General features: G+C 41.3%; 3 protein-coding genes across 9 annotated transcripts; 1 reads left to right on the top strand and 2 right to left on the bottom strand.

Moving 5' to 3' along the window:
* The first annotated feature begins 22,649 nt into the window (after window positions 1-22,649).
* EEA1 (early endosome antigen 1) lies at window positions 22,650-141,507 on the top strand. 7 transcript variants are annotated; one of them, XM_065560510.1, is made up of 30 exons: window positions 22,650-22,812; window positions 38,277-38,369; window positions 44,477-44,602; window positions 61,408-61,535; window positions 67,342-67,396; window positions 67,507-67,566; window positions 68,496-68,535; window positions 69,438-69,545; window positions 69,634-69,755; window positions 72,321-72,476; window positions 80,552-80,668; window positions 90,971-91,309; window positions 100,105-100,254; window positions 101,668-101,787; window positions 102,055-102,258; window positions 104,588-104,788; window positions 105,782-105,895; window positions 107,184-107,339; window positions 108,068-108,207; window positions 109,379-109,709; window positions 112,240-112,341; window positions 113,080-113,274; window positions 114,255-114,437; window positions 125,904-126,089; window positions 126,525-126,656; window positions 129,967-130,152; window positions 130,722-130,960; window positions 138,565-138,685; window positions 139,042-139,140; window positions 140,942-141,507. In XM_065560510.1, exons 1-30 carry the CDS (start codon window positions 22,789-22,791, stop codon window positions 141,062-141,064), a joined length of 4,350 nt encoding a protein of 1,449 aa, XP_065416582.1. In that variant the 5' UTR covers window positions 22,650-22,788; the 3' UTR covers window positions 141,065-141,507. The 7 variants fall into 7 exon arrangements, with proteins under 7 accessions (XP_065416582.1, XP_065416596.1, XP_065416607.1 ...); XM_065560532.1 differs by lacking the exon at window positions 44,477-44,602 and adding an exon at window positions 62,383-62,724 and having other exon boundaries at window positions 22,747-22,812; XM_065560528.1 differs by lacking the exon at window positions 22,650-22,812 and adding an exon at window positions 23,126-23,301.
* On the bottom strand, window positions 33,734-35,905 carry LOC135974116 (uncharacterized). The gene is made up of 2 exons (XM_065560552.1): window positions 35,362-35,905; window positions 33,734-34,403 (listed from the first exon to the last, which is right to left on the bottom strand). Exons 1-2 carry the CDS (start codon window positions 35,888-35,890, stop codon window positions 33,847-33,849), a joined length of 1,086 nt encoding a protein of 361 aa, XP_065416624.1. The 5' UTR covers window positions 35,891-35,905; the 3' UTR covers window positions 33,734-33,846.
* An 11,075-nt stretch (window positions 141,508-152,582) lies between the features above and the next one.
* Window positions 152,583-199,039, bottom strand: PLEKHG7 (pleckstrin homology and RhoGEF domain containing G7). The gene is made up of 14 exons (XM_065560502.1): window positions 198,946-199,039; window positions 196,919-196,959; window positions 190,395-190,490; window positions 189,225-189,374; window positions 186,796-186,891; window positions 183,648-183,743; window positions 182,741-182,854; window positions 179,545-179,719; window positions 176,133-176,248; window positions 175,019-175,112; window positions 170,687-170,766; window positions 168,316-168,475; window positions 158,222-158,319; window positions 152,583-153,613 (listed from the first exon to the last, which is right to left on the bottom strand). The coding sequence occupies exons 3-14, from the start codon at window positions 190,467-190,469 to the stop codon at window positions 153,506-153,508; spliced, it is 1,362 nt and encodes a 453-aa protein (XP_065416574.1). The 5' UTR covers window positions 190,470-190,490; window positions 196,919-196,959; window positions 198,946-199,039; the 3' UTR covers window positions 152,583-153,505.
* Between the last annotated feature and the right edge of the window lie 25,670 nt (window positions 199,040-224,709).

Genomic DNA, 224,709 nt, shown 5'->3' with positions numbered 1-224,709 from the left:
ACCTTACAGAAGTTATTAAATAAAAACATTCAATTTTTATTAAACTTTTGATCTCAAAGAATGATATAGAGTTTGTTTGACAAGACCTATTTTCCATGAAACTTCTTGGGCCCATCTGTAAAATTAGAATAATAAAAATTACTTTCTCCTACTGTCTTTTCTATTTATACTGTAAGCTCTTCAGGACAGGGACTTTTACTACATATTTGTGTTGTAGCACAATGGGACCCAGATCTAAACTGGATCTTGTGATGGGGCATACTCCCCACACTGGCCCCGAGAAGGCAGAATTAGGCTATGTGGGCCCAATCAGCCCAAAAGGCTGCAAATAGGTCAGATTTAAGCTGGAGGAAGCTAATTAGAAGAAGGCTCACTTAAAGGAATAGGTAGGACTTCTACAAAGCCAGTATATGATCATGCAGTTAAAGACGGTATCATAATTATATGCACAAGGGGGATAAGTTAAGGTTGCATGGGCAATATTAATTTTGGCATTTCCTAACATATGAGTGCTTGACTTTGCAACTTTAATTTTTTTAATGTAGTGTGTGTATGTGAGAGACTTACACACACACACGTCATGATTTTTGGATGAATAAATTCTGAGGAGAAGTTCTAACCATGAAGAGCTTGATTTTGCAATGTGCTGATAGCTCTGCATAGTGCTAAGTGCCCCGAACACTTGTTGAACTTGGTAAGCACTGAGGTTACTCAGCACCTCACTTGACTCCTGACATTTCCATTCTTCGCCTGTTGCTTTCATTTTTGACGGTGCTGTGGCTTAGGGCAGAAAGCTCTTGTCATGCAGGAAGAAAAAAAGAGGACTTGTGCCCTCTATAGGCTTTTCTGCTTATTGCGCGAGTTAATTGACTAGATGTGGTAATACCTTTAATGGGGGGCATGGATCAGCGTTCACATCACACTCCCCATCGGTACCCGGCCTATGTGGACCAAATTTGGTGATGAATCCTGGTCACATGCCACCTGAGGCACATTGCGCATATGCTAAGAAGAAGATACCTTTAGTTAAATCAACATGCAGGCTTGGGAGGTCATGAAAATCTCTCTTCTAAGTAATGCCCCTACTGTAAGTGTTTTCAAAACGTAAAGATTTTATATTTGTAGCTATTATTTCTCCAAAAGTCATACATGGAATGCTTTTATGGTTTGTTTTTTTAGTGTTATGGATTATTTTCATTTAAATCTATGTATTTTCCTCTTTTGTGTATGTATCTGAATTTAGCACTCATAAAAGGGGCCAGACTGACTGTAGACTGAAGCCCTCTATCTGCAGTACAAGTACAGTGTAAGCAGTTTGCCAATGTACCTTAACTTTAACGTGGAGGTCAATGGGGGGATCAGTTTATATGTCAGTAACCCGTAAAGTAACACTTCAGGGAAGTAATAGGCAATAGTGACTTGGACTTATAAGAAATTGCTCCTCAAGGCAGATTTTGCACTAACAATCATAGATGTCTTTTCAGGGTGTCATTAGACACTGATAATTAATCCAGATTAATGATAACTTTTTAATATAGGCGGCACAGGTAGAGACACTTGTATCTAAGGGTACCTGACACTTTCTGCTATAAGATCCTGGGTTTAGTTGCTTGTAATTATATCAAACTTGTAATTGTTTAGGCTGAAATTTTCCATATTGGGTGTCTGCCTCAGTTCAAATTTTCTGGGAAAGATTCAATTAAAATAGTTCAGCCATTTCTAAGAACAAGATTAGGGAAAAAATGTTGTTTCAGCCATTTAAAAAAAATTCTTACAGCTATTTTGTTGATGAATTATATTTAGGGCCCTACGAAATTCATGGTCCATTTTGGTCAATTTTATGGTCATAGGATTTTAAAAATAATAAATGTCATGATTTCAGCTATTTAAATTTGAAAATTTCCAGTGTTGCAATTGCACAGGTCCTGACCCAAAAGGGGTTCGTGGGGGGATCACAAGGTTATTGTAGCAGGGGTTGCGGTACTGCTACCCTTACTTTTGCGCTGCTGCTGGCAGCAGCACTGTCTTCGCAGCTGGGAAGCTGGAGAGCGGCGACTGCTGGCTGGGAGCCCAGCTCTGAAGGCAGAGCCGCCGCCAGCAGCAGCGCAGAATTAAGGATTGCATGTATGGTATTGCCACCCTTACTTTTGCCTTGCTGCCTGCAGAGCTGGGCCCTCAGTCAGCAGCCGCCACTCGCCAGCTGCCCAGCTCTGAAGGCAGCAGCGCAGAAGTAAGGGTGACGTGGTGTGGTATTGCCACCCTTACTTCTATGCTGCTGCTGGCGGGGCGCTGCCTTCAGAGCTGGGTGCCCAGCCAAAATCCGCCACTCTCCGGCCGCCCAGCTCAAAAGACAGCGCAGAAATAAGGGTGGCAATACTGCGATGCCCCTAAAATAACCCTTATGCACCCCGTGCAACTCCCTTTTGGGTCAGGACCCCCATTTTGAGAAATGCTGGTCTCCCCTGTGAAATCTGCATAGTACAGGGTAAAAGCACACACAAGACCAGATTTCAAGGGGAAGACCAGATTTCATGGTCCTTTACACATTTTTCCTGGCCGTGAATTTGGTAGGGCCCTAATTATATTGCACTGTCAGTACTGTGTTCTCTGCTTTCTTTACAATGTATGAAAGAGTTTGTTCCATGCTCCACATTACAGTGCTCTATTGTAGTAAAGGTTGTGTTTATTATGAATTGAAGATATAAATACATTGCTTAAACTTAAACACACCCCTGCCGAAGATGACAAATACAAGTGCCAAAGGATAGTGCATCAGATAAATAACTGTAATGATTCATGTAGCTTCGAAGCTATGGTAACTGGGGTAAGAAGAAACAAGGTGAGTTTCAATAATATTTTGCATATGTATTTGATAATATGTTCAATTTTTATTTTTACTAAGCTGCTCATTAAGTCAGTATTACATGACATAATAAATATTTATACTTATAGTTTCTGATGCACAATACATGGTATGAATCAGATTAATTAAATAGGAGAATTTGGAAAATACATCATTTTCAGGATTTTGGACATCTGTTACATTGGCCAAGAGTGACCACATGAAATACCATGCAGTGAATTGTGTACAATGCCATTCATACAATTTTGTCACAGTGCACTCCTGTTACAGCAATAGAAATGTTTCAATAAAGGTGATGAGGATTAAAGCTGATCAGTTTTTTTTTCAAAATATTTTTTCAGCATAAAATGGCTTTTTGACCAAAGATAACATTTTTGCAGAATATTTTTATTTTGGTCAACGTGCTCTGTTTTTTGACTCTGACTCCCCATCCAAAAACTAAAACCTGAACTATTTTTGGCAAAATATTCAGTTTTCAGATTGTAAAAACTAACCTCTCCTGTTTTTTTCTGACAAAACAAATACTTTTAATGACAATTTAAAAAAAATCAAATTTTTAAAATGTTCTGTGGAAAAATAATTGGCACTTTCAAGGAGCTCAAGTTGAGACAACATTTATATACATATATTTACAATAACAGGGCACCTTGAACAGGCATCATTTAACATAATTAATAACACTTCAAATAAAATACTAGCAATACTAAAGCAATAACTTTGAAAGGAACGCAGCCAGGAAAACACCTATAGAGACTCCTTTCCACCCCTTCATCATTATTGGAAGCAAACCCTCAGCCCTCTCCAATAGACAAAAAGAAATAGGTAGTGAGTCAGGTAATAATCACCAAGTCAACAGGTTATAGGAAGATTTTGGATTAAACCATGTTTCAAGAAAAGGTGAGGAATTGGTGAGACAGAGGAAGATGAGGGAGTCATTTTTCTATAGAAGGCTGGACTGTGGCAGCAAAGGATCAATCTATGGCAGGAGAGGATGCCAGAATTAGCATAGTAGAAGGACTGAGGGGGAGTATAGGGACAGATGAGATCACAGCATGGAGTAGATTGGGGTCGGCGCCTACGGCATACGTGCCAAACACGGCATGCAAGCCGATTTTGAATGGCACGCGGCTGCCTGCCGCGGTCCTGGCCCCCAGCCCCACTCAGTCCCCCCGCCCACCGCTCTCCCCTGCCGGGGCAGGAGGCAGAAGCTTGGTCCTGCGGCAGCCAAGCTTCCCCACTCCCACGCTTCTTCCCCCAGCGTGGTGCTTTCCTGCCCCTCCTCCTCTCCTTCCCTGCGCCGATCAGCTGATGGCCCTTGCGAGGGGGAGGGGGATAAATGGCAGCGTGCTTGCTGCTCCAGAGAGGAGGCAGAGAAGAGGTAGGGATGGGGCCTTGGGGAAGGGAGTGGAACAGGGCATATCCCTTCCAGCCCCCTGCCATGATCCACTCAGGGCAGGGGCCTGGGAGCACCCCCACGGGCCGAGCACCCCAGCCCTCTGCCCTGACCCCTGAAACCCCCCCACACACACCCAGCCTTCTGCCCTGCACCTCCACACACACCCAGCCCTCTGCCCTGACCCCTGAACTCACCCCCCACACCCAGCCTTCTGCCCTGCACCCCCCAACATCCCCAGCCCTCTGCCCTGACCTCTGAACCCCCGCACACACCCAGCCTTCAGCCATGCACTCTCCACACCCTCCAGCCCTCTGCCCTGACCCCTGAGCCCCCCCCACACCCAGCCTTCTGCCCTGCACTCCCCACACCCTCCAGCCCTCTGCCCTGACCTCTGAACCCCCCCCCACACCCCCAGCCCTCTGCCCTGACCTCTGAACCCCCGCACACACCCAGCCTTCAGCCATGCACTCTCCACACCCTCCAGCCCTCTGCCCTGACCCCTGAGCCCCCCCCACACCCAGCCTTCTGCCCTGCACTCCCCACACCCTCCAGTCCTCTGCCCTGACCTCTGAACCCCCCCACACCCCCAGCCCTCTGCCCTGACCTCTGAACCCCCGCACACACCCAGCCTTCAGCCATGCACTCTCCACACCCTCCAGCCCTCTGCCCTGACCCCTGAGCCCCCCCACACCCAGCCTTCTGCCCTGCACCCCCCACACCCTCCAGCCCTCTGCCCCGACCCCTGAACCCCCCCCCACACACACACCCAGCCCTCTGCCCTGACCTCTGAACCCCCGCACACACCCAGCCTTCAGCCATGCACTCTCCACACCCTCCAGCCCTCTGCCCTGACCCCTGAACCCCCCCCCCCCACATACACCCAGCCCTCTGCCCTTACCCCTGAAACCCCCCCCCCCGGTCTGGGGTCCCAGCTGCCGGTCCCTTGCCAGCCGGCGTCCTGGCTGTAGGCCCCGCTCAGCCCGCTGCTGGCCTAGGTGAACAGAACCCGAGGCTGGCAGCGGGCTAAGCAGGCTGGTGGCGTAAGATCAGCATTTTAATTTAATTTTAAATGAAGCTTCTTAAACATTTTGAAAACCTTGTTTACTTTACCTACAACAATAGTTTAGTTATATAATATAGACTTATAGAGAGAAACCTTCTAAAAACATTAAAATGTATTACCGGCACGCGAAACTTTAAATTAAAGTGAATAAATGAAGACTCGGCACACCACTTCTGAAAGGTTGCCGACCCCTGGAGTAGATGGTGTAGCCAGAAAAGGGAGATACAGTTTTTCAGTGGCTAGGATGAGGTGGTTGTGTTTTGTGTGTAAGGATACTATAGCTAGACTTACATAGTTTAGTTCTTTATAATGAAGCCAGAAATCTGCTGCATGTCTCAATACTGGCAGTTGTTGCCAGTTTCTGGAGCACAATGTGTCTAGGAGATTATGATATGAGGCCGTCGTTAGAACTGCAAAACGTTTTGCACATAAGGCCAAACCTTCAGAGAAACAGAGAAAAGATGCTTGGTGAGGCTCTAAAGATCACCCTCCATGTTGGAATGCAGCATTCTGTGACTGCAGAGCAGAACAGCTCCTGCTAACAGCTGGCTCTGGTTTCTGTGGTGTTAGAGTTATGTGAAGTATAACATAAAATTATTTGATTATTAAATGTAAAGGTTTTCTTGCCTTATAGTGAAGAAAACCACTGGTTTTCGACCAGCAACAAAAGTAGCCAGCTCTTCGTCTCCTGTTTTTCTCTATGACAATTGACAAGAGTAAAGGCATTGACTAATTTTTCTGGCTCCTAAATATGACCAAAAAGTCTTCTCTCCCCAGTTATTAGCTAGCTAATGAGTTGCCTCTTTTTAGTGCATACCATGCATGACTGCATCGTTAAAACCATTCTTAATCACCCAACGAGATCGATTCTATTGATCACTTCCGCCTTTTAGTGATGTACATTAAATGTCAACCGTAGCAGTTATGAGTCAGTCTCAGGTCATGTGCTGTGGCAGAATGGGTACATTCTTGACCTTAGTTACAGGAACACTTTGGCTGTTGCTCTCTGTGTCTTCCTAGCAGACCTATAATAAAGAAGATTTTTTTTTTTTATTTCCTGGCTTTGTGTTTAACTGGAAATCACCATTTTGCAATTGAACTGAGACCAATTCCTGCACATGGCCTCAAAGGGGAGAAAACTATGATGACTGGATGAGTGGCTCTCAACAGAGAATAGAGTAAAACAATTCCTACTGGCTCAGCAGGAGGGAGACTTTCCTTCTAGAATGCTGTGAGTCATGAGGGCCTCCCTTGATTTCTGCACTAGAGTTGGGCACGCTATCCATACCACAAATTCAGCTATTGGGTCTGCTCTGATTTTCTAGAATTCTTTGGGTGTGTCAACAACACAGTGGATGAAGGAGAAATAGATGAGAAAGTAACTTAGAGTTTTAAAAAGCCTTTGACAAAGGCCCTAAAAAGAGGCAGCAGAGTCATGAGGTGATAAGTAAAGTCTCTCATTGCTTACAAACTGTCTGTAAGGGGACTGTTGCCCCCTTACTAACATTCAGTGGGGTGTTTTGGTTGCTAGCTCCCAGCACTAAAATGGGAAGGGTCGATGGCAAATCAGGAGCCTGAGACTGACAGCCCCCAGGAACAATGGGGAGAGGCCAATGCTCCAGATCAGCCTGATTGACAGGGTGGGCAGGCTAATCAGGGAGTCAGGAGGCCAGAGAGGGGTCCCGTCCTCCATGTGGGCTGGAATTGCCTGGGTCAGACAGACTGGGGCCGAGCTAAGGAGAGAGCAGGGGCCCGAGCTAAGCTGGGGAGCAGAGCTGCAGCCCCAAAGCCAGAGCACAGCCCAGAGAGAGCAGAGCTGCCCTGGGAGCAGAGTTGCAGCAACCAGAGCCAGAGGGGCCAGACAAGCAGCCAGGAGGCAGGTCAGAGCTGGGAGCAGAGTCACAGAAGCAGCCTGCAGAGCAGACCTGTCCTGGGGGCAGAGCTGTAGCAACCAGAGCCAGAGAGGCCAGAGAAGCAGCCCAGGGAGCTGAAGGCAGACAGCAGCAGCAGCCGTGCTGAGGCCGAGTGGAGCCGGAGCTGGGGCTGGAGCAGTCCGGAGCTGGGTGCGGTGAGCAGCTGGGGAGAGTGAGGGGGACCCTGGGCTGTGGGCCCAGCACAGGGAGACGCCTCAGCCAAGAGGCCTTGCAGGCCAGACTTGGAGGGGGGATCATAACCCCGACCGGGCGGGGGCGACGCTGGGAAGAAGGGTCCTGCCACCTAGAGCCTGAGAGTGTGTGGCCACCGACAGAGCAAGTGTCCAACCCACAGTGTCTCTGCAGCACAGCCAGGGCCTGAGAAGGGGGCCTGGGACCTACAAGAAACAAACTGTTAACTGCCCTGACGTTCCAGAGACACTGATTGTGATGTTCCCTGCCACAGAGCAGGGTGATGTGTTTTCCTTTAACCTTTCCCATTTTTCCTTATTCTTTTTTTAAATTAATTGTTAATTAAACAACTTGTATTTGCTTTAAATTGTATGAAATGATCCGTGGGTCAGGGAGGTGCCCAGTGCAGAGAGAGTAGCCTGGAGTGGGGACACCCTAGCCCCTGTCCTGGGTGACCACAGCAGGGTTGGGGGTCGAGCCCCCCAGGAATCCTGGGCCCAGCCTTGTCGGGGTTTACGAGGACTCTGCCAGACAGGAGAGTGGAAGGGGAGTCCTCAAGGGCAGGGAGGCCTCTGGGTAAAGGAAGTGGGAGCGAGGACTCGGATCCTTTCGCTAGCCCACTTCACCGGGGTAGTGCAGAAGCCAGGAAAGTTCCCCACAATAGCGGGACCATTCCCCCGCTTACATGTCTAAGGGACAGAAAACAAAGAGAAGGGATAAATGATCAGTTTTCAACTTGGCACAAGTAGGTTGCCACATTTCATGCTCATGCTGAAATAAGGTTCCAGGATTGTCTCTGTGTGTGCCACTCTGAAGTCTAGAATGTCTCTTGAATTTGTGTGAAGTGATGGAAACAGCGACAGGCATGGTTGAGAGCTCTTGTTGACCAGAATATCACCAGGTTCAATTACTGGGATTCACTGTCTGTTACCAGCCTATGTTTAAGTTCTCAGCCATTTTGACTTTATGAATTACAGCCATGCAACAGCAAGGGCTTTCATCTACACTAAGCATGTATCTATTCTAGACTGCACAGGTGGATTACTTGGCCTGACTGCCACACCCAAGCAACAGCAGGGGCTTTCGATTACTAGTATAATTATTAACTACATACATATGTTTAATGTTTACGGTTGCAAGTTCAAGCATTAAAAGGTAGGAAGTACCAGAAGTAAAGTTGCCTGTGCAGCATTAATTCAGTCCTTTTGTGCATATGAATTATGATCTAGTTTGTTTACTTTATTACATACTCTTTGTTTTGACTGGCTGAGGTTTGTACAGTTGTACATACTGTACAAACACATAGGAAGACAGGATCCCTTGGTGTAAGAACAGACATATTAGCAAAGCGTCAATACGTTTCTTGTTTGTTATGTTTTCTAGTATTTCCCCCCAAATATCCCCTTCTACCATACCATCACTCTTTCTAGGTACTTCTATCAAAGTGCTCGCCCACGGCTGACACACTGTGCCCTTTTGCCACCCTGCAACCTCACAGAAATAGATTTAGGGTCAGTGGGGGTGGAGGGTGGAAAGAAAAGCTGCCAGTCAAATGTTGCTTGTGTTGCAGTAACTTGTCTATATTACAACAATTTACTGAATTGCATCTGAAGAAGTGAGGCTTTTTACCCATGAAAGCTTATGCCCAAATAAATCTGTTAGTCTTTAAGGTGCCACTGGACTCCTTGTTGAACAATTTACTGTGTTTTGAACAAGGCTGTGAACAAACTAATTAAATGACACAATGCTGACCTCACTGAGTGGTCAGTGTAGATCAAGTCGAATTGTGTTCAGGGTTTAATCACATGATGCTGACCATGATGTGTCCTGATCTATACTGTCAGATAAGTTGAGGTCAGTATCACATCATCTAGTTCAGTTTCATTCAAACACTATAAAGTTTTGTAAGATAGATAAGCCCAAAGTATGAAATCCTGGTTCCACTGACCACGGCAAAACTTCCATTGACTTCAGTGGAGCTAGGATTTCACTCAAAATGTCTAAAGGCCTCTTCTGCCTCTTTGCAGTCCTTACTGGCAGCTGGAGCTGCATTCCCCCAAGGGGAAGGTTAGGGAGTAGGGAATCCTCCCACCTTGCCTCTGGGGTTCCCCTGAGCTGGGACCAAGCATCAGCATGTTGCTGCTTTGTTGTTGTTGTTGTTGTTGTTGTTGTAAATTTAGAGGCAGGCAATAAATATTTTTAGTTGACTCTAGAAAGCTCCCCCACAAAAAAATAATTGTATATTGTACCGTGAAGCCATTATTTGCCTTGTGTAAGGCAAATAGCTTAAGTTTACAGGGGTGAGCAGACATAGGTACCTGCACATAAATGAAATTACTAAATATAGCAGATGAACAGGAAGCACTGCTTAGGAAGGCACCACTAAGCATCATATTTGAGCCACACTTTGAAATTGTACAGGTTTTAGATTCTCTTTCAAGTGCAGTTATAGACAGAAAAGTGACTGTAAAAATGACACAGAGGGGTTCTATATTTTCACAATGATTTCTAGAACAAATTTGCTTAATATATGTCAAAAGATTATTTTTGTATATTGCTAACTCTTCACCTGGAGTAGGGCAGTTGACCTTTCTGCCTCTTAATGTTGTCATTGGTGGAGCTTGCCAACAACCAATTTTTTTTTTTGGTTTGGCCACGGAACTGAAAAAAAATCATTTCAGGTCATCGTGAAACAATAATTTTCAATTTTTTCAGCAAACCAAAGAAAAGTTTCAGGCTGAATGAAACATTTTCTTTGGTTTTGAGGGTTTTTTACTTTCTAAAAAAAAGTAAGAAAATGGAAGTCAAATTCTAAATTTGCAAAATGTTTCAGCTGTCCCTAAGCTACATTTTTTGACCAAAAAAAAGTTGTGTCTGAAAAATTTTGCCCAGCTCTAATCATTAGTAGTAAAGAATTTGCAGTTACATATTGGACTCAGAAATATCCTGCAGAGCAAGGGAAAGTTGTGGCATTTCTGTTAAACAGGGCAATTTTTCTTCAAAGCCCTTTCTTCATGTTTGGTGCTTCTGGGTGCTGGGAAAGGACAGCATCTGGGGCATGGCACCTTTCTGTGGAATCACCCTCACACTAAAGCGTGGGGATTTCCCTGCATAAGGTACTGCTGGACTATATGGGCATAAAGTCATATGGGGCTCTGCTTGTTCTGTGAATTTTCCATGAGGGCATTTTGGGAGTGGTATAAGTAGGGAACGAATAAGACCACAGATAATGAGGGAACCATGGTGGAGGGCATCCCTGGAAAGTAATGCAGAGATTCTGGACTTCTGCTCAAATAGGTACCCAGGCATCCAGAGGTGTTTCAGTTTCTATTTCCTCTGGGGTCTTGAGACATCTGATAAACTGAGATGCAAATCCCAACCACCTCTGGATGTTCAATGATCAATAGGAAAGCCCCAAAGTTGAAACTTAGCAGAATTTCCTGGCCTCACATGGGTTTCTTTTGGCTGGGGAGTGATCTGGCCCTCAGCAGATAATGGGATTAAAGATGCATGAGTCCAAACAGTGTGCAGCTGTCTCTTCTATAGCTGTACTGGCCCTGCAGAGAAGTAGTAGCAAAAACTTCTTTTTGTAAGTAAAGTAAACTCACGTGGTTCAAAGATGCACCAGGAAGCAGATATGTTGCGTAACAAGGTATTATTTTACAGGGGCTTTTCTGAGAGTAGCCATGCTCCAAAATAGGTTTTAACTGGGTTTCTGGATAGACACCTTCTTCAGGGGTTAGTTGTGCCTTTAAGATAAAGTCCATAATAAGTGGTGGTGTGGAACCAAAGCGACACAAGGGGAGCATCAGGAGGCATCCTTTATAGGGTGTAGCTTATCCTTGCTTGCGTGCCAGTTGGAGGCTGTGGCCCCAGTCCTCCTCCTTGCCTGACTCCCCTTCCCCTCCTTCAGGCTCTGTGTGCTCCTAGGGGAGTATGGTGGAATCAGGCCTTAGGATTCTGCCAGTATTTGACCGAATATTTTAACTTTTGCCTTCTTATTTGGGTTTGCTAGAAACTTGTGAACCATATTCTCAATTGTAAATCAGCATAGTTCCAATACAAACTTCATAGAGCTATGCTGTTTATACCAGCTGAGGATATGTCCAGTATATGCTAACCTAAACAGGAATAATAGGGCCTGATTCTGATCTATATTACTTTTAAACCAGTGTGTAACTCATTTGACTTTGGTGCACTTACTCCTGATTTATATCAGCATAACTGAAATCAGAATCTGGCCCATGGTTTTTAATGTCATGATTACTAGAAGATGAAAAGAAAATAATTAAACAACATTATTAATGAAATAATTAAACAAATCTTCAACATTTCCACAATCATTCACTTTTCTAGCTTGTGCATCTGCTCAATATGATGTTACCAGCAGTGGCAGCAGCCCTACATGATATGTTCCCAAGAAGACAGAAAACTACACAGGCTGGCCCAGTGCAGAGGAAGAAGCTACCAGGAATCTGGTATTTAATTGCTGTTTGTTCTAAAGTGTTTTAAAAAACCATTCAACATCTGGGAGGATGAAATTTTGGCCCCATTGAAGTCAATAGGAGTTTTGTCACTGATGTCAGTGGGGTCAGGATTTGGAAGTATGAAAAACCAACACCCCAGTCAACATTTGTAACATTTTATTGCACATGATTGGGCAAGGCTTTTTTAGTTCAACCTGACTTTTATTTATCAGATATCATTAAAGGTTCAATCCTGAAATGTCTAGTCAAGCAAAACGGCCTCTGATTTTAGTTACAGATGGGGGCAAAGAACAAATTTAAATCTAGATCCAAACTTCCTCAGGGTTTAAGACGGTTTGGACCTTGTGTTCTGATTTGAACCGATCTCTGATTTCAGTGGGCATTTTCACTGAAAAAGGACTACAGAAATGGGCCCTAAAACATATCTTTTCTTTGTGATTGTACTGAGTCATCTATGGAGACAATCCAAGAATGTCTGTATTTTTAAATAAATTGTAGGGCACCTAATTACTACTGTTTATAGGTGTAGGAAAAACTAGTAAATAAGTAAATTAAAACAAATGATTCATGCCCCACTGTCTGTTTTTCTTAGTGTTTTCATGTAAAATTACTATGTTTTGGAGGTGGACAACTTGGCTATAAATAAGCACACCAATGTGAAGCTTAGAATACAAGCTCTTAAACCAGACTGACTTTTTTTTTTTTTTTTTATAAATTTTGGTTTGGACCAATTTGTCTGTTTTAAAAATAACAATAAGGAAAAGAGCAAAACAGAAGTTTTCTGGTAACAGGTGACTCTCTTTTTCATACTTCACCAACCCCTAACAAACTTATGGCCTGCTTTTGCATTCCTTCTCATCACCCAAATCTCCCAGGGAAGTCAGCAGAAGATTTGGCTGCCAGGGTTGTCCATCCAACTTTGGAGTCCAAGGCCAGCACCAGCGGTAACACCACTATAGTGCTTAGTCGGGAGGTAAGGAAGCATGCACCTAAGCGTGGCAGTAAGTCTTCCTCTAGGCCTAAGAAGGGAGAGATTCCTTCCTTGAGTTCCAGTCATGAGGATGGAGCACGCCCTAAAGCGCACAAACACGAAAAGAAGCTGCACAAATCGATGGATCCACTGGTACTGAGTACTGATCTGAAAACACAGTCACCATTGGTGTCCCTCATAGCTAGAGAGCCATCTGTTCTGGGAAAAACCATTGCTCCCTATGATGGGGTGTATCAGCCCCGCACTGGTACACAGGGGTTAACCCTTCTCTCTTAGCCGAGGAGGCCCCACTCCCCCAGCTCTGCTGGGCATGCTCCAGCTGGAAGCAGGATATAAAAGCCAGCAGAGCAACTCAGTCTGGGTTGACCGCCGGCAGGGAAGGAGGTGTGTCGCTAGCCCCTGAGGGAGCCTTCTATATCATGGCAGTATCCTCCACTCCAGCTGCCATGGAGCCACCGTTTTCCTGCACCACTCAGCACTCCCCATATCTGTCATGCTGGGCCTACTGGGGATCCTGGCCCCAGTGCCCTCCCTTGGAACCTGTCCCTTCCACCAGGGAGGCTTTGCCTATTTCACCATCTCTGGTGCCTTCGAGTAGATGCCCAGAACCACCATGGAAGATAAGCCATGTCTGGCTCCGATGGTACTGCTGGAACAGGAGAGATTCCTGTTATCCTCACCTGATGTGGCAGTGACTTCAACATTCCCCTCCCCCCACCTCCTCCTGATGACTACTACCAATTCCAGGATCTCCTGTGTAGACTGACTGGAGAGCTTCACATCCCCCTGGAGGAGATCCAAGACACTCAGCATAAGTTGCTGGATAATCATTGGTGCTAAGCAGAGTCACTCCTACCAATCAATGATGCCATCCTTGAGCCAGCTCGTACAGTTGGGCATACATCAGCCTCATGTATGCCTACCCCAAAGGGGGCAGAAAAAAATATTATGTACCAGCCAAGCGGTCTGAGTTTCTGTTCTCATGCCTGCCCCCCCAGATTCACTTGTGGTCCAGGCAGCGATGGAACGGGCTAGGCAACAGCATCCATGCTCCATCTCATCTGACAGGGAGGGCAAGTGACTGGACCTTTCAGGCTGCAGTCTTCTCTTCATCCAGACTTCAGTTCAGGACTTCAGATTATCAGGCATTACTTGCCTGTATTCTCACCATTTATAACCTATTCAAATGAATTACTAATGCAACACATGTACACAGCAACTACCAACAAAGCCAACATTTATTATGTCTGCTCACACACAACCCATGAAGAAATAAATGCATTAATATTCATAGAGAGAGGGGACAGTGTTTTGAATCACAGGCATATGAACTTTCATACATTTAGAAAGAACTTCTTCTGATATTTGTTCAGATATGCATTGAAAACATCCAAGGACTCTCCTCTCTTCTGAAAATTACTCAAAAGGATGACTTTTCAGAGAAATTCACTGAACTCCAGTACCATTAAATCCTCACACACATTGAAAATGTATTTTGTTAATTATTACTCAGAGTGCCAAAATGCTAAGTGATTTAAATGACTCGATTGTATATACGTACGACACTCAGATGCCTAGATATTGTGTATATATAATAAAGGGTCCCCTGCTTATCTTTCTGGAATTATAACATTCTCTTGGGAGCTGTTTGGATGATACCTGCAATTGCCCAAACAGTGAGTGGAAGGAGATGACCAAGGAAGAGCTCTTTATAAGATCTGAAACACAGACTAATTATATGGAGGTTAAAAGTGAACAGGTAATAAAATATAGCTATTTTTAACTGCCTACAGCTTGTTCTGCAATGGAATGTTATAAATACTCTTTCTCCGTTTGCCCTTTTTCAGTGCCACTTATGCTAGCGTACATATGAAGACTCTTTAGCACAAGGCAACTCTTTGGAGTAAGAGAGGATTAGAGTGGCGATATGATAGGTGGGATCAGTGGCAGTTCTTCATAGTGGAATTTGGGCAAAGGAACCTATTGGTTGAAGGCCTTGGCAAGGGATGGGCTAAATGACTCAATAGATCTTTTCCATCTTTAACTCCTATGATATAAATATCTGGACTTATTTTTCACATGAACTGGTGAAAGTTTGGGTTTTTTTGTTTTTTTTTGTCATTGCTCTCTCACATGCTAGCCCTACTAAACTTCTGTCAGTTTTATGCACATCTCTTAAACCACTGCAGCAGAGATACATCTAGTAGAAGTTTGAGCATTCCCAGGAAGTTTGTTCCAGGCTACAAACATGTGTGGTTTCCCCTAGACTGAATCTAAAAAGAGGCTAAAGTGAAAAAAAAATTGAAATTCTGGGAGTTTAGACTCACTTAAAAGCAAGATAAATTTAGTCATTGTAATAGTTAATATTAATTATCCTGTGTTAAACTTTAAAATATAGTGCTGCAAGTATGTTAAATTAAATAATCGATGTAGATTTTCATATTTTGGCAAAGTCTTTTCTTTTCACACTAATGATGAGAACTTTTCCATTTGCTCCTAATTGGGCATTATTTTGGTTCCACTGTGGATTTAGTACAGATGAGGGATGATGTACTTTGCAAGTCCTATGAGCTCTGTCATACAGTGTGGGGTTTTTTGACTTTGTATTAAATGGCCAGCTAGTTCACTAGTATGTTAATATATGTGTGGACATAAGTCATTGTAATGCACACAAACTAAAGTTAGACCTGTGTAGACCTCCTGTGTAGACCTGCCCCTTGTCTTCACGAGACTACAAAAGTTGTGACTGAAACAAAATTAGACTAGAATTTTCTGAAGTCAGATATCTTGTCCACCTTTCTTGTGATTTTCACTTTTACGTTTCTCATTTAAAGCTATTTTAATTGAGGTTCTGTGCATCTTATTAGTATCATACCCTAGCTACTAATGCTTATTTCTTCTGATTTTCAGTCATGTCTATTATTTCTGTTTCTTGTATTGAACTGATTTCTACCATTGGCCTCTCCAGACTTGGGGATCATGAAAATAGAAATGGTGATGTCTGCAAGAATGGCAAGTTTCTATTCCATTTTCTTGATTAAATGACTGTATATGCTCCCGAGTTGTACTCTATGTAATTTATCAGCCAATATGTATGAACAGTGTATTTAGAAACAAAGAGGACCTATAGCTGAAATCCTCTAGTCATGGCAGTTTTTTCCTTCCTAAATTTGTGTCAATCTAGTTCTTCCTAATTTATATCAGATCAAAGAAATGATTTAAACTCAATAGATGGGATCTTCAAAAGTTCTTAAGTGATTTAGGAGCACAAGTCCCATTGACTTTCAATAGGGCTTCCACTCCTAAACCACTTAGGGGCTTTTGAATATCCCATCTCATGAATATTTTCTACGTATTTTAGTGCTGTGGTAACTTGTATTGAATGACTACTGATTATGATCTTTAATTTGTTTCTTTTTCTAGTCACTACTTGACCTACTTGAGCTTGTTTATGAAATTTTGGCAATCATGTATTCTTCATTTGCCAAGTCATCTAATGAGTAGTTTAGGTAATCCCTTTTACTATTGTAATTCTATTTTTTTAGAATCCAGTTTCTAGAAGATGTGTTTCTTAATCCATGAGGAGTTCACTGTAGATGATGATCCATGAAGGTTTCTCTGCTGTCCCTTTGGCTGCTATTTCATAAGCACATAGTTGATGTAATAATTTTATAAACATTTGCAAGAGTTAATGTCTTAACTGTGCTGATTTTAGCATGAAGAATGTTAATACTTACATAGAAGCCTTGTTAAAGTCAATAACTCTATATGCTAAATTGTATGATTTCTTGTATTTTTTTAGATGTGGAAAGGGGAAGAAACCTTGATTTGACTGAAAGTGCACCTGTTTTATTACTTTATGGAAATCCAGTATTGCAGTTCTTTTTGTTTTTGTTAGTGTGAGGAAAAATATTTTTTGCATCCTTTTGATCTTTGTTGCATGCTGCATATGGTAGTTTAAAATCTTTACTGTTTTAAATCTTCTATTCTTTCTCTTTTATAATGGGCAATCCATTTAAACTAGAGGTTTATCTATTTAGCTTAGATTCCTGGGTTGTAAATTAAGTGTACACAGTCAAGAAAAAGAAACTAGAGGTAATTGAAAACAGCTTGATGAAAATATCTGCTAAATATACAGCGACAGTCAAAAGAGCAAGAAAAATGTGAGGGTTTATAAAGAAAGGGTTAGAAAACAAAACCCAAAATATGTTGGCTTTATATAAATCAATAGTATATCCTCATCTGGAATATTGTGTTCAGTGCTGGTGCCAACTCTAAAATACAAGAGAAATATAATGGGTCCAAAAACCAGACAATGAAATTGATTTGAGGCAGGAAGAGACTCCACTGAAGAGAGACTGAAAGGAATAGAACTCTTCAATTTAAAGAGATGATTGGGGATGTTTTAGAGACATGTAAAATAATGTATGGTATAGTGAAGGTCAGTTGCGCATATCTGATTACCCTTTCTCATAGTACAAGACCAAATCATGACGAAAAGGGCATTCAAAGAAACTGACAGGTAACAAATTTATATCTGATAAACTAAATACATTTTTAACACAACAAATACTTAACCTGTGGAACTTGTTGCCATAAAATATTGAGGCCAAGAGCTTAGTATGATTAAAACAAAGTATTAGAAATTTAAATGGATAATGAGAACCTCCATGGTTCTATATGGTAGGATAAAAATGAAAGATGACAAACTCCGTTGCATCCAGGCATGCACCAAACACTAAGGTCCAAATCCACAAAGGTATTTAGGCTCCCAACATCCACTGGTTTTTGTACAGCACTTAACACAATGGGTTCCTGTTCCATGACTGGGACTTACAGGTGCTGCTGCAATACAGATGATGATGATGATTATGATGAATAACTAATTAGGAAATCTGCCTCCTCCGCAGGCAGATTATTCCATAATTGTCAATTATGGGGTTTCTTTCATCTTCCTTTGAAGCATCTGGTATTGGCTGTAGTTGGAGACAATACTTGACTATGAGGTGGACTACTGATTTGATCTGGTATGGCAAAACCTGTGTTTCAATCAGTTGTTCCTGCTGAACTATTTGGCAATGAGAGCTGGGCTTTAAAGTGTATATGATGTCAAGTAAATGATCACAGATCACCTAACTAATTAGCTTTGGTTAGTAAATATTTATTACACTCAACCTAATTATTAGCTAAATACAGTTTTATTGTGTCAGTAGTTTATTTGTATCCTTTTTATATTGTGTTCTAGATGGAAAAATGATAGCTTTAGAACAGATAAGGGTATTGGTTGATGCTGAATAATTTATCCTGTGTTACATTGCTGTTTCAGGGGATCCTTTGACAGCAGGACCCTATGTGCGTTTTGCCTCAGCATTAGTAAATACACTTTCTTTCTACTTGTTGTTCTTTTTGGCCTTAGAGGCCATTGTTCGAAAGAAAGGGAAAAATTGTTACAAATTGTGGCCTGTGTTATAGAGGTCAGATTAGGTTATCATAATTTCTCTTCTGGCCTGAAAATCTATGAAAAAATGTAAATAAGAGGCACAGGTGCCAACTTTCCATTGTGCCGGGAGGTACTTGACCCCCGGCTCTGCCCCAGGCCCTGCTCCCACCCCACCCTTCCCTTAAGATCACACCCCAGCTCTGCCCCACCTCTTCCCACCCTGTTCCGCCCCCTCCCCTGCCTCATACTTGCTCCTCCCCCCACCCCTTCCAGCCTCCTGCACACTGCAAAACAGCTGATTGCGGTGGGCGGGAGGCATGGGGAGGGAGGGGGAGGCGCTGATCTGCGGGGCCCACTGGCAGGCAGAAGGCGCTGGGGGGGCAGGTGCTGATGGGGGGTGCTCAGCACCCACAATTTTTTTCCCATGGGTGCTCATAGCCCCAGAGTCGGCGCCTATGATAAGAGGCATCATGTATGTTGATGATTATGGATCAAAGTGTACCTGAGAGGAAAAAAGAACTTGTTCTGAGTGTTTTGAAAACCTGATGGTATTTTGCAATGTAGAATTTTCAGTTGAATGCTCAATTAAGTGTGCAATTGCTCATGCAAATTTCCATTTCCAGTAGTACTAGTTCTTATTGAAATTACTCATGCAAAAATATTTTTATTTGAGCATGCAACTGCTCAAGCATCTGTACCATATTTAGTGCTTAAAATACAGCCTTGCTATCTTTCACACCAACAGTTTCTTATTTAACAAAACCAGTAGGGAATGACTTAAATTTATTTTTTCTCTTACATAGCATGTCTCATCCACAAGATGGGAACATTTCCCACAGGAGGTGCCACAGAGTCATATGTAGTACTTGCTTGAAGAAGTTTGTGGGGAAAGTCCCACCCTCTTCCAATCCTCTTCTGATCGGGCAAAAGTGCTGACGAAGTTAGAACCCACAACTAGATTTTTTTGGAATCTTGAAACTTATCACAGGCTAAAGAGCTGCCTGTTGGGTACTTTTGAAGATAAATAGACAGATCAGCCAATCAGACACAGGTGAGGATGGCCATTCTGGGGGCAAAGGGTGTTTTGCGCCTCCTGGTTAGATGCACAGACCTGGTGCTGTGAGTTAAAAAAAAGTTTCTTGAAGAGGAAATAAAGTATTAGAAGTAAACAATATTAGAAAATGAGAGGGAAGAAAGTACTGTACTACAAGTAAAAGAGAATTGTCACTATACGTTAGGGACAGATCTTTGTGCATCCAAAACTTTGTTTGAAGCCAATTTGCCTAAGTAAGGACCACAAGATTTGCCCTAAGAAAATTAGAAACAGGATGGAATTGAGTGGGTTTAATACAGATCTTCTCCATGAAAAAAAAAGGGAGGCTGTGAAGGATTGTTTGTAGGCAGGACCTTTTATATGCTCAGTTTCTATAGTGTTTACAGATAGGTGAAGCAAGCGGTCTCCAATTACTAGTGACAGTTTGGTGGCATGTGAATCCAGGCATGTGACTGTGAATCTGCCAAGGCAATATATGCAGAAAACCCAGGCTGGTGAGTAAATTTAAAAATTAAGTTTGAGAATTTGTTTACAAGGTTGAGCTGAAAGACTGCATCAAAGGGAAGACCACAACACACAATGGGAAAGTGTCTGAATAAGAAATAGATTTAAATTTGATTTTTTTTCTTTCTGTGGCCTGGACTTGGTTTGGATGAGAGAGTACTTTTTATTTCAATTTCTTGAATTCTTAAGTTGAGATCAATGCTATCGGTAAAAAACCCTAAACTATCCTGAGAAGTAGAAGCCTGATCCAGCAAGATGCTGGAGTCCTCCTCTGTAAGCTCAACATCCTCAGCTCTCTCTAACATCAATGGGAGTTAAGAGTGTTTAGGGCAGTGGTGGGCAGGCACGGCTGCCCGCAGCTCCCATTGGCCAAGAACGGTGAACCGCTGCCACTGGGAGCTGTGGGTGGCCGTGCCTGCGGACGGTCAATGTAAAACTGTCTCGCGGCCCACCAGTGGATTACCCTGACAGGCCACAGGTTACCCACCACTGGTTTAAGGTGACCATATTTCCCAAAGAGAAAATGGGACACCCCCAGCCGCTCACCCAAGGCCCCCCACAATGCTGTTGCTGCTCACTGGAACCCTGTAGGTCCCTCCCCGAGGCAAGGCTGTTGTGCATGGCTGGAACACTGTGGGGGCCCCTGCATGCTGGAACGCTTCCTCTCCCTCCCAGCCCTGCCTCTCCCGCTGCAGGGGGCTGGCAACTCTGCTTGCCCCCCGCACGTTCTTCCGCACCACACCCTACTTTTTTGACAAAAGTGAGCCCATTTGCTCTTGCCAACTGATAAAATCAGCAAGAGCAAACCAGATAAATGCCTCCTTTTGAAAAAAAGTCGGGATGGCTGGGACAGGGCTTAAAAAAGGGACTGTCCTGGCCAAAATGGGATGTATGGTCACCCTAGTGTTCAGTACTATGCAGGATTGGGCCCAAGGAGACGTGACCATGACACAGAATATTCTAGACTTCCCTCCCACTCCCATCTGTGACATCATGGAATGCCACAGCATTTTCATTGGTTGCACAGCTCCTGACTGGGAGAACAGCACTATTGTATACAGAGCAAGAGACAGAGTATTAATGATGTCACTAAAGCAACATCAAACATTTTATAGTAAAGACAGCAATTCGACTTTCATTGTAGCTTTTACTGTCTCCAGTAAAGGCCTATTAGCAACTGAAACAAAGATTTTATTTGAGAGAGATTAGTTACGAACTAGAGAATGTGCCACCACATTAACACTTACTTTTCTTAAGCAACAGACTCTGGACTATGGTGTAACTTCTCAAATTCTTTCTGAAGTGTTTAGCAGTATGCATGGAAGCAGTTAAACTACAAATTAGATTTCCTTGCTTTCCCATTTGCTGCTTCAGAGATAAAAGACAGCAACCATCAGGTAAGTGAAGAACAAATTTATTTGCAAGTCCAACAAAAATCTGGACTATTTGCAGATGTAGAAAAGGAAATAACAACCAAACTCTCAAAAGTAATTATCAAACCATGTTAAAGAAGCAGTTTAAAAATAATGAAAAACACAGGAGGTAAAAACATCTATTATATCTATTATAAATAAATACTAATTACTTAACTAAATGATCATACTATGCAATAGTCTTACAACTTTATCTTTCTTTAGGAGCTGTTGGTCTATCAATCCTGAAACCTAAGAGAGTCAAGGCTGATAGTCTTTGCTTCTAAATTCTCTCTGGGTTAGTACAACTGCATTTTCTACGTTTAAAACAATCCTGGTTCTTTGCCGGTCAGTGGTAGTTTGCCATTGAATCCATTAGGACCAGGATTTGGCCCAGAAAAAACATCCCCAGTCACGGAACACTGAAGCACAAGTTTAAATCTCAGTGAATGGGATTTAAGTGCATGTTGTGCTTAAGTGAGAAAATTCATTCCTCAGTCATCAGTTGCAGGATAGTCTCTGCAACAGTTCAGCATGTCCTCATGGTACTGTTTGGGGTAACTATTTCGGTGTGTCCACAGCATTTATAGCCATGGTTATACTAGGTATGGTCCTGGGATCCAGTGTTTTAAAAAGGAAGTTTATTAATAGCCCCAACTGGCTTAATGAGAGCAGGCTCCGGGCAGGTGCCACTCTCCTGTCCAGCTTCACTCCCACTTTTGTCCTATGTCCTTAGCACTAGACAAACATGGTGGGTTAGCTAATAGCTTTTATTGGCCCCATTTCTAGTGCTGGGAGAGCCAGGCTTTGGAGCTGACAGAGCTCTTCTGGCCTGGCTCTCAACAGAAGTGGGTGGGTCCAATAAAAGCGATTACCTCGCCCACCTTCTCTGTCTGTCTGGTATCCTGGGCCCAACAGGGCAGCACCAGCCCTGCAACCACCTGCAGTGCAGCGTCCAGTCTGGTCCCGCCCAGCCAATTATTGCTGAATTTCCTGGGGGGCGACAGCCTGCTCCCCAGTAGGGGCCGAAGGAAGCGGGGGGGGGGCACCCCCATAGGGCCCGGGCAGGCAAACCCAAGCGGGGTGGGTGGAGGGAGCGCGGCCTAGGCTGGGGGAGCGGCGCAGCCCCGTCGGGCCCCGCTCAGCGCCGGGTCCCCTGACTGCGGCCCGCGGGAAGGCCGGGTGAGGCCAGAGCGCTCCCGGCCCAGCCTGCGGGACAGGCAGCCGCTCCCTGGCAGCGGAGAGGCCCCTCCCCCAGGCCGGAGCCGGCCAGGCTCCCCGCCCAGCGGCTGTCTGTCAGTGGCGGAGGCTGGCGCCGCCGTCCCGCCCCTCAGCTGCTGCGGCGGCGGCTCCTCCTCCCGGCGGGCAGCCCCCGCTGTCACCGAGCGTGCGGGCCGGGCGGCGCGGAGAGCGGGTGTCCCCCTCCCCGGCGCCGCGTCCGCAGGCAGCCGGCGGGACCGGGCCGCCGTAGCCATGTTGAGGCGGATTTTGCAGCGGGTAAGAGAGTGACAGCGGCCGGCCCGGGCAGCCGCGTGGGGAGGCGGCTCCGCTTCCTGCTGCCAGCGGCGGCGGGTCAGGGCAGGGGGCAGGCGGCGCGCGTGGCCGCATGGCGCCCCGCGCTCCTGCCTCCCCAGGCCCGGCTGCTTGCGGGTCCCCGCCCTGCCCCTTCGTGGGGGAGGCGGGTGGAGGAAGCACATTCCCTGCTAGACAGGCCCCTCCTCCCCCCGAGCTGTGGGGCAGCCTGCCGGCGGTACTCCCCGGGGGGAGATTCCTCTCTCCCGTCTCCGCAGCGTCCAGTGCCAGGCAGGATCCAGGCAGTGCCCTCGTCTCCTGCCCCCCAGTCTGGGCTGGGCAGGGCCCCCTCGTGTGTCTCGGATTTGTTTCTGCCCCGCCTGGTGTAGGCCGAGGCCAGGGACTCCAATGGAGAGAGGGAGCGGAGGGATGCAGGCCCAGGACCCAGCTCCTCTCCACCTGACTCCAGCTGCAGTAGGTGGTGTCCGCCTGATGCTGGGCCGGAGGCCCGTTCTAGTGTCAAGAGAGGGTTAATGGCAGGGCTCTCTGGCAGGGACGTGTCTCTGCTGGGGTTGGGAGACATTACTCACTCTCCGAAGTCTTGTGTTATTAAACATACATTTCTTACATCTCCCTCTGAAGCTCTCCGAGCCATTATACGCTAACACACTCACAGAAGATCAAAATAAACTCAAGTCACACTGATAGCTCATCTCAATTGATTGGCCTCTTACAATTGGTATGCGTACTTCCACCTTTTCATGTTCTCTGTATGTATAAATATCTTCTGTCTGTGTGTTTCACTCTTTGCATCTGAAGAAGTGAGCTGTAGGCCACGAAAGCTTATGCTGAAATAAATTTGTTAGTCTCTAAGGGCTTGTCTATACTTACGCGCTGGTTCAGCGGCTGGCAATCGAACTTCTGGGTTCGATTTATCGCGTCTTGTCTGGATGCGATCAATCGAACCCAGAAGTGCTCCCCGTTGTCTCCGGTATTCCTGCTTGCTGCGAGGAGTACACGGAGTCGACGGGGGAGCCTGCCTGCCGCGTCTGGACCGCGGTAAGTTCGAACTAAGGTACGTCGACTTCAGCTACGTTATTCACATAGCTGAAGTTACGTACCTTAGTTCGATTTGGGGGGTTAGTGTAGACCAGGCCTAAGGTGTCACAAGTACTCCTGTTCTTTTTGCGGATACAGACTAACACGGCTGCTACTTTGAAACCTGTCAAGTCACACAGATTCTGTAACTCAGACCCACAGTAATCCTGGGTAGTATATTTCCATCCTACTCCCCTCTGGGCTCTGGTTAATAAATAAACTCTAAAGTCAATTGAAATACAAATGTAAGCCAGGATACCAAAAACTACCAGTCAGCTGTCTCCTATTTTAGGAATTGGTTCCTGTGTAACTTTAGATAGGTTTAAAAATCAACTTGTGCTATTTGATTCTGAACCCTGTCTCTCGTTCTGCTCTCATCTGCCTTTAAAAAAATCTCAATTGTTTACCTTGCTACTATGTTGTTGTGTTACCTGCCCTAATAGGTTGTTTGTGATTTACATGGATGTTGACCATGCAATATTATGTGCAATAAAAAATAGATGACAAACATGGTTGTCAAAAACATTTGGTTTCCACTGGAGTTGAATAACTGGTTCAAAGTGCACAGGGAATGCCTTCATCTTTAGTGTTCAGCATTGGGATGTACAGAATAGAGTTGAGTCACCCAGCTAGTTGAAAGGGTGTGCTCTAATTCCTGCATAACTTTCTTGCAATGTCAGTGTCATGTAGAACTTAGTCATGTATAAGTGGTGAAAATAGCCAACTTTGGTATTTGACACCAGCTTTGAAAATTGCCTGTTTTCACAAGCATATTTGTGAAAGGGTTTGAAGGCTTTTGAAGTTGTTCTAATAATACTCTATGTAAGGAACATGTATTGCAAGAATGATAATAAATCCTTGTTATATGTGAAGGAAGGATATCTGTGTACATGTTGGTGTACTTTGAAGTGTGGGGTGACTGATTTTTCTTGTGCCTCAGACTGTATTTCTGCCATAGTTTCTAATCAATCAAAGTTTTTCCTTTTGCTTATTTAAAAGTTACTGTTTACAAGGAATAGTTTCCTGCCTGAAATATGATTTCCCAAAGAATTAATAAGGTAACAGCAAAAAACAGGGAAACTTTACTTCTGTGCTGATCATTTTAGGTATTATTAACATTAGTTGATTTTTTTATTGATTCTGAGAAATGATCTGCTGTTTAGAAAAACTTACATGGTTGTTGGAAATGTGGCCCAAAATATAAATTTAAGTAACATGATCTTTTATAAAATCTAAGGCATATATAAATGTTCCCACATTTTTAAAATTTCAGCGAAGACCGTTGTTTTTAAACAAATAAACATTCCCTTGTCATTTTTGAAACTCAAACTAGAACTAACTGTGAGCAAAAATGAAACTGATTTCATTCATTTTTATTGTTTAAGTAGAAGGAAATACAAAATATAAACGAGGCATAGTGACTATGTGAACCTTTCTTTTTCTTTGTTATTAGTAACATAGATAAATAAATGTTTGCTTACAACACATGATTAAGTTCACAGTGTCCCTTTAACAGAAAATTATGTTAAAATTATACAAACAGTTGTATTCATGAGTTACATTAGAAGCAGCTCCTGGTATGTGATTAGGGCCCTACCAAATTCATGGTAATGAAAAATACATCACAGACCGTGAAATCTGGTGCCCATCTTGGGTTCCTACCCTGCACAGCACTCCAGCTGCTGGTCCCAGCAGGGGATGGGGAGAGACAAGACTTCCTCTTTCCCTACATGGGCCACTCCTGGGGTGGGTCAGACCCACCTCTGGGAATCTGTCTGAGCTGCAGGAAGCTGCACGACTTGAGCTGTCCCCTTCCCCCATGCGGAGAGGCTGTGGCTTGAACCGTCTCTCTCTCCCACACACACACCTGTGTGGAGAGGCTGCAGCTCCAGTTGTCAGCCATCCATGCTGCTGGGAAAACTGAACATATGGTAACTCCCACCCCCACCCCATTTCTGCACTGATGCTGGTGGTGATGGTCCTGGCTTTAGAGCTGGGTTGCTGGCCAGCTCTGAAGGCAGCACCCCTGCCAACAGCAGGGCAGAAGTAAGGGTGGCAATCCCACAATCTCCCTACAATAGCTTTATGGACACCCCCACCCTCCCCCGACTCCTTTTTTAGTTGGGACCTCCATGGTTAGAACACCTGAAATTTCAGATGTAAACAAATGAAAACATGAAATTGACTAATTTTAAAAAAAACCCTGGCCATGAAATTGACCAAAGTGGACCATGAATTTGGGAGGGCCCTATACTGAGTTGACAAAATATGAGGAAGACTCCTGACTTGCACTGGAGTTAATAACTATCCATAATTTTGTGCTTAGATTGTATGAATACATACTAGAAGTATACACTTTAAAAAGTGAGATATTATGTTTTGAACTGGCTAATTTAAAGCATGTATTGGTTTCTTCTATGCTTTTAAGCGTGTGATATTTGTACACATTTGATTAATAATGAAGTTTAAAATTACACACATTTTGCAGTCACTGAAACAGGTATATTTGCAATATTTTTTTCTTTGTGTCCATAACTTGAATTTGGTTAATGCTTTTTTTCCTAAGCCAACAGGTAGTCACGACTAATAGTATATCATGAATCCTGAAAGTGTGTAACATAGGGAAATCTCCACCTTTGTAACCTTTCACTTTGCATAGCAATTATAAAACAACAGCAACTGAAGCTGCAAAAGCACTGTTTCATGCACAATTGTGATCTTTTTCTTTGAAAAGTATCCTTTCAGTTTTTTTGATAATAGAAAGTAAACAGAATACTGATTACTATTCATCGTAGTTTTTGAAGTTGGCATAACCAATAAGGGATGCGTGTCTTTTTTCATTCCCCCTCTTTTTTAGCCAAGATGTTGTGTTGGATATAATGATTTAGTCATCTGTTGTGTATTGCATCCTGTGTCTTATCTGTTTTTTATATATTGTCTATTAGGCTCCGTTTCTGCAATCAGGTTTGGATGGATGGACCCTTGCATTCATATGGAGCCCCATTGACTTCGTTGGGTCTCCATGTGGATGCAAGGTTCTGCCTGCATGGATCTCATTGCAAGATGGGGGCTGAGGACTTTGTCCTTTGAGGCAGGAGCTGTTTCATTTTACCTGTCTGTAAAGCAGCTGGCATTCTTCAAAATAAGTAAATTATAATATTATACAGTACACAGTGTTTCTAGGATGTGAATTAGTTTAAGTAATAGCATTGTGTAATTAATTTCAGTGGATAAAAAGTGATGTACTGAGGGCTTGGAATGATCTTATGTGATGTTAGTTTGAAATGTGAAATTACCTTTTAATAACTTGAAAATAGTCCTTTCTCACTAAAATTCTAAAGGAAAAATGTTTGTGATTAGGTTTCTTCTTCTTCTTTTAAAAATAGCACACACAACTAGTAAAATAAAGGAACAAAGCTAATGTCCTGAAAATTGTTCAGGAGCAGAGACTTAAGCAATGCTGTCTTTTTATATTTTGATTCTTGCATTTAATATTTGTTAGGGAATTCAGAATGATTGAACAATAGAAGCCTTATGCTGTATTTAAATCTCTGCTGGGAAAATTGTGTAACTTCATGTTCGTATATTGTTTTTTCATTTATTTTTAAAGAGGTTGAGTTAAATCTAATTTGAAAAATGTTTTAAAGGGTACTGCTGATAAATTTGAGTACAGCTATACACAGAGAAGTGACTGTAAAAGTGACATCGTGGGAACCCATGTTTATATTCTCAGTGATTTCATGAGATGTACTAGGTTTCCAAATTTAAAATAAATAAGTAAATATATGTAAAGCATCACCTGATTTTCAAAAGGGAAACTGTTCTCTTCCCCTTCTTTCTTTGTTGTTGGTGGTCATGTTTCTGCATTTGGTTAGCTTCCAGTTTTGATGATACATGAAGAATACTGTGTAGTTCACCTTGTTTTTCAGCAGCTGTATTGGCTCCAGTGCTAACAGTAGTAAACTTGTACTTGTAGTTAAAATAAACAAATATGACTCAGGCACACAGGAAGCAGATCAGTTGAATAAGAAGGTGCTAGTTTTACATAATCATTTTTCCAGCGCTAACCATACTTCAGTGCTTCAGAATTTTAATCTTGTAAAAATGTTTGTAATAGTTTTATGTATATATTATGTAGATAGCTTTTCTCTCCCTCCCACCCACACCACAGAAATTTATTCAGGAGTGAATAATTAAAAGACAAATAAACAAGAAAACTAAAAGGGCATCAGCCTTCTTCTATCCTCTTCTGGGTTATATAATATGGACCATACTTATAAAGCTGTGTGTATACACTGTGATGTTCATAGTGCATGGTACAGAAGTGTTTATGCTTGAAGCCTAAACTAAATGTGTTTGTTCTTAAATGTTTAGTAATGAAAAGATCAGTTAAAAAGATTCTTTCTCCAATTTACTGATAAAGTCCATGTACACTGTACATTTGAAAGTTGTACTGTGGATTGATTTTGAGGTTTCAGCGTTTTCACAATATCCTACTAAACTTGCATTTAAATTTTTCATGATACTAAGTAGTTTGTCTCTGCTATATTGCTAATGGACATGTACATTTCTCCAGTTTTTGAAGGGTAATTAAAAAAAAAAAAAATAAGCACACACAAACCCCTTTGTAGCATGCTTTTTCCTGTGTTGTAGGCTGGAACTATGTCTGTTTTAAGTAAGCATTTTACTTTCAAAAGGCTAGAAAGATTTTACCATTATTGTTTAATAACTTTGGCTAGTATTTGCATAACACCAGGAATAAGACGTCTTGCAGTGCATTTCAGTGTGACTATAGCACACCTAAGGTATTTCATAAAGCAGTGACTTTAATCAAGCAAGCAGTAATAACATCTTACGTTATATAGCACCTTTCATCCTGAACATTGCAGTAACCATGCATTTGCAGGGCCAAATGCTTTAAAGCAATTTGTGTTTTACAAGCTATCAATATTTAATATGCATAACTCATGTTGAAATGCAGACATCTCTGGGGTGAAGCATGGCAACTGTTTAACCATGTACAGTAACATTATGTAAGAATTTACAATGGAAAGAAAATAACATTTTCTTTATCATTAGTTGCTTCAGCAGATCTCTACTCTGGCACAGACGCACATGTTCCAGAAGTGTGGGTCTAAAAGTGTCCACCCTCCCATTATCCCTTTCTTTCCTCCTATGTAGGTAGGCTGCAGAATAGTCTTCTTGCATCACTGCCAAGGGCTAGCAAGTTTGCTCATTTTTCTGTACTTCCATCTTTCTATTCTAAGACTTCACTGCTAAAGTACTTGAAGGAGCATTCTTTGAATTTTAGGTTCTGAAGGATGGAACCAAAGACCTGCTTTCATTGCAAGGGGTCCAGAAAAGGTACATCCCTTAGGGCAGACGCTCTCTTTGTATCAGAAAGATCTATTACCACTTGGGATAAATTGTGTACTGGAGACATTTGAACAGATGGGAACCTAATTGGCTCTGAGGTTTCGAGAATTAAAGTTTCTCTGTTGTTAGGGCCTGTAGGAAAGTCTCTCCATCATCCTCAGAGTTGAGCAGCTTGTGGTTCTAAGAGTACATCTACACTACCCGCCGGATCGGCGGATAGTGATCGATCTATTGGGGATCGATTTATCGCGTGTAATTTAGACGCGATAAATCGCTCTCCCATCGACTGCTGAACTCCAGCTCGGTGAGAGGCGGAAGCAAAGTCGACGGGAGCAGTGGCCGTCGATCTCGCGCTGTGGGGATGTGAAGTAAGTGATTCTAAGTTGATCTAAGGTATCTTGACTTCAGCTACGCTATTCTCGTAGCTGAAGTTGCGTATCTTAGATTGATCCTGCCCCCCTAGTGTAGACCAGGCTTAAGAATTCCCTTCTCATAAAAAATGGGTTAAACAGCTGATCTGACAGTCTGAAGTTGCTGTTTCTCTATGTGAGAAAAATTTAGTATCTGAGACTCTCTGTCAGTGTGAACATGCATATATCTTCTTTGGGATTCCTCAGTGCCGGGGGGTACAAGAATGATGTCTGGGCATAACCTTTGTTCAGATGGCCACAGCTCATGTACTGTGTGGCAAGGTGCTTCTGCCTCAAATTCATAGAGTTTCAAGGTGAAGAAAAGTAGAGTAATAACAAGATGCAGTATTCTCATTCCTCCTTCCTCCCACTTGTCTAAGATAGATAAGTCTTTCGTCTGGGTATGTGCACATTAGAGAGGAAATTTTGCAATAGGAGTAGGTGGAACAGGCAACATTTCAGTCCTGTAAGCTTTTTGGGGAGGGGACCGTGCTTTTCTTTATTTTATATACAACATCTAGTATTTTGTGTGTATTACAGGAAACAAATTCTTAATAATTATAATTGAAGAGATTTCTTCTCTCTTCCCAGTGTAATCTTTCAATTTTTTTCCTCCCCTCTGGATAACACAAAGGTGCTGGGAGCTGTATGACTGTCCTTTTTCAAAGTCCTGATTTCATTAGTTCAAAAACAGATGAAACCTAGAGCACATTAATGGAGCCAAGGATTATTGTCCACTACTTGGATGTTAGCCATTTAAAAATGCACACATACATAACTAGTTCAAAGCCCCTCTTCTTTTCACATTAGTCTCACATAGAATCATATCCTAACTATTAGACCCTACAGATCTTATGGGTGTCAATCTCAGAGGGCTCAATAGCCTAGGGCGTGCCAATACCAATCTTGCTCAACACCCATGATGACTTGGGCTTGATTATCCTCTCGCTTAGCAAGTGTAACTCCATTGACTTCAGCAGAGCTACTTCTTGTTTATACCAGTATGAGTGGACAATCAGACCCATTGTGAACATCTGGGTCCATGTAGCAATTTTGCTGGTCAAGTACAGAGAACCTTTTCCATTGGTCCCCCTCATCCATGCTGTTGAGGACTCCATTTTGTTGTACTTTACAGTTTGAAGGGCTATTACTATGAGCTATTAAGTTCTTGGTTATAAAATATGGTTCCACCTTTACTTCTGATGAAAACGTAAATCTCCTTCTGCCCACATCCATCTCATATGAAGTTGAGGGGAGAAGCCCTCCCTTTTTCCAACTAGGAACAATAAAGTGGGTGCTAGGATCTTTTAGTTTTAGATTACAGGTTTTTACTCTCATTGCTTTTTCATTCCCATGAAGAAAAGGGGATCTGTGTCCAATGCTGATCTCAACAAATGTTTGAATAAAACAAAATTTCATATAGTAACGTAATTCCTTCTGTTAGCAAGATTGCTTTGGAGTTGGACACTCAAGATGCATCCTTCACCATATCGAGAAGGCTATGAGATACCTAAGGTTCAAGTTAGGCAACAATAATTTCCCATACAAGTTGCTCCTGTTTGGACACACTGTTCCTTCACCAATTCTTTATTAGTGGCGTTTGCTCACCTCTGTCATCTAGAACTTCAGGAATATTCATACTTAAACAGTTGGTGTATTAGAGCTTATTGCCACAACATGAGATTTGGGCGTGGTTCAGAAATCCCTATCAGAAAGTGCTTCTATGCCTTTACCCTCTGTTCCCTTTACTGCAGCACAGCTGATTCTAGGAGCCCAAATTTGGGCAAGTCTGTTCTTGTTCTCAGATCTCTTTGCTCTGGGGAGAGAATCACTAAGTCTCTCACCCTGGCAGTTAGGATCTTTGGACCTTAGTTGAGGAAGAGTTATATTTAGGTGAAATCTAGTAAAATTGATTAGCAAGTTTCCAGATCTTCACATAGTAGACATATGCTTTAGACATAAAAGTATTGCAGTAGTTTGACCTGAAGGTTGACTATTGACTGACAGTAGATGTAGGTGTAGCTCATAGGGTGTGGATGTGAGTTAGAAGCTATTTGTCATCAAAGGGGGCCTTCATGATACCTTTGCCCCGCCCTACTTATCTGACCTCCTCATTTTTTGTGTTGCTCCCTGCCCCCTTCATTTCACCAGTGTTGCTAGCCTTGATACCTTGCTTTCCTATAACAGTCTCTACATTCTTCCATCCTACTCCCTACCTGTGGAATGCCCTTTGTGTTTATACTGATCTCCTTTTTAAATCCCATCCCAAGACCTACTTCTGTTGTGAAGTCTTTAGGAAATTAACTGGTTGGTAAGGGTATGTCTACACTAAGGGATTAATCCGAATTTATATAATTCGAATTTGGGAAACAGATTGTATAAAGTCGAATGTATGCGGCCACACTAAGCACATTAATTCGGCAGTGTGCGTCCATGTACCGGGGCTAGCATCGATTTCTGGAGCGTTGCACTGTGGGTAGCTATCCCATAGCTATCCCATAGTTCCCGCAGTCTCCCCCGCCCATTGGAATTCTGGGTTGAGATCCCAGTGCCTGATGGGACAAAAAACATTGTCGCAGGTGGTTCTGGGTACAGCCTCACCCCTCCCTCCCTCCCTGCATGAAAGCAACGGGTGGCAGACAACCATTTCGCACCTTTTTTCCTGGGTGAACACTGCAGACCCAATACCACGGCAAGTATGGAGCCCGCTCAGCTCAAGACAGCAGTTATGAACATTGTAAACACCTCGCGCGTTCTCGTGGAGTTTATGCTGAGCCAGGACCAGAAAAACGAGGCCAGGAGGCAGCGGCAGCGGAGCGACAAGCGTGATATGGACATGGACACGGACACAGAATTCTGTCAAACCGCGGGCCCCGGTGCTTTGGAGATCATGTTGTTAATGGGGCAGGTTCTATCCATGGAACGCCGATTCTGGGCAAGGGAAACAAGTACAGACTGGTGGGACCGCATAGTGTTGCAGGTGTGGGATGATTCCCAGTGGCTGCGGAACTTTCGCATGTGTAAGGGCACTTTCATGGAACTTTGTGACTTGCTGTCCCCTGCCGTGAAACGCCAGAATACCAAGATGAGAGCAGCCCTCACAGTTGAGAAGCGAGTGGCGATAGCCCTGTGGAACCTTGCAACGCCAGACAGCTACCGGTCAGTCGGGAATCAATTTGGAGTGGGCAAATCTACCGTGGGGGCTGCTGTGATGCAAGTAGCCAAAGCAATCACTCAGGTGCTGCTACGAAAGGTAGTGACTCTGGGAAATGTGCAGGTCATAGTGGATGGCTTTGCTGCAATGGGATTTCCTAACTGTGGTGGGGCGATAGATGGAACCCATATCCCTATCTTGGCACTGGAGCACCAGAGTACCCAGTACATAAACCGCAAGGAGTACTTTTCAATGGTGCTGCAAGCACTTGTGGATCACAAGGGACGTTTCACCAACATCAACGTGGGCTGGCCGGGAAGGGTTCATGACGCTCGCATCTTCAGGAACACTCCTCTGTTTAAAGGGCTGCAGCAAGGGACTTACTTTTCGGACCAGAAAATAACCGTTGGGGATGTTGAAATGCCAATAGTTATTCTTGGGGACCCAGCCTACCCCTTAATGCCATGGCTCATGAAGCCATACACAGGCAGCCTGGACAGGAGTCAGGAGCTGTTCAACTACAGGCTGAGCAAGTGCAGAATGGTGGTAGAATGTGCATTTGGCCATTTAAAAGGTCGCTGGCGATCATTACTGACTCGCTCAGACCTCAGCCAAACCAATCTCCCCATTGTTATTTCTGCTTGCTGTGTGCTCCACAATCTCTGTGAAAGTAAGGGGGAGACCTTTATGGCAGGGTGGGAGGCTGAGGAAAATTGCCTGGCTGCTGATTACGCGCAGCCAGACACCAGGGCGATTAGAAGAGCACACCAGGAAGCGCTGTGCATCAGAGAAGCTTTGAAAACCAGTTTCATGACTGGCCAGGCTACAGTGTGAAATATCTGTTTGTTTCTCCTTCATGAAAACCCGCCCCCTTTATTGACTCATTCTCTGGAAGGAACCCACCCTCCCCCTTCCCCCAGCTCGCTTTCAAACCAAATAAAGTCACTATCGTTTAAAAATCATTTATTCTTTATTAATAGATTATAAAAAGAGGGAGGGAACCCGGGTGGGGTTTGGGAGGAGGATCGGCAGGAAGGAAAAGGCCACTAAAAAAAGGTTAAAAAAATGACAGCCTTTTGGTTGGGCTGTCCACTGGGGTGGAATGGGAAGGTGTACAGAGCCTCCCCCCACCCCCCGCGTTCTTACACGTCTGGGTGAGGAGACTGTGGAACATGGTGAGGGGGGAGGGGGGTTATACAGGGGCTGTAGCGGCACTCTGTTTTCCTGCTGCCGTTCTTGAAGCTCCACCAGACGCCGGAGCACGTCTGTTTGCTCACGCAGCAGCCCCAGCATTGCATCCTGCCTCCTCTGATCTTCCTGCCGCCACCTCTCATCTCGAGCATCCCTCCTGTCCTCACGTTCACTGGCTTCTTTCCTATACTTTGAAACCGTGTCCTTCCACTCATTCAGATGAGCTCTGTCACTGCGGGTGGATTCCATGATTTCTGCGAACATCTCGTCTCGCGTCTTCTTTTTCCGACGCCTTATCTGTGATAGCCTTCGGGACGGAGGAGGGAGGCTTGAAGAATTTGCAGCTGCTGGAGGGAGGGAAAAAAGGAGAGAATTTTTTAAAAAGATACATTTTGCAGAACAATGCTTATACTCTTTCACGGTGACCAACACTATTCACATTACATAGCACATGTGATTTCTGTGCAAGGTCGCATTTTGCCTCTTAATATTGAGTGCCTGTGGCTTTGCTGCTAGAGATCACAGGTCCGGGCAACAGAATTCGGCTTGCATGCAGCCATGGTAAGCCATTGTCTTTCTGCGCGCTCCTTTCCCTCATACCAAGCAAAGCCCGTTGAATGCTGCGGTTTTCCTGTTAACATTCAGCAGCAGCAGCAGAAAACAAACTAACCACCCCCCCCCATCCAATTCTCTGGATGATCGCTTTACCCCTCCCCCCACCGCATGGCTGGTATCAGGGAAGATCCCTGCTAGCCAAACGCGAAAAGCTCTGGGCCAATTCTCCCCCCCCCCACCCCCTCCCGCGCGCTTGGCTAACTGCAGGGAAGGATTTCTTTTCAGCCACAGGCAAACAGCCCAGTAGGAACTGCCACCTCTGTCCCCTTAATTAAATTCCCGTATTTCAATCAGGTTACCATGAGCGATATCACTCTCCTGAGGGTTACACAGTAAGATAAAGAACGGATGTTGCTTGAATGCCAGCAAACACCGGGACCATACGCTACCAGGCTTTGTCATGAAATGATACCAGATTACTTGCTGCAAGCATGGCACGGTCAAGTGTCCTACCATGGAGGACGGAATAAGGCTGCACTGCCCAGAAACCTTGTGGCAAGGCTTTTGGAGTACCTCCAGGAGAGCTTCATGGAGATGTCCCTGGAGGATTTTGGCTCCATCCCCAGACACGTTAACAGACTTTTCCAGTAGCTGTACTCGCTCCAAATGCATCCCAAGTCCTCAGGGCAAAGTAATCATTAAAAACCCTTGCTTTTAAAACAAGTTTTATATTTTAAAAGGTAAACTCACCTGAGGTCCCTTCCATGGGGTCATGGTCTTGGATACTGGGTTGGGAGGGTACTTCAGTCAGGCTGAGAAAAAGATCCTGGCTGTTGGGGAGAACGGAGTGCTGGGTGCTCTCTGCAAGCTCGTCCTCCTCCTCCTCTTCCCCGTCCGCAGAATCCTCAGGTGTAGCTGATGAGATTATCCCCGCCTCGGAATCCACGGTTAGAGGTGGGGTAGTGGTGGCGGCCCGCCCTAGAACTGCATGCAGCTCGTCGTAGAAGCGGCATGTCCGCGGCTCTGACCCGGAGCGACCGTTTGCCTCCTTTGTTTTTTGATAGGCTTGTCTGAGCTCCTTGACTTTCACGCGGCACTGATCTGAGTCCCTATTGTGGCCTCTCTCCATCATGCCCTTGGAGGTTTTTTCAAAAGTTTTTGCATTTCGTCTTTTTGAACCAAGTTCTGCTAGCACTGAATCCTCTCCCCATATAGCGATCAGATCCAGTACCTCACGTATGGTCCATGCTGGTGCTCTTTTTTGATTATCGGCCTGCATGGTTACCTGTGCTGATGAGCGATCTGTGGTCACCTGTGCTCTCCACGCTGGGCAAACAGGAAATGAAATTCAAATGTTCGCGGGGCTTTTCCTGTCTACCTGGCCAGTGCATCCGAGTTCAGATTGCTGTCCAGAGCGGTCACAATGGTGCACTGTGGGTTAGCTCCCGGAGGCCAATACCATCGAATTGCGGCCACACTAACCCTAATTCGAAATGATAAAATCGATTTTGGCGCTACTCTGCTCGTTGGGGTGGAGTACAGAAATCGATTTAAAGAGCCCTTTATTTCAAATTAAATGGCTTCGTTGTGTGGACGGGTGCAGGGTTAATTCGATTTAACGCTGCTAAATCCGAATTAAAGTTGTAGTATAGACCAGGCCTAAAAAAGCAATAGATGGTAGCTGGTACAATATAAAAAAATTAGTTATGAGAAATACCAATATAAGTGCCAGGCATCACCTTGATGTATATATCATATTCCTTTCTTCCACTTTTGATCCATTATTTGCCTTTTAGATTATACATTTTTAGAGGTAGGGGCTATGTCATCATCTTCTGTGGTTAGAAATCTTCTACCATATTATGGATGCTACTGCACTCTAAATAATAATTTTATAGCTAGAATGAGACTGTATTGTTCTCTCATGTTGTTTTTTGTCTTCTTTCATGTTTCCAGCAAATAGACTAAGTAACAAACAGGACACAAAATGGATAAACTTGTAGCAGTGGCCATTTCAGCAACAACTAAAGGGGGAGGATGCAACAAGAAGAGGTTCTCTCTTCTCCTATCTCTTGTCATGGTCACCATTGCCCACCTCTGTTAGGTGCAGTGAATTCAGCTAATTTCCCACAACCACTCACCTCATCCTATTTGATCTTCACAGACTTCTTTAAGGTGTACTGTATGTTAGGAGCAGTACAGTAATTATATGACGGATTTGATCAGATAGATTTAAAATTATATTTAATTACTAATACAAATCTGTAATCCTGGAGGGGAAAAAAGAATATTATTTATAAACGCATATAGAATCTATACTTCAATTTCAAACTAAGGGAGAAAATTACATTTAGAGGCATCTTTATAAAGGGTTATTTATTGATTTGTTTAAAAGATTTTGGAATTCTTTTCCAAGACAAATAATGTTATGATATTTCTGTTTCTGAAGTATGTAGACAAAACTTATTCCTGTAGCCCTCTCCCTTTAAAATTCTGTATGCAGAAAGTGTGAATACCTTATATAAGATTGCTTACAAAATTACAACATCAGTACTTCATTCACGTTCTAACCCTGTCAATGGAATTCTTAAAGTAAACTTTGAGTTGGCTCTAGATTGGGAGTGATTGATGGTCAACGGTTCAGAGACCAAAAGTAAAATTTTACTATAAGAGTAAACAAATCCTTGTTTTTTCAGAACAATCTGGACCCACACAGAATTTAAGAGGGAGAAAAATGTTATGCTATGGAAGAATTTTTTTTTGTGATTGGCTGTTTCAATAACTTTCCTTGCTAAAGTTTGCCTTGTTGAGGATGTTAACTTTCTTTTATGATTCTGATGAAGCAGTGGAACTTTTGAAGTAGATAAGAGAAGGAAAAATGAATCTCTTGCTGAAAAGTAGGATGAATTGGCTGAGGATTAGTAACCTGAATCTATTTCATGAGACTTTGAATGAAGTAGTGTTTACTAATTTGTTTACTGGTTTGAAACTGTAATTTGGAAAGAAACATGTACTGGAAGCAAATGAAATATACACCTTCATTTTATAGGATTTCTTGTTGAATAAGCTAGTCTAATTTAATTGGAAGTTTGATCTATGAAGCAGTTTTAACTTGAGTTTTCTACTTATCCTCTATATTGAAATTTGGTGATTTGTAAAGTAATATTTTTTTATTTACTTACTATCATATCAGTGGGCCTACTTTTCTACTGAATAATCTGACAATTATAAAAACGTTGTTTTAGTTATCAAAACTCCACAGTCTGAAGAGGAGTATGTTAGTATTTATTTAATACCTTGTTTAAGAGGCAAAATTTTAATTTCTAGGAATTTTTCTATTGAATAACCATTTAACTGTATTTAGCTGTAATTTGAATGATAATAAGTGCAGTTTGGCTTAGTTCTTTATGTATTAAATTCTTATATATTGTTGTGTATTGATCTTTCTAATAAATACTCCTTACTCAAGTGATCATGTCAGGGCTTGGCAGTAAGTATGGATTGTACACTGTTGCATTGACTATTTATGCAGTATTCTTGTCAGTTTATTCAATTTACTATTGATGTAAAATCTTAAAATTATAAACAAATTTATAAAAGACATTCGTTTTTGCAACATAGACTTCAGACTCAGTTTAATAAAATTTATATTTCTTCCGTTTCAGACTCCAGGCAGAGTTGGGTCTCAGAGCTCGGATTCGGATTCCTCTGCAGCCCCAGGAAATGCAGTGGATGTGAACAATGAAAGTACTTCAGAGGTACTGTAGAATAACAATATATGGAACTAGGTTCTTACACTTGGCATCTGATTCACCTCTCTTTGAGAGGGACTTTAATTAGACAAAATCTGTGTAAATGGACAAATGTGTTGTACCAGGAAATTAACAAATGTTTCATAGCATGCATGAATTAGTGAGTTGAATTTGTGAAATTTTCTAGCTTAAAATGAGCAGACATATTCTCAATAGGCTTCATAGTGAAATGTCAGCACATATGTGGTTAAGTGAGAACAAGAAATATGTAAAATATATTGCTAATATGAAATAATTTCATCTCAGGACTTTGAGTAAAGTGACATGATCCTGTGAATTTGCGTGAGACATCAGTGATTCTACATTTGATATCAAAAAGAACCTGCATATTGGTGTAATATGCTTCAGATACATCAAGAATTGTGGGGTGTCTGCGTTTTTATGCGGTCAAGTTGCTCCGAGAACTGATGAAGAACTCAGGCATAGGGCTCGTGCATCACTTGCTTTTTCAAGCTACTCTCTAGTTGCCTTAAGAAATGCCTAAATAAGTTGACTAATGCAGTGACTAGTGGCAGACTGGATTGTTCCTGTAATATAGTATGTTTGAAATTCCCTGTGAGCATGTAGTTAAGTGCAGAGGCGAATTGAATCACTACAATAAAGTATGGTTCCTTTGTGTTGAAGAGTCTAAGTTAATGATAGGTGAATCTCAGAAAGTTCAGATATTTACAGTATCTAACCTCAAAATCTGTTGTGGTCTCCTACCCAACTGGCTTAAAATGTTCCCTTCCTTCTTTCCATGTACATTGTGATCTGCTGCCCATGTCCCTCATAGCCAGACCTATTGTAGGACATCTTCCTCTCATTATAATCCCATCTGATCATCTAGTATTATATGGAATTGAGAGTCCCAATGGATCATTCATTCTGTTCCAGGCAGGCAGGTTTATCTTTCTAAATCTCCCAACCCAGGGCATTGTAGGATCTGAATGGAGACAATAATTTGGGCCCAACAGAAGATCTGGGGATCTATGTAGACTGTCTGCACTACAGAATTAAATCAACGCAAGTTGTGCCGATGATCATAAACTGCTATAATTACAGCACTTGTGCATGTTCACACAACTCTACTTGTGTCGGCGGAGTGTGTCCACAGTTGGTGCTGCAGCATAGAGAAAGAGAGCAGTGCACTGTGGGTAGCTATCCCATGTCATGCAAGGGACATGACACTGAGGAGCACTTCCTTAATGGAAGCTCTCATAGCTGTGTATAAGTCTAGATGTCCTTAGGGAACCTATCCGAAGGGGTGGTGTGAAAGGGGTACTGCGAGATGCAAAGAATGTGTGTGGAGAGTGTGGGAAGGGCAGGGCACACAGTTCTGTATAGGCTGCAGGGGAAGGCGAGCACACATGTTCTGACTGCAGCATCTCTTGTCCTCCATCAGTTTTATCAACTGGTCCACTAAAATACATTCCTAGCCATGCTTCCTCTCCAGGCTATCTATTTTCAATTTTTCATCAATTGTCTTTCTTCATGCCCTGTGCTCAACATCTGTGGTATCTGACGATAGGAGGCCCTCCCTAAATATGTCCTCCTTACTCCTCCTGTGTTGCCTCCTTATCTGGTGGAGGCGCTCTGTTGGTGTGTAAGGGGTTCCCCTGAAGTGCACATCTGCAGAAGCACAAGAAGCAATAAACAGAGGCACTCACAGCATTGAATCATTATAGTTAAATACACCTCTTTCTCACTCACTCTCCCTTGGCAAGCATGCAGCTCATTGAGTGCCCTAAACATGGTGAGTTTGGCCCGGGGGGGGGGAAGGTCCAAGATGGAACAAAGGGTCTACGTGGCTTTTTAAGAGGATCACTACAAGCGACTAGGGACACTATTATAAATTCTGCCACCATTTTCCACAGGTGGAGGTAATTGAAGCCGATATCTCACTCCTGAGGGTAAACAAGGATCCAAGGGTGCATCTCTGGCATTCATGCGGCTTCAGACCAGGTCTCTATGCTGCTTGTTTGTTTGTCAGTTTGGTCCTTGCACAAGTGATTGCCAATTGGCGTGAGAGAGTTTCCTACAGTGGGGGAAGAAACAAAGCATTTCTGCCAAGGAATCTTCGGCAGAGGATTGGCAGGTACCTCCAGGAAAATTTCCTAGAGATCTCTCTGGAGGATTCCTGTGAAATCTCAGTGTGAATTAACGAACTTTTCTGCAGGGCCTGCACTGCGTAGCTGTAGGGGAATGGGAAGCAGACGCAAATACTTCTTCTCTTGTACATTTCTATCCCTTTACCCACTTCTAGTACACTAAATGAAAGAAAGGACAGCGCTATCTCATGTAACTGAATAGTATCAAATCAAAATTAATGCTTACCAGAGCTCCCCTCTTGTGTATCATGTGCGCCAGAGCCGGAGTGTTGAGACTGCCTTGAACCCTCTGGACTTGAGAAGAGGTCCTGGCTTGCCATGCCTACAGGACGACCCTGTCACCTGTCCCACCTCATGCTCCAACTCCACTTCCTCATCCACCACTCTGTCTTCGGGGTTCAGTCCGCTGTCTCCAATTCCCCCTGAAGTATCCACGGGACTCTTGTTGGTGGAGGAGGGATTGCTGCTGAGGATGGCATCCAGCTCCTTGTAGAAGTGGCAGATCTTTGGCGCACCTCCAGAACAATGGTTTGCCTCCCTTGCCTGCTGGTATGCCTGCCTCAGTTCCTTGATCTTCACACGGCACTGATGCATGTCCTGTTCGTGGCCCTTCTCCAACATGCCAAGAGAAATCTGATTGTAGGTATCGAAGTTCCTACGGCTGGAGCAGAGTTGGGACTCCCTTTCCCCACCGACCCAGCAGGTCCAACAACTCTGGTGTACTCCAAGCGGGAACATGTTTGCTGCAGGGAGCCGCCATGGTCAGCTGGGAAGATACAATGTGAACGGTCCATACCGAGCAAACAGGAAGTGGAATTTCAAAAAATCACAGTCCTTTAAAGGAGAGTGGCGGATGCATGTGTACCTGGCTACAGGGCAGCGGAGTTTGAACTGCTGACCACAGTGGCCAGCTGGGCATTGTGGGACACCTCCTGGAGGCCATTTACAGTAACATAATTAAACACAGTGTCTACAGTGACACTGCATTGATCTAACTTTGTCGCAAAAAGCTCTACGCCTCTTGTTGAGGTGGTTTTATTTTTGTGGAGTAACAGGAAAGTTAAATCAGTGGGAGGAGCATTGTTGTGTGTACACCTCCATTGTTTTGTTGATGAAAGCTGACTTTTGTTGACAAAACTCTGTAGTGTAGACAAGGCCTTAGATCCCACGAGTCTTCAATAGATATCAGGATTGGGTTGAAGGGGGCTGGAAGAGGAGGAAGCGTTAATTTAATTGAACGGATCCAAGTCTTGGAGTTGCTTTTTTGGGTTAGGACTAGGGCTGAGGTCATGAAGCTGTTTTCAAATCAATATGTCTGAATATCTTATGCCTAAGGTAAATCTGATATGAATATGTAGAATTTTTAAAATCGTCTAAGAAAGAAACACCTTTGTAAATCCTCTCTATTCTTTTCTTCATGTGCTAGGTACACTGTGCAGTGAAAACCCTAAACAGAGAAAATCAGATCAGTGTATCAAGTATCCAGTGTATCACTTATCCAGAAATACATATCCATCTTTGTAACCTCCTCATGTGTTAAATGATAATGCCAGATGTATTGTAGCCCAGCACAGTCTTTCTGCTGTGCAGCATTACCTGTGCATTTACATGGTCCTGGTTTAAAACTAGTAAGACATTTGATTCTGTGTGCATCTATTTGAATGCCCATGTATACATTGGTAACTTTATCTTGCCATTTGGTGTTGAGTATGTGGCGTAAACAGCGTAGGTGGAAACTATTTAATCTTTTCTCCTGATGAGCATCAGTTATCCATGTTCTACCAAGTGTGACAGCCCTGCTCAAGCAAAGATGACTGCGCTGGCTGGGCCATCTGAGTAGTTTGGAAGATGGACGCATACCCAAGGACATGCTATACGGGGAGCTATCAGATGGAACAAGAACAACAGGGCGTCTCAAGCTTCGCTATAAATACACATGCAAGCGAAATATGAAGGAATTTGGAATTGATCCTGACCAATGGAAAACCTTGGCAAGTGACTGTAACAAGTGGTGCCAACGTCTCCATCAAGGCATCCAAGTCCATGACAGGAGCTGGCTCCTACAGCTTGAAGAGAAAAGAGCCCATAGGAAGCAAGCAGTTCCCAACCAAGAAACATACATTTGAAACAGCTGCCAAAGGTCATGCAAATCTCGGATTGGACTATTCAGTCACATGAGACATTGCAAACCATCTACATCATAGGCTGCAAATCCCAGCGTCTCTTGCAGACGAAAGGATGCCAGCCATGTGTACATGCATTTCCCATTTTACGAAAACAAGTGGCATGCACAGTTTTGAAAATTGAGCTCCAGAAGTTAGCTTGCATATATAGCTTTCTATTTTTTAACAGTTTCTGTAATAAAGCTTATTTTAACTGGAAAGCAAAATAAACCAAAAAGTAGGTTTAACTAATGCAATTTGAGTCTTGGTTCAAGACTTATTTTCCTCTTTCATCAGTAAGAGAGAGACATTATTAAGGCATTGCACTCTTTTGGATTGACTTGTTAGCACATACTTCAGGCTAGAAGAAAGGTACTTCTGATGTTGCAAGATTTTCTTATAGCTGTATAGATTTAACTTTGTAAGTTAGGTTGTTGAACATGGTAGTGCAGCGAACAGGTGATCCTTTAAATTGAGGTAAATGACCATTCTGGGTGACAAATGTGTTGTAAATGTTGCTAATTGGTTAAAGCTGTTCTGAATTAAAAATAAAGGTTACTAGGTTTTTTTTGTTTTGTTTGTTTAACAATTTATGTAAAGCGCACTCGTACCTTAGTTACAGTTTCTTCAGAATTTAAATTTTACTTCCATGTGCATATTATTGACTCTCATATTCTGAATCCATAATAATAGTGCTTTTGCTAACAGTACTGAGATAAATTTAAAAAGCCCTTAAAAAACTGCTTACCATTTAAGAAATAACTTAAGAGAAAAATAGTTGGGTTTACTTTGTATAGCTCCACATCAACAGATTTCTTTTTAAAGGAACACTTTCTTCAGTTTTTTTCCCCCTGAAACTGTTTTGACCTTCTGTTTTTCATAAGGAGCATTTAACATTACTTTAACTGAAGGAAATCAGAAGGAAAAAAAATGTATAGTACAATCATTTGTCAGAAAAACTTGGACTGAACTCCCCCCTAGAAAATGTGTGACTTTTCACCCCTCTTCTGCAAATGTTGACTTGAGTCCTCTTGTTCATGTACTATGGTATTCTGGCTCTTTCACACCCTCTCCCAGTTTATTTTTATAAAAGGTCTGAAAGCAATGTTACAAAATGTCATGTCAGACCTTTGTACAGAACTTTGACCTAGGCTATGTCTACACTAGAGAGCTTACAGCGGCACAGTTGTACTGATGCAGCAGCACCACTGTAATATCTCTTGTGTAGCTACTCATTGCCGATTGGAGAGAGCTCTCCTATCGACATAATTAAACCACCCCCAGCAAGTGGCAGTAGTTATGTTGGGAGGAGAAGCTCTCCCGCTGACATAGCGCTGTCCACACTGGCGCTTATGTTGGTGTTACTTATGTTGCTCAGGGGTATGTTTTTTTTCCCCACACTCCTGGGTGACATAAGTTATACAGACATAAGTGGTAGTGTAGACATAGCCCTAGTATTTTACAATGGCTATGTCATGATACATTATGCATAATGTGCCCCTTTGTAGTGTGGAGCAGTACCAAAGGCCTAGTAAAACTGATGAAAACAATTAACAAAATGAATGTACTGCCTACTGTCAAAGTTCAATGTCTCAGATATGTTTTGTTTTTAATTCACTTAACAACATTCTGTTTGGCTTAAGAAACTTACTGAAAAGTAATAAGCACCAGCTTTGTTTCTTGCAAATAGGCAATAGCATGGTTTTTAAGAATTTTAATACATATTTGACGTAAGGTGCTCTTTCTGTTTATATTTTAGTTTTTTAAAAAATTTACATACCTAAAAGTTACTGTTTCACAGGGCTTCATCTGTCCACTATGTATGAAAATGTGTGTAAGTGCCACTGGTCTGTCTGAACATTACCAGAATGAACACATTGGGACAGAGACAAGAAGACAGGAGCATCATGACCTGCCCGCTGTTACTGTGGGTCTTGTTTATTTTGTTTGAGTGGCTTGGTAATGGGTTACTTAAAATAAATGTCCTTCCTTTCTGGTTGCTTGGGTACCAGCCTCTTTCACTTTGTTTCTTGTGATTCCCTGCTGTAAGGAAATATGGGTTGATCTTTTTATGCCTATTTACAATAAGGTATCTCTTGAGATGCCTTCTTTTGTTTTCTTTCTGGTTTGCAGCTGTCTCTCATGGAATTTCTGTAATATCAGAAATTTGCATTCAAATTTTTAAAAACAGTTTTTGCATGATTGTTCTCTGAATTAATATGTTACTTCTGTATTAGTGAATGTACTTTACTTCTGCATTAGTCACAATAATGAACCTAAGTATAAGATTTGGGAAATCATTTATACAGTTAAATGTTTTAGAATTTCTGTTTAACTATCTACTTTACTCTTAAGACAGACTTTTAATGGGAGTCTGGTTTTGAGGTACAGTTATAATTTAGTTAGGAGGAGATATTTCAATAATATTTGGGATGGGGGAATAAGAACTTTTAAAAAACATACAGAATTTTCCCTTTAAACAATTTTACTAAGGAGTTTCAAGTACACTGACAAAATCACAATAAAAAATTTCTTATAAAACAATTGAGATTTAGAACATAATCATTATTTTATATCTCTCTGAGCAAATGTAAAAGCTTTTTGTTTAAGTAGCTCTTGTGTTTAGAAGTATATTTAATAATTCTTCGATCCTTCAGTGTGGTGGTAATTTTATGTTGGTCAGTCTTCTGGTAAATCAAGTCACTTTTCCTCAATACTCATGGACATCAGATACTGAAACGATCAGTTGCAGGTGCAACTGTAACGATCAGTTGCAATTAGTCATGTGTCTAAATTATCAGAAAGGTACAACCCCTCCTCTTCTCCCCCACTCCAGGGGGAAAAGCACCCAAGCTACCCAGGTTCTGCCCTTTCTGGAAAATGGTGAATGTTTAAAAAAAAAAAAAAAAAAAAAAAAAAATCATTTCCATTCAGGAAAAAAACAACTACTGCGGAAGAATGGGAATGGGACTATGTGATTTTTGGCCATCTGACGGCCATGTGGTTTGATACACAGGTGGACCTATTTATGTCATGGAGCAACAAGAAAATTATAGCATTTGGCTCCAGATATTGGCACTAGTGGACATTGAGGGTGAACTACTACTTTTTCCTGGGATTAGACTAGCTAATGTGTTTTTCTTCAATTCCATTATGTTCTAGGAAGATCATGGTGGCCAAGTGAGCCTTGTTTCATGCAGTGGGACCTCTGCAAACAAGGGAACCACCTTAGCTGTTCTTGTCACCATTTCAGGATGCTCTTTCCAGGGCTGCCTGGGGAAGATGGAACAGATGTGTGTATTCACAAGCAAATAACAGCCAGGCTTTGTCAGGATCTCTGATTGGACCCCCTCTGAGCTTTAAGAAAGTCTAAGCTAGGTTGGCTTTTGGGGATGGGCAGTTTGCCACTTATTAAATGAGGCTGGAGTGCAGGGGAGGATCCTTTTGCCTCCCTTCTCCCAGCATCACTTTTGCCTGTGTGTGAAGAGGTCAATTGTTTCAGTGGTGTGAAGTATACAACGTGGTATGTTTTTGCATTTTTATTTCTCCACTGGGAAGTTGATACTATCATTGAAATTTTGTAATTTAAATTATTTTGTCATTTATTGGTACTTTGCAACATTAAATGCTTGCAGGACAGTCCATGCAGGGGAAACTTTACAGCTGGATGACAGTTAAATTAGGGGAAGTGATCTTTGTCCCGTGTTTTGATGACTGGGGAATCTGGGGATTGTGATGTCTCAGGACAGTGAAACTCACCAATTGGGACTCCCGGGATTGCCCTGAGATTACTCTAGGTCTCGTTACAAGGATCGAGTGTATGCTGACTTACTGTTGAAGTGAGCTGGCCAAATTCTTTGTAAGTCATATGGCCAAATTGGTCCGTGGACCAGCAGGAGAAGAACTAGGGTACTGCTAATTATCAATTGGAATTAAGTGCTGTCTTTGATTAGGAGATGGGCTGCCCTTACTGCGAGAACTATTCTTTATTTCCCATATCGATGATGATGATGTTAAATAAAGTGAGGTCTTGGTTACCATGCTGTTCAGTCAAAATACAGCTGTCTTCCCTAAGGCATGCTTGGCAAATTACCACTTACCTGTGGCATGTCTGAAGCAACCAGATCTTGAGTGATTGAATTTAGTAGCCTGGAACTTCAGTAAGCTGAGCCTTAAACAATGTAGCTACATGCAGAAATTAGTAGGTTTCCTGCTTAATTTGTGGTTATATTTTGAAAAGTAACTGTGTAAAAATAATTTCATAGAATTTTGTTAATTATTCCATATTGAGTCGCTGACCAGTAAAAGAATGACTCTCTTCTAATTGGCAAGCCCTGCACACTCACCTTGGCATTTGAAATTCAAACTCAGCTATTTCTGGCTCATGCCTTATCACCAGTAATACAAACTCTACAAGAAGAACTTTGTTAACAATTAGATTCTATTCTGGCAAGCACTTAAAAAATATATCTCCTTTTTTCTGAAGCTGCATTGACTTTGCAGGGCTACCAGAAGTAAAAAGTAATAGGAACTACCTTTGTTAAAAAATTAAATGGATGAGTTGCTTAATAAAAGTAGGGTATTGAGTACGTGTCATTTTTATGTAACTTCTCTTATCAGAAATGAGTAAAGTCAGGAACACCTCCATCTCCTTAGAATACAAATAGATATGAAGGATGCAATTAAAAAAAATACATCAGAAGCAGGAAGCCTGCCTGTCAATCAGCGGGTCCATTGGATGATCACGGTGCTAAAGCAGAACTCAAGGAAGATAAGGCCGTTGCAGAGAAGTTAAATGAATACTTTGCAGAGGTCTTCACTGCAGAGGATTTGAGGGAGATTCCCACACCTGACAAATCTTTTTAGGTGACAAATCTGAGGAACTGTCCCAAATTGAGGTGTCCATAGAGGAGATTTTGGACCAAATTGATAAATTAAACAGTAATAAGTCACCAGGAGCTGATGGTATTCACCCAAGAGTTTTGAAGAAACTCAAATACGAAATTACAGAACTACTAACCGTGGTATGTAACCTATCATTTAAATCAGCCTGTGTACCAGATGTCTGGCGGATAGTTAACGGAACACTGATTTTTTTAAAAAGGCTCCAGAGGTGATTCTGGCAATTACAGTCTAGTAAGCCTAACTTCAGCACGAGGCATATTGGTTGAAACAGTAGAAAAGAATATAATTATCAGATACATAGATGAATATGATCTGTTGGGGAAGAGCCAACATGGCTTTTGTAAAGAGAGATCGTGCCTCACCAATCTATTAGAGTTCTTTGAAGTTGTCAACAATCATGCGGACAAGGGTGATCCAGTTGGGATAGTGTACTTGGATTTTCAGAAAGTGTTTGACAAGGTCCTTCACCAAAGGCTCTTATCCCATGACTGCTTACTTTGCTTAAGAGGGAAGGTCCTCTCATGGATCAGTAACTGGTTAAAAAATACAAACAAAATGTAGGAATAAATGGTCAGCTTTCACAGTAGAGAGAGGTAAATAGCAGGGTCCCCTAAGGATCTGTACCGGGAACAGTGCTCAACATAAATGATCTGGAAATGGAGATAAAAAGCTACATAGGGATCAGGGCCAGCTCCAGGCAACAGCATAGCAAGCGGCACGTCCGGCTCTTCAGCGGCAATTCGGTGGCGGGGCCCTCACTCCCTCTCGGCTGAAAGGACCTGCCGCTGAAGAAGTGGTGGCGGTAGAGTCGCGGTGGAAGTGCTGCAGATCACGATCGCGACTTTTTTTTTTTTGGTTGCTTGGGGCCGCAAAAACCCTGGAGATGGCCCTGATAGTGATCTCACAAAACAGGATTACTGGGTAACAAATTGTTGATATCTTCAAAGTAATGCACATTTGAAAACATTCCAACTATACATATAAAATGGTGGGTTCTATATTAGCTGTTACCATTCAAGGCCGAGATCTTGGAGTCGTCATGGATAGTTTTCTGAAAACATCTGCTCAAGGTCCAGAGGCAATCAAAGAAGCTAACAGTGTTAGGAACCACTAGGAAAGGGATAGATAAGACAGAAAATATCATAATGCATTATAGAAATCCATGGTAAACCCACATCTTGAATACTGCATTCAATTGTGGTTGCCCCATCTCCAAAAAGACATATTGGAATTGGAAAAGGTACAGCGAAGTGCAACAATAATGATTAGGGGTATGGAATAGCTTCCATATGAGGAGAGAGGGGAAAAAGGCTGGGACTGTTCATCTTAGAAAAGAGATGACTGAGGAGGAATATGATAGAGTTCTATAAAATCATGAATGGTATGGAGACAATGAATAGGGAAGTGTTATTTATCCCTTCACATAACACATGAACCAGGGGTCACCCAATGAAAATAATAGGAAGCAGGTTTAAAACAAACAAAAGGAGGTACTTCTTCACACAACTCAGTCAGCCTGTGAAACTTATTGCCCGGGGATGTTGTGAAGACCAAAAGTAAAACTGGATTAAAAAAAGAATTGGATAAGTTCATGGAGGATAGGTCCATCAGTGACTATTAGCCAAAATGGTCAGGGATGCAGTCCCATGCTCTGGGAGTCCTTATAACTCTGAGTGCCAGATGCTGGGATTGGATGACAGGGGATGGATCACTTGATGATTTCTGTGTTTTGTTCAATCCCTTTGAAGTATCTGGCATTGGCCACTATTGGAAGGCAGGATACTGGGCTAGATGGGCCATTGGTCTGACCCAGTGTGGCAGTTCTTATGTTCTAATAAAAAATTGCTTTACATCTAATTGTGATTTGTTGCAAAAAATGCTGTTTGTATTAGGGAGTAAGAGTACTGTTTACAATCTGAAATTTGGTAATTTAGCATAGCTCTTAAATTCTGTGTAGCTGTGGTAACCAATACCAAATTGTACAGCATATTAAAAAAATAAACCACTTCAGTTATATTTATTAGTATAATATCAGAGGGGATAGAGAATAGAAATTGCTTTTGTTTTAAAATATGGTGTTGACGAAAATCGGAGACTAATTGGAGTGATTTTTGAACTAAGATGTTGGAGCAGCACCTGTCTCCAGTGCTCCATATACCATACCAGTGCCCCTGAATTCCATCCTGCAAAAACCCTACTATTATATCCCTGAAACTCTTGAGAAGGGACGTAGACTATGTCTACAGTACACAGCTTTAGCAACACGCCTGTGTTGCTACAGCTGTGCTGCTAAAAGTCGCGCAAAATAGCCAATATTTGTCGGCTCTCCTGCTGACAGAAAACTTCCATCCCCAACGAGCCGGGTTAGCTTTGTCAGCAGGAGAGCACTGTTCACACCGGCGCTTGTCTGCAACATTTTTGTCTTTTGGGGTGGGGTTTTTTTTTTTAACACCTCTGAAAGACAAAGGTTTTGTTATTCAATTGCCAGTGTAGACAAAGTCTGAGTGGGGAAGAGGTTGTCCCTGAAAAGATAAGGCCACATTGAAAACTTCACTGTAGGTCTGGCCTGGGATGAGTGGCAAGTGGCTATGAAATTCCAGTATAAAGCCAAGGAGATGATTCTCTATAAAGACTGAAAGCATTATCTACATCATTCCCCCTTCCCTCCAAAGCCAGATGTGAGCAGAAAAAGTAGCAGAGACGTAGAAGCTATTCCGGCAGTGGCTCCGGCTTCTTCTCACTGCTGCATGGAGCTTACCTGGAGCAGGAGCAAAGCTGATAGGCAGGAGGTGGCTCCTGGCTGCCAGGATGTTGGGGGTCATCCTTCCCCTGGCAGGGCTGCTGGCCCTCCCTGCAGGGCAGCCGCTTGGTCCCTGCTCTGCTCTCTGGCCCTTGCTTCCAGGCCCCCAGCCCTCCCCGGGGCTGCTTGTGCAGAGGAGCTAGGGCAGTGTGCACTGTGATGGCAGCGAATGGGAGCCAGCCCCCAAACTTCCATGCAGCCTCCTGGGGATCCTTTCTCCCTGTCTCCCGGTGTGCAGCAGGGATGGGAATAAGGGATCCCCAGGGGGTGCTGGAGCACCCTGCACCCCAACCTCTGCGGATGCACTTCATCGCTCTGCAGCCGGCAGCAGCCAGGCTGGGGTGTGAGTGCGCCTTTCTTCTGAAACCTACATTTTATGTCAAATGTCAAAACAGACAAATAAATAAAACACAAAACACATTCATTGAGCATCCCATTTTAAAAATTAAGAATTGAAAAGTTTCATTTTGGTAGTTTGACAGCCCTGGAGACTGATGCCCTATTTACCTTCATAACTGGTGCATACAGACATTTTACATAAGAACAGAAGAATGGCTGTACTGGGTCAGACCAAGTGTCCATCCATCCCAGTATCCTGTCTACTGACAGTGGCCAATGCCAGGTGCCCCAGGGGAAGTGAACCTAACAGGTAATGATCAAGTGATCTCTCTCCTGCTCTCCATCACCACTCTCTGACAAACAGAGGCTAGGGACACCATTCCTTACCCATCCTGCCTAATAGCCATTAATGGACTTAACCTCCATGAATTTATCCAGTTCTCTTTTAAACCCTGTTATAGTCCTAGCCCTCACAACCTCCTCAGGCAAGGAGTTCCACAGTTGACTGTGCGCTGTGTGAAGAACTTCCTTTTATTTGTTTTAAACCTGTTGCCCATTAATTTCATTTGATGGCCCCTAGTTCTTATATTAGGGGAACAAGTAAATAACTTTTCCTCATTCACTTTTTTCCAGATCACTCATGATTTTATATATCTCTATCCTATCCCCCATTAGTCTCCTCTTTTCCAAGCTGAAAAGTCCTAGCCTCTTTAATCTCTCCTCATATGGGACCCATTCCAAACCCCTAATCATTATAGTTACCCTTCTCTGAATCTTTTCCTGCTCATGTGACTCAGCCTGGAGCTGGAGAGCTCAATATTCAGATTAGATGATAGTTCAGTACACCTCTACCCCGAAATAACGCTGTCCTCGGGAGCCAAAAAATCTTACCGCATTATAAGTGAAACCGCATTATATTGAACTTGCTTTGATCCGCCGGAGCGCGCAGCCCCGCCCCCCTGGAGCGCTGCTTTACCGCGTTATATCCGAATTCGTGTTATATCGGGGTAGAGGTGTATAAAGCCTTCTCAAACTGCAATCATTCTATTGAGACAGCCATCAAAGGAGCTAATTATGCACTTTATGCACTCATGCTCCATAGGGTCACAAGTCCCATCACTAGCACCACCACAGTTAGGAAACAGGGTGGGCAGTAGAGTTTTCCCACAGTGCATCATGTTCCTAGGGCTAGAGTGTCGACACTGGGGGGGGAGGGCGCTAGGATCTCTGGTATATGGTTACTTTGACTCGGGTCTGTGCACTGCAGTGTGGGTGCCAGAGTCCTAGGTTTGAACAGGCGCCAGAAAATTTTCAACCTCGGGTTAAAATGCAATGTAGATGCTCAAGCCCAAGGTTTCTTGACATGGGTCAGCAGACCCAGTAACCCTACGCTTACATTACCGTGTAGGCATAGCTTCTGTTACATAAACATCATAGTCTAGATATAAGTGTCTCAGACCCTTATCTTTCTTGCCCCCACTTACAGCTTTAAATTGGCAAAAAATATTTCATGATATATTTTTTAAAAATAGCTCCCAAGCTGACATTTTGTTCAGTAACTCGATTAGAGGTTGAGTTTTTACAGTTGAACTAAAACCCCTTTATGAAAAGGGTTTGTTAGAAAAGCTCTCTGAAAAGGAAACCAGATTTTCAGATGGCGTAAATTGGCATAGTCCCCATGAAGTCTTCAGCCTCTGCAAGTTACTAATCAAAGTGTCAGTTTGGGAGCTGCTGCTGCTGCTCCTTTTTTTTTTTTTTTTTTAAGTAGTATTTGCTGATTTTAAGCCTTATGGGGCAGGCTGTTAATCAAATGTTAATTCTGCCTTCAATGGCGCTATCCCACTTTGAAATCTTGCCCTGGGTCTATATATCTGAGAAGTAACTTTTGGTCGTGAATATGTTTGTTTTAGCTTTTGTGTCATGCACTATGAGACATGTATATAATAAAAATCCAATTAATTAAACTGCATTTATATTGTGGTCAGCACTTAAATACCTCTCATCTAACTAGGTGATACATGTTTCTGTGAGGGAAGGCATTGAGCAGTTCTGCAGGACATGTAGTTGATCCACTTGCTGTGATAATTGACTGACTTACAACCCATCTCAACTGGATTAATAATTGATTTCTGTGTACATGCAGCACCAAGTGCAAGTCATTTTTCTCTTTTTTGTGACCTATTTTGAAGATACTATTCTAAAGGAGGCCGACAATTGTTATGGATGCCCACGTATGCAAGTGGAGGATTTAACTGCACAATGGGAGGTGCACAGCTAAACCCTCCTTATGCCTTCCATCTAAATTTTACCCCACCCCCAAAATGTGATGCTGTTACAGTACATTTGCTTGCTGTCTATGCAGGGCCGGATCCAGGGTTTTTGCAGCCCCAAGCAGAAAAAAACAAAAAACAAAACAAAACAAAACAAAATCCGCGATCGCGATCTGCTCTACCGTCGCCGCTTAATTCTTTGGCGGCAGGCCCTTTGCTCCGAGAGAGAGTCAGGGACCTGCCGCTTAATTGCCGCCGAAGAGCCGGACGTGCCGCCCCTCTCTGTTGGCCGCCCCAAGCACCTGCTTGCTGAGCTGGTGCCTGGAGCTGGCCCTGTGTCTATGCTGAGTGAAAAAAGAATAAAACCTTTGCTTCTGATAGCGACATCAAGTCTGTTGTCAGTGTCACAGTGAGAGCATCCCAGAATTTCTCATTCTTCCACTCTGCAATGAAAAGTACATTCTATAATCTACTAATTATAATGCATTAGATGAATAAAAGTATTGTTAGTAAGGTAGGTAGCGAATATATCAACTTTAGATGAACCTTTTATGGCAGCTTGAAGATTAGATACATACAACTTGTATATATAAGTGCTTGCTCACTTAAAAAAAATCCGAAGTGAACTGCTGCATGTACTAGAGTCATGGAGATGAATGCTGGGAATTTGGAATAGTTTAGAAAGCAAATAACAGGGTGGATAAAAGTCAATGATTTAAAAAAAAATCAGATTTTTAAATTTAGATTAAACAGGGTTTACTTTCAAAAAATCTATTTAAAAGATAAAATTTGAAATGGACACTTTATGTTAAGGTTTAAATTTAGCTATTAAAATATTAAAACTAGTATTAAGCAGTACATGCTTGCTACTGAGTTTTAAAGAAAGTTAAACCACTGAACTGGTGGAAGTCACTAGCTAAGTACCTTGAAGTAAAATTTGTTGAAGTGCTAAACCAGCTTTTGACAGCAGTAACCTTTTCTGCAGGTGCAGAGAGAATATTTTCTTCATTTCAGTTCAATGACTAGTTCATTCAAAGTCAAGAAACAAATCTGGAGCTGAAAAAGCAAGAAATCTTGTTTTCCTTTTTCCAGTCTGTGACTAAAAATTGAGAGGATGGGTTCTGTTACATCTGAAATCTTGAAGCACATAGTGACCAGAAACAACCAGTTCACTAGCTACGGTTAATACTTCCTTTCTTTAGTAAGACAGTTTGTTTTAAATGCAAAACATGCTTTGATACATTTTTCTTATGTATTCACCACATTTAAGATAGTTCGATGTAATGATAATTAAAAAATTAAAATGCTGGTTTTGTGCATTTTAATTTAATTTCCATCCAAATAGAGCTTGATACAAATTGCAAGTAAAAAATTCATCATCTAGTAAATAAGAAATGTACCATTCACTATTTTTAACATATGTAAAATTTAAGAATCTGAATAAATGTAACATAAGCAGTATAATTGCTCAAATAAAAGTATATCCTTCTAGTTAGCCCCCCCAAAAAACAAACAATAAAAACCTGGACCAAATGTAAAGTAAATACTACATTTAGTTGCATATCAACATGTTTTAATGGTTACCATCAAATGAGAACCAACTTTTCTTTGAGAAAATAATTACAAACAATGGTTAAAATTGATTTTTAAAATCAAGTTTTCCTGGCAAATAAGTATGCTAGTTTAGTGTAAATCAGGGATTGGCAATCTTTGGCACGCGGCTCGTCAGGGAGATCCACTGGCCGGCTGGGACGGTTTGTTTACCTGCAGGTTTGGCCGATCGCCCACGCCGATTCCTGCAGCCCCCATTGGCCTGGAACGGCAAACCATGGCCAGTGGGAGCTGTGATTGGCCGAACCTGCAGATGCTGGATGCAAACAAACCATCCCAGCCCGCCAGCAGATTTCCCTGATGGGCCGCGTGCCAAAGGTTGCTGATTCCTGGTGTAAATGTTTGCTTTTGGGAGGATAATCACAAAAGGGGAAAGTTGTTCATCTGAAGTCTCATTTAGCACAACTACTGAATGGGCTTTGTTTTGGGAACTTAATATGATAGTAAAAGTAAGGTGTTGGTTTATTTGGAGTTTAATAAATTTTTTAAAAGTTCCCACCTAATCTTTTATAAATACCCTAATTCACTAAGTAAATAAATAGACTAGTCAGTTCCGTCAGATTAAATCAGATTTAAGTGTTTATTTTACAAATCAGAAATAACCATGTAACAGCTGTGTTGTTCCAGGGTAAATGCCATCTTAAACAGGATATACATACTGTATACGCTACTTAGGTGATTATATTTGATGTTACCAGGTAAAGCTGAGAATATTTAGTACACTATATGCAGTTTAGCTCATAAACTAAGTATTAAAGGCAAAGCTAATTATGTAATCTTGTCATTATATGGTATGTAATTGCTGATTTTGCTGCAAAAGAGTACAAATTATACACAGAATGACAAAGCTTTCAAGGGGAATTATAATTTCATAGTGAAGCTTGCTATCTTAATGTTACAGAAATACAAAGTGAGCTCATGACAGTGCAAGGCACTGAAGGGTAACATGATTTTTAAATATAGCATATGTGAATAGAGAACAAAAAAGACAGAAGGCTTTAATCTCACTTAGAGCAATGCAAATAGGCCTTTGTCTGACATTGTAAAAGGACTTTAAAGTGGGTATAAATTACACTTACTTCCACTTTAGGGCCTCTTCTTGCCGCTAGAGTAGTGTAAAGGTACTTTAGTGTAAATGAGAATCAGGCCCAGAGTGAAAATATAAAAAGGATAAAGAGCCAGAATAGAGTCCAACCCTTTCCAAACACACAGAGGGCTTGTCTACACTGTTATTTTTTACAGTGAGTTAATTGGTTGTCAGTTAAATTGAGGTATTTTGGGTGCCTGAAATGCCCTGCTGCTGTAGTTCTCAGCCTGGGACACTCACAGCCAGCTTACAAGCATGCAGGTCACACCGCAAGTGTCTGTGTGCTGGACAGCTCTGGTTCAGCAGCTCTTACCCCAGCAGCCTGTCTGCGGCTCCGCTCTGGCTTCCACCAGCCTTGGTTACAATCATCAAGGTGACCCCAACACACTCCGAATCCCGAATCTCCCCAAAACAGTGTGCCCTGAAATGTTCAGTCCTGGACCATTCAGAGAAATAAGGTTTGTTGCTTCTTCATGGAGACAAAAGTGCATTACATCTTATTAACTTAACTGGGGTAGATACCCCCTTTCCTTCAAACACAGCACTGAGTTGGTATATAGTAAAAATAAAACAAATTTATTAACCATATAACATAGGTTAAGTGATGCCAAGTAAAAGAAATAAAAGTAGAGATGATTACAAACAAATAAAAGTGAAAACATGCATCTAAAGGGCTAAAACTTGATCTACCAAGGTACAGACTTTGTCGAAGATGGTTTCTCTCACCAATCTTCCTTCTTCCCAGCTATGGCTGATTTTCCCTCAGTTAGGATCTTCCACAGAAGTACAAGCTGCTGCCTTCCCTTGTCTTCCTGTGGAAAGATCTTTGCCTAAGTAGGTTTCTCACTTGTATTCAGGCCCAGAGACTTCAACCCTCCTTGGTTGAAGGACCGATCTTTCTCAGCTTACACGAATTCTGGCCCCATGTGTTCATCTAGTGATGGATGCCAAAACGGTGTCTGGTCTTGTTTATATCGTCCTAAATTCAATGACCTGGTTTTAGGAGGCAGGATGACCTCATGCTGTTCTTCCCTTGTTCCCACCCTCCTGCTGATTTTTATGTAAACAGACCTTCCATTGTTTTTCATCACATCTTGCTCAGTTTCTTGGATACAAGTAGATAGCTGTGATGTTTCCCTCTGGGAGAGATCTTTTTCCTCTTTGTTTTGGTCACAGACTGTAAAGCATAATATAAATAAGTATCCATAATTCCTTATGTAGTGTTAATACATACAGTTCACAATAATATTGATCACCAGTGTGTTATAGGCTTTCATAAAACACCTCACTTGATAAACTGCATATACAGTATATTGTATACCCTCAATTGATTAAATTACTTATCACCTGAGGTTCAGACCCTGGTCTTTATAGCCCAGGTAAAGTTTCTCTTCCCTGCTGGAAGCTGTTTCCCCCCCTACATGGCTTTGTTTACCTAGTATGTAAATGAGACCTTCATTGTGTCTGCCTGATGACGGGACTGGTCAGAGAAGCAAATACACATTCCTTTGTCTAGGGCAGACCTATTTACCAACTTCCCCAACATGCCTGGCTTAAATACTTTTTAGTCATCATTCCAGCATATATCCATAATTCTTAATACATGGCATGCCACATGCATCACACAAGAATATTAATGATCAGAGAATTATTTGTTTTCCAATGTCATGTTACATCAGTGGTTCTCAAACTTTTGTACTGGTGACCCCTTTCACTTAGCAAGTCTCTGAGTGCGACCTCCCTTATAAATTAAAAACACTTTTAAATATATTGAATACCACTATAAATGCTGGAGGCAAAGCAGGTTTGGGGTGGAGGCTGAAAGCTTGCGACCCCCCATATAATAACCTCATGACCCCCAGAGGGGTCCTGACCCCCAGTTTGAGAACCTCTGCATTACATGACACCTTTTTGATACAGACAGTAACTACAGCGAGTTAGGGTACACTGAGTTGGTCAGGCCAGCTTAAACTCATTACCTGATAGCAGTGAGCTCCTTGCCTTCTGGCACTCTGTTGCTCTTAGCGTCAGACTTCCCCCTCCTACAGAGCTGCAGGAAGGTTAATCACTGACTGACCCAGAGGCAGGTCAGACCCTTCCTTTCTGGACAGGGCATCTGCCATCATATTTTCTTTCCCCTTTAAATAGGGGTTTTGGCACCTCTGTCTGTTTAGTCTACAGGACATAATATCAGAGAGTATCCATAATTTCTTCTTCGAATGATGGTCCCTACTGTATTCCACTCTGGATTATGCATGCACACTATGCGTTACGGAGCTGGAGAGTTTGAAAGTAGTGTCCATTGGTCCATGCATCTGTCCTGGTTCATCTTGTGCCTCCGACTGGGGTGATAAAGGGAAGGGCGGACTGACTGCCTCCAGTTCCTTCTCACTGCTGTATGCTCTGGGTCGGAACCATTAGTGTCCTCAGCTTTGGCTTCATGCTACAAAACAATTGCCATCTCAACTGCTTCATTCGCAATTCAGATTGTACACGGTCATATTGGCAGCAATAATTCCATCACCCTGTGGTTCACGGCTCTCAATAGGAAGGACACTTACTTTCACATAGATAGTATCAGAGGGGTAGCCGTGTTAGTCTGTATCCACAAAAACGACAAGGAGTCTGGTGGCACATAGATATTCACCCCACATACAGACACTTTCTTGGATTTAAGCTAGGCGCCGACTATTTTCAGTATAGAGTACTGCCCTTCGACGCAGCAGCCCGCCCCCCCCCCCCAGAGTCTTTGTCAATGTATTTTCAGTCATAGTGGCTTATGTCAGACTTCCTTGTCTTTCCATACCATGTCAATTGGCTCCTTGCTGCCAAATCTCACCAGGAAGCCTATGCATCAACCTCTATGATGCTCCACCTCCTTTCTTCACTGGGAATCAGCATAAACACAGAAAAAAATCTGGTCCCTCCCCAATCTCTAGACTTTATCAGGGCAGTCTTGAACTCTGTCACTCCAAGGGCGTACCTGCCCACAGACAGATTCCAGACCATCAGCAATGATTTCCTAGGTCTCATCGCAAGCAACACTCAGGTACTGGTCAAAACATATCTTTCCCTACTTGGCCACATGGCTTTGTGCACCTACATCACCCCATTTGCAAGACTCCACCTTCAGTGCCTGCAAGCTTGGCTACAGTCCTGATACTCCCTAAGCCGCCATTCCATGAACCTTGTGGTGACAGTCCCGACCAATCTACTGTCCTCCCTCCTATGGTGGAAAAAACCCCATTATGTATATGTGGGGGTCCCTTTTCTCCTCTCCTCTCCAGAGAAAACTATAATTATGGACGCATCCCTGCTAGTTTGGGGAGCCTATATGAACAGCCACACAGCTCGAGGGGCTAGTGCAGTGGTTCTCAAATGTTTGTACTGGTGACTCCTTTCACATAGCAAGCCTCTGAATGCGACACTCCCTTATAAATTAAAAAACACATTTTTATATATTTAACACCATTATAAATGCTGGAAGAAAAGCGGGGTTTAGGATGGAGGCTGACCAGTCGCGACCCCCCATGTAATAACCTTGCAACCCCCTGAGGGGTCCCGACCCCCAGGTTGAGAACCCCTGGGCTAGTGTATCTTGAAAATCCAGATGCATGTCAATATCCTGTAACTATGAGCAGTACGGAGGGTGTGAGAATACTTTCTCCCATTCATCCACTCTCACTGTGTCCTTATAATGTCAGACAACTCTACGCCTGTCTTCTACCTCAATAAGCAAGGGGGAGCGGGATCGGCCTCCCTGTGTGCAGAAACAGTCAACCACTGGAATTGGTACATCAACAATCACATCACACTATCACCCACTTACTTTCCATGAGAGCTGAATGTGCACTCCGACTTCCTCAGTAGACACTTTACACTCGACCACGAATGGGAACTTCACAAAATTTTCACTCTATGGCAGTGGTGGGCAACCTGGCAGTTGCATGCGGGCTGCATGTGGCCTGAAAGGGTAATCTGCTGGCAGGCTGCCCAACCATTTGTTTACATTTGCACGGCCGCCCGCAGCTCGTAGTGGCTGTGGTTCGCCCTTCCCAGCCAATGGGAGCTGCGGGCGGCTGTGCAAATGTAAACAAATGATCTGGTGGCCCACCAGCGAATTGTGTAGCTTGGTGTTTTTTTATGTGGAGTTAATTGATTGTCAGTTAAATTGAGGTATTTTAACTTGTCTGCTGAAGGCTGGTCTGGATAGATCACTAATGTTTGTTACAGGGCACATCATGGCAATCATTTAACTTGAGTGTAGACAAGCCGGAGGGAGGGAGGCAATCCAAAAAGAGCAATACTGCATGAATTTACAGTGAATCTTCTAGAATGTAAACGGATGATGTCAAATTCTTTAGACCAAACAGATCTGATTTTCATGAGGTAGTTATCCATCACTGACTTAGTTAGTTTGCTCACTTTTGCAAGATCAAAAGACATTTTTCCCTAATATTAGTATTGTAGACTCAAACAGGTGTCTGAATATTAAGCTGTTGTCGTTGTCTTTATTATTATTATTTAACATGTTTGTTCTGGTAGCGCGTAAGGTCCAACTAACTGGGGGCCCATTATGCTGTACAAACATAGAATAGTAGATGGTCCCTGTCTCAAAGAGCTTACAGTCTAAATAGACAAGATAGACGCAAGTTGGGGGAAAGAGCGTAATACACAAGCAGACTGAACAGTGTGATGACAGCAAACTGCATGTTAGTTCCATGATATTTTTTTTCGGAAGGGAGATTTATTTACAAAAGGATCAGCTAACTGGAGAGAAAAGGGAACGGAGGGGTAGGAGGGTGAGGGGGACAGGGGAGGGGTGAAGAGTGTAGGAGAGGCAGTGAGCTGCAGTGAAGAGCTGAGACTATGGGGGAGGGGAGGATTACAGCAAACAATCAATCAGCACAGGGCAGAGAAAGTCAAGTCAAAATTGTGGAAAGTTCTCTGAATGTCCCAAGGTCTCTGCGTTGGCTGCTTCTGCTTCTACTGGCTGGGGTTTCTGGCTGACTCTTCTCTGCGGTTTTCTCCCAAGCCCGCATAAGAGGGAGGTGGGGAGGCTACATCTGGGTCCTAGTGCCTCCAAGAGTTGTGTGTGTGTGTGTGTGTGTGGGGAGTGTCTCTCCTGTACAATTCTGTGTCCAGAGGATTACTGGGGGGAGGGATGCGCTCAGCTGAGCCCCATTTTACCCTTTTCCCCCAGTGCAGCAGCCCCAGCTTTGGCTGCTTCTGCCCCTGCTTGCTGGAGTTTCTGGCTGGCTCTTCTCTGCAATTTTTTATTGTCTGATTAGTATGAGTGTGGTTCTCCATCCTAGGAAAATCTTTGAAAGGAACAGAACTCTTTTTTAATAAAAACTTTGTGAAAGTGCCTTTTTAACACTGCCTTTCCTCAAACATTTAAAAAAGTGACAGTCCTTTGTGATGCTACATTTCTTAAATTTATAACAACTCTGTGTACTAGTTATGGGAGTGAAATTTAGCAATAGGTACAATTTTACTGGAGAACTGCACTACATAACGAAATGGGGTGTGTTTTTTATGCTTTCTAGTCTTCTCTACTTTCAATAATGTCAGATAATTAGATAAGTGGTATTTTTTAAGGTAACTACTCTCCTACATTTTATTTTTCCTGTTAAATGGTCCCAATGAATCTCTTGATTAGGATGAAAAGGATGGGAAAAGGCAAAAACTACTGTTGAATTTTCTTTCCTCTATAATAGGGCTTTATTTGTCCTATGTGTATGAAATCTCATGGATCTGCTGAAGAACTTTTCAAGCACTATGAAGTAGTTCACGGATCTGGCATCGATTCAAGTCATGGAGGAGACGAGCATCCTTCACCGAAAAGGTAGAACAATATTAATTTGTGCATATAGTCTTCTGTCAATGTTAAGTATTTCTAATTACATTTAAGCATGTACTAATCTGAACAGTTAATTATGCAATGAAGTATTTAAATCGTAATGCCCCATTTCTAAAATCAATTAAAATATTAGTTTAATACTATGCTAGCTGATACTGGACTGGTGATAGATGAAAATCGGGTTTACATATTGATATTGTTAAATCCATTGGTTACTTTTAATGCTGTTGATCAGTTGGTGCTGTTGACTCTTATGTATGAGGCTGGAGTTGATGGGGGTAGCTCATGGGTGGCTTGATTCCCTTCTTATTTGAGCATTCCCAGAAATTGATTTTGGGCTCTTGTTCCTTGTCCCTGAGGATTCGTTCATGCAAGGTTCCACATAGTTCCATCTTGGCTCCCCCTCTGTTCAATGGATATGTGGGGCTGTTGTAAATTTCAGCCTGTATTACTTCCAGTTTATGCATTCCATGATTTTCGTCTTGGTTGTGCATAGCAATAAGATGGTGAGCAGCTTTTAAGTGTGTTCACGTACTGTGTGGGAACACGTGATGCTAATATAATCAAGGTGTAGATTGTATAACTCTGATGGGTTCAACTAATATCTTGACTAGCTGTTGTCTTAGCCGTGGAGCAAACCCTCTGTGATTGATAAAAATAATAAGTCAAAAATGATAAATAATTTAATTAAAACATTGATAACCTATTGAACTCATAAAGAAAAGAGCATAACATTTAACATGCTATGGCTATTAAGTTGGAGTACATTGTGGGAAAATAAAAATAAAAATATCCAAAACAAAATCCAAAATCTACTTGTCACTGTCTGTAGGAAGAAGGAGCTCCCATTTCTTCACAATTGCTATTGGGATAGGCCGAGAGCCATCTTAGGCATTGACAGAAGCAAGGCAGCAGGTCACAAAATAGCAGGGCAGGACATCCATCAAAACCGCATTGCTCACAGCCCAGGTCATTGAAGATCTTCTTTTCACACACTGATCTGGAGGCTTCTTCTGACTGACAGTTCTCCAGTTGGCATGGGATCTTGATGACTTCACTGAGCTGAACATGCGCATTCTATTAAATACGTTAGTGGTAGTGGAGCTGTCAAAGAGTCTGACAAGACCCTTTCTCTGTAGCTCAGCAAAGAAAAGAGTCTACACTAACATTTGAGGTTTTTAAATGTTTTGAATGTTTTTTAACATGTTTCTCTTATTACATGTAAAACAAATTATTTCTGCTCAAATTGGTGAAAAAACCATTCAACTAAACTAATAAAAATGATTTTCTAGGATATTTTTTAGAAAGTAAACAGTAGCATGACTTAATGATGACATTAAAAATGAATTAGGTGGGGCTAACATTAAATACCCTCCTCAGTCATTCACCAGTTAAGACTTGTGAACATGGGCTAAGGCTGGGGATTAGGCCTTTGGGAAGGTTTGGGTCTTTGGGAAGGTGTGGGTCTGCTCTTAAAAATGAGTCTGTACAATTGGCATTGCAGGTTTCGATGTTTATTTTCATCTGCTTATCAAATGTGCTCAGTTTACAAGTAAAAAGATGGGGATACTTTTGTTTGCTTTTTTTTCTGTCAATGTGCCAGCTCTGCAAATTCAGCATAGTCTCTGAGGGTCAAGCTGAGTTCTTTCCATCTGGTGTATCATCACCAGTAATTAATGAAGGTTCTATAGGTCAAATCGTGCCCTCAGCAACACCTTGTCTTCAGTGAGGTTGCACAGGTGTAACTGACTGGAATGCGGTAAACAATTCTGTGGATGATACACAAGATGGATTGAATCCACAGCTCACTCAGTCTTAGTTTTGTGTTTTGTGGGGAAAGAAGACAAAGAACAATACCAATTTACTTTGCTCACTAAAGTGAGTAGATGTGACCCTCAATACACATTTGGGACAGATTTGCTGAGTAAGATAATGTTTTTATAGTCATTTTCACACATCACATAAAAGAGGAACTTAGAGTATATCTGGATCAAGCATCATATGTCAGATTTAGGAGGGCTGCATAGAAGAAGGCCTGAAGACAGAAGTGGGAGAAGGACTGGGAGTCATGCAGCTCAAGGGGAGCAAAAAGAAATAAGAGTTAGGGCTTGTCTACACAGGAAAGATTTACCAGTTCTTAAGATGATATAGTTATACCAGTATAATTCCCTGTGTGGACACCCTTTTATTGCAGAATAAGAGTGGCCTTTTCAGTTGAACATAAACCTCTTTCCAGAGTGACATAAGCATAAATGCGGAAAAAGACTCTCTTTTACTGAAATGAGTGTCCACACACAGAGTTATACTGGCACAGTATAAATATATTGGTTTAAATTCGTGCCTCAAGTTATACCAAATAAACTTCTCCATTTAAGGCTTAGAAAGGTGAGATATAGCAAACTATTTTGGAATTGGGCCAGGAAAAGCACAGTATTGTGAAAAGTGCCATTTTTTAAAATATAAGCCAAGGTATGAATTTAAAGTGACAAAGTTATATCAGTATAACTCCTCTGCATGAACACTTTTATTCAAGTATAAGAGAGCTTTTTCAGTTTAGCTTAAACCTCTTCCCAACTGACATAAACTAAACTAAAAAAAGCCACTTTTATAAAGAATAAGTGTGTCCACATGGGTGGTTATGGTGGTATAACTATATCTGTATGACTATGTCAGTATAACTGGTAAAACATTCCTATGTACAGAAGACCTAAATCCCATTATTGCTTTAAATAGATAACTTACAATATAGACATAACTAGTGAGACACTAGTAATATTTATTGGAGATTTTCTTTTCTATTTAGTGAATTGTTGTGTAGTGTTTTTTGTATCAGCCTTTGGTTGTGACTGGGGCCTCAGATTATTACTGTATACCAATAATAAGAGTAAAAAATAATGTGTTGTTGGCAGTAATATGGCTGCTACATTCCACATTAAGGGTGGCTGCATTTCTGTGATGTGATGTGATTCTTATGTGTATAGTTTTTTAATTAATAAGGTTAATTGAGATTTTAGGAAGGTGCTATGCAAACTGAGTAATAACTATTTCCTCCTCATATTTTGTTTTCCTGGGCGACTAGAACATCAGGCTTCTGAGTGTAATTTGAGAGTTACAAGCCCAGGGTTTTGAATGTCAGCACACTCAGGCCCTGAAATTGGTGTAACTATTGGACACATTGAATTGCTGTTTGGGTTAAATATTATATAACTGTGTATTTCAGAACAAATAGGATAGCATGCTGTCTCCTAGCATTGCCCCTTGACATTATATGGGAAATGAGGGGGAACTAACCTGCACTTTTAATAACATGGACTATAACACAGCTAAACATTTTAATACACTATCTTGCAATTCTAAAGTTCTATTATTTAGTTGATACAGTCAAGTAAAACAGAATATAGGTCTAAATCAGTTTATTTGCATATTTAACCCTTCTAATGTTTTGGGGTCTGTCTGACCCCAACGCACACAAAAATGTAAATAAAAATTGTTATGACAAACCTGTACTTCTTCATATGTTAAGTATGCTCAAACTAGGATGGGGTCAATCTTTCCACATTGGGTTTATTATCTTACCTATTGTGATTTTTGTGTTTAAAAAAAAGGTCACCAAAAAGGTAATGGGGTCAGTTAGACCACCTCAATGTTAGTCAATGGGAAAAATGAAAGTACTACACTTTCAAGGTCTTTGGGGGTCTCCTGAACCCCAAATACATAATAAAATAAATAAAACATGATATGAAAAGAAAACCACTGACTGTTTTTTTCTTTAAGTATTCTCTAAGTAGGATAAGGACAACTTGTTAGCACTGGTTTTATCTTCATATCCTATTGTGGTTTTAGTGTAGCAAAAAAGGTAATTCAAAAGTTATTAGGGTCAGTTAGACTTGAAATTAATTATGCAACTATTCCAGCACAGATTGTTTTTATGTTGAGGCAGCAATTATGATATGATTATATCAGTCTTTCAGCATTGTTTTTATCTTCTCTGTTTCAGTGTTTTTTGTTTTTCAAAAAAAAAAAAAAAAAAAAAAAAAAGCAAGCACCAAAAGGTTCTTGGGAATCTGTGAGAGTCCAGATAACATTTGGCTTATGTATCATCACAGTTGTCCAGCAAATTGAGTTTCTTTGAAGATAATGCCATCACATTGGTTTTCTGGGAAGCCTACAGTTGCTAGGAAGAGTTTCTGGGGATGCAACGATTGTCAGATGCATTTTCTGAAAAATCTATGCTTGACAGATGCTGTGGCTGGGGCAGAGACGCACTATTGGATTGCATATGCACATTGCATGTCTGAAGGCATATGTTGTTTAGATTTTGTTGAATCACAATACATCTTTGAATAAGAGGTGAATGTTTCTCAGGGACCTGGGTACAGAAATTTTTTGCCCACTGGTACATGAAAGGAATATTCCAGCCTTGCCTAAGGCATCTAGGGAAGTAGTATCTAGTATCCTGGATACTGATCCAGAGACTAATGGGGAAGATGTTGCATCTGTTCCAGGGAATGAGATAGAAAAACACATCAAAAATGTGTGAAGTGTAAAAACTTACTATTTTTAGAAGATATGTCAGTTATTAGCTCCATTTGTTCAAAGTAGTAGGCCATTTATTGCAATTTTGCTGTGTTTGTGCCTTTTATATTGTTGCTGTTGCTATCTATTTTCATTGTCTAAACATGGGGTCAGTTAGCCCCCAATACCTGTAGAGTGTGTTCCTTTTTTAAAAAACGTGTTTCATCAGACCCCAGCACAAGTACTGTGTAATGTGCTTCTTCGAATAATGTCCCTAGCTGTGCTCCACTGCAGGTGTGCTTGCATCTCTGTGCTGTTGATGAATCAGTTAGTTCATGTGAAACAGGGAGGTTACCTTAAGAATGAATTTTGGATGTGGCCAGAGTGTAACATTGTCCCGAAAGAATACTGTGAAGGGGGGATGTGCACCAGAGCCGCTATTTCTCCTTGTCTCCTGGCCGAAGTAATTGCTATCAGGCAGGCCATTTTCATTGAGAGATATGTAAGTGAATAGGTGGCCCTGGGTTCAAAAGGAGGCCTCTCAACACCAGGTTTAAGTCCCATGTGGGAGTAGGAAGTCAAGGGGGCTTAGCACATCGCCTAGTCTTGTGGCACAGCACAAGGAGAGACCGTGCATGTGTGGGCCTAACGGACACTGCTACCGAAGTTCTCTGATCAGCAGCCCAGAGAAGCAAGCACACCTATAGTGGAGCCCCCATAAGGACACACATCTCGAAGAACCATTGTTACTGCACGAGGTGAGTAACTACTTCTTCTGAATCTAGAAAGTTTTAACTTATTCATAATTTTATAGTTCATTGGTTACAAGTAAAGTCAGTTTTAAACACATCCCCTGTGTTATCTCCAATTTTCACATATTAGGGGTCTCCAAGACCCCAACATGGAAATAGTTGAGTTATTTTTGGCCCAATACAAGGGTGAAAAGAAAATTCCATAAACCTTAGTGCACTTACTCATTCTGAGAATAGACCAAATACATTAGACTGAAAATTATTAAGATATTTAAGGTGACTATGCACTTTTTAAATCTGGTGATTAGTGTGAAAATGAGATAATGGATGGCAGTTCAGTTTGTGTTGCATTTTTTATTTTTTGAAATTTAAGACTGCATTAAGACACTGATCAAATGTGAGGTGTCCTGTATCCAGCTTATTTAATAACAAATCTGAACAGGAACTATTGCATGTACTGGAAGTTTAATCAACAAAATTTAACCCTGACTTATTAATTTCTCAACTCCCGGATCTTTATTCAGCAATGAAATATCACTACTCCGACAAGAAGTCCAAGATTTGCAAGCTTCACTTAAGGTTGGAAATTAATTTTACTTGAATATAGTTCATGGTTTCAAATTGTGAAGTGTGCTAGCAGCTTACATTGCGAGCCTGTAATACACTTTCTCTCCCCTCCCTTTGTCTAGGAGGAGAGATGGTATTCAGAAGAGCTGAAGAAAGAATTAGAAAAAGTGCAGCGCCAGCAAGTAATTGCTTTAAAATACTTGAAGCAGGTTTACAACAAGCAGTTTATTATCATCTTTGACATTGAAGATTAATACCTTGTTGTAAGGCACGTGGCCCAATTCAATTAGTTCCATAAATTGATTCCTGAAGTGTTTTAAAAAATCAGTTGAATATGCAATGAAATAAATGTGTATGAGGTTAAAGGTGCTATGATTGTTCATTACTACATGCCCTTTAATTTCCAATCAGATTTTTCCTGACAGTAGGCCCATTCAGACCATGCTCAGTTTATCTGTCTCTTCACTGTATTTTTCTGTAGTGAATTATTGCTTCCAAAGTATTTCTGAAAATGGCAATAGAATCTTAAAAACTCGCAAAACCTTTTCCAAAAACACCCACCAAACAAAGTTAATTGTAGCCTCTTGCACATTATTAAACTTGCCTCCTGAAACAATGTAGCTCTAATTTATTTTCATATATAGCAGAGTTGCTTCAGAACTGATTTATACAAACCTCAGAAATAGGCATTGGGGTGAATTTCGCTCTATATGTGAAGGATTAAAAGTATAGAATTGCTTGAACCTTTTGGGAAAATCTGTCTTTCCTTTCTTTGCTGCTGCTTCTCTTGCACGTAATAGTGCATATAACAACATATATTGCTGTAGAGGCAGATTTCAATATAACAGAAGGCTCGTTAGCATTGGAGTCTTGCTGTTCTGCATCAGTATGATAGCTAAGTGATATAAGAGGATGGCTAGTCTTCTTGGCCTTTTCTGTCCTAAATTGCTCTGCAGCATTGAAGCACATCAGTCTATTTTCGTAACCATTCTAAGAGGCTTCAAGTATGGAATTCTTTCAAATGCTCAGGAAATGTCTGCTATTGAAACTTTTGTTATTACCTTTACTCTGTCTAGTGACACACTTATTCTTCATTTTTTCTTTTCTTAAGGAATCTAAGCCTGATGGAGTGACAACTGCTGCATCTACAGGTGAGAAATATTTTAATAGAGAAGTTTCTACATTGCATTGAAATACTACAGTTCTCTGTGTTAGAAAAATTAAGTTAAGTGAAACTTCAGACTTGATGAAAAATACTGTTTCCTATATTAAAAGGCTAAAATGGTGCAATTATGTAATGTCTTCTCTTGCCTACATTTTTTTTCAATAAGTTTATAGGGACACGTAAGGTTGCCTTGTTCATTTTTAGAGTAAAGAAACATTAAAAAAAAGGTTGATTGGTTCTATCATTTCTAGGATAAAGGAGGTGAAATTATTGTGACCATAAAAGTACTTCTGATCATGGTTTTGATTTCTGAACATGTTCTTAATCATTTTAAATATCCAACCAGCCATTGTGCTGAGGAAGACAGAGTGATTGTTGACATTTGAATTACACCAATTGTCAGTGCTCATTCTGTTGACTTCAGTGCCAGTCTTCCCTGCTTGCTGCCAAAGAAAACACTTTTTTAAAAATCTGCATGTTCTTAAATTTTTTGTTCCATGTTATATTTGCATGAGACACTCATCGAATAATAACTTTCTTATGTGTACACACACAATCTCTGGCTGATCCTTATTAAATAACTTCTGACTGCACCTCAGGGCTCAGAAATTAGCTGTGTACAAAAAGTGACCAAAATGGATAAACTAATTTCCATTGGTTAGCTAGATTATGAGCTCAATCCTGCAAAGTGCTGTGCTCACTGTCCTAGTCCAGCAAAGCACTTGAGCACATGCTTAACTTTAAGCATATGAACAGTTCTGTTGAAGTGAATTGAAGGTTAAGTGAGCTTTGGTGAATTACTCATTTGTAATGCTCTTTTATCAATATAAGTTTCTGTGTAACCTCTGATTTTAGTTTTCTCAATAAATACTACTGTTTTTGAGCTAGAATCATTAGAACGGCAACTTGAAGAGACCCAAGTAGAAAATTTTAATATTAAGCAGATGAAAGACCTGTTTGAGCAAAAAGCCGCACAGCTGGCTACTGAGATTGTAGGTAAGTACATAAAATTATTATGCAATCGGTTCTTCTTTTAATTAAAACCTGAATGAATGATCTTTTGCATAACTTCCTTCTTTACTAGATATTAAGGCAAAGTATGATGAGGAAATGAGTCTTCGAGAAAGTGCAGAGCAGAAAGTGACAAACCTGATGCAAGAACTACAGAAAGAGAGAGCCATAATAGAAGATTTAAAGACTGAATTGGTAATTCATACCACATTATTTATTTATTTATTTATTTATTCGGCCTTTCCCAAATGAGAGGGAGAGAGTTTTTAGTCATTTGCCCATTCTAAACATAATCTTAAAATAGACTATCATTGTTTACTTGGACAGTGATTTATTTGTGAGAGAAAGAGCGGCTCAGAAAATCCCTTCTTCTAAACTATCTATTCCATTGCTCTAAACTTCCAGTAACTTCCCAGCCAAGGAATGTATATTTTGCCTGCTCTGTTTATTCAGTTATTTGCATTATTGCTAGGTATGTATGACATGATGCTTGTTTGTGCTCTGTTCAGAGGCCTCTGTGTGGCTTCCCTCATTTCAGGACTTTCATAAACAAAATATTAATCCTCATACATGTTTTACTTAGGCCTAATTTTGCAACCCTTACTCTCGATGATTAGAATATACTCATGTGAATAGATCCATTGTTGTTGACTTCAATGGGTGTCTCTATATTAGCCTTTTTCCCCTCATGTTTTTCACTGTTGCTGTCACCGGGCAACTGCATTCATAACAGCAGCTCTGCCCAGACCTTGGTGATGTGCTGGTTAAAGGCTGGCACCTGTCATCACTTTGTCTACACTGGTGTTACCGTTGCTCTTGGCTGCCCAGGGCACACGTATTCCAAGAGTGTGGCTCCACAGAGGCAAAATACTAAAGAAAAGTTATTCCTAGTAACCCTTTTTCACAATCATGGTCTAAGAGGAAGCTACCCAGCAGCCTTTCTTCCACATAAGAAAAAGCAGAGTAGCCAGGAGGCGCTTTCTAGCCTCCTGTCATCTTCATTCACTCACTCAACTGAGAAACTTGGGCTCTGGATTTTTCTTTTCCTCTTCTGTATTGCTGTTGATTAGTGGACTTTCTTCATTTCTCTGTCCACCCCTTCCTGCCACTGCAATCCTTCATCTGTGCAATCTCACTCTCCTGGACATTTTGCTTCTGTCCCTCCTTCTATCCTTCCTCTCTCTGTCCCGTCTCATCTTTATTCTCTTTCCTGTTCCCTGTCCAACACCAACAGTCCCTTCCTCCCACCCACTTCAGCTCCAAGTGCTACTTTCCCCTCCAAAAGCCGACCTAAAACTTTTTTTGGGGTAACACGTATAAAACAAATATGTAAACAACCCATCCGTCCATGGAACTAACATGATGTATGGCTTTATGCAGTGGTGGTGTTGCTGTGTTGGTCCCAGAATATTAGCAATACAAGGTGGGTGAGGTAATATCTTTTATTGAACCAACATCCGTTGGTGAGAGAGACAAGGTTTGAGCTACATAGAGCTCTTCTTCTTCTCTGGGAAATGTACTGAAAGTGTCACAGCTAAATACAAGGTGGAACAGATTGTTTAGCATAAATAGCTAACACATATTTCAGGGGACCATTCAAGGTGAAGTAGCCTGTTAACAGCTCTCCAGTCACGGGGGCATTTACTGCACTGGTTAAGGTACACCATAGGTTGTGATAGGCATGTGTAGGACCCATGGACCTTGAAAGGTGTGTTGTGGGGAGTGTTGATTATAGCAGAAATGGAGATATGTCTACAGTTTTGCATCTGTTCTGACAATGTCTGGTGCTACTTTGAGTCGGTGGGCCCTGATCTGCATGGAGCTTGCGTCTGATGAGGAGCTTGGAGAGTGATTGGGGGCTTGTTTGAAGACCAGAAGAGGAGGTTCAGGAAAGGTTTATTTCAGGATAATGTCCACATTGAGTATAAGTTGTAATCGTTTGATGATACCCCCGTATGGGTTCTAGTGTGGTGTGGTAGGTGAAAAGTACTGTTGTGCGGTCGGAGGGGGTTTTATTTCTGTATTGAAGCAGGTTCTCTCAGGGTGTTTGGATGGCCCATTCCATGATGCTATCTACTTCTCTGGTGGAGAGTCCTTGTTTGGTGAAGGTGGTTTTAAGTGTATATATCCTGGACTCTCTCTTCAGAGCATATTCTTTGGTATCTGAGTATCTGGAAATATGTGTTAACTACTAGGCTAAACAATCTGTTCCACCTTGCATTTAGCTGTGACGTTGTGAGTACATTTCCCAAACCTGACAGAGTGCTCTGTGTAAGCTCAAAAGCTTGTCTCTCTCACCAACAGAAGTTGATCCAATAAAATATATTACCTCATCCACCTTCTCCCTGTGATGTATAGCTGCGATTACCACCCTGGCTGCTTTTCCTGTAAGGTTTATCTTTTCCTTCCACTCCTCATCGGTTCTGTTGTTCTTTTATATTGTAAGCTTTTCAGGGCAGGGACTCTGTCTTTATGAAAGTGAAAACAGTGCCTAATGCCCCACTCCTGATTGGGGTCTTTGGGTGCTACAGCAATATATATAATAAAAACAGTGATAAATAATACCATTCTCTGTTTAGATGAGAAATGAAAGTGTATTTGAAAATAAAGAGTCTGGAAATAACCCAAAATAGTTTCAGCAGGAAATCTTAAATGAATTTGGAAGCTTTTGCAGAGAGTGAATATGAAGTGATACTGAAAACATATCTGTCAGTATTAGAAATCATTATAGGTAGTAATTATTGTTATGCTGCCTTTCAGCTGCAAAGGCCTGGTGTGGAGGATGTTTCTGTTTTAAAGAAGGAGCTGATCCAAGTTCAGACATTGATGGACAAGATGACTTTGGAGCGTGAGAGAGAATCAGAGAAGCTGAAAGATGAGTGCAAGCATTTGCAGGCAGAATATGCGAACTCAGAGGTAATGAAGCCAAACAAAAAGGCTTAGAACATGTTTTAGCTTTGTTGTGATTTTCATATTATAATGGTGAATGTTAATCCATCACACTGAATAGAACTTTGCTTTCTTCCCTAACTAGTCTGGTAGGGAGTGTTTCATTAGATTAGAGTAAATTGATACAATCCATGCATCGGTATTCAGACACTAAATCTTTTTTAAAAAATTCTCTTTTTAGCATGAAAAGTTAGTTTTGTACAGCCATGTAGAGGAGAAGCAACCTCCCCTGCTGGTATATGTTGTGATCTCTCCAGCGAGACAGGGAAACAGACAGAGCAATACATTTCTGCCTCAAAAAGAAAAAAATTATTTTGAGCTTTCCTAAATTGTGAGCTGTAATACAGAGACAGAAACTAATTGTTACCTAAGGTTATGGTTGCTACTTAACATTAAAATTGAAACATATGTTTACAAAACAGGGTTACAGTTTTAAATAACCCCCTAAGCATGTAAATATATGAAAATGAACCATTAATGCAAGGTAGATAACTATTCAAATGTTCTCACAGTTCATATAGTCCCTTAAATAAATGTACATGTGTTTGTAGAATATGCATTGTGACTTTTAAAAATCAGTGTAAATTCTGCATAATTTTTCCAGCATTAACCTGTTAATCAGAAGCCTTTTGACACTTACCCTTTATCACATCTATATTTTGCATATAAATTACAAACCTTAAAATCACTCACATACTCCCCCTGCCCTCCTCCCCCACAATATCCTTCAGTTCACCTGTTTATTATTGGCCATAGAAACCAACATTTTGCCTATTATCCTCCATATACAAACCAGAAACTAGGCTCTTGCCAGTCCCAACTAGCTGTTTTGTCCAATAGACACCAATATATCATGTCTCATCCTTCATGGTCAGACCAGAGGCACAACTATTTTTCTTCATCCACTATTCCATTCTGAGGTTGAAAACAAAATCTGTTACTTCCACCTTAATTATATGTCCTGGAAATATATAGCCCTGTATCACCCCATGCCCTTTTTTCCTGTTTATCTTTTCAAAGTGAGACTCCACATTTCATATGAGATACAGATTGTAGGTGGGTTTTTCAGAAGTGCTCAGCATTGGGCTAACCAGCATCTGTTGAACTCAATGGGAGCAGAATTAGACCAGTGTTGACTGATCTGAAAATACTTAACAATATTTACCCAATCATGCTGTACTCAATAGGGCACAGATCTCAGTATAACCTTTTGATTAAATGAAGCCAGTACATTACCTAATTACCTAGGAAGAAGAGAAAGCGGGTCAAAGAAACTTGGAGAATGTTTGGTGTTTTCATCTGTAACCAGTGATTTCAAATATTCTTAAAACTGTTGTTGTTCCAATAAGCATTTCCTGTTAAATGTTAGGTGGGTAGATAATGGGAGTCTGAATTAAGGTTGTTTTTGGAATGTGCAATGTGATTTTATTTTTACACATGCATGTTTATTTCAGAGAATGTCTGAACTGTGAGGATACTTGAATATTTATCTTCCTTCCTTTAACTATTCATTTCCAGACTTTTAAATGTTTAGGCTTTTTTAAACTGGAACAATCCTTGGCGTGAATATGTTTGCGCTTCAGCGAGAGGTAGCAATCTTATCACCTATACCCTTGCTGTAATTTTTGCCTTGGATCAATGAATTTTGGTGAGGAGATGCTTGTGCTAAAAGTAACAAAATTATATGTTTGTTAATTTCCTTCTTTTGAATATAGGGCCAATATGGAACTTAGGAGCTCTGCAAGGTCCCTACTCCACCATGACTGTGTATTTCCCTATCCTGTACAGCTCAGATAAGCTTATAAGTTTTGCAAGTGACCCCTAGTTCATGCTGTTCTAGAGGCCTTTGCAGTGGTGCAGAATAACTGGCCCCTTTAAACCCTCTCCCACCATCTGTCCTGTGGAATTTTGGAGCTCCACAGATTCCAGCGCCTTCCTTCCTCTGCCCTGCAGAGCTTTAGGGATGTGTGGAGTAACCAGTTCTCTTGGCCTTGTATTGTTTCTAAACTCCTCAGGGTTCCTGATATCTTCCCTTCTTTCCTTGCCCTGCAGAGACTGTACAAGGCATTCATGGGGCCCCATGAATTGTATAGAGAGTACAGTATTCTACCAAACAATAAGTCCAGTATTTTCTTACTCAAGTTTAAAATATTTAGACTAAGGAGAATCCATTCACATACTTGATCAAACATGTATGTGAAGAAAAGAATGTCGCAGTTGGGACCCTGAGTATACAGTAACTCCTCGCTTAACGTTGTAGTTATGTTCCTGAAAAATGCTACTTTAAGCGAAACAATGTTAAGCGAATCCAATTTCCCCATAAGAATGAATGTAAAATGTGTGTGTGTGTGTGTGTGTGGGGGGGAGGGGGGGGGTTAGATTCCAGGGAAATTTTTTTTGCCAGACAAAAGACTATATTTTATATATATGTATACACACAGTATAAGTTTTAAACAAACAATTTAATACTGTACACAGCAATGATGATTGTGAAACTTGGTTGAGGTGGTGAAGTCAGAGGGTGGGATATTTCCCAGGGAATGCCTTACTGCTAAATGTTGAACTAGCACTCAGCTGAGCCCTCAAGGGTTAACACATTGTTGTTAATGTAGCCTCACACTCTACAAGGCAGCACAAATGGAGGGAGGGGAGACAGCATGGCAGAGAGAGACAGACACTCACACTGTGTGTGTGAGAGAGAGAGAGACGCGCATCACCCCTTTAAGTATGCTGACCCCACTCTGAGTACACTACCTTTTTAAGTAGATCAGCAAGTTGAGACAGCAGCTGCTGCTGGCAGGCTCCCTCCATCTTGAGCCCTGTCGTGTCCACTCCCTTCCCCCCGCTCTATGGAGATGGGGGGAAGGAGGACACGCCTGCTTGGCAGCTGCCGCACAGGGAACTTAGGGGAGTGGGGAACTGATAGCGGGGCTTCTGGTCCACTCTGGTTCCAAGCCCCCACCAGCTAGCTCCAATGGGCTGCTCTTTCGGCAAGCAGTGGACAAAGCAGGTGGCTGTCAAACAACATTATAATGGAGCATTGCACAACTTTAAATGAGCATGTTCTCTAATTGATTAGCGATGTAACAATGAAACAGCGTTAACCAGGACGACTTTAAGTGAGGAATTACTGTAATTGGTTATGTGGCCATGTAAATTGCTGCCTCATTTTTGAAGTATCACAATTGTACTTCAGAATTTAAACTTTCATTTCAAAATATTGGCTATCTAGTCTGTCTGTTTCAAAGACAATCTGAAAGTGTAAGCTGAACATAAAGTGATGTCTGCCAAATTTTGCAGAGCTAGCTCTAACAGAAATATGAACTGCTGCTGTTCATCCAAATGATGGATTTACATATCAAAATGGCTAACTATTTCACGGTGTATCATTTAGTAGAAACAGTCTAATGTTCATTGTCACTCTTGTTGGACATAGTAGCAGATATAGGGGAGAAGGGTTGCATTGGTGTAGCTAGTTATTCTCATGCATATATATGGGAAATCTTGGTGGGGTTGTGTGACTAAATTTCCAGTAAAGTGTTTTCAGTGACATTAGCTGTCTATGAAAAATTTGGAGAGGTATTGTTTAAAGTGAACCAAAGACAACTGGTATCATTTAAGTGCTAAAGTAAGTAGCGGTAATTCATTCTTCTATAAAATGTTGCTATCTCCTCTGCATCATAACGTTTAACATAGCAGTGACTATAATGTGAGACAGGTTAACTACATTAAAATAAAACGTTGCTGTCTATGAGAAGTGATATTAGATCTAATAGATTTTAAAATCAGTAGCCTGAATTCCACTTAGCTTTTAAAAACTAATAAAATGTGTTTGTGAAAAGTGCTAGATTGAGAACACTGGAAACTGACGCCCTCCACCCATGGAATGTATATAGTAATGGTGGTGAAAGCTTCCCCAAGCCTGTGATTCAGCCCTGTTCTTGAGGGCTGAGAGAGTAATTCAGTCTCTGACTATTCAGTCTGTGGAGCACGAGGGAGTTATCTGTATTATTTTCTGACAATCACATTTGCCTCAGTTTACCTGCTGGATATTATGCTGCCTGACTTCATGGAATTAAATCAAAGGAGGCTGTTAGGAGGGAACTAATGGGAAATGAAACAGTGACAGAGATAAGATACCTCCAGAGAGAATACAAAGGGTCCTTAAGGGAACAGTGAAAGGCCCATTAATTGGGAAATGCCTATCTGCCTGGCTTCATCCAGGCTAGCAGGTTAATTTCTCCCACGTCCAAGCCAAGGATCAAAGGGATACTAAACCATGAAAGACCCTAGCCTAGAAAGGCAGGGGAGTGAATAGGCAGCAGTGGTTGAAGAGAAGTCTCTATGTACGTCCCCATTATGTTTGAAAATCCATGGTAGCGAGTCTCAAACCTTGGGTCTATAGACATGGATTCGCACTATAGCACTAAAAACAGCAGTGTAGATATTGCGGCTTGGGCTGGAGCTAGGACTCTTAAGGCCTGGGTGAGGAGGTAGGCCGCAGCCTCCCCTTTTTACCAGCCATATTAACATGGGCTTCAGAGCCTGAACCTGAATGTCTACACAACTGTTTTTAGTGTGAGCCCACGTCTATAGACCCGAGCTTTGAGACTTGCTGCCGCGGGTTTAAAAACACAATGTAGATGTACCCTCTGATAGTGAGACACAGACAGAGTGTAGCAGGGGCTGACTGTCACTCCCAAACCAGCAATAGGGGTGGCTGGGCTGAATGGGACTTACATAAAACTTGCACAGAAAGAATAAAGTTTAGGTAAGACCAGGGGTATAGGCTTTTTATTGTTTTATCTCTTTCTCTACTTGCTGTGCACCCTTGAGTGAATAAACAATTCCTTGTTTTGAAGAAGCTATTTGAGTCACTTTAATCAGCCCATGTCACTGGCCCTGGAGGAAAAGGGCTTACAGTAGTTAAACACAGTTGGGCCTGTTGTGTTAACACAGTTGGTAAACAAGGGGCTGCAGCCCAGAGATCCATTCTGAGAGAGGTAGGATGTGTGGTTCCACCCAAAAAGCGGGGAAGGTAGTGAAACCTGTCACCAGACGGATGCACTCATGAGGGATCAAAAGGGGTCTGAAGCACAGCTCATCCTGTAACTATAACACAGTCCTTGGTCTTTTTGCTTAGAATGCTAAGAGTGCAGATTGAGAATCTAACTAAAATAGCATTAAGAACTCAAACTATATTTTCTCATGTTCATAGTATTGGTTTCCAGAGAATGTAATTTTTTAAAAAGAGAACTGTATAGCCTGAATTGAGAGAATAAGAAAAAAATCTTACTGTTTTCCTTTAAATACTGAGAAACTAAGTAGTTTTGAGATGAACAAATTTACCATTTCCATATTTGTGGCATTTCTGCTCTAAATGTGGCTTTGTGTTTGTCATCTTGTGCTTGGGTTTTTTGGCCTTCATTGCTAAGGAACTAAATTATCATTTTGGCATTAACTAATTAAAAACTGTTGAAAGAATTCTAATTTTTCATATTTAAAAATCACTGATCCAACTGTATTCTGAGCTCTTCTTTTGCGATTCACCATCTCGCCTTCTTATTCATTGGATATTGTATGTTGTGCTTGTTATGGAGTTATACCTGAAAACATGGCAAGTTGCTGTCTTAGTTAGATTATGAGGATCCCAAAAACATCTCTAATTATCCCATGTTTAGTTTCTCACTATAGTGAATCCCACCTAAAACACGTAAGATGTACTCCAAAAGCCTTTGAAATCAATGGAAAGACATGGTTAACTTTACACACTGTGCTTAACTTCATTCACTGCGGATAGTCTCAGTGCAGTCAAGTTTAGCATGTGTATGAATCTTTGCAGGCACTCATTTCAGTTATTTATCTATGGGATAATTGCCTACATGGCATAAGACACCTGCTAGATTGTTGATATTGTTTCCAGTGCATATTAACATGAGTAGGGGGTATTAGCATGAGTAAATATATGAGTATTTCTGTATAAAGTGCCTTTGTTGTGATAAAGTCAAGATTGTCTCTTTAAATAAAGGCATAGAAAGATAATGTTTTACTATAGATTTTTGAAGAATTGTACCTAAAACTTTTATCACTGCCTGCTTCCACATTTCATCCATCATTTTATTTTATTTTTTCTGCTTTCTAATGGAGACACTTACATTTGAGGTAATTTTTTTGTGAAAGCTTTTTCTCATTACATTGTAATGCTGTAGTCTCAAGATAACATCAAGACCTTGTTAAACAGTTCCTGTTTGCTTATTGGTTTATTAATCAAATAAACACATCAGCCAGCACGTATTTTAAATAATTATTCAACCTCACTTTGTTGCTGTTTAACTAAACATGAGATTTTGTTTTGAACAATGGCTGGCAGAACTGTATCTTGAAATATATTTACAGTAACTCTTCTATGTAGGTTCTTGTTCTGTTTCTGGTTTAAACAGCTGCAACAGTGTTTGACAAAATTGTGCACGTTTTTGCATTTGCACTATCACTTCTACAAAATGTCCATGTACTTTTCTGGATACTCTCACAAAACAGTGTATTTGCAAATTAGAGATCCCATGTTGTTTAGTGACAACTCTGCAACTACAACAGTATAAAGTGTGCCATTATGAAAAGTCAGAGTTAATAGCAAAATATATTTTTACAATTAATGTGTTTATACATTCTCTTTGCTCTTCCCAAAAATGTATCCTATTTTATGAACAAGACTGCTTCTTTCTGGTAACTTTTGTTACTTGCACAAAATAGCGTAAACTTTCATGGGATGTGCTATTCTTTTTCTAAAAAAGGAATTATAAAATTAACATCTGTACTTGTGACCAGAAATCTGTGGCTAGAATAACTTAAGGGAAGGAAAAGCATTTATAACAAATAATGCCATTGGTGTACTATGTGTTTCAAAGATAACACAACGTGCATTTTATTTTTCTCATTTATCTTTAAAATGCAGAAAGCTGATGTTTCTCCATATCTTTCTTTGTTGCAGAAAGATTGAAACAAAGAGTAAAAGCAAGTGAATTGGACTTGTTAGCCATTGGATGGTTTGCTTCAGACACATCTTAATTAGGAAGCTCAGTATTAACTCACATTTTATTAAAAGCAGTTACCTTTGTCTTCCACTTTAAGGACCAGATCGTGCCACCTAAATCCATGCATAGCGGGGATCCTCCACACATTTATTTCCTTCCTTCCTTCCCCATCACCTTGTCCCCTCCCCCACCCTCTCTTTCCCCCCTCACCATTTCCTGTGTGCCATGCTGAGATTTCTCTGCAGTCTGGGGTCTTTGCCAGGGGAGGAGATGGGGAGTGGGTGATGCACATTGTGCATCTGTCTCTCAGAAATTAGCCCTTAAAGATGAGAGCCAAGGGCAACCATTGCTATCTGTCTAAGGTACTTATGCCCTCATCACTGTAGTATCTGAACACCGCACAGTCATTAATGTAGTTATCTTTACATCACTCCTGTAAGGTAGGGAACTGTTGTTAGCCCCACTTTACAGATAGGGAAATGAGATACAGGGTAGATTAAGTGACTTGTCCAAACTCACACAGGAAGTCGACGGCAGAACTGGGATCTGAACCTGGTGTCTTAAGTCCCTTCTAGTGCCCTATCCACTTGACCATTCTTCCTGGCTGGGTAGAGATCTTGGCACACTGCTGAAATGGAGCCAAGGGATCCCAGTTCCACTGAGAGTCAGAGCCATCGGAGACACAAGGCCTCCATGCAGATCCTTTGGGATCTGCCAGGTTTGGGGGTGGGCTCCTTGGCCTTTTCCACTGGAGCGGGCAAGCAACCATCTTCCTGATGGGATGATGTGAAAGGATCTCAGCAAGGGGATTTCCCCCCCTGCCCCCGGTATTTCCATGGGTAGTGATCTGGGCCAAAATTTGCACATATCGTTCATGCAAATTAAAGACACATTCTTTTTTGCAAGCTGGTTTATATGCTCCCCCCCCCCCCCGACCTCCTGTCTATATTTGGGCTATCAATGTAATTGATTATTAATCGTAACTGTTTTTTAAAATTTTTTTTTATTAAGGTCACCATAAATCAGCTAAGGGCTGAGCTTGCAAAAGGCCCTCAGGAGGTTGCTGTGTATGTGCAGGAACAACAAAAACTTCAAAGTTCAATTAATGAATTAGCACAGAAAAACCAGGTAAGAGTTTTATTATTAATCACATTTGTAAAACTGGTATTTATGTGAAAATGTACAATCTGGCACTTGTGTCACAAACTGCATTTTAGAGTGTTAACCAAAGAGTTTAACAAAATACATCATTGTGGCATCAAAAGTTAAGCCTTTCCTGATTGTTCATTATCCCGATTAGCCTGAAGGGGGTAATAAATTTACAATACTGTAGTACATTTGAAGGATTTTATCTTACATTATAACTTTTAAAGATAGTCATGTCCATTACAGTTATAATTGTAGTTTTCTAATATCTGCCATTTACACTCTATATAGTATTGCCAAAACAAGCATTAAAAAATCATTAGTAAGTTCCCGAAATATTAGGAGATTGGCTTAAAAATAATTACATTTAAAAGGAAATTATATACTTTTGGGGGTTCTTTTTATATGCCATCTGGTTCCTGAGCCTTTAGGTCATACACAGGTCACATTTTGAAGCTTTTCACAACTGTGAAGGCTAGGAATTTATTTATTTATTTTTTATAATAAAAGCTGAGATTCTCAGCTTGAAGAGCCAGGGTTTTCAGAAAAACATCAAATATTGCCAAATTTATGATAAAATCCTGAGTTGGCATCATTGCATATGTAATATATAAATGAACACACACATGTACAATAGAAACTCAGAGTTACGAACACCTGAGTTACAAAGTGACCAACCACACACCTCATTTGGAAGCAGAAGTATGCAGCAGCAGAGACAGGAAAAAAAGAAAAGAAAAAGCAAAAACACCACAGTACTGTGTTAAACGTAAACTACTAAAAAAATAAAGGGAAAGTTTTAAAAATAAAAATTTGACAAGACAAGGAAACTGTTTCTGTGCTTGTTTCATTTAAACAGAGATGGTTAAAAGCAGCATTTTTCTTCTGTGTAGTAAAGTTTAAAAGCTGTACTAAGTAGTGTTCAGTTGTGAACTTCTGAAAGAACAACCATAATGTTTTATTGAGAGTTATGAACATTTCATAGTTATGAACAACCTCCATTCCAAAGGTGTTTGTAACTTTGAGGTTCTACTGTGTATTCACTAAAGAAGAAGTGGGGAAAAATAGTAAAAGGAGACCGAAGAGAAAGAGGAGACAGGAAAACAAATCAGAGAATTTTTCTACAATTTTATGGTTGTTTCCCCATTATAACGCATGTTTGTGTACATATAAAACATTTGAATGTATTTGTACTATATGGTGACAGGTTTCCGAGTGGTAGCCATGTTAGTCTGTATCAGCAAAAAGAACGAGGAGTACTTGTGGCACCTTAGAGACTAACAAATTTATATGCAAAAGAATAAATGGACACAAATCAGATGTCAAGAATTATAACATTCCAAAACCAGTCGGAGAACACTTCAGCCTCCCTGGTCACTCGATTTCAGACCTCAAAGTCGCAATACTTCAAAAACAGACTGCAACAAGAAACTGCAGAATTGGAATTAATTTGCAAGCTGGACACCATGAAATTAGGCTTGAATAAAGACTGGGAGTGGATGGGTCATTACACAAAGTAAAAACTATTCCCCATGCTATTTTTCCCCCCTACTGTTATTCACACCTTCTTGTCAACTGTTGGAAATGGGCCATCCTGATTATCACCACAAAAGTTTTTTTCTCCTGCTAATAGCCACCTTAATTAATTACTCTCATTATAGTTGGTATGGCAACACCCATTTTTTCATGTTCTTTGTCTATCTTCCTACTGTATTTTTCACTGCATGTATCCGATGAAGTGGGTTTTAGCCCACGAAAGCTTGTGCTCAAATAAATTTGTTAGTCTCTAAGGTGCCACAAGTACTCCTCGTTCTTTTTGTATTATATATGATTATAATTTTCTGTGTGTGCATTTGTGTATGTGTGTATTTATTTATTTATTTATGTGGTGGCAACATTAGTAGTTTAGGGTAGGCCTGTGAAATAATTCTCCCCACTTGTTGGAATTATTTATATTTGAAATTATTTATATTAATGTGGGAAACCACCAAACTCTAATTTAACCACAAATTCCTTTATTAAATCCAAAGACCAAATGGTGTGTGTACAATTGCTCCAAACATGCCTAAAAAGCCTCAATAATAAGCAGTTTACTACATCCAAACAGTAACAAAACATTTATAAAGATTTGGTCAAGATATTTATAAATGGGCTAAACCCAAGGATGCTTAGAACCATATTTGTTGGCTCCAATGTGGTCAGGCAAGTAGTGGCAATGAATCCTTTGAGTTTACTTTTTTTTTATACTCTTCAACAAATAAGTACTGTCATTGCAAATTACTGTCTTCAGTTACAACCAATTTGAGACAATTTCCCCTTATTTCTAGTCCTTATTCAGTTAAGATTTACAGCTTCCTTTCCTCCCCTCCTTCTTGCAGTCTGACAGTTTGTTCTGGATTCACACAGACTTCAATGCTGGTGTGTGGGGTGGGAAGGGCCAAGCTGGCTCATTTTAAGACAGATTCTTTTTGTCTTATTTAAAACCATTTGTACTCACCCCTATTGGTCAGAGACCTTCTTTTTAGAAGCTTTTCCTTTATGTCATTTGTTATTCTTTGAACAGACATCTTCCTTATTTTATTCCTTGTGTCCTTATCCTTTCCTTCTACTTGCTAGTCAGGGCCTTCCTTTACAACACACACATCTTTTAGTAACCAAACTCAAGCTAACAGTAATTCTTTAATTTCATATTTATTGAACACCACCTGAAGCCTAACCAATTGCTGTCTACGAGTATTTATTTATTTTTGGCCAAATTATGACATAGCTAATGCAGTGGTGTAGGGGTGTCCATATACAGCTAGTAGTGCTGAAGGGGAAGGAGACTGTGCAGGACCACTGTGTCCTGCCCTTGTGCCAGCTAAGTGGGAAGGGCAGAAGAAGGCAAGGATAGGTTAGAGCTGTGCCAGCGTGTTGGGGAGCATACACTGCTTCCTCTGGGTAAAGGCCCAGCATGATTTACTCTCTTCTTGGAGCAGCAGGGAGACTCCTGGGGCAGGAGTAACAAGGTGTTGCCCATACCTTTGAGCTCATGGCAAAGTCACAATTGAGCCGTTTATTGTCACATCACTCTGCACTAACGATTTAGTGGAGGGCTGCACTTTCAAGTTAACTGACACATTTAACATAAAAATGTGTATTGCGGGCTATCCAGGTCCTCCCCCAACCTTTCTGCTGCAGAAGTGGTCCTATATCTATGTTTGTATCTCAATGTAAGTGCATATGTGAGTGTGTATTTCGATGTATGGGTATATATGTAGAGAACATCATAGATGTGGTAGTCGTAGCCATGTGCTCAATTAACATGCCTGCCTCACTTGCTCTCTGCTCATTAATGCATCTCAACTGGGCTTATTTCTGATTTTCCTCATCATTAAATAGATTTAAACAGCCATGTTAACCTGACAGATAAATATTTTTTTCTTTCCTTGACTTGTGGAATTTCCCCTCTAAAATCACAAGCAGTACTCCTGGAATGTAATGTTTAAAGCTCAATGTGTTGCGACTCCATAGAGCTGTAAATGGGAGCATTATAACACAGAAAAAAGGAGAATCCCAGCTTGCCAGTGGGAGTCAGCATTTGATTCTAATTATGGAAGGTCTCAAGTTATCCAGTTTCAAAGCCCCGTTGATTTTAGATAAAACTCTTTTAGGTTACTTTTAGGGTTCTTTGTGGCTTACTCTGAGGCTGCCCTGTACAGTTGGACTTAGGGCAAGTGAATCGCTCGTTTTTCAGTTGTCTCTTTAAAAAAACTCCTAGTAAAAAAAACCTTTTAAATTTTTTTTTTCGTTAACCTGTGTGGCATATGCAGAAACATGGTGGGTTGGTAGGGTATAAAGTTTTCCTCAGGACATGTTTAGACCTGTATAACTTCCTCAGGCTTCACTGCTAATGAGTAATGTGCCATCTCAAACTCTTGCTAATAAATCCTTTATACTACACCACAACATTGTGTATTTTCTGCATATTTTATTTTATCTTATCCAAGTTCTTATACTTTACACATCACAATGATATCAGAGTGCCTATTTTATATATCTATATATATAGATATATAAAATATTACATATATATAATATATAAAATATAATCACAACTCATGTTTAGTTAGTGTAGTCAATGAAGCATTTCAGTGTGTTATTAAACATCTCTGTTATTTTGAAAGCTACATACCTTTTTCTCATCAGCTGTAGCCTGTGTGAGTGACGTAATTTATTCCTCCTCTGTGGAGATGAAGCATTTTTTCCAGGGCTCTGTATTTATTTCACTATTGTATAAATGTCTTGTGAATAAATCCAAGACATGTTTACTGTATTTGGCAAATCATTCAACATATAAAAGGCAGGCTTTTCTTTTTTCTCTAACTTCATTTTTTTAAATGTTACATATTTCCTCCCCTCACAGTTGCTTTTGTAATTCTGCATTGCCAAAAAATTTGGATAAATTCCCCCTGCAAAGCATAATGCTCCACTGAATGTTTTATTGTATTATCTACTATTCTGCCAAAACAAAACTGGGACAAATCAACATGGAAAACGTTCAGGTCAAGTTTGTCATAGTGATGTTAACTCTTAACTTGGAAGCTTAGCAGATGCCTATGCAATATTCCTACTCTTACATTAATGTGAAGTGCACAATAAAAGTACAGGCTTCTAACCCCAAAGTCTCCTACATCATAACTCTGAATACTACCTAGTGACCTGTGCTGTCCAGATGCTTTTCTTTGTTTGCATACTCCCACAATGTCTGTCTCTGTGTGTGTATGTGGAGATAAGCAAGACCAAATATGGAATTCAGTTGTGATGGAGCACTTCCTTAGAAGGATGAATCATAGTACTTGGTGTGTTGCTGGCAGAGTAGTTATTATATAGCACATTGCCCAAATAGTGTCTTGGGAAAGGAAGCATATTCATATTTAGGAAAATAGAACATAGAATGTCAGTGGGGAGCAGGGACTGAGACCAAACACTAGTTTAATGTAGTTTAATGTAGAAATAACATTTGCCAAGAAATATAGTAAGATGCAGTTTAAAATTTCTTTATACTTCGCTTGTGATAGTATGATGTAAATCTGAGGCAGACCTATAATAGATAGTGAGAATTAGCATCTTATTTCACTTCCACAAACCAGCAGAGTTTAATCATATATGAAGAATGCATTGAAACTGATACACAGTATATTTAATTCCCTATATTTAATGGAATGACAGCAGATTGATGAATAAAATGACTAATCTGTAGTCAAAATAGGGAGATAAATCAGAAATCAAGGGAAGAGTCCTCAGCTGTGTCGAGTTCATGCTCAGTGCAGTTGAGATGGTGTGGCGGGATGCCCCCAGTCCTGGGGCTGTCACAGCTTAAATGACCCACAAAGTGACTTATAGCAGCCTAAGAGTGCTCTAATTTGCAGCATCTGAAGTAGCCTCCTAAAACCACTCTGTCAGCCAAGGACTGGCTAGAATACTGTGTTCCTTGGTCATGCCCCTGATTTGCCGTCACTCCAGTAAACCCTATACTGGGTGTGAGTAGGTGCTTGGAATCATCAGCTGCCCCTACAGGGCAGCTTTCCTGATACCTTGTACTGTCCTATGTTGAAGGTCTGGCCACAGAACTAGAAACGTTATGAAAAGCTTCTTAAATGATGCAAAAACTTTACTTTTAATCTCCTTGTAAACATGTGGGGGCGGGGGAGGGGAGGAGTTTGAGCATTGGCCTGCTAAACCCAGGATTGTGAGCTCAATCCTTGAGGGGGTGACTCGGGGAAAAAATCTGTCTGGGGATTGGTCCTGCTTTGAGCAGGGGGTTGGCCTCCTGAGGTCCCTTCCAACCCTGATATTCTATGATTCTATGCACTTTTGGAAAAGATAGACAACAGATATTCATGCAGAGTGGAATATATTGGGTTTTAGTTTTGTATGTCCATTAAGCTTCCAGCGTAGCCCAGGACAGTCTCTTTGTGTATGCATCCAGATGTTGAGATCATGTAAAGTCTGATTTAGAAGAATGTTATTCTTACAGTGATATCTTCCAGCAGCTACATCACAATGAGCAGCGATGAATACGTCAATGCAGGCCTTTACCTTAGGAAAGGAAACTACTTCCTCTAATTTTTAAAGTAAAACAATGAACTTTGAGAATAGTAGGAACTCGTGAGGAAGGACACAGACATCTGGAATTTCGGTCAAGTGGCTGCAACTCTATTAATCCCATAACAGAACATAGATAACTGGATAAATTCATGGTGGTTAAGTCCATTAATGGCTATTAGCCAGGACGGGTAAGGAATGGTGTCCCTAGCTTCTGTCTGACAGAGTATGGAGATGGATGGCAGGAGAGAGATCACTTGATCATTGCCTGTTAGGTTCACTCCCTCTGGGGCACCTGGCATTGGCCACTATCAGTAGTCAGGATACTGGGCTAGATGGACCTTTGGTCTGACCCAGTACGGCCTTTCTTATGTTCTTATGTAACAGGATAATTTATCAGGCCAGCCTGTGTTGACCACAGTGGAAAATGGGGGAAGGCAACAGGCACTGTATGGTCACATGGATTCTCCCCCTCTTTTTGTAGCTCAAATCCAGAGCATCACAGTTCCAGGGATCAAATTGCTTGTATAAAACCAAGGCCCCTTAGAGCCTACATTACTCCCAATGCCTATAATGTCCTATTGCCCAGAACAGCCTAATGCTAGAAAAAACAATACGCCTCTTAGGATGGCTCAGGCTTCCCTGCAAATCTAGCCCCTTTTCCTAGGAAAGGTGTGTTAATGGGAAAGGGGCTTCATCTGAAACCTGCTGCCAGAGCCTTTCACCGCTGCTTCCCCACTGCCAGAGCTCTTCCTTGCTGCTTTGTTAGAGCCTTTCCTACTGCCTCAGATTTTCCCTGCTGTGGGGAACAACTCCTGCCGTTTCGAGTCACTGGTAAGCTACTGTGCTAAAAATAGCAGTGTAGACACAGGTGGCACTGCTTGGGCCTGTAGAGAGCTGTGTAGAGTATATGCCCTATACTGCCCAGTTCTGGAGTGTCTTTATTCACCTAAGTATTGCCTCACTATCTACACTGCTGTTTATACCCATGCTATGCGGCATACATTGTATGTACTCTACACACCGCTTTAAGTTTAGACATAAGCTCAGGTACAAGTGATAATACGTCAAATAAACATTCATTGTTAGCTGTTTCACTATTCATCCCAGCATGGAAGGAATGAGAGGAAGTATCATATTAAGTAGATGTACACAAACTCCTCTTGTGTGACTGCTCATTTTGGCTAGGTGTTAGAATGCGTGGGGGGTCGAAGGGGAGCATATTTTGGTTCGTTTTCCTGAAGCGGAACTGCGATTTCAAAAGTTTGGGAAATACTGCAATAAAGCAATTATAAATGCCACTTTATTATGTAAACATAGTATCTAATATCCTGAGACCAACGCAACAACAATGGCACTGCACACATTATAATGTGCCTTTCCCAGTGTTAATTCAAAATTAAACTATGCCAGGGATCTCTCTTTCAAATTCTGTCATTCATCTTTAAGGTGCATGAAAATGTTCAGCGTCTCATTACTTCTTTGAAGCACCTTTACATTGATTACTATAAAAATACCTTCTGAGGGTTACAAAGGTATTGTGATAATCTGCATATGAAACTGCTGTAATGCCGTTATAAATATGCATATTAGAAATCAGGTTGTGAAAAAGGTGCTATGCTGGTGCTCCTGTGCTGGACCTGTTTTCCTGGTGTTAAGAAGGCTAGCTAGAGTTTTTGTTTTTCTAAAGGTTAAAACATACTAATTCACACCATAAACTCAGGGTGAAATTGTGGTACCATTGTAGTCAATTGGTGTTTTGCCACTGATATCATTGGGGCCAGGATTTTACCCGTATAACCTTAAAAACAGACATTCTGTATGTATTGTTTATTGCATATATAATACATATTATAATATAATCATGTAACTAAAAATAGTTATTTTGTTTTTCTAGAACTGTTGTGGAAAATGTTATTGCCAGGCTAGAATTCACATTCAGACTTCAGTCTGGAGCAAATTTTCTTGGCCAAGTTTTAAGCCTTAGCAAGTATATTTTATAATGGAAACTCTGAGGGGACTATAATTATATTCGTTCTAATGTGAGCTGCTACTGCCGAGCCATTTGCCAGATTGCAACATAACTTAAAAACTGATGTACCAAAGAATAACTCTCCCCTCCCTCCAAACTTGTTAAAAAGCAAGTAAACTAGTATAAAAGGACTTTTTTGCCCTTTTAAATTTGATGAAATTTAACAGTAGTTAAACTCTGTATCCTCAAAATTAGTCATGAATAGTGTTTTAATTTTCTGTTAAACTAACCAAAGCAAAATCAATTTGGGATTGGTGCTTAGATGCTATGAAGAAGTGTGCTTTAAAAATGCCCAACATAGCTAGAATTACAGTTCTTTCTGTGTCTTCTCTTGAACCTATATATTCCAGGAATTGCAGAACATAAACCACCAACTGACGCTTTTGACACTAAACTTGTGAGTGCTGGGATTTTTCAAGCTGCCAGCCAGCTGAATTCTTAGAAATGTTTTGTTTAAAGAGGAGCTGAAAAACAGAGTATGCAGTTAAACTGCGGGGAGAACATTGGTAGCGGAAAGATGCACACAAAGATGCTACGATGGGACAGGAAGTTAAGAATTCAGTTATACCTACATGGGGATTTTAGGGAGACAATGAATTCCTTGAGCTGGAATTTTACTGTGACACCCAGGAAGACAGCTGATAAATTTCAAAAAGTGCCATTGGCTATTTAAGGACAATGGTTAAGATCTTGGCTTTAGTTCTCTCTTTGAAAGATGGCACCTCCAGCAGGAAAATGGCCTCTGTTGCTGAGGCATTGATCAATACTGATTTAGAGGCCTTGCTGCTTGCAAAATGAATTTTGCTAAAGTGTGGTGAGAAAAAATTGAGACTCCAGAGCTCCTCTTCACTAAAAGGCCACTCTTAAATTTGTGGTGTGTTCAAATTAAAAACAAACAACCCTCCTGAGTTGACTTGTATGCAGAGTTTTATTTTCCAACAGAAAAGTCTGGCTTGAGGGAGTTAGCAGAACACTAACATGTTAAAACAGGCTAAATTCTGAATCATATTATGAGTTTGGTGGTTTCATGCTATTATCATTTTTAATGTCGCACGCTGCACTCATTTTGGCAGTCTCTGTTCAAGAGAAGCTCATAGAATATCAGGGTTGGAAGGGAGCTCAGCTAGTCCAACCTCCAGCTCAAAGCAGGACCAATCCCCAGACAGATTTTTGCCCCAAATCCCTAAATGGCCCCCTCAAAGATTGAACTCACAACCCTGGGTTTAGCAGGCCAATGCTCAAGCCACTGAGCTAGCCCTCCCCCCAAGCAGTAACATGGTTACCGCTGTCCCTGGGTGGGCTTGAACCAACATCCTTTCGGTTAACAGATGAATGCGCTGACCCATTGCACCATAGAGACACATATTTTGAATATTTGGGGATGTTGCACTTCTCTTGAGATGTGATAGGGCAAAATGAGGAAACTTCTTGAAAAAGTGAGGGTATGATGCCTTATACCAGTGGTTTTCAACCTGTGGTCCATGGACCCCTGTGGGTCCGCAGATTGTCTAAGATTTCCAAAGGGATCCGTACCTCCATTTGAAAATTTGTAGAGGTCCGCAAATGAAAAAAGGTTGACAACCACTGCCTTACACAGAATTACAGGTGAGGCAGTGGCCCACAAATTTAAACATACAGAGAAGTACATGAAAGGGTGAGGTACCTCTGACATACAAATAATTTTTAGCTGTCACAAAGCAATTTGCCAAACACATGCATGAGCTTCAGTAACATAGAAGCTCAGTTGTTTCAGTAAAACAAATCAGTCTTCAAGATGTAGAAATAGTGGCAACTGAATCAGCTACCAGAAGACTAGAAAAAGGGCTTATGTAAGGAGTAAAGGAAAAGTGTTAGTTTCAGTCCAGAAAGCAACTTTACTGAGCACAGTTTAAAATATAGAGAGAGCAAGGGAGCCTGAAAATGGGAATTATAATTGTAATGGTATGCTATATGGACTCTGGCATTGACTGCTATAATATGAAATAGAAATTAAAATATAGAATTATTGACAGACCTATTTCATGTCTCAACACAATTTTGGAGATTATTAGTGTGAGAGACTTGTTCATTGCTCTGGATAAACTCTTGTGAGGAAATGTGAGTAATAACAGTTGATCAGATGTAAGCAGAATTGTAATTTAATTTCCATTTAATTGCTGTTATAGAGTCTGACAGAAAAGCTGCTGAAGAAAGAACTTGATTACACCCAGTTAGAAGAAAGGCACTATGAAGAATCAGTGAGTAAAAAAAATATGCAGGCAAGCCTTCACCAAAAGGACCTGGACCTGGAACAGCTTCGAGCAAGGCTGTCTGCCTCTGAAGCCTCATTGCAGAGATTACAGACAGAACTGGGTGAGAAGGGGGAAGCAAGCCACAAACTTAAGGAAGAATTGTCAGAAATAGAGACAAAGTATCAGCATCTCAAGGCAGAGTTTAAACAGCTACAACAGCAGAGAGAGGAAAAAGAACAACATAGCCTACAACTGCAGAGTGAGCTTAATCAGGTGTGGTGCCTTCAAAAATATTGTTTTCATTCATATTATTCTTTTCAATACTACACTTTTCTCTATATATTTGTGTATATGTAATATAGAGCTTCTGTGTGTGTCTGTGATATCTACATTTAAAATCTCCGGGAACTACAGTGCTCTGTGTGTGTATGTGTACACATTTGTTTATTGGAGGGGGGAAATGCAAACATGCTGCTAAATGTGTATTTCCTGGCTCTTATAAATGAAAAATAAATTTCAAGTGTCATGTTTTGGCATGTTAGAGAACTAAGCAAAGAACACAAAGAAAGATGAGGTAAAGGTAAAAGAGGGAGAACAGAAACTTACTCTGATCAGTACTGTCATACCTGAAACTAGTTATAGGGCCAGACACTTAGTTGGAGCAAGTTGGCGTAGAGTTGTGCTCGCTTACACCAGATGAGGGTCTGGTCCATAATTCATATTGTTTTAGTTTTGTATCTCTAAGATTACTAATGCTGTCTGTTTAAAATAATTAAATTTTCTGCTCTGTGTGAAAGGAACCTCTAATTCCTTTAACCTTGTAAATAGTTCTTTATAAGTAGCTTTCCATATAATACTCTTCTTAATCTAAATTAGCCTTAGAGCTTATTTCTTGTTTTCAGAGGGCTTGTCTGCATTGTGCCTTAATCCACATCAGCTGGAGTGTAAATTCTAATGCATGCTGCTGGGTCAGGAACTCACTGGCTCATGTGGACCCTGCTGGTGCACACTAAAAGTTCCCTAGTGCATGTTAATATAGTCCCATTTCAAACAGCACTACATTAACATCCACTAAAGAACTTTTAGTGTGCACCTGCAGGGTCCACACAGGTCAGTTAGTGTGCAACATGCTGGTGCATGTTAGAATTTATACCCCAGCTGATGCTGACTAAGGCACTGACTGGACAAGCCCTGAGAGTCAGAGAAATCAATAATTTCCAAATTCATCATGCCCTTACCCATGAATACGGATCTTGAGGCATATCTGGTGTCTCTCTCCACCCATTTTTGTTTTGTTTTGTTCTGATCACATTCTTTTCCTGACTCTAGGTGTGGAGTATTGGCAAAAGAAAATGCTACTTAGATTACTTAGTTTTCTTGCCATATAGGAAAGTGATCAAGCCTTCCTCATGTGTCTAAAAGTTTTGCAAGGCTGTAAATAACAAAGAGCAAGTAATATTGTTTCTGATGGCTCAGAGTAGAGTAAGTTGTAATGGGATGAAGTAGTACAAAAGAAAGTTTTGGTTGAATATTGGGAAAGTTTCCTAGTTGTAAAGCTTGTTAGACTGTAGGATAGTATAGAAGAAGTAGTGGAAACCCCATCGTTTGATTCCTTAAAAAATGTACTAAGCAGTGAATGTATTATAGAGAAGAACTCTGCATGACTAGAAGAACAACATAAAGTCCTAATAGTTTTTTTCAATTTCTAATGTCTGGTTCTGTGATTTGAACCTTTATATTGGAATGCATATAGTGAACAGTCCCATAGTCCCTTCACATGCTAAATCCTATGGAGTATAGTCAGAGCTACTTTCATAGAGCTGTGGGATTGACCCACTATTATTCAATGTTAGATGAAAGTTGACTTTGAGGTGCAGTTTTGTTTGATCTTTGTTTTGTTGGGTGCCTCTTTGTGTGTAGTATGCGAGATCAGAGAGATGTTTGTGTTTCAAGAATCACGCTCAATCCTTCAATAAGAAATCTGTGGTTCATTCCAGCTTGGTTTACTTTACTTTTAGGCCTGTGCTTTTACAGCTTTCCCTTTTTCATAAAGTAATTTAAATAAATATGTTGGCTTGATGCCCACCCACAAGCCTGTAATAAATTACACCTTAACCTATGCATGCATACTTTCTACTGGAATCTCCTGTGGTTTGGCAAGAATCCAAGTTTAATGGGGGAAAAAAATAAAAAGCTGATGCTTGGAGATGTGCTGAAGTTTGCAGTTTCATCCATATGCTTAGGAATCCTGATGGGTGACATTGCAGCCATCTTTCTAGACCGCAAAGAATGCAATTTCCGAAAGCACAACCAACTGGCAGAGTTCAGCTGGAAACTGGTTTCAGACTAGGAGGGCGTGCTCCAGCTAAGCAGGGCTTGTGAAAGGATTTTTGGTGGGGAAAAAAAAACTTGGATTGCCTAATAAATTTCTAGGAAAGGAAGTGTAGATGACACAAATCTGCCAGTGATACCATCAGAAAGGAATTCAGTCCAACCAAGAAAACCTGCCTGAAGGGGGATCACTGGAGTTCCCAAAATTGTCTGTTGAGACCAGTGGTCCCCAAACTGTGAAGCACTCCCCTGTAGGGGGGCTTGGAGGAATGTTTGGGGGGCATGTGTGGCGGGGCCCAGGCCAGCCCCCATGGGGGTGGAGAGGAAGCACCACCCATCCCTGCTCTGCCCCTGTCTCCCTTCCTGGCCCCCCTGGCCCTAACCTTGGCCCCACTCCTGACTGCAGTTCTGCTCCTGGCCCCAACCACAGTTCCTGGCCGTGGCCCTGCTCCCAGGCCCCCTCTGGTTCCTGACCATGGCTCTGTGTGTGCGTGTGTGTGTATACCAGTTAGGGGGAGAGGGAAATCAGTAAAAAAAAGTTTGGGGACCACTGATTTAGACATGGTGGAGGGAGGACTTTAGGGTGGATTGAGAGATTCTGAGTCTATTCATGATACAGTAACTGGTTACTCATAGAAAGAGAGATTTGTCTTAGTTTTTCCAGTTTCTTCTCTAATCGCTTTGTACAGTTCCCATATATTTCATATTGTTGTTCACTTAGCAGTCTTAGCTCATAGTTTTGAATATTGGAAATAGGTTTATAGCTATCTTTTTATTTCCCTCTTACCTGTGACTGGAGATGATCATTGCAAGGGTGTAGCCTACTAGGGTATGTCTACACTGCAATTAACTGCCTGCAGCTGGCCTATGCCAGCTGACTCGGGCTCACAGGTCCCGGGCTCACAAGTCTCAGGCTAAAGGGCTGTTTAATTGTGGTCTAGATGTTTGGGCTCAGGCAGCAGGCTGAGCTCTGGGACCCTAACACCTCGTGGGGTCCTAGAGCCGGAGCTCCAGCCTAAGCCCAAACGTCTACACCACAATTAAACAGATACCAGTTAAGATTCAGTCACAGAATACTTTTTTTCACGTGTGAGATTTTACCTCAAATGAAGCTGAGGTTGTTGGTGTGTTGAAAGCTTTAATATCCTATCTGGTCCTAAAGTCAGCAGTGTTTCTTTTAATTTAAAATTAAATTAAAAAAATGAGAAATAGTATTTTAAATATTGAATTTTTGAAAGGTATCTTTATGTGTATGCAATGTAATTATTTTAATACATGGAATATAGCACACACAGTTCATTAGGATTAATCATTTCTTCGGGGCTGAAGGAAAATTTGTGGATGATCTGTTTACGGCAGTGGTGGGCAACCTGTGGGCTGCATGCGGCCCATCAGGGTAATCTGATTGCGGGCTGCGAGACATTCTGCTGACGTTGACCATCTGCAGGCATGGCCCCCTGCAGCTCCCAGTGGCCATGGTTCACCATTCCTCACCGCTTCCCGCAGCTCCCATTGACCGGGAGCTGCGGGGGGCTGTGCCTGCGGACGGTCAACATCAGCAAAATGGCTCACGTCCCGCAATCAGATTACCCAGTTGGGCCCCAGGTTGCCCACCACTGGTTTATGGCCAGAGTTCGATTATTCCTAACATTTTATTACGTGATATTGTTCATGATGACATAATGAATTGCCATTTGCTGAATGCCTAAACATGGTTTATATGGTAACTCACCTCACTCTCTAGTGGAGAAAGCCCATGTGTCCTCTTATCAAAATTGTCTCAAACAGTTGTCGGCCCAGATCCTGGAGAGTTCCATGTGCTTCTGCAAGGTACAGGGCACCCTCAACTGCCATTCTAGCCGGCAGTTGGAGACCTCAGAACATTACAGGGTTATCCCTTAGTCTTCAGCAGGAAATGCTCATTACTTAAAACAGCCAGTCTGTGAGTGATGTTAACACTTCTGATACAGTAGTTTTAAAAAGTACGGTTTCTCTATTTTGTTTCCATTTTGCTTGATGATGACTGGAACGGGACTCTGACAGCATAGCTGATAGTTTCACTTGTTTATGGAGAACCCAAAATTGTGCGTTACAGAGAATATAAAAATATAAGTTGGTCCTGGCCCTGATCTTGTAATGACTTGGATGGACCCATGTGCTTGCATGCAGCTCATTGCAGGATCAGGACTTAATTTTTTATGTGATGTGGTGAGTGAGAGTAACAAACAGTTGAGAGATGGGGGAAGAAAAGAAAAGGGTTTCAATAAAAAGATGATCCAGTTTCTCAGTTTTTGATATGTGCACATCTCTGTGGATTGGTTAAGTGCATGTCTGTACAACATACTTTTTTGAGGTGACCTGACAGAAGTGGGTTTCACTGAGTTATTTGAAAGAGGAGAGGCTGTTGGTATGGTTAGGCAAACAGAGATTAGAAGAATGTTCCACACAAGGTGGTTTTGCATGAGGAAGGCTCTGAGACAGTAATTGAGGGATGCGGAGTGGTGGGATGCAGGGGGAGAGGAGAAAAGGAAAATATAACCCTCTCTTTTCCTTAGAAGTGATAGCTGCTAATAAATATTGGTTTTATCATGCAACTTTGAACATGATAGCCTACTAATTGGTCATACCTTTTTAACTCCAGAGATTTTTTTTCTTTGTACTTATTACTGATTTTACTTATATTCTACTCGCTATGGTAATGTCTTTGGTTATACAGCCCTATTAGCTAAAAGTTCATCACATGTCCACACTGCGCCACACCATTCCCCACAGAAGTCAATGGTTTAAGAGCTTTTGGCCATATACTCTGCCTCTTGCTTCTATAGACTAATTTTTTGTGACATTAAAGCAGAAAATAGGTATTGTGCTTAGCAGTATCTTACAGGAAAAAATAAAATGCATTTTGATCACATTGTATATTAAAGGGACCTTTATAAAGGTTAATAGTGTTTTTTAAATAAATGGTTAATCAATTTATATAGCTTAGTTAGAATCCAATAGGTCAATAAGTTGCATATAACCATGGCTTGTAACCATCTATAGCCCCTTCTTCTAACATAGAATCATAGGACTGGAAGGGACCTTGAGAGGTCATCTAGTCCAGTCCCCTGGACTCATGGCAGGCCCAAGTATTATCTAGACCATTCGTGACAGGTGTTTGTCTAACCTGCTCTTAAAAATCTCCAAGGATGGAGATTCTACAACCTCCCTAGGCTATTTATTCCAGTGCTTAACCACCCTGACGGGAAGTTTTTTTCTAATGTCCAACCTAAACCTCCCTTGCTGCAATTTAAGCCCATTGCTTCTTGTCCTATCTTCAGAGGTTAAGAAAAACAATTCTTCTCCCTCCTCCTGGTAACAACCTTTTACGTACTTGAAAACTGTTATCATGTCCCCTCTCAGTCTTCTCTTTTCCAGACAAAACAAACCCAACTTTCTCAATCTTCCCTCATAGGTAATGTTTTCTAGACCTTTAATCATTTTTGTTGCTCTTCTCTGGACTTTCTCCAGTTTGTCCACACCCTTCCTGAAATGTGGCACCCAGAACTGGACACAATACTCCAGTTGAGGCCTAATCAGCATGGAGTAGAGTGGAAGAATTACTTCTCGTGTCTTGCTTACAACACTCTGCTAATACATCCCAGAACGATGTTCGCTTTTTTTGCAACAGCATTACAATGTTGACTCATATTTAGCTTGTGGTCCACTATGACCCCCAGATCCCTTACCGCAGTACTCCTTCCTAGGCAGTCATTTCCCATTTTGTATGTGTGCAACTGATTGTTCCTTCCTAAACGGAGTACTTTGTATTTGTCCTTATTGGATTTCATCTTATTTACTTCAGACCATTTCTCCAGATCATTTTGAATTTTAATCCTAACCTCCAAAGCACTTGCAACCCCCCCCCCCCCCCCCAAGTTTGGTATCGTCCGCAAACTTTAAAAGTGTACTCTCTATGCCATTATCTAAATCATTGATAAAGATATTGAACAGAACCGGACCCAGAACTGATCCCTCCGGGACCCCACTCGTTATGTCCTTCCAGCATGACTTGAACCATTGATAACTACTCTCTGGTAATGGTTTTCCAACTGTTTTGCACCCACCTTATAGTAGCTCCATCTAGATTGCATTTCCCTAGTTTGTTTATGAGAAGGTCATGCGAAACAGTATCAAAAGCTTTACTAAAGTCAAGATATACCTCGTCTACTGCTTTCCCCCATCCACAAGGCTTGTTACCCTGTCAAAAAAAGCTATCAGGTTGGGTTTTTTTTGTTTTTTTGTTTTTCTTTTTGACTCTCACTTATCACCTTATTATCTTCTAGATGTTTGCAAATTGATTGCTTTATTATTTGCTCCATTATCTTTCCGGGTACAGATGTTAAGTTGACTGGTCTGTAATTCCTTGGGTTGTCCTTATTTCCCTTTTTATAGATTTTTTTATAGATTTATAACCTTCTATAACGCATGCTGCTCATGTCTCCAACAGGCTTATAAAACCTACTAATTATTTATTGAATATACATTGTTTATAAACGTGTGTGTTAAGAAAGTGTGACCTTCATTTCTGTAACATGTAAAATGTTGTTATACTTCTGATTTTTTTTTTTTTTGTGGAGCTTTCTTCTTACCTTTGGTGTTTTCTCCCAACATCCGGGTACAAATGACATCAGCGGTTAAGCTGTTGCTGCAAACTTTCCCAAGTTTGCTCAACTCTTGTGCATATTTTTTAGAAGGAAATTACATTAGCAATTTACCACAACTTCTTGCCTCCAATCACGCACACAAATTACTAGTATTACTATGTCACAATTACTAATAGTCCATCACCCACAGGTGGAATGATTTTTAATTTACAGTGGCTAATAGTGTGGACTTATAAAGGGAAATAACTTAGCTTCAGATATTTTCATCCACTGATGTAAGTGCTCCAGTTAGGTGGAAGTAATTTTTCTACTGTAAGGTCTGACCCATTCAATGTTTTGCATTGAAATACTTCTGTCTTACTCTGTAGTTACCTGTTGCTCCTGAATCCACAAAATGGAAGTTCACATGTATATGTCGGTTGGGATTCAGTAGTGTGTAGGAGTGGGCAGGAGGTAAATAACAGCTTGAGGTTTCAGAGGGAAGAAAAATTTGTTTGAATGGATGCCTGTTTATAGCAAATAACTGTAAAGAAAGCCCTCAGCTCCTTTAGCTGATGACAGCGTCATAGAATCATAGAATATCAGGGTTGGAAGGGACCTCAAGAGGTCATCTAGTCCAACCCCCTGCTCAAAGCAGGACCAATCCCCAACTAAATCATCCCAGCCAGGGCTTTGTCAAGCTTGACCTTAAAAACCTCTAAGGAAGGAGATTCCATCACCTCCCTAGGTAACCCATTCCACTGCTTCACCACCCTCCTAGTGAAAAAGTGTTTCCTAATATCCAACCTAAACCTCCCTCACTGCAACTTGAGATCATTACTCCTTGTTCTGTCATCTGCTACCACTGAGAACAGTCTAGATCCATCCTCTTTGGAACCCCCTTTCAGGTAGTTGAAAGCAGCTATCAAATCCCCCCTCATTCTTCTTTTCTGCAGACTAAACAATCCCAGTTCTCTCAGCCTCTCCTCATAAGTCATGTGCTCCAGCCCCCTAATCATTTTTGTTGCCTTCCACTGGACTCTTTCCAATTTTTCCACATCCTTCTTGTAGTGTGGGGACCAAAACTGGAAACACTACTCCAGATGAGGTCTCACCAATGCCGAATAGAGGGGAATGATCACGTCCCTCGATCTACTGGCAATGCTCCTACTTATACAGCCCAAAATGCCATTAGCATTCTTGGCAACAAGGGCACACTGTCAACTCATATCCAGCTTCTCGTCCACTGTAACCCCTAGGTCCTTTTCTGCAGAACTGCTGCCTAGCCATTCGGTCCCTAGTCTGTAGCAGTGCATGGAATTCTTCTGTCCTTAGTGCAGGACTCTGCACTTGTCCTTGTTGAACCAGATTTCTTTTGGCCCAATCCTCTAATTTGCCTAGGTCCTTACTTTGTACTCTTCGGGGAAGTTTCCCATGCATCAGCCGATCCAAGAGAGTGGGTTACAAGTCCTATGGAAGGAGCTGGGGAGTAAGCTACAAAAGGGCATGTGACCACAGGACATTCCTAAAGATCTAGCACATCTTATAGATAGAGTCCATATATCAGCCTCCCTTGTAGTGGAGGAATGCCAGGCGCTCATGGTGAGCTGAAAACACAAGTCCCACTCGCCTAGATAATGCAGAACACCATGATATTGGAACTAGTGTAGCCAGTAAAAGCTTAGAGCATGGGCCATTGGAGAGCATGGGAATGCTGATTTACTCTGAGCTCTATGTAAGATGTTGGTTCAGCCATTGCTATTTTACATGATAAATATTTTATGCATTTGGTGGGGGATGGAATTTAATCCTGGTTTTTCTCTGTGTAAGGCCACATAGCTCATATAGAGGGGCTTCTATAAAGGGGTGAGGCTGCTTTTTCATAGCCTCACTTCCCACCTTCTGAACATACCACCCCTTTTGAGCCTATGTTCCTGCATGTGCACGTGGCTGGTATGATTTAGCTCAGGTATATGAGAATAATTCCCAAGATGTTTTAGTCATACCATTCTTGTGTGATTAAAAGCATGATGAAAATTACTATATTGTGTGGATAATGAGTCTGAAGTACAGTGTAGTGGCTGGAAAACTGAGACCAGTATTTTCTTCCAGTTGCACAGTAAACTTCTGGAGACAGAACGCCAGCTAGGGGAAGCACATGGTCGACTTAAAGAACAGAGACAACTCTCTAGTGAAAAACTGATGGACAAGGAACAGCAGGTGGCTGATCTGCAGTTAAAACTTTCTCGTGCTGAAGAGGAGGTAGGAGTGATACACGTGATCAGATTTCACCTTTGTTGTAGTGATGGTTTGTGTATTCTACTTCTCATGTTGGTGTTTACAGAGTTTGTGTCCAACTGACAGCTTTGACTAAGTTTGTTAAAACATAATTGCATTTTTAAAAAAATCCTCATTAAAAAAAATCCACTATTTTTCTTTTGGCAAAATAGTCTATAGGACAGTTACTTTTTTGTTTTTAGAAGGCTAAGAATTATTTCCTTGCCTAGAGCCTAAATGTGCGAGGTGCTTTACAGATAAATAAAGGATATAGCCCAGGCACTTGAGGACTTTGAGGCTAAGGGTCTGAGCATGCAAAAAGATCCCCATGCACAGAAACTTATGCCGTGCATAGCAGAGTTTTGTGTATGCATATATTTTTATGTGATCAGGGTCCAATTGAAGAAGTAATTGACATAACATGATTATAGTGAATAATGTGTAGGGGGGAATTGGTGTCAGAAAACAGTAATTTTACTACTCTATTAATAGGTCAAGGTTTTTTTGCAATAGGGCTCTACCTTAGTAACAAATATTTGTTGTTGACCTGTTTATATTAGCTATATGCAGATGTGCCAAATATCTAAGAGTGGTACATTTTCAAAGTTTTACACTACAGTTTAGCAAACACCTCCACTCTTAGACTTTAATGACAGTCATACAGCTAACACTGTGCAATGCTTTGCATGTTGGCTCCAGAAAGTCTGTTAAGGTAAGTAGAGCATAAGGGCAGGTGTATACTTAAAACGCTGCATCAGCACAACTGCATCGATGCAGCTGCGCTACTGCAGCGCTTTAATGAAGACGCTCTATGCTGATGGGAAAGAGCTGTCCCATCGGCGTAGTTAATCCACCTCCCTTAGAGGCAGTAGCTATGCTGACGGAAGAAGGTCTCCCACTGACATAGCGCTGTCTAAACCGGGGATTAGGTCTGTATAACTACGTCGCTCAGGGGTGTGGATTTTTCACACCTCTGAGCGACGTAGTTATACCAGTGTAAGTGTGTAGAGTGGACCAGCCCTAAGTTGCTACTAAAACTGCTAATGATAATTAGCACTTAGTATACTTTATGAATATAAATTACTTTGACCAACTTATCCATAGGAAAAAAGACTAAATCTCCTTTAACAGTTTGGTGTTAAGATGTAAAATAATGCATGTCTGACACTTGAGATAATTTTTGTTATTTAGAATTTGCCTACTGTCAATGTTGAGAAGTACTTCAGTGCTTCGTTCTTTGCTATAGAATTGGTATGACAAATTACTACTTTTACATCTGTTTGAAATGTTAAATTGTTTAGTGTAGTCTTTCAGTATTAGAGTAAATGATAAATGTTATTGAACTACTGAATTGTGCTTGTCAGTTTTCAGTCAACAGTCCGTGACTGTTTTTTTAAGCTAAAGGAAAAAGCAGCAAATTGCACCGAATTACAGCATCAGTTAGATAAAGCAAAACAGCAGCATCAGGAGCAACAAACTCTTCAGCAAAGCACTACAGCAAAACTCCGAGAAGCCCAGGTAAAAAAAACAAACAAACAAAAAAAACATTCTTTTCAAACTAGTATACTGCAGCAGTTAATATTGCCAATGCATTGCCACATGTAAGCTGCATGATTTCCTAATGTATAACATTATCTTTTTTTAATTAAATAACATTAAAGGAATTTATAATTTCAAAATAGAATATGTAGTAAGTATTCGTGAAATACGATATCTAACATTTCATGCATCAGGAATAACTTTTAAGGTCCCTATACTTAAAGAAACTATTTAATGCATTTTTAGAATGATTTGGAACAAGTACTGCGTCAGATAGGCGATAAGGACCAAAAAATTCAAAACCTTGAGGCCTTGCTACAAAAGAGTAAAGAGAACATCACCATGTTAGAAAAAGAAAGAGAGGACTTGTATGCGAAAATTCAAGCAGGGGAAGGAGAAACTGCAGTTCTTAACCAGCTGCAAGAGAAGAATCATACTTTGCAAGAGCAGGTAAGAAATGCAAAAGCCTCCAATACCCTTAAGAAAGTTTGTGTAAGAAGAGTCTCCTTTGTTTCTGTCTCCCAGTCTGCAGCTTCAACCTCCACTGTACTTCGCTCTTTCTTGGATACTGTATTGCTTTAGCATCTCTTTATAAAATTCACAAGATTTCTGTGACTCCCTTCCCCCCCCTTCTTGTTCTGATAGCAATACATTTTGGTGCTTCGCATCCAGGTGCACACTTGGATATGAAGGATGGTGTGCATACAGACAATCAAAATGATTTATTATTATTTTTTCTTACCTCTGTGGAAATCTAATTGATAACCTATTTGAACAAGAAAACACATAACATACACTGAATATGATTTAATGAAAAGATCTTTGAAGTTGGAATTTACAATCACAGTGTACCATCTGAAAGGTACATTATTAGATATTGTTAAGGAATTTTTAAAGTAATTTTAGCTGCATACTCTTTTAAAATATATATGTGTATTTATATACACACACATATATTTTTTAAAAAGCTATGCTGGAATTAGTACTACTTGTGCATACAATTTTTACTTCATATTTTTGCAAAAGGTAACACGATTGTATGTTAGTGACTCTTTTTTGTGCTTTGAGGAATTTTTTTAGTATACTGTTTAAAATACCAGTATGGTAATATTGTTGCACACTTACTAACAAAGGTTATTAGAACACCGTGTTCTCCTTTCCCAGCATATGTGCAACACATCACTAGTAATTAGAGCTGAATGTGAGTTCTCTGGCATATAGTCCATAGTGTATGCTACTGGTACAAATAAGATAGAAATGTACTAGTTCCCAATACCAGCTGTTACCTGTTTCTAAGGGAAAGAACACCTGTGTCTTTTATGAGCTACTTGAAAAATATTTTGGTAGCAAACACATGTCAATTTTTTGAGAGTAATTAATGGATGTTTTTTGCCATACTTGCTGTAAACTTATTAGTATTCTATATATTGTGTATGTTTTATTATATGAATTAAATGGAGTTCAATTCATGTTTATTGCAGACATAGAGCTTTGAAACTAGCAAAGATTAAATTGATAGGGATATATTATTTTCTGGATGGCCACGTGTAACTCACATTAGTGTTAATGGTAATGTGGAAATACCCTTATCCTGAAGAGTTTATAATCCAAGGTACTGATCATATTAACATTTATACACATGTCAGTGGGACTACTCATGTTGTGTAAAGTAAAGCAAGAGCATAAGTGTTTGCAGGGTCAGGCCTTAAGAAGACAGGTGAAACGTGAAGGGTGGAGGGAGAGGGATACAATCAAATGTATATAATTTTCTATTAATGGAGTTACTTGTAAATTCTTGGCAATTACATTCTATATTCAAGGAGCAAGTGCTGTATGTTGCATTTTTCATACTGTTATGAGCTGGGAGAAACCTTATGTGTCAAGCTAAAACCTCATTCAAATTGATGAGTGAACATGCAAAATAAAGCCCAATAGCATCTGACCAGAATCTAGCACCATGTGGGTGGAGGTTTTACTGGGTATTATGACTAGGAGTATGTGGGAGAAAGTAAGGGTGAGAGCACACAGAAATAGAGAGCAGACAAGAACAGAGAGAAGGAGAGGCAAGAAAGCCAAGCAGGAGCCTGTGACCATGAAAAAAGCTAGAGAGCTTTTGGATTGGTGTTGGCTAAAGAGGTTTGTGGGCTATAAGATTAGAAACTGCTCCTTTTGTTCTTGGCTCCCTCTGTATTCAGAGGCCCGTCACTTTGTACATTCCTTCCAATAAACAGGACCGCAGCAAATAAAATACCATCAAATTCTGCTTCCAGCTGGAACATCCCCAGGGCCCCAAACTGACTATCCACTCAGGTGGAAAAGAGGCAATAATACATACCAAAGGGTTGAATCCAGGCCTTCAATGCAAAGCTCAACTCAGCCTAACTATTGAACCACAATTGGTGCCTCCATGATGTGTTTATGTTATTTTTCTTATAAATAAAGCAAGAGTCAACCATCCTCATCTGTCTCTCAACCTAGCCAACACTAACTGGGTATACACAAAAGGATACACACTCACAGTGTTATATGAGAGTGATCATGCTTGCTGGCTTTGAATTTCTTGTCAAAATAGTTATGCTTTTAAAAGTTGGGGTCACTCACGTATTGCACACACAAAAAAAAAGCATTGTTGTTGTCCAGAAGGAGAAACTTTGTAGAATCAATAAGTGGTGAAGTTGATCAGTATTGGGGCTTCATAACCAAGACAACATGTTTTGAATTTTAGGGTGTTTTTAATTTTGCCTTTGGACTTTTAATTGGCAGCTTATTTATATTGTAGGTAACTCAGCTAACAGAAAAGCTGAAGAATCAATCGGAAAGCCATAAACAAGCCCAAGAGAATTTGCATGAGCAGGTGCAAGAGCAGAAGGCACATCTGAGAGCTGCTCAAGACCGTGTGCTCTCCCTAGAAACAAGCATTGGTGAACTAAATAGTCAGCTAAATGAAAGCAAAGAGAAAGTATCCCAGCTTGATTTACAGGTAATTTGCCTTTGTACTATATCCTAATGAAAAAAATCCATCTGCACTTCATCATGGAAAAAGGTGGCCTTTGTTGAATATACAAGGCAAGTAGGCTAAGATTCTACTAAAGTTTGCTTGTTTTGTGAGCAACAAATGGCCAAATAAAGTGCAATAAGCAAGATATAATCCAGCAAGACATCAGCGGTTCTAAGATATAAGGATTGCAGCCAAAAAAAACAAAAAAAACCCCCAAAAAACCACACACACACCAAAAAGAACACAACCACCACCAAGGAATCAACGAAGGAGAAGTTATGTCTCCTTAAAAGACTCAGACTTGCTGTGTGCATTAAGGCTAAGAAGCCTATCTGAAAACTGTTTTAATGGTTCTACAGTCCACATGCCAGGGTGATTTCCCTTGACTAAAAGGAGAACTGGATTGGACCCCATAACTCAGGGTATATCTACACTTATCGTGGATCGACGCTGCGGCGATCGATCCACCGGGGGTCAATGTAGTGGGTCTAATGAAGACCTGCTAAATCAACCGCAGATTGCTCTCCCATCAACTCCGGTATTCCACCAGAACAAGAAGCATAAGGCAAGTTGACGGGAGAGTTTCTCCCGTCGACCCAGCGCAGTGTAGACAGTGCAATAAGTCAACCGAAGCTACATCAACTCCAGCTATGTTATTCATGTAGCTGGAGTTGCGTAACTTAGGTGGATGTAACCCCGTAGTGTAGACCTGCCTTAAGAGAAGAACAATTATTCGTAACTTTATTTTATTTTGTTCCATTCTGTCTTCAACTGTCTAAACTTTGTTGATAACTTGTGGTTTAGCTATGATTTCTGTGTCCAACATTTCATCATGTCAGAATTACTAATAATTAGCAATAAATAGCTAATATTAAAGCGCTTGTTAGTAGGAAGAAAATTTGAGTTAAAAGCAACTGCAATCAAGAATTCTTTATGATCTTCATATTACAAACATTGTAACACTCTTCTTTTCAGATAAAAGCAAAGACCGAATTACTGCTTTCAGCAGAAGCATCAAAAGCCGCTCAAAGAGCAGATCTTCAGAATCATTTGGACACAGCCCAGAATGCACTGCAAGATAAACAACAAGTAGGAGAAATTAATGCTACTAGATCATCTAAGATAACCTTCATACAAATCCAAAAGGACAATTTGGTTTGGGAAAAAAAAATCAAAGTCCTTGTGGATTTGCATTTGCGTTGGAGACATTATTCAGAATTTGAATATGTGATATATTTTGTCCTGTTTGCTATACGCAGGGCCCTGTATATTGTAATGTATGGAAGTGACTGTGAAATCCACCCCTGCTGCAGAAATGTACTCTAGAATCTAAGCTTCCATGTTATAATAGAATAGTTTCTAACCTGTGTGATTATGAAGAGAGACTTTACAAAGTATACTGAGTGTAAAACAAAGCAATGTTGTTTTTCTGGAGTCTGCAGATTCAAGATAAAAAAACAGACTTCAGCTAAATGAAGAAACATACTTTTTTATTCCAAAATCAGTGTGTACACACACACACACTTGCATTAAAATAAAAAAGGGATGAATTAAAACCAATTTAGTTACTTTGGTGAAAGTCTGTGTGCACTCCATCCCTAAATCAGCACGTCTCATTGGGGTGCTAATATTGAAAACGAATGATAACAAATTAACTGTCAACATGGTTAATTATTTTGCTGCTGATTATTTCAGTAAAAACATTCACAATTTCAAACCACTTCCAAAAGTAACACCAGCTCCCGTGCCTTCTCGGGTGGGGAATTGAATATTAACATAAATAGCACAAGTCCTTCTGTAGTGATTTTCATTTTCATATTTAATTAATTAAAAATCTCCCAGATTTTATTTTAAATGAAGCTGCTGACGAATTTGTCAGTCTCTTGTATCAGTATGTTGCATAAGTTAGGTCCAGCTCACCATAAAACTTGTGGTCTTTTGACTATCAGCAGTATGTGTTCCATTTCTGGTAGAAAATAATATTGTTCCATGTTGAACCAATAGTTTTCAAACTATGATCCGTAAGCCATTCGTGTCTGTGGAGAGTTGACTGGTCACATGGTATTGGATGTCCTTGTTCCTGCTAAATTTAATCTACTGCTACAAATAGGTTAATATTATGTTCCCGTGCACACAATAGCAAAAAATTGAAAAAATTTTTGCTCATGAAAAAGTTCTGCCTTAAAAGCAATTTGAAAAGAATAAGCTATTAAATATGCTGTTTTTCTCCAGTATAACATGTGCATTTTTAAAAATTTCATATGAACATTTTAGACAAGTAAATATTTATGCATGTGTTTAGAGAACTCTTTAATAATTTAAAAAATACTCATCCTTTAATAAAAGTAACCATTTTCAATTATATTTTACTTCATAGGAGTTAAATAAGGTCAACACTCAGTTAGATCAGGTTACAGCTACGCTGCACGACAAGCAAGAATATTGTACACAGCTGGAAGCCAATCTTAAAGAGTATAAAGAGAAACGTCTTTATTTAGAACAGAAAACGGAGGAGCTAGAGGGACAGCTTAAGGTTTGTATTCAGAAATGAAGAACCTGAGTTTATAAAACTAGTTTTCACCATGTAAAGCAACAAAATTGTTTCATAATGCATGTGACAGCAGTGCGGAAATTGCAGGAGGAGGATGGCCAGCCACCTAAAAAGTAGTGTAGATAGTATTCTCTTTTCCCAGTGTTTCCTTTTTCAGCTGATGAATGAGAAAGTGGAGTTATGCCATAACTGCCTCCGCTGCCCCAGTCTTCTTCCCCTCCAATGGGTACCCTGAATATAATTCATGGAGAATATTAAGAGATGAGACATAAACCACTTCCTAATTTCAGAGCTCTCATATTTGTGGTTATATAAACTTCAAGTAACTTTATTCAAGTGCATAAGTGTTTGCAGGATCAGACCCTAATGTACGCACATCTTCAGTGTATTACATTTGAGGCAGGAGGCAAAAAGCTAGAATACAGTAACGTGAGAAGTGTATACAATTGCACAGAGCTGGAGTATGTTCCATTAATAAATTATTGGGTTATTTTTAGATTACAGTATTTTAAGCGTCTTACAGATATTTGACCACATTCAAATATAGAAGTATGTTTAATTTTAAATGTATGTGAAGACTAGGGGTGAGATCCTTACCCCTGCTGTAGCCCCTTTATACCTGGAGGTTGGAGGTATTTATGAACAATTGAGTGAATTTTCACTCTGGTGGTTGTGTAATGGTAACTGTAGCTTTTTCTTTTCTTTTACAGAAACTTGAAGCTGACATTCTTGAGGTTAAAGCAAGCAAAGAACAAGCTCTTCAGGAGCTACAACAGCAACGGCAGCAGTGTACAGAACTAGGCCTCAGAACAACAGAACTGACTAAACAGCTTGAAGCAGAAAGAGAAGTGTATGCTAACAGTGTTTAATGCATTACTTTTCAGACCTAGAGACCTAGATTCAAATTTGAATTGTTCTAGAAGAACAAACAAATACATGTTTATACTCTTAGACTAGAATTGAAATTATTATTCACCTTCATGATCACCAGACCTCACCTAAAACCCTACATCTCAGTGGGGGCTTCTGCATCTTTTCCTCCACAGGGGAGAGAAGCATTGCCTTGTTTGACTTGCACTTCAGCCATCAGCCTTCACCCCATAGATGAGTCACCAAGTACTGTGACTTAACCTGTGTGGGTGGAGATGCCCCCAGTGTACTTCCTCCATCTCTTCTGTACACTCTGTCTAGATCCCACTTATTGTATCAGCAGCAGAAAGCTGGTCATCAGCAAACAACCTTTTACTGTTATACCACCTCTGAAAAATTAAGGGGTCCTTCCCAGCATGGGGCTCAGATCTCTAATATGTATATAAATGAGATATTCATCATCACCACCTATATCTGATATATGGGTAAGAGGAGGTTATATTGTCATAGAACAAATGAGAATATTGGAATTCATATGCTTGACTAAGCGGATTTAAGTTTTGTGTGATAAATGGGTAAGGGAGATTCAACCCATAGGTGGAAAGTTAGTGGGGATACAGGCTAGCATTAAAGCTGGTGTGGGAATCTTATTGCAAATGCAATTTCTCCAGCACTTAGCACAAACAAAAACTACTACAAAATATATTTGGTAATGTTGTTGTGTTGAAGGTCAGTCTCTCAACTTTTAACTTTGTCTGGGAATAATGTGTGTGAGACTCTTTCATGAACCAAAGGGTATGTTGCCAGTTGATGGATCTGAATATATTAACCTGTTCAGAAATCTGCTGAGTAAAAAACCTTAATTTGGGGTTTTATACATCTTGATTTACAATTTGCATGTTAGCTCTCCAGGGGTAGTTCATAGGTGTAATGTTTAAAGAAGAACCACCATCCTGAAAATGGGACTTCAGAGTATGTCATTCATTTAAGCGTAGAAACGAAACATCAATATATCATCTGAAAAAACATGTTTTAAATTAGTAGAACAATGAACGTATTTGATTATAGAGAGTAGATTTAATTACACAAAACAACTTATCAATAATTTTTTTAAGTTTTGTATTTCACTGTTCTCCTTTGTATTTGCACAGTGTATCTAGTACTAAATTGGATTTGGAGAAGAAATCTGATGCCCTGGAACAAGCAAAACAGCAAATATCAAAGCAAGGGGAAGAAAAAGCAAGCCTTAAACGGGACCTTGAGAAATTAAATCAAGAGACAAATAAACAACGTAAGGAACTAGATGGCAAGATTCAAGCAGCAACATCAGAGCTGCAGAAAATGAAGTTGGAGAAAGAAACTTTATTGAAAGACCTTACAGTTACCAAAGACAAATTATCAAAAACCATTGAATCCTTGAAGGATATAAAGGATGAATTGGAAAAGGAGAAACAGAAAGGAAAAGCCGCTGTAGCAGAAATGGTTAGTTGTGGATTTAATCAGGCATCAAGTATTGGGTATTTTTCAGTTTGCTCATTCATGTTTGTCAGTTCTGCTTTGCATTGTAGTATGAAAACTGCTCATATTCATTGCAAAGATGATGGCACCAACTGTGGAAATTATGATTGCCTTAAGAAAAACAAAACTGAGATATAATTGTAAGTCCTGAATTAAGTTGTGGCTGGATGTTTTTACTGGTAAACATTGGTTCATACCAGAAACCAGACCCTTTTAGTTGCTTATTAATAGAAAGAAAACCACAGACAGTGATGAGCATTGAAGCAATTATATGTGAAATGTGGAAAACACTGGACAGCCCTATAAAAACATAGGTTGTGAAACTTTGCCAAAATGCAACCCACATTTGAGAACAATGAAGTCAGTTTTTCTTAACCTATTATAGTTTTGGTTTTCTAATCTGTTTCATGCAGAACACATTGGTGCACTTGTTATGGGGGTGATGGAAGATTGCTGGTTCTGGTAAGCATAATGGTGTCTGGAGAGACAATTATTCTATGCAATGTTGTAGCCATGTTGTTTCCAAGATATTAGAGAGACAAAGTGGGTGAGGTCGTATCTTTTATTGACCAATTTCTGTTGGTGAGAGAGATAAGCTTTTGAGCTTACATAAGTTTACAGAGCTGAAGAAGAGTTCTGTAAGCTCTCACCAACAGAAGTTGGACCAATAAAAGATATTACCTCACCCACTTTGTCTCTAATATCTTGGGAACAGCGTGGCTACAACATTGCATAGAATAATTGTGTCTGTCATTTTGGGAAATATCACACGCTTGCAAGACCTGTCTGAAAGCCAAGTGATTCCAGTGACCTAAGAAGCGGCAGTATGGCAGCAAAATGCTTGGCCAGGAGTCCATTATTGTAATAAAAGTGACCCTTACTATTACTGTGTTTAAAACGATAATCCCCATTTTTTTTTGTTTTTTAAACTTTGGCTGCTTATAGCAGCATCAGCTAGTACAGTAGCAATACATATTTTGTGAATTTTCTATGTTTAAAATTTATTGTACGGGTATTTTTCCCAATTTCTTTTTCTGTTTTGCGTCAGACCATCTCTCAGCTCCCATGTGTGATTGTTATTTTTATTTCCACTCAAAAGTAATCTGTATTTACAATTACAAATACCATTTCTCCCCACCTTCTATCCCTTTTATAAAAAGCCCTTTTGTTTCTTCTTTAACAAATGCCGATGATTGCAATGTTTTACAAAGGCAGGTCTACACTTAAAACGCTTGCAGCGGCGCCACTGTAGTGCTTCATTGAAGATGCTAGTATGCTGACAGGAGAGCTTCTCCCATCAACGTAGTTAACCCACCTCTGTGAGAAACGGCCGCTGTGTCAAGGGGAGAAGCCTTCCTGTCGACGTAACGCTGTCTAAACTGGGGTTAGGTCAGTATAACTGAGTCGCTCAGGGATGTGGATTTTTCACACCCCTGAGCGATACAGTTATCCTGAGGTAAGTTTATAGTGTAGACCTGGCCTTAACTACTTCTGCTTAATTATTTACATTTACTCTAATAACTGGAAGGTTTTACTCTTCAGTTTATACTATTAAAAATAAGGTCCATATCCTACTTCCAGGGAAGTCCATGGGAGTTTTGCCATTGATTTCAGGGAGTAGGATTTGGACCTAAAGAAAAAGAGAGAGAGAGAGAGAGAGTGTGTGTGACAGAGAGAGAGAGAGAGTGTGTGTGTGTGTGTGTGTGAGAAAGAGATACATTAAGAGATTTTTAGATCACATTACTACAAAGGTTTCAATTCTGCCATCCTTACTTACTCTGTGTAATACCTTACTCCAGAATTAATAAAGATGGTGTTTTGAGCCTATACTGTTCCCTGACAAGGGGAAGAATCTCAGTATTTATTGGTACCCTCAAGGGAATCACCCTTCCCTGCCTTAAAACAGCTATCCTTGTGGTTCCATTTCTGAGCTGCCAATCTAGGCCTCAATTGAGAAAAGCATCCCTATTCAGGAAAGCTCTTCAGCACATTCGTAAGACCCAGGGACTTAAATGCTACTTAAGCACATGCTTAACTTTAAGAGTAAATAGCATTTAAGTCCATGGGTCTTAGGAATGTGCTGAAGTGCTTTCCTGAATGTGGGCCTTGGTGACCTGGGAAGAATGACTAGGACTGGGTTATCCCATCTCCTAGAACTGGAAGGGACCTTGAAAGGTCATCGAGTCCAGCCCCCTGCCTTCACTAGCAGGACCAAGTACTGATTTTGCCCCAGATTCCCAAGTGGCCCCCTCAAGGATTGAACTCACAACCCTGGGTTTAGCAGGCCAATGCTCAAACCACTGAGCTATCCCTCCCCCCGTTCTAAACAGTTATAGTTTATAGCACATTGCGAGGATATTTCTGTGCCGAATACAGATTCTGATTTAAGAGAATGCAAGTGTTCTTTCTTGGTAGTTTGTAGTTTTTGTAATAATAGCTGAAATGCATTCGGTAAAGTTGACAAAAAATGCTCACTAGGTAATCTGTTTTTTAGGAAAAATCTTGCCAAGAAACTAAACACCAGCTTCAAGTACAGACAGAGTCTGTAGCTAAAGAACGGAATGAGTTGAAAAACTCACTGGAAAAACAGGAAGGGGTAAGATTACTAATTCCCAATTACAAAAAATAAAAATATATCAATGACAGCTTTTCCAATCACATATGCAGAGATCAGATTGGAGGAGGGAAAAAGTAGTGGTATTCTTCCAAGCCCTATGCAGTTGACACCAAAACCAGATGACAGTCACAGAAGATTGTGTGTATTCTAATATGATCATCCCTGGTTTTGGTGCGCTCTTCATACAATACATACAGTGACAACATGATCATTGTCCCTCTGCTTTCTTACATTTTTTGAAATAGTTAACTATGTTAACTTGTAACTTGTCATTAGTTTTCTGAGTTAACATCTCTCTTAAATGAATAGTGACAGTTCACACCTCTCAGATCTGTTGTTTCAAGCTTAGTTAGACATCTCCATACCATTGTATGTATTGTTTTATCAGTACGCTGTTTGGGAGAAAATTTTCAGAAACTCTTGAGAGATTTAGTTGTTTTTGAAAATCTCCCCGGAGGAGGTTATCTTTGTAACTATAGGGACTAGTCTTACCTTTTAAAAAATGAAAACGTACATTCTAGAGCACAGGATAGCCACGTCAACGATAAAGGATCTGCTGCCAAGCGACTGTGGAGTGGCCCAGTTTAGCCCTTCCATGAAAAAAAGTGATGTACAATTAGATGTTAGCTGTAAATAATGTATTTGATGTACCGCAACACAAACTAATAATGATTAAGGTAAAGATAATATGCAGTTTTTTTATATTTTTAAATATAGATTTCTAAGCAGCTGACAATTGAGCTTGATTCGGCACGAGGACAAATACTGGAGATTCAGGGTGTCCTAAAAGAGCAGGAAAAGAATGAGCAGCATCTCCAAGGAAAGCTGAAAGAACTGAAGGAATCGTTTGATCAGAAGAAAAGGCAAACTGAAACACAGCAAGCTGAATTAAAAGGTGCCCTTTTAGAAAAGGTAGTTCTGGCTTCTCTTCATTCCTCTTACTTACAAAGGAAATTAGTATTAACTCTGATGCAGGCTCCTGTTTTATGTCATTATGTGGGTGATAAAATAGCTATTTACTGTAGCTGAAATGTGTTACTGGGAATGGTAAGGTCAGGATGCAGAACGGAGCCCATCAAATATTGTTCAAGGTCAAAACTATAAAAATGTTGAGTAGAAGGCCCAAATAGTGAATTATGGATTATGCAAGTAGTACACCTGTCATCAAATTGATAAAAATAGCTAGACCTGCTGTGTTCATTCTACTGCATCTGTATGCAATGTGGCAAGAGTTGCCATCTTGTCGCATAGCAGCATGCAGTTTCGTGAGAATAATTTAGACAAGAGTCCTCAGCATTTTGGAGCATCAGTGGTGGTTTTAAACAACTCATTTTGTATTGTAAGAAGAGAATAGAGAGTCTTAATGACCATATGAAATGTGAACTATGATGAAAAAGTTCAAACTCCATATAGCTTTAGGGATTTTAGTGTCATGTGCTGTACTATTAAATGATGTCTGCACTCAGTCTTTCATTTATCATATAAAGTATTGCAGTGGCTTTCTGTTGTTCTGCCCATGGAAACTGCAGGGTTTGGAAATACTGTTTAGATGTTTGAAAACTGGCCTTCCCGTGTTTCATTATTCTCTTGTTGTTAGTCATTTATTTTTTTATTATATAGCAAGTAAATCACAGTATATTAATGTAAGAAATAATATGATTTAATAATGTGACCTTGTTCAAATTTTGTAGCTGCGATAAATCATAGCTATAAGTATTGCAGAGTAAATCAAGAGAAAAGATTTATTGAAATAATTATGCTTATTTAATTAACATTTCTTAAAAATTAGTTTAACAAAATTGAGATAGCAAATAATCCATATTTTACATTTTATCTTACATGCCTGCTTTGTACTGTAAAATATAAATCCAGGATTCGTATGTGTGTTTCAGGCAGAACTAGAGAATAAATTACAGCAGCAGGTAACATTATCCGCACAGGAGCTTAAATCAGAGAAAGGAAAACTAGCAGAGCTACAGAAGATCAATGAAAAAGATCAGGAAAATATGAAAAAACTTCAGCTGGATCTTTATGGTAAAGAATCTGAGCTGTTGGCAACAAGGCAAGACCTTAAGGTACAGTGTCTTTTTAAAGTCATAAGTGACTTAATAATGTTTGTCTTCAGGATGAATAGAAAGAAGCAAAGTGAGAGCAATGTGAAGAAAAAACTCTCTTGCTATATATAGAATTGTATTGTGTTCTTTCCCTCAGGACACAGTACATGTTGGAATTAATTTAAATGCCAAGTATTTTTGCCTGATGTACCTAGAATGCCCTTCTAGTTCACAAGTGTTTTGTAGCAGTGCTGTTGTCTGAGCTCTGGGAACAAGGTGAAGGATTTAGGAGTACTGAGTTCTTTCTTTACACATTCCACTCTGTGTAAAGCTTGTCCCCAGTCTTACCCCTGCATAGTTCCCAATCTGTGGAAACAGAAATACAACTAATGGTATCCATTTCTGCCAGCATGCAAGGGACCAACCCCAAGAGTATTTCCCTCCCCCACAATTTAGTGCCTTTTTGACTCCTTTGTATGGACGTAACAGGCTTTGACAGTGCTCCTCAGCTTGCATTCCTGCAACAAACCCGTTTAGTCTGTGTTGTTCTACAGGTGACCCAGTTGTTTTGGCAAATTTACATACTATTTTCATTCAAGATATATTTTTAAAGGGATTTCTCTTTAGTGAGACCTATTTTACATATAAAATGATGCAGCCATACCATCTTGATTCAGATGCCAAATCTAAGTAGACCCTGACATTGTCAGTGCTTGGATTGGAGACCTCCAAGAAAGCCCAAGTACTGCTGGAACTGGTGTTGGAGAGTTAGTAGATAGTACTTTTTCCTCTCAGTCAGTACTCATAGTCGAGGAGTCATAGAATTAAAACCGGAAGTGACCACTAGTTCATCTCTTGTGACAGTCTGTATATCACAGGCCACCAACACCGTCCAGCACCCACACACTAAACCAAACACCCAAAATTAGACTTACGTATTACAGCCCACAGGAGATTAGACCATTATGTGCCACAGGCAGAAAATAGGGGTGACTGACTGAAGCAGTGCCCCAGCAAGTGTTAGGAAATATGGTGCTAGAGGAGTTATCTTTAGGGTGAGTTGCAAAACAATTGGCCCTGATCATGTGTAGTCATTAAAGGTTCTATGGCCCTTTCTGGAAAGAAAGGTCTATTAGCCTTGTGTCTTGGCCAAACTGCAGTGCTCATAGACTCTAAGATCAGGAGGGACCATCATGATCGTCTAGTTTGACCTCCTGCACATTGCAGGCCACAGAACCTCACCCATCCACTCCTTTAATAAACCTATAACCTCTGGCTGAGTTAGTGAAGTACTCAAACCATGATTAAAAGACTAAAAGTTACAAAGAATCCGCCATTTACCATAGTTTAAACCTACAAGAGAACCATGCCCCATGATGCAATGGAAGGCGAATTCTCCCCCTCGCCCCCCAGGTTTTCTGCCAACCTGACTTGGGGGAAAATTCCTTCCCGATTCCAAATATGGCAATGAGTTAGACCCTGATCATGTGGTCAAGACTCACCAGCCAGACACCTGGGCAAGAATTCTCTGTGGTAACTCAGAGCCCTCCCATTCTAGTGTCCCATCACCAGCCATTGGAGATATATGCTGCTAGCAGTTGCAGATACCATCCCCTCCATAAACTTATCAAGCTCTGTCTGGAAGCCAGTTAGGTTTTTGCCCCCACTGCTCCCCTTGGAAGGCCGCTCCAGAACTTCTTTCCTCTGGTGGTTAGAAACCTTTGTCTAATTTCAAGCCTAACTTGTCGATAACCAGTTTATATCCATTTGTTTTTGTGTCCACATTGGCTCTTAAATAACTCCTTTCCCTTCTTCATATTTATCCCTCTAATGTATTTATAGAGAGCAATCATATCTCCCCTCTTTTTGGTTAGGCTAAACAAGCGAAGCTCTTTGAGTCTCCTCTGATCATCCTAGTAGCCCTTCTCTGCATCTGTTCTAGTTTGAATTCATCTTTCTTAAACATGGGAGACCAGAACTGCATACAGTATTCCAGATGAAGTCTCACCAGTGCCTTGTACAATGGTACTAACACTTCCTTGTCTGTATTGGAAATACCTTGCCTGATGCATCCTAGGACTGCATTAACCTTTTTCTTGGCCGCATCACATTGGTGGCTCATAATCATCCTGTGATCAACCAGTACACCAGGTCTTTCTCCTCCTCTGTCACCTCTAAATGATAAGTCCCCAACTTATAGCAAAAATTCTTGTTGTTAGTCCCTAAGTGCATGACTTTGCACTATTAAATTCCATCCCATGTCTCTTATTCCAGTTTTTAAAGTCCTCCAGATCTTCTTGTATGATATTTCGGTCACTGTCTGTATTGGCAACTTCTTTGAGTAGTGTCCCTATGGGTGCTCCACTGTAAGTGTCCCTATGAATGCTCACAGTTGGGAATTCAAGGACACAACCTGGGAGTCAGAGGAGATTGGCAATAACAAGAAAACAAGGTTACCAGTCTTAGCAAATGTATAATTTTATAAATTTTAAGATTGTGGTTCTATTGTGCTAAAATGCCGTACAAACATGCAGGCAGTGTATGGGTTTTTGTTTTATAATAATATCATCACTGAACAAAACAGTTTAATAAAATGCTAAAAGACCACTGTAAAATATAGCTAAATTTAAAAGATGTAAAAAACAAAACAACAAAAATCCTATTGAGAAAATTCCAAATAATGATCAAAAGATCAATTTATTTTTAGACCACACAAAGAATACAATTGACTATGAACACATCCTTCTAAACTGTTTTCACCTTGGTACTTATGTGCTAAATATACAAAACCAGTAGAGCAAAGATTTGGAGAGTCTTTATTTTTCCTTTTCCTCTCAGAGGATATTTTGTCATGTCATGGTGACACATCCCATGTTATATTATAAGTAAAGTCCTCCTAGTTTCCTCAGATACTGTTTCCTTTAATTGGAATTCTGGAGCCTTGCTGCAATTGATGTCACGGCCACCATAAATATTTAGAAATACATGACAGAGAGTGCAACTTAATGGAAAAGTAGGCCAAAAAATGTATTGCAAGTGGAAGTAGATTGATAAATATTTAGGGTTGCAAATTATATTTGCTAAAGAAGGTGGAATTTTCTTTTTAAAGAAAAACTAAGGATGCTTTATAAACTAACTAAACTTTTTGATGGCTGCAGAATATAATGGGCTTGGCCCACAGTTACGGAAATGCAATGCAGTTCAGTCTTTTGTGACTTGTAGTAAACAAGTGTGTCCCTATTTAGTGTTTTTAATCTACTATGCAAAATAGATAGGCTCCAAAGATGATATAAGCAAAATATTTGGGGGGTAGTTCCTGAGATTCCTATATGTTCTCTGAAGCTGAAGGCTAAGAATGATGTGCACAACTAATGGGACTGTTTTTACCTAAGGACACGTAAAGAAAAACAAAAACATTATTGCTCCAAGAGCCCATCAGTATTTTATTTTTTAACATCTTGACCTCTTCCCCACCCCCTGCCCAACTTCATCTGCTGGGAGAAGGCTCCAGTCTTTTGTGCGGTGGGCTGGCTCTGAGGGAGTTACTCCTCACTGAGGCACTAATAGGTGATGATCCTCATTCTAAGATCAAGTGCTAATGATTGGGTATCTGTGTAGAACATTTCAGTTCAGTTCTTTTGTGACTGTGATTAGCAAAGCAGGTCCCCATCAGAATTGCGAGTGTGACTTGCCAGTTCTCTGCTGTTCCTGTGGACGTTGGCTTCAGTTTGGGCAGTGTTTCTGTTTCCTTTTGTTCATTTGCCATTTTCCCCTTTCAGCCTTTGTGATTTCTCTTGAAATTGCAAACTCCTGGTGTATAGAAAAGCTATCACAGATCAATTTTGGAGGTTTAAAATTTCTGATTTTTCTGTCATTCTAAGGACTGCACATGGCAATCAGTGCACCTTTCCATGCAAAGGGATGTGAAAAAATGTCACACAAAATTTAAAATGTTTAAAAATTATTAAGAAACTGTTCCATAAATGTATATTTGAAAATACATGAAGGAGTGTGAGTTGATGGTAGAGAGATTTTGCTATTCCTAATCCAGCCATTCCAAACTCATATCAAGAAGGCATACAACCCTATGCCGTCATCCATATATTATGAATGGCAGTGGCCGCAATTGGTTGTCCAGGAAACCTAGGCCTTTCTCACTGTTGCAGTGCCTGTGAAGAGTGATGGTCAGTTTGGTTTCCAGGTACATTTTTGGTTTTTTGTTTGTTTCTGTAAAGGGAATCATCCTGAGACAGCACTTAAGAGAGAAATTTAGAACTCAGGATACATTTAAAATATGTTGAATTTCAGAGGTGAAATTCTGTCTCTATGGAAGGTGATGGGAGTTTTGCCATTGACTACAATGAGACCAGGGATTTACAGTTTGACCTTTCATATGTGGAAAACCAAAACAATCAGTTTTGTTACTGGAAAAGGTTTTCTTCCACCTGTTCCCATTCTTCCTTCTCTGCTTTCATTTCCATAGTCAACCTGTGGAACTCTTTGCCAGAGGATGTTGTGAAGGCCAAGACTATAACAGGATTCAAAAAAGAACTAGATAAATTCATGGAAGATGAATTTCTATCCATGGCTATTAGCCAGGATGGGCAGGGATCGTGTCCTTAGCCTCTATATGCCAGAAGCTGGGAATGTGCGATAGGTGATTGATCGCTTGATGATTACCTGTTCTGTTCATTCCCTCTGAAGAACCTGGCATTGGCCACTGTTGGAAGATAGGCACTGGGCTAGATGGACCTTTTGGTCTGACCCAGTATGACAGTTCTTATGTACCGGGTCTAATAGTTACAGCTGCTGGGGTTTCCTAGAGCAGTGGAGGCTCTGGGGTGGTTTCAGTTGGGTCCTGCCTGGCACTCACCCCAAAGTAGCGGCTCTTGCAGCTCCTATGCTGTGGGGCTGTCTGGGCTTGGCTGTCTGCTCCAGGTGTTGCAACCTCCAGGGTTGCAGCACCGCTCTGATTCGACCCTGCCCCCTGCTTGGACCTGGCTCATGGGATTGCAGTGCCACTCACTCAAATTTGGTCTTCCCGAACTCCCATCATCATGACAGATGGGATAACCCTAAGTGGTGCTGGGACCCCAGCGGTTGCAATGCCTGAAGCAGAGAGGCAAGCTCAGTCAGCCACATGGGACAGGAGCCACAGGAGCTGTCACATGACTCTTCAAAACCCAATTTTGGATCCCAACCCTGTCCTACGTAGAGCATTGGTGCAAAGCAAAATGGAAGCTGTTCTCATAGTTAACTTTATTAGACCTAGTGGTCATCATTATTTTTCCCAGTTGTTTTTTTTTCATTTGCTGAACCTTTGTGATTTTTTATATTTGTTCTAAATCTCCTGTTATCTCTCCCCTTAAGCACATCTTTTTGTTTGATTTTTTTTTCATTATAAGTTCCTGATCCTGCAAATGGTTACACTTGTAAGTAGTCTCATTGACATCATGGGACTACTCTTGTGCATAACTGTATGCAGGTTTGGGATCTGCCATTTTAAATCTCTTTGTAAATGTTTTGAATGATTTATCGAGTTTGTGACATCACAAAAAGGGGAAAAGCTGCGACCTGTTTTTCAGCTAGTTATTTTCATGAGTTTCATATGACAATGTATAGTTACAATCTCAGTACAGAAACTCTGTTTCTAACCATTTTTATCATTTCATAAAGGTGAAATGCAAAGAAAAAGTGCCTGTTGTTGTTACCAGACTTCCCTGTATTGACTCTGTATCATCAGCTTTGAAATAGGGCACCCCACTATAGTTCTTCCTAAGTTAGAACAAGTTCACTTTTTGGGCTGAAAGCATAGCTAGATTATGAGAGTAGAGAAGGAACAAGGCTGATACTGCAGGTCTGTTAATATTAATTAAAAATAGTTCTAAGAACTATTTTCAGTCTCTCTTATTTTTGCTTAAAAAAAGGGAGGGTGGGGGGAAATGTTCCTACCCTCCTGAACCCAGGACATGCTTTTTAGCTTTTATTGCAGTATAAACGTAGAAAGCATGTTTTTTAGATTAAGAAAGTGAAGAAAAAATTTGTGTTCTCCATAGGCAGTGATCTAAAAAGCAATGGTGACACAGAAGTAGTATTTTGATATTCAGATGTTAAAGTAGTAGAATCGCTAAAGCCAGGCAATTCTTGTAGCAGAATTTCATCTTCTCAAATGCAAAATTTACCACTCATAGGCTACATAAAACTAGGGGCCTTGCTTAATATTAATAATAAATACACCTGAGTCAGAACCACAGAATTTGGATTGCATCTGGATCCAAAGTTTGTGTGGGGGTTCAGGTCCAGGGTTTTGGTTTGGCCCCATCGCTACAAGGAAGTATCTCATTCATGGTGTGTTGAAACATCTGGAGTCATTTTGTACAACACAGATCTTTGAAACACATAAACTAGATGATCTTGAATGTTTTTCTTGTCACTTCAGGTCTTTTAATAGAAAAAGGATAGTCATTGCAAAGCAGTGATTAGTCCACATGGTGTCAAAACCAGTTTTGTTAAAGAGAAGTTTAAATAAACTTGATTAGGTCTGAATGTGAGATACCCTCACTGTTAGCCTTCACTTTAGCTAAATAAAAATATCTTTGGAATTGCTAAATGGTTAACACAACTTGGCACACGGACTCTGGGAGGCCAAGGTTTCAGACAGATATGAAGATAGATGGCCTCAAGCCATGTGGATGATATGAACTGAAGTGGCATGTATAGTGGCTGGGTAGGATTGGAGGGCATGAGTTGAGCTGTACTGATAGCACCATCTGCTGGCGTGAGAATGGAATATCATTGTTAAACTACTGAGCTATTTCCTGACCTTCCTAGCTAAAGGAATCAGTCTGCTGTGGAAGCTGCACTATGATGAAAAGCAGATCATGGGAGTTCAAGGGAAATCTTATAGCTTGAGATATTTAGGTGACAGTGTTCCATGAAGGCTAGCCTTAGATCAGACAATTGCTCTGGTGAACCCAATTCCTCCTCTCCTTATCAATATAATTAAAGTAATGAAGGGATGGTTAACATCAAAGCCTTTATTTAATAGGGAACATATGTTATGTCACTTTAGCCAAGGTGAAAAGATTTGGTGTAATCTGAAGGGGTGGATGGTGGGACAGAGGTGTACACAATAATGTTTTAAAAGTCAAATTTGAATTAATGTAGATTGAAAAGAAAATATGACGTGTGTGTGTGTGTGTGTGTATATATATATATATGTGCGTGTATATAAAATACACACACCTCTATACATTACAATTTAATACATACTTTTTCAGTTTAAAAAATTGCCTTGTGCCTCCCCCCACAAAAATGGCACCAAACCAATTCACTTTGGCTAAAGTTAAAGTTATAGAAAGGATATGTTCCTTTTTAAAAATAAGGGTGTTGATCTCTTGCAATTCTTTAACTGTATTGATGGTGTGGGTGAGGGGAATGGATGGATGGATTTGAGCTGACAAATTCAAACAAATTATATTCTTTTTTATTATATGTAAATTGGGGGGACTTTATATTGTTTACAAAAATTGCTCTTTTTTTCAAAAAGTTACATTTTCTGTAAGTGAATGTGTAGTGCTCATGAAAATGAGGAACTGCTAGCCCTGGGCTGGATCGAATTAAACAAATAGATAGTGTATGAGATCTTGCAAATGCACCTCAGTCTTGGCCTGGCTGCTTTTCTAATCTAGTCCTGGTCTCTTCCATAGACGATGCCAGCAGTAGAATGTATTTGGGGAATTACCTTGCTTCATAGCATAGTCTTCCTGGTTGGTGTTTTTTTTTATTTGACCTTTTCTCTCTGTGTATTTGCTTGTAATGCTTCCCTCCCATCCCCCACTCCCTCAAATTCAGATTACACATGTAATAAAAAGGGCAGAAAGGCTAGTGCACCTAAGCCACTGTCACCTTGTACATATGTCCTCAGAATATTTTCTAATGCCTCTTCTGCTTGTCCCATCCCCTGTTTAAGAACATTCTAATAAATATCCCATTGATCTCATTACTTACCCAATTTGTACTTTGTTTTATTCCTTATTCAAGAATTTAAAATTAAACTAGCATTAAACTGTTAAAACCGAAAATGAAGGGCCCTATTTCCTGGGAATTTATCAGTGTTTATTACTACAACAACAAAAATAGGTGAAAATCAGTGGGAAAAGCTATTAATCATTTTTCTGGGTAAATATCAGGGGTTATTTTGGTGGACGGAAGGAGAGGGGAAAAAAGTATTCAGTAGATTAATGGTTTGATGAACGAATTCAATATGATTTGCTACAGAACTAAAACAGCACTCAAAACACGATGTCACCTCTGAGTTTAAGAAAACAATATATCTCTAATCTGAAAATAAAACTTTTCATTTCAATAAACAGTTTACTGTTGTAGACTTAGAGCTATTAGTCTTTAAATATTTACATTTAATAATTGGGCCACACCATTTGCAGTGCAAATACTCAACTTCATCCCTTTTCTCCTGTTTTTGTTTGTTTTAAAACTTTTGAATATTTCCTTGTGTTCTGAATCTGACACAGATTTTCATTTTCTTCCCATTTTAGTGTGTCAGATCTTTAAACCATTATCTTCCAACAGCTTGAAATGTGTGCATGGTGGGCGTGAGATTCATCAGTACGTTCAGATGTGCACACACTTCAGAGCTTGCGTGCATGCCTGTTTATTGTGTGTATCTTCTAGACTAATACATAGCCTTACTTCAACAAACAGCTTTGCATATACACACACCGACTAATGTATTCTTGTAAAATAGATATATATCATGCACTATATTCTATTTTTGTAATAGAACAAGTTATTTTTTATACATTTGAATGATACAAAGGTAGGGTGAACATCAGGAAAAAAAACAAATAATACTTTTTTGTAAAACCCGGGATTTTTTAGTTTAAAAATCAGTTTAAACTGAAAACAAAGGAGCTTATCTGTTAAGTATTCATACTTGTGTAGCAGTATTATAGCTATAAGCTAGATAGGATCTAAGATGTCAGTGTGGACATTAATACTTAAGCTGGTCTGACATTCCATCCAGTAACGGAGGGTACTGCTACTCATACAGAAAGAGAGTTACACAAACAGTGTGTTATACATTGGAGTGATTATCTGTTCATTTAAAGAATATTTACTACTGTTGAAGAGGATACTAGTTAGAAGAGGACACTGTAATGCACATGTTAAAACTGGCCCATTAAAAATAATAGGTGAAATTGTAAAGGGCAGAACTCCCATTGATTTTGGTTGGGCAGATTTTTACCCAGTATTAAAATGTAATATCTGAGTTGTTATCGTTGTTGAGTTCTGGCAGTCTCCCACATCATAATGGCCTTTGCAAGAACTAATGGGCAAAATTCCCGTTGACATCAGTGGGGCCAGGATTTCATTGCATGTTTTGAACAGGGTTTAGTGTCCACTGAAAATATCTTGGGAGATATTTCCATAGCTCTACTGTTGGGCTGTGTTCTGTTTTGTTACCAGATACTGAAGCAGGTTTTAATGACTTACATGCTTTTCCTTTTTACCTGCCTTTGAATATGGTTTGGGATATGCTTATTGTTTAAGTTTCATAAAGAGAATATGCCTTTTTATAAGGTACTATCCCTCTGTGCTTAAATCCCAACATAATCCTCTTACTGAAGCTTTGTGATTCTAAGAGGTAACAATAAATCTGACCTTAAGCGGTGTTCAGTTATTTATATATTTGTTTACTGAAAAACAGGTTGTTTTTCTGATATTCCTTAGTTCTAGTGTCTTGAGTCACCATCTGTTCCTTCCATTGATGTAGCCAACCCTGCTTTCAAATACTACTGTTGAAATGCTCCTGTTACAAAGGTAGTATCACCAACCTCAAGGGCTCAGAATTTATGAACTGGGCTTACACATCACGAAATCGAAAAATATTGAGGCTTTTTATTTGCTTCTGACTTTTCAAGCTTTTCTGCATCACCATGAGAGCTAGAATTGTTTTTAAACTGAGATACTCATGCAATCTCATGATTCCAGCAAGCTGAGGCTTTAAGAAGAACACCAAATATTGTGAGACTTCTGAAACATCACAAGAGTTTGGAACACTGGAACAGTAGCCACATTTTACTTTGAGCGAGAGGAGATGAGGAGTTTAACAAACACATACTCTATGAAGGGGATAAAATCTTTAGTTTTAGTTTTAACACTTAAATTAAGATACTACAAAAAACTTATTTGGTGGAAATTAAGTGGTTACCAGCTGTGTTGAGCAAAAAATATTTGTAGGTGCTAGCATCAATGAGTAGTGAGCCTTAAGTAAGCCTTGTCTGCACCAGACTTTTTTCCTTTAAATTTACCATTAATGGTAGCAATGATTGGAATTTTAATTGTACATACACAGACCAAGAAGCTCTAAAAATTGGTGAGAGAAAACGTAGCAGTCAGCCTATGCTGTACTGTATACTGTGTAAATATTTTTGAATAATGTCATTCAATAAATTTGCAATAATTACTTGTATTATATGGAGTTTGGAAGTTAAAGTGCAGTCTACTATGTGCTCTAATTTACACACAGCAAGTGCCACTTAATTAAGAAGTGGTTAATAGAGATGTCTTCTTAATTGGGACTTGAACCAATTTTATATAACTTGTGTGTTAACACACCTAGCACCTTTTCACATAATTTGTCTCTTCCTTTGCTCTTGCTTAGCTCAGACACTGTTCACAAAATACCTTTTGGAAATGAATTGCAACCTCTTTTGTCCATGACAAAGTGTTGAAATTATTACTTCTGCTCCTGATTTGCCCTCCCCTAAGATAAAGTTCAGTTTGCTTTTTCGTAATTGCTCAACAGCTGTTAATTACAACAGTTACCTGATTATTACTTATGTGTTTTACTGTTGCTCTCACAATGTTATAGGCATTGTCCCAACAAGAGGATGTAAAGAACTTACTTTCCAAGAAGATAGGTTAGACATGTGAGGGAAAGAGAGAAACCATAAAAAGTTTGGGACTTTGCTACAAGACAGGTGGGATTTTCAAAAGCACTCATGATGGGCCTAACTCTCTTCCTGTTGAAGTCTATGGAAAAACTCAACAGGGACAGAGTTAAGATAGCACTGAATGTTTCTGAAAAATCTCATCCTACCACTTTACCTATTTCTCATCTGTACAACTACCTGTAATCATAGGGCAATTCAAGTGCCTGAAGAAATAAGTTTATTTGTTTTTCATTAATTTTTTTACTGTGTATTTTCCTTCTTTTCTTCTTGATGCATTTGAAACATGTAAACTCCAACTCCTATTACTGGAAACATTATTGGAGAAGTTTTTCTTTCCCCAGATGTCAGTCTTCTAACTGTGTTCTACTGAAATTTTAAAATGAAGTACTACACACCAGAAGCTGGTCTTTCCATGCAGATGCATAACAAGTATTTAAATTATTGTGACTAATGTGGAGATCTTGAAATAGCTTTGACAGATGATTTTCAGAACTGTTTTTTTAATTAGTCCACAGAGGAGAAACTTGCTCTGGCTCAGGAGGAATTAGTTTCAAACAGAAATCAAATTGGTAACCTTAATCAGTTGATCCAAGAACTTAAGACTATAAAGGCTACTCTGGAGCAGGATGCATCAAAGAAAGACCAGCAGCTGAAAGAACAGAACAAAATGTTACAGGAAATCCAGAAAGACAAGGTAACTTACTTTTCCCATTACCTTTCTCCTCTTTCCTGTTTTCTAATGGAAACCTATTTAGAAATATGCCAGAACTTCTCAATGTATTGTGCTAATGCAATGTATACCTGCACTTACAGCAGTTTATTGGACCACTGATACATAAAAGATTTTAAACAAATAGTTGAAATGGCAGAATATATGAAAACAATTTCAGCATAAGTTAAATATCCCCGAGGGGCCATGTACTGAACAAAATGAATGTGAAAAGAAAAAACAGATTATTGATTTTAAAGCTGAAACTAAATGATAGGGTTTCTCTAAGATCAGACAAAATAATTGTGGCTGGAGATCTGATACAATCATTCTCCCATCAGCAGTCTTTGTAATCAAGAGGTTTTTGATAACTGTGAGTCTGGATGAGGTCCCATTTTTCCTTTGATTTTTTTTCCCAAGGTTTTGAAAGAAAAAGATTTGGCTAATGAAAAATCTAAAAGAACAGAGCTCCTGGAAATAAAGAGTAAGCTGGAAAAAGACAGTACTAAATTGAGTGAAGAGCTTAGGACCTGCAAGCAAGAATTTGAGAAGGTATGTTGAGACACAAATTGGAACTACAGATAGTAATAAGAATATGCACGAACGTAACACGTTCAGTCAGAGAATCTCAAATTGCTTTGCAATTATGGGTATTACTATCTCCATTTTACACATGAAGGAACTCAAACACAGAGGGATTAAGGCCCATATCTACAAAAGTACTTAGGAGCCTAACTCCCACATCAGACACCCAAGTCTAAACTTTAGGCACCACTGAGATCTTCAAAATCTCTGGTCAGCTCCCACCTAGCTCTGGAGGTGCCTACATTTTTTCTGTAAAAGTCCCCCAGGTGCCAAAGTTTCTGCCACTGGGTAAGTACATAACACCTCAGTCTAGACTTCCAGGCACCTATTCTCATGGCTAAGCCACAGCAGAATCCTCAAACCAGGTGAAGATAGATGTCCCCACCTATCTTGTGGGGCCCAGTCCAGTTGATATTCTCAGAGCACTGGGCTATGGGTTATTCTGATGGGGATCAGTGTCTCTTCTTGAAGCTGTTCTACTGAGTATAAATAATTAAACATGCTTTGGGCCAGAGAGTGAGAATGACTCTATAGCCTTGTGGGTAGGGTACTCTCCTGCAATGCAGGAGGCCCAAGTTCAATTTCCCTCTCCATATCAGGCAGAGAGGTTAATTGAACTGGGGTCTACTGTGTACACTAACCACTGGGCTAAAGATTATAAGGGAGGCCTTCCCATCCCATCTGTTCCTTGGCTGTTTTGTGAGGAGCTAGATGTGTGTTGCCATCACTTCTGTAAGAAACAGCCTATGCACCTGACTCCAGGAGTGGGTCCCTGGCTCTGGGTTGCAAGCAGAGATAGGTGTATTTTTCCAGCCCAGACTGAGTCGCCTCACTCCCTGAGAGGGGCAGGGCTAGGACCCACCTTTCTCCTCAGCATCTCCCATTGACTACTTTAGCCGGCTCCCTTTTCTAGTGTGCTAGCTTCTGTGGATCCCATTCTTAGATGCCTATCTCTCCCCATGTATTCTATAGGGAGCCTAGGTACTTTAACTAGGGTTTGTAGATTCCACTGAGGTGGCAAGCAGGGCCGGCTCCAGGCACCATCGAAGGAAGCAGGTGCTTGGGGCGGCCAATGGAAAGGGCGGCATGTCCGGGTCTTTGGCAGCAATTCGGTGGCGGGTCCCTCACTCCCTCTCAGAGGGAAGGACGCGCCGCTGACTTGCCACCGAAGAATGAAGCAGCGCGGTAGAGCTGCCGCCGAAGTGCTGCCGATCACGGCTTTATCTTTTCTTTTCTTTTTTTTCCCCCCGCTTCGCCACTTGGGGCGGCAAAAAAGCTGGAGCCGGCCCTGGTTGCAAGGGCCTAAAAGTTAGGAGTTGCAATCCCTAAGTCCCTTTGTGGATTAGGCCTAAGTCATTTCTCCATGGTCACACAGCAAGACTGGGTCAGTTGGTTGTGATCCAAGTCTCCTGACTTCAAATTCTGTACTCTAAGCTCTAGACCCTGTTATCTGCTTTTATATAGATGACTCTAAGCAATTAAATAGCCAGGCTTTCTCCCAATGTTTTAATAAAAAGTGAACAAGAGGAAAAGTTCTCACTCTGTGTCCCCAAATTCTGAGAAGTGAGGAAATTAAACAGCCTCTTCCAGCCTTACAACAAAACAAGAAACAAACCAAAATCCCACAGCAAAACCAACATCTTAGTTTTATTAAGGTACATGTTCTCACTGATAAGGAAAGCCATGTAAAGTGTGAAATTATCGGGGTGGGGGGATTTTAAGCTGTTTTTGAATGGTTGTATCCTACCTGAACTCTGATTTTTAAAAGCGACACTCCTAATTAAAAAAAAAATTGTACATTCATTAAAAATGTACCTACCTTTCACTCTTAAGTGCTTGTAATTTATTGCAACATTAAAATACCAAACCAATATTAGTAAAACCAATTTTGTTGAAACTACTTTAAAAATCACTCTTGAGGCAAGACTTGTATCTTTTTAAAGAATACTTCACTTTCAAAAAAAAAAAAAGAGAGAGATAGAAAAGGAAGAGAAAAGATTAGAGGATGGAGTTATTTTTTTGTATTCTTTGTTTGTATTATAAATGCTAGTTACATTTAACATCTCTAAAACTTTTCTGTCTCTTCTGAAATCTGACACTTTTAAAAGACAGCCTGGTTACATTTTCTACATTTAATTACATATTATATTTATTAATAGTAATTTATTTGCTTCTGCTGGCCTCCCCAATGTTGTAGGTGGTTTTGTGAGTATAAAAGAAGACACAGTCCATCCCACAAAGAGCTTACAATCTAATAAAAGTAAATTAATTTTAAAATAGCCTGAATATTCATAAGTTCTATGGAAATACAAAAAAAATATTATGGCTTTCAGATGTTCTTTTGTGATCCAGTGTCTAAAAATGATGGTTACTTCCAGAGAATTCAATGCCCAATGCATTTTGATTTTGGGAACACTAACTATAATTGTCACACACTTCCTTAAACCTCTGTGCTAAAAAAAGAAGGAATTTATAGAGCTGCAGAGAATTTTAAAACATACACAAACTGGGATGTCAGCTTAATATTCACCTCTTGTTCTCTGTGGTTGCAGTCAGACTGAAACCGAAAATATCTCCACTTATGAAATCAAGTATGGCCATATCATCCACCCATGGGTTTGAAAGTAGAAAAAAGACTTTATCCTTGTGATGTTTTGTCTTGACTTTAAGTGGAATGTGTCCTATGAAAAACTATCACCCCTTATTCATCAGAATAATACATTTTTATTGGGCTGTGGATTTAAAGAAGAATGATTCGTGTCAAATTAAGTTATTCCATCTATTTTAGAAGCTATTTCCAGTACAATATGTAGGTAAATATTTACAAACTTAAGACCTGTAGAAACTCTCCCATGCAATAATTGTTTCCAATGGATTAAATAAATAAATAAAAATTCCCTTCTTGCCACCACAGGGTTTGTAACTCTCACCTTTTGACACCTACCTAGTGCAGAAAACCTGACAGTGAAATTTATTAGAATCCAACTTAAAGAAAAGTGAAATTGACAAACAGAAAGCCAGAAAGTAAGCAAACATAATTTCCACTATTTTAATGGAGAAGTAAATTAGATTTTTTTTTTCTGTTTGTAGGAATCTAAGATGTAATTTGTAACCTAGGTAACTAACTTAAACACGGTCAATTGATATTTTGTGCCGTAAAGGCATTTGCTCTCCTATCCCAGGGAATAGTTATCCTCAGTCTGAAGTTAGTTCACAGATAAGTTTTACCATTTTATTTTTAGATCCTATGTGATCGTTTAAACTTGTATTTTAACAGGAGGTGACAAATCTAAAGGATGCGAAGCAGCTATTGATTCAACAGAAATTAGAGCTGCAGGGCAAAGTAGATAACATGAATTTAGCTCTTGAACAGGAGAAGAAGAATCAGCAAATTATCAAAGATCAGCTGAAAAAAAAAGAGGAAGAACTGAAGAAGGAATGTGTTGAGATTGAAACTAAACTGGTGAGCATGTAAAGAATTTATGTGTCTTTAGCACGTCTCTGGTTCCTTTCAAAGAGGGAGGGAGGCAGACTTAATTTTAATCTCATGGCATTTACATTTTTAATCAATGATTTGTAAATATTTCCAAAAACCTTCAACGTGAGACAGATTATATTGTAGGAAAACTCAGGTACAATAGGCTAAGCACTATTTTGATAAATAGGTATAAATCCATAGTGGGACCATAAACAGGCATTTGTTTCGTATAATAGCCGTTTATTAATTAAAACTAACTTAGTTTTGAAATTGTAAGTACATGGTTTTTCATTTCTCTGCCTCAGTTGAACAATACTAGAAGGGCAGAATCTAGTTTTCTTTCACTTATAAGGAACATTGTTCCATTAGAAAAAGTGACTCTTTGAAAAGACATGCCCGAATAACTCCCTGCTAGCTGTAAAATATCAAAAATGGTTTTGCAGATGTATCAGAGATAAGTGTTACAATTTTGATGTGAGTTGATAACACACCAACCTGGTTACAAACTCAGAGCTGTTTGATAGCTCATTGTTCAATGTTTCCTTTTTTCTCAGCGCACAGAGATAAAAGAGAAAGAAGAAGAAAACAGAAAACGTGAGGAGGTGGAAGCCAAGCTCACCATGCAGATCACAGCTCTGAATGAAAATCTCGCTACAATGAAGAAAGAGTGGCAGAGCAGTCAAAGGAGGGTCAGTGAGCTAGAGAAACAGACGGATGATTTGCGTGGGGAGATTGCAGTTTTAGAAGCAACAGTACAAAATAATCAGGATGAGAGGAGAGCATTGCTGGAGAGGTAAGTCAGGGAATGTAATGTGGGTGTGTGCTTTCGGTTGCTTATTAGGAAGGTGATAAATTAAAATTTGAAAAATAGTGTTTCAGTCTTCCTAGTGTTCTATGTACATTTTGTATGTATTGTACTGCTCCCAGTGCTCCAGGTAGGGGTTTCCAGAGAGTGAAGGCTTCCCTCCATAACCCCAGCAAGTCTTAGTAGGCTGTTCAGTCAACCAGCTAACCAAACAAGAGCCTCCACACCCTGTGGGCTTTGTGATGGAGTGCCCACCTCCTGCAAACTTTGGCAGGCACATCATAAATTGCTCCTCATGAGACTCAAGATGCTCACCAAGGCCCCTAAACCATGTTGACCTCAAGAGGCTTGTGTCCATCCCCTGCAAGTCCTTAATTGAGCTCTTTTGGAGCCTCTCCAAAGCCATCCTGCACATGTGCAAGCATTAGGAGGGACAGTCAGTAGCCTCCATGAATCTTAGAAGGCCTTTCAGAGGGGACTTCCATAATCTGAGTTGGTTCCTTGGGGCTCCCTCCACTGAGAATCCTCTGTCTCAGAGTCAGAATAGGTTCATCAACTTCCCAGTGATCTAGAACAGACTTGTCATCCCACTATAATATAAAAGGGGCTTTTGGGCTTTCAAATGTGGCCACCGGTGACCCTTCTAGGACTCAGCATATGGTTGGGCCCCTTGCGAACCTCTTAAAGCTTGTAAAGAGAATAGACGTGCTTCTGAGACTCACTAGATGTTCCCCTCTCCTACAGGCCTCTTGGTTTCCCATCCTAGGCTTCTGACCTCTTAAGATCCCTCCTGCTACCTCTACTACATATCTCCTAAACTCTGCAGAAGCAGAGCTCTTTTTCTCCTGATTGCAGGAGGCCTGCAGGAGAAGGGGAGGGGGACTGAATGAGAGCAATGTGCTTGCAGGATTGGAGGACATCCTGAGGTCTGCATGAGGGAAGAACCCACTTGTGAGATGAAGGAAACCTTTTATGAGGGTATCTGTGGGGAAACTCTTCTTCTGACCATCAAGCTTCCTTAACAAATTATGTTTTGAGCTTTAGGTCTGCAAGGAAAAAGGCTAGAAACTTTTTTTAAATAGCTGCTTAAATCTCCAGCAACAGTCCCCGTGCTGTGCTAAACTCATCAGAGCCAGTTTTCTGCAACAGTGTTACAAACACAGAAATGAAAACATTTTGAAAATAGGCTTTAACCAATTACATTTTGTACCTGGGCATTACATTGTGGCTAGGAAGGGACCCCAGTAAACCAGGTTCTTCTTTGACTGTCGTCTGCATATTGCCACTCTTGGGATATGCGCCGACCGGTGCCGTTGAATGGTACAAACTTATACTAGCAATGCCTATTCTGAGCATTCGTGTGCCCCCTCCATACACCTCCCATCAGTGTTTGAGCATATTCTGAGAATAGGGCTATAAAAGGGGGCACGGAAGCAGTTACTGCCTCAGTTCCTTCCAAGCACTACCACAGGTGCATGTGAGCCTTCTTCAGCATACAAAATTGAAGAGTGCCCAGTCAACAAAAACCTCAGACCTGCTTCCAGAAAAGGAACATGGTAACAGAAATGGCCTTAGACAATATGCATTCCATGCCTGAGGCCTCTTTGGAACCAGGACCTTCAGTTCTGAAGAAGAAGCAAGACCAAGCACCTTTCTGGGTCTTGCATTGTCTTCTGTTCAGGGAACTCGTCAGATCCTTCAGATTGCAAACATGCGGATGTGAGACAGATTGGAGACTCTGTTGGGTCAGGACCTATAAATGGATAGATCTCTCTCTTGTATCAGTACTGATACCTTCAGTGATGGTTTCCACTTAGGTACCCGTGGAACTGCATTTATCAGATCAGTTTCACGCTTCCTCAGCAGAAGAGAGAGATTTGGATAAGGATCCAACACAATGCTTTCCCTCTCACAAAAAACAGAGTGGATTCCTCAACATATGGATCTTCTGCGATGCTACTACTTCCTCCCCGAATACCTAGAAAGACTCTCTCACCCTTGTTGCTACCATGGATCCCTACCTCTCTCATATCTTGTTCCTTGTCAGTTCTGGGTTTCAATCCACATTTAGAAAAGGAGATGGATACATCAGTCTACCTGCAGCCTCGACCTCAAGGCTGTTTTTGTGACAAAGATTATTGGAAGTTCATGTTTCCTCATTACTATGAGATGCTACAGAACTGGACAAATTGGCATGAGTAGCAAGTATCTTCCTGGATGCATTGGCCACACTAGCCAATTCCAGGGCTTCCATTTCAACCTCATTCAGCTGCGATGACCTTGATTCCACATTGAGGCAAGGAAACTTCAGCACATACTAATGTGTTGGATCCAAGGCATTCAGATCCTACACCAGTGGATCCGAGACCAAGAGATAGGTCCCCTACAAAAATTCAGGATGTTCTCTGTGATGAGGAAGAAGTTGATGTGTTTTCACAAGCTGGTATTGTGCATTAGGACTTAGAACCCACAGGCAAATCCTCCCCTGAGGAAAACGTTGGAGTAGCCTCATCTCCCTCACCATCTGAACTACAGGAGTCAGTTAGCAGAATGGTGTCTAAGTTAAAATTACCTTCAGTTTACTCCAGGAAACTCCTTATTCTGTTTTTTGATACTGGGGAATACATCTACTGAGAAAGTATCTCTGCCTCTTTGGGAAGGTCTCTGCCAGGCAGCAAAATCAGCATGGAATGCTCTTCTCTTCACATCAACTGATTGCTAAGAAAGCTGATTGGTTGTATGAGATCCCATATGAAGAGTTTTCTTTTTTTCCATGTTCATTTTCCCTTTAACTCTCTTGTGGTAGCTGCAACAATGCAACGTTCAAGAATGGGACATTTACATTCTACTCCATTGGCAGAAAAGGGAAATAATTAGATTGCTTGGAAGAAAGGTATTTTTTTCAGTCTCTCTGAACATGAGAATAGCTAACTACCTAGCTGTCCTGCACAGATAACAGTTTCACTTCTAGGACAAGATCTCTCTTTTTTACAAAGAATCTTCCTGAGGAACACTGCAGACTGTCTAATGCTCTTATTAAAGAGGGTCTAAATGTTGCTATGCATGCATTGAGAGTGTCTTTTGATGCTTTGGATACATCATCAAGATCAGGACGATATTAGTTGCAGCAGTAACTATTCACAGACATGCATGGCTACACACCTCTTCTCTGCCCTAAGAAATGAGGTTGAAGATTGAAGATCTTCCTTTTGAGAGGGATGATCCATTTGGCTCAAAAATGGATGAATTGTTAGAGAAAATGAAAGAGACTAGACAGCTGCCAGGTCCCTGAGTCTCTTACAGCTTTATAAGAGAAGAATTCCTACACCTGCCTTCAGATATCAAAGAGAATATTATGCTCATTATTCATATTCCAACAGAGGTAGACAATACTACCAGTAGCAATAACAACAGCAGTCATCATCATCCTAACACCAGTATAGAAGGCATCCAGTTAAGTCTAAGCTGAGACAAAAGAATTCATCCTCCACTACTTCTGACAGATAGACCTTCAGTTTGACATGGGGTTAGAGAGCAGCAAACCAACTTTGGATTCCATCCCCCTATTCTTTGGAGACTGTTTATGCCAGTGTTTGAAATCAACTTTTTACTCGGGGAAAGACTGATAGAAGAGGTTCTAGTAAATTTCAGAAATCGGGGTTTCTACTCCCACTGTTTCCTAATCCAAAGATTACAAGGTCTTTGCCCAGTCTTGGCTCTGAGGAAGCTAAGCACATATATTTGAAAGTTTCACTTTAAAATGTTAACTCTGGGTTCCATTATTGTGTCCCTTTCTTTGGTTTGCTGCTTTTGACATAAAAGATGCTTGATTTCATATTTCGATAAGACCATCGCACAGGAAGTACCTGCGTTTCATCATAGACCAGAACCATTTCCAGTACAAGGTCTTTCCTTTAGCGTTTCCACTGCACCCAGAGTCTTTACAAAATGCCTGTGAATAGTGGCAGCTTTTCTGAGAAGAAAAGGGTGTGACACTACACCACATATTCGTCATAGTGAAATTATTATGATACGATTATGGCATGATTAAGATACATTTTGTACAAGATGGGTCATGTCAGATATCATTGAAAAAGTTATGATTTGCTGAATATGATTTTCTTATTTGTATGCATGTATCATTTTTGTATCTGAAGTTATGAATATTGACTATGGACCTGTATTTCAAATGTGCTTACTCTGGAAAACTCCTAGAGCTAGCCTTTCAGGTACAACAATGATGAAGCTAGACTGTGCTAATGACTCATCAACAAAGACAATAGGCTGTGAAAAAGCTTAGCCTTCCTGTAAATATTTCAGCCAGCCTGTAAGGAATGGCTGCTATGACTCAGCAAGGGCACATGACCAGGACACATGATACTGAACTCCATTTTGGTTACCTGTATTTTTCGACACACTGGACTTGGAACTGTTTTTGGAACAAAGGATTCCCGCCATATGTAAAAGCTATATAAATTGGGGTGTGACATCATCTAGGGACCTCACTCCTCTAGGGTGATCAGATGTCCCGATTTTATAGGGACAGTCGCGATTTTGGGGTCTTTTTCTTATATAGGTTCCTATTATCCCCTGCCCCCATCCCAATTTTTCACACTTGCTGTTTAGTCACCCTACACTCCTCACACAAGAGAACTCCTGGAAACACCTGAGGAACAAAGACTGAACTAGGGGAAGTGTGGGTCCCAAGCTAAAAGGATTTCTAGCCTTTGTATGGAAACCTGGTGGACTGCTTGTATCATCAGCCAGGGTGAGAAATTGCTAATTCATATCCAATCTTTCTAGTAGTTTAGGCTTAGTTTGTGGTTTTGTTTATTTGCTAGGTAATCTGCTTTAATCTGTTTGCTATCACTTATAATTACTTAAAATCTATCTATCTTTTTGTAGCTAATAAACTGATGTTTTGTATCTAAACCAGTGTACCTTTGAGTGAAGTGTTTCGGGAAAAACCTCAGCCTGGTTAACACAGGCTTGTTGCATATCTTTCCCACGTTGAGGGGAGAGCGAACTATTTATGATCTTACATTGTACAGATCCCTGTGCAGTGCAAGATGGTATTATTTTGCGTTTATGCTCCAGCAGGGGGCGTGTGCCTGGGAAGCTGGGAGATTGTCTGATGTTGCACTCAGGTAGCTCAGTTTAGGTGAGTGGTGCCACCTGCTGTCGTGTTGGATGATAACAGGGCCTGGTGAGGTTGGCTGTGTCTCGAACCAAGCAGTGTGAAAATAGAGCCAACCCAGCTGTGTGTCTTAGAGGCGCACAGCGGTTCCCATGGTTCACGGACTGCACACTGGGGGTGACATCCCGTCACAAAGGGATTTTCATGTTTCTGTGTCTTTGATTGTCTCCTAAAAGCAGCTTCCAGTGAAAAGAAATCACAGCCAATGCCTTCACAGTTCCTGAAGATGTCCTATACCATTCAGTTTCTCTTTCAGAATCCATTTCAGAAAGTGAAGTTCTTCCTCTTCTTACTAGGTCTCATGGCATCAATGACATGTCACACCCTGTGTGAGACTAAAGATGAGACCTCTTCAACATTGGGTGACAGGAAACTTTAAATCTGGAGTTCACAACTTGAAGCTAATAATTACTATTCTAAACAAAATCCAGAAAACTCTTATGGTGTATGGATCAGGATCATGTAACAAAGGGAGTGAGGTTCAGCTCTCCATCACCTTCCATGATAATTACAACAGATGCCTCGAAAACAGGCTGGGGTGCACTGGGCTCTGGAACCAACACAAGTCTTCCCTTTATATCAGTGTGCTGGAGCTAAGAGCATTCAGATTTTTCCACCCTCAGATGAAAGGATACATTGTTCAGGTAGCCACAGACAATATGACAGCAATGTATTATATAAACAAACAGGGAGGAGCCCGCACTTCACAGCTTTGCAAGGAGTCAGTAAAGCGTTGGGAGTGGTATATTCTTCATGAGGTGTATATGGTAGCTCTGCATGTAGCAGAATCCTTCAACCAGTTAGCAGACCAACTGAGCAGAAAATCCTCCCACATGCACAAATGGACCTTAAAGGATACTGTAACTAGGGCCTGGTCCACACTAACCCCCCATTTTGAACTAAGGTACGCAAATTCAGCTACGTTAATAACGTAGCTGAATTTGAAGTACCTTAGTTCGAACTTACCGCGGGTCCAGACGTGGCAGGCAGGCTCCCCCGTCGATGCTGCGTACTCCTCTCACCGAGCTGGAGTACCGGCGTCAACAGCGAGCACTTCCGGGATCGATTTATCGCGTCTAGACAAGACGCGATGGATCGATCCCAGAAGATTGATTGCTTACCGCCGGACCCGGAGGTAAGTGTAGACCTACCCCAGGGACATTTTTGCTCTGTGGGTTACTCCAAATATAGATCTGTTTGCCACAAAGTTCAACACTAAATGCTGTTTGTTTTGTTTGAGGGCAGGAGCAGACCCACATTCTCTAACTCAGGGATCGGCAACCTTTGGCACGGGGACCCTCAGGGAAATCCACTGGCGGGCTGGGACGGTTTGTTTACCTGCAGCGTCCGAAGGTTCGGCTGATCGCAGCTCCCACTGGCCGCGGTTCGCCATTCCAGGCCAATGGGGGCTGCGGGAAGTGGCAGCCAGTACATCCCTCAGCCCGCGCCACTTCCCGCAGCCCCCATTGGCCTGGAATGGCAAACCGTGGCCAGTGGGAGCTGCGATCAGCCGAACCTTCGGACGCTGCAGGTAAACAAACCGTCGCAGCCCGCCAGCAGATTTCCCTGATAGGCCGCATGCCAAAGGTTGCTGATCCCTGATCTGAAATCCTTATATACTGCTGACTAAACTGTCCAAAGAGTGGGAGTGTGCAGAGGACACTCAGAGAAGAAATGAAGGTTAGTTGCCCATAAGCAAGGTTCTTTAAGGTGGACTTTATATATTCACACTCCCTGCCCCCCTGCCCCTGTCCTGCAAAGTCCTAACTATTCGGGCTCTTTATTAGCAGTGGAAGAAACTGAGCCAGTGACTGTTGCCACACACCCCTTTATAGTCCTGCCCTCGGAACATGCTCAGCCGCTGAGGGGAGGACGCGGAGGGGGTGCGTGAACATTCAGCTAGGCACTGCTAGTTGAAGGCTGTACTGTTCAATAGCACCGGTTGGCGAACATCCCAAGAATGTGAATATGTACAGTACGTCTTGAAGAACCTTGGTTACAGGCAAATAACCTTCATTTTTTCCCTCTCACCTCCTTTCTGTTTGATTTGCTGCATAGGGGCCTGCCAGAATTGCTGCTGCTGCTTAATGAGACTGTCCTGTTCTGCACTTGTGCAGAGCAGCAAGCTCCAGCTGGTGGGAGTGCATTCAGTCCTGAATCTGGGCCCTGCTGTCCCTCATTTGGTACTCCCCCTGAGAGTGAGGCTCAGATGTGATCTTAGGTTAATTGTTAAAATACTACGTCAATTTCCCAGCCAAGAAATACAATGGTTAATTACGGTGATATATTTATTTGTTATGGATACATGGCCAAACCTTTCAGTGGTGACGTTTTGCCAAATAGGATAGGAATTGCTTTGTATACGTTTAATTTACTACTTGCTATCCATCTTCAGGTGTATTAAAAGTGAGGGAGAAATTGAAAAGCTTCAAGCCAAACTCCTGGAACTGAAAAAAAAGCTGGACAATACAACTGCAGCAATGCAAGAGCTAGGCCGAGAAAACCAATCGCTACAGGTATAAATCACATTGTGGTGACTAAGCATGCCCTTATCAATATATAGTGATGGAAACTATTTTGACTTGAATAGTGTATTGTCACTCCAGACGTGTTAAAATGAGGCCCAGTGCACCTCAGGAGGCAGTAGATATCAATGGGAGCTTTTATGTAAGTTCAGAATTCAGCCCATAGTTTGGACTTCAGAAAGTTCTTTTTTATTGAAATAACTGTGAGCTGGCATTCTAACGCTGAGTCGCCATGACTAATCCTCAGTGTTTTAACCTGATGCGTACAGCATGTGTGATGTAGTAGAGGACATTAATAAGAAATGGACTTGCATTTAAAAAAGTCTCTATTTGTTTTATTCATCCAGATCAAACACACACAAGCCCTAAACAGGAAATGGGCAGAAGACAATGAGGTACAGAACTGTATGGCCTGTGGGAAAGGCTTCTCAGTGACAGTCAGAAGGGTATGTGTGCCTTTGTGGGGATTCTCTAGAACTTTTTTTCTTTCTGAACTGTTTTGGAGTTGAAGCAAAGTTAAAGAGCATCTTTAAAAGGTACTCCTAAACCTCAATACAGCTCAGAAACATAGATGGTTTGTATTGTTTCAGATGTTATAAATAAACTGCTCAAGGCTTTGTCTACCCACAGGTTTTGTGCTGCTTTAACTATATCTGTGTAGAACTAGATATAGTTGAAGTGGTACAACTGCCTCGTGTGGACATAGGTTTTACCAATATAAAGGTACTTACATCAGTATGGCTTATTTCTGTAAATTTAAATTCAGGCCTGATGTAAATGAGTGTAATTGTGTTGAAATCAATAGTGATACTCGCTTACATCAGGCATGACTTTAGTGTGATATTTTGGTTTTGAAGTACTTTTTAAGCACTGACTAGATCTAGAAATACAAGATTTACACACAGCTCTGTCAGTGTAATCCTGTCCTGCTTCCCCTCCAATCATTTGCAGTCCTTTGGTGTTTCCTGAGTCACAGTTCAGGGAAACTGCACCTGTGTTTCTGCTCACTGGTTCAGCAAGGGCACCCACTCTGTTTCCAGCTCCCCAGGTGTTGCTTTTCTTGGGTGGAGACAGGAGTCTCTCTCCCTTCTGACCGGGGCATTCCCAGACTGGACAGTTCCCTGCCTTCACCGTATCAATCCCAGCACAGACAGATACCCTAGGACACCAGACATCTGTCTTTTCAGAGACAGATAACAGTGTAATTGCTACACATATAAGTTACCACACAGTTCTTTGTAATCAAATCCATTTTATTCTTAAGGTAAAAATATTACAGAGAAAACATACTAAAAACAACAAAAGAACCTACATGCATGCTAATAAGTTTGTCAGAATTCATCCCAGCTCTCACATGGGCTCTGGCAAATGCAGTCATTTAATATCCCATCTTAGGGGCATCCTTGTGGTTACAAGTTCATCAGAGCTTCAGCTCAGAACAAGCACATAGTCTTAAGAGGTCTCAGCAGGCAAAGTCTTTCCAAGGATTGGGGCCCTCTGTGGACCAGGGGTCCTGTCCGTTGGAAGAAGGCCATGAGCCAGATTAAAACCCAGACTTTTGTCCAAAAGTCTTTTCTGTTGATCCCTGGAGAATCCAGTTTGAACTAGTATATGCATTTCGCCTAGGAGGATGGCTTTAGAGACTGATAATGGAAAAAGTTCATTAGCATCCCCACCTTCCTACTACAGAAGGTGTATACAATGCCACAACAACAGGTACACAATTGCATTTTTAATACAACGTCCACACAGGTGTTAACCTAATTCAGTAAGGTTTAATTTAAGCTTCACTGAGTTATCTTAATTCTATAAGATTTGTTCAGTATATGATAGGATATAGTCTATCACAACTGCTAATTGTATTGAATTATAGGGTGGTTTCAGCCAACTGATTAAGTCCATGAAACATGCATCTCATGGACCTAAACAAGATTGAGGGTAAAAGTTTCAAGTAACTCTTAAATCCCATTAAAAGTAATTTAGGAGCCTATGAGTCCTTAAAAGTCAATGAGACTTAGGCTCCTAAGCCACTTAAACACCTCTGAAAATGTTACCCTTATGCCCTTTAGAGATGGAGTTGTATATAAATCCAAAGTGCCATTTAGCCTCCAATGTTAAAAATTTAAATGCACATCTGAAATGAAAAAATGTAATTGATCTGATACTTTATGTAGTAATTTATTTTCATGTATTGTGCCCACTATGCTGTATTGACAATTCAGTATCTGTTGTTTTCATCTTTCACAGCATCACTGTAGACACTGTGGAAATATCTTTTGCGCTGAGTGCTCCGCAAAGAATGCCTTAACTCCTTCTTCTAAGAAGCCTGTCCGTGTCTGTGATACTTGTTTTAACGACTTACAAGGATAACTGGTTATCTCAAATGGCACTTAAACGTTACGCTAGAATTAGAATTTCTGTTGATGCACTTCGTACAGCACTCAGACTACTATTCAGTTTGAACAATGATTGTAACACTTGCAAAATTGAGTATATTTTAAAATGTTTTATCGATACTAAGTAAAACTATTGTATTTTTTGTGAGACGGGCTCAGATCATCCTCAGCTTATTGCCATTTACCCAGGAAAGAGCTTTTATGGCTACGTTAGGAACACCCAGTTATTTGTAAATAAAGTTCAAACAGAGAAGTAACAATGTATTTTTTTAATCTTTAATTTTTGTGTTCAGAAGAAACATGTACGTGATACTGCAGTTTTTGTTTCTTTCAAAACAGTAAGTTGCAAAAATTTGCAAGGATTTTGTGTATCAAATATTGCTGTTTCAGTGGCATAATTACATTTTAATTGTTGCATTTGATTGCATAACTAACATTCTTTTAAATCCCCTAGTAATTTCTTTAGGAGTTTTTCTCCTCTCTTGCTCTTGAATTTTTCTCTCTAAAGCTCCAACCCTGCAATGGGGGCAAACACCTGTACCCACATGGAACCCTGCTGACCTGCATGGGGCTGTGTGTGGACACAGCAGTCTGGCCACATAGAGCTTATTGCAATATCAGTGCCTAAATCATTGCCCAGCTACAGCATTTGGATATTGGAGTATCTTTACACGTACTGTAAGGTACTAGCATTTGTACAGACAAGCTAGAAACAGGACTGCAAGTTTGGTTTCTGTTCTAGGAATAAGCAACAGAGGGTCCTGTGGCACCTTTAAGACTAACAGAAGTATTGGAGCATAAGCTTTCGTGGGTGAATGCCCACTTCATCAAACGCAAGCTTATGGTCCCCACGAAAGCTTATGCTCCAATAATTCTGTTAGTCTTAAAGGTGCCACAGGACCCCCTGTTGCTTTTTACAGATTCAGATTAACACGGCTACCCTTCTGATACTTGTTCTAGGAATGTTGCATAAAGCTCTCCCATATTGATTTATAGATTTGTTGAATAGGAAAATCTAGAAAGTTATATTCTATCTGTGGACATATAAAAAAATTATCCTCCATTCTATTCTTTTTCTTTCCCTATTAACCATAGAAGCCCTTAAAGGTCCTTGGTTGGTCTTTGAGGAACACCCAACTGTCCTATGCTAGGTTTCCTACTCATGACATATATTTGGAGACTCAAGCATTTTATATGATCTTCTTTTTGTCCCCCACATTAACTGGAAGAGGTTGGGATTACTCTCTCCCTAACTGACTTGGTCTTTCCACTGCTTCTCCTGAACCTGTGGTGCTGGCATTTTTCTTAATCCTGGGTCTTTCTTGGTACAATAGTTTCATGATTTGGCTTGCTCAGAATGGTGGTTGAACCTGCTGCTGTTTTATTTATATACAAAACAGTCAGACTTAATTAAGAGGTGAGGATACGATTTTAGACTTCGTTACTGTCATATTTTCTTCTCCCTACTTGTGCTGGAGGAGTTTTTAAAAGCGATGCATATATGTACCTCTCTTTGTTGTGTAGGCAGAAAAAGTAAAATGTACATACCTGTAATTTTTCCTTCTCCGAAGTGGGCTCCTGCTGCTCTATGATCCATTGCAACTGGATTATTCCTCATCTTCTAGACCCATTGCCTCTCTAGCTCCCCCGCTAACTGCCCAAGGTAAAAAGACTAACTATAAGTTCTAATGAATAAATATTATGAAAGATTAGCCATCTCCATTCATGCCATCTTATCGAAGGCATGAATTTAACAACCTCAGAAATGGTAGTGTAACCCTCAGTTTATTGAGCTCTCCGGCCTCATGGGTGTGAAGACCCTGCTGCTTCTACGGCAACAGCTTTTGCATCTGCCCCATTCTATATGACCTGCCCCTTGAAGAGATAGGGAATGTTTTTAAAACAAACAAACCCGCTATCTGCATATTTATAGAGGCAGGTATTAAGGGGGGGAAAGAGTAAAGTTGGGCATGAGCACTCATGCTTGAAGTCCCTTACTCATGCAGTAATACTCTGTGAGCTTTAAAGCCTTTTTTTTAAAGTGGATTTACAGATATACAACAAAATTATGTACTCTCCTTCCTTAATGCAAGATCACAGACCTGGCAGGCTGGTGGTCTGAGCAACTGGACACTCTCAGCAGTGTTGCTGGCAGGCCAGGCCAATATGGTACGCATGAAGGGAAAGTGGAAGGAGAAAAATTTAGTTGCACCTCTGCCTGTAGATTCCAGCTGTCATTGGTAAGAAAAACAATTGGCTGGTGTAGTACAAAGGCAGGTGAGGTAAAACCCACTGACCTAAAGGAGGCCAGACAGGAAAGAGAAGATTTATTGGCAGTGGTAGGTTAGCAGAGAGAGGCCATGCTGCATAAACCACATGTGAAGGAGCTGAAAGGGGGAATATAGTCAGTGCTCAGAACCCTCAGGCTGCTCTGATATAGTGGTGACTGGTAATAAATATGGTGAATCTGAGCCATTGGAGTGGGGATTTTTTGAAACTAGTTAACTGTAGGAGTCAGAACTGCCCTCAGGGAGAGGGGGCTGACAGAGGGGGGGAAGGGCTGCAGGATGCCAAGCACAAGAAGAACTGGCTAAGGCTTTTTCTGGAACAACCTTGCTGGTTTCCTGCAGACTCTTGTTGTCCAAGATCCTTCATCTACTAGGAGGCACCAAGGAGAAAGAGAAATATAAAAAATTATAATGGAAAAAAAGCTCCAACTGGAGATAAAGACCTGGAGGAAGCTTCTGTGAGCAGATTTGAGACACTAAAGAGTTAGAGAGGCAGTCACTTTTATGAGTGACTTCACCTGCTGGTACTGGTATGTGATGCTAAAGGGAGAGAGGTGTGTGGAGTTTTGTTTGTTTGTTTTTTGTTTTTAAAGAGAACCCCTACCCCATCCCACCCCGGTTCTTGGAAGATACGAACTAACCCAGTTGTAATGGATCCTGGAGTACCAGGTGCTCATTAGGAGGAATAATTTTGTCACTCTTTGAATGACTTAGACTATTGAGATCATCTCACTGGAAAATCTTTTCTTAGTGAAGTAGGAAAAGATTTTTGGAAACAAAAATGTGAAGTAGCTTTTTGCAGATTATTGCCAAAAATGATTGCCATTTGCCAAACTGTTGCTTGACATAAAAGAAGTGACCCCTAAAGCAGAATATTCTCCAGAGCGCAGTAGGGGCCCCATGAAACTCAAGTACTTTCTAGTTTGTTAATGTAATTTAAATGCAATATGGGAATAAATGCTTCTTACAACATTTGAAATTTCTGACAAATACTTGGAGATAGAAAGGAAAATGCTGGAGCTTAAGCCCAGAAGGAAAATAAACATTGTCTAGAGTGATGAGTGAAAGCTCTATAATGACACTATGATTGGAAGAGGTTGAGAACTGATGAATTAATTCATTGCAACTTCCGAAAACCTCTGGAGGAGTAGGAAATAGCATTGTCACTTGCACTATGCACTTTTTTCTTTCTAGTATAACTGAATATAATATACAATAAATGGAATGGCAATTTTGAATGCATAGATGTAGTAATCAATCCACAGTGGGAGGTATTCTTAGCTGGATTGCTCATTGAACTATATAACTTCCCTTTGTTAAGGGGAGTTGCACTCATAATTTCTCTGCACCCTAGGGGAGCATAACCCAAGGACACACATAACAAAGGAATTGACATGGTCTTTAAAAAGCACGGCTGTGTTTATAAAGCTGTATCTTAAGATTTAAAATGATATATGAATTGTACATATTTAAAAAAAAAAATCATGCCAATCGGTTTTCATTCTCCAAGTAGGAACTCTTGTACTCACCTTAGGTTATAGGGTAAGTTTGAAACTAACATATATACACAGTTACACCAGAAGTCACTAAATGGTTTACTTTTCAGAAATAGTAATAACAGAAAAGTAAAATCCTTGTAGAGAAACATGTACCTTTATTTGTCAGTCCCCCCCCCCCCCACCCCCGGGCTCTAAATAAAGCCATTTGCATTTTTAGAGAGAGGAAACATAACACACCACTTACATTAAGATTTTAAGAAAACAAAGAGATTTACTAGTAGTAAACATTAACCATTTCTTTCTTTGTCCACAGCATACCATATTATACTATGCACTCATCATACAGCAGGTTCATGAGTATCTTTTCACTGGATTACATTGAGTACATTCGAAGATATTAAATGGGAAAACTCTCTGGTGTTAACCCTCTCTGAACAGTGTTGTTTTAGAAGCAAAACATTTGGTGAAGTTTCCTCTCCCCCCTCCTCCCAAATTTAAAAATCAAACCCCAGTCTTTTTTGCATGCCTTTTGGGGTGGGGTGAAGAGAGCGGCTTGTGGAGAGTACGTTTATCGTTTATATGTCAACGGGCCAGTGCTGGCCGGTCCAGAGGCTCCTGCTGTTGGCTCTATTGCAAAGTACTTTGTTGTATCACCTTGTTAAATCCCAACTCCTGGCACCAAAGGGATATTATAAGACTGTCTCACTGGGTTAGTGAATACCGGAACTTTTTATAGAAATGTGTCCAAAATGCTGCTTGTATAGGATTTGTCACTTTTGTAAGAAAATAAAATAAAATAAAATAAAAAAATATCCAGCCCACCACTCGATGCCATATATGATTTTATTTAAACTACCTCTCAGTGTGTAATTCAACCAAGTAGTCCAATTTAATAGGGTTTCCTCACTGTAGTGTTATGTAACAGTTATAGAGACTGCCAAATTTGCAAGTGTCTGTCACCAAAAAAACCAAAAAAATAGTCTTTTAGTCTTTTGTGTATGTTTAAACAGTATCCACTAATTTCTAATTATTGTAGACTCGGTCGTTCTTTTTTACCTCTGTAGTTTTAATCCTACAACTCTAGCAGTTGGAGAGGAAATAAATCACTACCACAAACTTTTATAGTTATGGTCTGTTGGGTTACAACGGTTGTATAGGGAGCTTTGTCATAGCATCATCCACTAATTAACCCACTCTTAATTTAGCCTTTTTTCCCCAGTACTCTAGATATGAACTTCATGAATGGATTTCTGTAATGGATGCGTGCTACAAATTATATTGCCTCGTTTGCCTCTTTTCTGAATTTTAATGATCAGTTTATTATCGTTGCAGATGTGAATATTGGGCATAAAATTGACTAATTTTCTGTGTAATTGTATAAAATAGAATTGAAAAAAAGCTTTGTTTTTAACCCACTATTTAGAGATAATGTATTACGTTTGCCTTATGATGCAGTTTTACCTATGGAACACTGCACTTCTTTTAAACTGGGTCATACACTCCTAATGGGCATACTACAAAACTTACGTATGTGTAGATAGACTTTGCATGAACATTTTTTCATCAACTTGATTTTTAAGTCTTACTTTCAGTGTTGTGTTTACTAATTGTGATCATGTAGTTGTGCCTTATATTGTGAAAGAGTTTAGTCCAGTATGCACTGCAATTTCTAAACTCTGCAATTGGGTGATGACTAAGGTTGTGGACAAGAAAATGATACCATGCATCAACTAATTCTGTATAAAGTATGATGGACAGATGCTTGTTGAAATGTTACTTTTGTTTTCTAATCTGCTAAAGGAATGATAATAAAATTAGATCTTTCTAATAGACCAGTTTTGTAATTTTCACACTTACCTTATCCAATCTTACACAACATTATTTTGAACTGTGGGTTGTATTAGTTTAAAAACTGATTGTCAGGAATCAAGAAACTGGAGAGCACACTTGGCTTTCCATTTTCTTGCTCTTGGAGGAACTGCCAAGAAACTTTTCACTATTGCAAGGCGGTGATAAGGGCCATTATTTAATCAATTTCAGCCTTCAGCAATTTCATTCAGAGTGATTTGCTTTTTCCCTCTATCTCAAAATCTATCTCCACACTCAGTTACTAGAGGTGGCTATTGTGTATATTGGACACTGGCCGAGTAGTGTGTAGCAGTCAGTCCCTTCTGTCATTGACAGTGTTACCTTTGTATTATGTCCAGTGTAGTCTGTATTGCTCTGGCATGAGTGAGAGAGGCTCAAAGACTGCTTCCTACTCTAACAGACATCTTTTAGTTTGCACCTGAACACCCTTTTGTAGGTCTGTCTTCACTGCAGTGTTAACCTGAGCGATCGGCACCAAGATTATCCCAGTTTGGGTGTAAGCAGCCACATTGCAAAGCCATACCTAAATTACTGTCTGCTCAGTGGTGCTATACAAACCCATGTGAGGTGCTAGGACTTCTGGGATCATAGCCCATGGTTCTTAGTGCTGCATTAAGCTGGGCAGCTCTGATTGTTTCCTAGTGAATTGTGGGAGAACTTGTTTGTCCGCACGGGGGCGGCGGGGTGAGGGTGGGGGAGGAACACTGGAGGACTATCAGCACTCAAATGATGGAGTCTGAGTCCTCACTGGAAAGTGGATGGGTTACCAGCACAGGAATAAGCAGCCCTTGGACTTCAGCATGTAACTCAGGACAGGCCAGCTAGCCTGGGTGTAGAGCCAGCACCACACAGAGAGGGATTTGTGTGTTGACAGTAGCTAGGATAGGGGTAACACTAGGGTTACCATACGTCCGGATTTTCCCGGACATGTCCGGCTTTTTGGGCCTCAAATCCCCGTCCGGGAGGAAATCCAAAAAAGCCGGACATATCCGGGAAAATAGGGAGGGAGGGAGGCACCGGCTGTGCTTGGCCGGGGGCCGGAGCCGCCGGGGCCGGCAGTGCGGGGCTGGAGCCGGCGGTGCGGAGCTGGCGGTGCAGGGCCAGCAGTGCGGGGCTGGAGCCGGCGGTGCGGAGCTGGTGGTGCAGGGCCAGCAGTGCGGGGCCGGGGCCAGTGGTGCGGGGCCGGGGGCCGGGGCCGGCGGTGCGGAGCCAGGGGCTGGGGCCGGCAGTGCTCGGGCCGAGTCCGGCGGTGCAGAGCCGGCGGTGCTCGGTCGGGGGCCGGCGATGCAGGGCTGGGGTAGGCGGTGCTTGGACGGGGGCCGGAACTGGGCCAGGGGTGCTCGGCCGGGGGCCGGGCCGGGGCCGGCGGTGCGGAGCCGGCAGTGCAGGGCCGGGGTCGGGGGCCAGCGGTGCTCGGCCGGGGGTCGGGCTGGGGGCCCGAGCCAAGCCGGGCAGGAGACGCCGGGGCCAGAGCCTCTTGGCCTGGGCCGGCCAGCCGCCGGAGAGAGCCGCTCGGCCGGGGGGGCCGGACTGGACCGCACCCCCCCCCCCCCGCTTGCCTGCTGCTTTCCGCAAATCAAATGTTCGTGGGAAGCAGGGGAGGGGAAGGGGCAGGGGGAGCGAAGCGTCCAGGGGAGGGGGCGGGGCTGGAAAGGGGCTGGGGCAGGGGGCGGGGAAGACGCGGAGTTGGGCCGGGGCCCGTGGAGTGTCCTCTTTTTGGACACTTAAAATATGGTAACCCTAGGTAACACCCCAGTAAGAGTCTGAGTTAACATTGCAGTGAAGACAAGCACTAAAATTGATGGTTTCTACTGAAAATTTTATATCCTGGGGTTGAATATTCAAATTCTTCTGCACATTCATGATCAGCATTGTATGCATAGTCTACATAGTCATCAATAGAGCCCTGTGAATTTCCTCTTATGTGGTATAATTTTTCATTTTATTTTAATTTTTGGAAACTTTTTGTTGTTTTGTTTTATCCATTCTCCCCCCATGGCCCGGGGGCAGGGTTGGCAGAGCGAGCCCACCCTACCCTCACCCCACAGTGATGGCTCCTGTCCCACGAAGCTGGGCCTAAATTCCTGCTCCTGGTGTTGCAGCCGGGTGTTTCAGGTTGCAGTGCCACTCACATTTGGCTCGGCTGCCTCTCCGTCATCACGTCAGAGGGGCGATAGGGCCAAATTTGAGTGAGTAGCATTTTATTTTGTTTGAATTGTTGTTTTTCATTTTATTTGGTGTTATTTCGCATTTGTGAAACACAAAATCACATGGGGCTCTAATTTTCAGTATGATCCTGTAATCCTTCCTTGTGCTTACACTGAGTCTCGTAATCTGGTCCTGAGTAAATCTAAAATATGATCTTACGTTCTGCAGCTGTTTGAATGTAAACCCTGTAGGTACTTTGCCTCCTTATAATTTATCTTAAGAAACTGATCCTGTGTAGCATGTAGATATGTTGGTTTATCCTGAGTGTTTGGTTTGACCACTGAAGTATTAGGACACACTGAACTATCTCAATCGAAAGTGAATACTTCGTTTCTGAAGTGAAATGACTCATAGACTTTAAGGTCAGAAGGGACCATTATGATCATGGAGCTATCTAAGAAAGGTAAGAAGTAGCCATCCAAATCCCAAAGCGTAATCACTGATTGAGGTCCAATATTGAAGAATGAGACCTCTGACAACTCTAGAACAATACATTATCTTTGGGGAAACCACCCATGTGAGGTCTGTTGACCAATTTAGCCAAAGTGAGACGCCTTGACATTTATTCCTTCTTTAGGTAAAAGACCTTCTGTGCAATGTGATTTCATTCTGATTACACTGCTCTACAGCCAAAATGCTTCTAAAATAAATGTTGTCAAACTTTACTAATTCTGGGTCACTGAGAACGAAAATGATGCTTAAAATTGTTGATTGGCTCTAGTTTTCAAGATATGCTATTGGGTCAGTATATACGACCCTTGACTTGGGAATGGCGGAGGATAAGTGAGTTATAAAGGGAAGGGATCTCAATTTAAAGCAGAAATGACTAAAATACATCTTTGACTGGATCTATGAATAAATCTATGACTGGGTTTGGACAGTACTTGCTTTTTAGGCAATGATGCAATCTGAAGCTGGTATTGCATCATACATGATATGAATTGCATCATGTTATTCCTAGAAGTCATGGATGATGTAATCATAACGAAGCTTACAGCACTCTGCTGAACAAATTGCCCTATATCAGCTCTAGAAATCATACAGTGTCGTGCTCTCTTATTTGTCAGTGTTTGATTTTGCAAAGGGACACATTTCTGTTTAGCCAAAGTGAGCAGAGATGCCTCGTACTTGTGTGAACAGTGCAGATAACTTCTGCTATGTTTGTGGTGAAGTGACTTTTGCATCACAAAAGCGCAGTATAACCACTATGGTTAAGAAAGCCTATCACCTTTATTTTGGCTGCAAAATTGGAGATCAGGACAAGAGGTGGGCCCCACACATATGCTGCAACACTTGTGCAACAAATCTTCGCCAGTGGTTGAACAGGAAAAGGAAATCTATGCCTTGTGCAGTGCCAATGATTTGGAGAGAGCCAAAAGATCATACCAGCAATTGTTACTTCTGCATGGTGCCTCCAGTTGGGAAAGGTGTGTCAAAGAAGAAAAAGTGGACTGTTCATTATCCAAACATTCCATCAGCTATACGCCCAGTACCCCACGGAGAAGGACTGCCGGTTCCTGATGCACCAGCATCATTCTCACTTGAGTCAGATGAGGAAGAGGATGAAACTTCTGGTCCTGAACCATCAATGTCACAGGACCCACATTTTCTCCCATCCTCCTCCTCTGAACCACACCTCATAACACAAGGTGAACTGAATGACCTTGTCAGGGATTTGGAACTACCCAAGAGTAAGGCAGAGCTGTTGGGCTCCAGACTACAGCAGTGGAATCTCCTGGCAGGTGATGTTAGGGTTTCCATGTTCGTGACCGTCAAAAGGATCTTGTCCCATTCTTCTTCATGGAAGGTGATCTTGTAGCCTGCAACAACATTGATGGTGTGATGGCAGCCCTCAACATCGTTCACGATCCAGACGAGTGGAGACTGTTCATTGATTCATCGAAGACGAGTCTTAAAGCTGTTTTACTGCATAATGGCAATGTTTTGCCATCAATTCCAGTTGTTCATGCAGTCCATATGAAGGAAACCTATGACAACATGAAACAACTTTTGAGGTGCATAAACTATGACCAACATCAGTGGCAGCTTTGTGGCGATTTGAAGGTTGTTGCTCTCTTGCTTGGTCTGCAGACTGGATACACAAAGTACTGCTGTTTTCTCTGCGAATGGGATAGTCGTGCAAGAGATTCCCACTATATCAAGAAAGATTGGCCACTCCGACAGTCTTTGGAGCCTGGGAGGAAAAGTGTTCAGCATCCACCATTTGTTGAATCAAGGAAGATTTTGTTACCACCCTTACACATCAAGCTGGGTCTGATGAAGAACTTGGTCAAGGCCATTGACAAAACACAAGCAGCTTTCAAGTACCTCCGTGGAAAATTTCCAAGGTTAAGTGAAGCTAAGATAAAGGAAGGTGTCTTTGTTGGTCCTCAGATTCGTGAACTTCTTCGAGATGATGCATTTGACCATGCACTGCGTGGCAAGGAAAAGATGGCATGGAAAGCCTTCCAGTTAATGGCAATAAATTTTCTCGGAAACAACAAGGCAGACAACTACAGGTTGTTGGTGGAAAACCTCCTCAAGGCATACAAAAGCCTTGGTTGCAACATGTCACTAAAGATACCTTTTTTTGCACTCTCATCTAGATTTATTTCCACCGAACTGCGGAGCAGTGAGCGACGAGCACGGCGAGTGATTTCACCAGGACATTGCAACAATGGAGAAACGCTATCGGGGCAAATGGAACCCATCAATGCTTGCAGACTATTGCTGGACAGTGACAAGAGATGCTCCATTTAATGAATACAAGAGACAAGCCACGAAGCGCCGAGTAGACACTGAATAGGACTAAACTATGTACATAATAGTTTTTTGCCTTTTTTTTCATAATAAATTTCATTTATATAACCCTTTTGCTGATTTTTAAAGTGTTACATAAACAGGACAGGTGAAATATTATCATGTAAAGCAACCATAAATTCATGAAAAGACCTAGGTTTACAATTTATGATTAAAACTCTACTATCTAAATAGACATAAAATGTAAAAACTGAAATATCTTAGAAACAGTAGCCAATCAGTTGTTTTAATTGTCATATTTGAATTCAGCACATCAAAATACATAATAAATAGCACATTTTATCTCTGAAGCAGACGACTTCTCAAAAATTGTAGACCAGTGTTGTGTGTACTGGAAAATTATCAGTTCACTCAGTCAGTGTGAGATGTAAGGAGGAGATTTTTGAAGGCACAAAGGGTAGTGAGGTGCCCAACTGCAAATTGGGCACCATTTGTGCCTTTGAAAATTCCCCCTATTAGTACAAGTAATTTTTTATTTTTATTTTTTGTGGTGGATTTAGGTATTTGATAAGGAAGCCCATGTTCTGTCACCCAACCACAAATGAGGATCTTTCTCAAAAGATTCTGTAAAGCCCCAGTGCATTTGAATGTATTAGGACAGTGAGTGAACTCAGAAAATAATCGTCCTTGCCTTTCCTCCCACCTGGACTCACATTTTCCAAGATAATTTCCCCTCCTCTGCTATCAGTGGAATAACAGCAGCAAGGCAGCACACCCCTGTGGCTAGAGCAGAGGTGGGCAAACTACGGCGGCCCGCGGGACCCTCCTGCCCGGCCCCGGAGCTCCTGCCCCAGGACGCTAGCCCCCGGCTCCTCCCCCGCTGATCCCCCTCTTCTGCAACCTCAGCTCACTGTGCTGCTGGCGCAATGCTCTGGGTAGCAGGGCTGTGAGTTCCTGGGGCAGCACAGCTGCAAAGCTGCTGCCTGACCCGGTGCTATGAGCTGCACTGTGGCAAGGCTGGCTCCAGCCGGGTGACGCAGCTGCCTGTCCTGGTGCTCTGGGCAACGCGGCTGTAGCGCCGCCAGCCACCAGTGCTCCAGGCAGCATGGTAAGGGGGCAGGGAGCAGGGGAGGTTGGATAGAGGGGAGGGGAGTTTGGGGTGATGGTCAGGGGGCAGGGGTGTGGATAGGGATTAGGGCAGTCAGAGGGTGGGGAACGGGGGGTTGAATGGGGGCAGGGGTCCGGTGGGGGCAGTCAGGAATGAGAGGAGGGGTTGGATGGGGCGGCTGGGGACAGTCAGGGGCGGGGGTTCCAGGGGTGGTCAAGGGACAGGGAGTGGGAGGGGGCGGGTAGATGGGAGCAGGAGTCCTGGGGAGGGGCTGTCAGGGGGCAAGAAGCGGGGGGGGGGGGGGTTAGATGGGGGTGGGGGCCGGGCCACGCCTGGCTGTTTGGGGAGGCACAGCCTCCTTTACCTGGCCCTCCATACAATTTCCGAAACCCGATACGGCCCTCAGGCCAAAAAGTTTGCCTGCCTCTGGGCCAGAGCCTTCCTCTGAGAGAAGCTAGAGGGCACCCAAGAATGATTAAGTTGTTCCACTGAGCTCACTATCCCACCTTGTCTGTTTTATTTCTAGCTCCATTTTGGCCAAGATGCACCATGCCCAGCCCCCAACCAGTCAGGTCATAGGGCCATTGTTACCAGAAACTAACAAGGATTGTTAAAAGAAATCATTTTGCTACCACCATGTAAACTGGCTTCAAAATGGATCTGTCAATTTTGCATTTACACAATTAAATTTCAGAGGATTCAGATGGCAAACAGAAAAAGGAGCTTTTCTGAGTTTCGTGTCTGTTGGCATAATTGGAGACCGCAGTTTCTATCTCTGACATCCATGTTTTCTGTAAGAGGAAAAATAATGCTTGATAAACCCTGAGGACCTAAAAAAGTTTTAATAACTAAAATACCTGAACTTTAGTGTCTTGAATCTATAAAAATACATTGTACAGTGTTTGATGGGGCACCTTCTCCAAGCTTACTTCTAGAAGAGAAGATTGATTTATGTTCATAAATTGTTCCATAAACCTGGGATCCAGATTCTCCAGTCTGGCTCAGGGCATATTACGCTGCATAAGCTGTGCAAAGTGGCCTTAAAACAACCAAGATCTCTGTGGATAGCGAAACTCTCTGCCGCCTCCTGCACCAGCCATCTCCTCACTCCCATCATCTGAGGAGGAACATGGGTAAGAGGTGGAGCTTCAAAACTCATGATTCTTCATTGGAGTAAGGTCTGTTACAGACCTTATGCCGGAGTAGGCCCCCTGCTATCCCCATTTATTCCAAGGCCATTCACTCAAGTATTCACACAGTGGAGAATCAGGGCCCGGGTTTTGTTTAGTAACACGAATAACTTTTCTACAATCCAAAAATAGGAACTTTTCACTGTTGATTAGCCTACATGTGCAAAGAGTGGAGCATAGATTACAATATCAAGCAGATAAAGGGCAGAACAAAATTGAACCACAATACAAGTTCAGTTCAACTACCATGCAGTCTCTAGCTTTCCCATAGAAAACATGATTGAGAAGCCATGGTGTAATATTCCCAGCTGGGCTTCTAACTGCGCGGTAGTGCAGAGATGACACTGGTCATATCTGTGGATGGTGTCTTGGGCAACAGACAGTCTTCCTTGTTAATACTGTTACTCTGTCTATCCTAGCACTTGTGTTAGTAAAATGTATGTCACTCAGGGGTGTGAAAAAAACATCCCGGAGAGACCTAAGTTACACCGACTAAAGCGCTGGTGTGGACAACGCTATGTCGATGGGAGATGCTCTCCCGCTGATATAGCTGCTGCCACTCGTTGGGGGTGATTTAATTATGCCAGCGGAAGAGCTCTCTCCTGCTGGCATAAAGTAGCTACACTGGAGACCTTACAGCAACACAGCTGCAGTGGTACAGCTGTGCCCCTGTAAGGTCTCTAGTGTAGACATGGCCTTAGATCAGTCAGCTGTCAGAGCAGTTGGTCACGAGATACTGCTTGTGTGCTCATGACATCCGATGAGCATTGACAGACATACTAAGATAGCACCAATTTTTTTGTTGGATCACAGAGGGTCGTTACAGGTAGCTGCTGCTCCTCTCAGAGAGCTCTTCTATGTGGTGTCCAAGGTTCGATCTCATCTTCCTTCCTATATGATATATGTGTCAGACCTCTAGAAGAAGTAAACCCCTGTGGCCTTCAGTGCTACGAGTATATTTATGGCCTCCAGATCTACATTCTCTTATCCTCAAAAGCAGATCACTTCCTCGGGTCGCAGAGCCTTGTGAGAGAAACACCTAGGTGAAAATCACCTGGCTAAAACTCAGTCTGGGCAGCACAGAAGTGTTGCTGGTTGGGAAGAGAGCAGTGCTCTGAAGTTCCATAATGGAGAGCATTGGTGGTGCAGATGGTGAGAGTCTCAGGGACCTAATGAACTCCTCACTGCTCCAGGACACCAAATGAAAAGTAATACTCAGAAATGTCTCTTCCCACCTAAATGGCCAGGAGGCTAATAGCTGAGCTCCTGTGTCCTATCAGATACAGAGCTAACCATGACTGCGTCATCATCTCCAGAATAGTGTAGCACTGTATTCAGGGAAGACATTAGGGGCAAAAAAACTGTTTTTAAGGATGTTTTCTCACTGAATGAATTAAATAAACCTGTTTTAAAAATAGAAAGATAGAAAAACAACTGCAGTCATGTGCAACTCTAAGGAATCCACATATAAGTCATGAATAATCTTTGAATACTGGATCTTTTCTGTTTCTAGCACAGACCTCTCTCTAACTTTTCATCTAAGGGAGTAATGGTTATCTTGTCTGTGGAGCAGCCAGAGTGGGGGAGGAGGGTGACAGACGTACTTTGGAGTGGGTGATCGTGCCAGGAGACACCTCTCATGAACGCCTCCTGTCAGGTGCGAACCTGCACTCTCTTTCTCTCTCTCTCTCTGCTCCCAGCGTCCCCTGACAGCTTGTTAATCTTCAATGGCCCAGCCCTCTGGCCAGGTCACACACAATCAATATGTGAACAAACAAATAAACTCTTTCTGGGGTAAAAAAATAAGTCCAACAGGGCCTATCATTGAGCACTGGTTGGTATCTGAAGCCCTGTAACTGGGCTTAGTTCTCAGCCCTTCTGGGCTAGCTTTAGGCCCATCTCTGCCCTGGTATGGAGCAGTGCCCACAGGGCTGTCTCCCTGGAGACTCTTTGCCTTATCAGTGCTTCTTGACCCAGCTTTCCAGCCAGGTTACTCCTTCAAGGTCAGTCCCCTTCTGCGGGTGACAGAGTTCAACAAAGGGTTGGTGCTCTACAGAGTCATCAGTCATGTCCTTGAACCCTTTAAATTCTAGCTTTGTGCTTGGGCTTTTACATGAAACTTGTCCCCTTCTCGGGCCTTTGGCCACTCCGCCAGGTCACAACCCAGGGCCCCAACAAATAGCAACCATGTGTGCTGCTTCCTTTAACTCTTTTGCTATTGCCGTTCCTTGAGCCATTTCCCACATAACCCCTTCCTCTTCACCCTTACCTCAGGGCTGAAGTTCTCAACTCCCTTCCTTCCTTACGGAATGCCAGTGCCACCAGAACCTGTCTTTTGGTTCTCACGTGAGCACCAGCAAGAGACACCTTCCTTACGCCACTGGTCCTGCCAGAAACTGACCTGCTCAGCCCTGCAGCTCCTTTTAACTGTGCCGGCTTCACTCTGGCCGCTTCCCTGCAGTCTCTCTAGGCAGACCTGGAGGACCCACCTTCACTGCTCCTTTTCCACAAGCAGGGTGTGGCAGGGCCACAAAGTCTCCAACAGAGGGCCCTGGTACACCCCGTCACAGTGATACAGCTGTGTTCTACGCAATAGTGAAATGTTGGGTTCAGGATTCTTGGGCTCAATTCCTAGCTCTAGGAGGAAGGGTGTGATCTCGTGGTATGGGTCAGAAAAGCCAACCAAATAGACTGGGCAGAGCCTTTCTGATGGGCTGTACAGCTGTGTGAATGAGACTTAGATCTGCCATATTAGAGACTTGGATTCTACTCCTAGCTTTGCCAAAGTGACTTTGTGCAATTTTTCAATTAACTTATCTCTCACGCTCTCATATGTCTGCTGAATGTTGTTTGACTGTGCTATGCAGTGGTACAGGGAGCCTGATTTAGCTGTAATATGGAACATCCCGCAAAATCCAGTAAATCTAAGAGCTGTTCTCAGCTGCTTCAGGATGCAGTAGCCTTTTCTGAATAGGACAAGTCAATGAGAACATATCATTGGTGCTCCATGCAATGTACTGGCTCTTTTTGAAGTGCCCCATCTACTTCAAGATCCTGATCTACAAAGTTGTCAGAGGATCGCAGACAGTGTTTTTATTCTTAGACCCACAACACCAGCTGGAAACATCAGGGCCCCTTGGCTGAACTAGTCGAAAATTGTGCTGATTGTGAAGTGCAAAATGAGGCCAGCTCATTTCATGTAGGCCCCCAAAATACTGTCCAATGCGATATAGCTTTTTACAATAATGTGGAACTGAAAGACAATGTGTCGTTGCATTATTATTAACCTATAATGCAGATGCTGTTTAATATCAGGATTTTAGTGCTCAATCGTATATTGCAGGACTGGGAGAAGATGGAAGTAAACTGGAACACTGCCAATGTTGGAGGGCAAAGTATTGTAGCAAGATTGTAACTATTTTCAGAACCTATTTCAGATGTGAGCCAGTGACTTAGAAGTAGAAAGGGTATATTTATTGCCTTGCCCTGGGGGCCGGGGCACATCGTCTACCATGTTCTGTATTTTTAAGAATTAGTGTTATTTGAAAGTCTCATTTTGTTCTTCCAGGTGCTAATGAATGAAATACAACTTATAGAACTAATCTGTTATGTTCCATGAAATGTCTAGCCCACATTTAGATGCTGCAAATAAATAATAAAATGCACCGGTCTATTACTCAAAATTCAGGATGGTGTGCAGATGAAGGGGAATTTACATACTCTTGGAATCAAACTCACTTTCTTGGAGACAGATACGTTTTCATACCATACCCACTGGTATGAAATTACAATAGTTTTATAAATGTATATAATAATATATATGCAAAAATTATAATACACATTTTCAAAGTGTGGTGTGGGATAATTAGATTGACAATGTCAAAGTTTTAATGTCTTAAAATTATTACATAAAAATTGTTTTAGTTTTTGGGAATGGCTCAGTTTCTTGATTTCTGTTATGCAGGAATTGAACTTTAATAAGTCAGAATTTGAAAAGCTAGTATGTGACCTGCTGGAGGTCCTCACTTAAAATCAGTACATGAGTACTGTAATTACAAACTCTATAACAGTGGAAGATTTGTTTAGGGAAGAGAGTAAATCAGGTCATATTTCTGTCAGATATAGTTGCTTAAGTAAAATTCTCTTTAGGAGAGATCTTTCCTTCGATACATGTAATTTTAAAAAGGTCTTGTAAAATACAGGACTTACTTTGACCGTCTCTGTTTGTGCTTGTAGTAAGAAGACTCCGATGCACTGTTGATATCTATTTTCATGTTGTATTACAAAAGCATTTTGCAGCCCAAGGACTATAAAACAAAACAAAGCAAATGAAAGAACACACACAAGGTAAGTCACCTTATCAAAATCCCATCAGATTGATTCACTATATATCAATCATATCTTTGTGTCTCCTTGGAAAATCAGCTTTTCTGATTGCTTATTAGGGAAACACATGCTGGCAGTTTGAATTTTATGTTATGAAAAAAATAGCCTCAAATAATTTCAAAAAGTTGGTTCTGCAATTAGCTGCTTTTGAGTCTTGTTCAGGGGGGAAATGCTCTAAAGAGACATGCTATGGGCTGTATTGAAAATACTTGGGGAGATTCTGTGCTGAGCCCAAGAGATAAAGCAAAGAACTTGCAGCCCAGGGGAAAGGGGTGGGTCCATGGTGGCTTTAAACCACCTGTGCACCATCCTGACACTGGGATGCTCCCGTGGCTGGAGAGGTCCCAGGTGTAACTTAAACAGCCTGTGTGAGTTATGGCTGCCCTATAGACTCCTTACTTAGACTTAGAGTCTCCTGTGCCTAGTGTCACATAAGGCAACCCATTTTTCCCACTGCTATCTGTCCAGAGCAAGAAGTTTGACTCCATCAGATGTTGCCATAGTGGAGACAACTTCCTTTTTGATCATCCTGCGATAGGTCATTCTTTGTCCTGCATGGCTTCTCTTCCCGCCAGTGGAAGCCAACCTAAGATGCATCTTGTCCTTCTGCCATGAGATAGCCTGATGACCTGGCTGAACCACTGTAACCATCTCTGTCTGATTATTCAGTCCCCAGTGTGCTGATGAAGTTTCTTCTTAAAAAGCACTGCTGAAATTCATTCAGCTTTCTCTTGTACCTTTCCACCATCTGCCACGTTTCCAAGGTGTACAATTGTGTGGGAGGACAATAGCATTATACAATCTCATTTTAGTGTGTAGATGTATCTTCTTACTCTTCCAGATATTTGACAAATGGGAAAATAATCCACTGGCTTTGCTGATTCTTCCTTCACTTCTTTAGCGAGCTGACCATTAGCAATATTGTACTTCCAAGAAGGCTGAAGTCCTTAATTCTTTCTTACTCTTTTCCATCAATCACATATCAACCAGTGTTGGCAGCATTCTCCCTATCTCCATGATCTTAATCTTCTGTGTACTGATAAGTCCCATTTTGGCAGCTTCTGTTTTTTTGCTCATAAAGAGTCTTTTCATTCCATCCAAATTGGTATCCAACACGACTGTATCATCTGCAAAATCTAGGTCTTTCAGCTTATCTCTTGCCCAAATAACACCAGTGATCTGGGCAGCAGCCATTGCTCTTCTCATCACAAAGTCCGTGACAATACAGAAGAGAAGTGGGGAGAGTATGCAACTTTGTCTTGCACCACCAGTAACAATCAGTGTCTCCATTCTGTGTCCTGACACAGCAGGCACACTCATCATACAAAGCTTTTATCCAATTAAATATGTGAAAACAGGGGCTGAATGAATGCCTCCCTGACAGCTAGCTGGGAGGGGAAGAGACTATGGGTGTGTTATGTAAATACAGTTTGCTCCTTCTCTGTTTACATGTTCATCAGATACAGCTGTGTCAAAGGATCAACTGTGGCTGGTGTTGGGTACAAGTCACCTTAGTACTGAATGCAGGGGTAGTGAAATATGGTTACCAATGTTGTAATTATTGTAGGAATACAGGAAAGCAGGACTGTGCGTAACCTGTCCCAAATGAGTGGGGGGGTGCCCTCAGTTGAAAGAACCTCATTAAGCAGGGGCTTGAATGTCAGAGCCCTGTGAAAGTAAGAGGGGTGGGGATAGGAGTCCCGGTGTCCTGGTCAGGAGGCTGCACAACCCCCCTTCCCATCCCCCCCCAGGGTCCTCTCCAGACTGGCTTAATCTGTTCTTCCCCCCTTTCAAAGAATAGAGCTAAATAGGCTTCATTAGAAGCCTCTCTTGTTATTTTAATTGTTCAATCAGAGCTGAAACCACTTGTGGTAGGACTGTGTTTCTGCCCTGCTGAGAGCTAAAATCATGAGAGCTGAAATCACTTGAGGGGGCAGTGTTTCTGCCCAGCCTGCAAAAGAGCTGAAAATCACTGAGACACTGATGTGCAGACGTCACAGCAGAGGCAGAAGGTGACTGACAGACAGCTGGTGAATGAGTGACCAGCAGGGCGGCGGTGGAGATGCGTGATGAGTGGCCAGCAGGGTGGCTGGTGGAGACGTGTGACGAGTGGCCAGCAGGGCGGTGGCAGAGAGGCGCAATGAGCAGCCAGGTGGGTGGATGGTGAAGGGGCGCGGCAAGAGCAGTGAGCAGGTGGCCGGTGAGCAGCCAGCAGAGCGAGTAAGATGCCTCTTTACCCCCCACCCAGGGTGGGAGGTGAACTCTGCAGATGCACCTCTGAACTCTGGGTCTGCACTGACCAAGGACAACAACTGTGAGTGGGGTGCAGAGAAGGGTCGGGCATGTGAAAGGGACTTTTGGGTTGATGGACTTAAGACCCTGAAGGGAAAAGGACACTGCCCAACTTACTTGGGGATGGGCCTTTTATTCATGGTTTATGTTTATGAACCCTATTTGTGGTGTTTTCCCAAATTAACTCCGAGTTAATTCCTCCTCTTATTAAAAGTTTATTTTCTACACTTGGACTCTGCTTGCGAGTGGGGAAGTATTGCCCCAGGGATGGTATGTAATTTTCCCAGGTTACTGGGTGGGGACTCGAGCCAGTTCTGTTTTGTATCGATGGAAAGGAACCCCTAGATATTGAACCTGGCCCTGGTTGCTGCTGGCTCCACCTGGTAGAAGGGTTACACATGTTTGCTGAAATTCCACAGAGTTTCAGGATCTTCTAGACAGATTCTTTATCAAACAGTTTTATAAATTCAATTAAATTAAAAACCTCCTTCTGCTGGTATTCTAAGCCCTTCTCAATAAGTTTTGGGAAGGCGGAAACCTGGTCTGAACACCACCCAGTGGGTTGAAATCCCTGATGTTCTTCCTAAGTAATGGAGATATCCCATCTCCTAGAACTGGAAGGAACCCTGAAAGGTCATCGAGTCCAGCCCCCTGCCTTCACTAGCAGGACCAAGTACTGATTTTGCCCCAGATCCCTAAGTGGCCCCCTCAAGGATTGAACTCACAACCCTGGGTTTAGCAGGCCAATGCTCAAACCACTGAGCTATCCCTCCCCCCCTTGTACTTTGGCAATGGCAGTTTTCATCCTATTCAAACTGATAATGCCAAATGCTTTTCCAGGTACAGATAGGAGTGTCACCCCTCTCCAATGAACACAAATAAGCTGGTGCCCCTCTTTAGGGATCATGCAGATAACACCTCTTAGGCTTCAGCACTGCCTGGAATCTCCACAGCACTCCATGTTGTGGTCTGGCCCCCAGCATGCTCCTGACATCAAGGCTTATGATAGGATCCTCTGAAAGATAGTCTTGTGGTTGTCTTCTGCAGTGCCTGCTCTGGGCAAATCTTCCTCTAATCAGTTAATGGGGCTTTGAGAGACCCTTTATGCTACCCTGGCCCTTTGACCTGGCATAAAGGGGCCAAAGTGGGGTGAAGAGCTTTCGTACGTTTCCTTAAGATTTTCCATCAAAACAGAGTGGAATCAATTATAATTGAAGTAAGAAAGTAACTTAGACCTTGTAAAAAGGAAAAGCAAAATGGAAAGGTTTTAAAGGTTGGTGTTCCAAGCAATGTCGCTATGCAGTAAATAAGGGGTTGTCTACACAGCATTTTGGAGTGAGCCTCCCACCCTGAGTCAGTAGACCTGGATTAGCGGGACTCACTCTAAAACTAGCTATGTAGATGGTGTTTGGAAGTTGCAGCTTGGTCTGGAGCACAGGCTAGGAAGCCCATCCCCCACCCCAAAGGTTCAGAGCCCGAGCCTCAACTTCAAAGTGCTGACTACACAGCTATTTTTAGCTTATTCATGTGAGTCTATCGACTGGCCTGGGAGGCTTGCTCCAAAATGCGGTAGACGTATCCTTAAGTGCTCTCAGGTGACATAACTCTTTGTCAGATGCTCTATTCTTTTTCACATTGGAAATTCACGGGGGTGTTGAGATCATAGACATCGTTGATTTATTGCTGTTATGTAGTAAATTCCTTGCAGACATTACTTCACACAGATGCAGCACTGCCTCTAATGCTGAAGGATGATTTCAATTCCAAGATGGGACTGCAAGTGGCCCTAATTCAATAGAACTCTTGGGCATGGGTTTATCTTTAAGCGTGTCTCTAATCCCATCTCTGTCCAGCAAAGCATGTGCTGAATCATCTGGGATTTCAATGCAGAGCACAGCTGTGCTTGGTTTTGTTCCTGTTTTCAGTGGTGTGTACACCAGACATTTCTCTACCCAAATGGCCCACACTGCACAATCCCCTCTGACTTCAATGGAGCCAGGATTTCATCCCAAATACTTAGATCTGAGAAGTTGTTATGGGGACTTTCCCTGGTGCCTTGCATTTTGGGCTGCAGTTTCCCTATTACACCCTTTCTCCCTCCTGGGGTATGTGCTGGGGTAACATTGCAACACTGAGCCTTGAAGTGGGCCCAATTCTGATATCATTAATTGTTTTTATTCCCTGCTTCCATTAATGAGTGAGATCAGAACCTGGCCCATTTATTTTATATTTAGTACTGCTGGGAGGACAGAGCAAAATTCAATCTGAGAGTGCGGGGTGGGATCACCTCCCTGCAAATGATGCCCCTGGCCTGAGGTTAGCTTTTAAAAGCATATATCCCAGAGGGCAATGCAGAGGTCAGGCTGCCAAGACACGCCAATCATCTCTAAATTTGCTGTATTTAAGGTACCTTTTTGAGAACCATTTAGTTCACACCATTTGCTTTGGAGCTGTGTGCTTTTATGTAGTATTTGCTCTTATAAAATGCCTCTCATCAAAGTGCCAGTCACCGTAAGAGACTCTCAATAACATCAATGACAGAGAATCTACACTTCACAGCAGTAAAGATTAGTAATCTTTACTGGAGCAGCATATCTGTGTCTGTAAGGAAGGATCCTTCCAGCTTACAGGCATAGGATTCTCAACAGAGAGAGATCATAAGGAATTGCAAAGTTTAAATTCCGAGCAGAGATGTTAAAAGGCACGTTGCTCCTTATGTACCTTCAAAGACAGATTTCCACTATTACTCTTATATCTCTAGTACATGGCCCTGGTGTTTGAGTATAGCTTTGCCTTTAGGACAGGCTTCCTAGCATTATGAGGGTAAGACGTCTCATCATTGGACTGATATGTGGCAGGCTTGAGGCTAGAATTAGTGTGTGTAATTATACAGCTCTTGTCTGCTGATAGAATTCTGCTCTGAAGGGTACTTTCTTACTATTGCAATGGACTATTTCTGCAGTCAGCTGGATTTCTTTCCAGGATAGGACCTGCCTTCAGTAATGTGACAGATGTGCTATATTTATCAGATTAAAAATCAAGCTTCCAGCTATGATTAATTTGACCACTGCCGGTCAGCATAACCCAATAAAAATACAGCTCTGAGAGCATTTCTCAAAATATTAAACACTCGAAAGTTACCAGCAGCGAACTCTATCCTGCAGGCTGCACATAAATTTCCATCACTTCCATTCTGTTTTCACAAGCTCACAACTTTCTAGGACATTTATCTTTTGGGCTGAAAATTTCCATTCTCTGTTCATTGTTTAAAGAAAGAAACCCAGCCAATGGATTATTTTTTTTTAAATCAGGGTCAGATCACAGATGGCTGCAGTGTGAACTGTAAACTCTTTGGGGCATGGGCAGCTTTTTCTGTGTTTGCACAGCAGCTAACGCAATGGGGCCCTGGACTAGGACTGTGGTCCTTGGCACTATTGCAATACAAAGAAAAGCTGCTCCGGACACAATCTGTAACAAGCAGTGTGTGCACTGGTAGGCTTGAGGGTAGGAGAAAATGTGAAAATAAAGCAGCACTGGATTGAAAATTGCTTCTGGATTAGGCTCAGTGTTTTAGCAGAATTCGTTAAATCCCCATTAAATATTCTTCCATGCAGCATGAGAGGCACAGCGTCTGCTCCTCTCGGATCACTGCGGAGACAGCTTTAATGGGAGTGATTGTAAATATCTCATTAAAACTTGCAGCCAAATTGTCCCCATGAGCTCCCATAACATTGCAGACGAATAAACTGAGGGGAAATTTTGAATCCTGCTACTTTTAGGTGTGGCGGCAATATTCTGTATATTCTAAGATTTCTCTTTAAAAAATACCCAGCTCTCAAACCCCGCCTCCCATGTCTCCTTTTTCTGTTGCAGAGGGTACAACTCTCACAATGGAATCCGCTGTGCTGCTGCTGTTAGTTCAGCCTTGCAGAAACTCTTCTCTAGCAGCTGGGAACTCCCCTACTGCATCCACTTCAGTGGGGCCTAGACATCAAAATCTAAGTGGGGAACCACTTAATAACCTTATTAGGCACAGAAAATATTTTCTCAAATCATTAGGAAATTATATAAAAATGCCTCTGCTAATGCTAGTGCTGAGCACAGGCCATTCCTTAATGCCAGAAGGAATCTGCTGATGTTATAAATGTTTTGCACTCTGACACCAGCACTAGCCAGTTACTTAACTCTAAAAATCCCACTGCCAGACCCTGAGGGAGTCTCGGGGGTGGGCTCTGTCACATCATATCCCAGATCATAGGCAGTGGAATCACCCACTGCTGCAAAGTTCCCAAATGGATCCTCACAGGCTTCAGTCCCCACAACTGGCTTTTAGAAAACATTTGATGGGGTAGTGTAACACTGACAGACCCCAGTCGTTGGTGGGTGAGATCGAACCTGGAACCTCGGGAGCTAAATACATGAGCCTCTACTGCATGAGCTAAAAGCCATCTGCCCCTTACCTAAGGCTATAGAGCAGACTCATTAATGTCTAAGGGTACGTCTATACTACCCGCCGGAACAGTGGGTAGTGATCGATCTATCGGGGATTGATTTATTGCGTCTAGTGTAGACGCGATAAAATCGATCCCCGATCGCTCTGCCATCGACTCCGGAACTCCAGCTCGCAATAGGCGGAAGCGGAGTCGATGGGGGAGCGGCACTGGTCGACTCGCCGCTGTCCTCACGACCAGCTACATCCACCTAAGATACGCCGACTTCAGCTACGCTATTCGAGTAGTTGAAGTTGCGTATCTTAGGTCGACCCCCCCGCCCCAGTGTAGACCTAGCCTAAGTGGTCTTGGTGCCACTAGAGGGGACAGAGCTCCACACCCAAGAGGTGTGTGGGTTACAGTAGCTCATATCTTCTCCTATCTACTTGTCCTTGCACTAGTCCCAGAGATCCTACTGCTGAGTTTGGTGTAATGCCAGCCCATATGGCTACCACTGGAAAAAGCCCATGAAAAAATTGCTCACAAATCTCGTAAACTACCAGGTCTGAATAAGGACTTTAAAGTCACTTTTGGTGGCCCTGCCCTGGGAGTTGCAATTGACTCTTAATGTGGCCAGATTGACAATATTTGGATGCACGATGGTACACAAGGCAGATGTTTTGCAGAACACTATGAAAGGGTGTAGGGTTTTTTTTTGTATATATTTAATTAGAGGCTGTGAATGTAAAGCCCCATGAGCTACCATGGATTGTCCAGGATTGGGGTAGTGCAAGTCCTCCTGGCCCCCAAAGAAGATTTGCCTTTTTTCCCCAACTCAAGATCCTCCCAGGCCATGTTTAACTGTTGACCTGGAAGTCAGCCACTTGTGGGGAGAAACTTAATGATACATTAATAACTGAATTTTGGATCTAAGTCAGAATATTAACTACAAAGTCCTGCCAATAAATTACAAGAATGAAATTCAGTATTGTTGTAGAATCATAGAATAGAATCATAGAATCATAGAATATCAGGGTTGGAAGGGACCTCAGGAGGTCATCTAGTCCAACCCCCTGCTCAAAGCAGGAGCAATTCCCAACTAACTCATCCAGTCGTGTTGGTCCCAGGTTATTAGAAAGAAAAGGTGGGTGAGGTAATATCTTTTATTGGACCAACTTCTGTTGGTGAGAGAGACAAGTTTTGAGCTTACATAGAGCACTCTTTCAGATCTAGGAAATCTGTCCCACTTTGCTTTTAGCTGTGATGCTTGGAGCACCTTTCCCAGACCTGAAGACAAGCTCAGTGTAGCTCAAAAGCTTGTCTCTCTCATCAACAAAAGTTGGTCCAATAAAAGATATTCTCTCACCCACCTTGTCTCTCTAAGAATGAAATTCTTCATTTAAACTGAGCCCCCAGGATGAAATTATGCTGTAACACCAACACTGGAGACTGAGTGATTCAGTTCTAACCCTTGGTGCCTTTTACAAGAAAGTAGGCTGCCTACCTATGTTCACAGGGAGGAGCTCTCTACTGCCTGTGCCTCTCCTCCTGTTTGATGTTGTTACTTAGCACTACTATGAACTCATAACTAATTTAGCATGTGAAGGAACCTTTATGCTTAAGGTCTTCTGCTCAGATCAGAAGCCACTACATATGTCATGTGATAGCATTATCCTCATTATTATTATTTATTATTGTTAAGTACCAGTGATGTGTCCAGCATTTGTACCAGACACAAAAATGAAGTCAGTCCCTTCCCTGGGGGTCGGGGGGGGGTGCCACTCTAAAACACAGACTCAGAGCAGACAGGATGCACTAAGAGACCAGAGAGGGAGTTAAGTTACAGTTTAATGAGTTATTCTGAATGACTATTTTCTGCAGTGTGACATGGTGATAGAGAGGTGTTCTGGGATGATTAGGGTTTGTGGGCATTGTGATTTTTAGGAAGGATCTGAATGGGAAGGAAGTGGAGACCAGGTGTCCCAGGATATAGAGGTGTCCCATGCACAGTGGGCAGCATGGAAATCGCACAGAGACAGGAATGGCAGAAGTCAACAAGTGGGGCATTAAGGCTACATTAACTGATGGACTGAAGGGGGGATGTAGGCTGGGGGGGGGGGGAGACATACAGCTCAACACTTTGATGATGTGGTTCCAGATCTGCTGCAGCTTTTACATGTGATCTGATAGAGCACTAGCTGGACAGCTGAAGTGCTGTATACTGGCAAACATTTTATTACATTGCAATAGTCCAGCTCATTGGATTTCTCATATTACATGCCCAAGAGGTTTCTTGAGCAATAAGAATCTATGTATGCCCAAACTAGCACATTGAAGATCAGAGAGGCAGATGTTGCCCTTACCTTCACCTACTGCCTGCAGTGCAAGTCACAGGCCATTTGTTTGCTGGATTTAGACTGTGTTGGTAGGGAGATGCATTTAGACGCACACACAGAGACAGACAGTGTCTGCAGCAGGTTTAAGGAGCCACTGTTTTTTAATTCTGACGCTAGTGCTTTTATCTCCTGGTTAGTTGTGATTGTTCTCTTTGCTGCCTGGCTTGGCAGTGGTGCAGAATGCCGATGAGTCAGGATGGATGAACTTCCAGGCTAGCATAAATTCTGTGGGTTTCAGGTTTGTTTTTAATATCTGTGGATTTGGGGGGCTAGATTGCTCAGTGGACAAGCAGTAGGATTTTGATAGTTAACTTGACTTGAATGCGGGATCGAAACATTTTTAACAGATGGCCCTGTGTTATTTCTATAACTCAGCATTGGGCTCTAGGAGGCTCTAAACTGAAGCGAGCATTAAAGGTGGTAAACTCCCCTCCCAAAACTCTAGGGTCACTTTATAGGGCTCCATAGCCCTGGGAGAAAGTGGCCACTCTCTATAGGATTCTCCTTCTCTCCAAAGCCACAGGGAAAAGCAACACAAATTACAATAGCTAGGCTCCCGTGACTTGCATGGCTTCCGCTGTCATCCTTGGAACTCCTCCCACTCCCTACTCCCATGATTCAGGAGGCAAGTGATTCTCATGGGAACTCTCTGGTGACAGGCCTCCCTTAGGAGCCATTCGATGCTGGGGCAAGAGGGAGGTGAGTGGGCGGGTGCATGTGGTGCAAAGACCAGGGGCTCTATGTATACACTGTACATAGAAAGCTGCCTTACAAAATATACGAAATGCATTAAACATACCTGTCACATGGAATGGATCAATATTTTTGAGTGTCAGTCTGTCTAGTGGAATGGGCTGGTCCAGGACTGTACAAGAACCACCATCTTTTACCAAAGACTGCAGCTCAGGAGAAAAGGAAGGGCATACAGGAATTAAACCAATGTCTGAGCCCCCGTATTTCTGAAAATGGAAAGGAAAAGCACTTGATTATATAGTCACCAAACTCCTCTGTATGTTTTCAAACTCTAGCCACTATACATCTCTCACAACTTGTTTTCCCCACAGAATGTGCTTAGAGGCCTCATGTATATACTCAAGTATCCAGGGGTGGCTCCAGACACCAGCGCAGCAAGCGCGTGCCTGGGGCGGGAAGCCGCGGGGGGCCGCGTGCCGGTCGCCGTGAGGGCGGCACTCAGGCAGCCTTCGGTGGCATGCCTGCAGGAGATCTGCCGGTCCCGCGGCTTTGGCGGCAATTCGGCAGCGGGTATGCCGAAGGCGCGGGACCGGCAGATCACCCGCAGAAACGCTGCAGAATCCGCGTGACTAGCAGACCGCCCGCAGGCATGCCACTGAAGGCCACCTGACTGCCGTGCTTGGGGCGGCAAAAAACATAGAACCGCCCCTGCAAGTATCAGGGGGTAGCCGTGTTAGTCTGTATCCACAAAAACAACAAGGAGTCCGGTGGCACCTTAAAGACTAAAAGATTTATTTGGGCATAAGCTTTCGTGGGTAAAAAACCACTTCTTCAGATGAAAGTCTTTCACTCCATGCACCTGAAGAAGTGAGGTTTTTTTACTCACAAAAGCTTATGCCCAAATAAATCTTTTAGGCTTTAAGGTGCCACCGGACTCCTTGTTGTTCATGTATATACTAAGCCTCAAAATAAAACGTGTTTCTGTTACCGTCTGAACAACCTCCAAAGTATGCAGCGAACCTGCATATTAAAAATCAAAGCCAAGTCCAAGTGCTCAAAACAAACCATACTAGTTTTTTTCAAATGCCTTATTTAACACAGGTTACTCTTCTCTTCACACTTGTGGGTTTATCGCTGCTAGAAAATACGCCAAGTGTAGAACCCTGTGCAGTCCATAGGGGTGGCTCGGTACTGACGCCTGTAATGAGGGATTTGCAAAGGGCCACACAGGTGATGCAGCGCCTCTGAAACATGATTCACGCATACACAGGGCAAACCCTCCTATGGGGGCCTGCATGTGTGGTTCAGAGCAGTGGTTCTCACCCTTTCCAGACTACTGTGCACCTTTCGGGGGTCTGATTTGTCTTGCGTACCCCAAATTTCACCTCACTTAAACTACAAGCTTACAAAATCAGACATCAAAATGTCACAGCACACTATTATTGAACAATTGCTTTCTTATTTTGTCTGTGTGAAGTTTTAGTTTATACTGACTGCTAGTGCTTTTTATGTAGCCCATAGTAAAACTAGGCAAATATCTAGAAGAGTTGATGTACCCCCTGGAAGACTGCTGCGTACCCCCAGGGGTACACATACCCCTGTTGAGAACCACATGACTGGGAATGTGACTGTCATGGTGTTGCTGACATAGACTCTAACCTGTGCTCTTTCAAAACCTATAAAATGTGACAACTGCTGTCTGTTTAAAACCACGTCTAATTCAGACAGTGTCTCCTGCAATCATCTATTGCATTACAGCATGTCACCTTTGCTAAGTCATTACATGATCTTCATAAATTTAACTGACTTTGTACTCAAAGACACTGGAGCCTCAAATGCCTGTTCGGTGGTGAATAATTAATAATACCTAGCTTTTATATAGTGCATTTCATCAGCAGACCTCAAAGTGCCTTACAAAGGAAGTATCCTTGCTCCCATTTTATGCCTGGCAAGGGCAATGGCAGAAATAGAACCTAGAGCTTCTGAGTATGTTGCTATTCTTTCCACGAGGCTAACATTTTCACTGTTTCTCTCTGCTTTTCCCCTTTAGCTCCCAAAGGTTCTGATTTCTTTACACAAAAGACTGCCATTTTATAGGATTGATATGTACCATTAAAGTGCCCAGCACACTTCAGAAGATGTCGTTGGCTTTAGAGATCCAGTATGTTGGGTATGGGAACTGGGGGAACGGTAAAGGAATTAAAGAAATGTCCAATAATACACACCTTGGACACCATATCAGCCCTATAACATCACACCTTTATACACATCTCCTGTCATTTAAATTGCCCTGAAGAACTACTGTGGTGTGATTTACTCTTTGCTATTTATATTAAAAAATATATTACTATCCTTCATATACATTATTCCACTTGCATTTTTCTCTTTAAAATAATTCTTCCAATATACTTGCATAAATATTTTCCAGGCTGCAAAAAACACATACAGTAAGTGTGACTGTTTCTGCCCATTGTTACCTTTTTGTTACGTTTAGTTTTGGTAATTAATAGGAAATCATTGAATAGAAAGAGGTAGACATCAAGGATCCTTGTACTTTCTGAGGAGAAAAACAAAACAGTAGCATGATTGTTTTGAGGAACTGCAATTTCTATTCTAAAGCAGATCTTAAGCACGTTTTAAGCAGACCTCCAAATGTGGCACTCCACCACTCATTGTCTCTTTTGTGTTCTCACACACTCCAGACTTGAAAGGCATTCTGCTTTGTCATTTTGGCCATTCATAATTGTGGCACATTGCAGCCACATTATCATAAAAGACCAGCAGTTTCTCATTGCCAAAATAACTCAGATCATATATCTTTGAACACAGCTACAAAGAGCAGCATGCTGTCGACCAAACAACTCACTTATGGGTCACCAGGGAATATTAACCCTATGGCAACTGCAGACACATAATGAGGGCAAATTCCAGTGTTCATCTGGATTCCTTAAAAATAGTTGTACAAAGTCTCACCCCATTGTGCCTACATGATACAGCTCAGATTTTCATGTTGATGGCATTATAAAGGTCCTTCAGTAACTACACAACGTAGAGTGGACTCAACTTCCATCACTACCTTGGCGGTAAGAGAAGAAATAGTGAAACAAAAGTCTTTTAAGAGGAAGTTATTTTTTATAAGTATGTATTGAAGTCTTCAAGGTGGAGGCCCCAGTCCTGATCGGGGCTTCTAGGTGTTCTGGTAGTATAAACAATGAGTGATCATGCATCAGAAGCAAAGGTGATGGTTTCAAAGGGAAATAGGGAAACCCCAGGATCCTGGAATGTGGCAAACCATTTAGAGCTCTGGGGGTCTGTTGGATCGAATGCCCAGAGGGTGGAGCTTGCACCTCAGTCTATCATTGGGGCTCCCTCTACAGATTTCCAACCTGCTGTTGTTTATTTTTATTTCTTGCATGGTCCTGTCTCGCTACTCTAGTCTCTTCCAGAATCACTTCCTTTCTCTTCTGCAGACCTTATCCTTTCCCGCCTTTTCCTCTTGTCTGTCCCTGTTCTCTCTTACCAGCAATATTCTTATTGTATAACGCTTAGCTGTATTGACTCCAGTTCATACCCTTTCATGCTATCACTGGCCACTCATAAGCCTTTTATATCTGGTGTCTTCACCCCGCCTGTTACTTCTGATACCCAAGATAGGAGTACTCCAGGGCCAGCATTAAATAAAATGTTAACTTCAGAAGGTGTGGTGCCGTTGGGAAATTCCATACTCAGAATGTTTGTCTTGAAATGAACAATCTCTCAAAATGCATTTCTATTCTCAGTGTTACAGGTCAGACTGGGACAGCCAGAACTTTCACTTACAGGCAATCTGGAGAATGGGAAAATAGTTCATTGAGTGCTTGTTCTGAAATGTTTTAGTTTGGAAACTACTTGGTTTATTTCAGGAGGCAACACCAATAGCTACTAGAGGTTAACGATGTCATGGACTAGCCACTTGTAGGAAGCAGGGCTGGATTAAAGATTTTGGGGAGCCCCCTAACTTAAGTGGGAGGCCTGCAGGGGGAATAATTGCAGGGTGCCCATCCTGCACTTACCCCACAGTGGCTCCTGTCCTGCACTGGCTCTTGACACAGCGTGCAGGCGGGGCCCTTCCCCCTCTACAATGCCACACCCCGCTGCTTCCTGGCCCCGGGGTTTTTGTGTGTGTGTTGTTTTTCCTCTGGGTGGTCAGGTTGCCCCTGAGATGGGGGCTCTGTGCAAGTGAACCGAGTGCACATTGGTTAATTGGGCTGGCTGGAAGGCTGTGGGAGCTACAATGAGAATCCCCCTTTATCTCACCAGGGATTCAGGATACTACAAACAGTACACCACCAAGTAACATGAGACTCCCCATCTTATTTGTTTAAAACTTACTTTCCTTGGCCCTCTTAAGGCCCAAGTATCATATTCAAGCTCTTGTATAATTTTTGTCATAGCTCCTTCATGCTTAGCAGTGGTATATATTTGATCACATAGTGTTACCTGGATTATACTGATGTACATTTTTTATTGTAAACTCTATCCAGTAGTCTGTCTAATCTATGTACAGTAGCTAATCTGTTATGTTTTATTCAATTTGTGCTAGGTACTTTTGCCCATCATTGTCTTACAATTTCTACAGTGGCTGCACCTAATATGTTTCCTTTGATTTTGTGCTGGTGGGGGAAGGTATTGTGAGCTTGAGCAAGTATTTCTTCTACTTATAACAACATAAGGATAATTGATCCTTTGAATCCATTTGCTGCTGGGAATTGAGGTTTTCATTTTGAAGGTGGTGAGGTTTGTGGCCAGCCTGACTTTCAGCCATGAGTCCCAGAGCTGTGAGCCAGCTACTAAGAACTGCTTCTTCCACATACCATCCCTAATATTCATATGTGGTGCATTATGCTGAGATGGTGTGGCAGGCTCCAGTCGGGATTTCTGGGCCCTTGTCTGTTTGCTTCTGATTCCCAATACTGCTTTAACATAAGGTTTTGATTACACTATTTTAAAATGGTAGGAGGAGACATTTTAGTCATGGAATGTCCAGTGAAGTAAACCTGTTTCTTAGGATGGAAGCTATGATCAACATTTTACTCATTTTCCTTTTGGTTTCAAGGTGTAATAAGAAACAACTCAGTTTCGAGAGAATTATCTCAGAGTAAAAATGCTGGGCACCTCAGGGTGTTGACACTGGGCTTGGAGACACACAGCACACCTCAGTATCAGACTGTGTGTGTTTTTAAATCTGTGTCTTTAGGAGATACTTTCCCATTTTCAGCATCTCAGCCTGGTTAGAATTATGTTTATTCATTTTCATCTTGAAAATGAAAAGATCAAGAAATATTGCCAAACCACGCACTCTCTCAGATTGCTTATGTTAGCTAAAAGAAGTTAAGCTTGCAAATTTATTTCTGCAAGATTTAGGGACATGCCATCCTATCTGTCTTCAATGTAAATTTCTTCCTGCAAGAAATGTAGATCCTTGATAAGTACCAGTACTTAATCTCATCACAGTGGACAGCTCAGGTGATGAGGGTTGCTGGCTGAAAGTTTGGGCATGAGAGGAAGAGCTGGATTAAAAAAACTTGTGCTCTGCCCCCTTCCGCCAAACCCTCCCAAACAATAGCAATGAATTTTTGTAAGTTAAAAAAGAATTGTATTAATTCTTATGCCCCAACCATTACACCTGTTCTACCACCTTACATTTTCATCTCCCTGTTACTGGCCTGTGTCTGTGGGGGAAGGAGAAATCTTGGTCTGGTCCCCTCATCCCCAGTTTAATGATAGTTGTGAGGGTAGGAGAAAGGTGAATCACAACTTCTACACCTTATTCTCTTTGCCTCAGTGCCCGGCTGCACTAATCAGGGAATTTTAAACTGAAGATGTTTTTCTCATGCCTAAACCACCACTGAGTCCTTTATCCCACCCCAGTGTGCTGTTCTCAGTGCCTCTTCTGTGCTCCGTCTTCCTTGCACTTGGATAAGGACAGGGATGCTGACGCTGCCCAGTCTCTACCTCACACTCAGGTAGGGATGAGCATGCTCAGATAGGGATGTTGACTTATTCATCCAATGAGACAAACCTGCACGTCTTTACAACATGATGCTTGTGCTGCAGAGATACGACGTTGTGTTATGTTGTGCCACAGCAACACAATGTGATGCTGCTGGGATTGACGTGAAGGACATGTTCCAATGCTGTAATATACTGCAGCTGGGCAAGATCATGTCACTGGTGGGATAGTCTCAAGAGTCCCCCGTTTCAATAAGCTTTTCCTCGCTAGCAGCGGGCACAATCTAGTGTGGTAACACCTTCCTCCTTGAAGACATCCACCAAGGCTAATCCCTTAGAAAAATTGTTTATAATTTAGGAGGGATGAAAAAAATGTTTTTTTAATTCTTTCCTTAATCTTACGTATGGCACCTAGATACTAGTAAAGTGATAGATGCATTAGAACTGCTTAGATACCTAGATCAATTACACAATAACAAGGACGCCTTTTTACAAATCAGTCTCAACTTCCTCTGTGTTCCCTGAGCCACAATCCTGAATATCACAATAAAAAACCAGCTCTGAAATTTGGACATTGGCCAGTCAAGCTGATTCCTTCAGCATTTAGCAGGTTGGCCATCCAGATGTAACAATAACCAATCACACAGATTATTCTCCTCTTGGCAGTTTAGCTATTTCTCACTCGCTGTATAACATGTTGCATATTTGTTTTTCTTTGATCCACATTTCTAATTAATCAGTGGGGCACAGATCCGTGCTGTATTGACCATGCAGAATATGGTGCTGTAATGCTGGCACATGAATAAAATGGCATTTACCTGCAAGAGTTAACCTCCCTTCATGAAGAAGCTGTCTGTTTGAGGAAGACAAGATGTTTTCACTCATGTTTTCTCTTAAAATATGTTTCAGACACTTGGAAGAAAAAATAGAAAAGAGAATCATACAAATTTGACCTGGAACTGGAAATTGACCAGTTGTTAAGGAGTCTGAGAAATACTCTTCGTATTTGTAGGATGTGCAGGTTTATATCAAACTTAGCATGGCCAGGGTTTTTTCAGCAATACTATGGATTAAACAAATTTAATTCTTTGAAAATTCAAACTGGGATCATCTTCTTTAGAGTGAATTTAGTGAATTTAACAGCACTGAACATCAAGGTGAGCCCCACTTAGCAACTGTACCATAATGTTACTTAATGGCAGGCTTCAAAGGCAAGGGGAGGTCAATGGGTCACCTCAGCAGAAAGCAGAACCCATTCTCATGGAAAATTCATATTTTTATATTATTCAAATGCTAACCTGTGAATTTCTTAGTTTCATCCTGGGAAGTGGGGAAGGTGAATAATTTTGCATGGTTTTACCTCAACCAGCTAATAAAGGAATAATAATAAGTAAGATTTGTATCAATCCTATACGATTCTTGGGTTGGGATACTGCTTCAGCTCCCTGGAGTAAGCAGCGTGGATCTCCCATAGATTGTTGGGCCAGGTGACATTCCATCCTTAGAGCCAAGTGCAGTAGAAACCCTTTCCACCTCCCAAAAGACAGACCCTGAGCTTCAGAAGGGGAAAGGAGGACTCTGGTTACTGCCAGAGATGCAGCAGCAGGGAACAGTCCTTCTCTCCAGCCCTGAACTACTTGTGTGAGTAAAGCTAAGCACAAAGAGGTTAAGTTTTTCAAGGCTAACAACATCTGTGCACATGTGTCTGCCCAGTGCTTAGCACGATGGAGCCTACTCTTGATTGGGGCATCTACATACTACCAGAATATAAAAATAATAATAATGTACATCTACATTAGTTAGAATACAGAGATGATTATCATCTTTAGACCACAACACTAAGGTTGGGCAAATGTAGGAACTATATGAAAATTTTCTTCACAGAAAAAGTGCTCAGGCTAACATTTAAATAGTGGTGAATACACTGCTTACCTCTGGGAGAGAGAACTTTTTGTCACGATCCCAAAGTGGAGGCCAAATTATAACCTCTTGCAGCTGCCTAAATTTCTGAAAATTGTCCAGCCATTTTACTTTACCTTCAAGATCTCCTGAAAAATACAAAATATCAATTATCCCCATGGTTGACAACAAGCTTGAGAGATGTTGAATGCCTTTAACAGTGCTAGACTGCAGTGGAAGTAGAAGGACTCTGGCCTAGACCCTTAAAGGTGTTTAGCTGGCTAACTCCCAGTGATTTCAGTGGGAGTTTGTGGCACTCTGTACCTCAAAGCAACACCCTGGAACCCCCATATTCATCACTGTCATATAATTATGATATGTTTTGTACAAAGTATGCCTTGTGAGGCATCATTTTAAAAGTCTTGATCTATTGAATATTAATATCCTATTGGATTGTATGTGCTATCATTGTATGGGAAGTTATGAAGTTTTGTTACGTGTGTGTTACTGAAATATGCTGTGAGGTTGGGAACATCCACAACCAGCCTTTCAGGTACGAATGTGGAGTAGCCAGTCGTGCTGACAGCCCATTAAAGAGAATCCACTATCCCAGGAACTGTATACAATGGAGATTTCTCATGGAGAGGGCATATATAATGGAGACTGCTTGACCGATGTGGGCAGACCTTTACATCACAAGCAAACATCTTTTCAGCAAACTGGAAGAAACTATAGAAGAGGGGAAGTGACATCATCACTTGGCCTCATTCCTGCCACACTCAACACCTGGAAACACATCTGGAGGACAAAGACTTTGAATTGGGGAGTATGGTCCCAGGCTGGAGGAGAGTTCCAGTGTGTGTACTGAAGATCTGTGACCTCTTTGTACCATCTGTCAGGGTAAGACACTGCTTTATTCAAACCCTGTTTAGTTTGTAGCACTCACTGTGAATTTATTTTATTTCTTAGGTAACCAACTTTGATCTTTAAAAAGCAACAGAGGGTCCTGTGGCACCTTTAAGACAAAGGCCTTGGCTACACTTACCGGCAAGTTCGACGGCTGGAAATCGAACTTCTGGGTTCGACTTATCGCGTCTAGTCTGGACGCGATAAGTCGAACCCGGAAGTGCTCGCCGTCGACTGCGGTACTCCAGCTCGCCGAGAGGAGTACCGCGGAGTCGACGGGGGAGCCTGCCTGCCGAGTGTGGACCAAGGTAAGTTTGAACTAATTCGAAATAAGGTACTTCGAACTTCAGCTACGTTATTCACGTAGCTGAAGTTGCGTACCTTAGTTCGAATTAGGGGGGGTAGTGTAGACCAAGCCTAACAGAAGTATTGGGAGCATAAGCTTTCGTGGGTAAGAACCTCACTTCTTCAGATGCAAGAAGTCTTGCATCTGAAGAAGTGAGGTTCTTACCCACGAAAGCTTATGCTCCCAATACTTCTGTTAGTCTTAAAGGTGCCACAGGACCCTCTGTTGCTTTTTACAGATTCAGACTAACACGGCTACCCCTCTGAACTTTGATCTTTACTCTTACTACTTATAATCACTGAAAATCTATCTTTCTGTAGTTAATACATTTGTTTTATATTTTACTTAAAACAGTGTATTTTGGTTGAAGTGTTTGGGAAATCTCAGCCCAGGTTACAAAGACTAGTGTTTGTCCTCTCCACATCAGGGGAGGGGCAGTCTGGGTAATGAACTTACACTGGCCAGGCTTCTGACCAGGGAAAGACAATATATGCTGGGGGTGTAAGGCTGGAAAGCTGGAGGGAATTGGCTGGAGCCTTTCTATTATTGGTTCATGAGTAGCTGGGAGAAGCATTCATGGAACTCAGTCAGATGTGTCCCTGCCTGTGGATGTCTGTGTAAGCGTAGTATGTACCAGAGTTTTGTAGCTTGCCAATGGCATCACAGTGTGAGGGATACCCCAGGTTGGTGGGACAGAAGGCTCAGAGGTCCCACAGTCCAAGTTGCAACCCTGGAACCAGAATTAGCCACCTAAAAACCTTTGAGGAGCTGGGCCTTTGGGGCTTGCAAGGTTGGGCCCAAAGCTTAAATCCTGGCTCTATTGAGGTCAATTGCAAAACATCTCTTGACTTCAGCGAGGCCAGGATTTCACCCCATGTGTTTAAACAGGTTTTAATACACTGTTGTGATATTTTGGATGTCATATTACCAGTTTGTTACTGGAAAAATGTCTGACTCTAAAGATTCACTTATTATTTTGTCTTAAACTTCAATTAAAAAAACTTGATATTCCAAATTGGACTCCAGTAGCATGAGAAAGTTCTTTACTGGTTTAATTAAGGGTAAATTAGCTTTTATCATTTAGGGTCTGATTCAAAAGCCATTGGAATCAATGAGAATCTTTAAGAACAAACTTTAAAAGGAAGGATGGTTTTGTGATTCAAGCACTGGACTGGGACTCAGGAGATCTATTCACAGTGTGTAAAGTGAAGCACGTGTGTTAGTCTGCAGGATCAGGGCCTTAAAGAGCAAAACTTCAATATTACTCCTAATTTTGCATGCAACATTGCAGTGTGCACACACACACTCAGCAAGGAAGGGAACGCTGGAGGTAAAGTTACCCCTCACACCATCCCAGCAAGGCAGGTAAGTTGTAATGTCACAGATAAGGACATGAAGGCAAACAGGCTAAGTGGCCCAAAGCCACTTCCTGATTTGTAATCCTGGGCAGAGATCACTGGTCCAGGCATACGCCAATAGGTATATTCACTTTCTATCTATTAATACTCTCATTGATTTCAGTGGGAGCTGGATCGGGGCACTGGAGAATAAGTTTGTCTTATAACGTGCTTCAGAGCTATCAGATATTTAAAGCTGCAAATTGTGGGTTTCAGGAAATGATTGAATGAATAGGTTATTTATGTAAAATAGAATCCAGTATAAAAACCCATCCATTTTTTTTCTGCATAAGCTGGAGAAAGTTTTCCTTAGCTGAGATGGCTCCCTAGGTACCTTACATGTAAAGACTGTCATTCCGAGAAAGGTTGTTGGCATAATATGCCCTTTGTGTGTGGAATTTTATTCTTTTAAGGATTAAACCCTCCGAATCCTTCCCAGACATGACTCCATCTCAAAGACCTCTTTGTTTGAGATATTCCTTGATTTGTTCTCATTTGTGAACTACTCTCAGCTGTTCGCATGTCAATGCAAATGATTCTCTGTGAATACAAGTGACTGACTGATTTATGTGCTGTATTACCATCCTGAGGGAAGACTTTGACAATATGAGAATGGTACCAGGCAATTTTGAGAAAAAGAGAAGGACTCAAAGGGATCGCAATGAGTTTTTCATGCCACCAATCACATCTTCAAACAGTAAAAAAAACCAACCTCATTTACATTTGAACCTCAAGTGCGTAAACCCTCAGAGAAAATGATAAACAGAGAACTTGACTTTTAATCTCAGCTACTTACGTAAGGACTTTTCCACCTTTTCCTTAATAGAGAGGATGGTGGCTTTCTGTGCTGCATCAGTGCTTCTCTTCCAGATGTTGTTAAGGAGGAGGGGATATCGGGTCAGTCTGTGTAAAGGAGCCACCAGCAGTTCTGGCAGATGTAGTCGTTTGCACTGTTCATTTTGTTCACACCACTACTGAATATAAAGAAAGCCTGTTTTAGGATCTACGAACTCGCGATGCTTTCTGACAAAGCCGTTAATAAGCAATTAGCTGCATCATCAGCTGACTGAAGTGAACTGGGGATCCACTTGTGATGAAGCCAATTCAGTTCCCAGTGAAGTCAATGGAAAGGCTCCCTTTCACTTCAAGAGGAGCTGAATCAGCCCCACAGATTAATCTTTGGTATAGATAACTTCACATTTCAGGCATTATATTAATTCCTAAGAATACGTTTCTTCACTATATCATTTAATCTTATCAAGAAAAATCTCAATTGGGGATTCCTCCAGAGCCATTTCCTCTCCAACGTTCGACTGCTTATAAAAGAGTGAGTTTTGCCCTTAGATGGGTGTCTGTTGCCCCTGGGGGACTCCTTGTGGTACTCGAGCTATTCAGACCCCAAATACCCCTAGAAGGGGCAGGACACCTGGCTACCACCCTGGAGCTGCCCATAAGAGTGAGCTCATTTTTCAGGTTTAAATGGAGTAAAATCTGAAAGCTGAGCAAGTTTGAAATGATGGTGTCCATTATTTAGTATTTATGTAGTGCTATTGGTCTGTGTGATGCTAAAGATAAATAAAAATGGCAGGGCCCTATCCCATGCAGTGTATGGGGGGCTAAATTCGGTTAGTGTAAATCTGGATTAACACCACTGATTTCAGATATATGCAGTGTAACTAAGAGCAGAATTTGACCACTCGTGCTCACTTTAGCAGTCCATAGACAATAACTCTTCAAGCTTGGCAAGAGTTTAAGTCAAGTCAATGGAGATACAGCTACATGACGGGGAAAAGCCAAGCCACTAAATGTAGTATTGTTGTGCTAGCCTCCCAGTCTCTCTCTTCTTCCCAACTGGTTTCAGATACAGTAAAACAAAATCAGAGGGGAGCCATGTTAGTCTGGATCTGTAAAAAGCAACAAAGAGTCCTGTGGCACCTTATAGACTAACAGATATACTGGAGCATCAGCTTTCGTGGGTGAATACCCACTTCGTCAGACGTTAGACGCGTCTGACGAAGTGGGTATTCACCCACGAAATCTTATGCTCCAATACATCTGTTAGTCTATAAGGTGCCACAGGACCCTTTGTTACATTTTGTTTTACTGGAAAAAGCATCTCAAGGGGTAAAAATGACATTTACATCTATGAGCTGCTGTTTTAGTTCCATCTTGTGCACTCAAGGAGATTCTCTTCCCTTCCAGATGGGTCACAGAGATATAAATATTCAAAGGGGGGAAAAGCATTCAAGTGTTCTCCCTCGGGTTAAATGAAAACTCTACCAACTCCCTTCTCACAGGCTCACAAAAACACGCAAAAGCACTACCATGCTTTTTCATTACATTCATATGTTTGGTACTGTTAGCTTGGTTTAAACACATGCTTCTAACTTCCATCTGCAAAGAGAATTCAGACTCAGAATGAAGTAATAAAGCACGCATCTTATTCTGAATGTTGTGCTTGTAAAGTCTGATATGACCATGTGAATATAAACACGGCTTCAAATAAAGACAGAGCTTAAGTGACAAAACCACCACACCAGCCTCTCCCAGTTCACACAAAAGCCTCTTGAATCTCCTGTTCCTCAGGTGTGCCAACGATTGTGTGTTTTGTATAAGTTTCATGCTATTTGGTGTTCTCATTAAAGTAGCAGCTCCTGGAGTCAAGTGATTATATAAAAATCTCAGCTTTCATTTTTTTAAAAGTAAGTTTTTATCCCTCTTGGTTGCAGAGAAAAGCTTGAAGATGTGGCCTGAACAGATCCTAAAGGCTCAAAAATAAGAAGGGAAATAAAAAGAATCCCATATTTATTATTTTTAAGATCACTTGATTTTTAAACCCATCTTCGGATTTTTGGGGGCCTGACTCATGATTTTTGAATGCCTGAGGTTGGCAATACTTACTCCCTGTTTGCACATACTGTTGGAGTGGCTGGGTCCTTTCGGGCTTCCACATTTTATGTTTCTATTTTAAATGTTCCTAAGGCTAGCGTGTGAACCTGTTCCTTGCATTGGTGAGCAGTTACTTGTAAGAATAGGCCCACTGAAGCTCACGTAACTACTCATCAGAGTCACCAATGGCAGTAACAGGGTCACAGTCTGGCCCTAAGGCAGCGTGGCCCTAAGCAGCAGCCCATGGCAACAAGTCTCAGAGTCTGGGTGGACAGACTCAGACCAGCGGGGTTCTGGCTACCGTGCTAGAAATAGCTGTGGAGACTGCACTTTTAAGATGAGGCTCAGGCTGGAGCCGCTCCTAGGCTTCAGAGCTCCAGCCCAAACTGCAGCATCTACACAGATAATTTTAGTCCTGAGTCTGTTGATCCAGGCTTGGAGGCTCACTGCCATGGGCTGTGTAGCTGGCAACCTAAATCACAGAATCTGAGATTTGTTACAAGGTCTGATCTTTGAGCAGATAATACATAAGACAGAAAATCCACAAACCCCTTAAAAATAGGCAGTTATTTTAGCTTCTTCCCTCAGTGTTGGGAAATCCCAAGAGGGGATCATTGCATTAGTTACTTAGTTATGTCAATTGCTTCACTGTCATCCCAGTGTTTGCAGATATCACAGGACATTATACACCAGCCAATCCTGCTGCTCCTACCCTGAGATAGGAGGTAACATATGACAGGTTTGGATTAACAGCCCACCTGTTTGACCTGCCCCGGTTGGAAGCTAGTTCTAACATCTAATAATTCTGTATTTTATAGGTTGCACTAATTGAATGTGAAAGTTGCCATTGGAAAAGCACTGTATGAATGTAGTGGATGAAAACCTGGTGCCATTGAAGGTGCTCATGTCAATGGAAATTTTGCCTATGACTTCAATGGAGCCAGGATTCCACCCAGTATATTTAAACCTGTGGTATCATTAGCATTTCAAGAAAAAAGGCATAGACTGTTATCTAAAATAGAATATAGGCTTTTCCAATTTGTTTTTAAAGACAGGATAGGATGGTTGAAGACTCAACAAGGAGAGCAAAACCAACACTTTACTTTCAGATAGATTCCAAAATCTTCTCTCTGCCTTAGGTTCTCCAAGTAAAAGATGGCTGAGGTGTAATGAAGGCAGTAAATCTGGTGTGTCTGGCAGAGGTTACCTTGAAAATACTGCAAGACAAAAGATTTAGAAGTTTAACAAGATTGAAAAAGAGGAATGTCAAAGTGAGGGGAAAAATAATGGGGTAAACAATCTAAGGAGGGAGGGATAGCTCAGTGGTTTGAGCATTGGCCTGTTAAACCTAGGGTTGTGAGTTCAATCCTTGAGGGGGCCACTTAGGGATCTAGGGTAAAATCAGTACTTGGTCCTGCTAGTGAAAGCAGGGGGCTGGACTTGACGACCTTTCAAGGTTCCTTCCAGTTCTATGAGACAGGTATATCTCCATATATTAGTTTTTATAAGGTACGTTTTGCCAGAGATTTGATTGTAACAGGGAAAATTGGGCTACAATAGAGAGTAAACTTGCCAAAGAAAACTACTTTCTTAAAGAATCCTGCCACAACTCTGGCAATTCTATGGGCATCTGCAGTGTTGAGACTTTACTGCAGGAAAAATAAAGTAGATGATAAAAAATGCTAGGCTACGGAACAGCTTTGCATAGCCTCATATTTAGGAATGTACTAAGGTATCAACGTGTGTTAGAGGCACTTACAAATTTGGAGTGAAATCTTGTCCCCAGTGAAGTCAATGGCAAACTCTCATTGATTTCAGCGGGGCCAGGATTTCACCCATTGAGTGAAAGAAGAGTGAATGTATCTCTGAAGCTCCCATTGGACAGCTTGATTCCTCCTAGTAGATGATCTAGGTCTTTTAGTAAAAGTGGAATGCGACCAAGAAAGCAGTTTCACAAACTTTCTGCACTACATTAAGAGTCCTACTACAGAGCATTTCTGATCATGTTACCTTTGTGAGTACAGAGATGAAATCCAGGGAGGATTCAGATGCAGTGACATGGTCCTTTATAATTTTGAAAAAATCGGTCACAAAACTGAGACTCACCTAGTCAAGGAAAGAAAAAAAAAATTAGTTTGTCTGCTCTTCTGAGCTTTATTTTTACCACTAAATCTTTGTAAAGTCCAGATCCTGCAACTGATTCCATACCCAATAGAGCCCTGTACTTGCACGAAGCTCCATTGACTGACTTTAAGTCAGCAGGCACAATGCCTTTCAGAATCATGGTCTAAGTGCTTAAGTTAATCAGAAGTTAAAACGATCCTGTTAAAAACACCCACTTAGGCCTTGTCAAGCACTGTTTAACAAAAATGATGAAATGAGATTACATTTTTCCAATTACATTTATTTTAGAACAGTAGCTACATAATTAATGTGAATATTAAACACAAATTAACATTGGGAATTACAGAAATAAATGCTGTACACTGATCTGATGTGACAGAACACTGTAGCTGCAATGTGATTAAAGAGGTCTTCAAACTCATTTGGAAAGCGATTGTAATTTATATTCAACCTTATTTCAATTTCCTGAAGATAATGAAAAACATTTATTTAAAACTGCAAAGGGACCAGAATGCAAGCAAGGCATTCTCCCAAACTGAGTTCTTTAAAAATATTTTCACTTAGATTCTAGTGGTTCTATCTGAATCTTCACATCTTGTACATCCATAGAAAAATTTACTATGAAATCTACATTTACCATGCAGTGGTATCAGGGATCTACAGTATTCCTGTAGAGTCAGAATTGAAAATAACTGCTGTATCTCCAGTACCATAGTAAACTACATTAAAATGCTGGGATTTAAATTTTAACCACTATAGTTTGTTTAGCAAATTTGTGGGCCTACTTAGCTTTCGGGGAGTTGCTCGTGGTACAGTATGCATTCTAGCATGTTGGCAAGGTGTATTTTATATATTTCACAACATAAAGTTCTTTTATGGCAAGAGTGTCAGTGTCATTTTCCCCACATTTGACCATAATGGATGTTACAATATTATATACACATGCAAAGATTTAAAAAAACGATAATGGAAAAAGTATTAAAAACAACACTCAATCATGACTGTATCGTAATCAACCCTCCGGTGTGTTCATCCTGTAAACTGCACATAATTCAACCCCCTCCCTTGTCTCACCCCACAATAGGGCCAGGCAAACACTTGATGCACGCTTATTCTGATGTTTAGTTTATCGGTTGTTTCTGTAGGGAGGCCAGGGGGAACTGAGGTCATAAGTCTCTTCTTGGAGTAACAATTATTATTTTCATTATGATGTCGTATTATGGTGTGACGGGGCATGCATGCCCTGCACTGGGAGTGCAGGGATTAATTTCTCTATTTGGGCCGAGGAGGCTATGCCCCCTCGACACTGCTGGGCATGCTCCAGTTGGAGACCAGGTGTAAAAGGGAACAGCCCTGCTCATTCAGGGCGAACCATTGGAGAGGGAGGAGGTGTGCTGCAGGCTCTGCTGAAGGACCGCTGGCACTTCACAATGCGGAGGCTAGCCAGACGGCAGCGACCGATGCCCCCAAGGCTCCAGATGCCACAGAGGGAAGAGAAACCATGGGAACCCTGAGACGACAAACCACGGAGAAGCGGGTTGGAAGCAACCCAGGGAATCTTTGCGGGGAGGTGGTTGTAGAACCAGAGACTAGCTCAGCGTGTTTTGGCTGGATCCCTGAGCTGGTGGCGGGCAACCCTGCTACTGACAGGGCCCTGGGCTGGGACTCAGCAAGCAAATGGCACAGATGGGAGTAAAATCAACATCTCCTGACTGTCAGTATCTACTAGCTCATACTGCCTCTCGCCAATAGAGCTCTAATAATAATACTTAGCCCTCTGTGTGTTCAAGCCACTGTGTGGACACTGATTAATCTTTGCAATCCTTATTATAGAAGGCAAACACTCTCTATGCTGGTAGAAGAAGAGCAACAAAATGAGATGTCAATGACCATGGGAAGTGTAACTTTGAGGAGGAAAACTGCAACGCACTGTTTTCTTAATACAGTAGCATTTGATCTTAGTGATCATCTTCTGCAGTGCTCATTCACTAACAGAGTCAGAAACTGTTCCCAAATGCCACCCCCTATTCAGTCAGGGTGATGTATTTGCTCTTATACCAATAATTTTGTATTCAGTGAAAAGAATCCGTCTGGAAATAATTTCTTCTGTCTTATGTGATGCTGTCAAAGGTAGGACAGAGTTTTGTTTGCCATTAACGCCGGGTAACAACTATTTCAGCTTGAAGGAATGTCAGGTATGATCAGTTGCAATCTTGACTAACTTGACTTGGCATTAAAATGCCTTGCAGAGAATGCTGTCCTTGCAAAATGGAGATCTTAGGCCAAGTTTTCTGCTTTGCCGAGTTTACACTCAGGGTGGGTGGTGCTAAGGATCCCTGAGTCTTTTCCTGGCCCCAGCACAAGTCAGAGCAGTGTAGGGACTACTTTAACTTGCACACGTTGGAAAAGAGTCCCCAAGGGGACTGACCACCAGCTGAGAATAGACAAAGCACAGAGCACTCCAGATGTGTCTTCTCTCCACCTTGCCCCAGAAGCTGCAGGGTGAGTAGCACACGAGACAAGCATGTCACCTGGGGAATCCCTAGCTGGGGAGATGTGGGTGGTTTCTGTTCCCTTTGTCCTTATGGAGTAGCACAAAGGGACCATAGTGTAGCAGACACTTCATGTCTATGCACTTGTTTGATACGGGAAATTCACTGTTGTATGGATCGGGCTGTTGTGATTGTTCTGCCCTAATGTTTGTATACTGAGGACTGCCAAAACCCATGATTTAACAAGACTCTATTTGAAAGAGCTAATTCCAAACTCGTCTTATGACATTTACTTCAAAACAGGAAATGATCAGACTACAGCCATAACCAAAACTCAAATGGCTCTATGCCTGTTCATGAAATCATTTGGACTGATGATGCCTCATCCAAATTGTTTTGCCAAAGAGAGAGGGGGAAAGTGTCCTTAGGGTCAAGTTCAAGATACAGACACTGAAATCTGGGTCTGGCAATTCTTTGTGTTCCTCTTTTTTTAATTATGCTTCAGCTTTTGATCTAAATGAGATTTCTTTTTTTCCCCTCACCTGGTTTAACTCCTCCAAGTTTGCAAAAAGTCCCCACAAATCCACATCCACGAGGAACTCATTGTTTTGCAGGTATTTTAGCGTATTCACAAATATCTTTAAAAAAGACAATAAAGCCATATTATTTATCTATATTAATTCAACATTAACAAACCAATTAATTTGCAGAGGGCAGATAGATTTACCATATATTCCTTCATAAACCGTAATTTGACTGGCAGACTACAAAATGGCTGGGCTCACACCATTTAGGAGCAAGTCTTTCATGGCCTGCACAAAGCCTAAAAATAATGGGTTTGGGGCAGGAACTATGCAGTGACTGAAGTGAGAGACTCCGTACACAGCCAGCCCACTGACTGCAACGTAGCCCCATCGTGGCAGTTATTCTATTCTGTGGTCGGGAATGGGGGCTGAGGCCTCTTTAGACCTGGTGGTCATGAACCCTGTCCTCTAACCTAGGCCCACCCCAACTCTTTCCGTCTACCTCCAGGTTGCTCTGTATGCTCCAGCATGGGGGGTGGAAGAGTGCCACTAAGCAACTGAATGGCTGTAGGGCCAAGGCTTTGAGAGGCTGGGTGGCTTGTTCAGTTTCTCCTCTTTTAGGGTGAATTTCAGTGGCGCTGAATGAATACTGAATACATTACACACCAGTCGCTGTAGCTTGGCTCTTTGGGGGTTGCACTGACTTACTGTGATTTCTACCAAACAATGGCCCCAAAGCAGCTAAAAATGAGCTGAGAAATATAATTATTTAATAGAAATGGCTTTATGTGAAAACATGAATAAAATGCCTACTGATGTTCCCCAAGGTGCTAGGGGAGGGGTGAAGAGAGTGAATGCTGATGCTTATCCCTGCATTGGTCTAGCTGCCATGAACTAATGATCTGAGAGCCTGAGAAAAAAGCCACTTGAGGAGGAAACGCTCCATAGTCTCAAATCTCGGCTGAGCTTAATTAGAACAAGGGGAACATTTAATAGTGAGAAATATTTAGAGCAGCAAGAAATAAATGGAACTGTGAGAGTTGCCAAACTCTTTCATAAGCACATTTGTTTTCGCTGCTGGGGGGTAATTAAAAACTGGGATGGGAGGGATGGGATGGGGGAGGGGAGGCTGTATCATTTGTGAGCCACACAGGGCCTACTACTGTATCTACCTGTCTGTCTCTCAAGTTCTTACTCCTCACTCATCACCATGGAGTCTGCGTGCCTTGTAATACCCCCCAGCCTAGCAGGAGAACCGCTTGCAGTTAGCTGAGCTCCTCAGCGATCCTCTACCACTTCCACTCTTTAAACAAATGTTTCTAGATGGCAGGACACTTTCATCCTGGCTTTTCCCAACTGTCCCATAACCACCCTCTCCCCATTTCTGACCACCATAATGGAGCTCTCTGTGCTCTTCCTCATCCACCTGACTTTGGAGCATTTTTTTCTATAACTAAATGACCTTTTCAGCATGAAACATGCTTTTTAAAAATGCTGTTCCTCCCTGGACCCTATCCTCCTTCCTTTGAGAAACCAGTGGTAGAGGTGGTGAGAGAGAGAGAGAGAGAGAGTGTGTGTGTGGAAACCCTCTTGATAGATCTTCCTTTATCACCTATAAAGGGCTACTGCGTGACCTAACTGTCAGTCATGCAATCTTACCACAGCTTGTTCAACTTTGAAGATGCTCCTAATTTTCCTCAGGATAAGGTTACGTTTGATTTTATTTTTTCTGCAGGGTGGGAGGAGAGCTTGAAATCCTAGAATTACTGCAATACTAGAATTTTGCATTTTCAGGTTCTAGTCTGGATAACACAGTTACAACCTGTTAGTCCTCTTCAAGCTAAGCTATTAAAAGCCAGAAGTACAAAATGAAATGGGCTAGCAATAATGGAAAGTATAGCAATATGAGTCTGAAAGGGGGAGTTGAGAGAGAGTGAAAGACAGACTAAAATGGCCTCTGATCAGGGCCAGCTCCAGGGTTTTGGCCGCCCCGAGCGGGAAAAAAAAAAAAAAAAAAAAAAAGCCGCGGTCGGCTCTCCGAGAAGGAGAGAGGGACCCGCTGCCGATTTACCGCCAATGAGCCGGACGTGCTGCCCCTCTCCATTGGCTGCCCCAAGCACCTGCTTGCTGCGCTGGTGCCTGGAGCCGGCCCTGCCTCTGATACTACTGGGAGTACAGAACGCACAGAACCAAGAGAGCTTGATGCAAAACACTGAGAAGAGGTACACAGAGGAAAAGATTTCATCAGGATGAAATGAAAACCAGAGAATTGTGGAAACAGGTTTAGAAAACAAGACACGAGGAGCACAAAAGTATACAGCACAAAAGTACAAGTAATTTCCATTGAGATATAAAGAAGGAGAGGTTATAGATGACTTTCTTCTTGCCCCATTGACAGCAGGACAAGTCCCATGTTTAATCTACTGGAGAAATAAATCCAAAGTTACCATCTTGAGAACCAGTAAGCGATCCAGAAAGTAACTGCATTCACTTGTAAAAAGTTCCCACATAGCTTCTTCTTTCCTCATTTCTAATGGATCATCAGTGTCTTTCTCCTCAGTCTGTTGAGTCGTTATCATTTCATGCCAAGTTTTATTCTATTGATTGGAGGAGGGGGCAGGGGAAGGAAAAAACCTTACACATTTCATGCAAAATAGCTGACTGATTCATAAACTGCTGCAATCTTTATGCAATGTATTAAAATACAATATAAATAATAGAATCAGAGAAATGAAAGGCTTCGAGAAGTCATCAAGTGCAGCCCCCTGTGCTGTGGAAGAACCAAGTAAACCTGGCCTGGATAACAACAGTTCTCGCCTTTGGTTGGATGTTTAATAGTTAAAAAATAAAAATCTTGACATTTTACTCTTGAGTATTACAAATCATATATATAACAATAATAATGCAAAATAATAATAGCACCTTCCATCCAAGGATCAGGGCGGTTTGCAAACATTATTGAATTTAACCTTACCTCATCCCTCTAAAGCAGAGGTGTATTATTATATCTGTTTTTCAGATGGTGAAATCAAGGAACAGAGACCTTCACAGAGTATCTACACTGCAGCTGGGAGAGAGCCTCCCCGTGTGGAGGGAGACACTCGAGTTAGCTTTGCTTGAGCCAGCACACTAACAATTGCGGTGTGGTCATTGCAGCATGGGAGGGGTTCGGGCTAGCCCGCCGAACTCTGACCCACCAGCTCAGGCGGCTTGAACACGGGGAGTTAGCCTGAGCCACTTCCAAGGTGCAACATCCACACTGCTATTTTTAGGGGGCTAGCTTGAGCGAAGCTAGTGTGACTCTCTCCCGAGGCTGGGAGGCATGGTCTGAGCTGCAGTGTAGACATACCCTAAGTGACCACGGGCACATGAAGCCTGGCAGACCTGGGCATAAATCCCGAATTGCCTGACTCCTAGACTTCTGTCTTAACCACAAGACTAACCATCTTCTGTTGTAACAATTGTACCCTAAATTTATATACAGATTCTGCATGTAGATTGCCTATGTCGATTACTGGCATGGAAAAGATTAATTTTAAAAGAGACACAAAGAAGGGAAAATAGTTTTGAGTCCATTGGAGAGGACTATCAGTGTAATATACAGAGTATTGCAGTACCTTAAAACTGTGAAACTCGTATCCACTGCAGTCTGTGATCTTAATGGTTGAAAGACAGTTTTTCAGATCAGACATTTGCTTTTGTTTGTCTTTACTCTGTTAAAAGATAAATTCTATATGTTATAATTTAAAGAGGTAAATAATATGCTTATTAGCTTCAGTAATTTTGTTTTAATCTGCAAGGACCTCACCCTAATGTTTGGTTTCTTTGCCAACCCACGTACACATAGCCAGTGAAAGGAGTGTAGATGCGGTGCTGTCATTTGCTTCTACATATTGGATATGGACAGGAGCCAATGTCAAGGTGGCTCTTTGGCACAATGAGATTGAGTTGTACAGTGCGGTAGTCTTTGACTGTTGCTAACCCAGAATATCACAAGTGATAATGAGCTATTCTCAAAACCCATCTAGGAATAAACTCAACTTGTTTTGCTCATGCAAAAATCAGTGATATGTGACCAGGAAATCTATGAGGGTAAAAACATTTTCAAAATATTTTAATAAACTACATATTTAAAGTGACACTGTCTGATCAAATTTGCCATAACATTTAGGGTGCTTTTTTGTGTGTGTAAAAATAAGATTTTATGAACCCTAAAAGAGATTTTTCCATGAAATGAATAATAATAAAAGCATCAATGGAATTTTTAAAAAACAAACAAACATTGCTTGCAGCATTTGCACACCAAACCTCACAGCATTATGCTTAGTGCCACAAATATTTTAGAGTTTCAAAGTGAATGTTGACTAGACTGTGTTTCATATTGGCTTTCAGAGACCATTTGGGGGCTTGTACTTAATACTCTCAAAAATGAATTTTAAGGTGAATGCTGGAATATTTGCCAAAAGCACCTTTTGAAATGTGTATTTCATTATAATATTTGAAATTCACAGTTTGATCTGTGATGGTCAGTTCCATAAGATGTTCTATCAGTGAGCAGAAACAATATTACGTGCATTTTCTAATTAAGGCACTGATCCTGCAAACACGTAGGCATGTGCTTAACTTTTATGTTCATGAATAATCCCAGTGAACTCACTTTTGAGTGAATATCAAAATTAATAACAAATGTTTCTTGCAATTTGAATAGCTTGTTTGAGTTTGTTGCAAATTTTAAATATTTGAACCTCAAAATTCTCAGTCTCAGGTTACAATCCAACAAATACTTATGCACATGCTTAACTTTCAACATGCAAATAGTCCCATTCAAAAAGAGCCAAATGTTAGTGGTATGGTCCTGGCAGACTAAAACCATAATAATGTAGCCAATTATTTATGCCTTTAAAGAATTAACATGTGAATAATTTATTTACCTTTAAACAAAGTAAAAACAAACAAAAGCAAATATCAGATCTAGAAAATTGGCTTTCAACCATTAAGATTACAGAATGCAACAGATATCCGTTTCACAGTTTTTACTAAGGTATTGAACTCAAGCAGACCACTCCTAGGTTAAGCTATATATGCATTAGTGTTTGCAGGATTGGCACCTATAACTGTAAGGATTATAAAGTGAAAGTGAATAAGGAAAATTATTTACTTGTTCCCATAATATAAGAACTATGGGCCACCAAATGAAATTAATGGGCAACAGGTTTAAAACAAATAAAAGGAAGTTCTTCACACAGCGCACAGTCAACCTGTGGAACTCCTTGCCTGAGGAGGTTGTGAAGGCGAAGACTATAACAGGGTTTAAAAGAGAACTGAATAAATTCATGGAGGTTAAGTCCATTAATGGCTATTAGCCAGGATGGGTAAGGAATGGTGTCCCGAGCCTCTGTTTGTCCGAGGGTGAGATGGATGGCAGGAGAGAACCTGTTAGGGTCACTCCCTCTGGGGACCTGGCATTGGTCACTGTCAGTAGACAGTATACTGGGCTGGGTGGACCTTTGGTCTGACTCAGTATGGCCGTTCTTATATTCGTATGATTTTGAAGTTAAAATACCTAATATTTGCAACAAACTCTCATATGCTATTTGATTGGAGATGGAAATTTGTGAATAACTTTGACAAATACAACTGAGAATTTAGTTAACAGAAAAAGAAAGACATCATTCAGTGCAAATTGCTCACTCATCCTTAATTATGAGAATAGGAAGGTGAAATTGACTAACTAAAAGTGAAATTTACTCATCTATTTTCATTATCCAAGCTGCCTGGAAACCAATGAATAAATAAAAAACCTAAGCAGATAAAAGTAAAATAAATGTAAAGTATTTACAATTTTTTAATAGTTTAGTTGTGGTTGGCAACCTAGAAAGGAAATTAAGGTGGTCTTTTTTTTTTTTTTTTTTTTACGTGATTATTGACCTGTTCAAATAAAGTTTCAATCTGCATCTACAGTGGTGTAACAGAAATCAGCTTTCCCTTAGAGTTCAACTTTACCCTAGACAGAGAAGTACATTTACAGTGTATGTGTGATTTAATAACAATAAATATGACAGATTTCTATAGTACTTTTACTGCTCTGAGGGAGCAAACAAGTTTGAAGCCTCATTAGCTACCATAGCAGCATAGGAATCTGAATTTGGTTTGAACCTCCTACAGTGGAGTCACTAATGAGAATAATTATATAGACCATTTATTACCATCTGAAACCAAAGAAAGTGAATGTTATGGTAACTACTGTATTGCTACTAAAGAAACAAAATGGGACAATGAGCTGATATAAAAAAGGATACAGAAATTGTATCTCCTATGGAAAAACATTTTCATAGTTTAGTCATTTATTTATGTGAAAAAATATATGCACATACTGAAACAGTACAGAAAATATGGGATCCTCATCATTTTCCTGGTTTAATAATGCAAGCCATATATTCAGAAATATTTATTTTAAACAGTTTGGTAGCATCTGGTATTGGAGCTACAGGAAGAATTTTTATTCCCCATTGGTATTTGGGTGGTGGATGGCGGGGAGGAGAGGAGAATGCTTCAGAAGTTTTTCAAATGAAGCATCATTGATTTATTTATTGAAAAAGCCACTCTGAAAATTGTCTGCACTTGTTTAATTGCTTTGTCCTAATTTCTTAAATCCCACTTATGCCAATGGGATTTAAGCACATGCTTAATTGCCCTGCTGAACTGAGGTCTAAATTGACAAGTAAACAGGAATGTTTGTGCTCATGCAGGGAGAACAAAATGAGAAGAAACCGTTAGCTCCAGTGGCACAATGGGTTAACGCATGGTATTTATAGAGCTGTGCTGGGTGGAGTGATGCTGAGATTGTAAGTTCAAACCTCACCTGGAGCACTAGTTTGGGGGGAGGGATAGCTCAGTGGTTTGAGCATTGGCCTGCTAAACCCAGGGTTGTGAGTTCAATCCTTGAAGGGATCTGGGGCAAAAATCTGTCGGGGATTGGTCCTGCTTTGAGCCAGGGGTTGGACTAGATGACCTCCTGAGGTGTCCCTTCCAATCCTGATATTCTATGAAGACATGGCTCAAAAGTTAATCACCTTAGCCTAGATCCTAGTCCATGTGTGTGTAAATAAATAGTAATAAAATGGAGAAAAGTTGTTCTCTCCTGCCACAGAGGGCAGGACAAGAGACAATGGGTTCAAACTACAGCAGAGCAGATTTAGATTAAATCTCAGGAAAAAACTTCCTAACTGTAAGAGCAGCAGGACAATGGAACAGACGGGCCTCGGGAGATTTTCAAAAGGAGGCTGGAGAGCCATCTGTCTTGGATGGTAGACACAACAAATCCTGCATCTTGGGAGGAGTTAGACTAGATAAGCAGTTCTCAACTCAGGGGCTGCACACAGGTTTCAGGGGGTCCGCAAAGCAGGGTCAGCATTAGACTCACGGAGACCCAGGGCAGAAAGCTGAAGCCAGAGCCCAGCCACAGCAGGCCTGAAACCCAAGCCCAAGCAATTTAGCTTCCTGGGGCCTCTTGCGGCATGAGGCCATGGGCAGTTGCCCTGCTTGATACCTCCTAACGCTGGCCCTGGCTTTTATATACAGAAAAGCAATTGTTGTGGCACAGGTGGGCCGCAGAATTTTTATAGCATGGGGGGGGGGGGGGGGGGGGGGGAAGGGGGGCTCAGAAAGAAAAGGGTGGAGAACCCCTGGATTAGATGACCCTTGCGGTCCCCTCTAACCCTATGATTCAATGTGGGTACATGGGTCTGCCTGCACACATCAGCTTGCAAGATCCGGGCCCTACTAAGTATACCAAGGAAAATAATCATCTTGTTATGGGAATTTTTGAAGGAAGTCAGATTCATAAACTCTGTTGCAGCATGATGCCACTGGTAAAACAATCTTGACTAACATTAGGAAGTTGTCACATAGAAAATAAATACTTTACAAAAATATATTGCCTGTTAAAGCTTTATATATTAACTATAGGAACCAAATTTAAACAGAAAAGTAAAATAAAAAAATTAGGGAAAGGCCATTTAATTCTTACCAAACCATCCCATTTCTATATTTTAAATGGTATTTCTAACGCATAGTCCAACTGAGGGGTTGAAACTACTGCCCTTACGCATGTGAATTGCCACACGCATTTCAAGAAGGTTAATCATACAAATGAGGGAGTGGGATTCAACCCCTATTTTGTAACATTTTGGCCCCATTTTGAACATTTCAAGTATATGTGCTGCCATGTACCGTGTAAGGCTAGAAGGGACCATTAAGAATATCTAGTCTGACCTCCTGCATAACACAGACCAGAGGATTTCACCTTGCAAATATATGAACTGTGAAATATTTGTTGGTAAATGTCATGAACATACAGCTAAGGGTAGCATAAAATCCCTCCTTTACCTGTAAAGGGTTAAGAAGCTCAAATAACCTGGTTGGCACCTGACCAAAAGGACCAATAAGGGGAGAAGATACTTTCAAATCTGGGCGGGAAGGTTTTTGCGTTGTGCTGTGTGTGTTGTTGTTCTCTCCGAGACAAAGAGAGAGACCAAGCAAGTAATCCAGCTCCTATTGAGATGATACATCTAATATTACAGAAATAGTAAGTACCGGTAATAGCAAGGAAATGCGTTATATTCTCTTTTGTTTTAGCTTGTGAATTTTCCCTATGCTAAGAGGGAGGTTTATTCCTGTTTTTGTGTAACTTTAAAGTTTTGCCTAGAGGGGAATTCTCTGTGTTTTAAATCTTATCACCCTGTAAAATTACCTTCCATCCTGATTTTACAGAAGTGCTTCTTTTACTTTTTTCTTTATAATGAAGTTCTGTTTTTAAGAATCTGATTGGGTTTTTAGTGTCCTAAAAACCCAAGGGTCTGGTCTGTGCTTATCTTGGTTACCTATTTGGTTGGTATATTATTCTCAAGCCTCCCCAGGAAAGGCTGTGAAGGGGCTTGGGGGGATCTTTTGGGGAAACAGGAACTCCAAGTGGTCCTTTTCCTGAATCTTTGTCTAACTTACTTGGTGGTGGCAGCGATACTGTTGAAGGACAAGGAATTTTGCCTTGGGGAAGTTTTTAACTTAAGCTGGTGGAATATAAGCTTAGGGGCTCTTTCATGTAGGTCCCCACATCTGTACCCCAGAGTTCAGAGTGGGGAAGGAACCCTGACAGTAAACTATTAATTTAATCTTACTGACCCATCAGTCTAGCTACGTAGGTACTTATAGCCCTGATCACTGTACTGACTGAGTGGCTAAAGGAGCAGTAGGTTAATTTTAAATCTTTGATTAAAGTTAAAGCACTTACTTTAAACATCTTTGGTTTCCTCAAAAGATCATTTTGATTTTGTGACTAATATTTTTCAAAATTACTTGTTGACAATAAATAAAATAAAATAAAAAAAACTCCAAGACCTAATTGCGCATAGGCAGGTGACTAACTTTCAATGACCCCATATACATCTACAAGTGGAAACAGCAGATCCTTTCAGTACAAATTCACATATTATTTCATTCAGAGACACTTGAGAAATTTTATATACACAAATGGATCAGGAACTAGGTCTGTGCAGATTGTATTGTAAGAGTGGGTCCTTAGAGACAGGGTTAGGCTGGCTTTGTTCTTAGTAGGGGTCTTCAACTATTGGTAAATAGTATTAGTTCAACACATCAAATTTGTTTCATTGCAGCATGTTTCCTTCAGTTAACATCACTGATAAAGTGATTTTTGACTCCAATACAGTAGGATACTTTAACAGGTACTTAACTTTAAGTATTTGAGTAGTCCCGTTGTTAACTTCTTGGCCTCAATGACACGTGGCCATACGAAAGCAAGAACTTTACAAGTTTAAAAAGGAATTGGATGGTTGCATGAATATCTAGAATTTTTGTAATTAAAGCCAACAAAAAATGTTGGCAGTGTTATTAAGCCTTGCGCTTCAGGGTTTAAATCAATTTATATTTATTAGAAATCAGGATGAGACCTATGTAGGGGGCAGATCACTTCACAGATTACCTGGTTGAATTGAGGCATTTATTTTTGATTTCACCAGCCCTCTGCCTTTCTTCAGAGATAGTAAAATGAATAACTAAGTTAGCCTTTCACAGCTTTAATCTGTGGGAAACTATTACAGGAAAAATTATGTTGTGAAATACTCACAGCTCCTTTTCTGGCGAACGGCCACCTTGGTTTTTTGGACTCTAATGGGTGAAATTAAAACACATAAATTGTTGGGTACAAAAAGAAAAGGAAGATCATTATTATTATTTTGTGGCTTTTTTTTTGAAGGAGACATATAAAATTCTTAAGGAGAAGAAATAATTTATACTTAACTAAAATTTAACAGCTGTGTACAGGCAGTTTGTGAGGTTGAGCTAAACCCATTGATAGCTTTTGGAACAGGTCCCATGTGCAATAGTGATGTGTACCAATGACTGGATTTTCAGAGTTGCTGAGTGCTCACAATTCTCATTGTCAATGTGAGTTGCAGGTGCTCAGCACTGCTAAAAACCCGGCTACATGACTGCAAGTTAATTTCTTACCATGACATGGTCAATTAGACTTCACGTTAGTTCTTTAAAATGATATCATTCAACTTTCAAGAACACTAGGCATATCTGTTAATTATAGCATTTAAGGTCTTGACCACTAAGCCGTGGTCTACACTGGGGGGGGGGGGGAGATCGATCTAAGTTACGCAACTTCAGCTACATGAATAACGTAGCTGAAGTCGACATACTTAGATCTACTTACCACGGTGTCTTCACTGCGGTAGGTCAACTGCTGACGCTCCCCCGTCGACTCTGCCTGCGCCTCTCGCAGAGCTGGAGTACAGGAGTCGATGGGAGAGCACTCGGGGGTCGATCTACACTAGACTAGACTAGACTAGACGCGATAAATCGACCCCCGCTGGATCGATCATTGCCCGCCGATCTCGTTTTCCAGCCTAATTATACCACTATAGTTATACTGGTATAACTTCCCATGTGGACACTCTCTCTCTTATTCCAGAATAATTATATTGGTATAGTTATACCAGTAAATTTCCCCATGTAAACAAATCCTAATAACTCAGGCCCTGATTCATGAATGCATGTGCTTAAGTATCATTGTATTAAAATTGAAGTTCAAAACCACATCTACACTACAGGGGGGAGTCGATTTAAGATACGCAAATTCAGCTACGTGAATAGCGTAGCTGAATTCGACGTATCGCAGCCGACTTACCCCGCTGTGAGGACGGCAGCAAAATCGACTTCTGCGGCTTTCTGTCAACGGCGCTTACTCCCACCTCCGCTGGTGGAGTAAGAGCGTCGATTCGGGGATCGATTGTCGCGTCCCAACGGGATGCGATAAATCGATCCCCGAGAGGTCGATGTGTTCAAAACCACATTTTAAAATAATGATTTAGACAACTGTCAATTTAATAGTTCCAAAATAATATCCCATAGGACTGTGCATCATTTGGTAGCCCTTAATAGCTCACTACACCTAGCCTAATTCCTGACCTTTTTAATGGCTGAAGAACCTAAGGACTTGTCTACACTGTTGCTTAAGTTGATATAACTTATGTCGCTCAGGATTGTGAAAAAGCCACCCCCAGAGTGACACAAGTTACATGGACCTACGCCTTGTCCACACCAGTGCGAAGTCGGTGGGAGATGCTCTCCTGCCAACAGAGCTTCTGCCTCTCATTGAGGTGGAGTAATTATGCCGACGGGAGAGCGTTCTCCTATAGTGCATCTTCAGCAGATGCGCTACAGAGGTGCAGCTGTGCCAATGTAGTACAGTAGTGTAGATTAGCCCTAAGAAAAAAATCTATATTCGCCTGGGATTGAGAAAAGCGGCGAAGTGTCAAGCAATAGGAATATTAAGCCTCTGATATCTATAGTTTGACTCACCTTATTTATCTCATAGAATTTCTTTTGGAGTACGTGGCTTATAAACTAACGATGATGCTAAACACCAGTACCACTGTAGGCAGAAGTCACTGATCAACTGTATTATACAGCTGATCAGCAAAGAAGATTGATAAGAGTAAATCCACAGTGAATTTTCGTATTCACACCTGGCAGTTTCAACTCTGAATGTCTGAATCCTGAGGGGTGTTGGTTTATGCCTCAAGTATAATTTAACTTTTTTTTAAAATATAAATTTATGACTGGTTTAAAAGAATCAAAACCCACCCTGTACTTGACCTGCATTTAACAGCAATGATGAGCGTTGCAGGTAGTCAGCAGCATCGTCTGACACTAGGAGGTCTCCAGGGAACACTTCAAGTCCGGGCAAGCTTACCACCACAGAGCTACGTCTGCGTTCTGCTGATCTACATGAACTACAAAAGAAAAAACTTCAGAGCCTCTCCTAATATTATTACATAGGTGATTTATTTTGTGCTCATTGCTAATAATAAGCAACAGCAAGCAAAAAACCCCAAAAGCACACTTGGGCTCTGTATAATACATTAAAAAAATCAATAATTTAATGAGCAGAAAACTGGACCCCATGCAGAAAACGCCCTGCTCTCTCTTGCTGGCACTAACATTGTCACTCCTAAAAAACCGGCATGCCAGACACATACTAAGAAGTCTCAAAAGACAAAGCATTAAAATATACAGTGCTGTAATAATTTTCCCCACTACTTGTGATGCTATATAAAAAGAATGATAACCAGGTGTACACTAATGTATTATCACCAATGTGTCACCACTGTTGCACAGTTGCACTAAATCTGATACAAAGTATGTTATGTAAGGTATAAATGCAGAAGTTGTAATCTGCAAAATTTGATAATCCTGTTTATATGCATGTATCATCTTTGTATCTGAAGTTAAGAATATTTTCTATGTATTTGTATCTCAAACATGTGTTATGCTCCTGGGTGATACCCCCAGACAGATATTCATCAACACTAGCCAGCCTGAAGAACAATCAACTATTCCAGGGACCCTCCTGAAAATATCTGATGACTCAGCAAGGCATGTAAGGACATGTGATCTAAGACTCCATCTTTTACCAGTATCATGTGACCTTTTTCCATGCTCGTCTGACCCTGGACCCCATGTTGGCCAGTAACTTTCCATGCACATGGGCTGAGCTATAAACTGCAAGCTGTGACATGACTGCTTTGTCTTCATTCCCGCTCCACATCTCTGGACGTGATTTCTAACAAAGGAAAGCTTTGAACAATGGACTGAGGACCCCCAATCTAATGGTGAATGAGAGCGACTTATTGCAAGCTAGCAGATTTAACATCACTGCTATCATTCTCACCTGCAAACTGTGAAATCAATTGTAATGTGTATGATTCCTTTAACCAATTAATAACTCTCTTCTTTTCTTTTTATATTAATAAACCTTTAGTTTTTAGTTATTAAAGGAACTGGCTACAGCATGATATTTGGTAAGATCTAAAGAATATGTATTGACTTGGGGGAGTGGCTGATCCTTTGGAATTAGAAGAACCTTACATATGATGACTCTGGTTTTCAGGAACCTCTCATCAAAAAGACTTGATAGCTGAGTGGTGAGAGGGGCTGGATTGCCTAAGGACACTATGTTCTTACTTTCTTGTCAAGCAGTGTGGTGATACAGGAACTCACTTTTACTGGCTTGGTGAACTCTAATGTTAGAATAACCAACAGTTTGGGGTATATTTGTCCTATTTTTTATCAGTTTGCCCCGAATGTGGCATTCTCAGTTGCGACTCACACCAGGCATGACCCACACTGTTCCTTTTACAATGGATTATAATAAAATGGAGTCCTGCAGCATGTTTTCTTTATAATGTATCAGGTCTTACACAGTCCCACTGAATTACTGTATACCGTATTAATAGGTAACGGGTAAAAAGATGCCTATAAATTAGCCAAAAGGAGCATTTAATAAAAGAATAAAGAATCTTGTCTAGTAAGATACCCATAGAGTTTACAACCAAGTCCAGGGATTGAACATTTAAGAGCGGAGAAACAAAAGGTTAAAGTTCTTGCAGAAGCGTTTAAATGCATTCAGTGATTCACTTTGAAGCGCCTACAAGAGAGTGCTTGAATAAAGAATAGGATAGCAGCACACTGGGATGTTAACTAAGTCCACACATGGATGTAGGTGCCTTTGGGCTGCATGGATAAAGAGGGCTGATTTAATCTTTGACGTAACTCAGCCGATTTCAAAAAAAGCTAGAAAATCAGAAAAGAATTTCATGGGATTTTTAAAAAGTTTGAGTATACCTTTGTATATTTCACTTCCTTTTGGCCGTTTTGCGATGTTTTCATGTTCATAAATCTCTAGATAGTGTTCAGTCAAATTTGGTAATTACTCAAACATTTTCTAACACTCTTAATTTGCAGTATAATATGCCTTAACATGCTTGCTGGTGTAAGGCAAGCAGCTCTTTCCAACTGTTGTTACTAACAGAAGGCTATTCCATTTTTTGTTAGAGCTGATGCCAGGGGAAGTGGGAGTTGTTAATTTAAATGTAAGTATATGTATTTGACTGAATTTCATTTTCAAATGTATTGTTAATGTTTGGGTTTATAGTGAGGCTCCGAGATTTATTTTTCATGTAATCCAAAACTAATACTTAGATTGTAAACTCTTTGAACTGGGACCTTTTGTCATGTGGCTATGAACACAATGCCTAGAACAGTGTCCTGACTGGACTCTCGACATCCTACTGCATTGCAAATGTTAAATAACAGGCATGGTCCTAGAGCCCAGTTTTAAAACTGCTTCTGAAACGACTTCTAATTCTAGTCACGGTAACCTTGAAGACACTTATTTTACAGTACAAGCCAGCTGCTGCAGCATAATGGGCAATAAACAACTTCATGTGGTATAACGGCTAAACTGTAAAGATTGGCAGATTTCCATCAGCTTGGATTCATGATACCAATTTAGAAAATTCTGTTACTGATCTTAAAAAGTAGCTAATGATAGTCAGTTTTGACTCTGAATGCTAGGTTATTGACAACAGTGATGACAAACAACCAGTAGCGCTTTGTCATTCTTGGTAATCAAATTAAACGGTAGCATAATCAAAAATCAGGATAAAGTTCTTCATTTTCAAAAACACGTGCACCTAACTGAGCTCATCATTTAGGTGTGCAAATCTCCTACATGGATATGCAAGCTGCAGATACACGTGTGTATGTCTACCGTACACATAGGCGGGCAACCCCAACTTGGATGTATGCATCAGTGACTTGCATGCCTAAATCATGCATGCACACGTAGATGTATAAATCTATGACCATCTGAGCCAAAGTTTATATTGGGTTCTTTTGTTGGTTTTACTGGAGGAAAAAAGCTGCAATCTTGCGCAACTGAATTACTGGAGTTGGAGTTCTCTACATAGAAATGCAGCATTTCACCATTATTTTCTGCCTACAGAGTGTTTGTAGGTGTGCATTTTCTTCAGGATTTTTTTTTTCTTGGGAGGAGGGGAAGAATTTCATGCTTAAGTGCTTGAATGAAAGGATTGTGTTTACCATAGAGATGAACTGAAGCGCAACAAGGGTTGCAAATATTTGTGCAATAATTCTTCCTTTAAATCTGGTTTGCCAGTGAAACAACACAATGTCAACGGTTTGTATTACAAAGTTATAGAAAATGATTAAAAACCTTTAAGTAAATCAGGATCTGGAAAAATCAAACATACACTATGTACAATCTCTCCTAGCAATGGAATGAAACTTCACGTGGTATGTTTTTAAGGTGTGCACTTTGATGTGTTCCTAATTTTCTCTTAACTACACCTGTAATACATCTCAGATGTGACAGGGAATACGTGACCTATATCGTGCACCATATTTGATTTTAAAAATGCTTTCAAAGCTGTTATTAGAATAAATCTAATTTATGTAAGAATAAAAACAATTAGATCACAAAGATCAGCATTGTAGGATGTGTGCAGCACTAAATTAGAACGTGGCATACTCCAACAATATTATAAGGAAGTTCATTTGGAGGGCACAAGGGAATGAACAGGATTTCAAAAATGGACTGGCCTGTGTCCCATATCCCACTGAAAATGGACTGTCCTGTTTACACTTGAGAATGAGAGGCGCGTCTCTTGGGAGGGGGGAAGGGGAGGAGCGATCATTTGGGTAGTAAATTCCTCAGCATGTCATTGGAATGGGGTAGGGTGAAGATGAATTCATAGTAAACTGAGAGGAAAAGGCAAGTCCATTAGGATTGCAGGTGCAGGGATCCGTCTCTGCCTTATAGGCTCTTCTGACTGATCTGTGAAGTAGTGCTAAGGGTGTACAGCCAGCCCTCACAGCAATCTTCTAACTGAAAAATTCTCTGATGTTCCACTAGCGTTTCTTCTGGCTGTGATACCCAGGGATTAGGGTTGAATTAACTGATTTGGATAAAATCGGTTGAATAAATGCTTTGCTGAGAACTTGAACCAAATCCGATTACTGAACTTCAAAATTTTGTTTAAAACAAAAGAAAACACTAACTTTTTTTTTTCTTACAGTCTATATATCTTAATTTTGGCCAGAATGAGAAGTAGAGATAATGATGTACCATCAAAATCATAAAATATTCTCACAGTATTTCCTATCCATGAGTATACGACTCATTCTGTAAGGTTTCCACTCTGATTTCTTGATTAAACAGGTCCAGATGAGACTGGATGTAATTCAGATACACTTGGAGAGCCAGATTCTCATATGGTGTAAATTAATACAGCTCCAATGAAATCAACTAAATTATCCCAGCCGAAGCTCTGAGTAGTGAGTACTAAACTTTTGTCCAATTCAATCATCAGAAGTTTTCAGATCTACCCACTAGCAGATAGATTTTAGCAGAACTATATCTCCGGCTCGTACAAACATTCATGCTATTACTGGGCCTGTATCTATGCAGTGTTGCTCTGACACAGACAGACCAGAATGGCTATTCCCATAGTAACTGTTAGTCTGCTATTTGCTGAAAGCTCCAAAGACTGAAATATGGGTTGGGATTTACAGCAAATCAGAAAATTTGGGGACTTGGCCCACCCATGAGCCATATGCTTTTAAACACATGCACATGCACACTGGAACATGTCTTAGGAATTTCCTTCCCAGGTGAGGCATTGAACAAATTCACCTCCACTTTTGACATTCACTCACTCCCTTAGGTATTGGCAGGACTCTAATGTAAGTCCTATTAAAATGTAGTCATGAACTCATCACTTGAATGTTGTTTGTGAGGCTATTTCTGCTGTTTAGTTTAGTTTCTGGCCATCTAGAAGCATCACCAACCTAGCATTAACAGTCTTACGGGTCCTGCACCTTCCATGTATCCCACCTAAAATTTTCAAGGTACTGTTCATTAAAATGATTATAACACCAGGAAACAAGGAACTGATATGTAGGGATGTGCTGGTGGTGCTTATCTTGTTTTATGTTCTTGTTTAGGGTGACCAGTAGCAACTATGAGAAAACAGGACAGGAGGTGGGGGGTAATAGGCGCCTATATAAGAAAAAGTCCCCCCAAAATGGGACTGTCCCTTTAAAAACGGGACATCTGGTCACCCTATTCTTGTTGTTATTTTTGTTTGTTGTGTACGTAAAAGTCAGGTGTGCAAATATTTACAGAAAGGAGACACAAAAGGAGTATAAGTGTGGCTGAAGCAAATTCAGTTTGAAATTCAAGTGAATATTCCCTGAAAATTCTTTGTGGTATTCACTCAAATCTTCTAAGAGCTTAGTGAGATCGGTTACAGCAAACGGCACTTTACAACTCCATATCATGTCAGCAAGCTGCTGTGCTAACTCTTCAAAGAAGAGAATCCAAGTATTCGTTTTGGTCTGGAGGGTTAACAATCGCTTCACCCAGCAATAATCCTCAATCTGATTCTCTTGTGAGAACAATACAGAGCTGTTCTGGTAGTTATTCTCCAAAGCTATTTTAGAAAAAAAGTCACTCAAGATTTTGGGATGTTTTACGTTCTTCAACAGATGAAATCTGACACTAGTTAATCCAAATGGCTAGACCTGCTTAGCAATTCAAACCTATTGTGTAGCTGTCCCAGACAGTCCAACTAAAACATTGTGCAAACATATCAGGGCATGCCAGAGAGAGGGCCTCTCAAATAAATCTCATTAACAAGCTTCAGTATAAACTAACCAGTGATCCTGTAATTTAAATGTGAGTTTTCCTTGCATGTACGTACAGTAAGCGTTCCACTAATTGGACTAAATTTAAAAGAATAATGGATTTCGGCTTAGAATAAGCTAAAACAAATACTTACGTACCTTGATATAAATAGTTCCTTTTTCTGAAAGAAAGTGAGAAATTGTTGTTACTTGTTATGAAAGAAAATAATCTAGTCTTTTTTAAGGAGCGTCAGTTTCCTATGGAAATATGATTCCAGACTCAAATATGGGTCTAATTGATTATTTCCTGAAAGGTGTTTATGAGGCAATGGGGCCAGAACTTATTTGATAGCAATAATATCTTTCTATTTTTGAGGGAAAAAATAAAGTAAAACTATTTAGATTTAAATAAAAAATACGCTTTGGGCCCTGATTCAGTACAGCATTTAAACACATGCTTAAGTCCACCTTTATTCAGCAAAGCATGTGCTTAAGTGCTTTGTGGAATGGGGCTGGACTGACTCACATAGAATCATAGAATCAAAGAACTGGAAGGGACCTTGAGAGGTCATCTAGTCCTGTCCCCTGCACTCAAGGCAGGACTAAGTATTATCTAGACCATCCCTGACAGGTATTTGTCCAACCTGCTCTTAAAAATCCTCTATGATGGAGATTCCACAACCTCCCTAAGCAATTTATTCCATGCTTAAAGTTAATCATTTACTTAAGTGTTTTGCTAATTCAGGGCCTTAGTCACCAATTGTGAAGGAGAAACCTTCCTTCCTAACTAACATAGATATTGGTCTATTTAAGCAATGGGACCCAGGTCAGGCTGTGGTTAAATCGGACAGGCCCTGGTTTAGTTTGCCCATAATTTACTTTGAGATATAATTCAAGCATACAGAAGAATTGCTGAAGAAGGGGACGGAATATTCCATTCTAGCTCATGTTACCTGAACACATGCCTGCTGAGTAGTGTTAAGCTGGGAAACTTGTTCTCTCCCAGGCAAGGTAGCAGTGTTGACCGTCCACACTTTTTGAAACACTGGCTCAGAACTACCATTGCTGAGCTGATCTTTTTGATGTGGTAGCTTTGATTTGAGGTCAAAAGTCTCCAAAGCAGCTAATTGAGTTTCAGAGTTTTCTTTGGAAGACAGCAATTTTTCATGAATGCAGGAGGGTAATGAAAATGAGGAAGAGGAATAGTACATAGTACACCGAGGTGGACTTTTACAAATATGCCGCAGTGAACCAGCGTGCTCCCTCTGGCTTCCCAACCTAGTGCCATCAAAGCACTCCTGAAGTCCTGAAGCTTGCGAGACGGAGGCCACGTTATTTCTTAACCGCCTTAGCGTTGGGGAGGTGGAAATTCTGCCTGGAGCATGCCTGTCAAACTGGAAAGCTGCACTGTAGCTTTCCTCGTGCTCCTTTGATGGAACCTTTAGCAGGATTGGAGGCTCACTGCAACTTCTTCTCTGGATGCAGCCAACTGGTGACATCTTACAGTCCATACCAATTGAGATAGCCCTTGTTTCGCAGGGCTGGAAGATGTCACTTTCTGAGTCACTGTTTCCTGACAAATCAACATTCTCTTCATGTGGGTCAATCTTCTTGTTTAGATGACATTCTGCTTTGAGGTAAGTTTCTTCATCCAGTTCCAGAGAATAATCACAAACTGGTTGTTGCATCCTTTAGCTACAGCATGCAGACCTCTAGCTGTTATCAGTTAGAAAGAACACAATCAGAAAAGAAATCTCCATTCTCAAACGGAATGTTCCCAATTTAACCTCATGTACTTCATATCCCTTTTTAATTAATTATTATCTCTTGTTGAAAACCTGGTGCTGTTTAAGAATAGGACTGAAAAACAAATTCCTGACCACTATTCATTGATGTCACAAAGCTCTTTTAAATCATTATTTGTATTTACTATACGGTGACATGTTCAGTTCTTGTGTAACTGCATTTACTAAAGTCAATGGAATTTAATATACCTCTAAGTCAATGCAGTTGGCCCAGGGATAAATTTGACCTATGGATTTAAATGGTCAAAAGTGACTAGTGATTTTTGGGTGCTCAGCTTGAAATGCCTTAAAGGGACCTGCTTTTCAGAGGGATAGTCAGCACTTTCTGAAAATGAGATGCCTCACGTTGTGTACCAAAAATCACTAGTCACTTTTGAAAATTAAAACATTCATGTTCATTAACAGAAAAGGGCTTCTTTCCTATTTAAGGGACTCAAAAACTGTCTCTGTCTCTCACTGCATATTATAACAGCTACATAACTGCATGGTAGAATGGGTGTTCTATAAACATATAACTATCCTCCTAAAGAGCCAGGTGTAGAAAATATGTCGGGTTGAAAAATCTAGCTTTGATTGGTATCTGTTTCCTTGTTAGAACTTTTGATTCTTCTCTTTCCACACACATTCTTTCCGTGTTTTATGTGCACTTACATTTAATATGCCAGCATGTACAAATAAAGAAACAGAGATAGATACATAGATAAGGATGCATATGTGTAATTATAGCCCAGTGTGTGCAAATGCTAAACATCTCACCATAAAAAAGAACAATAATTGTTGAGTACTATTGAACTTTGAGCATTTTGAGAATTGATTGGTACACAGTTAGTTCATGCAGGGGCTCCTGTAGTTTAAGATGACTGGGGAAATCTAAAATGTTCAATGGTCCTTAAATTCATCCTTCCACCTCTAGTATGAGGCTTTGTGTGTAATCTCCTTATTAGTATGGTGGTCTGTGACATAATATATGTCATTATAGTACTGTTCTCCAGAATCAGACTCAGCAATTTATGGTAGGACTGCCTTTCCATGGACTATTGCATTTGATGCTCTCCTGGAAAATGCCATGTGAATCTAAGGTACTTTGTTCAGTGCTCAGATATAACAATGGTGGGCACTGTAGATATACCTGTAAAAGATATGGACTCTCACCTCCCATGATCATTCCTCTATAGCAATTTTTCTCCATATGAATATTCAGATTTTCTTATAAGGCAGTTTGGTTTGTAGCATAGAGGGCTTTAGGATGGATATCTGAAAAGACCCTGTTCTAAAAGGTTTCAGGAGCAAATAAGAATTTCATGAGCTCAGAGGCCCTGTAGTGGGGCGGCTGCTCCACTCCTGGAGAACAGGGGTTAAAACAGCCAAGCTAGGCGGATTGGGGAAGCAGCCACAGCTGTGGCCAGCTCAATTAGGGCCCAGCTGGCCCTGATAAGAGGGCTGTGGGCCAGAAGCTGGAGGAGTCTCTCTCCAGCCTTAGAGGGAGAAAGCTCTGGCTGCCTGGGAGCTCAGGGTATAGGGAACGGGGCCTGAGAAAAGGCAAGAGGAGCAGGAGAGATCCAGCCTGGTAAATCCTCAGGTTGTGGGCCTTGCTAAAAGGCCAAAACAGGTACTGCGGTTGCAGAGGCTGCTGCCCGGGCTTAGGCAGAGGCAGCTGGTCTGAACCCCTTGCCAGTGATGAGTGGTCATTACAGACTGCAATCTGCCCCTGTGAGCGGGGGCTAGATGGTGACTGGCAGTAGCCACTGAGGCAAGGTGGGGATAGAGGGTTGGGGGTTCCCCTGGGAGGGGAGACCCAGATTGTGGATTATTGCTGGGGGCAGAACCCTGAGGTAAATGGGCACTGGGTCCGGGTGGGACATGGGGCCAGCGGCAGGCAAGACACCGGCCAGGAGGCGGCGCTCCGTATGCTGGAGAGCTAATTCCCAAGACAACTATCAGGAGGCGCGGTGGCGGTGAGTCTTTCTTCGCTACAGGCCCTGATTGAGCAAAGTACAAAGGCATATGCTTAACTTTAAGCTTGAGTAGTACCATTACTTTCAATGAAACTAATTATGTGTTTAAGATTAAGGATATAGCTAAGTACTTTGCTTGATTGGGGCCAGAGTCTCTTAATTTTTCTTAGGTCTTTTTCTACCAAGAAGTGAGACTACAGCACTATACTATATTAGGAATAGCCCCCTTTTTTTTTTCTTTTTAAGCAGGACAAATGGGCTATATCAAATAACTATTATTTACTGAGAGGTTAAGCAAATAAAATCTAACTATCATTTAAGACAAGGCTAACCTGTATTTTCTTTACAGCAGGGAAGCAGGATGCTTTGAAATAAATAAATAGAATTGGTATTATGTAATCAAATAATAAAGAAAAAAGTTAATAATCAAGCTATAATGGCAATTGCTTGGCAATTTATCTGGTAATTAAGTGTAGTAATCTGTTTTATGTTTCATAATGTATGAAGGTATAGTTCCCAGATACTACGGTAATAGTCCCTCTAGAAATGGATTGATAGGTAAGAAAATAATTGATGATAAACTAGTTATTTAACAAATGTGGCCTCTCATTTTGTCAACAGAATATCTGCAAACCATTCAGGATTTCCCCAAATCTATTTATTAGTTGTTTATTCAAACATATGCTGGCTTTTTACCCCGCTTGATTGAATGTGGCTTGTGAAATTTGATCTGGTATGGCTTAGTTTTAAATGGATAATCATGTGGTATTGTTTCTGTTCTCTCATTGGATAAATCTACCAATACTTTTGACCCAAATTCGTGAAGGTGCAAACTTAAAATCTATTTTTTTGCGACTTCTGATGTATGCAACTTTTACATTTGCTTTCCATAAACATTTGGGCCAATCCAATCACTCAAAAGATTGCAGGAAGCAAATGCAAATTCCCATCTTGAACATGATGGAAATGAATTAATCACAACTGTGATGAATATCCATATATTTTTTTTGCCTTATTTACCCATCTTTGAGAGAGAGGAAAAAAATCAAAGCATGTGCTCATTAAAACTGATACACTTGGAACCCACACTCTCCATAAATCATGCACAAAATCAGTGTTATTTCCCTGATTTTCATCTAGGCTGTAATAGCACAAGGTTGTAGTGAGATCTTCTATTACTATGGCTTCATGATCTTTTCAGCATTTATTAGTATACTGTGAAGTATTATAAATAAAACTAAGCTACATTCACTGAATAAATGAACAGAAGTATATTTTGTGATGCATTACATTTGTTCTTTTAATAAGTGAAACCACTTGGTTGTCTATCTGCAGAATTCTATAATTCACAATAGGGCTTCCAGATATTAGTATGAATTAAAGTTTTTACTGTGTAGACTTTATTTTTGTTAAACATATATGCTTATGAAGCACAATTTGAATTAACACTTATTCCCCGGAAAGCTCTTACATTAAACTGAACATATAATAAATTTCAGTAGTTTTTTTTGAAACTAGGAATCAAGAAACTCTTCACAGCAACATAATCTTGACAAAGCAAAACATGATATAAGAAAAGGACAGACACACGGACATACTCTAGGTCATTAAACTTACTGCTTTATACAGCTGAAGAATTGGTTTCATTCTCAAATTGTCAACTTTCAATCTGTTCACATCCTCTGCAAATATAACAAAAATAAAATAAAAATGTCAAACATTTAACTTGCTTCACTGTATATTGGACTCAGCCGAAGCGATACCTTTTTCTCTTCCTAAGCTTCCTTGCTGAGTGCTGAAATAGGGAACTAGTTTTTCTTCTTGTAGATTCAACGTTTCTAGGGGATTTGTTTATCAGAGAGGTCAGACGGAGTGGCTTCAGGATCAATGCCAGTTTACAAACGGTAACATGATCCATTTTAACACAAGATTAACAGTATTCACTCTCTAGAATAATTGTCTCTCCTCTTTGCTTTTCTTTTTCCCTTTCTCTGCATAGATTTGCATAGATTTGTACTGATAAGGTTTGGCAACGGAAATCTTCCTCAGGTAAGGAATAGGTATCAAGAGCAGATGAAATTCTAAGGAACGATTAAATCCTGTTTCTATGCAAGTGTCTTAAGCAATTAGAGCTGTCTGAATTAATCATTGTGAATAATTTAATCAATGAATTCAGCACTTTTATTCTGTTCATGAATGATCAGCAATCAGGTTGGGATTCTAACAAGTATGTTCACAATTGTTTGAATTATATGTGTGGAAAAATTGTCTATGGATTATTCAAGAACTAGTCTGAGTATTTGCAATTCTTTATTCACTGCTATACAACTGATCAGCTAAGCTACCTGATATCATTTCCAATCTGTGATTGGATGCTTAAAACTGAAGTCTTGTTTATTTGTTCACAAATTCTCCACATATCATAATTGTTCAAATCTATTGTGCAAGCAATACAATTTTTCAAATGGCTGAGCAAACACTGCCAGTGCAAATATTCTCAGTGATGTATATTTGTACTAGAATTTGACACTTTTCACCTTTAAACATTTTTGCAAATAGAAAAGTCACCCAACCCAAAGGTACATGAATAAGTGTCTGATCCATTACTGACTGAAGTCAGTGGAAAGACTCCCACTGAATTCAGTGGAGACTGGATTAAGGTCCCAAGGGGAGAAGGCAAATTGGAAAGTTTTATTCACAAGAATACTCATTTAAATGTTTTCTGTTTTCATCTGGCTCAGCTAGTAATAAAAAGGAATGGGAAAAACTTTCCCTTCCCTCATTGATCTTGAAACATCCTTTATGACATAGGTGGATTTGTTTTAAATAGAAAATTTTGAATCCGCAAATAAGGCCACGTTTTTCCACTCTCAGCTTGTCCTTTAAATTGATATCAGATGAGGGGGAGCAGATCATCTTCTTCATGAAATGCAGACAAATATCTGTTCTGATGATGTGGAGGCCACCCTGCCTTCTGGCTTCTAAAAAAACATTCTTTATAATTAACTCCACCTTGTCTCAGGGCAGGCCTCCCTTCTCCCCTCATCGTCAGTGCTGTCAAAAGGAAGCTGCTTTTGGGTATGGACTCCCGAGTGTTGCAACAAGAGAGAGAAACCTACTTATCACTCTGGAGAGACTATAGTCTGCCACTACCAAATAAGTCTCTTGCAAAAGTAAGTAGGCTGAGACCCTGAGAAGACTGAATCCATTAGTGTCTGTTCTGCTGTGGGTGTCAGAGTTGATCATTAACAGTAGATCATTCTACTCTATTCGGGTTCTTACACCAGGCCCATCACTGTGGTATTTGGTGTCTGTGGAACTTTTCCTATGATCGCTCTCTGTTGCTACCACAAGTGCAACTCTGCCAGTGTCTGTAATGGTGGGTGTATTATTCTGGACAGAACTCCAAGTAGCTGCCAGCATTTAAAACATTTCTGTCTAACTGACCAGAGCAGGTCTAACCAACACACCACTTCAAACTCTGGAACCCATTGGCCCCCTGAATACCATAGTGCTCTTACTCTAGGTACCACCAATATATAGGTCAGATCCTTAGCTGGTATAAATTGGCAAAGTTCCATTGACTTAAATGGAGTGACACCAATTTACACCAGCTGTGGCTCTGGCTCTAGATCCCAAACAATTTATCAAATTTCAGACTATATTTTGAATATATGAATGGATGATTTTGACCCTTTAGCTGCATACTGCACTCAGTCTTTGTTTTATGCCATTCCCAAGAAGCATTAAATCTCATTAGATTACTTTACCTAATGGGTAAAATGCTTATATTAAATAAAGATTAGTTTCTCCTGGCTGAAATATTAGTTGCCAGGATTTCTACTTAACCCATGGGTGTGAGAGTAGTTTACACACTTGGAAGCCAAGAGAGGTTGTCTGTCAGCTATGGTATACAGTAACTCCTCGCTTAACGTTGTAATTATGTTCCTGAAAAATGTGACTTTAAGCAAAACTATGTTAAGCGAATCCGATTTTCCCCATAAGAATCCATGTAAATGGGGGGGAGGGAGAGAGGTTTAGGTTCCAGAGAGAGATATCTATATAATATATACACACACACAGTAAGTTTTTAAACAAAAAAATTAATACTGTACACAGCAATGATTGTGAAACTTGGTTAAGGTGGTGAAGTCAGAGGGTGGGATATTTCCCAGGGAATGCCTTACTACTAAATGATGAACTAGCATTCAGCTGAGCCCTCAAGGGTTAACATGTTGTTGTTAATGTAGCCTCATACTCTACAAGGCAGCACAAATGGAGGGACGGGAGACAGCATGGCAGGCAGAGACACAAACCCTGTGTGGGTGGGAGAGAGAGAGACGTGCATTGCCCCTTTAAGTATGCTGACCTTACTCTAAGTACATTGCCTTTAAAAAGATCCGGAAGTTGAGACAGTAGCTGCGGCCAGCAAGCTTTCTCCATCCTGAACCCTGTCCTGTCCGCCCTGCTCTATATGGAGAAGGGGTAAGCGGGGGGCAGGAGTAGGGGGGAGGGGGACACCCTGACATTAACCCCAACCTTCTTCTCCCCCCCCCCACCCGCACAGCAAGCAGGAGGCTTCCGTGAGCAGCTCCAAGGCAGAGGGCAGGAGCAGCACATGGCAGTGGTGGGAGGGACAGCTGAACTGCCAGCAATTGATAGCCTGCTGGGCGTCTGCTGTGCGGGGAGCTGATGGGGAGTGGGGGGCTGCCAGTCCACCCTGGTTCCAAGCCCTCACCAGCTAGCTGCAATGGGCTGCTCTTCCTGCAAGCAGTGGACAAAGCAGGCGGCTGCTAAACAACATTATAAGGAAGCATCGCGCAACTTTAAACGAGCATGTTCCCTAATTGATCAGCAACGTAACAACGTTAACCGGGACAACTTTAAGTGAGGAGTTACTGTAATTGTATGCAGTGCACATAAGCATTCATTGAGAGCTTAATTACTGTGTCCAGTATGTTGCAAAGCAAAATATTCTAGTTTAATAGGTATGAGATTACACAATTGATGAAGTCTGAGTACAGTAGAATCTCAGAGTTACGAACACCTTGGGAATGGAGGTGGCTTGTAACTCTGAACAAAACATTATGGTTGTTCTTTCAAAAGTTTACAACTGAACATTGACCTAATATAGCTATGAAACTTTACTATGCAGAAGAAAAATGCTGCTTTCCCTTTATTTTTTTAGTAGTTTATGTTCAAAACTGCACTGTACTGTATTTGCTTTTTATTATTTTTTCTTGTGTGTGTCTGCCTGATTGTATAATTCTAGTTTCAAATGAGGTGTATGGTTGACTGGTCAGTTTGTAACTCTGGGGTTTGTAACTCTGAGGTTCTACTGTACCTCTAAGTCCCACTTTTCTTCCACTATTGGTGCATTTGCTGTTTGACACCGAGTTGGGTAGTTCTTACTATTCTGAAGTAACGCAGATGTCATGGTGGTCTTTAAATGTCAAATAAACGTACTTTGTAACAGCCAGAGGATTTATTTAATTAATGTATTTATTTCTAATTACTTCTTGGTTCTGAAGGCAACCATTTCAGCCGTTTTCAGTGTGTGACAGGGAATATGACAGGGAACATCTTGTCTGTGATATTTGTGTTGGAAAGACCCTAATAGAGAGAAAAATAGCATTAAAAAAGGAAATGTGCATTAACATATTATTTCCCCTTGCAATTAAGAGCAAATGCTGCCCTTTGGGCCCAGCCCAAGTTACCAGGCTGTGTGCTGGGAAAAGCAAAGGGTGTGTGTGTGTGTGTGTGTGTGTGTGTGGTGGTGTTGATCAAATATTGCACCACAGGCCATAGAACAGAAGCAGAACAGTAAGCCCGTGGCTGTTCTGCATTGCATGAATGGTGGAGATGAATGGCTGGATGATGGATCCACTTCCCTGTCCCCATGTTGCTCCCTTTCTCAGCTCTGCTCTGTTGTGTGAAGGAGGCCCTCAGATCCTGTCTCACTTATAGCAATGCAGTGGTTCTGCTGCATGCACCTGTGCAGAGCGGGTGCAGGGAGAGAATCCTCTTTAATTATGAAAAATGTGCTACTAAGGAGTTTAAAAGGACTTGAAGAGGCCAGAGAGTACCTTAAATTCAAACAGTCTTATTTAAATACCACTGACAGAGCAATAAATAAATCTCCACTGATTTCACCATTTGCTCCTAATGATTCAAGCTTCAAAAGACTGAATTTGCCCTAAGTTCAAAGATCTAGTGGTTGTTATCCAACATACAGTTACTTCAAATGCCAAATGATAAAAAGAATCTAATTATGCTTTACTTCAAAGTAATTGGTGCAAACAATAAGGAAAAATGGAAAAAGAAAAAAATAGCAGTTGGATGTTGTGACAGTGTACCCCATAAGGCTTTATAGGGGCGGGGTGCTTATAAATGTATGTATGACATAACTGGAATATGTTTTGTGTTGCCTGTGCCAGGTAATATATCTCCGTAAAAGTTACGGTCTACTATATCTATTCATCCTATCTGTACGCATATATCATTTTTCTAATTGAGATTAAGAATATGGGCTGTATACTTGCTTGGCTTCTAAGTAAGCTTTGTGAGGCATTTGAACAGTTTCTTTAGGAAGGAATTTGCAAGGTTAAGTACCTGATCAGGGAGCACTTGGGGAACAATGTATCTTGGAATGCTGCAATCCACATAAGAAGTCTTCCTGGAGACATACAAGATACCATGTGGACAATGGCTTTGGCCTGTAAAGCCTGAGTCATGCAGGGACATGTGACTTGCCCAGGTGACTCCAGAACTCCATCTTGGAGCTGGACTTTGCATAGGAGAGGTGTCTCCACCTACAAGAGTCTATTTAAACCTGTGGGAGACCCCTCCATTTTGTCTTCATCTGGCTAAAGAAGGAGCCTCTCCAACCCCCCCCCCCACCAGGATACTTGAAGGAAACTGCAACAAAGAACAGTAACTATAGGGGGTATGAATGATTGCTGGACCTAGGCTAAAAGGAGATTAGCCTGTAAAAGGGAGCATTCTGGAACTGGTGAGGATCTTCTCTGTATTTAGTTTGATTAGACATAGATTTGCGCATTTTATTTTATTTTGCTTGGTGACTTACTTTGTTCTGCCTGTTACTTAGAACCACTTTAATCCTACTTTCTGTATTTAATAAAATCACTTTCTACTTAGTAATTAACTCAGAGTATGTATTAATACCTGGGGGAGCAAACAGCTGTGCCTATCTCTCTATCAGTGTTATAGAGGGCGAACAATTTGAGTTTACCCTGTATAAAGCTTTATACAGGGTAAAACTGATTTATTTGGGTTTAGACCCCTTTGGGAGTTGGGCATCTGAGTGCTAAAGACAAGGACACTTCTGTGAGCTGTTTTCAGGAAAACTTGCAGCTTTGGGGCAAGTGATTCAGACCCTGGGTCTGTGTTGGAGCAGACAGGAGTGTCTGGCTCAGCAAGACAGGGTGCTGGAGTCCTGAGCTGGTAGGGAAAACAGGAATAGAAGTAATCTTGGTACATTGGGTGGCAGCTCCCAAGGGGGATTCTGTGATCCAACCCGTCACAGATGTCTATAAAGATGGAGTGAAAGTAAAATGTGCTTTTTTTAAATGTAACAGGAAAGAACTATAGCTGAGGTACTGAATAGATAGAATATCATGAAAATGTGGAGACACATAAACCCATTTTTTTCATATCCCAGAATATTGAAAGACAAACTTCCTGTTTACACTGTAAATAACTATTGAAACATAGTTCTTTTACCATGGAGAAAAACAAATACAGAGTATCAGAGGGGTAGCCGTGTTAGTCGGGATCTGTAAAAAGCAACAGAGTCCTGTGGCACCTTTAAAACTAACAGATGTACTGGAGCATAAGCTTTTGTGGCTGCTGCGTCTGACGAAGTGGGTATTCACCCATGAAAGATTATGCTCCAATACATGTTAGTCTTAAAGGACTCTGTTGCTTTTAACAAATAGAGAACTTTCTATGGCTGTCTGCACTGCACACTACTGGCAGTGGCATGTAGGGTGTGTAGCTATGCATTGCAGTGAAAAGCAGGCTGCGTCCACACTGTGGTATGTAGCTACCAGTGTTCATGAAAGGCTCCTGTGCGGGGAGGCAGTGGGGAAAGGCTCCTGCAGGGGAAGCTGTCAAAGGCAGAGATGCTTTCTATTGCCTCCCACCTGCCAGATCCTTTCCCCACTGCTGGAACCTTTCCCTGTGGTGGGCAAAGTTTATTCCAGTAGTGGGGAGGTGGTGGGACATTACACTGCTAAAAGTAGCAGCGTAGGTGAGAAAGGCACTGCTTGGGCATGTAGAGACCCATGTAGGGCACATACCTACAGGGTTCAGACATGTCTTTGCTTTAGTTGCCTAAGCAGTGCCTCACCGTCTACACTGCTCTTTATCCCCGTTCTGAGTATAATGCATAGAATCTACGTACTGCCCTAAAGAGTGTGCAGGGTAGACATACCCTAAATGTAGTGTTTTTATTTTTATATAAAATATATATCTCACACATGCAACCTCACTCCATAAGAAATTCCCTCATTAAAATGTATTTGTGCCATGGGGGCTTCTCAGTGATTAACTACATGCACTAAACACACTGTACACCATAAATATACACACAAACTATCTGAAAAGAATGTGATTAAGGTTGCAAAGTCAAGCACTCATAAAGCGAGGAAATGCCAGAATTAAGATTACATGTGCAACCTTAATTTGTGCTTGCCCATTATGATATGGTCTTTAATTACACAATCACATACTAATTTTTGAATAGTAACTGTAGGGAATTCAGAACCACAGAAACTTCAGGGGATTTGGCTGGAAAGGTCTAGCAGGGCTTGAGCATGTGCAAACTGCAATTTTTCAATTTAGCCAAATTTGGATTGCTTTTTCACAGGAACAGTCAAAGGCACACCTCTGTCAAATTTCAAGTCTCTGCTCCAAAACAGGAGCTTCTCAAATAAAAAGTTGTCAGAATTTTTTCTAACATGGGCAAAATAATATACTTTTCACTAGCCTCATTCTCTAAAATGGCTGAACTGTTTTGGCTGAGGTTTCCCAAAATCGTCAGCCTGAGGCAGATAGCCACTATTGAAAATTTCAGCCCAAATGGTTAAAGTTAGGCAAAGTTACAAGGAGCTGAAAACAGGGTTGTATAATGGGAAGTGTCAGGCAAAATGGGAAGTGTCAGGCAACCTTAATAATGGGAAGTTCTACCAGCCCCACCTATAATAAATATAATTAATATTTAGTACTTTTTATCTATAGCTATCCATACATTTTATAAAAGTGGGTAAATATTGTTTTCTATTTTACATGAATATATAGAGCTAGAATCCATCTGACATGATATATGCATTACATTATAAACACTGTAGACAACAAATGAAAATGACCCACAGAATAAAAAAGCCAGCCCCCCAGTAATACTGTAAGATGAATATGTAACTAAACCCAAATGCCAACTGTGTTTTTCAGCACCAACTGCTCAAACAGCCATTTAACTGCATATCTATATGAAACACTATTTTTTTCTGTTTAGGTTAACTCCTACTGTAAGAAAGGATGTGGATAGTTTAGAAAGGATAATCTTCCTAGATAATCTTCCAACAGCTGCTATCTTCCAACATGTTAGTGTATCACCATAAACAAGGGAAAATGACCCCAGGCAGGCTCCTATCATTGATATTTAATTATCAAACAGTGGCATGCAAATACAAAGCTTACTTCAGGAGTAAATGATATGAAAAATAAAGGGAGGGAGGCACTCCCTCACTGTACTCTTGTTTAGGAATGTGTATGTAATATTCTGAAACATGCAGGTTTTTCTGATTGAGGAGAATGTAACTACACAAAAAGAGCATACTAACCCCCTGTAAGCAAGCACTTTGTGTAATCTCCCTTTATACGGGGTTGAAGAATGCAATTGGTGTTACAAAAATAACTTACTGTTCCTTTAAAACGGAATGTTCCCAAAGCATTTTACAGAATATATATCTATATATGGAGCTTGCGACTAGAACTAGCCAGGTCCTAGGTAGAACGTTAGAGTTAATTAACACATACCAACACTATGGTACAGGAAGTGCAGAAGAATATCATCTTTCAGTTGAAACTTCAGGGGAATTTGAGTATGAAGAAAGACATTACCCTGCTGGGAATTAGCCAAAACAAATTCAATGAATGGATCATTAAAAATCTGCTGCTGTCATTCCACAAAATCAGTATGCTCCAAAAAGTCCATGAGAAATTAAAAAAGATTGTAAATATTTCTGTAGTGTTTGGGGCTAAATGTAGGTCATGCAACTTAGTTGGGCACTGGCACCAATGTAATTTCCAGTGCACTGTGCTGGATAACAAAGACATTTATTTTTAAGCAACCAACCCTGCAAACCCTCGGCATGAGGAACTCTCCTTGATAGCAGCAAGACCAACTGATAGAGGGCTTGCAGGATTAGTCTGGCATAGAGCCATCTTGAGGACCTCCAGATATCTCACAGGAAATAGTCTTTCTCTAGACCAAGTTGTTCTCAACCTATTTGGGCTCAGGACCTATTTGAAAATGTTTATGGCATGTTGGAATTCAGTAAATAGTCTGTGGGTGGAGGCTCTGGAGCAGAGCCATAACTAGGCATTTTAGCACCTGGGGTGAACAAGCATATTTGCACCAACGACCAGCAGCGATATGTGGGGGGGCATGCAGGGTCACATGCCCCCCCAGATTTTTTGGTTGTGCTCCCCCCCAAACCAGACAGGCTGGTTGGCTCACTGAGGTGACACAAGGAGCGGAGGTACCGCGCCTTCTCCAAGCCCCTCTATGCGGGACTGTCCCAAGCTCCCTGGCATCGCCAGCCCGAGTCACCCCATAACCTTTGCACCCTTGGCAGCTGTCCTGCTCTGCTTACAGCCTTGCCCAGGGGTAGTTTCGGTCAGATTCTGTCCCCCGTGGAGGGAGGGGGGGTTGGGTTCTGCCCACCATTCACCCCACAGTAGCGGTTCCTGCAGCTCCTGTGCTGTGGGACTGGCTGGGCTTGGCTCTCTGCTTCAGTTGTTGCAATCTCTGGGGCTATTAATAATAATTAATAAGGTTAAAAAATGTCATAAGGAGAGTAATGGATCGCTGAGTGCTGGCTGGTGTTGTATGCAAAGACGACAAATGTCCTAATCTTGTTGGTATTCACTGACTATGATTCTAAGCAGAGAATGAATGGTACAGTTTACTTTCTCCATTCCTCATTTCTCACAGGATGGGCAACATTGATCCTCACCTTGCTTATCTGGAGATGTTGGCAAATCTTGTCTAACAATCGCGATTCAAGTTCCTTCTCCTGATCACTGCAGATGTAGTTGGGTGGGCTGAACTGCAACACTTTCATCAGTGCATCTGGAACTGACTCAAACTTTTTATCCTTCAGTGGTTGTGCCACCACGTACTTTGAGAAGGTGTTATGCACTACCAACAAATACCGAGTTTCATCGGGTATTTCTGGTAGAGGGCCTTTCAAGTCAATCTGTATGTGCTCCCAGGGTTTACTAGATTGGAACATTTCCCTTAAAGGAGTTCTTCCTCCGAAGAAGTGGGCTGTAGCCCATGAAAGCTTATGCTCTAATAAATTTGTTAGTCTCTAAGGTGCCACAAGTACTCCTGTTCTTTTTGTGGATACAGACTAACACGGCTGCTACTCTTATTCCTCTTCTTGCTGGCACTTTCCTTTCTTGACAGGAAAGTACACTGTCCTTAATATCCGCAGCCATGCTCAGCCAAAAAAATCAGTTGGCTAAGTGGCTCTATGTCTTTTCATACACCAGGTAGCCTGCCAATGACACTTCAGTACAGTTCTCTGTAAGCTTGCTGGCAAGACAAGTCTGTTACCTTCATACACCACCAAGTTGGTAACCAGAGCCCAGATCAATAGATAATCGTTCCTGAATGGCATTGAACTTCCCCAGGCAGGTTCTCCTTCTGTAGCTCTGTTGGCACACCAGACATAACTCAGGGTCCTTAGACTGTTCTTGCCAGATGTGCTCACAAGACCAGCCTGAGTCTATTCTCACTGCCTTCCCCCACTGAGTGCATCTGCAACCATATTTTGCTTTACAGGTTTATGGTGAACTGTGAATGTATATTCAGACAGTTTGTGTATCAATTTTCACAGGCATCCTTCTGGGCGATGCTTCATAAGGAGCCACTGCAGTGCCCGCTGGCATGTGTACACTGTGAATTCCGTACCTGCTAAGCAGGGACAAGGGGCCTTGAGGGCCTCCACAATAGCTAAACGCTCCATTTCTGTAGCTGAGCACTAAGTTTTTCTCTCTCATTTAATTTCCGACTTTCAAAAGCCACTGTGCAAACTGAATTAATCAATTTGTTCAAATGTAAATCCAACAGCAAGTTTTGAGGCATCCCAGGTTACCATGAGTGGACAGGGAATTTAAACACAGCATGGTTTAGCAGTCCTTCCTTCAGTAACTCAAATCCTGTTTGGTATCCCTCCATCCAGACAAAATTGCCCTTAGTTAGGTGGTATAGTGGTGCTGCCTGCTCTGAATATTTAAAAAAAAAAATCTTCTATAGAATTCTCAGAGGCCTGCAAGCTTCTGTACTTCCTCCAGGTTTGTATAATGTTCAGTTTCTGGGGCTCCAACCCATTTTCACTGTATGTCCTAGGAAGTTAATGTGACTCCTCGCAAACTGACATTTGTGCAAGTTTAAACCCTAACTCCTTAAAAAGCTTTAGAATCCTGTCCACGTCTACCAGATATTCCTCCCATGTTTTATGGAAACAAATGAAGTCATCTAAGAGTGTGAGGATGTCTTCAGTTCTCACAATTTGGGTCAGATCATTTACTCCCTACTGGTACTGCATCCCTGGTATATTTACTACATCTCTGGTGCATTCATGAGACTGAAAGACCTTCTGCAGAATTGAAACAGTCCCATAGGGTGTGTCAAAGGCAGAGTTCTCTCAATCCTCAGGTGCCACTTTAATCTGATGGTTTCTAGACGCCAAATCAAAATCGCTAAAATATTTTGCTCCTGACGTGTCCAGTGTTTAATTTTATCTCAAACATCTGTCACAGCTTGGTAAATCTGTGGGCAGAAGAATAAGGCCCTAAAAAGAAGGGACTCATGTTCACATCATTATGGATATTGTATTAGGTTTACCATATTTCAGCAAGCAAAAAAGAGGATGGGAGGAGCCCCGTCCTGCCCTAGCCCCGCCCCTGCCCCTCCCACTTCCCACGCCCCTCAGAACCTCCAACCCTCCCCCCGTTCCTTGTCCCCTCACTGCCCCCTCCTGGGACCCCTGCCCCTAACTGCCCCCCCAGGACGCCACCCCTACCTAAGCCTCCCTGCCTCTTGTCCCCTGACTGCCCCCTCCTGAGACCCTCCCCCATCCTAACTGGCCCCCTAGGACCCTACCTGTACCCTGATTGCCCCAACCCTTATCCACACCCCCACCCCTAGACAGACCCCTGGGACTCCCACACCCCATCCAACAACTCCACACCCCCTGACAGCCCCCCCCCAGAACTCCCGACCCATCTAAACCCCTCTGCTCCCTGTCCCCTGACTGCTCCAATCCCTCTCCCCTGACAGCCCCCCCAGAACTCCCTGACAGCCCCCCCAGAACTCCCAAACACCCCCCCTGTTCCTTGTCCCCTAACTCTCCTAAGGACCCCCCCCAAACTGCCCCCCAGGACCCTACCCCCTACCTGTACCCTGACTACCCAAAACCTTCTCCACCCCCCCAAAAAGCCCCCCCTGAACTCCCGACCCCCCCGTCTCTTGACTGCCCCCTCCAAAATCTCCCTGCCCTTTCTCCTGGCCCCCTTACCCCGCCGCTCAGAACATGGTGTTGGGCTCTGTGCGGAGCCGGACACGTGGCTGCGCTCCCCAGCGCAACACACAACCCGGTCCCTGCCCCTGCACAGTGCTGCCGGAGCGGGGCGCTGGGCTGCAGGGGAGGAGGAGCTGCTGAGGCCGATGCAAACGGCCCGGCCGGCTCAGAATGCAGGGAGGGGGGGAGGAGGAGCTCTACAGCTGCTCCGGAGTCCAGCCCGGCAAGCTGCGGGGGAAGGGCTCTGGCTGCCAGAGCCTCATGCGAGCGGTGACTTTCCTGCAGCCCTCCCAGCTGCGCCTTGCTCTGCATGGGGGGGGGGGGGAGGGAAATCCTGGACATTTTTAGTGATTTACAAATCCCCCCCCCGGACGCTATTTTTAACACAAAAAGGAGGACATGTCCAGGTAAATCCGGACGAATGGTAACCCTAATTGTATATGGGCCATTGTGAAGACAGTTGCTTACAGGTCAGTCATGGGATGGCCCACTGGTTAAACATGTAGGGTGAAATCCTGACCCTGTTGAAGTCAATGGGATTTTTTACATTGATTTCAAAGGAGCTAGGATTTCATCCCCAACCAGATGGCTTTCATGCTGGCCAGCTCCACATTGGATATCATAATGAAACATGCAGCAATGGGAATTAAAAGACCTCTGAACAAGACAACACTGCTTTAATTTGATATTAATTTATCCAAAAGGATGGATTTACTGGATAAGTAAATCCTGCCAACACAGGATCTGCTGTAAAGAATGGTACATGCTTATATTCACTCATCAGTGACTTCCTGCATGATAACCTTAGTAATGAAAATGATAGGAGTGCCATTAACTATCTACATGTACTTTGCCCTTTCTATATATGCCCGTAAAACCGACTCGTTGTCAAGTGGAGACCAAAGGAAGCGAAGTTGTACAATGTCCTCAATAAAAGTCTGTTCTCATGAAGTTTATTCGAGTAGCAGAATCTGAGTGTCACAAGATGTAACTCTTAGAATAATTAGTTAAATGTAGCAAGCTACCTCTGTTCTAAAAACAGATGCCCCATCATGCTGATAAAAGGGAAACATGTTTTGTTGCAGTTCTTTAACTGGTAGCCAGATGTAGTTATTAGTGCTTGTCTCGTAGTTAATGCTAACTCAGCCTCATCTCTGCATTGCTTTCCAATTCCCAGATTTTGCTATGGAGATATAAACCCATCTGGTCCCATAGTATTTGCCAGTGAAATTTTGAGATGCAAACGCGGGTGCAAAGTTTATAATACTTGCACCTGAAACATGAGAAGTATTCTCAAAGTGTAAGTTTCTGAAATTAGCAGAAAACTAAATTTTGAAACGAAGTATGATATTAATGCGATGTTATGGCTGATAGATACATAAATCTGGAACTCTAAAGTCATGGCTCCCACTGCAAATGTTACACAGCCTGCCTATGCACATATAAGGGTTTATGCTCAACTGGCATAGTCAACTGAAGTCACTGAAATCAATGGAGCTACTCTGATTTACACTGGCTGAGGAACTGGCTATAGTATTTTGTATTACCCAACCATATATAGTGACATGTGCAGTGTGGTCAAGTAACCATTAAGCCAGGAACCATCACTTTGACCTTCTTGACACCTGTGCATTTACATTCTCAATGGCAACATTGGATTAGCATAGTATTTTGCATTGAAGGAAGCAAAGATAAATGCTCCAGAAGGAACCATATCAAGGCTGGCAGGGAAATACTCTCTGTTATGCAAGATTTGCTAGGATTACATGTTGTTAGATTAACATGCTTTCTTTAGTGCTAGATTAAGAGGTAGGGGGAAATAGGGTGGTTATTTTTTTTAAATGAAAAGACAGGTGAAGATACAGTTGACACAGTAGTTGTCTTTGTGCCATGTGACAATTTTCTTAGCACACTCTTTGACTCAAATTAAAAAGCATCTTGGAAATTATTACAATAAAGATGACTTCTGAGTTCATCTTTGGTGCTGACAGTGCCTATCAGAGAGCTATTTTATTGACTGTAATCTTATTAGGATACTTGGTTAATGCACTTAAGAACATACCACAAAGGCAAGTGAAAGAAGACAGCTATGAATTTAATCCTATGGTTTACCTCTCAAATATAAAACATAGCACCATGTATGATGCAGGGACCCCTTAGTGCCAGCTGGAAGAGGCCACATGGGATGCCCAGGATGTTACAGGAATCCCCTGGGTTGGATATATGCATAATTCACTGAAGAGTGACATGTGAGGTCTTTACCAA

The sequence above is a fragment of the Chrysemys picta genome, chromosome 1 (assembly GCF_011386835.1).
Source record: "Chrysemys picta bellii isolate R12L10 chromosome 1, ASM1138683v2, whole genome shotgun sequence".
NCBI classification, from domain to species: domain Eukaryota; kingdom Metazoa; phylum Chordata; order Testudines; family Emydidae; genus Chrysemys; species Chrysemys picta.
The sequence above is the reverse complement of the archived record's forward strand: the minus strand, read 5'-3'. Positions and strand labels throughout refer to the sequence as shown.

Excerpts from the sequence above, each read along its gene's own strand:
- LOC135974116 (XM_065560552.1), bottom strand. The coding sequence starts at position 35,890 with ATGCAGGCCGATAATCAAAAAAGAGCACCAGCATGGACCATACGTGAG. Across the intron at positions 34,404-35,361 it reads CCCCATGGAAGGGACCTCAG|CAGCTGCAAATTCTTCAAGC; the intron begins GTGAGTTTACCT and ends CCCTCCCTCCAG.
- PLEKHG7 (XM_065560502.1), bottom strand. The coding sequence starts at position 190,469 with ATGTCTGATCTGAAAAACTGTCTTTCAACCATTAAGATCACAGACTGC. Across the intron at positions 170,767-175,018 it reads AGGGAGGTTAACTCTTGCAG|AAAGTACAAGGATCCTTGAT; the intron begins GTAAATGCCATT and ends TTTTCTCCTCAG. Across the intron at positions 168,476-170,686 it reads AAACTAAACGTAACAAAAAG|AAATACGGGGGCTCAGACAT; the intron begins GTAACAATGGGC and ends TTCCATTTTCAG.
- EEA1 (XM_065560528.1), top strand. The coding sequence starts at position 23,236 with ATGGAGAGAGGGAGCGGAGGGATGCAGGCCCAGGACCCAGCTCCTCTC. Across the intron at positions 67,397-67,506 it reads ATTTGCAAGCTTCACTTAAG|GAGGAGAGATGGTATTCAGA; the intron begins GTTGGAAATTAA and ends CCCTTTGTCTAG. Across the intron at positions 113,275-114,254 it reads AAGGTGCCCTTTTAGAAAAG|GCAGAACTAGAGAATAAATT; the intron begins GTAGTTCTGGCT and ends TGTGTGTTTCAG.